The sequence below is a fragment of the Lepisma saccharinum genome, chromosome 3, assembly GCF_977018435.1.
Source record: "Lepisma saccharinum chromosome 3, izLepSacc3.1, whole genome shotgun sequence".
In the NCBI taxonomy this organism is placed as follows: Eukaryota; Metazoa; Arthropoda; class Insecta; order Zygentoma; family Lepismatidae; genus Lepisma; species Lepisma saccharinum.
In genome coordinates, this window is record NC_139231.1 from 119,530,784 (window position 1) to 119,819,141 (window position 288,358).

Sequence of the window (288,358 nt, forward strand, 5' to 3'; positions counted from 1 at the left end):
ATGAAAAAGTGAAATGTATAATTCGATTGATTTCTCTTTGCATTTGTCTCTGTATATTCACTTTGTTTTGAAGTATTTTTTATCCTTATTATGCACTCCATGCTGTTGCTTTCTGGCCTGGATGAATTACTTAGCATTCAGTTGCATCATTTTTGAGGTTATGGCATAAACTTAATATAATTGCAGGGTTATAGTGTGAAAATAATATTTTGAAATGTGCAGCAAACTAAAATGTTATTAAGTGTGATCAAACTTAAATGTGCCTGGTGATATGTTGAGTCTATTCTCATATCTTGTTAACAAGCAAATGTTCAAAGAGATGTAATGTATACTTTTTAGAAAATAGATTGTAGAAACCAAATTCTGAACAAGTTCTGTTTTTAAGCATTTAATCTATTAAATGTGTATTATAATCAGTTATATATTGTTTATGAAGTGGAAGACTGCTAATTGTTACACAATGATTTTTTTCCAAATAATTCTGGACCAGTATACATGATTGTTTACATGTCGAGCAAGGCAATTAAAATAAATAGATTTTCTGTAAAAAATATTAATGTAAGCTGTTTGTTTCATGTAGTTGTGCTGCACAATAATTATTATAATAATACATATGTTAATACAAAAATTATTTTTCCAATCGTAAGAGTGATTGCACTAAAGATTTGAAATGACATACTGAAGAGAAAAATAATTTGTAATGATAATCCTATATGCATAATTTATTTATTTTCATGTTAACTTCATCACGCACATTATTTCACATGTACAAGTATTGTTACCTTAAAATATCTTATGAAATTCTCTGAATATTCCAGTAAAATTCTGTTAAATTAAGATAGAAAGTTATGATAAATCTATTTTGATATTAAAGCTCATACACTTCATCTCCTTAGTAAACTATACTTAGATCTTGATGAAATCATTTTATTTTATGTTTAAGATTGTATTTTTCCAAAGTGTTGTATGTTGGACCATGTTACCAGCTTATAAGTGTGGGGCAGACCCTTTTCCTACGTTATTATTATTTTTACACTTCATATGTTTTAAATATTATTTCAGTGTATCTACTATTTTGGCCAAGTTTTGTAATGAATAGAAGTGCAAAATTTTAGCTTTTCATAAATACAATTGTATATATTAGGGGTAATGTGTACAGATGCAATACAATGAAGTTAATCTTTTTTCTGTTTTCCATAATCTTATGTAACAATAATAACATGAAACACATTTTCTCCAATTAATAAGCTTTGAATGATACAATGCTGCTGGTATCTTCAAAATTATAATTTGGTCCTTAAGAATTCAAACTAAAAACAAATTACTTTTCATAAAAGTGAATCTTTTTTGTGAAAATTAATAATCCCTGTACCTGAGATAGAATGAAATATTTTATTTCGTTAGCAGCTTCTTATTTCTTTATGTGTTCCACTAAATTTCTAAAACATCACTTGTTTTCTTAGAACACAACATAGTGTTAATTCAAATTTGAATAAAAAAATGTATTAGTCACTTCTCAAATATCCGAGCTATTATTTCAAGTGATAGCTCATTCAAACTTTATCACTTGTAATAAACAGTAGAGAAATGTTCAGAGAAGATAGAGAGCAGTGTGATCAAATAAATAATTATAGTAACTTTAGATTTAACTCAGTGTTCTTCACAGTTGTGATATAAACTTGTAAAAAGGTCTGATTTTTTCATTGGTGTTCGGCATGAATCCATGCCAATTTTTGATCCATCCATGTAGCATAGGCCCTGGGGACTTATGTAACCAGGTTGTCTTTCAGCTAGCCTAGATCTCATTGTGATATGTTAATAGCGTTGAAGTTAAACCTTTAGATGATAAAGTACTATTCAAAGATAGTAAAATTTCCTGTTAAATAAAAAAAATAATGTTGTGCAACCTTTTGAAAAAATTTGTGGAGATCGCCAGGTTTCCTTGTCATGAGTCTTCTTAGAGAATTCAATAACATTTGAAAGTGGCTGTGTTCCTTAATCTGTTGAAGGATCAAATATATTTAATTTTATCACATTTTTTTTTACATTAGTTCCTTATGTAAGGAAGTATAATATGCTGCTTGTGGAAAGTGAATAATTTGTAACATTTACAATGTGTTTCAAAAAAGTGTGGGCACTCTCGGTTGTTTTATATTCAGGTTTTAAGGTTGGGTTTTCTTCTCCGATTCTTATCTTATTCACCACTTTGTTACTAAGTCATCTTTGTTTACAAAACAAGAACATATAGTACAACAATGAAAACATTGTCTTATCTTCTTAAAAATTATAGCTTGCTGATTTTGGATGCCAGATATATTTTCTTTGTTAGTAGAATCTTTGTTTCGCTTAAAAAAATACTAATTTATTTACAGGCTGTAATTAAATTGGTCAATAATTAGTTAGTATTGGAGACAGTTAAATCAGTAATTTGAACCCTTCGACTAGTTTCCACCCCTGCTAAAGCCCAAAAACATTGACTGAGTATAGTCCAATAGGCATTTCCATAGTTGTGGTATCCTAGGAGGTATACAATACACCATAACTTTGTTTTATTGTGCAACAACATTAAGTGAAAAATTAACTAACTTATAAACCAGTGGTAAGAAACAACCTTCCTTGGTAAATTTACACATACACTATCTTTCATCTGCACAAAGGATGTGCATGAAGTATACAGAAATAAAAATAAGCTGGCAAAAGTGATTTGAATATTGTACTAAAATATATGAGGAATGTTAACATTCAAACGAGTTTAATTTCTAGGCAGCCAAAGAGACAATTGTGAGCAGTGAGGAATATTTATTTTTCAATTTGTTTTAGTCAAGTTCAGTAATGTTGTATAAATGCAACAATGTGTATTACTGTTAGCAAACTTGAAAACACTAAAAGAGAACGTATTTTGCAAAAGAAGCCCGTGTGACTGGAACACTTTTCTTCCGAAAGCTGGCTTTCTCCCAGATTTGATATCTTGACTGTTGCAGTTAACTGAAACTATTTCTTGCCTATTGTCAATGCAAATTACCCTCTACCTCAGTTTCCCTGTGCATGTTCTAGGAATGTGTCTAGAAATATCATTTAGTGTGCCTTATTTTTTGGTTATCAGTTATTATTTTCCATTTTTCCATGCATTGGATGTTGCTTTGTGACATCTCAGGGCCTGAAGTGGAAAATTTTAGCGGGGGCTGGGGGGATGTTTGATTGATGCTTGGAGTTAATTGGATTTAAGTTCGTGACAATGAGACAGCTGGGGGATACCACCCCCTCCCCTCACTTTGAGCACTGATTGGAGAAATGCATCATCCCTTATCAGCTCAAGGTCAGAGTTTCTTATTTGTGATTTTAGTATTGTTACTATTATTTATTAACTACTGCTTGCTCTGTGCATATCTCTAATCTACTACTTCACATATATTTTATTCATATGTTACCCCCTTAGGTACAAATCCATGCCATATTTATGATTTCACGAGGGAAAGTCATCTAATAATAGGTATTTATTAGTAACTTTTTTTTGACTTGGTTGCCCTGCTCCGCACACATTGGTCCACCTGTTCACAAGGTTGCAGATGCCTGTAAGAAAAGAGCTTTTTTGATGAGGCCTTCAACCAACTTTGTACTGTCTGCATTACTTTGTTGTCATCTGCAAACTTCTGACCCTGCAGTGTTCTTTCAAATGACCAAACAAGTGAAAATCTGATAGCGTGAAATCCAGACTCTACGGTGGGTATTTCAACACCTCAAATTTCAGGGCATGTAGCGTATCCATGGTATATGCATCTGTATTAGGGCAAGAAGCAACACTGCTCCTTTTGAGAGAAGTCCCCAGTGTTTCAATTTTATCACAAGCTTCAACTTGTTCATTAGCATGTCCCTGTATTGAGCACTACCTACAGTTTGCCCGTTTTCCTGAAAGTGCACCCAAAAGAAGGTCCGCACGAGCTTCCTAGCAGAGGTCTGTGTCTCGAATTTTTTCTAGGCTGGTGACAATGAGTGCTTCCACTGAATTGATTGTCTCTTGTGCTCTAGTTCATAATGGTGCACCCAGGATTTGTCTCCTGTCACAATTTGATCAAGAGAAGCATTTCTTTAGATGAGCATAATGGTCCAAATGCTCCTGACAGCTTGTCTCCCATGCATGCCTGTGATCAGCAAACAGCTGCCTTTAAACCTATCTGCTCACACATTTTTCTACCAAGAGTCATCATGGACAGTATTGTATGCAGAGCCATGACTCATGTTAAATTCCATCAGTAGACTCACCTGCAGTCATGGATTGTCTGCTCGATCTGCTGTTTTGTTATCTCAGTTGTTGTTACACTGACTGATCTCCCATTTAGGTGTTTTTCCATCTTCAGTTTTTAAAGTCTCCTTGCTGAACATTCTTCTTTAGTTTTCACAAGGTTTCACACCCTCTGACCACAAAAAAACAAATTATGTTCCATTGCTTTTCCATGGTGCAAGTTGACAGTGGATTGGCCATATTGTATGAGCTACTGTCTAGGTGCATACTGCCTGATGATCATGAACCCCCATGTATATATTTAGTGTCCCAAAATAAGATTGTGCATACTTTTGCATGCACTTTAGATAAAATTCCTGTTATTTGATGACTTTTCAAGCAAATATGGTGTACTCTCCTCAAAAATTAGAAATAGCATAAGTGGAGCAAGAATCAGAACAGAATTCAGGGGCTAGCTGTGGAATAATTGGTTCGGGCACCAGATTTGTAGTAAAATCACATGTCTGTCATCAGATGTCTACCAATCAAGAATGTCAAGAAATCAACAAATAGGTCAAGAAATTGTGCTTTTGGTCAAGAATTTTTTATATTTTTTTTCAGAAGAGTGAACTTCCATTGTTGTATACCTGTATAAAATTGAATATTTGGAAATTTGAAATTAAATTGAGTTATGGTTAAGATTTTTTCACTGCTTCTTAAGGATTCATCCTTGTATGCTTGAAGTTTTGTAAAAAAATATTAATTAAAGTAATGTGGCCAATCCCCATCGAGGATGAAGTCGGAAGCATTAATTTTTTACATTCATTAATACAGTGGAACCTCGATTTTACGTTTTTCAGGGTACCAAGCTGGAAAAATTTAACAATGCGGACAAATGTAAAATAGAGGAAAATTTTCTAGCAGTTTGTTATGTTGGGATCATCAAGATTGAATGTATAATGAGGGAAAATGTAAAATCTGGGAATGTAATCGGGGTTCCACTGTAATAATTAAAGCAAGTCTAAATCTCTTGTTAAAGTACAGCTTCAGTTTTCATCATTCTGGCCTTGTGGGAATGTTTTTTTCATTGAATAAAAATATCTATTTTCTTTATTTTGCAACTATACCTGAGTAGCGGGCGATTAAATAAATGTTTGGGAGGGGAAGAGGTCAAGAAAAAGTCTTTGTATTTGTTATTTTGTTAGACACTGTGCATAGGCTCAAGCCCAACCACTGGTAAAATGAAATTTGTTCACCTGAAGGTGAGAGAATGTAATGTAGTTTTAGAATAAGTATAGTTAAAACACCAGACAATGGTAAATGTCCAATTGACATTGCATGCTAATTTAATTCATTTCCCTCATATTTGTTTTGGGGAGGTACTTTTTTTCTTGAGCAGGCATTGTAGTTGTACCTTAGACAGTCCTTTATGAATTAAGTCAGCAAAGGATTAAATCAGTAAAATTTTTAACATTTTAGGGGTTCAAGTCTAATACATCCACCTTATGCATGTCACTCCTGCATAATATGTCTTAAGTTTTAAAATTAGAGTTCAAACGAGGAAAACTTAAAAGACAAACATTGACTATGGGCAAGGAAAGAGTGTTCTAAACGGCAACTAAACATCTTAAATTATTTTAGTGAGTAGTTGAAATAAAATTAAATAAGGACCTAAAATATTATTGTATAATGTTTTAACATAAACTATTCGTGTTACCAATAGTTGTCATCAGTAAGTAAAATATTGTACTGCTGCTCTTTTTTTTTGTATCAATTTTACGTAAGTCACAAGTGAAATATTTTTTGTGAGTTGTCTGTAAAAAAATGTAGTATTGAAGCAGTTAAATGAAATGTTTTATGTGTGAAAAATTTAGCTTTATTGTCTTAAAACTCACCAAACTTGCGTAAAAGCAAGAATGTTCTGGAGTTGTCCCTGTAGTCAAGTTATTGCCCATGAGCTTCAGTAATTGAGAATCTCATTTTATCATGTTGTGGACCAACTATTTGAGGCTTATTTTTGTTGGGTGATCAAGTTACTAATTCTGTATCAATAAGCTTAACTTTATTTGAAAAGATGAGAGGATGAGGGAAATCACCGAAAAAACAGACGAAAGTATGTAATACAAGGCTCATTCAATATATAACCACAAATATGTTGTAACAAATATTTATTATAAGCACCAAAAAAGCTACAGTACTATGTTTCAACATAGTCCTCCCCCTAGTTCAATGCACCTACGCTAGCGCTTGATAAGGGCACCGATTCCAAAGGGGGAATATTTTTGGACACATGCGTAACCACTCATGCACCGTTGACTGAACTTCGTCGTCATTCTGGAACCTCGATCCACTTAGTCCATCTTTCAGTGGGCCAAAGGTGTGGAAATCGGAAGGTGCGGGATCGGGCGAATATAGAGGGCAGGGTAAGCACTCAAACTTTAGGTCCTCGATGGTAGACAATGTGTGTGGTCTCGCATTGTCATAGAGCAAAAGCACACCAGTGGATACCAGACCACGTCGTCTCTGCAGAATGGCTTGTTTCAGTTTTTCGTGCAAAAGGGTGGAGTAGGTGGTACTGTTTACATTATGACCTCTGGGCATGTAATGTTCAAGAATTGGCCCCGTGTGGTCCCAAAACAAAAGTTAACATGACATTTCTGTTGCTCCGTTGAGTATGCACTTCCTTCAGTCTGGGAGACAAGGGATGTCGCCATACCGCATATCAAGTTCTCCACTTGAGCAATGTTGCTTTCCGTGACTGCAGTGACAGAGTGACCTGGATACGGAGAATCTTCAACACTGGTTATGTCCTGTTTGAACTTCTCAGCCCACTCGTACACTTGCGATCAACTCATACAGTTGTTACAGTACTGAACTGTTCTGCGGCGATGAAATTCTACCGGTTTCACACCTTCAATAAACAAAAATCTCACGACACTTCACTGCTCCAGCTTGGAGCACTCCTGTAACAGTACCAGCCATCTTGTGTAACTGTTTCCCAGCATCCTGTGCGTGAGGCAGGCGCGCCAGCCCTATCTATGAATAGCCGACAGATGCCTTCACAAAATAACAAACATATAACAATCATGGGTGTATTTTAGATTTCTTATACTACTTTCCCGGTTATTTATTGATTGCACCGTGTATATATATATATATATACACACTGGTCCTTGAAAGCAGTTCTGTATCATCTGCACCTAATGCTGTAACTGGGGCTCCCGGAAATGATTTGAAAATAAAGCAATTGGCCTGTACTCGAAAAGCTGGGCCAGGAGAAAATTGTGAACATATCGTTGCAGTTCTTCCTATAAATAGGCTGGCTGGTTTAATAATAATAATAATAATAATAGAATTCACAATTTCATGACCAGGCTATCTTCACTGAAAAAGGACATCATACTGAATGAAACAGCAATATTTGTATGTCATTTTCTTTTTTGGGGTTCGATGCCCGGTGGAGGCACATAGTGGTTCGGATTCCACTTTAAATTGTAGGTCCAGTCCTGATTAACCTTACTGTGCACAAAGTGGACTTAAAACACCAACTCAAACTCCAACTCTTTTTTGGGATTACATTTAAGACATTACGTAATTCATTCTCAAACTATTTTAATCTTCACACTTAATCGACTTGCACCTGTTCCAAATTTCATACATAATACATTGTTTACCAGGATGCACAGGGCAAGACGCTTCATGACTTTTCGAGAGAAAGAATAATATTTGTAAAGCACAATGTAAAAGTTTACTTTCATGGTAATATATAATCATCTTTCGAAAAATGAAGTGAGCAGACTTGTGCATACTTCGTAATTTCCTTGCATTTCCCTATACCAGTCTTCTGTCAATTTTGTTTACCCTGATTTATGTACAAATTTCATTTTGTGGATTCTACAGGGTGGAAACACGTGAAAACTTTTAACTTGTTCTGACTCATAAAATGATTTAAAGCCAAAAACTGAGCAGTAAACGGTACTCTTTCGCACATTCCCCACACTTTGAATGCCTTCAAGACAGCATAGCACAGATCATGTGTGGTTACCCCCTAGGAACAGCATAGTGTCCTACAAACAGAAGTTCCCGAAAATCTCACCTGATAGCATATTGCATAATTTGAATCGCGAATTGATTTCTCTAATAGAATTTCCACATTGTCTATAAGTTCCCTTCATGTAGGTGAATGTACTGGAGTGACAGGTGGATGCAAATTACTATTGTAGCTAGACTCTTTTCAAGCTGGTTTTATAGAAAACCAGAAGCAATATAAGTCCTCAGGTTTGTGTATGATAAACCAGAATCTTCACACCTTCAATGTTAGTACAGTAATATAGTTCACCACTTTCCGTGAAAAACTGGTGGCACTCACTATGACAACACCTAATGCATGTCACCTTCATTTGTGGAGCAAGCACATGCCATCCTTGATGTCAAAATACTTATATCTCTGTTTGTAACTTTTGTTTTCACAGACTTTTACATAAGTTTCTTAATTTCCCACCTACTTCCCATCGGTTTCAGCAACTTGCTCACCTAGACAAAGGGTACCCAAATTTCTTAGCCTCTCTACACTAATAATCTGGTGTAATACTTAAAGAACTGAAGCATTAATGGGTTTTAAAACCTTGTATTATTTACACACAGCTAAGATTACGAGGGACTCAAGTTATTAACTTTCTTTTTAATTTGCAAGTTTATTCCTTGGAGTATAAACCCTTTCTGTTTATATGTTAAATATGTGTGTCCCTAAAGTTAGTTTCTCGAACTGAGTCTGCCGGTCTCCGTGGTGAAGTGGTTAGCACATCTTGCTACGATGACAGGGGCCCTGGGTTCGAATTCCAGCCTGGGCATGGATGTTTGTGAGTGTACATCATTTCATCACTCATCCCCATCTTCGCAAATTAGCCAAAATTGGCACAAAAAGCGAAGTAAAATAAAGCAAATCAATCAATCGAACTGAGTTCAACTTCCAGGACACTCAGCACACACTATTGCTACTTGGTGAAACTAAATTCACATTTGGCAGCATTGGATATTGTTACCAGCTGTGTAAGTATGTATTGTTTTGGTTATATTTTCATTCTTGCTTTGATCTAATTGTGAGAAATGAGGACTCTACTGCTTGCAGTAATATAAATGTGCCTGGCCAATGGAGATACTAGTATTGTAACACTTGCTCAAAAAAATCCAAGACTTCATAGTGTTGAGGGCTCTCACCTTTGGTGCAAGTGGTCCTGAGCTCAGTTCCTGATGGGAGCCCTCAAAATGCTGCTGTTTACCCAGCATCACTAAATTCACTATTCACGAGAACAATTGAGGAGCTACTTGAAGTAGCAGACGGGCCTGTACAGAATTGTTCGAGCAGTGCATTTTGTCAGTTTTCTGTTTACTCATATCTATGCCTCTGGTGTATTATCCCACATAATATTTCATAATCATCGTATTTCCAAACCCAAATGTTAGTGTTACATACCTATGTTGATCATATCATAGGTCAGAGAGAGCACACGTTGAGTATCTTTAACTCGTGTAAACAGATCATATGATTTAATGATGTAATATATGACAATGGGTCAGTTGTAAAATAAGCCCTAGATGCCGAAACATTATGCTTACATCTGTGATTAATTGCAGGGAATATGAGCAGTTAAGTGACTGATAATTTTCATTGTACATAGGATTCACGCCAGTGTATACACACACGAACATGCAAACACACACACACATGCACAGATGTGGCGATTAGGGGTGCAGTTGCCCTCGCACTATGCTAAACCTTATCTACCAAGGAAAAGTTGTGTCCTTCCCCCCTCCCCCCAGTTTTGGAACCCAATCGCTGCCACTGCAAACACTGCTTTTGTTATCTGCCACAACGCTGGCAATGGTAATATACAGTAAGAAAAAAAATCCTATACGTGGATATGTAACCGCACAATTTGCAACACTAATGTAGTACTAGTAAGTACATACGGTAGCAGGTTTTATTGACATACGTTTTGTCCAGTGACGTGCGGTGACGTCGACACTTGGAGGTAGCAATCAGTGGTGTGTCCAAGGAGGGTTGGTGTAGGTCATACCCCTCCCCCCCTTTAGGGTCCGGTATTCATAAAAAAATGAACGTAAAAAACAGGAAAAGATTTCAAAATTATGAATAGGTACTTAAAAAGAGTACACAAACTCCCACCCCCTTTCGAAAATCAAAAATATTATAAGATTTGAGTACTAAGCCAGAGATCCCGGGTTCGAATCTCAGCTTGGCCCTAGGTGTTCTTTGTGTGTGTGTGTCCCTTCATCAATTTTATCGTATTATCTTTGCGAACAGCAAAAAGTGGAGTAAACGCGAAGTAAAATAAACCTAATCAAGCAATCAATCAATGATCTGATTTTTGTTACTTAGCGTCGCTTTTTTGTCCCATTTCGTTAATTGCCAAAATGATACGATAAAATTAATGAAGGGACAAACACAAATAACATCTATGCCCAGGTCGGGGTTCGAACCCAGAACTCCTGGTGTCTTAGTGTGCTGTGATAACCACTCTCCCACGGTTGGTTGATTTGGTGTTTTAAGTCCACTTTATGCACAGAAAGGTTTAATCGGAACTGAACCTACAGTTTTACCCACAGAGGTCGGCCAATAACAAAGATGAGTGGAAATACATAGGTATCGGTAAAACAAACTGCATTTTTCCTGTCGTAATTTTCAATTGGATTTTTGAAACATCATATTTGTATATGATGAAGTTGTTTTTTTCCAAATATTTTTCATTGCTAGATTTCCCTAATTTCTCCATCCCACGATCTCCTTACTGAAGGATCCGGGCTCGAGCCCTGGTGTGTGCATGAGGGTTCTTTTGTATCCATCCTTCACTTGTTTAATTTAATCAAGGTTCATCGTCATGGCAGAAGGTAGGTAAAGTGATGGAAGAGCCATTTGGCTTTCTGAGCTCTGGGATACATTTTTCATTCCAAATTATTTCATTATTCAATGCAGAGTACAATACACAGGAACAAGAATGCGGTGAGGTCCCTTCATCAATTTCATCATATCATCATCATCAATCATCCTGTTTTTCGCGATAACCAAATGGGGCAGAAAAGCAAAGTAAAATAAACGAAACCAACAACAACAATATGAATGCACGATCTCTTGCCCAAATAAATACATCCATATTTACGATGTTTACCTATTTTTTATTGGAGGCCAAGAGATTAGTATATTTAAATAAAACACTACCAAAACTAGAGCGAGAAGGAGCCTGAGCAAATATTTGTTATTTAATCATTATATATTCCATATTTGGAAAAAATGAAAGCATAACATTATTGATAATGGTACGCAAAAATTGTCCACCACTATTTTCATTAATTTTTATTCTACATCCTGTGTTGTTTTAAGGAGTGAAACTATGTTGGTTCGAAGCAGGCATTGTTCTCTGCTTATTGACGTCATTATTGCAATTCATTGTCATCACATTGTGTAATACAGACCAAGTGAAACTGGTGATGGACAATTTGCCTACTGTTTCTTTTGCCGTTGGGTGTACAACGTGAAAAAGTTGTGGTGTAAAGTACTGCAGACAAATTTCCCCTGAGTTCTTTAGAGGATTTACAAAGAAATCGAAGGGAAACCAATCCCCTATCTGTCGTATAGGAGATAGACTAGGGGATCTGAAAGCACGTGCTTTCAACCATTGCAGCGGGAGGCAAGGGAGGTAGAGGCAGAAATCTTCCCTTTCCCTTCGGGCGGTCGTTTCTACCTGGAACTGGTGAGGCGGAGGAAGAGCGAGCTAGGCCAGATTTGCCCTCGCGGATCGCACCGAGGGACGAGAAGCGCGTGAAAAAAAGTGTTGCATATGAACTGTGGGTTTGACAAGACAATACATATTGTGATTTTAAAGTAATTGGCGTGTGATATTGATTGATCTATCTCTGCTAGACTAGCTACTCCTCAGTGCACGTCACTGGTTTTGTCCACTCATCGCAAGATGGTGCTAAGGGTTTGTATTGAGAAAACGAGTGAACTGGAAGAGGTGATAGGAAATATATATAGAAAAATGTAGAGGTTATGAAGAAAGGTATTTTGTTACTGTAATGAGGCACGAATCTAGAAATATGTTTCGGGGGGAGGGGGGTCCGAACCATGTGTCTCAGGAATAATCATAATAATAAGAAATTTAAATAATCATATTAAATCAAATTAATAATAATTACAATACATAAATTAATATTATATTATTATTACACGAATAGGTAAAAGGACTGTATACGAATAGAGATATAACAGGCTATATTTACGTAGCTTACCTGTAGATCGGAATAATTTACATAAAAATAAGTGCTCTGTCAATTAAATTAATGTCAAATAGATTAATAATTGAATATTTATCTCGTAACAAAAATGATGTTACATGTAGTTGGAGAAAGTAAGTTTCTGATTAATATTTTATGCATATTATTTTGAGTAGTAGTGTACATAAATCTTCTTTGTAATGTCATTCAAAGCCGTGTGATCCCAATATAATCCTTGTCTTCTAAAAGGTTCGCAGGAAATTAATAACCATCGATTATGCAACAAATGCTAATATTTTCATTACTTAATTTTACTTGGTAAGTCTTTCGGAGGGTCCGAACCCCTGGCCTCCCTAAATACGTCATACCTGTTCTTCAAAGCCGGTATGATCCCAATATAATCCTTGTATTCCAATAAGTTCAGAGGAAATTATACAACAAAGGCTAAACGAATATATTTTTCATTATTTAATTTTATAACTTGATAATAACACCATTAAGCCTTGTTTCCATGATATGAATAACTCAATATGCTGACCAAGGCAGAAATTTATATTATTATAAAACATAAACTAAACGTAACGTTTCAACCTTCTAGCAAGGTCTTCTTCAGACTCTGCACCAAGTACAAATGTAACAAGGTACAAAACAGGACGATATATATACAAAAAACATTACTCCCCTCCAGACTATTACAAACTTGTTCTGGAACATTCTAGCAGGTGGCTTTCCCTTGTCAACTGTACTTTCACCTAAAAGGCTAAACTTATTTTCTTCCATCTAGAATGTGGTTGGACTCTTTATCTCACGCTCTTTTTCCTTCATTCTTCTTCCTTCTTCTCTCCTCTTTCTCTCTTGTCCTTTGCACTCTTTCTAACACCTTCTTCCATTCCTTGTTTATCTTCAGTCCCCCATTCCAGTCCATTGTGTCTTCTTCACCTTTCTTCTTTATTTCCTTGGCCTCCTTCCATTTTCTCACTAGTATTCTCTTCTCCCTTCCTATCTGCTTAGCCTCATCCCACTCTATGCCATGTCCTGTTTCTCTCGTGTGTTTAAATATCGCATTTCTCTCTCTCTTAAGTCGTACATCATCCCTATGTTGTTTCAACCTGTCTTTCAGCCTCTATTTCGTTTCTCCTATGTACACACACACTGACATTTTTTACATTTCACTTCGTAGATAATCCCTTCCTCTTCCTCTTCTCTGTTTTCCTTTTTCTTTTTTGCATTCTTTGCTATTCTTAAGATGCTTTTCCCTCCCTTCCTGTAAGTTTTAATGTTCGCTTTCCTATATCTTTTTTTTCCTTTGCATATCTTTTCTGTGGTCTTCCCCATACTCCTTATTCCAAACCTCCCCTCTTTTGCTTTCTCTTCCTCTTTTTCTTTCTCTTCCAATTCTCCCGTCACTTTTCTTCCTTCTGTTTATGTCCAGTCTATCCTCCTTGTCATAGCCATTCTTTTCCAGCTGTTTCCATAGGCTATTTATTTTGCCTTCTTTTTCATATTCTTTCGTGCATATTTTCTTGATTCTGTCGTCCATATTCTTTATAAAATTTCTTTTTGTCACCTCACTTGCTAGAAGGTTGAAACGTTACATTTAGTTTATGTTTTATAATAAAATAAATTTCTGCCTTGGTCAGCATATTGAGTTTTTTATAACTTGACAAGACTTTCGAGGGGGGCGGAACCCCTGGACCCCCTAAATACGTCCTTGACTATAATGCTTTGAGCCAGCACTGCTGGCCTCGTTGAACTGGAATGCACGCGAATGATAAACAATGCTTAAAACCTCTGATACGACACACACGTTGCTTGAGCGTTGGTAAATGACTTCATCCCGCATCTCCTTCAATTAGCCAGTCAAATGGAAAATAAATATTTCTGTTCCCCTTCTACACTTTCGAGGGGGGCGGAACCCCTGGACCCCCTAAATACGTCCTTGACTATAATGCTTTGAGCCAGCACTGCTGGCCTCGTTGAACTGGAATGCACGCGAATGATAAACAATGCTTAAAACCTCTGATACGACACACACGTTGCTTGAGCGTTGGTAAATGACTTCATCCCGCATCTCCTTCAATTAGCCAGTCAAATGGAAAATAAATATTTCTGTTCCCCTTCTACACGTGTAATGAAAACATTTGTCTTATATTGTGATAAAATTACTTAGTTAAATGAATCGAATTATACTATATTCGTGGACAACGTGAATATTGATTTATTGATTCAGGGATGCTCATCCCCCCCAAGGCCAATGGCGCATCTCGTCCAAAATCATGTCATGCGTCCCCCCAAATCATATAATTCGCACATGGTAATCCCCACAAAATATTAAATCACGACGGCATGTCTACCGAAAGTAACTATTTTCTTAGCTTTACTGAACATTATAATTGATCTGCCCCTCTTCCCTAAACAGGGGTGGGTCACTCAAGACCACCCTTAAAATCGTTCATCATAATCGCGAATATCGCGTGGACCCCACTTTAAACTGTAGGTTTAGTCCCGATTAGCCTTAGAGTGCATAAAGTGAACTTAAAACACCAAGTCAATCAATCAATCGAGAATATCGCTTGTCTTGTAATGCAGCTTTAGTATAGAAACTTCATATCCATCTCATTAAAGCGCCAAACACACATCGTAGCAACAAATTATTGTGAGCAAGAAATTTTTTACATCAATTTCTTTGCAGCCTTTGAAGAATATTAATTTAATGGGGTGTCAACACTTTCTTAAGATCCCGAGATATTTAGTCCTTTCCCCTTTCCAGCTTTTCCTTTGGCACATTCGGGGTCGAAAACGTGTGGATGCCTTATCGCTAAATACAGTCTCCAAAATGTAATGTTCGAAGTCTCTCTCCACTACAGAAATCCCTTGACAATCTAAGATTTAACACTTTATCAAGAGAAATCTCCCCATTTAAATTTCGTACTCAATCCTATACCACCAAAATTTATGCCAATTTTAGACTTACTGTTGATATTGAAGAGTGGATATTGCCTCCTTTAAAAAATAATTCTCAGTCTCCACACCAGAATTTCCTCAACAGTCTAAGACAATAGCAATACACAAGAATTGGATATTCCCAAAAATTTAATGCTCAATCTCACTCTAATTAAAGTACTCGCCATAATCTAAGACTAGAGTTGGATACTGTCCCCCTCAAAGTTTAATTCAGAATCCCCCCTCAGGACCCAGGTGTCAATTAAGGCCTAATATGTACGAGTTCGATATTCCCCCAAAAATCTCGATGGCGCAACACACATCGTAGCAACAAATTATTGCGAGCAAGAAATTGTTTACATCAATTTCTTTGCAGCCTTTGAAGAATATTAATTTAATGGGGTGTCAACACTTTCTTAAGATCCCGAGATATTTAGTCCTTTCCCCTTTCCAGCTTTTCCTTTGGCACATTCGGGGTCGAATGCGGGCACCCCTGGATTGATATTGTTTATTTTACTTCGCTTTTCTGCCACTTTTGGCTAATCGCGAAGATGAGGATGAGTGATGGTATGATTAAAGTATGAACGGACACTAACAAAGAACACCCATGCCCAGGCCGGGATTCGAACCTGGAATTTATGAATAATAAACCATGATCCAAATTCCATATAAAACTACAGTGAATTAGAGACAACTGTTGAAATGATAATCTCCATGGCTCCGTAATGTTAATTAAGCAAGCAACAGAGGTCCTGGGTTCAAATTCCGAATATGTCTTTGTATGTTTCTTTGGGTTTATTTTCTCCGCAATTCTTCAGTTCATCATCCATTTTTATTGTCTGGATTAACGCAAATAAATGAAAATGGCTTCATTTAAAATGAAAGTTCACCAGTATTTTTCAAACTTAAGAAAAAAACTAGAAATGAAGGTGCAAACTGAATTACTACCTTGTAAAGAAATGTATTGATAGAAACCGCAAGTAGGTTTATACAACAGGCAGAGTAATTTGCGTAAATTGGACTGATAACACTGGGGAACAAAAAAAAAGATTTTATTTTGCGGCATAAAGTTTAATAACAGTTTCAGCACACAAAACAGCTGTTATTGCCAATTGTATGATTGGTTCAGTTGAATTGACTCCAGTTATAAAAATAAACACACCATGGAAAATATAGGAGGTAAAATTACTCTACGCTTTTCTCGGTAATATCAAAATTTGATAATGGGCTGAAATTCCCATAATAAACTTATTTATTGATTTGTAAATTGTTGCTAGGCAACTTATGAAGCATTGCTAGGCAATATATCGGACACTCAACAAACCTTAAGGAAGAATACCAAAACATGAAAATGGTTTTAGAAAAAAAATGAATATGCTGAACATAAGTGGCTCGTGTGTGTGGATTTGAAGATGGTGATTTTTTTTACTACGACAGCAAAGTGGGTACACAAAGTATCCCTGTTTCCTATGTTTGTGGGATAGTCGTGCTAGAGAAAAGCATTGGACGATAAAAGTTTGACCCCCAAGGGAAAATATTAGTGGGAAAAGCTAATATCATTCATGAACCGCTGATAGATAGGGACAAAATCATCCTTCCGCCACTGCATATTAAACTTGGGTTGATAAAACAGTTTGTCAAGGCCTTAGATACAAGTGGTGATTGTTTCAAATATATATGCCACACTTTTCCAGGACTAAGTATTGAAAAATTGAAGGCTGGAATCTTTGACGGACCACCACAAATTCGTACACTCATAAATGATGCCAATTTTACAACTTACATGTCTTACATCGAATCTGAGGCCTGGCTGAGCTTTGTGTCCGTCGTCAAAAACTTTTTGGGGAATCACAGAGCAGAAAAGTACCCCGATATAGTTGGAAATATGTTGAAAAATTTTTAGAAATTGGGAGCTAATATGAGTGTGAAGATACATTTTCTACATAGCCACATTGACAGATTCCCTGAGAACGTTGGTGATTTTAGTGAAGAACGGTGAGAAAGGTTCCATCAGGATATAAGGATAATGGAAGAAAGGCACCAGGGACGGTTGGATTGCCACATGATGGCCGACTGTAAGCTGTTGGAGCTTACAGAGGGATTGTCCTCAAAAGCAATACAGCAGGAAATCGTATAGAAAACGTTTCACATAGTTTGTTACTTCATTGTGTACATATTTTCTTAATTATTTTGATCATAGGCCTATATAAATTTATTTTTAAAATAATGATTGTAATCACAAAAAGAAATATTAAATTGTTGTTGGAAGTTCATTTATATGTATGTCTTATGTTTCCGCCATTTTGGTTTAGTTGCATTTATTTCATAAATTAGAGCCAATTCAGGAAATATATTATTATTATATCATTATTCAGCAGCATGAAATTGCCCTAAATTAGCTCTCAAACACTGTGCCGCAATTTCACTGTTCCCCAGTGTAATTACAAGTAAGACTGGCACAGAACACGATGGCTTCACGACTGAAGCAGTGCTTTGAGAGAGGTAGAGCATTTGTTGATCCCCACCCCAGAAAAAAAAACCTTCTGTGCAACTCCTCCTTTGCCATCGAAAAGAATTTTCATTAAAGGTCAAAGTGACCGCAGTAAGATGAACTTTTTTTAAAACCATTATCGTATGTTTGTCTTTCAATTATGTTTTTTTTTTATTTCACTGCATAGTAGACTACAGTAAACTTGTAATATTACATTTAATAAAGAATGAAAAGTCTTCTTTACCCTCAGAGTAATCCGATATTCTCGTTAATCCGACACCCTCTGTGCAAGGAATGACGGTTGAACAATATTCTACTGCACCATCAATCAGCATATTTTAACCTGGATTCAATTAAGTCTTCTCTTTGATCTAGCTTTCATTGACCTCTCCTTTTAACACATATTCTTTCATCAATCTCTGGATAAGGTAGAAACTCTGCTTTTATCGAAAGTTGCAATTCAATAGATGTTTTCAGGCTACTGAAAGGTTCTACAATACACACTCGGAGCTTTCCCCATTACATGAGAAATACGGCATTAAACAAATTAACTTTATCTTGAAGCCAGCTCCTTACTGAAAATACATAATTGGTTTTGGCTTGGTCTTTCTGCATGCTTAGCTCACTCCTTTGCTTAAAAGAGAACATGCAAAGTGCATTGTTTCTTTTCTCGGAGATATTAACATTTCGCATCATTCCTTGATGCGGTGAGGCTGGAACTTTTACTAATTCTAACTTTACTTCATCCATCCGAGATTGACCCATGTGACAAGACGAGACGAAACTTGTCAGTCTCGTCTGATGTCAAGAAATATCCATCTCGTTCTTCGTTTGGTTTCGAGTCTCGAAACACAGTATAAACTTTCACAGCGTATAGAGGACATGAAGGAAAACATCTCATCTTAATAAAGCTTTTCTTCTGTATGATGTCTCGTTTCAACTCTACGAGCCCTCGAATAACAGAATTTTATCCTGAACACACACACACACACACACACACACACACACATACACATATTAGGGCTGAGCCGATACCATTTTGAACCGATACAGATACTTGAAAATTGCAATAATTCAAATTTGTTCAATATTGGTGTGTAAATAATATTTTCCCAATTATATGCATCAATTTAACAAGATTTTTTTTAGTATATTCAATAATTACGTCAGAATATCAAAATAGATGTTATAAAATCAAAAAAATACAGTTGTTCGTGCAAAATTTGTACAAAGTAAAAAGAAAGTTTGAATTTGCATAATTTCCAGGATAATTAGACTCCGCGAAAATGTCACACAGCATATTTGTGGACCCCATGAAAAACCAATATGCAGGAAAAAGTATCAGTTGGTATCGGTAGATGCATTTCAACCGATACTTTCAGATACCGACACATTGGTATCGGCTAATATCACCTAATATATATAGGGGAGAGTTGCCGAAATTGGACCAGTTGGTACTATTTTGTTTCTGCATCAAAAACAAGACACAGAAAAGGAACGAAATTGTAAGTAGGAAAAGCAAAAGCTATTATGTTTCACTACATATATGTATTTCAAAAACAAATGCAGGAACCAATATAATAGGGTACATAAACGAAAGTAGTGACATAGGTCCATTATAGGCAACTGGTTTCCTAACTTGGACCACAGGTTGCTTAGGTTGGATCACTCACAAAAGGCATGTACGTATATGTGTCTACGGTATCTAGACACCTGCAGCACTCACTGCACACACCATTGTGGTATTTATTCCACGTTCGCCGCTTGTAACAGCACCTACCTGTGATTTTCCTTTCTTTGATACAATTTTTTGTGGACGTTTCTGGACTGTGGTGAAACCTGACTCATCCACGTTGAATATTCGGTCAGCTGTAAATCCAAACAAACCATACCTTTTACTACACAAGTTCAAGCCATAATCACCATTAATGTATGCTGCTATAGCCATTTGCAATTCCATCTCTGTCCACAGCCCATACTTTCCCCGGTCTAATTTGGGAAACACGTGGTGGTCCAACTTAGGCAATTATATCCCGTTAATAAAAATATGACACTACACGAACATACGCAACTAAACCATAGTTTTACCACATGTAGTTAGTGGTTAATGAATGGCACTTTTATAATATACTACAGGACATTTGATTACTTACTACTAGAATACACAAGAGCTTAAGATCCGAAGGACAATAATTGCATCACGAACAATGGAAATACAATAACAGCACCCCTACTTCGTTGAACGTCTCTAGTTGACTGACCATTCAGTCATTGTAACATGGCACTGACGCCGACCAGTTGTGCCAACTCACCTGTTTCTAGTGTTGCTCACGCATTTCGAGACGAGACACGAGACGGGACGGGACGGCTTTTGAAAAGTCTCGTCTCGTCTCGAATGTCTCGAAAAAAATAAAAGCAAAATATTTAATCAGTTGCAAATACTTGTTTGCTTGGAATAAAGTATTTCAATTAGAAACGTTCATAAGCGTGTATTAAGTCAAAAGAAGACTATTTTAGAGAGAGTAATGAATGAATTGAATACCTAAACTTATTTTCAATACTCTTTCGAAACACAGTGTTACTCCCCATTTTTTTCCAATTTATTCCAGGTTAATAACTTTATGTTACGATAGTACTCCAGATACTAATACAATTCTGGATAACATCAAGTAAAAGAGCAGGTAGAGAAGGTGGAAGGAGAGTCCAAAACATCGTGGAGTGTCTGAGTCATAGATTTATCTTGTAAAAATAGTCTCAGCTCTATAGGTTGGAAAGATAAACGGGCCGACGGATAGGGTTTATTATTATTATTATTATTATTTAATTTTTACATCAAAGGGTGTACAGAAGTGAATGTTATTAGGATGTAGGAAAAATATTGTAGGAAACATGGCAGTACAAATTGATAAGGAGTTGTTGGGAAAGTTATTAAGGAGTTCAAGATATTAGCAAGACTAAGAGAAGGAGATAATTAGGTACAAATAATCTTGCATTATCCCACTCCGAACAGCTGAGAGCTAAAGAGGAGAAAATACGGGAAATATGGAAATAACTAATTTGGTGATTTTAGTGTTTACAGGGAACCATGACAAGATTTTACCACATGATTATTTGCACGGGTTGCGAAATTATTAGAATGTTATGGAAATTTCGGAAATGTCTTTGTTCAGAAAATTCTTGTTGTTTCCCTCAGGCAATCTACAGGTGGTTGGATTCGATTTCTTTACGTCCGTTTGAAGATTATTTCCAATGCTTTTTTTATTTATTTATTTCTTATTTAAGGAGAATACTATTCCTTGCATTGTATTAACGAAATACCAAGGTTGATGTAGAATAGATTTCAAATGAAGAAGCGCACAAAGTTCTGTATAATCGTCGTAGAAGGAAACGTTGTTCTACGAGGGGACTCCCCGATGGTACAGTGCTAGCGTCGTCGCCTTGTAATCAAGGGGTCCCGGGTTTGATACCCGGTGAAGGCACATAGTGATTTGAATTCCACTTTAAACTGTGGGTCCAGTCCCGATTAGCCTTTCTGTAAATCAGATGAAGGAATGTTGTAGCTGTTATTTTTATTCTATGAATTTAGCCTTCAAAACAAATTTCACAAAGTAGTTTTATCAAATTTCAGAGGGAAGCTGGCAGCAATGTCAGGGTGGCGGGAGCCTGTTTATGGCCAGGGTGAATTCCGAGACTATTTTTCGCCGTTCCCCACTGACAGAGGTTTCGCTTTGAACAATGGACACCGTTGCTTCAGGGGGCAAACACCAAACATAGGGGCGAGGTTGACCTGCAGTAGCGGGTAAGTGCCATAAATCCAGACCTGAAGTAGGAATGAAGGTTGATGCAAGGGAGGGGCAATAAAAAATCTGTAATTTGGTTTGCTTACTGACGAAGTTTTGCAGGAAAAACTGAAAAGGAAAACGGCAGACTTTGAATGAAAGAGGGACAGTGAACACAAGTTCTTTGTATTATTCGCAGACACACAAGCTTCCATTTCCAAGGTGAGGCTATCAGCAGCGAAGTTATTAGAGGGTTGGAAGCAGTGACGACGCCAGAGGGGGGCAGGGGAACGCCCCATGTCAGACACTTCGCCCCCTCCTGGGGGCCCCCAACTGAAGTTAATTAAATATCGAATAATAAGAGAGTTCATTTATAAGAGTATGACGATTTTCACCTTTTCAAAGTGGTGTATTCTGCATGATATCACTTTCCTGCTTATAATACCAACTTGATTAACAAATATTAATTTGTTTAGTATATATATAGCTATCTGTGTGTGACTTTCGTCCAAGATTCGAGCGCCGACCTGGGCATAGGTGATTTATCATTCATTTATGTCCTGTAATAGCCGAGATTAACCTAAGTTTTAACCAGTCTTAAGAACTGGGAAAAAATGTTGAATATGGATGGTTTTAAAACATCACGAATATTTTGAGGACCGCAAGACATCATCTGTAGTACGGGCAAATTATTCTAATCGTGGTCATTAGTGACAACGCTAATTAGTAAAAGACATTCAAAGTTGATTCAAGATTTGGTTGGTTGGTTGATTTGACGTTTTAAGTCCACTTTATGCACAGTAAGGCTAATCGGGACTGGACTTATAGTTTAAAGTGCCTCCACTGGGTATCGAACCCAGGACCAAAGGTGATCGAAGAAAACCCGACACTACATGTCAGTTGTTGTGGATCGCGGTTTCTTACTATTCAGGGACTTGAATTTCGAGATGATGAGTCTGAGGAAACCTTAACAAAGGGAATTTCTTCGATACTCTTGAAGTTAATGAGGGGATATTATTTGGAAATGTATTGAACTTGAACCTTAAAATGCAAATTACACTTAAAATTCGATTCAAAACATATCGCGGGCAGGTAAAAGAACGCTTATTATGATTTGCCACTCTTCAATCATTAGATGCAGGTTCGCTCTTTCTCGTACATATCAAAATCGAAGAACTTCTTCCCACAAACTCCATAGGTGCCTGTAATTGTGTAGCACAGACATACGTTGGAATGGTAGAGTATGAGTAAGTAATGCCAGGGTCAGAATATTTCTTGAATTATGAGATAACTGAAACCTTTGTCTGATTTTTATTTTATCCTGTGATAACATTTCCCTGAAAGGGGAAACACAAATGTTGCCCAAAACTCTTCAGCGTTACGAAGATGGTTGTCCTTAAAATCTTGCTTGAGCTTGCTCGAAACAGGATGCTGAATGCAGACTGCCTCATTTGGCTGTTCTTGCCATTGAGAAGAAATGTCAAGTCCTGGACGTACCAAAGGTGGGCAATGTCTTCTCCAAAGCACATAGAGCAGAATTCTCCTGCAGGAGAATTGCACTTCACTAAGTGCCTCACATTGTTTCTAATACTTAAGAAGACTAATTTCTTCCAACGTAACGTTTATTTTCCAAGAAAATTAAACTCTTCGAAGCATTTTTTCGTCATTTATATTATTATCTTATAACTTAAATATTTATATCAGTAGTTTCATCTCAAGAAAGACGATGAATTATAAAATTATGAATATATTCCAATACTGAAATAGGCCACTAGAGACAACGGAACTTTACAATAAAAAAGAATTAAAGTCTTTATTAAAACGAATCATGTGGAGATAAACTCGTAATCAAGAAGTAAATTTAAGCAGTAAACGTCCACTCTAAATAAAAGACAAACACAAAATACCATACATGAATATAATAATAATAATAATAATTATTATTATAAGTATTATTATATATGTATATATATGTGTAGTGTTTTCGGGCGTGTTAATGTGACTGCCCCCTTACAATATTTTGTTGCCAGCCTTCCGCCCCCCCCCCCCAGTCACATTTCCCTGGCGCCGTCACTTGTTGGAAGTAAATTGATTAGGACGAGGAAAGTAACATTAGCTGTTGACAGTGTTGCACCAAAGGACGTGATATGTGCTACTGTTTGTATAAATGGTAGGAAATTTAAGCAAAAAATTATAATTGTTGAGACTTGATAGTTGTTTCCTTCATTTCATCGTGGGAAAAGGTTTTCTGAGACAGAGTGGGATTATTTTACAGATACATGAGAGAGGGTGATTGTTTAAAGATAGAGACGTATTTTGCATATTTTTTAAAAGTTCAGATAAAACGAGAATTTAGCTTTACTGTTATGAAACGAAATAACGCAGTACAGGGAAAGAATAATTCTGCACATTTCTCGCACCTGGTAGGATGCAACACACATTCACAAGGTATTGCAGGAAGTCTATGAACGAGGATGAAGACGGATATGTGAAATTTGACTTACCTGCGGGTGAATTAGTGGATTCTAATATTCTTAAGGTTGATAATTTTTTTTTTTTTTTTTTTAAGTCCACTTGATTCACAAATAGGCTAAATCACGAACCGACCTACAGTTTAATGTGCGATCCGATCCACTTTTTGACTCCATTGGGTATCGAACGCAAGGACCGTTCATTACAAGACCTCGACTTTATTACTACGCCATCGGGGAGGCACCCAATTTACACAAATATGTTGATTCCAATAGCACGTTATATGCATAATCTGATAATGATGCACTTTTGGTGCATCTAAACATATTTTTTTCAACTATAGCATGTCTAAAAGAATCATTCAAGTTGGAATTTTTATAACTTCAGGAGGCACGGCTCTGTAAATATGCGATATGAACTAATCGTAGGTTTGCCTTTCATACGTGGTGGTTTTGTCACGTTTCTTCGCTTCGTAAAACATACACTTTTGCAGGAACGGCTTCTTGCATCCTCCTGGGGCCTTGCTCTAGTTAAACAAGAAAATATATTTGTTTAGCATAATCGAGGGTTACTTATTCCTGCCGAACTTACTAGAAAACAAGAATTCTATTGGGATCATACGGCTTTGAATGACAGTATCAATGAAGATTTATGATGTACACTACTACTTATAATAATGAGCATAAAATATTAATCAGGAACTTTATTTTTCGTCAACTGGATGTAACATCCTTTTTTGTTATTCAGCAAATATTCAATTTATCACCTTTTTTGACATTAATTTTCTTGCCAGGACAGCTGTTTTTATGCAAATTTTGGCGATCTTAACTACACGTAAGCTAGATATTAGCTAATATTCATGCTGTTATATTACTATTCTTCTACCATCTTTGTAACATTTCATGTAATAACAATAATATAATTAATTAATTTACATATTCAAGTGAATAGACATATGAATTATAGCCTATTAATGTATTAATTTAAACATTTGCTTAATTGTTGTCGTTAATGTTATTATTATTTTTTCTGAAACACTTGGCTCGGACACCTTCCCCGACATATATTTCTAGATGCGTGCCTACCGAAGGATAAATGAGATCAAGCGGTGGTGGTACCGGACTTAGAGGCTAAACGGAAAACAAAGAAGTATGTGCGTCATAAGCTGAGCATAAGAAACAGCACAATATCACAAAGAAACACTTTTTGAAACTTATGTCATAGAAGATGTTTAACAATATTAAGAACAATAAATGCTTTGTATTTGTAATATACTAAGTATTGAAATTTTAAATAGTCTTTTGTGTTCGTACTACACATTTAAAAATTTTTTGTTGCTCCCAGCGTCAAGCTTAGAATTTAAAGAAAAAATGTACATTTTCATAGTGCACGGAAGTTCGACATTCAGAAAGAAAGAAAGTCTAGTGGAAAACATTTGAAGACTTCCAAAAGGTATAGCAGTAATGAAAAAAGCTTATGTACGATGGATAGACAGTTGTATGGAAGCGAGAAAAAACACAAGGTAGATTTCATAAGATACCTAGCAATCAGTAACCAAGAAACTGCATTTTTAACATTAATGTCCTCATGATTAACGAACCTTATTTATTCTCACCACGCAATGGGTAAAATATTTGGAGGTTTATCCCACTTTCCGGAAAAATATTGTGTTTCTGCTACTTTTGACTTTTGTTGGCATGATATCCCGGATCACTTTTACGAGACGAGACGAGACAAAACGAGACGGGACGAGACGAGACGGGACAGAACCCTTCGAGACGGGACACGAGACGGGACAAACGAATATTTTCGAGACGAGACACGAGACGAGACAGCATTTTCACGAGACGGGACGAGACAGACCAAAGTCTCGTCTCGTCTCGTCTCGTGAGCAACACTACCTGTTTCAAATACTAGTCTATAGGCAAAAACAAAGGCGCTCCAACTTAGGCAACGGTCCAATTTCGGTAACTCTCCCCTATAAGTTGTGATATTAGTTGCAATTATTAATACAGTTAATGAATTGCCGTTTGGGTCTTTATTATATCACAACGCTAGGTCAAGTAAGGAATGTTTATCGTTTCTCATACTTGTTTGCAATAATGATAATTAATTACATGCACGCTTTAGTAAGTCCAGAAACGTCATATTTTCCTTATTTTCTTTCCTTCAACAACCATTAACTTTCATATTTTATCCTAACAATTATATTTTTTTTACAAAAAAATATTTTCTTGGTTTTTATGATATTCTTAATAATGATAATATACATACATTCTTTGGTATTCTTCAAATTATGGTAAGGATTTATGGTTGTTGTGTGTTGATATTAAGCCCGTAAGAAATCGTAAGTGAGAGTAAACTAAAGAAAAAGTAAATTTAAAACAATTCCGAAACGCATTTAATCGTCAACTGGAATCCTTGAAGCTGAGTGACGTAGTTATTCGTGAATATAGTAGACATCCTTCTTCAGGTTGTGTTTCAACCTTATTAGATGAATCTTGCGTGCTTATGGAAAATAATGTAGGGCAAAATTGACTGTGTTATATAAAGAAAATAGCAGTGAATGTTTTCCGGGGAGTAGTATTAATTATTATCAGTACGGCTCCGTGGTCGCATTCTTTACCCTCGATGACGTACATTTCAAATATTTTCGTAAAAATAGTTTTTTGGGTCCGTGGTCCCATTCTACACCCTTGATTTCGCAAGGATTTTTTTAAAGGAAGATTGTGTGTTTACAATTGTGAAGAACAAAATTCTGGAGCGCGGAAACAAGTATTTACGACTATACACCCGTTTAAATTTGAGATGTAGCCGTTTGAAGTTGCGAGGTGGAAGTCTACTTGCGGCCATGTTAAATATATTAAATAAATTTCGTTTCGGGCAATTTTCCAGACATCATACCATCCAAGGTTATTAGAAGTATAGGTTGGGCCAATCCGTTGTTTACTCGTGATGACGAAACGACGGTAAGAAGTGAATTTATCAATGAAATGAATTCCAAATCTATGCGCTAGTGTTGCACTATGCAGATAGGAAAACCATACCAGAAACTGAACACACGAAATCGAGTACACAAATGACCATTTCCACCCATTTACATTTTGTGGCTTTAGACAAATTGAAAATAAATATCGATAGGTACTTATTGTTATGCGGGACAGAATATTATTGATCGAAACGGGAATTTTTTTTAAATCCCGTCATTCGGGACGGGAAATATTCGCAATTTCTCGACTAGTCTGGAAATTTCGACATTTTCCGACGCTCTGGAAATTTCAAATTCTACACGTCATTTTCACCTTAAGTGATTGTCTTTGTATTTCTGGAATGAAAACTAACAATTTCCGATAAGTTCCAGGCACTTGCAATGTAGAAAAGAAAAGAATTAATACCGTTTTGAAATGACCATTTGGTATTTCCCGACTGCTCGGGATCCAGAAAAGTAGGGAAATCATTTGCTGAAGTCGGGATCGGGACAGAATTTTTCTTTCCGATCCCGGTCCCGACTTTTCTAGATACCGCACACCACTTGTTATTATTATTTATTACAAGATACATCTTCCAAGTACGTTGAACATAATGTACTGTGTATACCAGAAAAGAAAAGTTCAAATGAGCATTTATGTACGCTATATTTACACTAGGCTATGCACTTGTATTTTTCTCTTCAGTGCACAACATGTTTCCGCGAATATATCAAAGTCTGCCTAACATGAAATGTAATATTGTACAACTTTGCTTTCACGCAAACTTGGCATAAAGTAATATTTCATTCTCACAGGCAGTGGCGTGCCCAAGGGTAAGTTGGTGGGGGTTATAACCCTTCCCGTTGGCCCAGTATTCCTAAAAAGAAAGAACGTCAAATGTAGGAAAATATGGCAAAATGAGGGATGACTACCAAAAATAGTGTACGTAGCCCCTCCCTTTCGAAAATCCTGGGAACGCCACTGCAGTCTCAGGTCAACATGCAAGGGCAGATTTTTTCCACCTTTCGATGTGTAGTCTTTAATTTCTGCAGTAGAAACCAAGTGTGGCTTCTTACCGATGTGTAAAATGATTAATACAACTTTCGTGTCGGTATTTTATAAGCACAACATATACACGAAGTTTTGTTCAAAGCTAAGTTGCGTTACTGCGAAGCCGTAATTAGATTTTGATCAGCTGTAGGAGTTTAGCTTAATGGTTTAATTTTTGCTTTGTAACTTGGCCATAAAGCAGAATTGAGTTGCAGAAGTATTGTATTTTTTAATATCGCTTATACGTTCTATGAAATAAATGTTAATGTATCTGTAATGGTCTTACATAGTAGTATACATTTTTAAGAATACTTCAGTGAATTGAACACGTTGCCACAAATATTTAAAATACTATTACTAATTTGTATAATACATTTGAAACTTGTGCTCTATAGAATCCTTCAAAATGTCACCAGTATTTTTTTCATACAATCAAAAGAACATCACGTTATGAATCTCCTGCATGTGATTGCAGAGTAATCAAACGAACGCCAAATTATCTATTCTTCCATTGCACGTTAAGGAACAAACACAGACACGCCCTTTTTTAACATACTACACAGAGCCAAGATACCATTTCCTGTATCATACACTCCCTGTTATCGTCTCCCCACCCTCTCGTACAATGTGGATACTATATAGTTTTGCCCGCCAGATTGGTATTTAATTTTAAAATTTGTGTGTATATGCAAGTTTGTGATCAGTGTTACAGGTCAGTGAAGTGAAGTATAGTATTGCGATATCTATATGACCACAGCTACTACTACGAATTCAATTCTATGGTACTCCTCCACAATTCCCAGTGTTGTACACCTTCTTGACCAAGACTGCCACATACCCGGCCGTGAGGGTCACGAAGGAGAAGAATTACAAACGCTGTCTTGACGTTTTTATATTTTTTTAATCAGCACTATATGCCTTAACTTTGTTGAGATGTCAAATGGGAGAGGTCTATGATGCGCTCCTTCAAATAATTGGCGACAATAAAACTGTCCAAATGGTCGCACATGAGGCTCGGTGTATTGCAAACTAGTTGTGTGGCTTTACATTTCTTTGCTCACTAGTTATATGGTACGTATGACTTCTTATTCCACGTAATGTAATGAGCAAATGCCTTCAAAATATTAATGTACGATGTGTTTGATGATTTCTTGCAAGCATATCGTCGTTTTAAAAAAAATCCATTACCTCCCAGGGTTGCCCCCATGGTACACCCATTCATTTGAGGCTGGGTGAACCCCAGAGCCGCTTTATGCGGGGAAAACGCAGGAAAGAATTAAGACCTTAGATCACACACATTTTAAAAATCCAATCATGTATCACAGACCTACAACGTTAAACATATGAAGTCAAGCCTTCATTTCTTTCCTAATACTTGTTACATTTAAGATAAAATGAAAAGAAAGAGAGAGTTTTCATAAAGTATAATAATAAGTCTAATATAAAATTAGTGTTTAACTGTGGTCGAGCGAGATATCCTTTTTTGGTTAATAGTATAATAAAATTATTTATTTTATAGTTTGATGTTTTACTTAGGAATATATTAATTTTCAATTTACCGTTGCTACGTACTGACGGGAGGGGGGGGGGGGGTTCGAGAGGGAGCGGCATCTTCCGCTACCTCCCAGGCCGGCAAAATTACTAGCGGCGGCCCTGGTGTACACTGTATATAACACACCTTATTACTGACTTCCTTGGCCCTGGATGTACAGGGTCAAGGAAAACAAAGAAATGAGCATAATTTTCTCTACGGAGAAGATATTGAACCTAAACCAAAAAGAACACAAATAATAAACTCGACAATGTAAATTGATGAGATTTAGTAAATCATTTAATGAAGCGACTAATCGCAAAGGACATAATCAGCTCAGACCCTATTACTTCTTCATGGTATGTGACGTAAAGTTCCCGCCCAACCGTTTGACGGCGTTAGTGGTTATCGCATCTCCTTTTCCACAGCCTGTAGTACACATCCTCATCTAGACATTGTTCTTGTTCTGGTGTTTAATATCTGCATACTGCAACACTGTCGTTTTGTCATTTCACGTGACTTTACATTGAAGTGATGGCTTCACTTGGCCGGTCACACGTCATCGCAAGCAAAAACTTCAACCGTTACCATGGTTTTGGGCCAGGGCTGATACCATCGTCTCGAACGATACCGAGAATCTCGAACACTACGTCTCGGTCTCGGTTCCATCCTTAGTTGTAATTTATTGTCTCGTTTCGGTTTATGAACGCCCATTGCCTTCTTTTCGAACAGCAAGTCTCGGTTGCGAGTCTATAATAGCTATATGAAACACACACACCTACGCACGCATACACAGACACAGTTAGACACACACACACACTTTACTGTAAAACCAAATAAAAATTTTAAAAATCCGATCACATTTCTTTCCTGAGGTCACTCGACTCATAATATGAAGTAACATCTGCACGTTAAAACTGTTGGCGGTAAAAATTCACGACGAGATATGACATTAACGTGATGAAATGCTAGTATTAACCATAAAAAATACAATAACGCCGAGTAGCATACAAATCTCTCTTTTTCTGCAGGAAGAACGTATTATATATTCTGTTTGCACAGGGTTAATATTTATTTTTCTCGAAACCCCATCGGATGCGTGATAGATGAGGTTTGCCTGCAATTAAGAAAAACATGCTCAAGGCTTTTAGAATTACTAATTCATTGGTGGTTTACAATATCACCGTTTAAGACAAAAAGTTTAATATTATATTATATGTATAATAGTTAATAATTATAAAAAATAAGTAGGTTATTATGAAAGTTGTGAAGAGTATGATTCAGTTTCGTAGATATATTTGTGGAATTAAAAAGTTTCTTTATGGATAATTTAGGGTTAACATTCCTATGTTGTAATTAGACTTCGGAATTTAAAGGTTCTAAAAAGTGTGCTTTTAGGTTCCTAAATAGGTTCTAAAAATCCTAAAATAGGTTCTAAAAACCTTAAATTAGGCTAGAAAAATCCTGAAATAGGTTGCAAAAAGAGTTAATTTGGTAGAAAATTCCTGAAAAATGCTGATTAGATACAATCGTTAAAAACAAAATTTCACAAGAACCGTAATAACCAAATATTGATTTTCTAAACAAATTTTCATTTCTTTATATCATTTTCAAAATTATCTACAAATTATTATAATACTGCACTTGTGCTGTTAGAAAAAGTTATTTTTTGATATGAATAATGAATTAGGTATGCATAATTTGCTGCACAATATCAGGGTGGCTACTCACTTGGAATTCCTTGAATTTCGGGAATTACACGTGAATTATTAGCACCGGAAATTAGGCGAATTATTGGATCTGGAAAGTATTCATGAATTTTGTCAATACATGAAATAAGGTACAAGCGGATGTTTTCTCTATTCCATTTTTTTCTCCGTAGACGTGAAAAATTGCAACTTTTATGAATCCACATCCCATTAAATTTAAACACGTTTATAAATGCCCTGAGGCAAGTTTCTCTCAGTTTAACTTTTATTTCATTCATTTTTTTGAGGATGAAAAAGAAAGCTACGCAGAAAATAAAACAAAATTTTCTCAATCCGTTTACTTTGTTAGTGTCTTTTACAGAACAATCCATCTGACAAACGGAAGATTATTACAAAATAATATATCTTGAAGTTGATTAGGTAAATTTTTTGTTACATTGGAATCATACAAACCCTTTATATTGTCAATATTGTTGTGTATGGAAGGGAGGGTGAGAGTCAGTAATACGTAAGGTTAGAATAGAGAAAACATCTGCTCGTATCCTTGAATTTTTGGAAAGTTCACCTTGAAAACCAGGAATTATACTTGAATTTTATCATGGTCCTAGTGACCACCATGAATCTCTTTGCATTATCCACACTCCAACTCCACCTTTTGTCTGTGAGGATCATTTCATGTGCTGAAAATTATCTTTCAACAGAAACATAGTCAGTAGTGCTAATTTGAATGCTGAAATATTACTTCGCAAGGCGAGAATGCCAAAAAGGACCAAACTGACGCGAAAGTGAGCAAGGCCACACAGATCAGAAGTTTGCACTTGGGACTGTGCAGGCAGAAGAGACGATTCGGTGCCAAAAGAATGGGGAGGAGAAGGGGGGCAAGGACAGTTTACTTTATCTTAGTAGGCATGGCTTAGCATTAAGGATCTATAGTGCAGGGGTAAAAAGTAGGGGGGAACTAACTGTCCCCTTTCGCCGCCACTGTCTGCAGGTAACAGTAACGTCAGACATTTTTGTTTTGTTTAAAGCTTTGATAAACATCATATACCTGGAGGAAGGGAAATCGACAGAAAACATGTTTCAAACACGCCAGTCATTGAATTCTTTCGCCACCAAACCTAGTAATTACCTCTGTGAGATATAAAAATCCTGTAAAACCTAGAAAAAGGCTTAATTTAGGCACATAAACCTAAAATAGGTTCTAACAAGCAAAATAGTATATTTTAGGCACTATTAAAGTCAGTTGTTTCGTTTTCTTATGGAACGCCGATATAACTTGTTATTTCTTATTTACCTGCAAAGGAAAAAATAGGTTAAAATCCTAAAATCCGAGGTCTAGTTATAATTGTTAACTAACTTTTTCATCGGAAGTAATTGTTAAGCTACTATTTATTACTTATTTTTCAGTCATCTGATGATACTTGTAGATGAGTTACATTGTGTTGTTTCATACAGGATTGTACCAAGGGGAGGGGCAATGGAAGCCATGCCACCCCCCCCCTCGCAGTATATATTTTTTAAAACGTGAACCTATAAAAAGGTACAAAAATAACATCGACGATTTTCACATCTGTAAATATTTCAATTTTTCCCTTGCATAAATGACTGTGTTTGTTGTGTAGAAAGGCAGACTCCAGAAGTCTGTAGTCTGCGATATTGGGTACTGTTAGTTTTATAACCATTGATGTAAGGATACCGAACGTCCCGATTTAATCGAGACAGTTGATCCCTGTCCCGACTTTTTCTCGAACTGCTGTTATGATGCGAAAATGTCTCGTTTTTATAAACTTACATTTAGATATATTCTTTATTTTAATAATCATTGCTAACACGTATCATTTAATCTGTAAATATATATTTCTTTACATATAATTATCATGATTGTTCAGTGGTCCTGGTACAAGTATAAGAAAATAAAGCCGGTCTCAGTGGCGGAGTTGTTACCGCGCTGCGAAACCAGGGGCCCCGGGTTCGAATCCCCGGGCATGGGTATTTTTTGTATGTCCCTTTGTCAATTTCAGCATATCATCGCTGATCCTCATCGCCGCGATAAGACAAACTTGGCTGAAAAGCAACATTACAACTATTTTGTAATCTCTTTACATTTATAATACATATATATGTAAACACATTTTCGGATTTGGCCCTTCACTCAAAAAAATCCTGGGTATGGGCCTGGTCTCGGATAATATTTTGTAAAATATATTTAAAATTGTATTTGATCGTTGTTTTATTTTAGAGAGATAATTTGAGTTCTTGGCCACAGAGAAATTATGGTTAATCTTGAACACTTTCTAGATCAATCAAGAACCTTACGTATGAAAGACTTGGTTTTGCATATAGTCGTATTATTATTATAGTAGTTTTGTTGTTATTATTATTACTATTATCAATAGAGGCTAGCTGAGTTGAGAAGTCTTCCTCTTTGTAGTCGTCGAATGGCCCCGTATATGTTTCTTGTGTGGAGGATAGGGGGTAGGGTAGACGCATCGCCACTGCCCCAACAAATTCTCACCTTCTATTGACACGCAAATAGCTGTGTCGGGTCTATAAATTTCATGAGGTTAACCTGACATTTTTCTTTTAATAAACTCTAGAGAGTAGTATTTTAATTGTTCTGCAACAATTTGCCTCATAGCCCTCATTTTAAACACAAAATCCTCAGGCATTTTCTGATTTGGCTTCATTATATTTTTCTAGATGCGGTCCTGTATCCAGTTTTCTCCCCTTCTTCTCTCTGGGGTCACTCATTTATCATCCCGACCGAACTTGTCCACGAATCTTGTCGCCTCATGCCTTAGCTCCCCTTGCGGATAAATTTTATTTTTTTATAATTCAGTATAATTGCTCTGTGCTAACGGCTAAACGCTGCGCGTCATGTTTCTAATGAGTTTCTTTACGACATGCAATAACTTACCCCAATCAGTTTGGTGGGTGGACATCCAGAAGATTCAAGACGGAAAATAACAGGTTACATCGAAATATATGCATGCTATCAATAACAACTTGATATCCGAGTGTCAAAAATGTGATTGAAGAGAAACGGTTACGCATCCCAAGACATAGTGTGCATGAAAAATTACACTTAACTTTTGCATGCCTGTTAGGATTCTGTGAGAAAAATCTTAAGGAACACTTTCAATTGTGAATATACGAAGGGGGTTCAGTAAATAGCTTTAACCATATATCTATATTTTGCCGTACATGGCAGAGGACAGGTCTTCTCGTGTATACACTTTTACAGCCTCAAATATCCCACAAGCAGTCACGTGACAGCTGTTCAAAGATGTGGAACCCCACTGGACGTTACTTGTTAATGCGTGAAACCCACCGACATCCATCGTCGAATGAAGTCACAGTATGGTAGTAGACAACGCTATATTCAATTCTTTTTTTATTCTGTATCGTGTTTTGTTTCAAGAGACTGAATTCTGTTGATGCGAAGTAGATATTGTGCTCTGCTTATTGGCGTTCTTATTTCATTTCATGACCATCAATTATATTGTGGAAAACAGACTGAATGAAAAATGGTGATGGACAATTCACCTACTATTACTTTTGCCGTTGGGTTTACCTGCATATCACTACAGCAATTGAATGAATGAATAGACGCGTAAGTTTGAAGGTGGCAACAATAATGCACTGAATTCGCCATAACCTTGTCAACCACACCTGTCTTGACGAATAAGCTCATTTATAAGAATCTTCAATTCTGGGAACGATATCCGAATATTAAATGTAGTCTTAAAGCAACTCAAATTTCATATTGCGTGACATCTTTTTTAACACAGTTAGTTACTTTCACATTAGTAAATAAACAATGGTAATGTTTACAATGGTATACTGCAGCGGTTCTCAATATTGTTCCTCATTATACCCTTTAGTCGTAACTAAACGTGTAAAGTACCCCCCCCCCCGCACCACAGGTTTTCTCCGAATAGTGGGTTTTGGGGAATTTTTTTGGCTGCCTAATTGGAGGGGGCGTTTTGTATATGTGGAGGCTTGTATCTCCAATAGAGCAAAATGACATTCGGACTGTATGTGGAAAGATGGTAAACAAATAAACATTAGAATGCTATACTTATTATTTCATTTGATGTTCCTACGTTTACAATCTTTATGATTCATAAAAGAATAAAAACGTGAAACACATGTATACTGATGGCCGCGTGCACCAACGCTGATTATTACGAAGTTCAGATGAACGAGATCAATTTTAATCCACTCTAAATGAACTTGGTTTAAAGATTTTCATTGCACCAACGAAAAACGACGTTCACGAGATTCCGTTCAACTGATCCGAGATTAATTTGTAAGGTTATACCTGATTGGTTGGCTAAAACAAATTACAATCAAGAACCGCATAGAGTAGTGTCATGTGTTAAAGTATCAACATATAGGAGAAAGTAATTCGGGCTGCAAACTTCTCTGAATTTGAGATATGTACTAATCAACCTTGTCGACGAGTACAAGGATGTAGTAGAGTGTAGAAAAATAATGATATTAAATAGAACTGACGGCACAACACAAAAGGAGAAGGAGAAAGCATGGAACCTTCTTCTACGGGACAGAACCTTAGCTCGTAACGTTTTAATGTCTTGAAATGCATTCGATTTTGATGCTACTGATGTCTATGGTATTTGAATTGTCGTGTAAATAGCCAGTAACATGTATTTTCGTAAATTTATACAAAAATATTTTCAACACCATGTAGCAATATCGTAATGTTGTTCGGTTCTAATTTACCTTGCAAATGCACTTGCACGTAATTATGCCATTTATATATATATTTTGTGTTCTGGGGTAAAAATGCACCACAGAACTACAAATTATAATAATAATTATTATTATTTTGACAGTTCTTACAGAGTTCCCGAATCATCAGCATTTTACGCCCAAAATCTCTAGCGTTTGTGCACTTGATATCACTTTCCACTCTTTTTCTATTCAAAAACAACTGCCTGCAGTCGAAGCATCAGTATCGTGAACCAGGATCAGCCACAAAAACGGTGGCGAATGACCGATCAGAAGATAAACTCGTTTTGATGTTCCTAGATCGCAATCAATTGTTGAACCGTCTTCGTGCAATGGAATTTCCCAATGATCCCTTCCCGATCCGAGTTTAAATTTTGATCTCCGTTGGTGCACTCGGCCATAAGAAGTATATAAAAACTATAATTTTTTATATATTTTTTCCAGAGTTGTTGAGAAAAAGTAAAGATCAAAAATAAGTATGTAAACAAACTGTCAAGCACAATTTTGGAATTTTCATTGTAAATCCTCAGAATTTCTAATGAGAAGGATGTGCCTGCATAGCCTGCCACATTTTCATGATGTCTGGTTGTGCACTTGAAACTTTCAAGCAGAGATTCGGCTCCAAATTTAGTCTATTATAGATTTCGAACTAGTATTTTTATTTCGAAACATATGAAACAAAGATAAGAATGTTAGTGAGAAAATCAGCCTTATTTTCCTGTTGAGTGTTAAAGCTATGAAGTCTGCTCTACACACCTGCATCAAAAATGTTATCGTGTGGACCGAGCTGATCGCGTACCACAGTTTGAGAACCACTGGTATACTGTATTGTAGGTATTTAAAACAAACAGAGTATTCAATGGCATTTGGTGGGTGAATGGTTAATGTCATGGTCGTTTTTTTCACTCAAGATTGAAACTAAATTTCCAAATACTCTATCCAACGTGGGTCAGTTTGGTAGATACGTTCTTGTAAAATTTAATGCATAGCCTGTGTATCACTTGATACTGGGAAAGAATTAATGCAGCATCTCCAACTTCATGCAGGACCCAAGAGCATTCTGTCAATATTTAGATAAGCATACAATCGGCCATAACTGCTATATTTATTATCTATGATATTTGTCTCAGGGGGGTTGACAATACATAATACATAGTCCTTCTACTAAATTTTAGGACTGCCTCTATAAAAAGTATTTGCGTGAGTAATTATTGTTTAGCCTTCGATATAGGAGAAGGAAGGATAAATTGGCCACTCTAAGGTTTGATGAATTCTTATCATACCTTTTTAATCAGCAAAGTTATACGGGAGGTTATTTCAGTCGTTTACCGCCAGCGTGTCGGCCGGTCGGCGCCCCCTTCATGCAACAGGTCCCGGCAAATTGCGTTAGAGGAAGTCCGTAACAGAAACAGCTTGTTTTGAAATGTTTCCACTTTTCACAATTACAGTTACAATTACAATTGAAATAAGCACGTACCTTGTCGCAAGGATGCTGGAAAAGGTGTCCTCCCAAATACAAATATTTCTGGCACCTTATTTCTGACATCTAATCTTAGATTAGACATCGCTACTTTATCCTCAGTTGTCGCGAGAGCGCCGGCAGCTTATCGGGGAGTTGTCAGCCGCGAGAGGGCGATTCATACTGCAACTGTCGGCAGTGATGCCAACCGTAGGGACATGTACCTAAGCATAGGGACTTTCACTATATTTCGCCCGCGTAGGGACAAATTTGCCAAATGAGGGAGAACGTAGGGACTTTTTTCAATCTTGGAAAATAACATTTTATTGTGCAAAGGTGCAAAGCTTACTCGCCAGTCAGTTGCACTTTCTTCGTTCTCGGTTTGGAATGAATAGATTAGTTTATCTGGATACTTGAGCGAGGAGGAGAAAAAAGAACTAACAAACAAATCTCCATCAGATTTTTGGAACATGTTATTGCTTACCAAGAACTTTCAAGGCAATTTCTTTTTTTAAAACATTTCCATTCTCGCGAAAATAGTGCTAACATTGCCACATTCTAACGCGGAAACGTAAAGAATATTTTCAATGTTAAGTGATACAAAAACAAAAAAAGATAAATAGAATCGGACCCTAATTGTTAAAGACTGCAGGAAGTACAGCATCACCAACCAACATCTATCTCTTCACAGCAGTAGCAGCATGTATGACTTCAAATAACATAATCAACAGTAAATGACTCAACGTTATTTATTAGGGGTGTGCGGATCCAGAAAAGTCGGGACCGGGATCGGTAAAAAAAATTCCCGTCCCGATTCCGATTTCGGGAAATGACTTCCCGACTTTTCGGGATCCCGAGCAGTCGGGAAATACCGAATGGTCACTTTAAAAAATTTCGACGTTTTCTGCATTGTAAGTTTCTGGAACGTATCGGAAATTTTAAGTTTTATTCTACAAATGCAAAAACAAAAACTTAAAGTGAAAATGACGTGTAGAATTTGAGATTTCCAGGGCTTCGGAAATTTCCCGTCCCGAAAATTTCCCGATTTGGTCGGGAAATTACAAATTTTTCCCGTCCCGAATTTCGGGATTTAAAAAATTCCCGTCCGGACCCAAAAAATTCTGTCCCGCACACTCCAGTTATTCATTAAGGCAAGAATTTACAATACCGGACCATTCTGTAATTTCTATGCTACGTCTTATACTCACGAAATAATTAGTCGTGATGATTTATCTCAAGTTAACATGTTGGGGTGATGTGAAAAAATTGTTCATTAACGTGTAGAAGTTGTAAAATAAGCTTTTCAATTCTCGCAATGATTCTCTGTATACAAGTATGGTAGCCATATTTGTTAATATGAAGAATTGACGTTCGCAATTAGTTATGCTGTCTACAGCGTTGCCACACTGTTGATTTCATACTTGGAGAGCATGGATCGTGTAAGAATGTTGGAAGAGAACAGTAAAAAAAAGTTGTTAATGTTGTACAGATTGTTAGGTGGAGTGTGCAGGAGGATGGCCGTGGCTAATTAATATACTTATGGATTTCGGTATATTGCCCAAAGAAGGTGCTTACATGTGACAGCGACAGTTACGATGTAGAAGAACATGTGGAGTGTGGACTGATTTGATTACAGGTAAGTTTAGCAACAGTGCATCGATCGAAAATGGCGTCTTCGATGATGAACGTTTGCCGTTAATGTGCTACGAAAATAAGATTTTTTGTCGGTTCGTAATCACAATTAGCGCAAAACCATTCACGGATAGCCCCGCTGACCACTCTCGGTAAGGTTAGGTTAAGTTAGGTTAGGCAAGGCAAACATAGTTAAAATTTGGGGTCGAAAAACCATGCACGGGTAGCCCCACAAACCATTGACGGATAGCCCCACGAACCATTCAGGTAAGGTTAGGTTAGGATAGGCAAACATCGTTATAAATTTTAGGTCGTAGTAATATCAGGAATGTATATTTCGTTTTTTAGGTATTAGAAACACAAAATCTTCCTGTAAATAATGAGCAATCGTGCCGATCGCGGGCCACTCAATTTCACTTATTTTGCAATTTCTACACGTGACTTTCAAATTCGTGATTAGGAGGCCTCAATTAGTGAATATGCGAAATATTACAAAAATGGGGGAGGGGTCCTGTATTGTAAATTCGTTCCTTCATTAATTGTGGAAGCACCGAGCAGAAAGATTTGGTAAGTAAATGTGTATATTTTATCTTCTGTTTTGCATGCTCATGAGGTGATATTTTTTTAGTCGCTTTACTTGGCGTAGGGACATTTGGTCAGTTGTAGCGACATTGCCAAAAAATGGTTAGCAACACTGTCGGCTACCAGACGTAGTGAGTGTACCGTACCCTCATGTTCACTTCTGTTTGCATTTATCATTACGCGTGTTTTTATACTGTGTTATTGCTAGTGCTTTATTGTGTGTTAATTGTTATTCATTCATTAGTTATGCCGCTAAACAAATATAGCCTTGAACAAAGAGTTTTTATGTACGATAATTACGTGAGAACGAACTCTTGCAGAAAAGTGGTCAGGTAATTACGGGAGACAGGATCTCTTGAACCTAAGAAACGTGTAGTATTGCTGTTGAAGGAGGTCATTTTCAACATCTCTTATAACACAGGAGGTTAGTGATCATCATTATTATTACTTTTAAATATCATTTTACGCCTTCGGTTTGCTTTATGCGCCGGGTTGCTGTCTTCCCTTTCTGTCAACTGAGGATAAAGTAAGCGATGTCTAATCTAAGATTAGATGTCAGAAATAAGGTGCCAGAAATATTTGTATTTGGGAGGACACCTTTTCCAGCATCCTTGCGACAAGGTACGTGCTTATTTCAATTGTAATTGTAACTGTAATTGTGAAAAGTGGAAACATTACAAAACAAGCGGTTTCTGTTACGGACTTCCTCTAACGCAATTTGCCGGGACCTGTTGCATGAAGGGGGCGCCGATCGGCCGACACGCTGGCGGTAAACGACTGATATAATCTCCCTGTAGAGACATAGACCAATAGTAAGTATAATAACTTTACTTCAAATTTATATTTTTTTTAATTCTTGTTGTTTAGAAATGTACATGTTAATTTTTTTTTTAAAAAAAGTGGCCAGTCCCTTTCCATTTTACCTGCATAGGTAAATGAACAAATCATATTGATACAGAGTGTGTATTTAATCAACACAAGCTGAAGTAATACACATTAAGAATAAGTATTATGTCTTTTAAGTATTATCTCAAGTACGAAATCTTTACAAGATAAAGTAAATAGTAATTCGTAATCAATAGTCTATCAATAAAGGATTAGGAGTAGGCCTATTTGCAAAATTCTCACTCAAACTCATCATCTTCTTCATCACAACCGGCGCACTCTTCATGTGCTCACTTCTTACATTTTAAACATCTAATCCATCCTTCATTGCCTTTCGAGTCTGTCTGTTTCGTGGCGCCATTACATAAACTATGGTCTAACATCTAACCTATATGACTTAGCGTTTTTCAAACACACATAATTTAAAAGGTTATTTCACGCTGATCAAACAGCACAAGAGCATATCATTATAACACTTACTATTATTTAGCTATAATCAACAATTTGTACCACTTAGCTAAAATCAGACTTGCGAAAAAACAATAAAATGAGTTCACATCTAGAAAAGTGCAGCCTCCCGCTTCAAAGTCACAGACAACACTGACATCAACCGTGGCGACTGTTTCGCCCGGCTCCCGCGTGGCGGAAGCGCTATACAGCGAAGAAAACTCACATGGCCACTTTGCACGCACTGGGCACTTTACCCTTCCTTCCCCTACATCCATTCTAACTGTACACACTGATTTGCATGGTCATACAACTGGGAGGCACTGTTTAATTGTTAGAAGCAATTAATTAACTTATACAATTAGATTTATCCACATAACATCGTTGAATCTGTAGGATTTTGAATGATTCCATATTTCTCTCATTCTAAAGAAAAGGGCTAGAAACCTTGTCTGGCAGTCATAATTTAAAAAAAATATATATTTATACTTTTTCTTTCAATAGGAGTTAATTTAGTCATAAGTTGGGAGATTCATCAGCTTAATTTTCTCCAGAAATAATTTTTCCTCTTTACAGAATTTTACACAGAATATGTCGATTTTCCACTCCGTGGACTGTCCGCAATCAAAATTTATTCATGTAGATTATTTTAATAGTTTCTCCTTTAGGCAATTAACTAATTAATCACCTTAGAATCCCCTATGAACAGGAAAAGATAATCTTGTGAAAATCTTAGTTGAGTAAAATATCAAAATGAAATGTTCCAGGGGGAACTAACTGTCCACTCTGTGGACACTGGTAAAAGGTTCCTATAAAAATCCACAGAGTACGACACTGTTCACTCCACATCAGGACATTGGAGGGAATGGAAGCCATTGTAATGTCAAGGGACAGTTAGAGTTGCTAGTCTTGCCCTTTGTATGAGATTTTTGGGATTAAGTTCTGATAACTTTGTCGAGATCACGTGTCCAAGCTTCTCAAGGTGAGAAATTTTGCAAATAATTAATTTTTATGAATTTAGTTATAAACATTATGTGCAGAACTCACCTGAAAATTTATGTTTGCTTAACTTGTATTTCCATGGAGTAATATAGCTAATAAAAGAAAAATATGTCCCCTCCGTGGACACGGAGTGGACAGAGATGCTCACGGAGATTAAAAACAAATTTATGATTATAAAGAAATAAAGTTAAAGCCTACTTTTGACCAAAGGATAAGGTTATGTTCAGAAAATGTTTGGTTGCTTAAAAGGGTTTGAACACAGATATCCATTCCAAGGACTTCAAAATCTACTCTATGGAGATGAAAGCTCCCGTAGTGAAATTTATGCCCACTCCGTGGACTAGGAAAATTTGCAATTTTTAATTTTCTAATGAACTAGGAGCAAATAATCTTGGCCAAGCTTAGCATTTGATTAGGTTCTTTAAGGACAGAATATATAATTATTTTTACAAATTTTCAACAATTTTAATTTTTTGTGAAATCATCTTTTCATTTCTACCCCCCCTTTTTTTAGAATGACCCTCATACAACTGGATGCCTCTGTAGAAGTAGTCCTTTGCAATGGTGTTTAATGTACGTACTCGTCACGGCTTTCTGGATATCCGAAATCGAGTCAAAGAGACGCTCCTTCAAGTGGGATTTCACTTTTAGAAACACAAAGTAATCAGCAGGTTTTAAGTCTGGCGAATACGGAGGCTGGTCAAGCACGGTCTCGCTTTTTTTGGCTATAAACGCCTTGATAATTGTCACGTTGTGGGACGAGAAGTTGTGCAAAAGGAACTAGTCACCAGATTTACACATGCCGGTTTAACAAATCGAATCCTTTTTCGGAGCCTTTCCATTACACATTTTGTAGTACTCTGCATTCACAGTTTCACCATCCGGAACAGATTCTATATGGATTACGTCCTGCCGATCGAAGAAAATCACGAACATGGTCTTCACTCGAGACTTCTGAAATCGCACTTTTTTTTTTTTTTGCCGTGGCGAGTTTTCTCCGACAAATGCAGCGGATTGACGTTTAGTGGTCGGATGACAGGCAAAACACAAGGTTTCATTGCCAGTTTACAAACGTCTTAAAGAAGTCAGGATCACTCTGCTGTGTCAATCAAATTTTGGCAAGGTGAAATTCTGTTCTGGAATCAAAGAGTGTGGAACAAAGCGCGAACAAATCTTCAATTTTCGCAAATCTTCAACCACAATCATTCTCATTGTGTCCTTGCTGAAGTTCACCTCGTTTGCTAGCATTCTTAGCGAAAGGTGGTGGTTTTGAAGCAACAATTTACGAACCTTCTCGACATTGCTTTCATTGCGGCACTCGATAGGCCGAACGGTCCTCGGGTCGTCTTTAATACCTTCTCCTCCATACCATCGGAAAACATTCGAACGGGATAGTCCCCATAAATTGCATTTACCATTTCGAGAGTGTCCGTCCCACTTTTTACAGCTTTGAAACAGAACTTTAACGCTAATCGCTGCTCCGTACTCGCATCTGTGACGAGGCCTCCTCATACAGCTTCGTTCCATACCAACCACAAATGACGACCACTCCTGAACCCAGACAATACTAAGCACACGTGTATCGAGACTTGCTCACGAGCAGCTAGCGACAGCGTTAGCAACTTGGAAATGCATGCTAACAGCACCAAATCTGACCTGCCTAAACTATCCAAGGGGAGGGTAGAATTCTGTGGAAAAGGACAACAAAGACTTTTGACATACGACTTACTTCTCTTTTGGAATTCAGCCTGCACTTTGGATAAAGACGTAAGTTAACTTTTGAGATTTTGAGGTTTAATTTGGTACCTAAATGTGCCAATGCGAAAAACAGTATGGGGGGGCAAGTGGGTCCGGCCTGTTTCTAACATACCTTCAAAAGGGACTCTATATAGAAAGGCGGGGCCGCGGTAGCGGTAGGAGGCTGTAGGTTAATTACCCTATGAGCGGAACCCGGAATCGGTGGGAAATAAATAAATAAATAACCTCAAATAATTCCTTAAATAAACAAAACTTAACCTGCCTAACCTATTCGTATCTACGTACAGTGGGATCCATGAGTATTACCTTGCAAATTGTCCATTACCATGTTCGTGCACTTTATTTGACCCAATAACAGCTTCAAGAATTAAAAGAAAACTCAAAACAAGCTGTTGACAACTTTTTCACCCGCATACATAAAAATCCATCGCTTAAAAACACATAGGTTTTTAAAAAAATAATAATGAAAATAGTCATGGACAATTTGCACGGTAATACTCATGAATCCCACTGTACATGCTTATTTCTGCTATTATATGCCTACGTGGATAGGTTAAGCAGGTCAGGTTTGGTGCAGTTTGCTGTTGCTACCCCCTCGTGATTTATCCTGTTTGTCTCTATGAGTGGCCGCCTGATCGCGTTCACAGTATTTCCTCTATGCAGTCAGTCATAAAACTTAGTAGACACACTGTATATAATTGTGTACCCGTACACCTATACGTGCTCATAATTATCAATATATATATATATATATATATATATATATATATATATATATATATATATTTATATATATCATTTTTCTTTTACATCATTAATTATTCTTTTATATTATCATTGTATCGAACATTCAGCACGTCCCCAAGTCCCCATAAGTTCCAACGAAACCAAGCGAAGGTCATTTGCCTTACCCCCTTTTGAAAGCCCATAAAAGGGGATGGCTATATTTACACTTTCTCTCCCAGAAACCCCCTTTGCCTTCCCAACGTCTCGAAATTTTCCATTCTTCCCTGCAACCAAACCCCTCCTCCACATCAGCCAATACAAACTGGACATGTAAAACCTTTTCAAATCACAAACCGAATTGTGGATTTTGGCGGTTGAGTGAAATCAGTGTGTGTCTAGAGATAGTACAGAAAAGTCGGTGTCATGGGCAGTCTGTATCTAGAAGTCCGTGTTAAAAGAGTTGTGCTGAACAGTCGGTGCCTAGAAGTTGTACGGAAAAGTCTGTATATACGTAACTAGTCAGTGTCCAGAAAACAGGTGTGAACTGTGACGTGTGCTCCCGCTACCTGATGCATGTGTAGGAGTCGTCACCGGAGGGCACTGAAATTGACACCCCAGGAAGCAGCAGACTGTGTCACAACGGCCAGTGTGAGAGGATGATCGTCGGTCCGAGCTCTATATCGCAGCGACCGACACAAGGTACATTTGGGGCATCCAGGTTCCCTAACGGCCAACAATGGACTTCAGTGGACAGTAAGTGACAGACTTGAAAATTGAGTGGTGGACTTGAAATTCTCACATTAGACAGACACATGTAGTGAATCTTAACAAAAATACATATTTACATATATATTACACTTCAACAATCAGATCCTTATATAATTTCAAATACAACCTCCTCCTTTTCCATCTTCAATAGTATTTTCTATTTGTTTATGTGCACCGTGCAGGTACGGCCGGGCATCGAACCCTGGACGGCTTGGTCCCCCAATATTATGTGCTGCTAATTGTGAATAATAAAATTCTGGAGTGCGGAAATATGTATTTACGACTGTACAGCCGTTTGAAGTTGCGAGGTGGTTGCCGTGTTCAAATTTCCCACCGATTCCGGGCTCCGCTCATACATAGGGTAATTAACCTACCGCCTCCTACCGCTACCGCGGCCCCGCCTTTCTATATAGAGTCCCTTTTGAAAGTATGTTAGAAACTGGTACGACGGTACAGAACCCAATTAATGTCTCCGTAATCAGAGGCGAGGGCCACCTGCACCAATCACGTCATGAGAGCATCCAAACAATCCTCTCAACACCAAAATTACAGCAACTTCAAATTTATGTTTCAGATAGCTCCCACGAGTCCTACCTAGTAACGCCGGCAGCGCTGATTTGTTGTATACTGTGGAGAACAACTGACCTCGAAAGGGATTCCTTTTATGTGAACAATATAAGTTTACTTAATAAGATCAATATTCAAATAAGAATATGCCTGTCAGCCACCATATAATTCAGTCTTGGATATCAAATTCAGAGCTAATACAAATGTATGTGATGCAGTTTACATGTTTTATCCAGTCTACTTCCATACTGTTCAAACCTGTCTAACGGAATACCAAATTTTGTAGTAACCCAACAACCTGATCTTTCCCTAGCTGATTGCCAAACCAATTACCAGCATGAAATAATATGAGTTACGTTGGCAAGACACACAAAGTTCTTCCCTCTGAAAGAAAACACACAATATTAAGATATGTCAACATGCAATTATCACATACCGATTTTGTAAGCATATATAGAATGAAATAGGAGTTTCGAAATACTTAAACATTTATTCATATGAGAAATTACACCTCTCCCTGATCATTAACAGGAGCTGTTTATATTTTCACTTGCACTCAGCTCGTAACTGAATTTAGTACGAACAGCTGAATTAGAATTAAATATCTTCACCGTGCGTCTGATTTGGCAACATCTCCTCATTCAAGGTTATAATTCGTCAAGTTCAAATAATTAACCCAGATAATTTTACACTGACAATTTCAAGCAATTGCACATTTCTTACTAACCGTGCAAATTTCACTAATTCGTCTTTCTGCCGACTACATACCTGCATTACGACATGTGACCTTGAAATATTCAGACGCAATAAAATACCTTTTGTCTCTGATTACTACCCAGATTTAAAATTATAAGGATAAGCACTTATTCAAGGTTCTCTGGATGTATTGTATCAGATCATGTTCAAATTATTAGAGAAAACTCCATTTTACATGTAACGGCATCGCCCGCCATTAGCTGTCAACCACGAGATACGGAACGCTAAATTTTCGATTTATTTTCCACACTAGATACACACGCTAGCATGCTTTATTCGAAACGTACTTTAGATAGATCTACCTTTGAAGTATATAAACATGAGCTCATGAAAAGTGATTAAACTGCTGCAGCTTACCCCCTGAAACGGTGGGTCACGTTATCCTTTTCACACCCTACCTTTGTAATGGAACTGCCTAATCGCATCACCTTACTTCCATTCATTGCTCGATCCAACGGCCGATCTCCTGTTGTACAAAGTGCAGTACATTCCTTCACTGTCGAACACTTATCTTCCGTAAGCTAAACAATGAGGATTCCTTCCCACATGGTTCCGTTATTTCTCTCATCCTTCACCTCTACACCGGCTTCCCACTTTTTCCTCTCTCGTGTTTTATTTCTCCTTTTTACATCACGTTTTCCGCGTGACACCAGAAGTTCTACTGAACATAATATTAAGTACAAATATTCATATATGTATGTATTAATTATCTGAATGTCATAAAGACTTAATTGATTATAGTTATTTTATTCAAGCACAATAATGGAGAATACTACGCTGTAAATTTTATAAGTTTTCGCCATCACTGCAAATTGTCCTTGCGTGCAGCCGCCGTCACAACAAAATGTCCTTGTGCATAGCGAAAGCAAACTGTTTTTGGCGGTAAATTTTATGACAATGAGATCTACAACAACAAGAGATTAAAACTTGTTACAAAGGCACTTGCAATACCATGACTTTGAATTTAACTTCGAAATAACATTCACGAACAATGTGATTTTAAAATTTTACAATTTATAATGAATTACAAATAGTGCCATCTAGCGTTATTTTCTGAACTTCGTAATGTACCGGTTTACGGACGTAAGTAAAATATTTAAATGTTCTCAGCATTCATTACATTCTTATAATATCATGATACCATATGACAATAACCGTCATATTTGGCGCCCAACAAGGGGCTCGACCCCTTTCAACAAGCTTACATCATCAAATATATATATATTACCTTTACACCAGATAACCTAACCATTCGTCAGGACATATACACCTAAAACATACACTTGCATGATTACATTCATAAAATCTTGATATAAATACAATATGTACAATACAATTGTTCCTTACCGGAAGGAAGAACTCCGTGCCTGCCCCAGATGTAACCCTTCTTTGTCATTTATGTCCAAAATTGTAAGATCAGGAAATCCCTTGCAAACCCAAGAAAGAAAATTTCAGGCCCACACCTCCTGTGTTGGTGCGCCGCAAAACTGCACCTACTTGGTTCCTTACCCGCATCAGGTACAAATTTCACGTCACCCACAGGAGAATGTTCCAAACCTCAGTCCTCACTACCCCCAACCTCATCTAGATTGCCCTTAATGGCTACACCTTGTGTGATGCTATCTCTCATCATCTGCAACCATTTTTCCGTATCCTCTAAACCCAAATCTGATAACCTTTTCATCCATTCCATCAACTTGTCCTCGGAACAATTCCATATTTTACAATTTTCAATAGATTGGTTCTCTATTTTCTCCCCATTAATACAATCTACCAAAGCCAGTGTAGAATCTTTGTTGTTTTTTACGCAAAGGTAAGGACCGACAAAGAGCTCGCAATATTTTCGTATAACTTTATCCCCTATACCACTCTGCGCTTGATTTTTAACAAAGACCAATCTACCTTCGTCAACTACAGGATTAGTGACATGTCTTGCGTTAAGTACTTTCAACCTTTCCCGCCTTTTGCTGATACTGCCTAAACTTGCCATAACCAATTTTTCATCCCACGTGAGCTTATTAGTTTCTACTCCCAACAACGGTATTTTTGTCAAACTCTTTTGCATGTTTAGCCTCAACTCAGCTGGTGAATAACCCGTTTGAGAGGAGATTGAACCATTGAGGAAGTTAAGGGCTTCTGGAATCCTTTCTGGCCATTTGGCATGGTTGGATATACATAGTACCCTCATCAGCCGATTTAATTCCAAGTGATACCGTTCCACTAAATTTGAGCACGGGTGGTACACAGGAGTGTACAGGAGTTGTACTCCCCAGCTTTTCATGACATCCTGAAATTTTTTTGATTTGAACTGGGGTCCGTTATCAGACATTATCTTTTGTGGTACACCTAAATGAACAAAGTATACTTTGGTTAATCTATTTATAATTGTGGCCGCATTACTGTTAACGACCGGATATGCTACTAAATATCTCGTGGCCGCATCCAACACGGTAAAAAGAAATCTTTCACGCCTTGGTCCTAGTGCAAAGGGACCTTGCAAATCGATAAATAACAACTTGCCTGGTTTGTCTGTGACATGCGACCTAGCAACGAACTTGGCCGGATGCTTATTAGGTTTGGTGCGTTGGCAGATATCACAATCTTTAATGTACGACTTAATATCAGATTTCATGCCTTTCCAATAAAATGCCTGATAGATCATTGCAAGAGTCTTGGCAACTCCAAAGTGCCCCAAGTCATCGTGACAAGCTATTAAGACCTTTCCTATCAAGTTTACGGGAATGCAAATTCTGTGACGTGAATTGTCATGGAAGTCTTTGATGTAGAGTACGCCACCATTTAAACAGTAAGTTTGATTCCAGGACCTAGAACGAGCATTTATCTTTTGAACCACTCCTTGCAGGTGATTGATTATTTCCAACAAGCCTATATCCTTGTGCTGCAAAGTTATCAATTCTTCTTTGGTAAACAACTCTCGACCAGCTTTCATGACCGTAGATATGTTCACCAAGAACTGAGAATCCGGAATGTTTGGAAAATTTCGACTAAGTGTGTCAGCTAAAACATTATCCGCCCCTTTACAATATTGCACCCTGAAGGAGTATTGCTGAATTTGTATGAACCATCTCGTTAAACGAGAGTTCCAAGAGTGAGCCGATTCGAGCCACGTGAGCGACTTGTGGTCTGACACCACGACAAATTGTCTGCCTTTGAGAAACGTAGAAAATTTCTCTATCGTAAACAATATGGCAAGAACTCTATTTCTGTGGACGTGTAAGACTTCTCGTACGTCTTCAACAATCTACTAACAAATCCTAACGGCTTGATGTTACCATCCACAATTTGGTAACAATAACCACCAATTCCAATTAAAGATGCATCCGTTTGGATATATAATTTGTTGTCAAAATCCGGATAATTCAACGTTACCTCTTGAACGACTAATGTCTTGAGGAGCTTAAAAGCTTCTTCCGCTTCCCCTGACCAATGCCATTTGGACTTATGTTTCAATAATTCATAGAGAGGTTGTGCTGCAAGAGCGTAATTGGGAATATATTTGGATAGCCAGTTAAAACACCCTAAAACTCTTTGAAGCTGTTTCAAATTTTCCGGTCTGCGCAAATTAACGATGCTCTCAACATACGAGGGATCCTTTTTAAACCCTTTTGTCGTGACCATATGCCCCAAGAACTTAAATTCCTTAACCGCAAACTTGCATTTCTCTAATTTTAAAGTGAAACCTGCACGTTTCAACTTTCAAGCACCAGACTAACATGCCTGAGGTGAGATTCAAAATCTTTTGACTTAATAATGATGTCATCCACGTACACCACTACGAATTCTAGGAATGACCCAAGCACGCGATTCATAACGTCGACAAACACTGCCGTACCATTGACCGACCCAAACACAACCCTTTTAAATTGGTAGAGGATCCCCTCGAATGCAAATGCCGTATATTTTCTGCTATCTTCATGCAACGGAACCTGCCAGTACGCATTTCCCAAATCTAGCGATGTGAAAAATTGACAACCAATGAATGACGTCAGCAAATCGTTGATCTTCATTGGCGTGAGTTGCATAGGTTTGACGTGTTGATTTATTTTTTTCAAATCCACACACAGTCTAATTCCCCCATTTGGCTTCGGGACAACTAGCAGGGGCGAACGATACTCAGAAACTGAGAGTTCAATTACTCCCCATGCTAACATTTGACTTAAATGTTCCCTGACCTTATCCCTATATGCAAAGGGTATTGGGTAATTCCTTGCAACTATTGGCACGCTGGTATCCAATTCCATTCGATGAACATATTCACCACATAAACCCGGTTTCTCTGAGAATATCGGTTCAAAATTATGGATCATATCAACGAAACGTGAACTTAGGTTAACCTCCAAATTTAGAGAGTCCTTCACCTTTTCAGCAAAATTAGTCCTATCATTCTCTGAAATTACATCTTTTAATAAAACCTTAGAAACTGACACATCCTGCTCTATGCTGCCTGTTTCAACAAGCGGAGTGAATTTTAGAAGTGCCCTTCCATTGGGAGTTCGATAGAAGAACGCATCATTGTTAAAATTTAATTCCCCTTGAATAACATAAATGACATCTAAACCTAAAATTATAGGTACACTTAACTTTTTTACGACAACTAATTGAACATAGAATTCATAACCCCCCAAATTAATATTCAACTTAGTGATACCCTCAACTGATTTCGATTTTGTGCCAGAGTAGTCCACTAGCTTGATGTTGGAGGCAGATTCCAACCTGGGCTTAGAACTTAAAGACGAAACCGATCTCCACGTATTGTATTCAAGGAGACTGACCTCAGCACCGCTATCACAGAGGGCTACATATGGCCTTCCTAAAATAGTAACGTCAATCAAAGCTCATGCACCACCTTGCGGACCAGCATTGATTGGGGTAACTAATTTCATGGCATCATCTAAATCACACTCCTCACCGCCGTCAACAATATTTACAAATAATATGGCAGGCCGAAACATTACGCCCTCACCCCCTGCCCATTGGTAAGGGACCTCTGACGGTTTTCCGTCTTAAATATTTGTCGACTGTCACTAGGATACTCCTCAATGGCGTGAACCTCCGCCTCTACCACGAACTGAGTACCACCGATGGAGTTCACCTTACCTAGATTTTTGAACACTCCCTTTCTTTGAAGGAAATTCATAACTTGAGTCATCCCATCCTTATTCCAATGTACCTTGTCTACCTTACCACGGGAAGGATTACCCAAATATTCTTCATACAAATACACCTTGATTGCTCCCTGATCATTAAAGAACAGAGAAGCAATATCATGAACCTTTACGTTTTCACCATTATGAAACGACGTTATAAATTCATTGACTCCCTGCCATTTCCGCCAGATGCCTGAGTCTTTGTCCCGCATGATACGCGCCAAGGGTGGCAATGTCAACCAATTTACTTCTTTTGTACGCTCCACCAGCAGCTTCAAAATTTCCAACAAGTTCTCTTTGATGGCCTCTGCTGATTTGAATTGAAGAATATCATTTGTTCCTATCAAAACAATCACTGCGTCCGGCAACCTCGGACATGAACGAAGCCTGTCGATCAATGGCCCAGTGGTTTGCCCACTAACCACCCAACCTATTTTTCGGCAGCCTCCTTCGCCAAACGTGATTTTGTAATTTCCAATTGTTTGCGCTAACCTAACTGACAAACTGTCTCCTATCAATAGCTTGTCTTCAAACATCGGATCCATTCCTCGATAACTGTCTTCTACTTCCCTACAAACTCGCGTATATGTCGAAGGCCTATGATCCTTGGGAGGATTACCCGCGAACAAACCCACATCACCTCCTACGATGTGAGTTCCTCCTCGTTTCCCAACGAAGATTCACTAGACATACTACCCCTGCCTGGAACGTGCCGTTTGGACTTCGGACTATTCTGAGAATCTTTCCATGCACCCCTGGGTGAACTCTTTGGGAAGCGAGAGTCAAGATTACCCTTATTTTCAGGACTCGGCGACTTAACCCTGACTTTGTTTATTCCCCCTTTTATCCCTTTACCTTTGGAGGGAAGAACCCATTCCTTTTTGATAACTGCATCCTTAAGTGATTCAAAATTTTCAATAACATGGACAGCCTCCGTAAAAGACGATATGTCTTTCATTACGAAATGTTCCCTTAACTTGTACGGCAAAAGCGCGCCAAGCTGAGCCACAATATGGGACTCCTCAGCCTTGGGTTGGATGGAACGCAATAACTTGAAGTTCCTGGAGAAATAAAGCAACACGCTCTCCTAAGATGTTTTCTGATACGGTGAGCTCAGAACCTTAGCTAGACAGGAACTTCGCCACCTTGAACTTTCGTAATGACCGATAAACTCAGTTTTGAATAGGTCATAAGAAATCAGTTGTGACTTCTTTTCTGAAAACCAAAGTTTTGCACTTTCTGTTAGGAGTTTTGGAACATAATTCATATATTGAGCTTGGTCAACTCCATACAACTCCAAGAGTTCCTCTACCTTTTCAAGGAATTCAGTGGGAGTTATATCAGTGATCAAGCCGTTAAATTTGGGAAATTTTAACAAGTCCTGAGGCTTGATACTAAATTGTTTCCCTCGAGCTAAACCAAGACTAATGCTAGGATCAACTTGATCCACATTCCCTAACTTCAACTTTTCCTGATCATTTCCTGTTCCCTGAAACCTACTGATCTTAGCCCTTTTATGCCTGGTTTTAATATAACCTTTCCTGTTTGAGACGAAACTCTTTTTGCACGGTCTGTCAGTGTCAGATGCAGATTCTGCACAGGAATCACTGATGCCCGCCAGTGGCTTCACTGTACTACTCAACCTACCAGGTACGGTATCGGAATCATCTGTGGACGTAGCCTTATCTACAAATTTCCTTCCCACAAAATCAGGCACTTCCCGATCAATTACCTGAACTTTACTCTACTTCACGCCAGATTCCCATATGTCACGACCTTTACCGGAATTTCGCCGTTCCCATCTGGCCAGAACCTGATCAACCCTTTCCATCGACTCCTCAAGAGATCGCAACGTGACCAAAACTTCTACGGGCACATTATTTACCACCGAAGCCTTACTACCCTGATGTTCAGAAGAAATATTACCCACCGGCCGAGAGGGTGAAGGAGATTCCCTTTTTATTTCCAACAACTCACTTTCACTAACTGCTTTTCCTAACTGAGACCCGATCGTGACTCGGCCCAACTCTTCCTTCCTACAGACTAACCTTCCCCACACTTTCTCAACAATTTTCCCTTCCAAAGAACTGATATTAGTTTCATTATCAATTTTCATGTTCCATAGACTTTTGCATGACCTGAACTTCCGAATCTAATCTACCTGTCAGTACTTCCAACTTTTCTTCCAACCCCTCTGCCCTGCTCATACATTCGACCCTATACTGAGAGACTGACAGAGTGAGATCTTGAAGACCCTCACTCGTCTTAACAATGTCTTTCTGCAAGTCCAGAATACATTTGTTGGTGTCATTTATATTAGATTGTAGTCCACCCACCAAACTGCTTGCATGAGCTGTAAGTTCTGACTTCAACGAATCAGCGTTTTCCCTGTTTCTCTCATCACACTGCTTGATGAAAGCAAACAAGGATTCAATTGTAACAGGCTCTTGTTCTGTTCCCATTTTTTTTGTTCAAACTTATTATTCAAATTTATTGTTCAGATTTAATTGTTCCCAACCGCAACCACTAAACCATTGAGTCTCATAATCTTTTACGACGGTACAGAACCCAATTAATGTCTCCGTAATCAGAGGCGAGGGCCACCTGCATCAATCACGTCATGAGAGCATCCAAACAATCCTCTCAACACCAAAATTACAGCAACTTCAAATTTATGTTTCAGATAGCTCCCACGAGTCCTACCTAGTAACGCCGGCAGCGCTGATTTGTTGTATACTGTGGAGAACAACTGACCTCGAAAGGGATTCCTTTTATGTGAACAATATAAGTTTACTTAATAAGATCAATATTCAAATAAGAATATGCCTGTCAGCCACCATATAATTCAGTCTTGGATATCAAATTCAGAGCTAATACAAATGTATGTGATGCAGTTTACATGTTTTATCCAGTCTACTTCCATACTGTTCAAACCTGTCTAACGGAATACCAAATTTTGTAGTAACCCAACAACCTGATCTTTCCCTAGCTGATTGCCAAACCAATTACCAGCATGAAATAATATGAGTTACGTTGGCAAGACACACAAAGTTCTTCCCTCTGAAAGAAAACACACAATATTAAGATATGTCAACATGCAATTATCACATACCGATTTTGTAAGCATATATAGAATGAAATAGGAGTTTCGAAATACTTAAACATTTATTCATATGAGAAATTACACCTCTCCCTGATCATTAACAGGAGCTGTTTATATTTTCACTTGCACTCAGCTCGTAACTGAATTTAGTACGAACAGCTGAATTAGAATTAAATATCTTCACCGTGCGACTGATTTGGCAACATCTCCTCATTCAAGGTTATAATTCGTCAAGTTCAAATAATTAACCCAGATAATTTTACACTGACAATTTCAAGCAATTGCACATTTCTTACTAACCGTGCAAATTTCACTAATTCGTCTCTCTGCCGACTACATACCTGCATTACGACATGTGACCTTGAAATATTCAGACGCAATAAAATACCTTTTGTCTCTGATTACTACCCAGATTTAAAATTATAAGGATAAGCACTTATTCAAGGTTCTCTGGATGTATTGTATCAGATCATGTTCAAATTATTAGAGAAAACTCCATTTTACATGTAACGGCATCACCCGCCATTAGCTGTCAACCACGAGATACGGAACGCTAAATTTTCGATTTATTTTCCACACTAGATACACACGCTAGCATGCTTTATTCGAAACGTACTTTAGATAGATCTACCTTTGAAGTATATAAACATGAGCTCATGAAAAGTGATTAAACTGCTGCAGCTTACCCCCTGAAACGGTGGGTCACGTTATCCTTTTCACACCCTACCTTTGTAATGGAACTGCCTAATCGCATCACCTTACTTCCATTCATTGCTCGATCCAACGGCCGATCTCCTGTTGTACAAAGTGCAGTACATTCCTTCACTGTCGAACACTTATCTTCCGTAAGCTAAACAATGAGGATTCCTTCCCACATGGTTCCGTTATTTCTCTCATCCTTCACCTCTACACCGGCTTCCCACTTTTTCCTCTCTCGTGTTTTATTTCTCCTTTTTACATCACGTTTTCCGCGTGACACCAGAAGTTCTACTGAACATAATATTAAGTACAAATATTCATATATGTATGTATTAATTATCTGAATGTCATAAAGACTTAATTGATTATAGTTATTTTATTCAAGCACAATAATGGAGAATACTACGCTGTAAATTTTATAAGTTTTCGCCATCACTGCAAATTGTCCTTGCGTGCAGCCGCCGTCACAACAAAATGTCCTTGTGCATAGCGAAAGCAAACTGTTTTTGGCGGTAAATTTTATGACAATGAGATCTACAACAACAAGAGATTAAAACTTGTTACAAAGGCACTTGCAATACCATGACTTTGAATTTAACTTCGAAATAACATTCACGAACAATGTGATTTTAAAATTTTACAATTTATAATGAATTACAAATAGTGCCATCTAGCGTTATTTTCTGAACTTCGTAATGTACCGGTTTACGGACGTAAGTAAAATATTTAAATGTTCTCAGCATTCATTACATTCTTATAATATCATGATACCATATGACAATAACCGTCATACTGGCCGAACCCACTTGCCCCCCCCCCATACTGTTTTTCGCATTGGCACATTTAGGTACCAAAGAAATAAGTCTGAAATTAAACCTCAAAAGTTAACTTACGTCTTTATCCAAAGTGCAGGCTGAATTTCGGATCAAAGTTAATTTGAAAGTCCAAAAGAGAAATAAGTCGTATGTCAAAAGTCTTTGTTGTCCTTTTCCACAGAATTCTACCCTCCCCTTTCCGTACCATCATACAAATATGAAGTTTCAAATTATCCCATCCCAGAAGTCATTCAGAAAATACAACCCTCCCCTTTTCTGGCCCGCAGTTGCGAAGAGAAATGTGCACGATGTTCCACAAGATAACGTTGTCACAAAAAACAAATTCCAATGTCTGAAATCTCCAACCCGCCAATACGTCATACAAATAACAAATTGCAAATTATCCCATTGCACAAGTCAATCATAACAAGAAAAATAAAATGTGTAGATGTGCGCCTGTGACATGAACCCATTATGGGAGCCCTGAAAAGCCGTATAGACGCTACGTACGTAAGGAACTTCAATATATAAAAAAACGCAAGTTTCGTGGCCGTAGATGTAAAAAAAATACCTCCCGCGCTATTTAGAAACACCCTTTGTTAGAAGAAACTTATTTATTTGACGAAAATATTTGAAATGTTTGCGAAATTCAGGGTGTAAGATATCGACACGGAGCCGAGGGTTGTATTTTCTGAATGACTTGTGGGATGGGATAATTTGCGACTTCTTATTTTTATGATGGAACGGAAGGATAGGGTAGTATTCTGTGGAATTGGACAAAAGACGGTAACAGTTCGTTATATCGGAGACACATTAAAATCGGATATTTTGTGTTTCACATGGTTCGTACTTACTAATTGTGTATTGTGGAACATAGTTCAAGGTGCCATTATGCTTTTTACACGAGAATCCACACTTTTTCTACTAAAAGAAGCCATTTTTCTAAGTGCTACCGAACGCACGTAAAGGTGCGATATCGCTTGCTCTGCAAATGATATCGCTTCTTTTGTTTTCGAATATCAGTGTTTCCAACTCTATTTTGCAAGAAAATCGCTGTGTTCGATGATTTATTTGGTTCTTCAAATTAAACTTACAAGTCACGAAACATGCTTGGTTAGGTTATGCTTACCTAATAAGCATAGTAAAAATTGAGAGATTAATTAACTTACCATCATAGCATCTTTTGGATCGTTATTCCATGACATATCTTTACATGTTTTCAGGTTACATATACTGCATGGTACCGGCTTGTTTGAAAATATCGTGCATTTTTCTCTTCGTCGGGAAATTTTGCTTAAATACGTGCTCTGCTAGGTAGCCTGTGAAGTGATGCTTCTTCCGTCCAGTGATTGCTATGGAATGACGTACATTACGACATGCTCTTTCGATGTTTTGGGAGTGGATTGGAACGTCATCGCGCAACATTCGTCGCATGTTTTCCTGATGTGTATGTCCACTTGCAGGTGTGTCCACAAACTCTATACTGTGGTTCACTCGCAGGTGCCTGCTCCCTGTAAGTTTATATAGGCTTTCCAGTAGTCTTACATTATTGTTGTACTTGGAAGAATGAATTTCCGTATCATTTGCAGCAGAGTTTGGTCATCTCTATTGTCTACTGAGACCATGAACAAGCTTTAGGGTTTCCTCTTTCTATTCCGCCGAACACCAACTGCCCGTTAACTGGACGTCCTCTTCTATTTATACACTTCTTCGTCTTACCGAACTTCGCTTCATCTATTTCGACAACAACCCCTTGACCTCCTATGGGACGAGAATTTTGAGTTACCCATTCCTCGCAAACCTGTCTGCAAAAGTTTGACCAGTTAACAATAGTTTCTCTAGTTAGCTCTAGTTGTCTTGGGTACGGTAGATGAAGCCAGAGATTGCAAAAAAATATTATCTTATCCACAGATAGCTTACTGGAACCTACAAACGTGCCATTTCTTGCGGAATGTTTGAATCCGCACGGAACTTTCTTGCGACTTAGTTCACCTTTTCCCTCGATTCTCTTAATACAACCAATTGCCATCGCGTCCAACGTGCAGCTTACATGCACTGCCACATCTTGCACAATCTGTTTCTTCCTTCACTATGCCGTGTTGGATTTTAAAATCCAAGGGATCTTCTACACCCGATAACAACTTAACGTCACATCCAGAACATGTTTTTTTTCTCGTAAAAAAAGGGCGCGTTTGGAAACCATTCTTCCACTGGCGACACCGCGTGACTTTCGACGCTCGCGCCATCTACAGGTACATAATGGAAACAACGGCATAATGTTGTCGCCTTACACAAAAGGCAAGATCATTACATTCATTACATCAAAAGTGATTATTTCTTGTTCTGCAGCATTCTACGGTGAAGTTTTCAGTTTCCGCAACATTTCGTAATGTGTAGAAACAAGTTCTCGTAAGTACTTTTCTTAGTAGAATTAAAGAAATGTGTCTCCAATATAACGAACTGTTTCCCAAAAGACTTTTGACATACGACTTACTTATAAAAAAACACTAACGTAAGTTGCTGACCAAGGCAGTTTATTAAGATGTAAAAACACTTAACATGTAAAGTTTCAACCCTGTATCAGGGTCTTCCTCAGACGAAGAACTAAGCTAAAATGGTCTGAGGAAGACCCTGATACAGGGTTGAAACTTTACATGTTAATTGTTTTTACATCTTAATAAACTGCCTTGGTCAGCAACTTACGTTAGTGTTTTTTTTTTTTAAATATGGAAACAAGGCCTAATTATATTACGATTTACTTCTCTTTTGGACTCCAAAATTCAACTTCGACCCAAAATTCAGTGCCTGGCCTTGGAAAAAAGAGTTAAGTTACCTTCTGAGATTAAATTTTAGCCTTCATTTTTTGGAACCTTCATGTGTCAGTGCGGAAAATAGTGTTGGGGACAGGTGACTCGGCCAATTTCTAACATGCCTTCCAAAGGGACTCTATAGAGGAAGGCGGGGCCGCGATAGCGGTAGCAGGCGGTAGGTTAATTATCGCAGGAGCGGAGCCCGGAATCGGCAGGAAATTAAGACAGCAATTTTCATGACATTTCTTGGGGTATAGCCCTAAAAAAACGACATTTATATACATCCATCGGTACGTGTGTAACGAAACTAACATGGCCGCAAATAGACTTCCACCTCGCAACTTCAAACAGCTACATCTCACATTTAAACGGGTATACAGTCGTAAATACTTGTTTCCGCGCTCCAGAATTTTGTTCTTCACAATTGTAAACACACAATCTTCATAAAAAAAAAATCCTTGCAAAATCGAGGGTGTAGAAGCGACCACGGACCCAAAAAACTAATTTTTCTGGCGAAAATATTTGAAATGTGCCCGAAATCGCGGGTAAAGAATGCGACCACGGAGCCGTACTGATAATTAATACTTCTCCCCGGAAAACATTCACTGCTATTTTCTTTATATAACACAGTCTATCTTGTCCTATATTATTTTCCATAAACACGCAAGATTCATTTAATAAAGTTGAAACACAACCAGAAGAAGGATGTGTACTATATTCACGAATAACTACGTCACTCAGCTTCAAGGATTCCAGTTGACGATTAAATGCGTTTCGGAATTGTTTTAAATTTACTTTTTTCTTTAGTTTACTCTCACTTACGATTTCTTACGGTCTTAAAATATCAACACACAACGACCATAAATCCTTGTCATAATTTGAAGAATACCAAAGAATGTATGTATATTATCATTATTAAGAATATCATAAAAACCAGAAAAATATTTTTTTGTAAAAAATATATTTTTTTGTAAAAAAATATAATTGTTAGGATAAAATATGAAATTTAATGGCTATTGAAGGTAAGAAAATAAGGAGAATATGACGTTTCTGGACTTACTAAAGCGTGCATGTAATTAATTATCATTATTGCAAACAAGTATGAGGAACGATAAATATTACTTACTTGACCTAGCGTTGTGATATAATGAAGATCCAAACGTCAATTCATTAACTGTATTAATAATTGCAACTAATATCACAACTTATAGGGGAGAGTTGCCGAAATTGGACCATTGCCTAAGTTGGGCCGCCTTTGTTTTTGCCTATAGACGAGTATTTGAAACAGGTGAGTTGGCACAACTGGTTGACGTCAGTGCCATGTTACAATGACTGAATGGTCAGTCAACTAGAGACGTTCGACGAAGTAGGAGTGCTGTTATTGTGTTTCCATTGTTCGTGATGCAATTATTGTGCTTCGGATCTTAAGCTCTTGTGTATTCTTGTAGTAAGTAATCAAATATCCTGTAGTATATTATAAAAGTGCCATTCATTAACCACTAACTACATGTGGTAAAACTATGGTTTAGTTGCGTATGTTCGTGTAGTCATATTCTTATTAACGGGGTATAATTGCCTAAGTTGGACCACCACGTGTTTCCCAAATTAGACCGGGGAAAGTATGGGCTGTGGACAGAGATGGAATTGCAAATGGCTATAGCAGCATACTTTAATGGGAATTATGGCTTGAACTTGTGTAGTAGAAGGTATGGAAGGTATGGTTTGTTTGGTTTTACAGCTGACCGAATATTCAACGTGGATGAGTCAGGTTTCACCACAATGCAGAAACGTCCACAAAAAATTGTATCAAAGAAAGGAAAATCACAGGTAGGTGCTGTTACAAGCGGCGAACGTGGAGTAAATACCACAATGGAGTGTGCAGTGAGTGCTGCAGGTGTCTAGATACCGTAGACATACATACGTGCCAGAGGCGTGGCGTACATGTAACCGCTGTTACCTGCGGTAACAGCAAAATATAAAGAATTGAAGAATTGTCTTAAAATATTATCACATACATAAACTGGTAATATTGTCGTAAAGTAAATATTGCAGACTGACATTTTTTCTGACACCAGCAAAAGCGAAGAGGAGGACTGTTCCGGTACCCTCCTGAGGCAACATGAGGAAAGGGCCCTGAGCCCATGCAAGGAAGATTTCGAGTAGCGGCAAGAACTGTTACGGCGGGAAGAGGAGGCGGGTTATTGCCATGCCTGTTTAGCCACCACAGGTGCCGGTGATCCTTACCGGATACAGATCAGTGTTGCCATATTCAATTGACAGAAAAGAGCTATGTCGCCTAGTCGGGTCTATCTTACTCTGAAGGTGTCCACTCACACTTGGGAACGATGGCGCCGTTGTTGCATCGCCGCCTTGTAATCAAGGTATCCCGGGTTCGATACCCGGTGGAGGCACAAGTGGTTCGGATCCCACTTTAAACTGTAGGTCCAGTCCCGATTAGCCTTACTGTGCATGAAGTGGACTTAAAACGCCAAATCAAAATTTTAAAAAATCAAATCACACTGGTGAAAAGCAAAACTATCAAGTGATATTTTGTATTTACACTAAATATCAGCGATTACGAAAGTCCTCTTTGACCTTCTTCGACATCATAGGAATTTGTGATAATTGTTGAAAGAGCCGATTGAGATTGACATACGTTGTCTCAGGAATTTGATAATTTCGGACTGAAGCAATGTTTTTGAGGTAGCAGCACTGTTTTTGGGTGAAAACATTACTTACAAGCATAATTTCCCGATTGTTATTTTAGCTCGCTCTGAAGTGTCAGGTGTCGCAGGTTCCAATTCTCAGCAAGAAATGGTTATTTCAATGTTTGTTGTTATTCTTTTACTTACATAATTATAAAAAATAATAATTACATACCCAAAATAATAATAATAATTTCATTTCAATAATCCACCATGCATCCTCATCGTCACGATTGCGATTATCCTATAAAGCGAAAGCCTCAAAGGTAGCAAGGAACGTAAAATATACGAAATATTAGTGGTGTCAGAAATGAGATTTCTGTGGATTTAGCGAAACGTGTGAGTAGTTAGGAAACAGAAGAAGACTACATCTACTCTACACACGTCTTATTTGAAACGAAAAGTTTCGCGATTTGGGCAAATCTGGTTTCAAAAGAACTAGGATGGCAACAGTAGTAGAACTGGACTTCTTGCAGTGTAAGGTTCCGAAGGAAATATTGGCTAATATTGGGGAAGCGCCAATGCTGAGAGGGGAGGGGGCAAGAAGGGTGCTTCAGGTGTTACAAAAGTAAACAACGGTTGGCGGGAGAGACTGTGCAGTGCGATTTTTGTGAGTGGTGTCTTTCGTCTTTGTGTTGTTTTCGGTCAATTAATTAACAAGCGGAATGGAGCTTGCTCTGAGTTCCGAGGTGGCGGGTTCATCCTATCTGAACGGTGTGTGTAATTGTGCAATAGAAGATATTTTGAAGCAATCTTTCGGTTCGCGTTCTTTTGCAGAAAAAAGCGAAATTGTGACGAAAGGAATGCCAACTCCTATTTTGAACGATTAAAAACCAAGTCGTCTGCTGGATATGACCGATTTTTCAATGTTTCGTGGTATAACGACTATCCGTGGTTATGTGGATGTGCGCAGTTGTCGAAACTGTTTTGTTGGCCATATACTCTATTTTCGGGTGAAAAAAACGTGTGGAATTCAGGTGTGGATAACATGGAAAACTTCAGGACCATGACGCACCCAAAAATCCAAATTCAAATTAAATCAAATGAAAAACTTCATTTTATGACAGCATCATAGAACTTTTTTGATTTGATTTGATTTATTTTACTTCGCTTGTGTCATTTTTGGCTAATTTGCGAAGATGGGGATGAGTGATGATATGATGAAATTGATGAATAGACATCACAAACGTCCATGCCCAAGCCAGGATTCGAACCCGGGACCCCAGCATCATAGAACTATTTTCAAAGAAGAGTCGTCGGATTGATCTGCTCTATAAGTAGGCTTGGATGTTTCTGTAAATATCAAATTACGTATTTCTTCATTAGGCTAACGTTTATTGTGTCAACAATCAATGTTTTCGATTACACTTTAGTCCTTATGCGAACATTTTTTTTCCTGATTAATAACTTTACCAAAATCTAGCATTGAATTACAGACGTACCAGAATAATATTATACGAACTACTTGGAAGATATTGGGGGGGGGGGGGAGGGGATAGCAATAGGGAATAATTCTCCTCCTAATCTCATCTTCCTGCTTCTGTGAAATCCACCACCCTTCCGAGGTATGCATATCAGTGTGCATAATGCTTTGGAATTGAGGACTGCAAAACGAAAGATCAAACATGTGCTAAACTTGTCACCCGGAGCCTACCGACTGGCCACCGACAGGAGACAAATTTAGTTCAACAACTTTCCTCTTAATCTATTGTTTGCAAGAATTCATGAAGCAAAGGATGGACATTTTTATCGCAGCAGACTCTAGTAGTATATCGATGGTTCCGCTTCACTTTAAGTCCTAAATCACCAATAATTTACAACACTGTTGAAACGTTACTTCTATTGGAAAAAAAGTAACTCTGTTACAGTTACATTTATGTCACTGTACTTGTAACTGAGTTACTTGTAACTAGTTACATCCAAACACTGGATTCCACCAGGTATTAAATCCCGACCTGCTGTTTTCAAGACGAAGACGTTACCGCTAGACCACCGGGGAGGTACTATTTAATTCTAAAAGGAATTAATTTTTACTATTAGATTTATGCACATAAAATCGTTGAATCTATATGATTTTGGATATTTCCTTAACCCTTCTACGAAACTTGGAAACGGATCCTTCTTTTACGCACCACCATAATGAAGTAAGTAAAGCTTGACACCACTGAGACGTGGAGGAACGCCGCAACAGACCAGTTTGCGGCGTCTCAGTGGGCTATAACCTTTAAGATAACCTGCAGACTTGTGGCACGGAAATTCCCGCTTCGGTTCCGCGCGTATAATTGTAGTGGACGTTACACTATTTGATTTCAATAGAAGCAGATAAGAGATGTTATGTTGCTTTCTGTTGCCGCGTTTCTCCGCGTCTCGGTGGGCGTTAAGCTTAAGGCGTCATGCTTTGGGCCTTGGTTACGGGACGCGCGCAGCTTCGAGTCTCCTGGAGGAAGCGTAACAACTTTTCTCCTGAGATTTCAGCCTGTGTATGGAACCGGTGGCCATCCACCATCGTGAGGAAATTGGTGAGCTACGAATGAGTAGGGTAACCCGGTCATGAAAACCTGCAACAACGACTGGGGGTTCGTCGTGCTGACCACACGTCACCCCGTAACTGATTTGATGATCTCCCACCTCGGTTAAGTTGAGTGAGTTGGATCAGGTGGGAGTGAGGCCGGCATTCGGAAGGTAGGCCCAGCCTCTCAATGGGCTGTTGAGTTAGTTAACAATATAACTGTAACCACTAGCAAATTCGGTTATCACTGCAACAATCAAATTACTTTAATCAAGCTTTTCATATTTCTGATTGGCACTACGCTCCCTCTTCTGGGAGAAAGTCATTAGCACTAGGGCAAATATTGCCTACTGACACTGTGAAATTACGAAGGAAAGAGCAGGTAGAGACAATTCCAAACTTAGCTGACGGAGTACAATATAATGGACAACACACAATTTCTCAGTCCTTCATGAGTCCTGAAGTGGCAACACTGATGAATGGCAGTTGCAACAGCAAATAACACTGTCGTGCTAGCTTCAGAAACAAATGACGCTTCATAAGTCACAACAGACTGAAAGTTTCCAGGAACCAGTAGAACCCAGTCCAAAATCTACTCCATCACGAAAGAAGGTTGTTTGTTTCCTTGACTGCTTGAAATATTTCTAGTCACCTGTGCGTGACGTTTTTAACAGAAGAATGCTCCCTGTCTGTGACTGCAAGCGTCAGCTTTGGATGATCTAATTTACTTGAGCAGGAGTTATTAAATCAACTTGTATCATGTTTCTCTGTAGGCCGAAACCTCGTGTAAAATGAATACCCTTATTTAGACCCTAGCTGTTTGTCACATTTTAGTCTCTAAAAACACATCACTTCTTTTATGATCAACCTCCACCTTAAAAGCTAGTTTTTTTTTTGTTTTTTTTTCCAAGTTCACTTTATGCTAAGATCCACTTATCAAGACTGGATCCACACTTTATAGTGTGATCCGAACCACTGTGCAAAGTGCCTACACCAGGGATAGAACCTGAGATCCCTTGATTACAAGCCGGCGGAATTACCACTACGCTATCGTGCTTTGATAACCTGGTTCGAATCCCGGGCAAGACACATTCATCATCACATTCTCATCGTTGCAGTTTTTACGCCGTGTTTATTTTATGCCTATTACTTTTTGTTTGTTTACTGTTGTGTTGTTACTGAATTTACGTTGAAGAATTTCATTATATGCAATAGAAAGAACTAAATATTTTCTCATAAATGCCGCAAGTTTTAGCAAAATCGAACTATTGGTCAGTAAGATACAGCCATTTATAGTTGTATAATTTAGTTTCAATAAGGACATTTTATCTTTATATTTTATAAGTTAATATTCACATTTGAAAAAAAAATAGATAAAAATATTGATATTCAACAATAACTGCGTCTCTGAACCAAAGATTCATCTTGGTAAAATGCCTTCATTGCGGCGTAAATGGAGTTATCGGGGATCCCAAAGTGTCTGCGCCGGAAACTGAACCTACTTCCGGTTTCCAGTAGATTCTAGAAATATCTAGAATTTAGCAACGAGGCAGTATTCAGGTGCAGCAGTGGCTTTTACACAGTAAATTGAGATATACGAGAAGACAATTTTTAAAAGATCGTTGTATTGAGATTGTAATAGCAGTGCGTATGATAATATTGACATTGTATTGCTGCATATGTTCATAATGTGTCAATAAATCTTGGGTATAAAGTAAGTAATATTTCTTTATTTTGACATCCCGTCCTAAGACGACTCAGTGCAACCATAATTTTAAGAGAGTCCCATAACCATGCACAAGGAGATTGGACAAGTTGCCATGATGTAATTAATCATGGCTCCGGAAAGAACGTCATACGGCTCGTTGGCTCCCGTTAACATACGTAGCTAGGTTATAGCTCGAATAGTTTAGGAAATATCGCACGATCGCTGACTTTCAAGTTTGTGAATGTCCAAAGACAGACGTCACAAGCTAAAATTTGAGATATTCACTAGGGACCTCGATTTTTCGGTGTCATTTTTCATTTTTCTGTGTTATTTTCCCCAAAATTCGCGTTTATATTTTAAAATACTGTTTTGCCAAATATACCTAATAAAATATTCGTTCATTGTGCTTTCAAGCTTTTTTTTTAAATTTGTAAGTCACACGACCTATACTATAGGCTGACTGCCTGTTCGTGATTCACCGGCTGGAAAAGATTTTTGAGGAAATTATTTTCCATTTCTCGCTCGACAAATACAGATGTTGCGGCTCATGTGTGACGGTTGGTGCACACTCGATCCCCGTAAAACTTATTCTCTATACAAAAGTGTCTTGCCGGACAATTACCGATGTTACAGCTCCCGTGTGGCGGCAAGTGCTCTCTCGATCTCCGCCACCCGCCAGAACACCGTCGCTTTGCTCGACGACGGAAAACGCTCCGATAAAATGTGAAAATTTGTGGTAAACATCAATTTTCACGTGACTTCATGTAGCTGTCGTAATTATGCTATATATTTTTTTAATACAATTTTGGAAAATATAACTACGCGTTATGCACGCATAAATATGGTACTATATTTTATTTTTTAAACCTTCAAATACATTAAAATGTTGAACTTTTGCGGTATTAATCGTGTTTTAAGCACAGACTGTCGAATTCATGGAAAGGCACAATTTGTGGAAACTATGCTATGCAAAATTCGCATTATTTGCGATTCAGAGTGTATGAAAAATGTGTTCAGAACATGTCACTACACATACATAAATACTTTTTTTTTTGCAACTTATAACATTTTTCAGTGTTATCCCATTTGTGAATAATCGAAGTCCCTAATCTTCACATTGTTGTCTTTCAATGCCAGCCAGGAGGGGCCGATCGAGTTAGTGCATATTGCATTTAGCCGTTATTTGGAAGATTTATGAGTCAACCAAATTTTGGTTTTATAGCTCTGGTAGTTTCTGAAATTCCGACAGTTGACTCTGAACACGGCTTTCGCATAAGAGTATTTATTCAACTTTTGTTGATTACTGTCCTAAAAGTAATAATTTGCTCATTTATTTGATGAAAAATACTCACTTATTTAAGACAAACTTCTCCTTTGTGTAGTTTTGTTCTTCTTCACGTTGTTAAAATCAGGGGTGTCCACCCCCCCCCAAGGCCAATGACGCAATCCCCCACAAAATCAAATGACGCATCCCCCCCAAAAGCCAATCAATCCTCCCCCCCCAGTTTATGTCATAATCTCCATAAAGTATTTAACTAGGACATATTTTTTTTCAGTTTTAATGAACACTTCGCTTGATACTCCCCGCCCTGAGTTATTTCTTTTCGTTATCTACCATGTCACTATTACATCAAATACTGCGTAGTGTAAAGTGGAAACTCGATGATCTGTTTTGCGTCTTAGTAGTATGGAGCAAGGTTTACCATTAATCAGGGGATAAGACATGAATTGCCACATCAAACTACATTGTATGGATATAAGGATAACTCTAACATATTTAGCGTCATAAAATGCAATATCATTTTTAATCTGCTTAAATTTATATGAAATAACAATGAAATATGTTGCTGCATATTTGTAAATTCAATAGATAATTATAATTATGTGAATTTTTGTAAAGTATTAACTTTTTACTATTTATTTCTTGTGCTCATTCATTAAAAGATGTATATGAACAAAATGTACAATTGTTTTCCTAGTAAGAACTAAAAAATTAATATTTCGTAGATATTTTGTATATATTGAACCACAGCTTACACAGTACATTTTTATGACGACATAAGAAATCTTAAGTTCTCAGAGTATCACGTGAATGGTAAGCCATATTACTCTTTTTGCTTTGTTCTTTGATTACTCATTGAAAAAGAATATCAGAAGCAGAACATTTGTGCTGTTTAAAATTAATCTTTATTTACAAGACAGCATTGATACTAAAACATATGAAGATCTTAAAAGGCTTTTGTCTCTGAATACAGGACCTTGCGAATTTATCTATTATTTCATCATTTGGAATTTGTGCAAGAATGCTACTCTCACTACACAACTACACAAAACGAGCAAAGTTGACAATAATGAATCCCCCAAACTGGGACGCAACCTACTTTTAATAAACTTTAATCGAACATCACCCGCCGGCCTTCGTGGGAGTGGTTAGCGCATCGCGCTACGCCAGGTGACCAGGGTTCGAATCCCGGCCTGGACATGGATGTTTGTGAGTGTCCATTCATCAATTTCATCATATCATCTCTCATCTCCATCTTAGCAAATTAGCCAAAAGTAGCATAAAAGCGAAGTAAAATAACGGAATGAATCAATCAATCAATCGAATATCACCCCAAGACCGTGGATGTATTACCTCCCCAAAATCGTTCATCATAATCCCCCCAAATCGTTTGGATAAACTATTGATAACGCCACCATGTTAAATGTCCATATATTTTTAATAGTTCAGTTTTCGAAATAACGGGAAGCTAGCACATTGATTGGTTAAGTGGAATAAGTTAAATTATATAAATATGCATTTAAACAGTGTTTGTGAATGGAGAATAAGATTTATGAGATTTATAAATCTCACAATTTGGGTATTTAATAGAAATTGTTACACAACTTAAGGTAGAAAATTCAACCAGGGCAAACCAAATAACATGTTGCAGCCGTGTGACCGATTCAGTTATTGTTTCACGAGACATTACAGAACCTTAGCTAGAAATTCCTAAGCTAATGGCGAGAATATAATACGATTCCTTCTTCAAAGAACTCGCCCCCTCTGCTTGGGGTAAATATAATTATTTTAGTAATCCATAGCAATAATTACGTGGATTCTATCTTCAGTGCAAATGTCACTTGTTAAAGTAAAATTGTCCTGCTAGAAGATGTTTGAAATTGCGAAGGAATTTGATATTATTTATTTTTATTTTTCTGTTTTATCGGGTAACGTGCAAGGTGTTACTGTATGAAGTACACTTAGTAGAATTATTACAGCATACAGAGCATAGGAAATTAATACTACAATAATACTGAAATAATACTGCTAATAGAAGTACATCATCTAAATGATGCACCTGCTTTAAATTAAGCAGAATACCAACGCTATAAGCATTATATTTTAAGAAGTGATGTTATGTAATGCAGCTATAGTATGAAACTTTAGTAAAATGCGAAACACGCGTTTCCGTAACCGAAAACTGCGAGCGAAGCGAGCAAGAAAATTTTTACATCCATTTCTTTGCAGTCTTTCAAGAATATTAATTTAATGGGATGTCAATACTTTCTTATGACCCTTCGATATTTACTCTTTTCCAGCTTCTCTTTTCGCCAGAAACGTGTGGATACCATATCGCTAAATATAATCCTCTAAATATAATATTCGAACTCTCCCGCACTACAGAAATCCATTGACAATCTAAGATTTAACACTTTTTCAAGACCTTCATATCTATCCACTTAAATTTAATACTCAACCCTCGCACCAATTTTAGACTTACCCTTTATGTTGAAGAGTGGATGTTGTCTCCTCCAAAACAAATAATTCTCAATCACCAGAATTTTTGCAACAGTCTATATAATAGTAATATTCAAGAATTAAATACTCCTTCAATTTAGCTAACGCTTAATTCCCCCTAACTAAAATAATCTCTATAATCTAATACTTCGCACTGATATTCAAGAGTTGGATATTGTCCCCCCCCCAACGTTTAATTTTCAATCCCCCCCCCCAGAATCCACATGTCAATATGTAATAGTTGGATATTTCCTTCCACACCCCCTTCCAATAATACGTATTACCCTTTACATTAAAATAATTTTTAAATAAAATTGTGCTCCAGGCTCCAATGCATATTTACTGTACGTTTTAGACACGCTTGGTTTCTTTTGTTCCATTTAATGCGGTTTTGCTATGATAGTGGTTAACGCGAGCGTAGTAAGAATCGTGCTCCCTTTTCAACTGTAAAAAGTCAATAAAAGTCCCAACCTACCATTGCTTCCCTAGTTTTCCAATATCATAACATTTTAACTCACAACTTGTTGATTAATGTTTAAGCATGTCAAAGATTGTTATATAAACTCGTTTTATCAATTCCGAACAGAAATATAACTTTTCTTTGTTGTAATTGAAATGTGTTGTCGAAAGAATTGCAATTACGCGTACAACATTAGTGAAAGCTCCTGCTTTCGTTGGATGACTCCGTGGCGCAACGGTAGCGCGTCTGACTCCAGATCAGAAGGTTGCGTGTTCGAATCACGTCGGGGTCACATAATATTTATTTTTAAAGAAAATTGTTTTTCTACATTTGGAAACTGCAAAGAAGTACTTTAAGTAAAATAAATAATAAATCGAAGAAGATTTTGGAACAAAATAAGCATTACATATAATTCTCTGTGTATTCACAGTGATCCTTCAAATGAGATTTTATAGTTACAAGATTTATTTATATTAAATTTTAGTGGATCAAACCATGCGTTATTAAAAATGAGACCTGTAACTGGTTTCACGAAATGAAACAAAAAAAAAAATCCTTTCCACACATTTCTGCGAGAACGAAAACAAATACCCGAAAAACGCACGGCTTTCGCTTTTGACATTTAGCGAAACCGTAAGAGCTATTTTTTTTTACCCCCATTGAAAGAACCGTAGCGATTGATAGTCGGAGTGGAAGCGCACGACCAAACACTAGGGTGGCTGACGGCTGTACGCGCGTAACTTCTCCCCATTGGCTGGCGGCTTGTAGTGACGTGGCTGGGTTGGCGGCGCCGCATCGCACATGGGTGATGCTTACTAAAGGCTATCGACGCTAGACGCTGTCTCCAGAACTTGTTCGTACACGGCAAGATGCGGACTCAACTGCTCGTTTTGGCGTGTATCGTCCTCATCATGGGCCAGCAAGTATTGGCAGTACCCTATCTAGAAGACGGTAAGTACGGAGCATGAATACTCTGTTTACACTCATTTAGTACGTTTTCTCGTGCACTAAATTCTAAACCGTCGCACTAAATTAAAGAACTATAGTTAACTCTACGTAAGCGTGACATGATTGCCGACGAAATCACTTATAGCGAGCCAAAAGACAGAAAGAAAAAGAAAACAGTACACACGAAAATAACCCAGAGCTTGAACCAAATCGAACGAAACAAAGTTTAATACGCTTCAAATCTAGCCATTGTACATTTTTGTTCAATCGCATCTACTATCTCGCAACGAAAAAGTACACCAGTGAAATCAGCTGATTGAGCGAGTTACGCCCCTAACCGACATATTACAAACTCATTACTGCAAGTGAGATTTGAAGGTAGCGAAACTTTTGCTTCACATAAGAATGAACTCTTTTTAAATTTACTTTTAAGTTCCAGCACGTTTTAAGCCAACCATATGTTTATCTTAATTACACTTTTATGATAATCCCGCGACCAGAACGTAAAGGTTTTACTACTTACGCGTACGCTGATGAAAAAGTGCATTTGTTGACGAACGTTTTAGTATTCTATGGATAAAGATGGTGTAGTGCACATGTATCAGATATATCCATATGGTAGACTGTGCTACCCAGAACAGAGATTTTCTCATTTCTGTTATTGCTGGAAGAAACCAGTTGTTATCTCTCTGTAGTCGTAAATGTTATGGTATAGATGAGTTGATAGTTTGCCAACTTTCAACCACTATTGGTTGAAATAAACGTTCACATCCCAGTTTGTTATCATAAGACCCTTGAATGCATTTCTTTCCCGTTGCGTATATTGCTGGCTACATTTTAACATAATATCATTACAACATCTGAAAAAATAATTGAACAGCCGTTTTTTCGTTTCACGCACATTATATTTTTCTCCGGTGAAGACTAAATATGAACAACGAAGAAACAATTCAATTAATGGTAATATAGTTTCAGATTTAGGCTAGTTACGTAGTTAGTGTACATAAAAAAAGCCTTAAATCGTCTAATTATGAACCACAGTATTTGGTACTCACATTATACAGAGATGAAATATTTTACATGCCCATCAGATCACAGTTATCTTGTAAGTTTTTGCACTTTGACATCATAAGATCCTGATGTGTAATTTAAACGCCATCAGTAAATTACATTTATCCACATCCAGTAAGAACTTGATCACATCACCCAGTAGCTATGGAACGTTTGTGACAAATTATTATAATCAGAATTTTCCGAGTATTAACCGATCTTTAGATTGTATTTATCATCTATACCTATTATCTTTATATTACTATTTTGCCAGTTAAAATCAGGATTAGACTTAAAGTTCCAGGAGGGTGGTGACTCTTGATAAACAAAATTGTCCTATCTGAATGCGATGTGAACGCTTTCTTTCCCTTATTTTATTTATTTGTTTTCAATTATTAGCGATTTGGACTTGTATGATCGATTCAGGCAAATAACCTTCTTGCGATTTATTTTCTTAATGATTTGAACCTTACGTTGGTTGAAGCTGAATATTTGTAAATTCTAGCATTCCACAACATTTTCACGGGGACAGCCTAGGGTAAAATTTCGAAATTCACTTGTTGATTCAGTAAGTTTCAATTTCATTCGAAACTCAATTATGGACAGTCGCAAGTGAAAGAAAAACGGACATTACTTAATGAGGGAAAATAAACTCAGCGTTTCATGAAATTCAGTCAGTTATGTTAAAATTTTTCAGATTTTGTACCGGTTTTACTCATTGACATGCAATTTTCATTAATTCATTCGCAAATAGTCATAGTAAATATTTTCAACGCACCATACTGTGCAACCAGTGCGATAGAAAATTTGTAAAGAGAGAGTTCAGCTTATCAAAATCAATCAATGAAATTATTAATAAGATAATTGAGTGAAATAATTTTATTGGCCAATTTTCTTAAGGCAATTAAATGCAAAGTGACTCCCATCGGTGTGCCTTGTATAATAGTAATGTTGATCAATTCAGTAATTTAAACAGTTATTTTGGGCTCGCCGATAGCTTAGTGGAAACTGCTAACACATTGAGATAAATGAGTACTCGGTACAACTTCCGGTGCAGGCACATTGCACAATGCTTTGGGTCTTACTTTAGTCTGCAGACCCAGTCCCGACCAGCCTGTCTGAGCATAAAATGGACTTCAACAACAACACCGTTGAATGATGAATTTAACTGCAAACGAGACTGGGCGGTAGGTCATCCTTCGAGTCGCTTTCGACTTCGTCGCGGTTTTACAGTTGTTGATTGATTGAATTGGTGTTTTAAGTCCACCTTATGCACAGTAAGGCTAATCGGGACTGGACCTACAGTTTAACGTGGGATCCGAACCTCCATATGCCTCCACCGGGAATCGAAACCGGGACCCTTGATTACAAGGCGACGACGCAACCACTTTTTTATAATACTTTTTTTTTATAAGAAATACCCCTAAGCGGTAGTATACCTCGTTTTTCACTTGTTTCTCAATTTTTCTCTAATTTCATAGTATTCTCAGTGGACAATACAAACATCCATGTCCGAACCGGGATTCGAACCCAGGACCCCTGGCAATATAGCGCGCTGTGATAACCACTCCGCCACGGAGGCCGACATCACTGCAGCATCGGGAGGCCTTTTTGCAGTTGTCAACAAACGGCTTGAATCATTCATTTAAAGAAAAGAGCACTTTGTGCTCAGATGAGCTAATCGAAACCGGACATGCAGAGTCTAAAGTGGGATCTGAACCACTTTCCGCAATATGCCTCCACTGGTGTTCTCGATTCCAAGGCGATATAATTACCAGACTGTCTAAAAATATCAAAAGTATTACCCTCGTATAAGAAAGGAAATAAAACAAAAATTGAAAACTACAGACCAATTTCCTTATTGTCAATTTTTTCAAAAATGTTCGAAAAATTGATTTATAATAGGATAATAAAGTATGCAGAAGATAAAAATATACTCATAAAGTAAAAAAATGGGTTTGTGAAAACGAAAACAACAAAAAATGCAATTTTTGATATAATTGATAATATTCTTTCCGCCATAAACAAAATATATTCTGTTGTTGGAATTTTTTGTGATTTATCAAAATCGTTTGACTGTGTGAATCATCACATACTACTAGAGAAATTAAAATACTACGGAATCAGTGGTCTATCGAACAAATTAATAGAATCCTATTTATCGAATAGAAAACAGAGCGTTGCAATAAATAGCTTATCCAATAATGGGACACAAACAACATATTACTCCGAATTGAAAGATGTGGTTATTGGAATCCCCCAAGGATCGATACTAGGACCCCTTTTTTTTATTGTTCATAAATGACCTTCCAGCAAATGTTGAAACCGCCCAAGTTACTCTTTTCGCTGATGATACTACGGCTTTAGTAGATTCTGTTAACGATGTAACTTTAATTCGAAAAACGGAAAAAGCTCTTACTAAACTACAAAGCTGGTTTTCAGCAAACAAACTTTCTATGAACAATGAAACACTAATATAATAAAATTTGGTGTATCTATTAAGCAAGATAATTTCATAGTAGGGCATGCCGTTACAACAGCTACTAACAATACAAAATTTCTTGGAATATTTATAGACGAGTGTCTAAACTGGAAAGTTCACATAGATCATTTATGCAAGAGGCTATACACCGTATGTTACCAATTAAGAACTTTAAAAAATAGTTTCAATGCAGTGTGTATGCTAAATATCTATTTCTCAAACTTCGAAAGTATTTTGAGGTATGGTATCCAATTTTGGGGGAACTCGGCTCAATCGAAGAGGATTTTTAAAATTCAAAAAAGAGCATTGCGTATTTTGGCAAATGCACACAAAACTGATACATGTAAACCTCTTTTTAAAAAATTTCGTATATTAACACTTCCAAGTTTATACATACTTGAAACACTTACTTTCATACACGAAACAAAATCGAATTATCCAAAGAACATAGACATTCACAATTACAATACCAGAGAAAAAGATGACTTCCACATTCCCAAAGTGCGGCTAATTGCATACCAAACAGGACCTTTTTACTCAGGCATCCAGTTATAGAATATGTTACCAAAAAGTTACAAAAAATTTGAAAGAACCATGATCTTTAAAAGCAAAGTGAAAAAATTGTTATTGGAATACACATTATATTCAGTTCAAGAATTTCAGGAATTAAATAACTTTATAAAATAAATTTAGATTGTATACACTAAATAATATTGTACTTTTACAGCACTAGTTCACTTCAAGAAATAATTTGTCATTATATGTTTTACTATTATATTATGTTATATTATTATAAAAAAATCTGCCAAATTGATGTATAGTATATTATGTGCGATGTCAACATGTAGGTTGTAATGTACGTGTACCAATGCCCCTCAGGGGTACTTTCAGTGTGAAAATTGCTCAATAATTCATTACTTACGCATTACTTTCTTTTAAGCAACCCCGTTGAACAATTAGCGTTTGTAATCCAGAAGGATTTCACCCACAGTTCAGTTTTCTAAATTGATTTGCTTAGAAAACTCGCAGTTAAGCATTATGGATTAAAGCAAGACTTTGCTCTGCCGCGTTAACACCATACAGTCCTACAAGTGAGGCTTAACTGTTCGGTATGACGTCTTTTTGCGGATTTAATTCTTCTTTGGATTTTAATCAATGCACAAAGCAGTACGTTGAGCATTAACCCTGCCATCTTGTGTTACTTCACAACAAAACCGCTTCTCAAGAAATCCTTCAGTGTTAGCATGTTACAATAAGTTGTGTGGGCACGCTTCAGTCTTTTCATGCGTCGTAGGATCTGACGTTTTTCTTCTTAATGAAAGTTGGGCCAAAAGTGTGTGTCATGGTATTACTATGGAGCGAATTCTTAGATGCTAAAACTGATAAATATTTATTTCCTACGTTCTAAAAACAGTGGAAATATGAGGCTAAAAGTAAAATATATTTTCATTCAAAATTCTGTCAAACAAAATAAACACTAACCAGTGACAGCAAGAACTTAGTTGCTTGTTCTTGATTACAATGAACAACAAAGCACATTTTCCAAATTATCCACGCCGATTATCTCTGAACAATGACTTGTGAAACGGACCTTTCCACATCACACGTAGTCAGACGTGCGTATTTGAAGTGCAGGATGCCATGCACACTTACACCATCAATTTCACCTACATGTTAGAGGCCTTGTAATCAAGGGATCCTGAGTTCGATACTCGATGGAGGCACGTAGTGATTCGGGTCCAATTTTAAACTGTATCAATAGTGACCGGTGTGTTGTGGAGTCCCGAATAGGATAGTAATTGACTACTTTACAAAGGTTTTCGCCTAAGTTGTGGATTAACTCCAAAATACACAAAGAATTCGGAACTTTATTTTGTCAGAAATGTCTAAACTATGCTCTTTTTCTAGAAATATGTGTTTTGTGTGCGAAAAATAAAATTATACATTTTTATGTAAAATAAGACACCGCAGATTACATTACATGCATATGACCGGTACTCCTATACCGAATATGGCCAACTTAGGAAGTAAAAGATACCTAAAAATGCGCTCCGTAATTATTCCATGAACTGATAAATGAACTACCACAATCAAACATCCACTCATTTTCCTGAATTCGGACATAGAATCTCTGTATTTGCAGTGCAGAATGATAACCATTTCATGGCGAACATTGGAAATATTTTATTCGTTTTTCACACAAGAATAACTCGTTAAAAATAAATGTCAAAAGTCATTATTTTTCAAAGACGTTCTCAGTATTTTTTCTATTAAAATATTTATAACTTGAAGAAAGGACTGTTGCTCCATTTTTACCCCCAATCTCGTTATGACTACATTCAATTAACGCTAGCAGAAGCAGTTAGCTACCTACAATTAAACCACAAGAATGGAACAATGCAGGGATGAAAATGCCTTTGTAAGTTCATTAGGTGTGTTTTAGCCTAATTAATTTCTACTTGCGCTTTGCAAATCGGCTCTTTTGTCTGTCATTGTGTTATTTGTGATGAACTGTGCGTAGCAAAAAGGTATCTCATTAGCTCACACAAAAAGGGGAAAACTGTACAGGAATTTGGAGTGAAATTTAATTGAAAATTTAATATCTTTCTGCATTAAGCAAAAAGCCTCAGGAAAAAAAGAAAGATTCACGGAAAATGAATTAAATTCGTGGAAAATTGAAAAACAAAATGAGCTTTCTTTGTAAACAAATTTCGTCGTTTAAGAAAATGTGAAACGTTTTTCTAAAAGCCCAAAAACTTTTAACGTTACTATGATCAGCATCACTGTTGCTTACATTGCCACTTTTCCTATTAGGTGCAGAAATAGTGTGATATTATTGATGATTGAAATTGTGTTGATATACCTACTTGCTTGTTACTACTTTTTCCTACTGTTGCTAGGAGGCGAATATATGGTGACGTAGAAAAGAGAAATATCATTTGGGCCAAGATCCGAATTGATGTATATGGAATCCCGGGGAAAATAACGTTGTGAGCGCCATCCCCCACACAGACAGTTATTATATAGCCCTACAATTTTACTTATAAATGTTAGGCAAATGGTTAGTTTATTCTAATATTTATTATGTATTTACCACATTCTGGATGTCTTGTTTTTTTATTTTATTTTATTTTATAGTCCTTTTCAAATAATTTGCTCCTTAGAGAAGACTCCTCGGCTCGTATCCCCCAAGCCCCTTTCTACATTTTGGCCTGCCTGGGCCGTCAAGAGTGAAGTCTTCGGAGTTAAAGTTGTAGAACAACAGAATGTAACTCTCAGATAGACCGTAGATGATGAGGTCAGATAATTGTTGTTTAAAGTCAGATATCACCTCTAAATCACAAAGTTTGGCTATTTTTTAACGCACTTTATTCATGTAAAGCTATATCAGGCATCATTTCGTGCCACTGCAAGATGCAATGTATAAATATTGTCGTTTTTAAGATTCCAACGAAGCCGTTTTCAAAATGTCCTCTCATTTCGAATAACCGCTATTACAATCCAAATTGCTTAGAATTTCTTCTAGAGGATTCATGTGAATGTTCGTGTGGATTGTTTTCGCTTTTGTTTAGATATTGGTTTAATAGTCTTACGTAGTCACGAAACTATTGCAGATATCTATAACAGTGAAAGCAACAGAGCCTTCATAAAGATTGTCATTTGGTACAATATACCGCTTTACTGACCGGAATTACATCACCATCCTTTTGCAAGTCACTCTGAAGAAAAATTGATCCGATTCGAAAACAAACTTCAGACTGAAAACCAACCAACGGAAAGCATGCTTTTAATAGCCAGTGTGGCATGACCTTCTCGCAAAACATATGATCAAAAAGTACTTCCTTCGGCGAACATTTTATTATTCATTAGCGCCGAAGCTCGTACTTACGTTAAAACGTACGATTATCGCACGAAAATGTGCAATAATTCAATACTGGATCAAAGCTACTCTTACATTCCCAGCACATACGGGAACAGTGAGAGAATAATGTCCGATTGGCTACTCCAGTCAATTGACATCAATCGCAGGAAGCACACCCACGTAGCGAACAATTCGTTAATGTTGCAAAGGCTCAGCAATATCACGTTTAATCTGAGTTTCAGAACGGCAAAAAAAGGTGATTAAATGCAAATTTTACCGAAACTTTTGTTAATGACGGGCTGCTAGCACACATAAATACTTTTCCTCAAACTTTTAGTAAGAATCAGTGGCGGCGATTAGAGAGGGCGGGGGGCAGTCCCCACCCCTTTTTGCCACTTTTGCCCCCGCACTATGCTAAACCTTATCAAACAAGGGAAAGTAAACTGTCCTTGCACCGTCCCCCCCCAGTTTTGGTACTTTGCCCCCCTAGTTTTGGAACCCAATCGCCGCCACTGTGTTTTGTATTTTATGTTATTCGGGTCCAATTTTAAACTGTATCAATAGTGACCGGTGTGTTGTGGAGTCCCGAATAGGATAGTAATTGACTACTTTACAAAGGTTTTCGCCTAAGTTGTGGATTAACTCCAAAATACACAAAGAATTCGGAACTTTATTTTGTCAGAAATGTCTAAACTATGCTCTTTTTCTAGAAATATGTGTTTTGTGTGCGAAAAATAAAATTATACATTTTTATGTAAAATAAGACACCGCAGATTACATTACATGCATATGACCGGTACTCCTATACCGAATATGGCCAACTTAGGAAGTAAAAGATACCTAAAAATGCGCTCCGTAATTATTCCATGAACTGATAAATGAACTACCACAATCAAACATCCACTCATTTTCCTGAATTCGGACATAGAATCTCTGTATTTGCAGTGCAGAATGATAACCATTTCATGGCGAACATTGGAAATATTTTATTCGTTTTTCACACAAGAATAACTCGTTAAAAATAAATGTCAAAAGTCATTATTTTTCAAAGACGTTCTCAGTATTTTTTCTATTAAAATATTTATAACTTGAAGAAAGGACTGTTGCTCCATTTTTACCCCCAATCTCGTTATGACTACATTCAATTAACGCTAGCAGAAGCAGTTAGCTACCTACAATTAAACCACAAGAATGGAACAATGCAGGGATGAAAATGCCTTTGTAAGTTCATTAGGTGTGTTTTAGCCTAATTAATTTCTACTTGCGCTTTGCAAATCGGCTCTTTTGTCTGTCATTGTGTTATTTGTGATGAACTGTGCGTAGCAAAAAGGTATCTCATTAGCTCACACAAAAAGGGGAAAACTGTACAGGAATTTGGAGTGAAATTTAATTGAAAATTTAATATCTTTCTGCATTAAGCAAAAAGCCTCAGGAAAAAAAGAAAGATTCACGGAAAATGAATTAAATTCGTGGAAAATTGAAAAACAAAATGAGCTTTCTTTGTAAACAAATTTCGTCGTTTAAGAAAATGTGAAACGTTTTTCTAAAAGCCCAAAAACTTTTAACGTTACTATGATCAGCATCACTGTTGCTTACATTGCCACTTTTCCTATTAGGTGCAGAAATAGTGTGATATTATTGATGATTGAAATTGTGTTGATATACCTACTTGCTTGTTACTACTTTTTCCTACTGTTGCTAGGAGGCGAATATATGGTGACGTAGAAAAGAGAAATATCATTTGGGCCAAGATCCGAATTGATGTATATGGAATCCCGGGGAAAATAACGTTGTGAGCGCCATCCCCCACACAGACAGTTATTATATAGCCCTACAATTTTACTTATAAATGTTAGGCAAATGGTTAGTTTATTCTAATATTTATTATGTATTTACCACATTCTGGATGTCTTGTTTTTTTATTTTATTTTATTTTATAGTCCTTTTCAAATAATTTGCTCCTTAGAGAAGACTCCTCGGCTCGTATCCCCCAAGCCCCTTTCTACATTTTGGCCTGCCTGGGCCGTCAAGAGTGAAGTCTTCGGAGTTAAAGTTGTAGAACAACAGAATGTAATTCTCAGATAGACCGTAGATGATGAGGTCAGATAATTGTTGTTTAAAGTCAGATATCACCTCTAAATCACAAAGTTTGGCTATTTTTTAACGCACTTTATTCATGTAAAGCTATATCAGGCATCATTTCGTGCCACTGCAAGATGCAATGTATAAATATTGTCGTTTTTAAGATTCCAACGAAGCCGTTTTCAAAATGTCCTCTCATTTCGAATAACCGCTATTACAATCCAAATTGCTTAGAATTTCTTCTAGAGGATTCATGTGAATGTTCGTGTGGATTGTTTTCGCTTTTGTTTAGATATTGGTTTAATAGTCTTACGTAGTCACGAAACTATTGCAGATATCTATAACAGTGAAAGCAACAGAGCCTTCATAAAGATTGTCATTTGGTACAATATACCGCTTTACTGACCGGAATTACATCACCATCCTTTTGCAAGTCACTCTGAAGAAAAATTGATCCGATTCGAAAACAAACTTCAGACTGAAAACCAACCAACGGAAAGCATGCTTTTAATAGCCAGTGTGGCATGACCTTCTCGCAAAACATATGATCAAAAAGTACTTCCTTCGGCGAACATTTTATTATTCATTAGCGCCGAAGCTCGTACTTACGTTAAAACGTACGATTATCGCACGAAAATGTGCAATAATTCAATACTGGATCAAAGCTACTCTTACATTCCCAGCACATACGGGAACAGTGAGAGAATAATGTCCGATTGGCTACTCCAGTCAATTGACATCAATCGCAGGAAGCACACCCACGTAGCGAACAATTCGTTAATGTTGCAAAGGCTCAGCAATATCACGTTTAATCTGAGTTTCAGAACGGCAAAAAAAGGTGATTAAATGCAAATTTTACCGAAACTTTTGTTAATGACGGGCTGCTAGCACACATAAATACTTTTCCTCAAACTTTTAGTAAGAATCAGTGGCGGCGATTAGAGAGGGCGGGGGGCAGTCCCCACCCCTTTTTGCCACTTTTGCCCCCGCACTATGCTAAACCTTATCAAACAAGGGAAAGTAAACTGTCCTTGCACCGTCCCCCCCCCAGTTTTGGTACTTTGCCCCCCTAGTTTTGGAACCCAATCGCCGCCACTGTGTTTTGTATTTTATGTTATTTTTTAACTTTTTAGGTAAAACTTTTGAGGATTAATAGGTTAATTGATCAAATGCCCGTGCCCCACCCAAGATTCAAACCCAAGGCCTTGGCTTCGTGTTTGTTACTGTTTATTGTCGAAACTAGCGATGAGCTTATCTTTTTCGTTGTGGGTGATATAGACGACACGAAACGAGATTTGACAGTCTCTCGTGTAGAAGGAGACCTGTTTAATTCAGGACTCTTTGCAAACAGCTGTCCCATTCTTGTCTCGGTCTTGAGTCTCGAAGGTCAACATATACAGCCTGTGACCGCACAAGCTTTCACAGCGTATTGTTATCCAGACAAACAATAACAATTCACGATTTTCTGTTTGACCTCTCGTTTCGAGGCTACGGACGATCGAGAAACACAAACCACACTGCACAAGTTCATGATTGCCACTAATAGATTAACTTTTCAATTACGATAAGCAGATTATATGGCCTATCATAGAAATATCCGCTATTTATTTCTAGTTAATGCTGGTTTTCATGTACTATACGTTATGGTTGACCAGTCTCGAACAAGAACGAGACTTTCAGACACTAAGGAACGTCTCGTCTCGGCAAGCGTCTGGTCTCGAGATTTTCTCGATCTCGCTGCCATCTGTAGTATGAGAGCTAGGCATAACGAAAATTGTTCAGATAAATTCAAGAATTCTGGGGGAAAACATTGAAGATTTTCATACCTCTTTTGAAGCACCGCTTCTACATAGTTGTAATTTTTGAATCTTGCGCCGGTCCTGCTGATGTTTCCTGGATGAGAATTCAATTACGGTAGGGTACCAAGGTAAAAAATGAACAATATGAATATTAACATTTTTATGAGATCATCTTGGCATCTGCCAAAATAAAAAAAAATCTTTCACTGCGTTATAAAGTTTGTTGCAAGTCCAGTTTATGCTCAGATTGGCTAATTGGGACTGGACGTACAGTTTAAAGCGGAATCCGAATCACTGTAGAATGTACCTCTAACGGAGATCGAACACAGTACTCGTTAATTACAATGTAACCACTTCGCCATCGTGAAGCCGTCCAATCCTTAAAGAAATAAAGCGTCGTATCTGTTTGGTGGCGGACTTCTGTTGTAAAAATAACAATTAAGCTTCTGAATAGCGGAAATTAAGGGCTGTGTAGTCGGCCTTTAGTCGCCGGCTGTTGAGAAAACGCTGTACTGAGAAAGTGAGAAGCTCCTTTAATCATAGGAACTGAAAATTATCTTTCACGGGACAGGAAGACTGCGGTTCGCTATTCGTAGAAGGAAGCTGTTGTGCTGCCAATCTAATTAATACAAGGTTAAGAGAGGAGGATTTCCGAGAAAAAAGTTTTCTGGAAACATAATGTGGAAGCTGGGAACGGGACGTGCCGAGGCAACGAGACTGAATGTCTCGCCTCTCTCGTTCTATTCTGTAGACAAATAGAATGGAAGGTTGATGAACATTTTGTCGAACTGAAAATTGCTTGTGCTATGTGGTTTATTCAATCATAGCTGTGCAAAAGCTTACGTTTTTAGTTCGTTTTATGAAGCATATTTGCAGCAGTGGCTTCTACGAAAGGACACAGGGACACAGTTACGACAATCTAATCAACTTTGTTTCTTACGAAACGCAACAGTTTACGAATTACTTTCAGTATGTTTTTTCTTTACCCACTTCTGTAAGTAAATGCAGAACAAGCCAAGCACCGCTTTTCTGCCACTTTGGCCAGTCGTGACGAAGGATAGATGATGATTAGATGAGGTCGATTAAGAGACAATCAAAAAAACACACATGAGCAGGACGGGACTCGAACCCGGGACCTTAGGTGGGTTAGAACGAGATGTGGTTACAAATTCACGAAACGAAATAGGACCGTTCCAAGTCTCGTCTAGCCTCGACTTCAGTTTTTCGGTATTCCTTTCACCGGATTCTTTTAGAAGTGAGCATACCATGATAACAGCAGTTATCGAGATTTTCCAAAGCTGCAGGCACCTGCAGCCCCCTTCTCCCAAAATGTTTCTTTTTGTGATTAAGGTGGTGTTGTGCGTACTAACATATCTGGTCGACATATTCTTACTGTAGTTTTCTTTACGTAATGTCGTTTTCCTCTCTAGTTAGGTTAATCGTGACGAAGTGAGGATGAAAGTGGAGCCGATGCAATATTTGACGAGAGAACGTGATTTCCCCGGGATTCTAACCTAGTATCACCACCTTCGAAGTGTGCTACGCGAATCACTCTTTCACAGAGGAAGTTTAAGAACCACTGCGAAAGTGAGGATTGATTCTTAATTTGAGACACGTATTGTTACTTTCCCGGTCAGGTGCAGTTAGCTTTAGTGCGAAAAAGTACCGAGTTGAAAACACAGACGAAACATCCTTTTGCAGCACAAACTTCCTGCGTATCCTGGAAATATTTTTTCAGCGTATGGCATCATTCGTGAATGGGATGTTGCGCAGAGTATCCTGATGTTACGCGTCGAATAATGTCAAGGGCAGTCGCAGTAGAACACGACCTGTTGCGTTCAAGTGACTCGTACCATATGCGAGGCACGGGAACTGAAATCTGACAGTTCATGAGCTCCAGTGGAACGGGGTTTACCTCCCAAATTCTTGGTTCGATTCTCATCTCTCCAACTAGGAGTCAAATGCTGCGTCTGATATCCGAATCCCAAATCTTGGTTCCGATATCCGAATCCGAAACCTTGATTCCAACATCCAACTCCTAAATCTTGGTTCCGATATCCGAATCCTAAATCTTGGTTCAGAAATCAAAATCCTATATCAGGTTCAGAAATCAGAATCTTGGTTCAGAAATCAGAATCCTAAATCTTGGTTCAGAAATCAGAATCCCAAATCTTTGTTCCGATATACGATTCCTAAATCTTGCTTCCGATATCCGAATCCTAAATTTTGGTTCCGATATCCGAATCCTAAATTTTGGTTCCGATATCCGAATCCTAAATCCTGGTTCCGATATCCGAATCCTAAATCCTGGTTCCGATATCCGAATCCTAAATCTTGGTTCCGATATCCGAATCCAAAATCCTGGTTCCGATGTCCGAATCTTAAATTTTCGACCGGTATCCAGAATCGTGGACCCGATATCCGAATCTTGAAATATTCTCAAGCTTCAAAAATTTGCAAACACCTGTTCCCAATCTCTACCAGGGCATGGGTGCTTACTGAATTTGTTCCTTAATCTATTACATCTAATCACCATTCATCTTCGTCATTGAAAAGTAAAAGAGCGACTTTAGATAACCGAAATCTTCAGCATCTGTATTTGTATATTGATTTTTTTTAATTTCACGTCGCTATTGTTACAGTCAGGAAACTCACCCTAAAAACTCTTATAACTTATATTTCCTTTTCGCGGAAAAACAGGTAGTGATAAAAATCACTATACAGGGTTGCTTTCAAAAACGTGTGTGCAAGTGGCAGGAATTTCAACGTGTTTCCCAATTAAGTCCCTGACAATGGCAATCGTTAGAGACTCTCAACTGTATCCATGCATGTTATTTGTGACGGGTGCAATAGATGAATGAACAAAAATACAGCGCCTGAACTCGTTCAGTCTGCATGACGTCAGACGAGATATTTCAAGTTGAATCGAACTTAACAACACCTTTTATTGCAGGACGACTACGTTAACAGCTAGATTCGCCTTTCAACATGCCCCATTTTGACTTAATTACTTGTTTGCTTCATCCAGCCATCAAAATATGATGTTAATTAGAAGAACGCAACACCTGTTACTTCAGTTTTTTTCCGATCCACATCGATTTGTTCAAGAGATACGCATCTCACGTGGCTACTACAAATATCTCATTGTTTGTTTTTCAAGTAAGAGATAGCATCTGGCACAGAATTACAGAGCAATATGTGGGCTCAACACTGTAAACAGTCTGTTGAAGCAAACCCTGGAACTGCACTGGGAAACATTTTTCGAACGGAATGAAGAATCGAAACAGAAGATAATTAACTGTTTATTGCAAGAAGACAAGTACAAGGTAATAGCTGACTGCTTCTTCCCTTGGAAAGAAAATGGAATTTACAGTCAATATTACCGGGCGTAACTGAACGTCCATACAGCTATGCATAAGTGTCAGTTGCATACAGAACAACATAGAAGTGTTAGTTTCGTATCTTCAACGTCTACCAGCCGGCTTTATATGCACACGGCTGAGCTGTTACAACTGCATTTGAGTATGTCGGCGAAGCAATTGGTCACTACGTGGGTATGCTTCCAACACGTGACAGCAGTAACCAATCAGCACAATGCGCAAACGCTTCAATGCGATTGTGAAGCGGAAAAAGGAGCGACTAAGGTTTCAAACGTTGTATTTTCTGTTTACAGACTGCGAATTAACGGAGTGTCGTGCTGTAGAACTTTCCCTAAACGGGGTGAACATTCCCTAAATGGGGTGAATATTCCCTAAACGGATTGAACATTCCCTAAACGGGATGAACTCTCCCTAAACGGATTGAACATTCCCTAAACGGGATGAACTCTCCCTAAACGGATTGAACATTCCCTAAACGGGATGAACTCTCCCTAAACGGGGTGAATATTCCCTAAACGGGATGAACTCTCCCTAAACGGATTGAACATTCCCTAAACGGGATGAACTCTCCCTAAACGGATTGAACATTCCCTAAACGTGATGAACTCTCCCTAAACGGATTGAATATTCCCTAAACGGGGTGAACATTCCCTAAACGGGGTGAATATTCCCTAAACGGGATGAACTCTCCCTAAACGGATTGAACATTCCCTAAACGGGATGAACTCTCCCTAAACGGATTGAACTTTCCCTAAACGGATTGAACATTCCCTAAACGGGATGAACTCTCCCTAAACGGATTGAACATTCCCTAAACGGGGTGAACATTCCCTAAACGGGGTGAATATTCCCTAAACGGGATGAACTCTCCCTAAACGGATTGAACATTCCCTAAACGGGATGAACTCTCCCTAAACGGATTGAACATTCCCTAAACGGGATGAACTCTCCCTAAACGGATTGAACATTCCCTAAACGGGATGAACTCTCCCTAAACGGATTGAACATTCCCTAAACGGGCGAACTTTCCCTAAACGGGGCGGACTTTCTCTGAACTGGGTGAATTTTGTTCCATTTACAACTCAGACGAGACCGAGACACGTCCAAGTCTCGCCTCGGTACCATCCGCAGCATGCTCAGCACCAAAGCTGAAATCCCTTGATTATAAGGCAACGGATAATCCAAGAACACCGAAATGCTTGTGAGAATGGAGGAAAAAATAACAGATTTGCGCTTTTTTCAAACGATTTCTTGCGTACGTTATGCACAGGTAGGCTAATCGGGATTGGATCTATAGTTAGAGAGGAATCCGGGATGTGATAATGTGTTTTTTGTTTTTTTTAACCCGAAGCCTCTGTTTACGAGGCAACTAACTTAATCAGTACGCTGCAGGAGAAGTCCACATTCTTCAAGTTAGTCTGGTCTCGTTATGAAAAAAGACCCTCGTTTTAATTTTATCTTCAATATTTCATGATTTGAACTAACGATTCCGGTTCTTTTTAACCGAAGCTTTACTTCTTACTGTTAATATGCTTTGCCCATTCGTTATGAATTTTCTGGGTTTTCTAAAATAACTTTTAGATTCCTTATGAACCAAATGTACTATCGTTAGGCTTAAAGAAACGCTTTCCTGCAGGTAGATTTTATTTAGCCTGTGTCTACTCGACCACGTATTGTTCATTTGCGGGTAGCGTTCAAACAACTGTCGAATGGAAATGTGTGTGTGTGTATGTCTCTCTCTCTCTCTCTCTCTCTCCCCTCCCCGCGATAATATACTCCTGATAAATAACAGGAAGAGGCCCAAAATGCGCCAAGAACATGCACATGCTAATAACGCTATATCCCATATTAATATGTAAAAGGGCCAATATTCCGTAAGTGCTCAGCACTTGGATTATGCAACACTGAAGGGAGTGTTTTTGTCTAAAGAAAAACAAGTGTGTCAACCTCAATTCTCAGCTAGACCTCTCCTCTACCCGCATTCATTTGATATCGAGACGAGGCTGCGAGTTATCAACACCCATCTCGTTCTCGTCTGGAGTCTCACAATACAGGGTGTCTCAAAAGTAATAGCACAAACTGACACAGGTGAAATGTGTGATTACAAGCCGCTACTGACTTCATTGTTTGTAAACGTCGTCCTAGTTGGTAAAATGCTAATAATACAGTAATAATAATGTTCTCTGAGGCGCTGATGTATCCTTGTAAATGTGCGACTCTCGGGGTGCCTTCGAGCAGGGTATTTTTCTTTGTACAAGCGTGCAGCCTCCCGTTAGCCAAACCATGCACAAAATACATATCCACATACTCTTCGTTGCTGTAAGGTTCCATTTTCACTACGCAGTACAGCACAATTGACGTGACTCCCACAGTACGATTATACTGTGTACTGGTTGTATCCATCCTGTTTGATTACAACGCCACCTCTCGGAAATGTTCTGTTTTGTAAACAAAGAGCAAACCTCGGATCGCGCAAGGAGTAAAGCACTCGGTGTTTACAAAATGAAACTAGTGACGGCTTCTAACCACACATTCGCACACATTATGAACATTTTACCAACTAGAACGACGTTTACAAACAATGAAGTCAGTAGCGGCTTGTAATCACACATTCGCGATTATCTCGAAAACTGCTCGTTTGCAGACCCATGTTTACTGAGACATTTTTGCTTCTATTAGCGTGTACTTTCACCTGTGTCAATTTGCGCTATTACTTATGAGACACCCTGTATATATCACAAACAACATTTGCAGTGTCACTGCACAAGCTTTCGAAGTGTATGGAGTTAAGGCAAACAACTACTAATGATATAATTTTTCTGTTTGATGTTTCGTTTAGATGCCAAGAACACTCAAAAGCTTATTTTTATCATCTTAAATACATACGTCTCGGAGTCATCTCAATTTTACAGAGGCCTGTCTCGTTCTCGTTCTCGCCTCTATTCTCCCAAGGCCGTCTTGATCTTCACTGACACGAGACCGAGACATGACTTGTTTCGTTATCATTCCTAATCAAAATGCTGTTGTCAATAATTAATTACGTTCAGTGGGTTGTGTATAGAGCTGTATTTGTTAAATGACCACACATTATGTGAATCCTTACATGATATACAGGGTGAGCATAAAGTCTTTCCCTGATTATGAATATATATATATATATATATATATATATATATATATATAAACTTGCACGGTAGATAGGCAAATAACACCTATGGCAATAAGTAGTGCAATACGTCAAGTCCTTTTCCATTTCTTTGTTTTGTCTGATTCGTATTCTGATTCCCATATCATGGCCACCACGTTAGCCGGACATAACCCTTTATGCTCACCGTGTGCTTGTGCCATAAACATGCGGGTTAACCGCTATCAGAATTGCAATTTTTGTTATTTTGCGTCGCTTATCTCTATGTCAATCGCTGAAACGAATATTAAGTTCACAAATAGAGGAAGGATCAAATGGAATGGAACGTGCATGTTGTCCCGGATGTGAACTTGGCAACCCATATAAGCATGCCAACACACATTACAATGATGGACAAAGGTAATTTCATTTTTGTATCCAATTGAAACTCGTAGTTGAAACACAATCAGTGTTTTAATTTATCACTAAAATGTAGGGGAATATCCTTATAATGCAATTATCTTTAATGTTTGTAGGCGTCCAGATTTTTAGTTCTAAAAATCTAGTATTCCTATAATATGTGTATGAATATTTATAATTTTCCCATGGACATTCGCATAAATACATTTATTGTTGAATAATTAAAATTTAATTGCACTAAAAGGACAACGAGAATTTGCATACAAATAGGTATGCACTTTTACAACAATTATTCTCCTCTCTATCTGCACACAAAGGTCTGTGCATTTTGAATGTTCTTGCTGCTATTTCATCAGTAGAGTCAATTGAAAGTGCAATAATTGTATGCTAGATATTACATCTACTTTTCTCTCAACACACATTAGCAGGTGATGTGTTCTATTGATGTACCGTGTGTACTAATAAACCAGGTTCGTACACCGGAAATTTCTGTTAATCGACGTCGCTTTTCTACCTATTAAGTCAATCGCGACGACGATGTATTCGGTATTTTTATTTGGCGTTGCTTTTATGCTACTTTTGGCTAATCGCGGCGATGAGTGATATTTAGATAAAATTGATGAAGGGACTCCCACAAAGAACACCCCCGTTCAGGCTGGGACACGAACGCGGAATTTGAATTTGAATTAATTTTTTTTGGGTGCGTCAGCACTGAGGCTATTTCGCACCCGTCACACTATACGGGGTCCAGCCCCTTATCATAACAAGAATAAAAGCGTGTCTGAAAACTAAAATTTCCTTACCTTGGTTAAAAGCTGAGGCTAAAAATGGCGCTCAGCACAAATAAGGACAAGACACAGGACGACACAGAATTATAGTGGCCATGGGGCCAGTCGCCAGAGCCTCGTTAGTCTGCAGTCCAGGGTGTACTACGTGGAAGTAAGGTTGACTATTGTGTGTACTACGTGGAAGGAGCACCCCTTACACCCCACTTCGGTGGCGAGATCGAAAGTTAACCACATTCATTCGCTTCACCACCGAGTTGGCACGTATATGTCTGGATAACACTCTGGAATTCCTAAAAGCGAAGGTTTATTATGTAACGCCATATTATATTTTGTTAAGAAGAATGCATGCATGCTAAATGTCCCTGCGAGGCGTACGCTTTTAGTTTAAATGTGTTAACGGATCCACCTCTACGTATTATTTGACCCTGCGTGGTTGCTGTATTCAGTAAATGTTATCAATTATTGTCATTTACACTGTTCAACTCGTTGTTTAGAATTACAGAGTCCTGCGAGGCTCATTATTAATTGTATTGTCTGAATGCACACAGTTTTAGTTTATATTAACACGTGCATCTAGTGATTTTCCCACTAGTGATTTCTCAATGTCAAAACCTTGATAATTCTCAGTACGAAGTTTGCTATATGTAAAAAAATGAGTTAGCAACGCGTACTTGTAGTTAAAATTTTCACCACCTATGCAACCCCCATCCCGCGAGTATAAAGCCAGCGCAGCAAGGCCCGGAGCTCAGTTGGCTCCCTGATGTCAACAGGCAAACATCCAGGGTTAACTGGCCTCCCAGCCTGAAGAGTAGAAGTCATCCCAGAAGGAAGGACGGAGAAAGAAGAAGAAGAGCCTAGCAGTAACCTACCTACCTGGTCCGCTCGCTTAGGCTGATAGGTGCCCAGGTTCTACCTGCCCGGCTTGTCTGGGAGCACCCGGACCTTCCTTTCTAACCTGCCGTCCCTTCATAAGAGACACTGGTTGGCTTGCCAATTCCCAGCTAACGCCGGGGGTGTCGCGGCATCCTTTCATCCTTTTACCCTGCGCCCGTTATTCGGGAGTACCGATTGGTTTCGGCCATTCCCGGCTGTGGTTGGGGGTACTACGCACAACCTACTCTCTTTTACAGGGGAACCCGTGACGTCAGCTGTGACCAAGGCCCTAAATAAAATTAGGTCCCCAAACTCCCCCTGGCGCCTCACTGCGAGGAATAAATTGGATGTTCCCTGCCCCCCCTTATCTCTTCGAGACCAAAGGTGGTACAGGTAAAAGCACGTGTGTGGTACAAGTAAATGCACGCGCGTGGTAAGGGTTTCAGGTAAAGACACGTGTGTAAGTGTGCTAACGGACACCCTTGTGTTAAGATTACAATAAACATATATATATATATAAACCTGGTATAATCTTTCCTTACACCCAGCAAGCCCTGAGATAATTCTGAGTCCATGTTCTACGGCTGACAAAAAGTTAGCGCATATGGGTAGACTTTTTCCGTCCACCTAATTGCACGGTTTAGTGTGTTGAACGCAGCCCGTGCCAGTACTCCTGCGCTGTGTTGTTAGTGTAGTGCGGAGCACGTGGGGAGGACGTTGCAATTAGTATAGCAACATAAGTCTTCTACCTGTCAGAAAATTTGAAAGGTCTTGACCCCTATCCCCCTTTTGTCCTTGCAAAAGTACTTCCACAAAGGTATGTATGTATATATGTATATATATATATATATATATATATATATTGCGAAGCTGTGGATGAGCGATGATGTTGAAATTGATGAATGGATGGGACACTCCTAAACATCCAGAATTCTGGCGTCATAGCGCGATGCGGCTTATACACACACACACACACACACACACACACACACACAGACAGACATTATTCGATTTAAACTAAAACTTAACCAAGCTAACCTAACCTAGTCTTCGCTAATATAAATGAATAACCTAACCCAATATAATCTACCTAACACAATGTGTACATTCGGAAATAAAAAAAGGAAATTGGGGAAGAAGATAACTGGACATGGTGCCAATAATTGCATGATAATTCCTAAGCAACGGACAGAAGCGAAGATAAAAGTTTCTATCGGTTTTCGAAACACTTTGCCTGGCTCGCTCTGCATGTGAAAATGGGAACGAAACGAGAATTCTCCATGTCGTGGCTTCTCGCCTTCACACGAAGTTGTCGTTTTTAAACTTTCTTATCGACATATCGTGATCTCACGCAGGGAAGTTACGTGCTTGAAGGTGTGGTAATCCATAAATCGAATACATGAGTAGCTAAAGAGAGAAAAGGGATGAAAATGTTGGGTTGGACGAGGGTCAGAAAAAAACAGAGAAAGGGAGCGAGAAACAAAGATACAAACGGAAAGAAGAAACAAAGAGAAAGAGAGGAAGAGGAAAACAAACAAAGATAGACGAGAAAAAAGAGAAACATAGGGAGGGAGAAACAAGAAGAAAGAGGGAGAGAGAGAAACAAGAAGAAAGAGGCAGAGAGAGAGAGAGAGAGAGAGTAAGAAAAAGAGAGAGAAAAGAGAAGGCATCTACTCGCTGACTATTCATACGTATTCTGTAGTATTATTAGTTAAGGCAGTATGTTGCAAGAGTATCACCTCACCGGGGAGCCGTAATCGAGAATGCTAATTTACCTTTGGCAGATTTTGTCCATTTTCACACTATACACAAAACTCGCATACAAGTTGCCGCTGTAGAACACCGATCATGTATTAACTTATTACAGTGGTTTTCAGTAGTTTCTATGACTAACCAAGTAATGAGACGTATCGAAATCTTTCTTCCCCTGTATACAGTTCGAATTGAACAAACTTTAGAGGGATATGATTCTAGAAATATATTTTCCGGCATTTGATTTTCTAATGGCTATCTAATAGAAGTAAAGTCAATTTATCATTGCAATAACAGTAGTCCCAAAGTGCAGAGCGGAAGACCAATTTCATGAAAAATAACATTTTTCGTAGGGATTAAACCGTTACCGCCCATTGTTTGTGTGCGTGAGAGCGCTGGCGCTTTCTGGCGCTGTCGTTAAATTTTAAACCCTAAGCGAACGAAGGATGGGTGGGTGATGCAATCGCGTTCTTGTCATGTAATTCCGCCCCTGCGTTGCCAAAATCACGGCGATCTTCCACACATCGTCGTCACCATTATTAAGTGCAAACTGTTGGTATCATCATAAAGGGGGGGACTCTACACAGCGAAAGGAGACGTAATTTTTAACGTTGGACAAGGTTTTGACAACGAATCATACATATGGCAACACGGGAACAACGCCAGGGGGATCCGGACCCCTTGCCACCCTACTAAGTACAAGAATTACATAATGAGATAATAAAATAAGATAATGAAAATATTGGTGTTGTTTAATCAAGGGTTATTAATTTTCGCAAACTTATTGGAAGGCAACGATTATATTGGGATCATACGACTTTGAATAACAGTATCAAAGAAGATTTATACAAGATTTATTACTACTTATAATACCATGCATAAAATATTTCCAGGAATTTTACTTTTCGTCAACTGGATCTAACATCCTTCTTTGATATTCAATAAATATTCAATTCTTTATCTATTTGGCATTAATTATTTCCTTGCCAGGTCAGGTGCTTTTTTTTTTCTTTAAATTTTGCCGACCTTAACTACGCAAGCTAGATAATGAATACGTGCTGTTATATCACTATCGTTATACCGCCTTTTTACCTATTCATGTAATAAAAATACACTAATTAATTTGAATATTTTAATTAATACTATTTTAATTTATTTAATATAATTATACTTATTTCAATTTAACATTATTAATATTATTATTTTGAGACATTAGGTTGGGACCCTCCCCCCCACAACATATTTCTAGATACGTGCCTGCACGGGAATACTAGGGAACAAGCTAAAGGGAGCATTTCCGTCTACGTTGACTGCGAGAGAAGTAAACAAATGGCTGTCCACTTTACTTCACGAGTTGGTACTACTGTAAGGTAAGGACCGGAGCTGTAGTCGAGGGTGTACAACGTATACCCTCTGGTTCGATAGCGTATACCTTGTATTTTCTATTACTGTAGCCTTTATGCTTAAATGCAATCATTAAAATACTTGTTTCATAATTTCCTGTTTCAAGAATGCCTTCGCTAAACTTCTTTTATGCCAATTCTAGTCAGCCTCAGTGGCAGAGTGGTTAGGACAGCGCGGTACGACGGTAGGAGTTCCAAGTTCGAATCCCGGCCTAGGCATGGGTTCTCTGTAAATATCCCTTCATCATTTTCATCATATAATCACTTATCCTAATCTTCGCAACCAGCCAAAAATGGCAGAAAAAGCGAGGCAAAATAAATCAATCGACAGGATTTCTAGAAGTTAAATGATTCGAGCCATATATTTCATCCAAAGTCAATGGGAGAAAGTAGTTCCTACGTAAAGTTTTACGAAACCTAATGGGTTCCGCAACAGGCCCGGAAAATTTTTTCTCGCACAATTTAAATTCGGTCCAAGTTGCGTGTTTTTTTTTCATTTCAATACGGAACTTGGACCGCATTTAAATTGATCCGGAAAAAGATTCCTGGACCGCATTTAAATTGATCTGAAAAAAAAAAAGGTTCCTGGACCGAAGTGAAATATTTTTAGATAAAACGATACTTTACGGTCCAGAACCCATTTACGCTTGCTGATTATCTCTCCTGGACCGGAATTGAATGTATTTAAAACTCATGGACGTTTAGCAATCCTGCTTAGCGTACACCCTGTGAAAATTTCGGGACTGCATCACTAGTGAGGGCCACTAACAATCCCGTATCGACTGGGGAGCCATGAGTGGGAGGCAAGCATTACGTAGGCTCTTAAACCTTGCTGGTTCGGTATATCCCACGGATTAGCTTTTAGGCACGGCTTTTGTATCAACGCAGAGGACTGGTTCACCCTTGAAAAACGCTACGTGATAACGCCGAAGCGTTTATCGCTTGTGTTTGAACACAAGCGGATGCCATCCCGTCACGTTCAATGTTTCCTGTGCGTCACTATAATTCTGCGCCGGTTCTTTCCCTCGCCTAACGCACAACAGGTTGAGCCATCGACTTTCTGCCATTCATCCATTTAATAAAACACGACGCCTATAGCTGGTCACAGGTGTGTGTGGGATGAATCTCGCGGGGGACAATCGATAATGAAACAAGAAAATCCACTTCGAGAGGCGATCCGTGTGGGTGTCTCTTGCGATAGCGTCCAGGAGTATTTTCACAATTTGCTCTGTGCGAACAGTTTCGAAGCTCATTTATTATGGTGTACTCATTGCAGAAGTAAAATTGTGGCCCAAATAAACCACATAAACCAAAGCAACCAAAGTCAGATCATTCACTGAGGCCAAATATATGGATGGAACATCAGTATTGATTGATTGGTTGAATTGTTATTTTAAGTCTACTTTATGCATAGATCGGCCAATCGGGGCTGGACCTAAAAAGTGGAATCCGAACCATTATGTGCCTCCTCTGGGTATCGAACCCGGCACCCCTTGATTAGAAGGCGACGATGCTATCACAACGCCGTCGGGAGACCCTAGGAACGTCAGGAGAATATGGCTTCTTCGATGGCCTAGTGGTAAAGCTGTCGCCTTGTAATGAAATGGGTCCCGGGTTTGATACCCGATGGAAGCTCATAGTGGTTCGGATTTAAATTGTAGTTCCACTCCCGGTTAGCCTGTCTGTGCATAAAATGGATTAAAACAAACTTCGAACACCCGAAGAAAATTGATGTTTTCAAGGAACCATTAAGGAATATAAGGAGTAACCCTTTCACGTAGTACACCCAAATGTCACCCTCACTTCCACGTAGTACACCCTGGACTGCATTTTACAGACTAACGAAGCTCTGGCGTCTGGCCCTACGGCCAGTATAATCCTCTGTAGGGCTGTGTAGTATTGTCCTGTGTTTGGTCGTTATGTGTGCTGAGTGCAAGCAACCCTAAAAATCCTGCAGATTATATTCTGGCAGATAGACCAGATAATGGTAAATATCAAAAAGTAATAAATGATACAAGTTGTATAACTTGTATTAATTTCACCATGTTTTCCCATTAGACCTAGCAATGACAATTTCACCTGACTGTACAAAGACCACAGTTTAGAAACTGGGACGTGAACGAGGTCAGACTCTTCGAAACATGTCGAGGCTAGCTTGAGAACAAGACAGGAATTTATAACTCGAAATCGAATCGCAAACTGTAGATAGGAAAAAAATAGTGAGAAAGGGAGATACGAACACACACACATAGAGAAAGTAAGAAAACGAAAAAGAGATACGGATAGAGGTTGAAATGGACAGAAGGAAAAGAGAGAGAAATAAAATAAGAGAGAGAGAGATGCATATATGGGCAGAGGGAAAGAGAAGGTGAGGAAGATATGGACAGAAAAAAACAAAGAGAAAAAGAGAGAGACAAGTACGGACAGAGATAGAAAGAAAGAATAAGCAATATGGGGCATGGAAAAAGAAAGGAAGAGGGGGAATACAAAGTTAGAGAGAAAGAAAGAACAACAAAGGACATAAAGAAAGAAGAAAGAGAGGGACAGAGAGAATTAAAAGAGGGCTAACATGAACAGAAAGAAGAGAAAGAGAGACAAATATGGAGAGAACAACAAGGGATATAAGGAAAGAAATAGACGGAATGGGCGAAACAGATATGCACACAAATGAGAGAGAGAGAGATACAGACGGACAGCAAGAAAGAAGAGCAACTGTGTACATAGAGAAAGAGAGAGAACGGAACACACACACGCAGCGAGAGAGAGAGAGAAAGAAAGAAAGAAAAATACTAAGAAAGTTAAAGAGAAATGAAGCTTTTTAGATCTCAGTTAAGAGATAATATCGCAAGACAAGCAAACTTTTTCGTTCATTTTGCTAGATCTCGCGTAGCGTCATGTTTACAGCGACGATGAGGGCGGAGAAGTGGACAATTTGACACAGGAGAAATACCGGGATCGATATCCGGCGCTCCTCCATCTCAAACCACTCTAAATTACAGGGGCGTTCCGCAGCGGCGTCTACCTTTCTTGTCGGTCCGAATACCATACCATAAGTGATTGATTTCCATTGTGCTGTCCATGGCCGGTATTGTTCCCATGCTTCTTTCCTACTGTTATCTTGTTTTCAGGGCAGTATTTTCCCACTACTGTAACTGCATTAATAAGGTCATATGTGTCCTATATTTTTTTTGCGTACAGTGGGATGCACAAGCATTGCTCGGCAAATTGGCCATGGCTACTTTCATTAATTTTTCTCTTGCATCTTACATGATTTTAAGGAATGCATTTTTACATATCCTGGTGCCGAGGTTGTCAGCATCTTGTTTGGAGTTTTGTTTCAATTCTTGAAACTCTCATTGCATAAAACAATGGGAATACTTATGCATTCCACTGTATTTCTTAGTGCTTAGGTCAGTGTTAGGACTGGCCATAGATAATTTACGTACGCCAAATTACAAACATGGATTGTACAGTATTTGGAAAGCGGGGGTTTCAAATTGCGAAGAAATGTAAGATATTTTAATAATGAAAATTGTCTATAAATGTAGCTTTGATATTATATTATTATTTGTAATTATTCCTTACTTTATATAATTTTATACTCTGTTTATATTTATTTTATTTCCTGATACAACATTAAGTTATTCCATTACCGCTTGCCGTGGGAACCCCTCCAATGGCAGGAAGATCAACTTCCTTGGCGAAATGGTTAGCTTAGCGCGCTACGTGGTTGTAGGTTCGATTCATGGACAAGGCATGGACGCATCGTCCTGCTTGTTCCTTTACCTGTTTTATCAATATACCAGGGCCTCCCCGATGGCGCAGTGGTAGCATCTTCGCCTTGTAATGAAGGGGTCCCGGGTTCGATACCCGATGAAAGCACATAGTGGTTCGGATCCCACTTTAAACTGTAGGTCCAGTCCCAATTAGTCTTAATGTGCATAAAGTGGACTTAAAACAACAACTTAACTTATCAATATACCTTTGCTCAACATCGTCACGATAACACCTAGCGTAAAATAACAGCACCTGAAAAGTGGGGTTGGAAACTGGAAGATCAAGGATAAGCCTCTATCAGTACTTTTGCCCGACCCTGTGGCCGAGCGGTTAGCACATCGCGCTGCGACGCCAAGGGTCCCGGGTTCGAATCCCGGTCGGGCTTGGTTGTTTGTGAATGTCCATTCATCAATTTCATCCTTTCATCACTCATCCTCATCTTCGCAAATTAGCCAAGAGGCACAAAACGCGAAGTAAAATAAACTAAATCAATCAATCAATCAAATCAATCAATCTATCAGTACTTTGATGATCCAAAAGAACTACAAATATTAATTTCATGTGGCTGTATCAACATATATGGGGTGGAAAATGTAGTTGCATAAATTCAGGATTAATGTTGCCTCTTGGTAAGGTGTTTCTTGTACGAATTCCAATCTTGTTTCCAGTGAATACGTTGCGCAATACTTCGATGAGCAACATGACAACGATGAAGGCGACAACCTCCTTGATTCAAATACTTCTTTTCTGGTGTGTTACCTACAGATAACAATACTAACTAGTGCACATTACGATAGTGAGCACCCCGATTTAGTTTGTGAAAGAAACGAGACGCGTGAAAACAATGGCCCACCTGATGAAACGACATATCGTCATGGTTACCTTCTGAGGGATGTGATGCACAAGCATCTTAATGTACCTGGGGGGTAGTACCAAGTCTGTTGTACTCGAGCAAGAAGAGATGAGAAGCAGGAGTCTTGTTGAGTGCTGAGTAGGTGCAAGAGTGATTGCATTCCTGCACCGACAGACATTCCAGAATATGACACCACCGTGTTACTACTCATATGGAAGTCATGTAAAAACACCAGCGTGAAAATCACAATTTCAATAGTAAAGGAAATTGTAGTCTCTCTTCTTGTAAGAAAATCTGTTAAAAGCTATTTTCTTTCCTGTTCTGACTTGATACAAATGTACTTATATTTTCTTATTCTCATTTTGCATCAATTTCTTTGAAATCAATTGTACAATTATTACAATTCTGAGGCTATTTTCTATCGTTACATTTGAATTAATAGCATGTGATGAACTAATAGCAAATGTTGTCTGGTCTAAAGATCGTTTATGAATGAGGGTAAAGCAACCGCGTACTCAAACCGCTTCATTTGTAGCCGAGAAGTCTATTCTTTCATTGCGTGGACTTTATTACACAGATATCTAGGCAACGGAGAAAGTAAACCATATGACGATTTAGTTTAATACTAACTAACTAACTCTCTAGCCTTCTTAAAGCCGAAGGTTCATGGCTGCAGCAACACAGGCCTTCCATCAGTCCCTATCTTGAGCAAGATCTGTATACTCTTTTCCATCCCTACCGATTTCCTTTAGATCCATCTCAACGTTGTCCCTCCATCTTTGTCTTGGCCTTCCTACAGGTCTCTTACCATCAGGTTTCCCAACAAGAATCCTGTAAACTCCTCTTTCCTCTCCCATTCGTGCCACATGGCCTGCCCACCTAAGTCTTCTTGATTTAATTATTCTAATAATATCTGGACATGAATATAAATTATGTAGTTCTTAAATATGTAACCTTCTCCACTCACCTGTCTCCTCATCCCTTTTAGGTCCAAATATTTTCCTAAGGATCTTATTTTCAAATACTCTCAATTTATGTTCCTCTTTCAATGTAAGGGACCAAGTTTCGCATCCATATAATAATACAGGCAAAATTACTGTTTTGTATATTTTAACTTTTAGTTTCTTAGATATTAAACGAGAAGACAAACGTTTATGAAGAGAAAAGTTGAATACTCTAGAAGGAATTTTCCAGAATTTGATAACTCGGAACATTTTTTTTAAAACGGGAGAAATCTTCGTAAAAGTGTTTGCAAAAACAAGTTAAAGTTAGACTCTTCAAAGGATGACGCTATGGGGTAAGTTAACCCCCTCCCGTTCGCCTCGCATTCGGTACGCCACTGGATTCTTGATACAGGCTGATGATTCACTTGTTCTTTTCTGAAAGGAATACAAACCACTCTCAAACACTATCTTTGGAAAGGGCAGAACAAATTCCATGGAAACGTTTGCGATTTCAGAAGCAACCGAGCTTCCTCTGGTAAGAAATTGGAGCACCCACAGGTCGTCGCAGCCCTGGGTACCCGACGAGAGCCTATTTCGCCGATGCAAAAGCATTGTCGCCGAAGAAGAGGACAAACATTTATCCTCCGAAGGAGAGAGCGCCATTGTGGTGGAACCTTAATGGCAAAAATGCGTCTCTTTGCCGGGTAAACATAAGAGGACGAAGATGGAGGTAAGTGCTGTTGTTGCCATGGTTACGGGGAAGAAACATTGTTGTCCGTTGCGGATTCAAATGGCGATCGATGTGGTTGGAAGTGTTGTGTCATTGACGAACCGGGTGGGGAGGTTTTCCATTCGATGCGAGAAGACGTGGGTGGCAGGGAGGGAAATTCTTGGAATGATTTTAGACAAAGACGTGAATGGGAAATAGTGAGGTCGAGGGAAATATATTTCGATGTAGGGAATTTTATGTTAAGCACTTTGGAAACAAGATCTAATTTGTTGCCATGGATGGGGTTTTATAGTAAAAAGTGCCGGCTCCTTGTCGGGAGACGTGTGATCTACTCAGTTCCAGTTCGATTTATTGATTGTTGAATTAGGTTATTTTACGTCACATTTCCATCTATTTTGGGTAATCGCGACGATGAGGATAAGTGATTAAATTCACGAAGGGACACTCACAAAGAACATCCATACCCAGTCGTGATTCGAACTCGGGATCCCTTGCGTCATATCGTGCTATGCTAACCACTCCACCACGCAGGTCGGCAGTACCAGTTGGAGTCCCGATCTGGGCAGGAGCATGTGTGTGTGTGTGTCCCTTGATCAATTTCATCTAATCATAATTCATCCTCATTGACTAAATGGACTAAAGAGGGAAAGAGCGACATAACATAAGAAAAATACAAATGAAAAAATAAAATTTTATTGAATTTGTATCGACAAGACGGAAAGTTAAGAATATTGTCACAAGTATTTTTCTTATTTTACTAAACTTCTTCTGCCCCTTTTCTACTTATTGCAACATGAAGATCAGTAGAATTAGACAAAGTAACACTCACCCATGACCAGGCCAGGGTTCGAACCCAGATCCTTCGGAAGTGATATCATATGTGAAACAGTGGACCTGCTTGGCAACCGACTAAGCTAAAAGATACATTTTGTAGATTGGAAACGAATGTTGGCACTCCGAGGGAAATTTTATAAATAGAGGAGTAAATAAATCTCCCTGTGAACATTCTATAGAACACAAGGAAATATTTACTTCTGGCGGTATTTTGTAGAAGAAAAAGAGAAAATTTTCCTATACAGGGGCATTAATAAATGTGTCTCCTGCGAGTTGATTTTTATAGATAAGAGTGATTTTTTTTCCCTTTTGCGTGAGGAAATTTCTTGGAAGCAAAACCGACCTTCAGTGTACGTCTTGTAAAAGAAGGGAATTCCTCTCTGGAAACACAATTTCCGCGGATTTTTCAACGCCGACTGATGGAGCCCGTTTTCTTCCTTTGTGGCCTCGCCGACGGCGGATCCGACGGAACGGAGGCACAATGGGGTGGGGGAGGGGAGAGAAAAATGAACGGAGGAAGGTCAAAGGTAACGACCAAGGTTCGCGTGGCGGAAGAAACGGGCTTGGAAAAAGGAGAAGAAACTCAAAGCGAGATGTTATTTCAGGTGCTTGCCGTAGAAGAAGAATTGGTAAACGCCTTTGAAGTACGTACACTTACGTCGAAGCAATTTACCAAATCCGATTTACATGAGAGGGTGTGTCTAATTGGTTAACGAGGACGCCTTTCGCTGAGATCGTTCTTGTATTTGGTCCTCATTTGGTGAATGTTTTAAGTAATGGCTCAATATTTCCGAAGCTAGGAGAAGTCAGGATGGGATGCACATTTTGTGTCACCCGGCGGCGCATTAATGAACGACCTCCTCTCTTTTCTTGTATCCCTTTAAGTTTATTGAACGTTTAGTGTTAGATTAGAAAAAGGGTTTAGTTTTAGTCCCGCACAGTGGCTGGCGTCATGCTTTGGGCCCCGGCTACGAGACGTGCGCAGGTTCGAGTCTCCAGCGGGAGCGTAACAATTTTTGAGATTTCGGCCAGTATATGGGACCTGTGACCACCCACCATCGTGAGGAAATTGGGGAGCTAAGAATGAGTAGCGTAACCTGATCACGGAAACCTACAACAACGACTGGGGGTTCGTCGTGCTGACCACACGTCCCCCCGTAACTGGTTGGATGTTCTCCCACCTCGACAGGGGGGGGGGTGAGGCCGGCAGTCGGTAGGAGGCCCTAGCCCTCACGATTTGGGAAAGTCATCTTTTAAAGTAACTGCGTTACATTTGCTTTCCCCACCAAAAAAATAAAAGAAAAAAAAAATAGTACAGTCATTTGGAAAAGTTAGTAATTAATAGTTACCGTTACTTTTACAGTTTCTTTATTCTACCCTAAGCCAGACTGTGCACAACGTGTTGAATGCATGAATTGCAAACTGATTGTCCCCTCCCACCGCCAATGATTCAAAAATTAATAAATTTACATTCAATTTGAATCAGGATTTTAAGAAGCTACAGAAAGATGCTTTCGAAATATTTGTACTGCACTACCTTTAAACCCCGGCGCGAAAGGGTTAATCCCTTCGTATCATTTTTTTGCAGCTTCTCTCCCACTTTATCTGACAAAAAAGAAATGTCAGTGGCAACAATGAATCTATACTGCGTGTCTATGTGCAAACATAAAAAATATGTTTCGAGCACTCGTAGCACCGAGACAAAGCCTCAATTTACTTAAAAAGTTGAATGCATTGATGTTTTTGACACTGTCAAATTTTGTCGGACGGGGTTGTAACATTTTATTTTAACAGCCTTGCTATATTTTTATTTAATAAAAGAAGGCTGGTACAAATGGGGGGTTATAACTCCAGCACGACCCTCACGGCCAAGCGTTATCTCCAAAGTGTAAAGGCTCGGTTTTGATATTTCACATGTGTTTGTCTTGCAATCAGGAAATTTGCACCGGATCACGCGATAAGCATAGCTTCGAGCTGCGAAGTGCTGAAAGGGGCATTTGAACCTCCAATTTTCATTGCTGACGCTTTACGACTGTACAAAGGGATAAAACATAACAACAAATACAAGAGAAATCACCGAAGGCTTGTATTTCATTTCGTGTTGCCATCGAATGTAACATATGGTTGAAGGCAAAAGGAAACAGGGAGTCCTCTATTATCGTAAATGGCAAAGGTGAGGAGAGTTTCTGACACATTATGCCTATTGATCTAGCAGAGATATATGCCACTGCAATGCCCCCTCCCCCTCTCTGCAGACTTCTAATGCGTCATATGCAAAGACTGAAACTTTCTCCCAAGGCGGCCAAAAAACATTCTTTAATAATGCATGCTCCATTTGTGGAAATTACAGTCAATGTTGCCAACACTGGCGGCCAATTGTGTGTAATTGATTGTCGTTGAATTGTGTGGGAGTTGTTGGCTGCGTACTGGCCTCACTTGGTAGCGCAATTTTCTCCTTTATACAACATTTTTGTCCAAGGTGCAATTCGACCGACACTGGACATAAATCTTGTTTAAAGGAGCGAATTGGGTCAGTACACCCAACGGCAAAAGAAATATGAGGCGAATTGTCCATCACTAGTCAGTTTTTTTCACAACATAATGATCATGAATCGACATAAAACGTCAATAGGCAGAATACAATATGCGCTTCAAATAAACATAATTCCATGCATACATTCCATTCCAACATAGTAGTAGAATAAAAGGGAATGATAATATTGATGGGCAATTTGGCTACTGTTATCTTTGCCGTTGTCTGTACTAAGCGAGGGGATTAGGAAACCCGTCCCCTCAAAATTCAGAAAATGAAATAGGTAGGGATCTATATATATGTAAGATTTACAGCATGCCCCTACCCTTACTCAAATCACTTAAAAGTAATAATGCTTAGCTTTGTTAAATAAATTTGGCCAAGTCGCATTTGTCACTTAATAGTGTGAGAGGTAGAAGACGATCAAATTATTCAGGGACCGAGAAAATGAAACAAGCAACAACATTTTTTTCGGTCGCTAAAATTATCTTAAAACGCAATTCTATATGATTACTCTAATTGGTTCCAAATAGCTTGATATGTAACTAGAAACTACCAACGGAAGTAACGGAACCGAAAAAAAGAGAGATCTTTAGGAAACAGCAACAGAAAGTAGAAACCCCTATCAACTTATACATTTTAATGTATCACACAACAGCAGCTAGTTAAATTAATCTTTGATAATGCATTTCTCTGTGTATTGTGATGAAGTAAAAAAAAAATGTCATATTTGTGTCAATTGACACAGTTTGGGTTCTGTGTATATTTTTCACAAAAGCTATTTTAATAATAATAAATAATAATAATAAATTTTCTTTATTATGCAGGCGAGGTTCAGCCAGGGGCTGCTCTGCTACCTAACCCTTGTCAATATGATAATATGTAAAATAATACACAGATACAAAAAAAAGAAAAAAGAATTAGGAATTAGTTGCATACAAAAAAAAGTGTAACTAGAAATACAAAAGACAATAGTAATAATAATAATACAATTCCACATAGTGAGTGACTTGATACCTTCAGTACGTAGATTTTCAGTAAAGTCTTGGACGCCATAATGAGCTTTGCCGAGGGTAAGGCCAGAGCTATGCTCACTGATATTATTGTCCTTAAGCATATCATTTCCACATGAAGCAACATAAAACTCGCCGTCAAAATAGTGAAGTGAAAATGAGCGAAAGGCAGTAAGTACCCAGATCACATTAAGAGAGGGCAAATTTGCTGCATCACATTCGTCCACCCGGCCTATACCCAAACGTTACCCTGGTATTGGTTTACATCTTCCTTTCTCTTCTATCACTGGAAAGAACGCAACAATGCGAACTCAGTCTTACAACGTCCTGTTTCCCGTCAGATCACTGGTGCAATTTGAGTTCTATAGGGTTTCATAGTTTACCTTGAACTCTGATTCACTCCAGCTTCAACGAGTCACAGCATAAGACCATTCGTAGTCTCTTCGAGCAGCGTAGGTGTCGTTTTCGTCTCAGGTTCTACTGCGTGATGCGATTATCTCATCAGTGGGCCAACGTCAATCTTCTCCCAGAGAGAAACAAACAACTCGTCTTTCCTCGGCCTCGCGACTTCCTGTCGCCTCTAATCAACTGCGAGTTTCGTAAGTTTGCGAGTCAACAATCGATATCTCGAACAACTCAAGTTGGCGGGCAGATCCGCAAAGTTCTAGTTTATTGCAAGCATTAATTGTCTACACTAGTTCGTCGCTTGCACGTGCTAGAGTTGACGAGTTGAATCTTTGCAGGTAACCTACATACCTTTCTGTAGTTTTCACCCACTCGCAGTTCGGTCCGGTTCAGGTGGTCGACAGCCGTAACAGAGAAAGAGGAGACTGACGCTCGGTGGCTAACTCCTCCCCTTGCTACAGCGCAGCCAAGTTTGGTCAGGGTCCACCCACAAAGATACAGCTTGTCTACTCTAGTTTTCATGCATATAAGAGGTCTCTAAACGTTAGCTAGCCGTTGGAAAGTCGAAACAGGCCAACTGGGTGTGAAGTTCCTCACAGTCGGCTATTCCCCGCTTGATACCTGGCTTGCCACTAAAACTGTTTATATAAGAACTTGTCATGTGTGGGAAATACATGTAAGGAAAACCGGGAATGAAAGGTCAAACCTGCTTGATTTCTTTGTGGCAGGAATGATGACAAGCCAAATCTGCAGTCAAGTCGTGACAAAATCAGTACAGTAAAAGATTCATATCTGAATATTTGTGTCTTTCTTTAGACGAAGTTCGCTACTTCCTCTTCTAACGCTGCAAACGATCCACTCTCGACAAATGTATCGAGTGCCAGCTACTCTGACTGCTGTACATGAAGCAGAGAAAGGCAGTCCGATATCATTCGGGGAATGACAATCTTCACTTTAATATTAATGGAATTCTCAATGTGTGTCCAGACTTGTATCCATATCACGTATCCGTATCAAGGTTTGTAACTTGATCGGTCGATTGTCACAGAAGTCTATCACAACTTGATTCGTGGTACGGATACGGACAGCGTGGACGCTGCAGCGATCCTTCCTTCCTTCTGCCCTCTTCATGCACAGAGACTAGTTGGGATCATGTCCCCCTTTTTAAAGGAAATCTGGTCCCAATTAAAATTTGAGGTACTCTAAATTAGACAGAGCCATATTTGTGAAGCTATTGTAGTGTCCACACGCAGGTTGAAATTTTTAATAAATTTTAATTCCCTGATTCGCAAGAATCTCCGTGGTTTCCTCTTCCTTTTCACCGCACAATGAATCACAATGTAGCTAACATCTGTCAACTGCACAAAAAGAGACATACCCCTCACGGGAGACAACGTGGAACTATTGTAAAAGGTACGAGCGTATTCGGTGGAAAAGTTATGGATACACGATATAGATATTATCAGAAAAGTACTATCAGCAAAATGTTTAAAAAAGGAAGAGGTTTGAATCATCGACTACAAGGACACGTGTCAGAAAATCGTATCGTGATCTGTTACGAATACTTAAGCATTCCACAATCAAGAGGAATGTCTCCATTATAATCACCACTAATGTCAGAAATTCTTACCTACTAATGTTCTGTTCTGTTCTGTTCTGTACTTACGAATATTTTGAATGGCTACATCCCTATCTGTGATACTTGGAGGACTGCATGCATACTGGACATCCAACCAAAACCGTGGTAAAACCCCTAAAAGAAAATAATAACAATTTAAATCGTAAATAATCGAGGAAGGCGAGAACTCCAACAGAAACAGTGTAGATTTTTTAAAATGCTTATTATTATTATTATTATTATTATTATTATTATTATTATTATTATTGCCATCATCAAAATGTGAGAACATGCTCACCACCTTTGTATGAACAAGTTTTCAACGTTTTGTTCATACGAAATGGAGTTGGTGGTTAGTTTCTCATACGACTCAATTTTGTTAACCATTTTCAAAGCGATTTAGAATATTCCGATATCAGAAAAGTGCTATATTATTAGTATTATTGTTTCAAAAATGTTTCGAAGAGGTTTCAATTCCCTCTCGCCACACCCCAATATAAACTATATAAAATAAATCCTCCTCTCATCTCAGACTATATTGAAAGGATTTGCCTTCTTATAAATAAAAGAGTTGTCCCTAACTGTCGAGCGTCGAGCATCTGTGGATACATTACACTGTCCAACAATTTTTTTTTTGATGCCTTGGTTTTTAGGCCTGTTCCTGGGGTTTTGGGGGGGGGGGCGCTGATTCCGAAAATTGCATTGGATAGACTGCATCAGCTGTAGTTTCTTGGATATGGATATGATATGATAGATATGAATGTATACAATTTTAGTCCGCTCTTTAAAAGAGATCTCTTCTGCAGAACCGGGATGTCATGACTAGCTTTCTTATTTGACTTGGCAATTATTGTATTTAAATTACCCACATTTTAAAAATGTAATTGACCTTTGTTTCGCAACTATTACCACTCATATCATTTCATTTTTTCGGATCGAACACCGTAGATGTTCTGGCTACTTCAAGGCGGAGTTGCTTGAATCATCCCGACGTATTTTGTTATATTTGTGGCGAGTACACACTGAAAGCACGTAGGAAAGCTATTTTTGAGTTTGTAAAAAGAGCATATGTAGGTTACTTTGGTGTCAAGCTTGGAGATCAGGATAAGCCATGGGACATTTTGTATGCAAAACTTGTACGGAGCATTCGCACCAGAGGACAAATGGAATGAGAATCTGCCTGATATTTGGAGTACTAATGGTGTGGAGGGAACAGAAAAAACATTTCAATGGCTATTTTTTTGTTGATATCACAGGCATCAATCGAAATAATCGCTTCAAGTGGACTTACCCTGATCTGCCTTCAGCCAGGAGACCTGTTCCGCACGCCCACCTACTCGTGAACTACCACAGCTCTCAGGGGATGTCTTGCATGTCTGATATCGCACAAGGTAAAGAATGTGGGGACAGTGGCAGTGATTTCCCAACAACTTCAGATAGTGAACGTTTTGACCAGAATGAATTGAGTAATTGATCATGGACTTAAATCTTTCCAAGGAGTCTTCGGAATTGCTTGCCTCCAGACTAAAGGAAAGGAAAGTACTTCAGCCTGGAATGAAAATTACATCTTATCGAACGAGAGAAAAATATTTGCTGCCATTCGTTACCGAAGACAACAACTTAGTATTCTGCAATGCCATCGGAGGCCTTCTGAAGAAAATTGGTATTTCAGAATATAACCCAAGTCATTGGCGTCTTTTCATTGACAGTTCAAAGCGTAGTTTGAAATGTGTTCTTACAAGTAACGGCAACAAACGTGGTTCTATTCCAATCGGACACTCCATCAGGATAACAGAAAAGTACAACGCTATCTCTTTGATCTTGGAAAAGATAAAGTACTAAGAACATCAATGGGTGATTTGTGTAGACTTGAAGATGGTTAAGAATGACCCACATTTCATATCATCAATGAATGAAATCGAATCATATGCCTGCTCTTCATTTGTTCTTGTGAAAAACTTTCTTGGCAACAATAAAGCAGTCAACTACTCACAATTAGTGCAGGATATGCTCTTTCATTTCAATAGACTTGGCTGTAACATTAGTGTTAAACTCCATTATCTGTAGAGCCACTTATATCGCTTTCCGGGGAACCTTGGTGACTTAAGCGAAGAGCAGGGTGAAATATTTCACCAGGACATAAAAACAATGGAATCCAGATGCTAAGGAAGATGGGTTACACACATGATGGCAGACTATTGTTGGAATCTTATGCGGGGTTGTCCTGGCAGATCTCACTCTCGGAAGTCTTACAAGAGGAGCTTCTTGTGTGTTGAATGACTGGCAAGTTTACGTCACAAATCTGTGCTTTTGGTATAAAATAAGTAGATTTTCAGGTAGTACATTTTTCTTTTAATTTTTAATGTGTTTTCTTCATGCTTAAAATATATTAATTTAAAACACATTAAAATATCCTGATTTTTATATATTGATTATGAGAGAGCAGAACGATGAGTGGCATATGACATATGTACTATATCTCAAAAACTAGAGCTGATAGGGAAAACTGGTGCCATATTTGGAATCTGCAGGTCAAATATACCCAGAAACAGGTCTAACATTTGAGGCACCAAAATGTGTATTGGCCAGTGTTATCCTTTACAGCGATTTCCAGTGTGAAACATTTTATCAACACATTTATATTTTTTTTAGTATAATCACATAAATTATGAATAAATGAATATGAAAAAAAAACGTGTTCTTACAACAGAGGATAATCTTTTCTTAAAATGGCTGTGAATACCTGGTGTGCATGATTAAATGTGTCACATATTATGTTGTATGTTTGTCAGAGTTCTATGAAATATTACACAAAAATTGACAGTACGATGTTCTTGCGATGAATTTGTACCAACATTACTTCAATTCTCACCATTTTACTTTCCAAGGGGCGTGTAGGCCTCCCCAATGGCGCAGTGTTAGCGTTGTCACCTTGTAATCAAGGGGTTCCGGGTTCGATACCCGATAGAGGCACATAGTGGTTTGGATCCCACTTTAAACTGTAGGTCCAGTCCCAATTAGCCTTACTGTGCATAAAGTGGACTTAAAACACCAACCCAATCAATCATTCCAAGGGGCGTGACCCCCTTACCTCCCTTCTGGACGCTCATGCGTACTTAGGAAATACAGGGTGCCCTAGTTAAATGTAGCCCTGCTCCGATCAACGGTTACATGCCATGGATTATGAAAATAAATGAAGCGTGTGTACCGATATGTAGGGAACGGATTTTGAGTTGTAGCACCTTAAAATCTATTCCAAAAGTACTATTCCATTTTACTGTTGCAATGTAGCCGTCATTTGCCTCATAGACAAATGTCTTTGAGAAAGACTAAATGTGGACGGCATATTGAGGAACATTATCCTGGTTGAGTTGGAATCGCCGGATCGCGTTACCCTGCAAAATATTAAGAATTCACCTACAAGCGAGTGCTTGACACGTGACGGAATGACACGTAACATTAGTTTAATTACAAAGCAACCACCAAGGAAAACGCTGGGCGAAATGTGACTTTTTGTTTAACTTTAGAAGCACTGAGCGATTAATGAACACCATTGTGTACGACTTCATGAGTTGCGCAATCTGTTTTATCGTCCCACGCAAAATTGCGCTCTGTGTTCTCTAGACTAGTTCAAAGAGAAGAGAATCGACTTCTCTTTGGACGGTTGTGCAAGAAGGTAGGAAGCCCCTTTTAAGTAATTCATACCTCCCACAGGACTCCACTCCCCACATTTAGGAGCGGTCAATACTCATAAATTATAGCGCGCTTTTCGATGTCATTAAATAGAGAACAACCGGTGACCTTAGTGGGTCTGTTTGAGCATGGTTGAAGGTCGGTCTTGGCGTTCTAAAGACCTCTACGAAGTGTCGTTAAGTAAATAATGACCTCCTTTGAGAAGGATGATGGCAAATGGAAGGACGCACACGAAGGAGAAGACGATTGCTTGGTACCGAGTCATCGTTTCAGAAATCATTTGGTTTGAATGGTTTCATTTCATTTCTTTTTTGTTATTTACAAGCGAGAGTCGAATGAAAATCTTAATTTGTTTCCGTTTCGTATCTAGTAGATTTCTGTATGTAGGGTTGCATAAGATTCCTGCATTTTAGCATAGACCTATTGCTGATATACATATAATAACTTTGAGTTAGTGCCGGTATACCTCAAGAAGAATAAGTCTTTGTGGTCCACGTGCAGTCACTTATGGGCCACTGCGAAGGCCTTTCCACCCATCTGCCTGCGAACTGAGGCCATTGTCGAACTTTCTCCTCCATTAGTAAACTTGCTGGTGTGGTAAGCATGCACAGAGATATTGAATTATCATTTGCCGAGAAATTTCTGTAAGTTTTAGGCTGACAGAGGTCAAGAAATTACTCCTCGATTTGATTTGATTTGAATCTAAAATTTTGGGTGCGTCAGCACTAAGGCTATTTTGCACCCGTCTTATTATACGGGGTCCAGCCCCTTATCATTACACATAACAACTCTAACGTTGCATAACTAAAATCATAAAATCTTCTGACTTTCGTTAAAAGCTGAGGCTGTAAAGGAGCACTCAGCACAAATAAGGACAAAACACAGGACGACACAAACAAAATTATACTGGCCATGGGGCCAGTCGCCAGAGCCTCGTTAGTCTGCAGTCCAGGATGTACTACGTGGAAGTGAGGTTGACTATTGGGTGCACTACGTGGAAGGAGCACCCCTTACACCCCAAAAAATCATTCCTCGACAACGGCGCAAGTGCATATAGGAGGCACAATCTTTAAAGTAACAAAAATGGCGTCTTGAAGCTCATTTGATTTGTGTTGAGGTCGTTTTGAGTTGACACCTCATGTAAATTTGAGCTGTATACAGTCTTCCCTACAATTTTATTGGACTTTTAAGGTTTTCATTTGATTGTAATAGCATCGCTTCTAGCAGGAAATCGGGAAACTCCCGTCGCCCATTACACGCAATCCCGTTTTTCTCACTGTTCATTGGTGGAGCCGTCTCGCGTCACTACTTGCGCAGAAACTAGTTCTCTTTCGCCTGGTCTACAGTTGGCTGGTATGGAGTTTAGGCGTTCTGTTTGCTTTTCCGCTTTGTGCTCTGACACCATTATAAGACAACGTAGCAAAAATACACTACTTCGAAGTCGGAGAGTTTGAGATTTTAGTTCTTAAGTCCACTTTATGCACAGTTAGGTTAATCGGGACTGGACCTACAGTTTCAATTCAATTCAATTCAATTTTCCTTTATTAAAGGGCGAGGTTCAGCCTGCGGCCGAACCACTATGTGCCTCCACCGAGTATCGAACCCGGGACCCCTTTATTACAAGGCGACTACATTACAAGTACGCCATCGTGCAGAGCCTTGATGTCGGAGACAGAACTAGTCTCTGAAATGTTATTGTGTACATATAACAATCCAAGTACATTAGTTAAAAGTCCAAACAGCTTAATAGAAGCTCTTGTAAAAAAGTTTTAAGGAAATCCAATTATCGCATTCTGCTTGCTCTTTTTTTATCTTCAACAAGGTCTAATCACTTTCGCATTAAGTTGTTCCTTATCGTGTTGCGGTAGAATCTCGTTTCCGCTATTCTAACTACAAGGAAACAAACAAAAGGATTAACGGAAAAGCAGTTTTTCTAATCTCAAAGGAGCAGAGGCGTCTCGTGAACGCATGCGGTGCATGCTGCGCATGCGTCAATTGTGGAAAAAAGGACAGCTTGCTCTGCGACGACATTTATGAGCATTTCTACATTCTAATTTCTTCATATAGGAGAAATATTTATTTTACACGAGACCTCTGGACTAAGCTTATATTACATCTCTTGGATCTGAAGTGACGCATGCGTCAATTGTGGGAAAAGAATTATTACTTTCTTTCACTTCACCCGTGGCATTGTAGCGCGCTGTGCTAACCACTCCAACAGGACCACCGCGGCTTCATTTGAAAATGGTAAATGGCGAAATGAGATTGGCTTCTGTTGGAAGAGCGACCTTTGATATTGATAAGTGAAAGGCAAAGCTCGTGTTATGTCCACTTTATGCTCTAATACGCTAATAGAGACGGGAACTACAGTTTAAAGTGAAATAAGAACCATTATGTGTCCCCACCAATGACGACACCAGAATGGAACGGAGGGAGTGGGCAGCACGCCCACTCGTCGATCAGTTAGCCCCCTCTGAATGTTCCCCCTTAGCAAATAAGAAAACTTTCTGCCCAAATACACATTTTTTGTGGAGCATATATGCTCCATTACATGTGACTGCCCCCAGAAAATATCTCGCCTCTTTGCTTTCCCACTGGCCCCCACCGGGATTCCTTGACTACAATGGGACAGCGTCATACACAACGCTATCGGGCAAGTTCGATTGGATAGATCCTTACGCTGTTCGAAGTAAGATTATTAATTAGTACCTCACACACACCTGATGCCGCATACGCAGCTCCAATCTATTTGCTTCTGTACCGTTTGCGACCGGGCATAAATATGTATCCTGAAATCTGCCATGCTGACGTTTGCGAGCAGTATGTCTTCTCACGGGGACCGTGTGTTCGCTGCAAGCGTGAATGATTACAGGCAATTTACTCCCGCGGGACCAAATAGGAGTTGGCTAGCAATTTTCAATAATTACCCGCATTCTGAGGCCAGCTCGGTAGATGAGGTCACGTAAATTACCTTCTGGTAAGTTCAAAGCGTTGCTGGATCTCCTCTCCCACACATCCTCGTCTGGATTTTTCATCACTTCAGCTTTCTCAGTTGGAGTAAACGAGGTCTGCAGAAGCAAAACACGTATTGATGTAATTGTGCATTCGACCAATATCCACAATTTCGGTATTCCATTTAATAAATATTATTTATCAAGAAGCATGTTCTACAAGATAAATGAAATTTAACGCCTGTGATGGTTCAAACAGAAATGAACAACATGGAAAAAGGAGTACTTTACCATTTGACTGCCTGAAATAGCCTTTGTCACGTACACGGGTCGAGTCCTGGTCGACTCTCAGTTTCAGGTATTTTCTATGATAAACCTTTATGTGTGTATATGTGTGTAATTTGGCTTTAAGTGTAGTGAAGTGGTTAGTCTAATGAATATTTTGAGTTTTAAGTCCACTTTATGCACAGATAGGCTAATCTGGACTTGATCTACAGTTTGGACTGGGATCCAAACCACTGTGCAATGTGCCTCCACCGATTATCGAATCCGGAACCCCTTGATTACAAGGTGACGACGTTAAAACTTCGCCATCCTGGAGGCCCTCGTTAGCGTAATGAAGCCAAGTGTCCTGGGTAGTACACGATTGTACGTTCCATATCTATTCATTAGGTCCCAGGACAGGAATTTCCACAACTCTAAGAGAGATTACAATTTCATACGATTTTTCTGTATAGCAACATAGGTAATGAACATACAATTAAACCAGTGCTGTTTTAGCTTCCGGTGTGGGGTTCCCTTCCAGCTTTGGCCGCACTCGGTCTAGCCTGTGGCACCCTGATTTATGGAGAAGGTAGTCAACGTGATTCGTCCATACGGGCACGTGGTCCGTACACCTCACAGCAGGTGGGTGGAAATCCCAATCAGACGAGCATATCCTTGAAACGAGCGCACACTCTCTTATACCATTGGAGATCAGACATATGGCCAACCACACTACTGTTGTGACCACAGGAAGAAAAACTGGGTAGATTTCAGGAAAGCATTTGGTTATGCGCGACATCGTATAAATTCCCTTTACACACTGGCCACTCCAGGCGTCCCAGAAAACCTTCCTTCCCCATGTATAAAGAAGAACCTTGACAGGAGGGCAATTTCGTGAAATCCCTGCTCTAAACCTCCCCAATCCCTTCCTCAACCGAGAGATTTTGTCATTCAGAGAACACTCGACGCTTAATGGAAAATCCCTGGCAAACCCTCTTTCGTTGCAAGGATTACAAAGATCTCTTCCCGAGGGATCGTTGGGGATAGGGATACACCAAAATTTACTTTATGGCTGCGGTATGAGAAATGTCGGGCCTATTCCATGGGCTTCATCAACCTTGGTTTCTTTGTCTATTCATGTTCAGAGTGGGGCCAAATGCTTTAACGTTATTATGCCTATGGAAAAGATTTTGCACAAATAGAGGCTAGAGGTCGAAATTGAATTATTTGATAATAACTAGGGCTCAGCCGATACCACTTTGAACCGATACCCTTGCCGATACCAATACCCTTGCCGATACCAATACCCTTTCCGATACCAATACCCTTTCAGATACCAATACCCTTGCCGATACCAATACCCTTGCCGATACCGATACTTGAAAACTCAATTAAAAGTGTTTCAAAAGAGTGGTTAATATTCCCTTCCAATTACAAGCACCATTTTACCAGAGGTTTGCTGTAAAATATTAAAAAAATACATCAGAATATTAAAATTTACAAAATAAAGTTTTTGGACATATTATAAGTGCAAAATCAATGGAATTTTCAACTCTTGCATTACTTCCAGGATAATTAAGACTCCGCCAGAATGTCGTGCGGTATTTTTGCGGACTCCGCGAACGATCAAAATACCGGAGAGAAGTACCAGTAAATAAAATCCGACCGATGCTTTCCGATGCCGATACCAGCTCAGCAGCCCTAATAATAACTCAAGACATTAATATGAATTTTACTTTAAGTGTCTTATTTATATCTCTATTCGTCAACTTTGCCTAGTCGCGAATATAAGGATGAATAATGATGATTAGACCGATGGTCACTATGCCAAGGTCAGAACTTGAATCTGGAACCTTTGCTGATGAGTTCGTAAGACAACCATAAGACACTCTATTTCAACAATAAACGAGAGAACAGTTCTGCACAATAACTTTGAGCAGGATATAATATTTAATGGTAGAGAATAATCTTAATAACATGAAGGAAAATATCAATTTCTTTCCTCATATGTTTGGCGTGACGGAGGGGGGAGAGGGATAGTGATTTGATAATATCAGAAGAATTTGAGTTGGCCAGGAGGGAAAAAAATCTATTTCGCCCTCCAACTTGAAACCCTTTGACCGCTTTTACTCAAATGCAATAACACATCATCTGTCCAAGGTATCAATTCGCTATATGAATTTCAGCTTAAAACTTATAATGCTGCTACAGTTAACACGATCACAATATCTACGCAACGACTCGGGCAGGACATACGGTGCGACATTATGAGTAGAACAGCCGATGCGTTTGAGGGGATAAAAGTGGAGCTTACGTAGTGACTATCAATCATCGTCAAGGAAAGTTGAGCAAATCAATATCTTGATAAGCAGTATTCTCACCTTTCGTGCTCTAAAGAGTTCGTGCTATCGACGTGTGGAGAACCACGCTCGAATGGAGGGTTTCGTTACCGCAGAGCAGCAGGCTTCAATGACTTACATGTTTTCATGTTGGTTTGCTACAAGTACAATGTTGCCAACCACTTTTATTTTTTATCAATTTTTGAAAGCAATTTAAAAATATGCCTACAAATAAGCAAAAAGGTATCACATTATTATCTATTTATACATGAAAAAGTAAGTTCCTCTCTTGCTCACCCACCAGTTGATGCGGGACTGAGTGAATCCCAGAGCCACTATTGCAGACAGGCAGGCCCGTACCCAGGATTTTTCTGAGGGGGGGAGCAAGCACGAAACCATGGTGTTATATATATATATAATTGTCATGAAAGATATATCAATGATTAAATAATTAATTAAAATTATTAAACATATATAAACAAATTAATTTGCTACATTTATGAACTAGCAAATTAATTCCTTTAAATACTTGTTCAAAATTACAAAATATCAAGAAATTAAACGATGCGTGAAATGTTTTTAATAAGTGTTAGATTTTATTTAATAATTGCTTTTTATTAATAATGATAATTTAAATTTCATACTTTTATTGTATTATGTTTCTACAATGCTGTAAATCTGTTAATGATCAATGGAAAGGAAATATTTCCTTATCAGAGCTGTACCTAGAGATTTCAAAGCCCAGGACGAGAATAGATTTTCGCACCCCCTGCATCGGATTTGCATCCCCCTCCTAGATGTGGCTGGCATAATTAGACGTTGAATAAATATTATGTACCTACTCTTTTCTGTTGAATGCGACGAAAAGAAAACCTAGCATTCAAGAAATGTGTCTAATAAACGGGCAGTCGGTTCGGTTGTGCATCCCGCATCATCTTCATTCAAGAAGTATGTGGTATTGTTCAAATCTGCAAATTCGATTTGCAAATTAAAGATAACTAGGTGGAGGGTCAAAAAAATAAGAGACTTTAAGAAGACATTAGTTTCCTATTAACATGTACAGCCGGGATTACGCGCGGAGAACGCCTTTATGGCAGTGACTCTCTGTTGCCGCGTTTACTTACTCGCGGTCAAACAACCAATTAGGTCTATTGCTTAGACAAGAAGCGGCAAAAATAAAATATCTCCTACCCGAATTGGTACGACGGCCGGATTCTAAGCGCTATATTTTATTTCCGACGAAAGGAGGTGAGAAATGGAGGAGAAATAACAGGTCGGTCTAATTTCTATTTTCCAGGGGCCTAGGGTGACAACCCCTTCGCAACTACGGCTCCATTCCTCTCTAGTCTAATTTGATATAATTTTAAAATCTTATCTATGACTATAGAAGTACGTTTTAACCCCATGCTGTTGTCAGCTCTAAAGAAGGAGAGAGAGAACAAGAAATGTGTGCAACATTCACACACTGACAGATATTATTATTTGTTCTTCCTTCTTATCTTTGTTGTTATAACACAAACTCTTCCTCTGGAAAATTGATTGGGGGGGGGGAGTTTTAATAGAAGATCGATGGTGGGATCCCCTCTCTGCTATGGGGATTCTATTCTGGATGTGACCGCAAATGCTATGCTAGTATTGTAGCTGGACGTACAATTGTAATGTTGCAATATTATGGACCAAAGTAACACGAAGAAATTCAACTCAGCAATAGACCCTCCCTCCCTGACCCGACAATCAACAATACAGTCGCTTACAGAGAAAGGCTGTCCCACGGCGTACTGCTTGGTGCTTATTGCTTATATTCAGTTCTCAAAAAAAGTATTCGAATAATATTCCCAAACTAACAATATTTTCAATTTTCTTATAACAGTACCACTGAACAGCCATTATGTGATTTGATTTATAATAAAGATAATCTACAATACAAAATAATTTATTTATAAATTAAATGACACGTATTAGGAATGACTATTATTATGAAGAACATGTCTGAATGTGAATTAACCAAAAGAAGGACATTTTCTCATCAAGACGGCAGTTCGAAAAACTTCAGGACAGGGATTAATGATGGTGAACTGTCCCGACCAAATTGGACGTTTGGTATCTTTGTATAAATGGTTATAAAACTAAAATTACTATATATAGTAGACTGCAGACTTCTGGAGTCTGCCTCTCTCCAGAAACAACCCATTCATTTATGAAAGAAGAAATTCGAAATTCTTGCAAGATCCTAAAAATCGTCCAAGTTATTTTTGTAGGTTGTTATAGCTTTGCATTAAAATATTTCATGGCTCGAGAGGGGGGGCATGGCCCCTTGCCCCCCCTTGGGTACAAACCTGCTGGGAAGGATCGATACCTCCTCGATATCACACACACGAACTAGACACTTCTCCGTGCAAGATTTCGAAATTTCAGTATTTTTCATGTTCCTGTTATTTGTTATTTAGAGTTAAGCACTTGTTTCCAACCAGCTTTTTACAGTGTAGGTTTCATATTCATCAGGTTAGGTTTCCCAAAGTGTTTTACAACAATGTCGCCGCCGCACGTTGACCAGTCGACTCAGGATCTCATTACTGAAGGGTACAGGTTTGAGTCCAAGCCTGGGCATAGGTGTAAGTTCTATTATCATTTTAATATAATTACGTGTATAATCATAATTTACCTTTCGTCTCCTTAAATAATAAGGCTTTTGCCTTACAAAGAAAAAACTCTGTAAAATCGTGACTTGATTAATGAGAATCTTGTCCGTTCGAGAATTTCATAAACAAGTTTCAAAATTTCAAACAAAACGAAATTTCCTTTTTCATACGACTCATTCGGACAAACCAATGGGGTAGCTGATTATTTATAGATTGGATATTTGTTGTAGTAATTGCAATATTTGTACATTAGGGATAACTGTGACTTGTGCATCGTGGTTGCATACGCCCATAATAGTCGACCCCCGTGGCGGAATGTCGACCTCCGTGGCGGAGTGGTTAGTACAGCGCGCTACAACGCCAGGGGTTCCGGGTTCGAGTCCCGGGTAAGGCATGGGTATTTGTGTTTGTCCAGATGGTAAGAAACTGAGAAACTGTAACAATTGAAAAGTGTAAAAGTGAGAAAAAGTGTGAATGGTGGGGGATACCTCCGTGTATGGGGTATTTCCTTTAATTAAAAAAAAGAGTGGTTAGCCCATCGCGCTACGACGCCAGGGGTCCCTGGTTCGAATCCCGGCCTGGGCATGGATGTTTATGAGTGTTCATTTATTAATTTCATCACATCAATATTCATCCCCATCTTTGCAAATTAGCCAAAAAGTGGCACAAAAAGAGAAGTAAAATAAAGCAAATTTTCGTGGGCTCGTGGCTTCGAAACGACGCTTCATACACGAAAGCTTTTTTGTCTTAATGACATCTATACACTGTGGAACTTTGTGCGGTGACGCTGTATATGTTGCTTACGCTATACATTTCGAGGTGAGAATGGGACAGGTGTCTGTGAATCGAGACAAAACCGAGAACGAGACAGGCACTGACAACTCGAGACCAGACCAGACCAGACCTCCTCTCACACAAAGCGAGACAAGACTGTCATGTTTCAACTCGTTTCGACGAGTGACGACCTGAGAAGGAACGGAAAAGTCAACCTCAATTCTCCGTACTACACCCAGTGACTTATTCTTGCAGGTCGACGAGGCTCTTGCGTCTGAATTCACACAATCCTTTGTGTGCTGTGCATATGTGTATGTGCTTGTCCCTCCATCAATTTAATCTCATCACCATTCATCATCATCATCGCAATTAGCCAAAAGTGGAAGAATAGTGACGTAAAATAAAGCAAATCAATGAAGAAGTCAATGGTCTTGTTTCGATATCATACCTACAGGCAATTGAGAGTTCAGCTTCGACCGCGAACGAAAAGTTATCCGTTCTGCAAAAATGTTATTGTTGTATCCAGGAGAATGAACAATAAAGCAAGTTTTCCACTTAAAATTCATTGAAGTTTGCAAGAAGAGAGGAAACATGATTGTACAACCATTCTACCTTCATTTCTTCCTTGCTAAGAGGTTATTGCATCTGTTCTGAAAGTATTGCGTCTGTTTTTCATTGAACCCTGTTTGAAAGATTTATACACCTTTCTTTTCCTACATTCCTAGCCAGAGGGAACGCGGTTATTTACCGGAATCCTAACGTCGGAAAGAATTCAACGTTGGAAAATTATGTTTGCCCTTCGCTGTTTGAGAAGCGCTTTTTTCGACCGAGGGATAGTCTAATGATGAAATATGGCCCAACGAATAAGATGGAGAAGTACAAAGAGAAGACGGAGCTCGACTTTGGAAGTTGAAGAAAATGCCCTTCATGTATCTTGACTTCCTCTTTTCTCCCCGCCCTATGACAAGATGGCGGGATATTAAGGTAAAGTTTCGGAACGACAAATAGAAATTTCTTTCCAATAAGCTTCGGAGGTCCAGAAACTTTTTGAAATCGCGTAGACGGAGGAAGTCTCCGACCAGAGGAAGCCATCTTTTCTCGGCTGGTCTGTTGGACAGTTGAGGGGCACAACTTGCGTCACTCCATTCAAGACAGTTTTGAAGAAAAGGCACATTTACATAACTTAGTATTATGTTTAGCTGTTGGAGCACAAGCATGGAGGTGCGAGAATTTTATGAGCAAGAATTTGAAGCTTAGGAGATGCTTCTAGCACTGAAATGTTGAAACTTTACAGTTCTAAGTTATACATGTAACTCTATTTCCATGAAAAGTGGAGTTCCGTCACTTGTGCTCTGAACCCCTCAATTCTGCGAATTCAAAGTTTCGAGTTTTACGGTTGTTCTGGCGAAATACAGAGGATACGAGTTGGGAAACGGGGTGTAACGTGTGACCTTCTGTTAAGGCACCTAAAAGTCAACCTCACTTCCAAGTATTACACCCCGGTAACAGCTTCTTGCAGGCTAACGAGGCTCTGTCGTCTGAATCTACGACCAGTATAATCTTCCCTACGGCTGTGTTGTCCAGTGTTTGTACATCTGTGTGCTGAGTGCCTCTTTGCAGCCTCAGCTTCCAGCCTAGGAGTAAGAAAGATTTTAACAGACATTTTATTTTCTTGTTAGCGGCTTGTTCCGAATTTTGTTTTAGTTAAGGGGCTTATTCCCGTATTGTGTGACGGGCCAAAATAGCCTTCGTGCTGAAGTGCCCATAACATAAAAGCCAATCAAATGAGTTGTGTAGCGATTCCAGTATCTGATTGGGTTTCATTTTACTTAGCTTTTCTACCACTTTTGGGCTAATTGCAAAAATGAGGATGAACGATGATATGGAGAAATTGATGAAGTGACACTCTTAAAAACACTCGTGACGAGGCCAGTATTCGAACCTAGGATCCCTGGCCTCGTAGCGCGCTGTGGTAACCACTCCGTCACGGAGGTCGAATGTACACGTGTGAAGAGAGGGGGGAAGGGAAGGAAGCGTGCAGAATCTGTTACGTCTAAGTGGCATATCTTCACATGATGCCTCTGTCCCGCGTTTCTGAGAGGAGAGTTATGCATCGATTTGTGTGCTGGAAGTCTCACCACTTCCCCCCTCCCCCTTTTCACTTCCTACGGAGATAAGGTTCGACTGAATGTTTGTGCTTCGTGCCTCATCTCGACGGATCTAACACGGCTCGGAAACCTTCCTGTCAAGAGCAGCTCTCCTCTTTGAAGGGGATCTCCCCCTCCTCTTCCCAACCCTTCCCACACCCGCTCGCTTTACTTCAGGTGGAAATCGTATGCTTAAAGCAAAGTCAGACAGCCGCGTGCGACAAGGCGTCCTGCGGTCTTGCAACCCCAAAACCAAGCCGTACATCAAGCGCACCACTTCCCGGATGCTTTTACGGTCAACCAGAGGCTTCGGGGTCGATGCCGCGCCAGTTCTCGCCTGTGAGATATCCTGAAACCTGACATAGATTTCACGCGGTGCCTTTGATACCATTAGCACCGGCGGTAGCTTTAGAAACGCCATTTTTTTCCCTAGACAAAGAATGGTCAGAGTTTCTTTGCAAACTATTGTATTTCAGACACTAATGGTATAGATCGTTGCTTCTTTGTCAATTAAAAAGGTAATTATTTGCATTTTGGGGAAATAAAAACGATAAAAACTGTTGGTTCAATGAACATAATGGGGGGATCATAAAAGAGAGAGAGGATATAGGGGAAAGAGAACGAGAGAGAAGAGGGGGGAAAGAGAAGGGTTAGAAAAGGAAGAGGGAGAGAAGAAATTAGATACAAACAGGATTGTGGAAAAAAAGAGGAAGAGAAAGAAAAAGAAAGGGAAAGAAAAATGAGAATAGGAAAGAGAAAAATGAGAATGGGAAAGAGAAAAAGGAGAAATGTAATGGAAAGAGAAAATAGAATGGGAAAGAGAAATGGAGGAACATAGAACATAATAATTGGGCTATAATATAGAGAGGAAGGTAAATATATAGCATAAAGGGATCGAGAGAGAGGAGGGTTACATAAAGGGGATGGGTCAAAAGGGGAGAGGGAGGAAAGAAAAGAGACTTAGGGGAGATAGATAAAAATTAAAGAAGAGAAAGAAAGAGGGTGTGAATAGAAAGCAAAAAAAGGAAGAAAGTGTAGAGAAAGAGGCAATAAAAGAGAGAGAGAATGGAAGGACCGAAAGAGCAGGAGTTATAGAAAGAAAGAGAAAGAGGGATTGAGGGGGAGAACGATAACTAAAAGCAAAATAGTAGTTAATTAGGTCTCCTTACCAACAGCTGTTTCTTCCTATTCTAATTCTTTTGTTGTTTTTTGCTTGAAAGAGTCTTGAATTCGTTCCAGTTCTAAGTTACTTGTGTACGGGAGAAACAACGGATGTAGATCTAGTTGAAACATCACTGATGCTCGCAGCGAGCAGATGCTGGCTAGGAGAGGGGGAAACAACATCTCGTGGGCGGAAGCTACACGCTCCACATCGGTGTAGGTGGCCGGCGTAACAACATACACCGTATTGATCCACCTGCGGCTTTCAAGTTCAAGCAAACGCATCTTCGGAGTGTTCCGGGAAAGGAATGCGCGTGGGGCAGCCTGTTGAGTTAATGGAGCAAAGAGCACAGGCTGATACTCAGACCATTCCTGCACCCAACGTCAAACATCACTCAAGGCGCGGGTTCCTTAAAAGTAAGCAAACAAAAAAAAATGGAAGAAGGATTATATCTCGTCCTGGTTTCGAATTGAAAGTGATTGTCTCGTTCTTGTTTCGGTTGATTCAAACTAAAAAGTGGACTTTCCGGACTTCGTAACGTGCTACGAAGGCAGAGGTCCCAGGTTCGAGCTCTTGTCAATGTGCTTGTCATATTATCAATTTTGTGGGTTCATCATCCACTCTCATCGTCGCGATTAATCCCGCAGAAAACCCACCCGCTACGTCTTTTCAAGTAGCCTCAAGATGCTGGGTCAACGCCGACGTTTTTGAGGCTCCCGCAGGGAATCGTACCCTGAACCGCTCGCACCCAAGGCGAGAGCGCTAACCAGTAGGCTACGCGGGAACTGGAAGAGGTAGAAAAACGGAGCAATATAACCTAATAGATAGATATGAATAGATAGGTATGCACCACTGAAGCTAATTTAAATTATTTACATGCTTACACTGAAATATCCTACATGTCTCACCAATTTAAACAAAAACAAGGATCCTCTTAAATAGAATTGAAATTACGGAGGTGATTTTTTTTACATCTTCATACTTTTGAGAAAAGGTGAGGCTTCTAAGGTTAGGCCTCTCCCATGTCTGCTAATCAAGGGGGCCTGGATTCGATATCCGATGGATACACATCGTGCAGTCGTTTGAATCCTACTGTACACTCCAGTATAGTTAGTTTATCTGAGCTCAAAGTGGGTTTTAAACGAACTTTGACCTGCTTGTATAAGAGCTCTCAGCACACATAAGCCTATAACACACGGCGACGCAAAATCCCACAGAAGATTTCAGCGCCTGAGAGTCCAGGTGCAAGAGTCTCGATGGCCTGTGAAGAAAATATGATCATTTATGCACAGATAGTTTTGGAATTGACCTTACATTTTCCTTACTTTTCTTTTACATGCTTCACTAAACATGTAAAGGTTAAACTGTAGGCCCAGTTTAGATTAGACTACAGGAGCATAAAGTGAACTTGAGACCAACAGTTTTGCCAGGTCAATAAGCGAAGGTAAACCTTCCCATCGCGTCTCAGCCAGGAGATGATACGATTCAACTTCCTTCACTAAGGGCACCACCACAGCACTTCCGCTAGTCACGCTAAAAAAATGAATTTAATCATTCATCAGCCACCAAATATAGTTTTCTGTTGATTAGAATCTTATTACGATTTTCCTCAGCGAAAAACTGAACATTGAGCAACATTTCTAAGCGCAGCAATCACATGAATTCATTGGGCGATTTTATCCCATCGCAACCAATAAGCGACGTTGGTTTGCTCTAGAAAATGACAAAAAAGAGCAACCAAACATTTGTACAAACTGTGTTTGTAATTTGCCCCTCTTTCGTCAACAACATTTTTCTAAACATAAAAGACAAGAATGTTCTTCCATAAATGTTAAGAAACTGTAAACTTTCAACATATGGTCTATTTTCTGACATGTTTTACAACCATTATGGACCCTAAAGACATTTGGCTTTCGATTTAAGGCGAAGTTAAACGGTATTCTCAATTTTAACGGGGTACTTCACTTACACTCCTTTTTAAGAAAGGTCATATTTAATGACCGATAAAAATGGAAGTTTAAAGGGGGACTAAAAACGACAGAAGTTGGACAAGACGCTTAAGATTTGTTATACGAGTTTAATTTCCGGATTCTGAGAATATGGCATGGTTGCCACTCTTGCTTATTTACATGTGGGATTTGGTCCTTTTGTAAGTATTGTAATTAAATGCTTTGGCTGCTGTTGCCAAAATGAGGTACGCTTGGGTAGTTTCGTGTTTTATGTTCAGGCAAAGTACCAAGTTTTCCTTTCTGCGTGAAAGAGGAAGCCATCATTGGTTGCTTTTAAGCTTTGACCTTAACTCAAAATCATTCATTCTCTATCGCTTGAACAGTACGAAGCGAATATTTAGAAAGGCTAACATAATCGTTACGAAGAAAAGTTGTTCTTCTCGTCAGCATACTGTGAAAGTTGTATGTATGCGTATATATGTGTGTATACATATGGTGATATGTATGGTGTCGGCTCCAGATTCGAATCTGGTCAAGGCATGGTTGGTTGTAATGTTTATTGATCGATTTGGTTTATTTTACTTCGCATGTCTGCCACTTTTGGCAAATCGCGAAGATGAGGATGAGTGATGATGATATGATGAAATTGATGAAGGGACACTTGCAGAGAACACCAATGCCAATTACCGGGATTCGAACCCGGGAGCCCTGGCGTCGTAGGGATGGTTTTAGTGTGTTTGTCCCATCATCAATTTCACATGTTCATCATTCACCCTCACCCTAACAATGACTCCAAGAAATAGATAAGCAACATTTTGATTTGATTGGATCTTTGTTACTTAGCGTCGGATTTTGTAACTTTGGCGACGCTGAGGATAAGTGACGATATGATGAAATTTATGAAGAGACGCTCACAAGGAACACCCATTATCAGGTCGTGATTCAAACCCGGGACCCTTGGTGTCATAGTGCACTATGGTAACCACTCGTAAAGAACCATAGAAATTTCATATCTGAGTTTAAAATACTGTTGGAATATTATTATCCAAAATTTATGTTTATTTGGCGTCCATAGTGTAGAGGTTAGTGTATTAATGTCAGACACTGGATTGGAATCCCGTGCCCAGCATAGCTACATTTCTATTTTGGTTCATTTAAGTTAAATCTCCTGCTACTACTTTAGATTAATCGCAACGACGAGGATTATTGATGATTAGATTCCGTGGAATTTGGTAAGAAATAATATGACCGTAAAAAGGGCACGTTATAAAATTAGTTAATTTTTTCTATAAAGAAAATTGGCCAAACGTAAGGGAATATTTCAATCTTACCATATGTTCTGGACACACCACCAATAATAGGACTTCCCTTGTACTCGGTAACGAAGTTCTCGATTTAGCGTACTTACGCATAGCCGAATGGTTACGCTCCCGTCTTTGGTTCGAGTGGTACAGGTGTGAGCTCCAAAATTTCAGTTAGATTCTCTCTAAATAAAAGGGAAAGTTAGTAAGGAAATTTTCAAATGTTTTAATATTTCTAATTTCAAAACTTTCATTAATACTACCGTAGAATCATAATAAGTGCAATCTTTAAATTATTATTACATGTATTTATATCTTGAAATATTTGGGGAGAACGTCACCAAATCGACAAAAAGCTGTATTTGTAATGAACAGATTAATCTGGCCACGTTATCCTCGTTGGTATAGTGAATAGTTTAAGGTACTTTGAATTCTGGGTGAACCATGCATATGTTCATTGCGTTTAAGCCATCATCGTTTATCCTCATCGTTGCGATTAACCTAGAAATACGTACGAAGCAAATTAGCTGAAAATAGAAACAGAGCAATCTGCTCGCGGCTCTACTCGCCATAGTCCGGTAGCCTGAATATTATTGAGTGGCTAGACAACATATTGAAGCTACATGAAGTTGTTTTAACTTTCTTCAAGCTTTCACAACTTTTATCGGGTACAAAAACTTTGCAAGGAGTTTAATGGTGTTGAAATTGCAGACTCGCAGATCCTTCTTAAGAAGGTAATCGTTTCCCCAACCCCTCGAGCTTGCATAGCCTGCAACAGTAAGGGAATTAATATCAACGCACGGCGCATGCTAATTCGTAGAGGAACCTTGTTCTTAATTAATTAGTTTCTAAAAGATGCGCGTTGTATCTCGAAGTTCTTGCGATTAGTTCCAAGTTTTGCCGCGAGAGCGCTGGAATCCGCGCGAGATAAGCAGCACCTGCCAAGCTCTTAGAGCAAATTCTTTACAAGCACATTTCTTTTCACATACGATCAGTGATCTCTCCTTATCAACATGGTTTCTTATGTAAAAAGTCTGTCTGTACCAACCTATCAGAAATAACTCATTTTATCGCAACCGCGATGGATAGCGGAGCTCAAGAAGATGTAATATATACAGATTTTTCGAAAGCGTTTGATACCGTAAACCATAGAATCTTAATAGAAAAACTAAAATCATACAATCTATCGAATCCGATGTTACAATTGTGTCAATCCTACTTAACAAACAGCAAACAGTACGTCACGTTTCAGGGAACTACTTCCGATGAATTTGAAGCTACATCCGGAGTTCCCCAAGGCTCTAACCTTGGTCCCTTATTCTTTCTCATGTACATAAATGATCTTCACGAACATCTGAATCAATCGGGTAAACTACTTTTTGCGGACGATTTCAAAATATACGAAATAATTTGCAGTTACAGTGACTGTACCGAGTTACAAGCGGACATAAACAGTCTTGTGGAATGGTGCGAAAGCAACAAACTAATCTTAAATAGCGAAAAATGTTACCAAATGTCATATACTCGAAACACTACATCAATAAAATACGACTATTGCATAAATAAACAAAAATTAAAACGGGTAGAAACAATCAAAGATCTAGGAGTTCTGTTTGATTCTAAACTTACATTTCACGCGCACGTTAACTTTGTAACAAACGAGGCTTACAGACTTCTGGGATTTATAATGCGTACATGCAAAGAGTTCAAAAATGTCGGAAGCTTAATGATGCTTTATAATGCTTACGTTAGAGTGAAAATTGAATACGCAAGCATAGTGTGGCACCCTCAAACCCAGCAAGATATAAACAAAATAGAACAAATTCAAAGTAAATTCTTAAGACACTTAAAGTACAAACTAGATGGTATATACCCTCAAATGGAATCCCGTGAGAACCTTCTCAGATATTTTAACCTAACAACTCTCAAAAACAGACGCATCATGCATCAGCTCATTTTTCTCCACAACATTTTAAATAATCTCATTGAAGCTCCTTTCGCCCTGTCACAGCTCGACTTCTACGTCCCCTCAAGCAAATTAGCAAATTACGACCAAGAAGGCAACTCTTCAGCCTCCGTCGTAATAGAACCAACGCTCTGACAATATCCCCAATTTGGAGTATGTGTAAAACATTTAATGATACCATCAAAAGTGAAAACAGTGTGGACTTATTTTGCCCGACCGCAATTTTGAAAAGGAATATACTAAAATTACATAAATTACGATAGAACCTAAGATTTATATGTTTGTTAAATGTTTTCTGTCTATATACTACATTCATCTGTGTAATATTTCAATAATGTTATCACAAAATTATTGTATAATGAACGCCATTAATGGGTAATATACCTGTTGCCTTCAATTTCTGAAATAAATAAATACATAAATAAATAAGTAGGTGGAGCAGAATGAACCCTTCTTCGAGAGTATTTTCTCGTCATGCATCACTGAAATCGCAGGTATTTTGGCACCTATGTACATGTACATTGGGATGTATAAGTATTCCTCGGCATATTTTCGATGACTACTTTCCTTAATTTTTCTTATGCATCCAACTTCTTTTTAAGGATTGTAGTTTTACATATAATGGTACAGATATTGTCAGCAGCTTCCTTGGCGTATTGTTTTAATTGTTTAGGCTCTCTCATTGGGTAAAATCATAGTCCAAGATCGTAACGGGCAATGGTAAAACAAAAAGAACAAACATACTGATGAACAATTTACTTGGTCAGACCAATTGCCAGAAACAGTTACCATTTATAAAACTTTTCTTGTTTCTAAGATAGTTACGGAAGCAAATATAAAATATTCCACTGAACGATTATAGACATTTTTACTTCTTTCTCAAGATAATCAGATATTCACAAAAACATCCCAGGCACTAGATAAATAACCTGAAACTATTTATTAGCCTTCCAAAAATAGTGTCCAAAAACCAAATAATTCATTTTATATTCATTGAATTTATTTCAGAACGCATTTGAGAAATGGATTTCTTTAAAACAAACAAACATTTCGGAAAACATCCACAATCTCACAAAACGTAAACTCAAAATATAATATTTTGTCAAAAATATAGGCCAGATATGAATTTGGAGGGATATGGAGTCGGGGGAAGATCCATCCTCGGCATCTAACTACAAAAGGGTCCTCCAATAGGAAGAAAAGCTTTGAAAAGGTCAGCAGTATGAAAGAAAGTAATAATGGTCTGGAATATGAAAAACAAATATATATATATGCCCGTAATTTTCCAGCACACGGTACTTCTCTGACAGATATACGAATGCATAAAGCGAGTATTTTGTGTTTTCCAGCGACGGATTTCAAACACTTCAAAGAGACCAGTGGAATATAAATTCTATGGTACGTGGTTGAGTCATGACGTGGCGCCCTTAGCTCTTCAGACCACCGCTGCACCGTCTGTATTGTGGCCGATTAATCTGAATTAAATGCAATTTACTCCCACTTCTGTTCTCAGCCGGCCGTGTGCGGTTTCAAATTGCGTACAAAAACCTTCGTAGCAAAGCCACTTGACACGATGGCGTACCGCAATGAAATCTATATATTTTTTTATATATCTGCGCATAAATTGAGGTGCACCCTTGAAGTGCCAAGTGTTTATGTTGAGGCTTTCAATTGATTTTTCTTGTCTGGAATTTTTTTATGTTGTAATCGCATGGTAAGAATGGAAGAATCATTTTCAGGGTGGAGAGATGAGATGAATTTTTCCATTCTGGTTTATGAATTCTCTCTTGTGGTTGCAAGTTGGCCCTTGGGAAGATGTGTTACATGTGTAATTTATATGATGTTCCTATGCTTCGAAAGAATTAACTGAAAATTTCTCAAATCTCAACCCATGATGGGTCAATTGACACAAACTTTTTGACTCCAGTGACATATTAAATTGCACTTGTAGTACATCAAATGACACGGAGAAATGCATTACAGTATATTTTTCTCAAATGTTGTTCCGTGTAATGCAATAAAATGCATAATTTGAGCAAGTCAGACACGATTATGTCAAGCAAATCCACTTTTATTATCAGATAGGCTAAATTTGGAGTTGATTTACGGTTTAAAGAATGATCTGAACCACTATGTGCTTCCAGCGGGTATCAAACTCGGAAGTCCTTGATCACAAGGCGACGACTTTACCACTACGCCATTGTGGAGGCCTAGGAGGCATGAACCTCAATTAAAAGGTTGTATATATATCTTCTGCTTCTGTAGATTAATCGCGACCATGGATGGAATAGACAAGAACAAACAGAACAGGCAATGAACAGACAGAAATGTGATTCTAACCTAGGATCCATGGGATCGTAGCTCGTAACGCTAACCGCTCCGCTACGAAGGTATCTAACGCATAACTATGTTCTGATTTCGTTTGACGGCACACTTTGCATAACTTGGTGTTTTACACGTTTTGATTACAGGATCCTGTGGTGAACCCATCCATCTTTAGGTGCGAGCATTTTCTCGAGATAAGGGTCGAACAATACGTAGACTATGGAAGACGGAAGAACTGTCGGTCTGTTAAAGATACACGAAACTGCAACTATATTATTATTATTATTAATAATAATAATAATATCATTATTAACGAGGAATGCACATTTGCTTAAATAGCGCCATTTTGGAACTCTGATCGTCAATGGTTTTAGAAGAGACAGAGAGAACTGAAGACTAAAATTGGTAAACGCTGTAAGTGCCACAATAATTCAAACACCGTTCTCCACGTTAAACTGTGAAATGTGCCATGCTTTATAATGTGGTAAACGTGAAAAGTGGCTGGTAGCCCTCTAAGTAGTTCAAAGTGCGTGTATAGAGGTCACTAGTGTGAACGTTCTTACGGGCTGATGCGCGGAACGATGAGATTTCCCAACACTTTCGCTTTTGGCACTTACAACGTTTAACACTTTTAGTCCTCAACTATAATTTTGGCCTCGATAGATGGAAACACTATCCGTTTCTCCAGTGTGTCTCCTACTACCATCATCCCACCACCCAAACAAACTTCCGTTCTGCGTTGCCTCGGATACAACCCGGAGGGGGGGGGGGGTCTGGAACAGTACCAGTGAATGTTCTCCATCTGGCAAAGTCTCTTATTTCGCAGCCTTGTCGGTTTCTTTGCAGTCCTTACAGAGTTTCATGTTGCAAGGACTTGGCGTGGAGACGAAAGATAGAAGAAAGCAATTGCATGGTAATACCACAGATATACCCTTGTCTGTGGTAATACTTTGTGGTGAGATTGCGCGGAGGAAGAAAGTTTGAGACATTTCCGGATGTTTTTTTAAAGCCAGAGGCTTATCGGCACGAACTTCCAATAGACCTAAGGAACTAAACTCATTACGAACGGTCTCGATTTTCAAGAGGCCATGTCGATCTCGGTACTGCGCTCAATTTCGAGACAAAACCGAGACGATACCGAGTCTTTTCTCGTCTCCCGGCACGATCCTTAATAGGTAAGGTAAAGGCAAGTTCCCCGTGCATATAGCACCGTGCCGTGAAGTCACATTTAGGGGATGTGGGAGTAGGGCCCCACATTTTCTCGATGTCGGCCATTTTGGAGGTGGTGTGATCAGAACCACGCTGCGGCCGCTTTTACTCCCCAGGGTTGTCCCCAGGTACACATTGGTTTGAGGCTGAGTGAGCTCCACAGCCGCTTTGTGCGAGGACGAGGCCGGAAAAATTTCGACCTTAGATCACGCACCCCGGGAATCGAACCCAGGTCTCCCACGTGGCTGTCAGACGCCCTGCTGACTATACCACTGCGGCTGTACGATCTCTAATAGAATTGTCCAATTTCTTATACCTTTTCATACCAATGTCTTTCTTCTTCTCGTCGTGGTTATCATAGTGGTGCAAATTGGTCTGCGTTGATTAAATGGATTAACCAACAGCATCGTATTTCCTACTGCAAAAATGCTCGGAGAAAATGATTCAGAAATAAGTCAACTGAAGACTGAAGATACCACCACCTGCAGAATGGAAAGTTCATTCAGAATTATTTTTAGTTATTATTATTATGAATTTTTACGAAAGAGAGAGAGAGAGAGAGTTTATGATGCGAGATGTCATTTGATTCTATGCCGATGGTGACTGAGGATCTATCAAAGATTATTCATATTGGGTTGTGGAATTGGGAAGGACAGAAAGGAGGAAGGCGAAATGAAAATTCTGGGAGGAGAAGCGTGGGGGGTCGAGGAGTGAGGGAGGCCTATTGAAGGGAGTGAAAAAGCTGACACATTGGTATGCCACGAGATGAAAAATGAAATCGAAGTTTCGGCTTTCGTTGCGTCAAAGCTGGATGTCAGAAGAGAAAATGATGGGTGGGTGAATGAATGATAGAAACCCACACGATACGCAACAGGGATTTTGTACAGGCTTCCGTGATATGATAGTGATTGGTGCAGACATTTCTGCTGTTCCAAGAACATAAAATTACTCCACTCCAAATCAACTGCGTACAGTGAGTTTGAGACAATTTTTGTTGTTGTACAACTATAGAAACCAGACCTTTTTATTCACAAGAACATGGGCAGAAAGTCGGAAAGTCGCTGAAGCGAGAGGGTGCAGCCACATACACGCATAGCCAAACGCCACGTAGCGATTGAGCTTCAAAGTTCTTGCCATAAAATAATGTCATTGATGGTTGGTTTTATGTTGTATATTTGTAGAGTTAAGCTATTTCGAATATCTAGACAACAGCGAAAGCAAACCATACTAATGAAGATCAGTTCTCGAAAACGACTGCACTGTCACATGCCAAATGTCCAGTACACTTTAAATTCGTAATGGAAAATAAAACGAAACGAATCTAGGACAATTGTGATGGTGGACAATTGCGATGAAGCCTAAATCACGGACAATTGCGAAGGTTTTTGACGGTGAAGGTCATTTTACAAATTAATGGCAGGACAATTGTGACGATCAGAACCCAACCTAACCTAACAAAAGGCGCCACAGAACTAATAATGCTGTAGAAGGTTAGAACAACAAAATAAATAGATGGCTTGGAAGACCGCATCCAAAAATTCATCATGTTCAGGCCTGGCTCAAGAGCCAAGCAGAAGACATCATCAACAAGTACATGCGGTTGGAACTTAATTTAGGTCGGAAAAGGAAGAAGCGTGACATTAAAATCGACGAGAGAGTTGGGAAGTGTATTCGCACATATGAGGAAACGGGTGACTTCAAAAGGTGTCTGTTGGCTCTAGCACAAGTTCAAAAACTTGATTGAACCAAATTCCCAGCCGAAAATATCAATATTTCCAATAATTCTCTTGTAAGATATACTGTACGGGGTGTTAAATCACCCTTCAATTTGATAGAAGATTTAAAATATCATCGCAATTGTAAATTCGCCCTTTTACTTCTGTGTTCATCGCAATTGTCCGTCATCACAATTATATGGCTACGAAACGAAACAAATAAGAAAGTGTATATGGTCTTCATCGATAATGCCATCCCAGTAACTGCGTCGTTGTATTGAGAACAATAACGGTAAAACCTTAGTCAGAATCGACTTTGGAGAGGCGTTTGAACAGCTTACCAGAAACAGTTCAAGGTTGTTAAACCTTCGTACCTTTTACGCAGATCTTGTTAAATGCGTTGCTGACTTTCCGTGCATTTTAAGGTTGGACGCTTATCTGGGTTTACTACAGGACCCTTTTGGAAAGAAAGCTTATATAGCTCATTTCAGGAGACCGCAAAACGCTAGCGTGAAATCGCGCTTTCAGTACAATCAAGCATATTTCCACCCCTTTCCCACTTTCCCGCTTTTGAACAATAAAAAGATAAACACGAAGGCGCAGTTTCCCTCGCGGGGAAAAGTTTATTTTGGTCTTGTTGCTCCGGAACGGCGTCAGGAGACATCTTCGAGTTCCAATGCGGAAATCTTCGATGGCAAAAACAAAGCTTCCCGCCTGTCTGACTCCAGATCCTTGGCGAGTGTCCAGATTTCTTGGAGAAACCGGACCCGAACTCTGCCTCCATCAGTGTTCGAAAGGACAGAAAAAAATACTGTTAAAGTTGATGATGCCTGATGATCTCATTCTGATGGAGATTTCAGTAAAGTGGTTAAAGTTGGGTTCATCTTGATGATTCGCTTCTTTTTCTCTCCTTGCCACTTGTTTGCCTTGCTTTCTATCATCACATTTAACATAACACTATGGTGCAAAGAACTCTTTGGGGTTGAAGACCTGCCAAGAGTCTTGATGTTAGGTGAGGGAAGTTGGTCACTGGATCGAGTCTCGTTGCCGCCATTATCTGGTTCTCTGTGCTGGATTCACCTTACAAAAAAAGAGGAGAAAATAAAAAGGCGAAAGAGAGAAAAGAGGAAGAGAAAAGGGGAGAAAGTAAAAATAGAATGAGAGATAATGAGAGAAAGATACATAGATTAAAGTATATAGAGAGAAAATGGAAAAGAGAGAGAGAGAGAAGAAATAGAATGCGAGATGAGAGGGTGTGAGAGAAAATGAAAGAGGAAGAGAAAGAGAGAATGGAGGGAGAAAAATATAATAAGAGATGGCAGAGAGAGAGAGAGGGGGGGGATAGAAAAAGAGAGAAGTGAGAGAGAGAAAGAAATAGAGAGAGAGAGAGAGAGAGAGCAAGTTGGAGAGAAAAAAGAGTAGAAAGAGAATTGAAGATGTGGAAGAGGGAAAGAGATAGAAGAAGGAACATTTTAAAGTTTCCAAAGATTCAATCTGGAAGAGTTCGATCCAAACTCAAAAACAACAGTGGTGCCCCAATTCACCTTTAATTCCCTCCAGATCAAAAATTCTCTGTAAAAATTTGCATAGGGATGATACTCTCAGACAGTAAGTCTTTCTCTCGTCCAGATTTTACAGTTAGTTCTCGTCTCGACTAATCTCGTTCTCATCTCGGTACTATCATACCCTTACCTCAATCATCAATTTCAGCACTCTCTACCTACTTTGTTCCTGAAACACTTTCTCCTTTCCTCCCTCGAGGCTCATTCAGCTATCTCATTGTCAGCTGATTTAATAATTGACATTGTAATCAGGGAAGCCTGCTGCCTTGATTGAGAGCCAAAGGAGCCTTTGTCCCACTCGAAGGTAGCCTTGCAAAAAATCACGTCAGTGCGTAAATATTTGACCGTTTGGGATGAAATTTTGGAAAAATGTAATTTATTCCATGAGAAAGGTGACGCGGCAACACTGTACGCCGTAGCCGTTGAGGAAGGCGAGCAACAAACAAGTTTCGCGAGTCGTTGTTGTTGGCGCCGTCTTTTCAGTGAACTGTTTCGAGAGTTCGTGAATCAGTTGGATGATCAGGAATTGAAACTCTGTTGGTACCAACAAGATGGAGCAACATGCCACACTTCTCGAGTGAATATGGCTGAGGTGGAATCCCTGACAGAGTCATTTCAAGAGGATTACGGCCTCCCAGGTCACCGGATTTGTCCCCACCAGACTTTTATCTCACAGGTCAGCTGGAAGGCAAGGTCTATCGTGACAAACCACTCACTCGCCATGAGTTACGGGACAACATCCGTCGTGAAATCCAGGCAGTGACACCCGACGTTATGACAGAAACATTCACAAACTTACAACGTCGTGTTCAAAAGTGTTTAGATGATGGGGGAGGACATTTCCAGCACCTCATGTGATTTCATTTCATTTCTCACACATACAGGTATATCAGGTACGAATTTTGTATCATTTCCTCTGTATTTACCCTTTTTACACAACAATTCCTGGGGCTACCTTCGAGTGGGACACCCTGTATTAACTTACATATTAAGGAGTTAGAACATTAAACTTGAGTTACAAAGAAAAGGAAATCACTTATGTACTTAATGGTTGCAAATATCAGAGTGTTATCTTGTTTGTAAAGATAGAATGAAATTTTACCCGAACAGCATTTGCTTCAATATGCCACAAACTCGTGCCTTTGAATCCATATATGGAGCTGTGTTTCACATTTACTATGTCTACGAGAGAGGGAGGAGAGAATGAGATTGATAGAGAGAGGAAAGAGGGAAATAGAAAGAAGGAATAGAATGAGATAGAGAAAGAAAGAAAGAGATGAATAAAGAGGGAGGGAAAGAGAGAGAGAGAAAGAAAGTTAGATGACACACACAGAGAGAGAAAGATAGTTAGATGACACAGAGAGAGAAAGGTGAATGGGGAAGAGAGAGAGAAGATAAAATGAGAGATGATGGAGAGATAAAGAGGTTGAGAAGGAAAGGAAATGGGAAATATGAAGATAGAGAGAGAGAGAGAGAAAGAGAGAGAGGGGGGAAGGAGGTATGGCATGTAAACGTTTGGAATGTTTTGTTGGATGTGTTGCGTTCAGCATAACACTCGGAACTTAAAATGAAAAAAAAAAACTTTTTACGGATATGGCACCGAGGCGAACCATGTCTTAATCGAGATCATGGATTAAAAATCGAGATAAGGCCGAGACTTTAATAGTTACAAACTAAAGTATACGACAATTGCACCCGAATAAAAATTGCTTTACAAAACAATTTATTCACATGCACCAAGGGTATGGCCGCCTTATTTACACATAAGTTACAGAAGTTGTTTAATGCTTGTATGTTTCTAACTTGTTTTAATAAGCATTCTCTTACGCTTTTTATATATTGTTTCGAGTCTTGAGACAAGACAGACGAGATAGGGACTTTTCCTTCGAGACGAGACGAGATGAGAACAGAACGAGGCGAGATCCGGAACGAGACAGCATTGCTCTTACGGAAGACAGAGGAGTCTCGTCCCGTATCTATACCGTCCTAGTATTTTTACTGCAAAGACAAGAAGAATGGAACTGCATCACACAACCAACCAATACTTTAAGCTCATCAATTAAACATGTCTATGCATGAAGTTGCGAATATGAATATGTGTTGCAACTGTACATACATTGACTTAATATTTCTTTCAAACCAAACCAAACAAAAATTCAAACACAGGCTGTAAACACTGCCAATAAATATGGAAACCTTTCCTTTCCAGCTTCGAGTCTTTTAAAAGTGGCAAATACATTTGGCCTTGTTATTTCTCGCCGCAGAAAGCACTCAACTTTCTCTCTTGTCACTTGCAAGATTTTATAAAGGGAAACAATACGATCTTGAAGCTTATACACGACAAAGACAACCAACCTTCAACTCACTTGATATTAGGAAACCGCATCTACTCCGTTAGTTCGGTCAAAAAGTTTCCACGTTTCAGGAACACTATAGCGGTTGTGACAAGTTTATCACGTTCGCACCGAAGACCTTCAACGTGAGTCAAGAACAGACACATCGGTTTGTCTGCTAGACAAGAAGAGAAATAGAGAAAGAGACAAAGGGGAAATGAAAAATAAACAATGTCAGGTCGGTCGGATTTTTAACCGACTGCGTGAAAGTGGATGAACCCTTGTAAGCTTGCCTCGCATGCTTTGGAAGGAGATGCAATACAGATGAAAATACTCGCCTTTCTTTCTAGCGAAAGTGTGAAACTTTATCTAGTTCACAGAATGTAAAACGGAGGTCAGTATTGGACTGTGCAAATCACACGTATACTAAATTTGTATACCCTTTGCATGTAATCACAGGATCTTTGGCGGAGTAGTCGGTATAGAGCGCTATGAGGGCGGAGATGGTAGGTTCGAGTTGTGGGTAATATTTTTCATTGTCGTCGCGATTAAAAAGGTAGAAAGAACGTACAAGAACAACAGAAATCAATTTAATTCTAGATCAAAAATATTGAATATGTTGAAACCCTCCACAACTCACATTTGATCGGCTTTAAAATTTAACCATATCATCTGATTGATTGATTTGCTTGATTTGGTGTTTTAAGTCAACTTTATGCACAGAAAGGTTAATCGGGCCTGGACCTACAGTTTAAAGTGGAATCCGAACCACTATGTGCCTCTACCAACCATATCATCTGGACTGTAGAACTTGAAAGTCATACATGGGCTGAATTTCAGCATTTTTGAGGGAACAGTGGATATTTATGCCTTTCTTTACGTGTACTGCACGTTCTAAATGACTCAAATGTCGTAGATAGTTACGATTCTTGAGAACTAAATACTTTATTTTCTGTCACTATGTATACTGTACTACAATGTAGGATATTTTTATTTACTGAGGGAAATGGTGGCAATTTCACCTGTCACCTCCATAATACCTCCTCAGTCGATGCATGTGGCTGTGTGTATGCTACATACTTCCAGGACAGATAGAAAGATTTAAGGATCAAGATCACGTGGTACACATGTCATTTTAAGTAATGTAAAATAAAGGATATATAATTGAATACTTCAGATATAAGGTACGGGGACTCCTCTTAAAGCAGATAAAAAGGGAATCACGAAATAATGTAATGTAACATTCTAGAGCATTTACACTTAGAATAAGGTAAATTCTACAAGTGTGTAATTTTACACAATGGAGAAAGTCAGTACGCGCTTGTGGTGATAATGTATATTTGGAGATATAGGGTTACAGACAGATAGAAAATATGGTCAACAATGCATCCCAATTACAGAGAAAACAAAGATAGTCGCATGGAAATGGGTTCTTGAGGACTAAGAGGTTGAAATGAATACGGGACGATATTAGTAAGTTTTTTAAAAGTTGGTTGGCTGTCTGTTTAGCCTTGGACTCGAACCTGAAACCTTCAGTAGTAAATTCGTGAGTCGACCACTCAACGCGCTTGGGCAAGAGTGCGGACTGTTACATACATGCATTAGCGGAGTCGGGTACGTATACAAACGATGCGACGTTGGACCTCGTCTCCAGCATAGACACTGTCGTTCATGACGTATTCTTTTGGGATATGAAGACCGTTTTGATGTTAGAAATGCTTGAGCACCGTTGCTTTGCAAGGACTTGAATCAGCAGCTTACTGCTCGAAAATCGTGCTTCCCCCCTCCCTTCCCACTCCCGTCGAAGAAACTTCCACGGGAGTTAATTCCGCTCCGTGGTGTGGTGGCAAGTCGACAAGACCTCTTCTGCCAATCCACTTAGAAGGGAAGTTAGCTTGTGCACCTTTTCCAGTTCGAGGGTTGAGTGGGAGTTCAACTTTCAAGAACAGTTTGGAGACCGGATGCTTTCCTTACGAGTGAATTCAAGGGAACGTGAAGGACAGTTTCGGTTCGAAATATGAGCTTTCCAAGTTTCTAAGTCGTATTTCCTGGCAGTATGAAACAGCTCTAACAGGTGCCTTATAAACAACATGTAACTTTCATGAAGGCTTGCTCAATAATTTGAAACTCTAATGGGTCACTGGTCACAAATATGAAATTCTAATGGGCGACTGCTAAACAATATGCAACTGTAGTGAATGGTTTGAACAACATTACGTACTAATGGAAGATTTCTCAACAATATGAAATTATACAGGATGTGACAAAAGTAGACTCATAGATGCTCTTTCTCATTTTGCAGTAATTGTGGGTAGCAATATCAAACAGTACATATCTGTACAATATAACAACATACTAGTTGTACGAGAAATTTTCAGCGAAAAATGCAGGCTCGCTGAAAATTTCTACGTAGTACATCTCACCTTATCTTCATTGCTAGTTCTAGTGTAATGCTTTTCAAGTATGCTTTTACTACAGCGTTCACAATAAAAAATAAAAATATGTAACACGTTTGATTTGATTTTTGTTAATTAGCGTCGCTCTTCTGTCACCTTTGGTTAAAGCTGAGGATGAGTGATGATGATCCGATGAAATTGATGAAGGAACATTCACAAATAACACCCATGTCCATACCGGGATTCGATGCCGAGATCCATGGCGTTGTAGTGTTCTGTGCTAACCATTCTGCCATGGAAGTTGGCTAATATATAACACGCACGTGTCAATCTACTTTTGGCACACCCTGAACTGAACAATATATAACTTTACTCTAATTGTAATGGGCAGCTGTATACAACAATATACAACTCTTAAGCTGCGGTCGCACTAGCCCCTACGCTACGCGAAGACAAATAAGCATCTTGAGGTTGCGTTTGAGGAGTCGCATCGAAAGCAGGCTACGTGGGCAAAACCTGCGAATTTGACTATATTTCGAGGTGTTCCGATCTGCGTTATTCCTTAAAACGTCTCAAGGTCAAGCATGTTCAGTGCAGTGGCAGTTGACCACAAGGTATGCTCGGTGGAACTTCGTGCCGTTTTGTGCACGTAACCAAGTAGACAGAGATTCGTAGAAGAAATTCGAATTTAGTTAATACATTTATGAGATTTGTTTCTTTTACCCAAATGGCACGTATATTATTTTCTAAGCATAGGAATTTCATGACTATTCTGTGGTTTTCCAGAATACAGTATTCGAATACTTCTCTAAATTGAATGTAAATAATACGCACATAGCTGAGCGTCTGCCTTTCTCACTAAGCAAGTAAGCAATCAATAAACAAGAGAAGCATCTGTTTCCTTCATTCAAGATACTATCTTAGTGCAATAACTCCGAAGTAGGCCGAGATGGGAAACACCTTAACGAATCTGGGAGGTTGCATGTTCGAAACATTCGTCTTCCTTCTTTCCTTTCTTTTACACTTGCCAATGTGCCGACCTACGACGCCAGAGGTCCCGGGGTCGAATCGCGGCCTCGGCATGAGTGTTCCTTGTGAGTGTCTCTTCATCAATTTGATAATATCGTAACATGCCTTTCGGTATGTGGGATCGAACTGGGTAGATGTAGCTCGCTGATCATTCATCCTTGATTATGGAGCAACTCGCTCGCTATTCATGGCAAGCTTGATGGTAAGGTGCGAGAGTTACTAACAACACACATATGAATGTCAAAACACAACACTTGAGTTTTAAATCCCTAAAGACTGGATCAGGATAGCTAAAGGAAAATGGAATACCTGTCTCTACATAGCAGCTGAAGTTCTGCAAAGTGTGGTTATGGTCGTGACTGTACAAAGAGTCTGACTCGCGACTCGCTTCAACACGTTCTTGCTCGAATCGCACTTCTGCCTCTCACCATCTAATTCTCGTAACTCTTCTCTCAATGTTCGTTCTAAAACTGACCAATGACCTCTCTGCTCCCAGACATTTATTCCGATCGAATTTACTGACAATGCCGAATCAGTTACCTGTAGTTTCTTCCTTGATTGCAATTGTTTACACTTGTTTGCAACGATGGCGATCAAGGAAGCTCGGCAATGTCTGACAAGGCATTCCTCAGATATTTCTAGATATTTCCTGTCTGGAAAAGTGATGGTTAAATGTCTGGGATTTGGAGTTTTTTGTACTTAAACATTTCCATTGGTTTTATAGATTGTTACCATATCATCAGTCATACTTATCTTCGCGATTAGCCAAAAGTGGCAGGAAAGTGAAGTAAAACCAATAAATCAATCAACTTAAGATACATGTTGGTATCTTTAGACACTTACACTTTCTTCCTTACCACTTTTCTTCTCGTTACATCGTCACGATTAACCTTATGGTATATACAGCCACGAACACTTCTGGGTTTTAATAATACCATTGACTCACAATGGAATAGTCATATCCCAGAAGTGCCCGTGACTGTACAAAGTCTAAAGTTTCCCCCCATTGATCTCAACGTCTCCCTTGAGAGATTTCTACTTGTATGTTTTTAATCAAAGTAAAGTCCACGCTCTCTGTGCACACGGCAAGCGCTTTCAACCTCACTTTCCAAGTCTATTTATAGAAGTCTGTGAGGTTGAAACCTGGGCGAATCAACAAGTGCTGAGAACCAGTTACGCGCGTACTTTTTTTTATTACTGCGTCCCGCGCTTTCTTTCTATTGTTTCCCGCCCGTTGACGCGCGCGATTCAGCTCCAGTGGAGGTCTTCTAAATGCGTAACCGGCAATCATTGACAGCGGGTTGGTCACCGCAGAGAAAGTGACCCCAGGGCCAACGGAAGAACGTCACAAACACTGTTCATGAAACAAATGAAGAGCGAAGATGCGAGAAGAGTGCATTGAAGATTAAAGAACAACAATGGTAACCCTATTAAGCCTTGTTTCATGTTTAATAAAACACTCATAATGCTGACCGAGGCCAGAATTGATTATAAGAAACACACTATAAACGTGACGTTAAAACCTTACAGCAAGGTCTTCCTCAGACTCTGAACCACCGTGTAATGTGCCTCTAACGGGTATCGATCCCGGGACCTCTTCATTACAAGGCGATGACGTGGAAAGATAGAGAAGAAATAGAATGAGAAATGAAAGAGAGAGATGAAGAGAGAGAGAGAGGAAAAAAGAAGAGAAAGGTAAAGAGAGAGAGAGAGGGAATGAAAGAGGGAGAAACAGAGAGAATGGGGTCGGAGGTAGAGGTACAGATATTATAGTTTGTTTTTGTACCTTGATCAGCATTTTGAGAGTGTCAAACAACAACAAACCGTTTGGTAATAACGGCTGTAAGTTTAGGGGAAACTGTGCACAATTTCAGAATACCGTCATCAGAAATCGAGGTTTGGTACTTTGGGTATATTTTGTGGATCATCCCCAAATGAAAATTTTCTTTCAGCTACACTTTATGCTCTTATAGCCTAATCGGGACTAGATCTACAGTTTCAACTACAATCTGAACCATTATGCAATGATCGAACACAGAACCTCGTGATTGCAAGGAGACAGCGTTATCATTGCGCCATTGTGATATCCAATACCTACATCGTTTTGGTACCTTTTATAAGGTAATACACATTTTTAGAAAACTTTATCACGGTCTCCTATTCAGTACACGACGCCTCAATAATATTGCTCGATTATTCCATCTAATTGGGTGTAGTCTGTAATATTTATGGAATGTCCCTGTTACGGCTCCATACATGCATATGTAGTCTTGATACATCTCCAACTAGTACGGTGTTACATATGTCGGGCTGTGACGACGAGCGCCGTGATTACTTCTTATTCATGTAGCTTATTATATGTCGTAAAGATGACGCTTAAAAGTAAGGAATCCTACACGAGATGGCTAGAGTACAATTTAAGGGAGAAACATTCTTGTATGTAAATTTCAAATATGTCAAGAGATATTTCGTTCTTTATTACTTTTTTCAAACTTATAATAATAATTTGTGTCACTAAATTAGCTAATTTTATTACAGTTCTTGTTACTGATTACAAGCTATGATAAGACATAAGACAGGCAACTGATCACATCCATATTTACATAGAATCTATGCCCGAAATATGGTTTGATTTTTGATTTGATTTGATTTATTTTATTTTACTTCTCGTTTTGTGCCTCTTGGCTAATTTGCGAAGATGGGGATGAGTGATTAAATGATGAAATTGATGAATGGACATTCACAAACAACCATGCCCGAGTGGGATTCGAACTCGGAACCCTTGGCGTCGCACCGCGATGTGCTAACCACTCAGCCACAGCCCGAAAACTGAGAATACTTTTTTCGTTAAAATTTTTCTGAGCCAGAAAACGGATGTTGGTCAGGTTCTTCCAGTACGATAGGTCTCATTATTAATGAATTTCCTCACTTCCCTTTACGCTTCTAAGGTTTTCACTTTCGGCAGCTACGTACTGCAGTCGAACACAGTATGGGCATAACATTTCTATGCCATGCTTAGGCACTTAATTTGCAGCCCAATGAGGACTGTGCCTAAAATATTGTGGCTGAGGCACTTCTGAATATGTTATTAAAATCTACTTCATGCACGGAGAATAATTAAGACATTATAACATCAACAATCCCGCAACAGAGGTTAATTCCAATCATGAGTATCTCATCCCGGTTAGACCTATTTGAAATTTCATGTGCCGCAGTGCGATTTGTATCCTAAATCATCGGCAACCAAATATACACTACGGTGTTGTGGGTTGCATAGTGAGGAGATGTTAGTCTCTTTCAGAAAGCTTCCATATTTTCGAGAATTCGAGTTGAGAGTGAGAGGTGTACCAGAGAACAAAAGTAATTCTGGTGATAATATATGTTACTGCTGTTCAGTGTGTAAGAAGAAAAAGCGTGTGTATGAAGTAAACTTACTACGGAAATTATTTAGAGAATGAAATAATTTAATAAAACAATGGCACGAGGTTGAAATTATGTAGGACGGAATACAATATTCTTCCAATGACTTGTTCCAGAAGCAGAATAGAGGTGGAAGCACTTCCTATTTGGCGTTTGTTATATTTACATTCCTGTTTTTGATTGATTGATTGATTTAGTTTATTTTACTTCGCGTTTTGTGCCTCGAGGCTAATTTGCGAAGATGGGGATGAGTGATGAAATTGATGAATGGACATTCACAAACAACCAAGCCCGACCAGGATTCGAACCCAGGACCCTTGGCGTCGCAGCGCGATGTGCTAACCACTCGGCCACAGGGTCGGGCTACATTCCTGTTGTATTTAGCCATATGAGATTTAAGCTCATGCGTGCATTTGGAAACGCAAAATCTCGAGACTCTGGAAGAAGTATGAGTTGCATCATCTGACTATCGTGTTGATGTATGTAGGGTTAGCCGTGGAGCACATATTGTCATTTTCATTAAATTCTTTGATGCGTAAGCTTTCATTTGATACCTAATTTAATTCAAACAAGTACAAACTTCTACTACAATTAACGTTTAAAGTTGTCGATTTCATTATGAAGTTAATAATTTGCTTGCCCTGATTGGTTGAATCGTGAAAGCTGATTCAAATACCAGCCCAGTTGGGAATTATGAAGGTACGGAGGTACATTTTGGAGAGCTTTTTCGGTTCCCGGGAGCACGGCGGAAATTTCCACCATTTGGTCAATTGTGGACAGACGTCCCCGCGGAAACAGGTTCTGACATTCGATTTCGCAGAAACGTTTCGGTTCATTTCCCGCAAATTGTGTTGTTTGAAATAAACCCATTTTCTTGCTCAGTTTGTGCTCGCGCGTGCGTATGCGGGGGTTGGAATTGGACGGGGAGTAGTTTCTTTCCGTTGAAGTGTCCCGGGGACTTCTGTTGTGGACAGGACAATAGAACCCCGTAAAAGCAGAGCCAGATGAATTACTCGTGTGGGAGTTTAACGTTCCCCCGGGAAAGTCTCCGATATTTCAGCGGTTGGCATTGTCAACATCAACGTGGCTCTGGGGAGAAACGGTGAGAGCGGGAACTGAAGCCACGCCCATTTCCTTCAACCGGAGTGCCTTCCTAAATAAGTTCCAACAAGTATTGTAAACGGAGGCGAAATTTTGCGGTTTAGTTTCTAAAGGATTCCATACATTAACGTAAATTTACTGATGCTATGACGCTGCGCACATTCTTACCCCGTGTTTCAAAGCTGCGCCGTTCTTGGCGAGGCCTTGCTAAGCAAGTGAAAGATACGGCGCCATAATTTCAGGCGTGGGAAGAGCTCCTTTCACACTACGTCATGAACTCAGAGAACAACGGTTTTCTTATTCATTCCCTACATCAGTTTCTAGTCGATTGATTTCTTACTCTCAAGCGAAGAATACCGAATTGTGACACACCACCGACTGAGGAAACTTTAACATCAAAGTGACATGTCACAGGAGTGTTCATTTTATGCCCCTTCCTTAACGCTCTGGATTATTCGCTTTGATAAGAATGGACAATGAAACAGCTTTGCCTAAGACTTGAAAGTATGAGATCTGAATCTCAATACAATGAACCAATTTCATCCGTAGGTCGAATATGAATCTTTTTGTATTTTTAGAAGCCAACATAATATAGGAATTTCATTTCTCTGCTGCAAATCGTTTACCAATATCTAATTAACAAGTTTCTTAGTCTTATCTTCCTGACTTCAAATCAGCGCTCAATTTATTACGGTGCGACTAGCTCAATTCTACTACAACTGAAGATCCACTGACAATTTTGTCAACCTCCGTGGCGGAGTGGTTAGCACAGCGCCCTACGACGCTATGGGTCCAGGATTCGAATGCCGGCCTGGGAATGGGTGTTCATTGTGAGTATGTCTTCATAAATTTCATCATATTTTCACTCATCCTCATCTTCGCAATTAGCCAAAAGTGGAGAAAACCGAAGTAAGATAAACTAAACCAATCAATTGACCATTGGCAATTATATCCTTCTACAAGAGGGTTAGCTGTTATAAATTTCTTTGCATCCTGTTATTCTTATGTATTTTTGTCTCTCTACCTTTGTAGGTCAATCACTAGGTTCATGATGAAATTAACAGTAAGAACCTTCGAAGCCATGTCCAGAATTTTAACATAGAACCTCTGCCTTCGGAAGCCCGTTACGCTAACCACTCCACCAGGGATGGTAATCGTATACATAGTGTGGAAAGTGGGTCGGAATCCTCTTCCCGAGTATATGTTTTAATATGCTTTCGTGGTCTTCCAGTTGGGCAGAATCGATTTTTAAAGACCCAGTTGAATACCTGTTGAATCAGCTTGGACCCGTGACTGGTTTTTCCTCAAAGTTAATCTCCTGGAGATTCCCGCGAGTATCACCTTTCAACAAGCGGTTTTCTGGCAGTTTTCCAAAAATCGTGTCCGTGAGGAAAGAGGGGAGGGGGTTCCCATTAAACGGCGCCAACCAGTCTACGGTTCCCTGTTACCAGTGCACAAAGTTACATTTTTATAAAAATAGAGAGAGTATTGTACGAAAGCTGGTAGGTATTGCAAGTGATTAACAATAGATTGGTGGAGGTTTCACGCACTCCCTCCCTTCGTTATACTCGTATGTTTTGACTAAACGGAAAAGAAACTTGGATATGCGAAAAGATGTGAAAACATAGAACTGTCAAGCTACAGAAAGTAACCACGTATCTTTCCCGTCATATCATCAACACGTCATTCAGCACTGATGACCGAGCGTGTTGAGACTTGCTCGATCTCCTTCTCAGAACGTTCCGAGTTCAAATCTCAGCTAGGACGTGGCTATCTTGTTGAATTTGTTCTCATCCATAAACTCCATTCATCGTCGCGTAGAATAGCAACGAAGTTTTACAACACACGGGAACAAATTAAGGCATTCACACTGAAGTACTGTTGCGATTTCAATGTGAATGCTTTTATTTGTTTCAAATTGCTATAAAAATACATAGATTATCATTCATCGTGCTTCCTGGAAACATTTAGTGCGTAGCTGCTAGCGAGATACTTTAATCGTTTAGATTTTTAGTTAACTCTTTTAGAACAACCCTTGCATATGAATCGTTCCATGTCAATTCGACCAATAATGTATTGAAATGTAACCCATCTACACGGATCTCCATGAAATTTTGTATAGAGTACATGTAGTCTTGAACTAGGTAAGAAACTACATTAATTTTTCTTCTCTGGTCCCTACACGGGTTCACAGTTACAGGAGGTAAAGATTTTCAGGATTTGCTTATGTATGTTGATCCAGGAGTGTAGCTCGAAGCTCCGTAAATTGCTCAGATACAAAGGAAAAAATCATTCATTGATTGAGTTGGTGTTTTAAGTCCACTTTATGCACAGTAAGGCTAATCTGGACTGGACCTACAGTTTAAAGTGGAATCAGAACCACTATGTGCCTTCACCGGACAAAGGAAAAATGCCCGAATACTTCTGTGTTTTTCTCACCGTGACAAAAAATATTTTTCATAAACAAACATCAAATTGCAGATTATTAATATGTAGCCGAAGACAGTAATTTACCTGTATTAATTTTCCATTAATTCTTTAACTATATTCTAGCATAGTTTTCAATGCATAATACTTATGCTAATTTATGAAACATGCTAATGGTATGGAATGACTCATATACAAGATAAGCCTCCCGATGGCGTAGTGGTAACGTCATTGCCTTGTAATTAAGGAGCCCCGGGTTCTATAAGTGGTGAAGGCACATTGCACAGTAGTTTGGATCTCACTTTAAACTGTAGGTCCAGTCCAGATTAGCCTTTCTGTGCACAAAGTGGACTTAAACCAAACTCAATCAACCAACCATATAATGATAGGCGGGATGCGTTCCATTGATAGTTCTAAAACCTCATTGTTGCTAAATTTATTGGACATGTTCACGCAATTGTTGATAAATGATAATGATACTTACGAAACAAGGCGGAATACTACGTATATAAGACACTGGTAATATTCCAAGTCGTACATTGCTCGGAACAAGTTTAAGAAGCTAAGATGTACGAGAATGAGCATATCGATTTTCTTCTGTTCTTATTTACGTTCTCGAATAATCGAACGTACTTACATTATCACAGAATCGAAACAAGACAGAGGAGGTAAAATATTGGCTGATAAATGACGAAAACAAGTTGGTCAACAAAGAGAAAAGTAGCGTGAAAAAACCGCAGCGGAAGCTTATGCCATCTATCATTTCCATGACGTTTGATCGATTTGTACTTCATACGTCACTCTAAGGAAACCTCTGTTGTTAGTCGAAGATGCGTTTACCGCCCGTTAAGAAATCGTTTCTCGCAATCATCGGAAGCATTAGAACAGTTGCGCACAAGCATGTATTCAATGTGACATACAGTAAAGCCACGTATATATTGACTAAAAGATGTACAGTAGAGCGTCGATTATCCGAAGTAATTGGGGGACATGGGTGTTCGGATAATCGAACTGTACATGTTTATTTGCCAAAAAGAAGTACTGTACAGTAAATTTATTCATAAAAACAGGCATCTCTTTAAGTATTACAAAGTAACGTACAAAGGCAACTTTTCCCCACCTTGTACTCATTGGATAAAGTGTTTGCAGATTCACCTTCTTCTAACCTTTTAATAATCTCGTACTTGTCCCTCATAGAAAGGACAACACGTTTACGTTTAAGCATTTTGTATCGTCAAGTTCACTTCTTCACGCAGCAGCACACAAGTGGTCGTAACAGAGAACAGAAGGTTACTGTTTGCACCGTGAGAAGCTCTTCTTGGGGGCGCGCAATCCTTCAAACTGCGCGGAGCGGCACGCCTCAACTCTAAGCTGGCGCAGCTGTTGCTGTGAACAGCTTTGATACTGCCGCTACTTCTACAGCCAGTGCCAAACCGACAGAAGTGTGCTGATTGTTGAAACACAGCGACTGGCGGCTTGGCCGGTCAGCAGCGCCTTATGAAGGCCCCATTAGAAGCAATGTTCCGCCAGCGGTGGCTCAGTGCGGCGACTACTGTGGGAAACTTGGTTTGGGAGTGAGGGGGATGATGGACGGTAGGGTGGGAGAGTAACAGGTGCGAGCGAGTACACAGTTCGGATAATCGACGCTCTACTGTACATACCGCATTAGCCACTATCAACTCTACAAAATATATTATGTTGGAATTTTACCCCCAGAATATATTTTTTCTAAAATCCTAAGATGCAGAATGAAAACGTCCTCATATATTTCAATCTTTACCCAGCTTTGGCATATTCATAACCCTGAATACAGAACCCAAATGTGTCGATTGACACACACATGTAACATGACACAAATGTATGACTCCAGTAAGACATTAAAGTGGACAAACTGACACCTAAAAATGCATTAAAGGGTACTTTTACCAGCTGCTGTTCCGTGTGATGCTTTAAAATGCATCCGTTGAACGGATCATAGAGAATTATTTCAAATAAATCGAAAATACACGTTTAATTGTGTCATTTGATGCACCAAAAATGCATTTGATGCATTTTGAGTTCTCCCCCCCCCCTCTCTCTATCTATCTGTGTAGCTTAAATTTTTACTTGGGGAAGGAAACTTATAGGAAAATCAGAGCATCGCTTTCGCTATAATTCGACAATAAAATCTTTGAAAGGGTGAGTGAAGCGAAACAAGTCAGAAATTCCATGACACCTATAACTGCAGTAAATACAAAGGTTTTAAGCTGTGTATTTAATACTACATAGATATTTTGGGAGACGCAGCGTGCAATGCTAACAACTCCGACGCAGAAGTTTTTCCATTATATACGTGAAATATAAGGATATTTTATATAGACATAATTTTCATAGTAAATTGAACCAAATTTACTTTAACTTACATGGGCTAAACTTGTACAAGAAAAGCTTCAAACATATAGTGTGCAGGTTAGGAAGGTACGGGTGACTAAAATGAAAATTTTGTGTCTCCGGTAACTAACTCACTCACTCTCTAGCTTTCTCAAACCCGAAGGTTTATGGCTTCAGCAAACACAAGCCTTCAATCTGTTCCAATCTTAGGCAAGATCAATCTTTTCCATTCTTACCGATTTCCTTTGGGTCCATCTCAACGTTATCCCTCCATCTTCGTCTTGGCCTTCCAACAGATCTCTTATCAGCAGGTTTCTCAACAAGAATCCTGTAAACTCTTCTTTCCTCTCCCATTCGTACCACATGGCCTGCCCATCAAACTCTTCTTGATTTGTTTATTTGTGTCTACGGTAACTGACGTAAATTTAGTTATCGAGGTAATGGGTCAAGTTGTTTCAGACCTACAAAATCTACCGATACTTTGGAAGGGTGTGGTTGACGCACGGTAAAGATTTATTAAGGCTCGGCGCCTTCTCTAAAGTCAGAAGGAGCGAGAGCTAATAAGGCCTTAAGTACCCTTTCTCGAGATAATAAACTAGCTTAGGGTTAATTACAACCTCTTTCTCTTAGATGCAGATGAAGCTAATGATAACTGCCGCTGATGCCAAGCCTCGTATTTTATTCCAATCTTTCTCTCAGAGACGGACGAAAATAATTTGCTAGAAGACTCTTCATAATTGCCGTCTTCTGTTCAGCGACCTGCTGCCTGGAACACGGTTTTTCTTCCCCTTAATTTTTATTTTCACTAACGCTTCATTTACCCGGGACGGTTCGTAGCGATATCATGTGGACCTTGACCTAAGGCAACTTGGACGCTACCCCCCTCCCTCCCTCATCCCCGTGGTATCATCTCTCTCAGATTTTCCCAAACGAAGCTCATTAACCGAGTTTGCCCTCCGACAGAAACTTGAGATTTTTTTCAAGAACGAAAAGGTAATGAGAGAAGCAGAAAGGTCTGGTGAAATTAATTACGCTTTTTTAATATTATGTAACCTCAATTTTTATTACTTACTCGAGCAGAATAAGTTATTTTGCCACCTATATTGAAGATATAGCCGACCTCCGTGGAGGAAGTGGTTATCACAGGAGTCCCTGGTTCGAATCTTGGCCTGGGCATGGGTGTTCTTTGCGGATGCCCCTTCATTAATGTCATCATGTCATCACTCATCCTCATCGTCGCGATTAGCAAAAAGTGCCAGAAAACGACGACAATTAACAAATCAAATCAAGAAACACTTTATTTTGAAGAAGATAAAATTCTCTACGGAGAAATGCATAATCAAGCAACTTCCTGACACTTTTTAAAATTATTTGAAGAGTTGGGCGAAACCTAAATAAACCCTCATCTGAGCACGTTCTTTACTGTTAGAACGTACCGTAAAATTTACAGTAGTCTACCGTTAAAATTTAACAGTCTGCCTGTTAATTTACAAAAACGGGACGTAACCGTTTTTTATTTAAATTGGAATATTTTATTGTGCATAAAGATAGATAATGATTATAAATTATAGAAGCGTGCCCCATAAATATATTTTTAAAAAAATTCATGTAATGGCCGGTTATGCTTTTAAAACTGTTTTACGGTAGTTGGATGGCAACCAAAATTGACGGTTTTCAACCGTAATTTTTCCAGTCAACCTTTTGGTATTGCACAGAAGGCACGTTCTGGTTTTCTTTTCACAGGCGCGGACTAGCTCATTGGAAATGGGGGATTGGGAGGGGAGGGGCTTGTTGTGTCGACACTTGAACTAGGTCGAACCAGAACCGATTAGAATTCGTCTCCAATCGAAATGACAGTACGGGAAGATAACCGAACGGGACCTTTTGACGAAACCGCCACGGGGGGAGAAAACAGATACTGAGTTAGGCATTATCACCGCCACATGGGCCGAGATAACACATTCATTACGCAACATAGATGGAGCCGCCTTCCGCACGGTACACCCGAATGAAAAGAAGATCCGTGGACCCATCTCGGAGAGACCCCGAGGGAACTGGCGCCAGAACGAGGTGAAATCAAATGAGTTACCATGGAAACCGGATCCCCTAAGCTGCAGGCAGCCGACAGTTGCGTGCGAGGCGGTGTCATGTTTCTACTCGCAAGGCGACAAGTTCGCTTTTGTTTTTGTTGGATCTTCTTCCTTCTAGCATCATTGTTCAAGCAATTACAAATAAAAAAAAGATAGTAGAAACCAGGAAATCACGTAGAAGATCTTTCAGGTAACCGAAGCTTTGTTTGTGAGGGCGTTGATTACATTTCATTGACAACAATGTCCCATACATTTAAAGTAAGCCTAAGTGCATGTGTTTCGCATCTTGTTGCTTGAGGTAAGAGCAATGTCCGGTTCGATCTTCACGGGGAGCCGCAAAATTTCGGTGTTACCCATCATCATCAGGACAATTGGGGATCTACCTGGAAAGACGAACTAACAGACTCTGCTCTCGACGGGGTTCGATGTGTGTTCGAGGCAGGGTTGTTAATCGTTCAGGGAACCAATAAATTCTAATGGGTTCTATTAGGTTCCCCTGCACGACCGAAACCTTTTTTTCTCGCACAATTTAAATTCGGTCCAATTTGCGGATTGATACATTCAAAAAAGGTTCCTGAAAAGAGTTTCCTGGACCGTATTTAAATTGATGCGGGGGAAAAAAGGTTCCTGGACCGAATTGAAATTCTTTCGTAAAAAAGGTTCCCGGACCGAATTGAAATTCATTCTGGAAAAAACGTTCCTGGACCGAATTTAAATTCATCCAGAAAAAAATGTTCATGGACCGAACTTAAATTCATCCGGAAAAAAAGGTTCCCGGACCGAATTGAAATTCTTTCGTAAAAAAGGCTCCTGGACCGAATTGAAATTCTTTCTGGAAAAAAGGTTCCTGGACCGAATTTAAATTCATCCGTAAAAAAAAGGTTCCTGGACCGAATTTAAATTGACCCGGAAAAAAGGTTCCTGGACCGAATTTAAATTGACCCGGAAAAAAAGGTTCCTGGACCGAATTTAAATTGATCCGGAAAAAAGGTTCCTGGACCGAATTGAAATTCTTTCGTAAAAAAGGTTCCTGGACCGAATTTAAATTCATCCGGAAAAAAGGTTCCTGGACCGAATTGAAATTCTTTCGTAAAAAAGGTTCCTGGACCGAATTTAAATTCATCCGGAAAAAAAGTTCCTGGACCGAATTGAAATTCTTTCGTAAAAAAGGCTCCTGGACCGAATTGAAATTCTTTCTGGAAAAAAAGGTTCCTGGACCGAATTTAAATTCATCCGGAAAAAAAGGTTCCTGGACCGAATTTAAATTCATCCGGAAAAAAAGTTCCTGGACCGAATTGAAATTCTTTCGTAAAAAAGGTTCCCGGACCGAATTGAAATTCATTCTGGAAAAAACGTTCCTGGACCAAATTTAAATTCATCCAGAAAAAAATGTTCATGGACCGAACTTAAATCCATCCGGAAAAAAAGGTTCCCGGACCGAATTGAAATTCTTTCGTAAAAAAGGCTCCTGGACCGAATTGAAATTCATTCTGGAAAAAAGGTTCCTGGACCGAATTTAAATTCACCCGTAAAAAAAGTTTCCTGGACCGAATTTAAATTGATCCGGAAAAAAGATTCCTGGATCGAATTTAAATTCATCCGAAAAAAAAGGTTCCTGGACCGAATTGAAATTCATCCGGAAAAAAAGGTTCCTGGACCGAATTTAAGTTGATCCGGAAAAAAGGTTCCTGGATCGAATTTAAATTCATCCGGAAAAAAAGGTTCCTGGACCGAATTGAAATGATCTAAAAAAGTGGTTCTCTCTCCTTCCTCATTTTACATAGAAATATAGAAAGAAAGAGAAAGAGAGAAAAAAGAAAGGAGAAAGAAAAAGAAAAAGAGGAAGAGTGTGTGTGTGAGAGAGAGAGAGGGGGGGGGAGGACAGTGAACCCGCACATACAATTTCTCTTAAAATTTTTAGACCAAGTTACATCAGTTGTCTTGTTATACTTTTAACATCTCATTTTTTTCATTTTATGGTTCTTTTCCCCACAACGGAGGCCCGGTATTTTATAACCCTCCTTCAACCCTCTTTACATCCGGGCCTGGTGACGAATCCACATTCTATTATACTCAGAATTGTGATTTATCATTAGCTATTTCGATATTCACAGCTCCTTCCTGTTAAGTGCCGACTATCGTTATGTTTTTGTTTGTAAGTTTGTTCATATAGAATGGCTGGATCCAAGATAGAAGCTTCACATTGAAGTGCTTGGTATTAAAGGCATTGTAGTATATGAAATGATGGTGGTTGTGTGTTTAATGTAGAGGCGCTTATAATATCCGTGCAAAGTCATTAGCCTATGCATACGTACACGACAGCTTCTAAATGTTATAAACAACAAAATCTACCTTTAAGGAAATAAAAGAACACTATATAGTCTGTAATTAGTAATAGACTTCTATCACGTGCTTGAAGTCAGGTTAGTATTTTCATGTGTTATATATAGACCACAATTTTTTATTCTGTTCTTCTTTCGTTTCAGAGGAGGCTATGGATGATTACGACAACAACTTGGAACGGCTCCTTCAGAATACACAGAAGTGAGTATTTAAGAGCAACTAGCAAACAACAAGTAAAAGAAAGTAACTATAGACATGTGACAAAGATGGTTGGCTTTTTAAGTTCGAAACTTCCCCACAATAACATATTAAGTCCAATTAACCAATTAAGTATTTCGGTCATCAGCTTTAAAAGATAGTTCACTAATTAGAAAACCTAATTACTGGTGCACAAAAGGGTCAGTTTATGACGCAGACACTAAATTGATCCCATTGTACACCAACATTAATTGGTTTGCGAGCATAAAAAGCAATTTTTTATTTAAAATCTTCAGTTGTACAATTCTCAGTGCTGCTGAAGAAACATTGCTGATATATCTTACACATCTGTGTAGTTCTTCAAGTTTTCCTGCTGGCGAATGACTAAGGGATATCAGCCAGGACAGTTCCGGATATACTCTCGAGCTTTCGAGAGCTAACGGCGCTCTCATCTTCAGGGATTGAAGTCGAGAGCTAAAGTCATTCTCAGCATGATCAGATCGGAATTTATGTCAAAAATTTTCGAGAACTGATAAGCTCTCTAGTGATGCTGGATTCTCATTGGCTAGATTAGTTTTGTTCCGGAAAGGGCTATACTCCCGTATCACGTGATATCTTCGCCCCCATTTACTGATCATGTAAGCTGTGCCAGCCCTCAAAACGTTGGACATATACTCCAATATAAGCTGGTTGGAAACATAAGAACAGCTGTTTGATATTAAAATAGTTAGTAAATGTAATATTTTAAACAATATATTAATATACAAGGTGGTTCATAAGTGTGGAGTCACCAGAATAAAAGTTGAATGACAAACTATTCTGCAAAACTAACATTGTAGTTTATAATAGGGGTGGGGGAAAATGTTATAGGGCATATGACGATGACGGTCGCCATCTTGAAACCCGCCATCTTGAATTCAACTTCAGAATTTTAAATTGGAAGGGGGTAATATGATATATCAAAACAGGCTAGAATTTCACGAAAAATTCAATGGTGAAGGTTTTTTTCGACGTATCTTTAACCAGTAAAACGTTATGACTGAATTCTTGTACCAATGTGCTCCTTTTCGAGGTGTTAGAAAAATGCCTTAAATTTGTTTAGCGCGTCGGTAACGCATCGAGATCAAAGTGACGTCTAGGGAGAGAAGTTCTCATGCCATTGCAGATTGCACACGATTTTAATCGGATACATCCACGAAGAGCTGCGCATTATGAATGGTTGTCACGAACAATTACAGTGTGACGCTTACATTGAATGAAAAGTCCTTCACAGTAACAAGTCTAATGTTTATGTTCATAAGGAAGTTAGAAAACAGAATATGCGACCCTTGTCATCCGATAACTAACTTGGACATAAACTGTTCTGGTGTCCCTCCCTACTGTAAAAAAACTCTGTAAAAAGTACCTTCTTCCGTAAGCAAGGATGAAAAAACCTGTTCATTTAACAAATCCAAGTAGCTCTAAGCATTTAAGATTCCGTCGATAGAAAATGGACTAACCAATCGTGTTCCACACAGCACGCCACGCCATTAACTTACCAGCACCAACCATTCAGCTTTGATCTGTCCAAAATGGTTTATCAGATAAAATGCATCGAATATTTTGTTTATTAACTTCCTTACGAACATAAACATTAGCCTTGTCATACTATTGAAACTAACGAGCTCTTTTCAGGGATCGAATACAGGTACTCTTGATTATAGACCGATATTCTTAACCAGCCATATAAATCAAAGAAAAATATTCGAAACAACCTCAAACACGGAAAAATCGTGTTCCAGAAATTGCCAGAGATCGTTAAGTTGTACAATTTATCAACAGCTACATCTGGTTGCATCATTAATGAAATTGGGCATGAGTGGTGGAACCCATATTTTGATGTAAATAAATTTCGCGCCAAAACATTCTGGAAATTCTTGTCAAAGGGTTGTGGGTGAATTCTTGAGATACTGGACACGGCGTGCTCCAACAGAGGGGGTTAGGTGTTAGGCATAGGGGGGCGGGAGCCGTGAGTCAATATTTGGAGAGAATTTATTAAAATAATGGGTTTCTGCAGAACGAACGTGGAAATATTTACCAAGGTCTGAAAGTTTCGCCTCTCGTAAACTAGTATATTTGAGAACAATTGGAGCTGACGGATGCATATATGTTTCCAGTTTTCATCCCCTGTTCGCATATGCAGGAGAAGACGCAGAAAGTCGACCAGACGTGTTTTGGATGTCGGATATCAGGTATTCTACTTCTGCATAAATGACACACCGTGCGTGTTCCCGACTTACAAACGAAACTCACGAATCGAACGAAAACAACTGGCCTCGTGAACCTTGTGAAACCAGTTATTTTATGGACTTTACGAGCACACTGGACGAACTCGTCAAGCTATCCGTGCACGATGAAATGAAATTCGAGAAGGAAAGAACAATTGAACGAGATAAGTAGATAGAGAAACATGATAGTAAGAGAGAGGTAGTGAGAAAGAAAGAAAGCAATAGGAGAACGGGGAAGATAGAAAGAAAGAGAGGACTATTGAGATGAAGAGAAACAGAGGAACATAAATGCCCACACCTAGACTTGAAACCGAGACATTCGGTAGCGAGATCGTGGGTGCTAATCAGATCTGGAACTTTAGTTGAAAAATGAGATCTGACCCTCAGAAGTTTCATTCTCGACAAGGAGGCAACGTTAACCACTACTCATTTACAGAACTTAATGGATCTGTTGCAAGTATTTGGTGTCCATCAAGTATTATCTTTATAGGTGCAGTAGCTCCGGAGTTATTCAGATGGACGGAGCGGTACGACTAATGGACGTTCGTAGATGTTGTTTTCCCCATTTTTCCAAAGCTCTTTTGTTTCCGTTATCATTTGATATTAATATTCTTTTTAACACACATTCCTTTCTCTCTCCCTAACCCTCCATAATTTCCTCCTCTTTTTATTAAGCTTCGCTGTCAGAAAGTTTCCATTACCTGCAGCATTTTACATTTTTCTATCATCATCGTTTACATTTTTTTTTCCATTCACGATGTTCACATTGTTCCCTTTTTTTGTTCAACTCTCTCTATAGATTTTAAAACTTATCTTATTTTTTGCCTGAATTGAGGGATTTCTTTGTTGTTTACGAAAAATGGTTCAATTTCGCGTGCGAGAATAAATCTATTTCACATCCCGTTTTAAGGAGTAAATTCCCAGTAACAAGAGAAAATTTGTATAAAGATAAACTGTTTTGCAAGGTTTGATCCAATTCAATTTACACATCTAAGGTAATGTGTACAGCAAAGCGTTAACTGAGCTCCAACTAGGCTCACATCGCTGGCATTCTGGGTGCTAGACATTGACCGTGACTATTCGCCACCCCCTCTGTTCCCATTGATTCTTCGCCATTGGTATTTTTTTTAAAAAAAAATTATAAAGATAAATAATATTTTTTTTATAAATAATATCCATCACGGGTGGATATTATTGAACATTTTTGGTTATATTTTCATGTCAATAACTCAATATGCTGACCAAGGCAGAAATTTATTTTATTTTAAAACATAAACTAAACATTACGTTTCAACCTTCTAGCAAGGTCTTCTTCAGACTCAGACAGACAAATGTTTATTTGTACTTGGTACAGAGTTTGAAGAAGACCTTGCTAGAAGGTTGAAACGTAACGTTTAGTTTATGTTTTAAAATAAAATAAATTTCTGCCTTGGTCAACATATTTAGTTACTGTTATCATGGAAACAAGGCTTAATGGTGTTTTCATGTCATAAGAGTGCAAATTCTATTTCATTGAATTTGTTTTGCGAATTATACGAGGTGTGTTCTATCTAACATGAGACATTTCGTGCGTCATTCAACTGATAAGCAGCTATGACGTCAGGGGTCTAGGAATCGAACCCCAGATGTTCTTCTTGAGTGTTCCTTCATCAGTTTCATCATATCATCACTCTTCCCCATCACCGCGATTAGCCAAAAGTGGAAGAAAATCGACGATATATACCAAAAATTGAAAAACTCAAAATAAACTGATAAGTAGTCATGTTCCAATTGGCAAACTGACAAACTTGTAAAAATATAATGTTGCACAATGCGGATAGACCAATCCATAGCCTACATAAGAAATTTACAAAATCATTTATGGTAGGGCACAGCCACACAGGGAGCAACAAAGAGAGAAAGAAAGAGAAAAGATGGCGCTAGAGGAGACAGAAATAGAAGAAAGAACGAAAGGAAGATAAACAGAGGAAGAAAAAGAGGAAAGGGGAAAGATATAGTAAACAGAAAAAGAGAGATGAACGGAGGAAATGAAAGAAGATAGTGAGTAGATAGACAATCAGGAAAACAGAGAGAGAAAATGTAGATAGGAAAACAGGAAGAAAGAAAGAAAAGGGTAGTGAAACGGAGAAAGAAAGAGGAATATTGAGAAATAGAGAAAGAACGGAAGTTTGAGAATCATAACTAGAGTGAGAGGACAATGGATAGAGAAGTATATGACGAAAGAAAGTTGAAAACAAAGTGGAGAGATGGGGGGGAGACAATCTTATTATTTATAACCATCGAAGTAGGGTCGATCTGAAAATATTTTATTCAGCATGTATACCCTGTCCCATCTCTCTCTGGAGGAAGCGAACGAAAATAAGTGTCTGCGCATGTAGTGACGCGAGACGGCTCCACCAATGAATACGTTAGAGGAAGGGGATTGTGTGGAGGGGAAAAAGCGACTGCAGTTACCAGCCTTTGCAGCAGCGTGTTCTGCTTCGCTCTGCCCACTCGATTTCCCCTCCTTCTCTGACGATACCTGGGACAGGGTATAACCCAAATAAACGAAATAGTCTTGCGACGTCACTGCTCGGATATATTGAGTGTTATGGATTGTTGACGAGGCTAAATAACTATGGTGTTTAAAAATTTCAAATAATAAACGTTCATATGCGTCTGACATTGAATGCATGACATATATATCTTTACTCCGGCAGCGTTTTTTCTTCCGTATTTGTGAATGTCCATTCATCAATTTTATCATTTAATCACTCATCCCCATCTTCGCAAATTAGCCAAGAGGCACAAAACGCGAAGTAAAATAAACTAAATCAAATCAAAAATCAAATTTTCTTCCGTATTTTCTTTTCTTTTTTAATGATATTTCTTGCAATGGCATCCGGTAAAAAAAATGGGGACGCATTGTACTAGTTGTTTCGTATTCTAAGAACAGCAAGAATGCGTTTTAGGGAAACTTGCCAAGAAAAGAAAACTCCTGAGGCTGCATTTCAAGGCCACTCATAGCAATCAAAGCGATTTTATGTGGCCTTATCTTTATAAATTGGTTACGTTGTTATCCATCTTGAATGCCACAGGGACTTTGAAAACGACTCCAGTCTGAGTTTCTCTTCTTTTTAGTGTTTTTCCGTTATTTCTTTGACGATAGCGCCGGGAACTGTGGGAATTCGAAGCGGTTTGCGCCAGTTTTGAAGAGTTGAATGTTGGTCTCTGTTGGACACGTACTGTTTGGGTTAACACGAAAGCCTCCCTGAGTCGATAATTGCCTCGACCGCCGCTAGGGGCGCTGGGGGGCGATCTGCTGGGAAATTGCAGGCAGTGAGTGCCGAGGAGGAAACTCTATCAGGGCCTGCTGAGGGGCAAATTGCCTGGAACCGACTGGGGAGTCGGGACGTTCTAAATGAAGTATTGTTGCCTCCGAAAGCGCTCTTAAGGTAGAGCCCGTGTCTTTTTCCTTGCTTGTTTGTCTGAGCGGTGTTGATTTGAAAAAAAGAAGGAAACACTGACCCTTATCGCCGAGAAAACATCACAATAAAATGTGTGGCTTGTTAGTGAATATTCAGGAACATAGCGGGATAATTCATCTTACTTTCGGTAACGAATCGGATGAAATTAGTGTATCCATCCACCTACATGAGCAGTTCTCAAAGGATGTACCGCAAAAATTCACAGAAGAACATATTATAATGGGGAAAAAATTAACATAAACAAAACAGGCATATGTATGGAGTATTTGAATAATATTGTTTATTACTGTACGGATGTGCCGAGATATTATACATGGCGAAAGATTGTATCGCGATACATAAAAATTTAAAACCGCTGATCTAGGCATTGATTCCGCTTATAACGCGTATCATAAATTGTTCGTGATAAGGTTGTTCTACTTGTGACGCTATCTTGTCTGCGAGCCTTTGTGGCGTACATGGATAAGTTAAAAAGTTGTAGCGGAGGGTAGATCCCCCTGTCGAGACATCGAAAACTAACAATAAATCATAACATAACACACCCCTCCTCCCCTACGAGAGACCGTTAATCCGTCAGTGCTGGCGGACCTCTTAGTGTAAGAAGCTACGAAGTCAAAAGAATCATGGAAAAGTTAAGAAACTTCATATCATCTAAAACATGTACAAGTCTGAGAATTCAAAGCACAGTAGTAGATCAACCCAATAGTGTAGAGATAACGCGGACGCTCGTAATCAAGGGGTACTGGGTTCGATACACAGTAGATATGCACAGTGGTTCGGCTTTTTAAAGTACCAACTCGACCGACCAATCAGTCCCGATTAATCTATTTGCGCATAAATTTGACTTAAATCTACTCACACTTGCTTTACTTAATTGCTTTTATTTGACCCCTTGATTAAATGCTTTTTTAAGAAGTAATGTCTACACTAAATTCTACTTCCTTTTCAGTTAAAAAAGAACAATTTAATTCAAAATTTAGGAACAATCTGATTTTCGCCCTTTAAATTTTAGCACGTTTTCCAGAACATCATAATTTATATTAGTTCCCTAAGTGGTAACTGTTGCCTCAATAACACACGGCTTCTGTTCAACACAAGCCAAGCCTTCAAATTTAAGTTAGGAGGAAGAATAGAGCAGAAATTAGCTGCGGTAACTCACGGCAGTGTGCTGTAGCCAAGATGATTTTTTCGTTTTACACTAGACGGGAGTTGGAAAATTGAAGGTCAGGTTTCGTGAAACAGCAGGGCCTCTTAAAGCATATCCAAGAAACACATTAACCGTTTCAATTGCTCGATTGTAAATCTGAGCTCGCTTTATGTAATTAAGTCTTCAACATGCTGGCGCTATTTCAAAAGCCGGAGAAACCAACCTTGAAATATGGCCTCTTAAAGGAGAGTTTTCCGCGCTGCTCTGATCCGAGGCCTGCACTTGGAGAACGCGAGCGAAATCTGCTAGGCCTTTTGTACAGGTTTGTTATTAATTGAAAAGCGAGCAATACGTAAAACTTCACATAAAAGTTCACGGTAAATATGTTATCGATACTTTGATTCATTGATTAATATATTTTTACTTCGTTTTTCTGCCGCTTGTGACTAATAGCAAGGATGAGGATGAGATGAAATGGATGAAGGGACAATCACAAATATATAGGGATGGCACAACACGAGCTCCACGGAGGATTATCCTGGCTGCAGGTTCAGACGCCAGAGCCTCGTTAGTCTGCAAAATACAGTCCAGGGTGTTGTAATACGTGGAAGAGAGGTTGACATTTGGATATCTCTAGAAAGGTTCACCCCTTTCGGTACTATCCCGTAAATGTTACTTTTATGTTTACGACAGTAATGGCAGAAAACACCATGAACTCAAGGTTACTGGCATAGCACGTCGTATCAAAAATTGTGTTCACTACAAGAGGAAAAATCATAAAATTGTGGATGCGTCATCACTTAGATTTGCACCAGTCACAATTTACAGAAGCTAAAATCAGCATCTGACTGAAAACTAAAATTTCCTTGGCTATTTAAAAGCTGAGGCTGTAAATGGTCACTTAGCACATATATGGACAAAATCTGGACAACACACAGCTCTACAGAGGATTATACTGGCTGTAGGGCCAGACGCCAGGGCCTCGTTGGCCTGTCAATGTATTTTTGAAAATACTAAGGTAACCAGCCCTGGCAAGCTCTTGACTGTTGAAGGGAAAAACTTTGTGTGCAAAATATAAAAACAACAGCGCGTATAAAACCTCAAAGTTGTAAAGAAAACGTTGCGGGTAATTAGGATAAGAACCCAGTAAGTTGGGCAGTAAGTACATGAGTAATTAAGTACAACAAGGACACGAAACCACACTGTTTTCGAAGACATTCCCGGAGAAATCAATTTTTTTTGCCAAGCTACCCAGAAACACGTTTATTTCAAGTTTATATTCAATTTCGCGAAGTGACAAGTTTTGCAAAACGTTATCGTGCCTGCACATGACCAAAAACTCTACGTGTACCCCAGCATTATTATTTAGACGTTCGTGTCTGTGTTTCAATGCAGAGCGTGCTACGTAACCGGAATTTTCATCGCGTCTGCATATTGATCGGTTAAAATTTATAACGAGCGCGTCTGTTAAAAAGGATTCCAACAAAGGAAGCTCTTAAATACAAAAGCCCTAGAAACACAAACGAAGCGAATGTCGGGTGAAATGGGAAACTCGAAAAGTGCCAAGGAGAAAATGAACTTAACGTCCCATTAACTTGGTTTCCACAGCACCTGCCGTAGTCAACACACATAAAAAAAAGAATTGAAAATAAGATGTTAGGACAAAAGATTGAATCAATAATAAAAGAAAGAGGAAATGCTATAGTAAAGAATAAAAGAAGGGGAAAATGTTAAAAGGAGGAATTAAAGAAATGAAAAATGTTAGAAGGAGGATTAAAGGGAGGAACAAAATAAATGGAATAAAATATGGAAAACGAAGGGAGAAATAAAAGAAATGGAAAACGTTCGAGGGAGGAATGAAAGAAAGAGGAAATGTTAAATGTAGGAATAAAATAAATGGAAAATGTTACATTCTTCTCCCATTTTCTGCTAACTCACTCTAAATAATGGTCATAGTCATCTACAGCTTTACCCTTCCCTTTCATTTATTGATTCCTTTATTTTTCTTCCTTCCTCTCGTTAACAGTTTCCCTTTCTCTTAACAGTTAACAATTTCCCTTCTACCTTTCTTTATTCCTCCATTGCGTGTTTTTCATTTCTTTATCGCTCTCAAAAAATAATCTACGAAATGAAACTCGTATGGAACTCGGTGAATGTAATCGTGGCGTTTTCAAACCACTGAAACAAATATATTTGTAACAAACGCACCCGTTGTAACTAACAAGAAGGAAAAGGGTTTGTGAAAGGAAACATCTTTCTGCTGGTGTAATTCGGTACACATTTCGATGTAGATTTTTACACATTCCAGTCCCTTTCCACACAATGCCGTTGACCTCAACGTGATGTAATAGGACTATTTCTGTAACAGGATGAATTCATGCTTTCTGAAATATTGGTTCGAGACCTTCAAAAATCTTGCAAAACATAAATCAATGGAAACCAATCAATTCTGCTTCATACGTGTATGTTTTTCCGGATTGTTATTTTCGCGACTTGTAATCACACTCAGGACACACTGCCAAAATAATTCTGTGAACAGAGATGGGTGTCTGCATGCACCCAGGATTAGAAACCTTCACTACATAGTTTTATATTAGTTCCTAACAATTATAACGGGTGTTTATACGGAACAAAGTACTCACGTTTTAAATGACAAACAAGAATGATAGCAAAGTCGGAAACTGAATAAATTTTCGTTTGCCCAATGTAAATCAGATTTGTACTCGTACCTAAAATTGACAAAGAATATAATTGACACACTAGACCAGTCAATATGATATATGTAGTTCTGGTTATGACAGGAAGTTCACAATTTAGAGTTTAATAATGTTGTTGCAGTAATCACCAAGTTCGAATACGAATAATTTGTTTGTTTTCCCAACATAGTATTATAATTTGATTAAGGAAACATCCTCGTCCCGAGTTCGAATCCCGGCCTGGCCATGGGTGTTATTTGTGAGTGTCTCTTCTCAATTTAATCATATCATTACCCATTCTCATCGTTGCAATTATTGATTTAACGATTTGCCTCGAACAGAGAAAATATCCTTATTTACAGGAAAGCTTACATTGCTGTATTTAAATAAATATTTGAAACAATACATACATACAAATAGTCATACACAAGCACACACATACACATACACACACGCATATATATAATAAAATAAGTATATAGAACTGTACAAAAGCGGGTAAACGTGGCGGAGTGGTTAGCACATCGCGCTACGACGCCAGGGGTCTCGGGTTCGAATTCCGGCCTGGGCATGGATGTTTGTGAGTGTCCATTCATCAATTTCATCACATCATCACTCATCCCCATCTTCGCAAATTAGCCAAATGTGGCACAAAAAGCGAAGTACAATAAAGCAATTCAATCAATCAAACAACTGTACAAATGGAACATATCCATCCTTATGAACGTTCATAGTTTAATAATTCCTAGAACATAACCTTAGCCTTCCATATAAACACTGTCAACCACAAGCGTAGATACATAATATTTGGGTTGGATGTAATAACATTTAATATTGAAAGGAAATAAAATAATAACAAAATATATAATTAGTCAAAACTAGTAGAAAAGTGACGTATGACAAAAAAACAAATCAAGAAAACATCCTCGATCCAAGTACGTAGAACATGACATTAGCAAAAGATTATGACCTTTGATACCACCTCATCCACCGAGTCAAAAGGAAGCGCTTTCATTGGTGCATTTATGTTATCCAATTAAGAGAAACATTAATAATCAAACCCGTCAGAATACTGGCAATACGGAATCCTTATCTGGCTTGCAAAGTCATTGATATCTGCGCGCGGTGAATTTATGGCACAAAATGATTGTATACTCATGAATTACGTAGCTCTATGCTTCAAAGATAGAGTGCCCCTTTAGTGCTTCACGTTTCAGAATTCCCGACCTCAGTTCAACTGTCTAGCCCCTATTAATTACTATGAATAATGTAGACTTTCATACACATTATCTTGTATGTTAAGGCGAATGATTTCCTTTACATATTATCTTTCTTTTGAAAAGTTATCTTTATACAATATGATGAAATAAGTAAAATTAACGAATACTAAGTTGTCTGCCGGGGAGAATATGAACTAAGGAGTAAACATAAACTTTGAGTTACGGCTGAATTTTGATAAAAGAAATTGATTATAGCATATAGTTTTTTTTTTTTGTTTTTTTTTTTCAAAAGTATGAGTTCCGATTGTAGTATGATTTTCAAAATTTGTACAAGATAAGAAAAGGGTTTGAAAAACTCTAAATGAGTGTTGGACTATCTTTGAAGCTTTGCATACGTAATTTTGACAGTCGCGTTAAGATTTGTTGTTTCGAGAAGCTTGAAGATTGCTCAAAAGATAGCTCTTGTACGTAAACATGTTTGAAAGGCTTTTCTTTCGGATTAAAAATATATTATATCACGCACAGGTGGTTAAAGAAAATTTTGAAATATTAATTAAAAAATGCAACCAAACTTAATTAGCTCATTTGTATGTATTATAACTTAAGAAGAAAGGAAACGCTTCTACTTCAATTTAACATTTTTGGATAATCAAATGAACAGTAACATTTCTGAACGAATTTGTGATTCCAATCTTCTAACAAATCTAGCATCAACATTCTTTTTGAGTAACATATTTTCCATAAATAAATTTCAAAAGTCTCAATAAAAAATAAATGTAACATGAACAAAAACATTATTTAGCGGCTCTTTCTTCCTCATCATATAAGTTTTTCTAATCCACTACCCCTCTGACACTCTGCAATGCCTTATATACAAGGCCTGTGCACAGATTGTTTTCTTGGAACGATAACAGTGGCAGGTCATTGATTAAAACACGATATCATAATTACAGTCGAAAATGTGTGATACATAGGCGGAAAATTGGCTTAGTTTTAACGTATATATTTTAAATGGGCGTTCAGAAAGTGCAAAAAGCACACATTTGCGATTGTAATACCGATAATATAGTCTATCACTGTTGACGTTGCGTGTAGCATAGTTTCCGCGCAGGCTTTGTAAATAAGAGGGTTTTGTTCTTCGTTCCTGACTCTTGTGTGCTTGTCTAACTAGAAAACAATGCGATTTTTATCTACATTGTGTAATTGTGTAGTATATAAAACTAAGGACCTTTTTTCTGTCATGAATTAATCATTGGTAATTGTGTATAACATTTGTTAGCGTCTAGTTGTAAATCAATATTTTGTGTGATGATTATTGTAGTGTTTTCACAGCCACGGAGAAACAAAGGTCAAGCTTTTCTTATCATGAATGTTCACGATATTAATATAGCTAGGTGCACATGAAGGATATAGTCAGAACCTTTCGTATTTACATAATTTGCAGCTATACGAGCCAGGTGGTATGAAATTCTGTGATTGTGACACAGAACCATACCATGGGAACAGAAATGCACCTGATTACGATCAGCAACCCTTTTGAGAGAGAGCTTTATCGAGTGTGAGCCCCTTAGAAATATTTTCGAATTTCATAAAATTTCTAAAAATGCTAATTTATTTTAATTAACAAAAGAAAGTTTGGTTCAGATTTTAGAAATAGTAATCCAAAATTCAAGGTAGACTTTACTGAACTTGTTAACTAAATAAATAAATAAGCCTCATTGGTTAGACTTCACAAATAAAATAGGTGCTACCGAACAATTATTTATTTTATTTATTTTATCATCATTTTTCTGTATTTGAGTTCCCATCGAAATCTTGCAACTAATTTGTTTCTTCTTGGCTGTACTTGTAAAATGTGGTAATATTTTCAACTCTGCATCAAATGTCGCACAGTTGAGTACATTACTGTAGGCTAGAACCATAATAAAATGTATGGAATTACTAGCATTGTACAGCCCGAAACAAAAGTGGGTTGTATATGCAGAATGAAATTTGAGCTGTGTTACTATGGGTAAGTGTGCCTGTTTTAAGTGTTCCCTATCTGAAAAAACAAGATATGAGAGACAAATTTACTAAGATTACAAGTGTTATTTCAAAATACCACACCAGACTTTACCTGTCTAATTTCTATTTCGTCCCTTATAGTTGTCTATTTGTTCTGATAAGACGCTTTGCACCTTTGAATATAAGTGTAGTGAATTTATCAGCTTTTCCACACTTTTCTCAGATGTTCATTTTAACATACAAGTATTGTTTGCTGGTGCGTGTTAATGCTGTAGTGTTACCTTGCTTTTCGTATGAGATTTATTACGTAAGCACACATCGATAATCTTGCGTAAAGCATAAATACATGTTACGTTCCTCGTCTGACGAAATGGTAAGAAACAATTACATTAAATCTAAATAGATAAATTACCGTGCAATGCTTGCATCCTGGTTTAATTTCTTAAGAAAAATAACTAAAAGCAACACTTTTTTAATGTAAACATTTTTTGTTAGATTATTTTATTTTACTTCCGTTTCGATTTTTTCCAGACTTTTTCTGAAAAACCTTTTTTTCTTTCTTTTTTTAGTCATAGTTCAAACGAAGATGCCCTGGAAACATTTCGTCGGATAAGGAAAGCCATACGAGGATCTAAAATTCGGTGGGATTTTGCTGTATTAATCAGTGTTGCCTACTAACCTTTTCTAAAAGTTACTAACAACAAAAAAATCAAACGCGTAATTTTTTCCCGTTAAATGAAGTTTTTAAATATTGCTTCACTGCTTACTTTCCTATTTCCCTATCTTCTGTAAAATACTTTCGAAATCTAATAAACGTTTGTGTCTAATATTGTCTTAAAAAGAAAACGTGCATGCTTGTGCTTTGGAATGAAGTGTTGGGTCTCGTCTGAAGATGCTTGAGTTTTGTTCTGTGTTGTTGTGTGTGCAAATTATATTGTTTGAAGAACTTGTTTCTTGTTGTTTGGTTTGTTACGGATTTAATGGGAAGAGAAGTTTGTTCTTGTTTATTGCTTGCTTGCGTGTTGGGATTTCTTACGCGCACTTCTGTATGTCATAACAAGAGCCTATCGAAGAAACTTGTGAACCACGGTATTTCGTTGATTCTAGAGCGATAGTTAGTTTTTATGCAACATATTTTCATACGGCTAACAACTAAAATTTTCGATTTCTCGCGCGCAGTAGATCTTTTGATCTCATTTTCCAAGAAGGTCTACCATTTTCTAATTAAACTGGAATGAACCAATCAGTTTTATGCTGTATAAAATACAAGGGACGTTTTGCAAGGGATTGTCACAATGGAATGACTAAAAAGCAACGTGGATTCTGAATTGGTGATATCGCTGTTTCTGTTTGATTTTCCTGCATACATAACTTGGGTTTTCTCGAATTCCTCCTTGCGTCATTCCTCAAGTAAGAGAAAGCAGAAAGTCAAAGACAGACAATCTAATCCATTGTCATCCTCCCACATTTAGACTTTCTGGCTACGGGAAGTTACGTATTTGTTACACGAAACTTTTGTTCCGTCAAGGTCATGTAAACAACATTAAGCAATTGTTCGAGAAACTTTTTTTTTGTTTCCAGCGATTTGTTGCGACCTGTGGACATGAAGTTCGTTTCTCGTCGTTAAAACTCCACTTTATGCTTAGTTAGGCTAATCAGAACTGGGTCTAGAGTTCAAAGTAGAATCCGAATAAATAGACAATATGCCTTAGCCTGGAATCGCACCCAGGACCTCTCGATTACAAGGCGACAGCGTTGGCCACTGTCCTATCCGGGAGAGCACCCTATTCCATCTTGTTTTATTTCAATCAGTTTTAGTTACAAGTATTGAGACAACAAGCCAGAAAAAAATAATTACAGTGCTTTCCCGGTTTTTTAATTTTCTTTTATAAAATATTTGACTGATGTAAACTACTTTAGTGGATAGTAGCAGGTTCGGAATGAGACGGACGCAGTGAACAGCTTCTCCAAAGTCAAAGTTTGTTTCAAGTGCACTTTATACACTGATGGGCTAATCGAGACTAAACCTACAGTTTAAAGTGGGACCTGACCGAGCGAAACCAAAACCTCTTGATTACAAAAAGACAGGGTTACCACTACGCTATCGGGAAGGCCTGAGCAGGTACTCCGCATAAAAATATGCGATCATTGTTCGTTTCTCTATGTTTCCAAACCAGCTCACCAATTTTTTCACCTACTTCAGATAATCCAGTGGCAAACGCACAAACCCATAGGTACATAAACTGCTTTATGCATCCTCGCACCAAAAACAACTCTACGATGGCTTACTGGTAACATCGCCGCCTTGTATTCAAAGGATCCCGGGTTCGATATCCGGTGGAGGCACATAATGGTTTAGATTCTACATTAAACTGTAGATCCAGTCTCAATTAGCCTATCTGTGCGTAAAAGTGGACTTGAAACAACAACTCAAAATTCAAAATCCTCCGGCAAAGGATCTCCTCCAAGTTGAACATCCTTCCGATCTATCTCACAAAATTTCTAGTGGCTGATCAAGCTATTGATAATTTGCTCTCTCCATATCCATACAAGAAATATGAGCAAATGCCCAACCCTGCTACAGATTTAGTAGCTTCCTACGTGAGTAGATTGCAAACCTTGGTCTTCATATGAAATGGAGTACATGCTCCAGAAACTTGAGAAATGGGCAAGCGATCGGTATAATTCACACTGCTCGCTACTCACCCACGGACTCGCCTTATAATGATAACCAATACTAAGCTCAACCATAAAATCTGCAGCAATAGACTGAAACATTTCGTGCAGTCTGCCCAAACTCCTTCACGCTCTATGGAGGCTTGGAAAATTTTGCTTCATCAACTTCTCTAACTACACTAAGAGACATCAAAGTGGATGTTAATTGACCGATTTCATGCTTCGCCTCCTCGCAAAATGCCACGTTAAATTCTGCTGCAAACGGCTCCAACGTTGTAAGCCTTAAAGACATAATCACTTTAATCCCGGGCGTTCTTATTTAAGATCTCAAAGAAAATCCCACACAACGGTTTGAGTGAAGACTTCCTCTTGGGGCCGGCCGCAGAATCCCTGTTTTGTAAAGCCCTTTGAAAACTGAATTAATGTCTTTGTGCCTTAAAACGGCGAAGGAAGTTATGTCTGTTTTGAGAATGATGAGTTTTGGAAGTGCTTTGTCCTTTACGGATGCCCCAGTCCCTCATCATCTTGTAGACTTTTCAAAAGTAAATGCCAAGAATATATATTCAAACGCCTACACTCCTTTTCTCAACAACCCTTAAGAGTCAAGGTTTTCGGGTTTCGCACGTGGTATGTACCTGGGTCGATACATAACGTCGTACTTTCCTAGATACACTGACCTTTAACCTTTACTCAAGTAGTTCTCAATTAACCAAATTATAATAAGTCACCAGCGTGAATTTGAGTTCCCACCAAGAATCGAACACTCGATCACTTGCTCCATCAGTAAATCAGATATCCCGCATGGCAAAATATTAAACCATTCTGAAAATCCTTGCTTACTGTAATTTCTATGTGATTCACAAGTTCACTGGAAAAATTTGAAAAGCAGCCATTCCGTACATAGCAATTTCTCTAATCTAAAAAGGGTCCCTGGTTCGATACCCGGTGGAGGGACGTAATGGTTCCGATCTCACTTTAAACTGTAGGTCCAGTCCCGATTAGCCTTTCTGTGCATAAGGCAGAGTTAAAACTCCAACTCAATCAATCAATCTCTAATCTATGGAACCCTATGGTTAATGTTGCTGTCTTACATTAAATCATTAAATACAACCAGAAAGGTTATTAAATTTCAACAACAAAATATTGATCTCAAGATTTCATCCTTTCTCATCATTATTTGTTCACTTGGAAGGTGTATCCTTCAATATTATGCCTTCCGATATATTTGAGATTGAAATTTGGTTTGACTCTTTATAAAGAAGCTCACTGAGGTTGCACTTTGACGTTAGGTGTGTTGCCTAATTCTACAGCGATAGCCAAAGTTTCAATTGAAGGCTTACTATTGAAGTTTGCTCATCGCCGTAGAGTTAGGAAGCACACATGATGCCATGCAGGGAAGCGAGTATTTTAGGATATAAGTGTCCGAGTTTTGTTGCTGGTAACTGTACATTTCCGCTGCTCTATTGACACAACACAACAACGAAGATTGAAACACGAAAAAATACGTATTTTTAAATAATTTCATACACACACACTCAATGCGTCGTACACTATACTAAACAACACACATGAAGAAACATGTTTGAATGCATTTGGACAACTGAACATACACGCACACATATGAACAGTACAAGAACACGGACTCATCTCTCTTTCACACACACACACAACATGCATGTAAGTATATTTACCGTGTTTGGTAAGTTTAGATTAGCAGAATATTCTATAAACTTGTTTATCTATATGTTTGCTTTTCTGGTTTTCTTAATAGGTAATAGTGTATTCAAAATACTCAATTCTCAACAACGGAACACCACACAATGTCTCTATCAAGTTGCACATATTCAGAAATTGGAAAACGCGATTCTTTCTATTACTCATACATTTAGTATAGCTTCCATGAAGTTGATTAGTCTTGTTGTTTTAAGAATATGTTTCAGAGATATGCCTTCTTTTCAACCATTACATTCCAAAGCATTTATAACAAACTGAAAGTAAGAAACATCATTTGGTTACATTTAATTTGTATTGAATGTTTAAGTGTTAATAAGTCCAATAGACTGTTTTCTTTTGATACCGTGTTGACTTAATTATATTCAGCAACTACTTATATTAAATTATCCGAGCCATCCGTGTGTGTGTATATTATATATATATATACCAATATGGTCCTCTAGGCAAATTCAATGAAGTTGCTTTGTTTTGAATTTGAAATTAGTAAGTCGAATTTTGATTCTCGGATTGGGAATTCGTAAATAAGTGATTTAGATTGAAAATGTTAACACATTTTCCATTAGTATTACACCACGGAGGTATTAGCTATCATTTCATCCAACCTAGAATGGAACAGGGGGCAGAAAAAATGGATATTTATCTGGTTTACGCTTTAATCCATGCACTCCGTACGGTAAATACGATGCAATTTAATCTATCTTGTAATATCCAATGTTTAACCAAACGCGTTTGGCAATTATTTATCGGAGATAAGTGCTTACCTAGAAATGAGAACGATAATTAAAGAGGCGCACAATTACTACAGTGCAAATAATGCACTCTGTCAAAAATATGGTGTACACTCGCTTGTTCGTGCTTTAATCATGAAAGATAATATTTTTTGAACAGGTACTTTTCATAATTTGAACATAGAGACTATGTTTTGTTGCATGCGACTGGTTCAAATGTCTCTTCCGTAAGTTCATCTTACATTTCCCTTATTTTAAATCTGGAAGAACATTAACACTCTGTATTTCTGCCTCAATGAACTACTATTAGGCACACTATTCAGGATACGTGTGTTTATTAAAACAACTAAAATACAAAGTACTGTACTAACGAAGGTAAACGTTAAAGCCAAAACTATCCCCTCTTTTTGCATAGTATCATTAACGCAGATAAAAGGTGTGGATCCAGGATCCAACACATTCTCGATCTTAGTCATGGTGAAGGTGATGTGATCAGCACCACGTTTCACACCATTAAGTTCCAGAGGCGCTTTATGTAATAGTATCGTCTGGAAAATCTCACACGGTTCTCTCTCGTGGCGGTCAGATCACTATATTCCATTCCAGATTAACCTTTGTGCGCATAAAGTGTACTTGAAAACAAAACAAACAGAATCACTGTGCTCCTTATAAAGGTGAAAATTGGATTTACTGAAAACAAATATAAAATAAAGCCACCTGTACTAAACTCACTCTCATACTACATAATATGTTTCCCACACTTTGTCACATAATTATATTCTTGAGCAAGAAAATGTATTCTTGTGTAACTAACTTAGGAAGGTATTATCGAACGGTGCTCAAAGCTTTCGTAACTTATGCTCCTGGAATTTCCTGAGAGAGTTTCTAAAATCTTAACGCTTCTGTTGACGTATATATGGCCTCGCTGAACCGTAAAATGACGTACGCTTGCTTCTTTCTGCGAATTAAAGCTTGCTGCATGGATGGAGCCAGCAATTAAAGAAGCCGGAAGTTTTGAGATGAGATTGGACGACGTTGTTACCAGCCGGAGTGAGAGGGCCCCGCGTTTATTAAGCTGAAGGTGCCTCGCGACGATAACTTCCAATTTCCAAAGAGTTCGTCGGAAAATGATTTCGTTGTACACTTGTTCGCTCTGAAACGGAAACGCTGACGGCGAAAGAGTTAAATTTTGTAGATTACTCGTAGTTGGATGCTTACGTCATCCGCTGCGAAATGCATCTGCTGTACCTCTCTTTATATCCCAGCAGTCTCCTTTTCTAAAACCAAAAGCTATTATAAAGCAAATTGTATATGAATCCAAATCAAGAATCAGAAACGAGATTTCTCGAAATGAAAACAAATCAACCTAATTGGATTTACTTAATACAAGTTCACAAAAGCAACTCAAGCTCAAAAGAAAACAACACGTTCATTGGACTTACTTTACAATGTGAAACAAAACCATTCTTATTACTTAATATAAATTAAAAACAAAGCAACCATTTGTGTTTTCTTAACAGAATATCATAACAATGAAATCTAATTTATCCTACTTGTTGATAACTCTAAAAAGAATGCAACACGATTTAGTTTGTTCGATATAAGTTCAAGGCAAACCAACGTTCTGTTTCAACCATTGAAATATATATATATATATATAGTTAGTTAGTTCAATAGTTTCAATATAATAAAGAAAGCAGACAAGTTTGAGTTGAACTATTACAGAGAAAATAGCAAAACTGTAACTAAGTATAAAAGAATTGATATCAGTTGCTTAATGGAATGATGTGTTTACAGTGTAATCCATTTTCTATTATCAAGCCTGTACAGGTACCATTTGGACGTTATAAATTTCACTAATCAAAATAATGGCGAGAATTATAAAGATAACAATGTTTTTGCTATTGTTTATGGCTTGTATCATACATTTTCTTCATATCGTTGTACGAAATCAGTAGATCAACGGGTTCTTAACCTTTCATTTATTACAGACCTCCTTTAGGTATATTTTGTTATTGCAGAATCAAAAGACAAAATTCAATACTTGAAAGTCCTAAAGTGCATCAAGTATGTATTAAACGTTGTTCGTCAAGGATCTTGTATTACAAATTAAGCAATACAATTTATCACAATATTCCTATTTTTATTGTAATGATAACAATAATACTGAATCGAGTGCTTCATTTCAATTTCATCTCATTATATCGAAGTTCATAGCTGTTGTGTTCTCGTTCAACACATTGTATTCGTTTAGTTTCTTTGTTTATTATTTATTGTTCTTTTCTGTTTGTGTCGAAGGTGGCTATAAACGCAGACGGACTGTACAAGTTCTGCATTGTAATTTCTGATAATAACAAGGATTTTAACAATTCATTTAATAATTGAAATTTGTTTTCCTGAAACCTTTATAACAAGTATAGAGATCGTAAAGTTTATTCAAACCTTCGTGGATTCTCTTTGGGTTGCTTACCACAGATTAAGAAACGCTAATAAAGATAATAAACTTGCTTCCCTCAAATGTGACACTGAACATTTGATTCCATAATAAACCTAGTACAGCGACCATGTAATATAATTATTACGCTATGGAGTCAGATTATTTTCCAATACTTTGAATCTGGAAGAATTAATATAACATTTTACACTGATTACGTTTTAAAAAACGATATTACCACACTGAGCATAACATATTACACTGATTAAATAAAAAAACGGTATTACCACAATGAGGTCGTGTGTTTGTTCGCGTTTATTACTCCGGGGAAAAAAGCAAAAAGATAAACAACTTAAAAAGGGCTTTTATTGACTAACCCACATAGCAAATGAATTTAAAGTTTCAAAAAGCTTACTTCTTTCAGATTGAAGGCATACTATATTTCTAACCCATTTTCAGAAATTTCATTTGCAGCTACATTGTTCAATTTTACAAGTACTTTGAGTGAAAATAATTTTTAATTTAGGTTTTAAGATCTATAAAGAACAGTTAATTTACATAGTGAACTATTTTGCTTTCATATTTATATTTATAGAACAAGATTAACTGAGAGTCATTATCAATGATTTTGTTTGGTGAGGTGATGATTGGTATAAATACATAATACATAAAAAATCTGTAACAGGTTATTGGTTAATCAATAACACTTCATATTATGTTTAATGTTTCTGTATAACTATGACATGGGGTTCTACGTAGATATAGTATATGCTGAATTCAATCTAATTATAGCTGAAACTGAATAAATTGGCAATTTTCCTGTCAAGGCCTATTGATAAAGTAAATTTGGAAGAGCATAAATTTATATTTCTTAATTAACCATTTGGTCCACCGAAAGTGGAAGAAAAAATTACCAACTTTTGCACTGTTTTAAGCATTAATGGATCTGATTTATTCCTACTGCCTGTTCAAATTTTTACTTAATTTAGAAATAACGTAGATATTACCCTCCAGTACTTTAAATACATTTTTAAATTTAAGAAAGATATTTTATTTATTATATAGGCTATATTATAAACTTAATTTTAAGTCTATAGTTAAGGTAGTTTGAACAAAAGATAGCAAATTAAATTTCAATTTAAGTAGGGACGAATTTCGTCCAACCAGATGAAATCTCCTTCTAATTTCTTTTCAGACGTTCTTTTCGATTTAATCTTTACAGACGGTCTTGCATTCGACGAGGAGCCAACTGCGATCATCGGCCGAATGACTGTTGCTACAGTAGCTCCTGCAGGTGCAACCTATGGGGCGCGAACTGCAAATGTCAACGGATGGGCCTTTTCCAGAAGTGGGGAAAATAAAATACCCTGCCTCCATACCATCACCTGGATCCTGCTGTTTTGACGTCTTCTTCCTTCTCTTGCTGTTATCTATCCAGTGGTCTCCAGTGTTACGTACAACTAATATATAAAAAACACATTTATTTATCAGATGGCCCAGTATTCATTTTATGTTGTGCTGTAATTTCAAAATTTGAAGACAAAAACAAAGTTGCGCTAAAAACATATATAACGTTAATATGAACTAAATGTATATTAATTACATAAATATGAGATCTATAAATATTTTGGATGTTAAACTATAAGAAAATTTAACACTATGAGGCCTAACGATTGGCTGATTTCCCCCTCCTCCGGCCACGCTCAACCAATCGAAAGGTGTAGCTCATGGAACATTACCTATTCAACTGTTGCAGCTGCTTTCTGATTGGGGATTTTCCAGCCACATCTTCCAATCAGATTACAGCCTGTATACCTATGTTTGTATGTGTGAAGAGAGAAATAAATGTGCCGGGGTATTTACGAGCATTTGTGTATTTATTTTCATGTCACCCTCTACCTTTCATCCATTTCCAGTTTGAGAAATCCTGTCAAGTTTTAACATTTGCACTTGGACATAAAACACTTTTAAGACAACGTTATGACATAATTAAAGAGCATTCGCATGACACAAATAAAAGCGCGCGCACACACGCACGCACGCACGCACGCAAGCCGCATGCTGTCTACACTTGAAATGCAAGAACTGTAATTAGCATGATTTAACACATACAGATATTGTATAATATAATTCTTTTTCCTTGCATGCATACTAATATAAATAAAATCATGGTTCCAGCATACATAAATGTAACTTGACCTTGGAGGCAAATATTAATGGAATGCAGAATTAAAAGGCCAGGAAAGGCACTAAAGTTAATTTCTGTTTCACTCCCCCTTTCTAAATATCATGCAGGAAATTAAGTAAATATAAGAAGGTGATTGAAAAAGATCACTCTTGTGTAGGATATAAGATCTGCAACTAAGGTCAAGTTACTGGTAACAACAACACAATGTAAATTGTATAACTTAAATTCACACAGGGTGTCTCATAAGTAATAGCGCAAACTGACACAGGTGAAAGTACACGATAATAGAAGCAAAAAAGTCTCAGTAAACATGGGTCTGCAAACGAGCCGTTTTCGAGATAATCGCGAATGTGTGATTACAAGCCGCCACTGACTTCATTGTTTGTAAACGTCGTCCTAGTTGGTAAAATGCTAATAATGTGTGCGAATGTGTTGTTAAAAGCCGTCATTGATTGCATTTTGTAAACATCGAGTGCTTTACTCCTTGTGCGGTCGGAGGTTTGCTCTTTGTTTACAAAACAGAACATTTCCGAGAGGTGGTACGGCTTGTACCCACACATTCGCACACATTATTAGCATTTTACCAACTAGGACGACGTTTACAAACAATGAAGTCAGTGGCGGCTTGTAATCACACATTCGCGATTATCTCGAAAACTGCTCGTTTGCAGACCCATGTTTACTGAGACTTTTTTGCTTCTATTATCGTGTACTTTCACCTGTGTCAATTTGCGCTATTACTTACGAGACACCCTGTATATGTTTTCTTGTCAGGCTATTATTTGAAACTAGGTAATCGTACTACTTACTCACAATGTCTTCATTTTTCACATTTCAAATAATACACATTTTGTCAACAAATATATTGATGGTTGGAACCACTGACGTGCGCAGGAGCGGTGGGGAGCGATGGTCCTGTAATAGTCCTTCCAGAAATTTTGAGAACATCAAAATTGTCTAATGAAAACAGTAAAGAACTTCGAAAACCCCAAGTTGTAAACAAGTCCCGATTACCATTTTTGCCTTGGAACATATTTTAAAACGAATATTAAAATGATGGTTACGAGAGATTTTCTATTGTATCTGCCCCCGCCAGTAGAATGTAGCTATGTAAAATCCACATTCATATTTCCAGCATCATACGAAAAAAAAACCCTGCGTACGCTAGTGGTTCAAACACTCGTCTTAATATACTTTGTACAAGTATTCACATACCAAAAATTTCTTCTAACACGAATTAACGAAGTAAATCATAACTTTTACAGGGTATTTTGTTCTATTACAGCTTCGTGTTTGTGTTTTTCCTATTGGATGAAAACATGAAATACTGTAATATGAACTCAAGCTCTTGCCCACGAAAATGCAATGCATCATATGTTTTCAGTTAACGAGAATAACTTATTTGAACAGTTTAACTAAGAGTTTAGAGGAAAATTACAACATACATCATAACAACGAGTTCGTCCATTGTTTTGCACACTCTCAACCAAATTCTCTTCACGATGATACCGGTAATTACTTTTCTATGCTAAAACTATTTCTAAAAGAAAGATTTATTTTAAATGTCGTGAAGATGAAAATATAGATAACGTCCTCGATTTTTATGAACCACATAATAGAAAATAAATAACAATATATCATCGTGGAAGGACTCTAAAGTTAAATATAAAAATACAAAATAATACTTTTCCAACAGTAATTTTCTAATAGAAGTTGAAGGTACGTTCATTGTGTAACCACGATATACTGAATACTTAGGTAGATACTGTACTGATCACAATATGCTATACCCATATTCTGAAGAATATGAACATCATATTGTAATTTTAAATATGCCATTAATTTATCAAATATGCTCATACGTACGTACATTGAATTATTCTTCTAATACCTAATTCTCGAACACAAAATAATATCATTGCCATATCTACAAGTTCGAATTGGTAATTAGAAATCTCCATCAGATTAATGACATACTTTTATTTTAACAACTTCTGAATTGTTGTTTATAATTCGGATTAACAAACAAGAGCCAAACTTTACGTATTTAGGTTAAAAAATACTTTTTAAAAAATATAATAAATAAAGAGTGCAAGTTATTTTGATAAATGTAGAAATTATTTTACTCAATTTGAAACAGAACGTAACACATCGCATTGATCTCTCATTTGAATCAGATTTCAGCATACAAAATTTTATATTCTTATTTTCGTAGTTTTCTAATTAGCCCAGTCGATATAACTAGTACACGAAATTATCATTTTATAGGCATTTCACTTGTTTACCACTCAAATGGGGCAAAATATTTCTGAAATTAGAAACTTAACTTACTATGTTTAAAAGGTATAATTTCTTGATTATTCTATTTACCAATGCATTTTCAAGTTTCTGAAAACCTGAAAAAGTGTAAACTACATTCACAAATTTGTGAAATTAAAGTATATCATTAACCTGAAGATGATGGTTAATCGGCAAGTCGAGCTAATAAGCTTAGCTTCGCTAGGTTTTTTTTTGGGGGGGGGGAGGATTCGGAAATTTTAGCACGATGTATAGTCCTTACAAATTTAAGCAAAACCATATTTTTTGTATGGCCTCCCTGATTGCGTAGTGGTAATGCTGTCGCCTTCTAATCAAGAGTTTTCAGATTCTATTTCAGGTGGAGGCACATAGTGGTTTGGATCGCACTTTAAACTGTAGGTCCAGCCCCGACTAGCCTATCTGTGTATAAAATACACTTACTAACAAACTTCGACCATTTTACTAGCAATTCATTCACGTGTACTTTTTTTAAAAAAATTACAGTTTTCAAGGGATATTTAACGTACGTTGAAACATAGTTGAAAAATTAATAAAATAATTAAAATAGCGCGATTGACACATCATCAAAATTACAATATTTGTGACAATATTATAACAGTATGGAAATGTGAATAATGAGAAGGCCGATTTCGCTGACCTAGTGGATAACGCAATGTGGTAGGGCATGAATAGTTTCTTCCTGACTATTCCCTCAATGTATATCATTCATCTTAATCATCTTGTTTCACGTATCAGAAATGTCGAAACAAACATAAACAAGAATCCTAAGGTTAAATATATGTGGCTATAGGCGTATACGGTGTCGTGTCAGTACAGGTGGTATTTAAGTTCTTTAAACCAGTGTTTCTCAACCACCGGGCCGCGGCGTCAATTATACTGGGCCGAGTTTGGTTCTTGTGAAATTTGTGAATTGCAGTTCAAGCTGGCAATCATCTGGAATGATGGCCTTACGTTCGAGTTTCGAGTTCGACTGTGATAGCAGGAAATTCTTTCTGGACTGTGGTGATGGATCAAACGATCTAACCAAGGGATGCGTTGCTTCCGGCCTCCAAATTTGGCAGTTGACGGACGGTTACCACGGTCAATTTAGGTTCCGCAGCAATTGTCATTAACAAATATATATTGAAGTGGAAATGTTCTGATTAATTGGATTTTTTGGTGTTCTAAATGTAACATGCCAATGAAAATCAGCACTTACCAAATTAATTTAATAATATTGGCCAGAGGTAACAAAGATTCCACTATCAACTAATTAAAAATGAATTTTATATTTATCAGCAAGCCTAGACATAACCGATCTAATACTCTCTATGATTATCCCCTAATTTATTTACTAATATTAAATTTCAAGGATACATACAAGGATACAATTAACGTATAAAGTTTAAAAAAATAGGAAGGTATTTACGAGTACAATTGTTGGGATCGGAGCATCGACTTTTAAAAGACGAATTTACCAGGCCAAGGGATCGCGAAGGTTGAGAACCACTGATTTAGACATACACTATCAATAAACATACCTACTGAACAAAATGGACACATTATTCACGAAATATGGTTCAAAATCCAGTAAGGGGTTTGAGTGAAAGAGAAATACAATTTTGAAACATCATGTTATGTTTTCGTGAAATCAATTTCTCTCAATTTATGTTGACGAGTTCTCATTTCTCTCTCGTAACCGACATTTATCCCTGTTAATTTATTTATATCTTCAAATTCTTTAAGTTCTTTTTCGACGTAGGATAGGCAATCAAATGAAGTTAAAAAGTAAGAACGAAAAGCACAATCAATAGCACAAAATTAAACAGAAATTATATCTCGAAATCAACAGACAATTAATAGCTTTCAATAAAGTTTAGAGGAATGTGCAAACGACTCATGACTAATTAACATGGCAAAATTCAATTTCAACTGTCATCGTCATCTTTTGAGTGAAATACAAATTACATATCTTTAATATTGAGCCATTTCCTTCTAGACAACTAACCGATTTAGAGAGCAATGATGCTCACTTCCAATGATTTGTGTGTGAGGGGGGATTGGTAAACATAAGTAATAACCAGTAGCGCAACAGTCCATGAGGACCATGCCCTGCAGAATAATATATACATACGAATATTACTTGATGTAAAATTGTTGAATGTGAAGCTTTGGGCCTAAATAGATGTATGCTCCTGCAGTGGCAAAATTTTTAATGGGGAGAGGATGGCCCACAAAAATGCTATACTAAGGTATTCAGTAACATTTATATTTTTTGTAACAATAACAGATTTGGGGGGAGGGGGGAGGTCTCCGTCGCAAAGGGTAGAGAATGAGTTGATTTGGTTAATTTTACTTCGCTTTTCTGCCACTTCTGGCTAATAGCGAAGATATGGATGAGTGATGATATGATGAAATTTATGATTGCACACTCACAAAGAACACCCATGCCCAGGTCAGGATTCGAACCAGAGATCCCTTGCGTCTAAGCATGCTGTGCTAACAACTCCGCCACTGGGGTCGGCAGGTACAGGATGAGCAAATTGAAAAATGTTTGAGAAGAATAAATGATACAAACCATGAAAAAATTGTTGCCTGATAACATTACGTAATACTGTTATCAATTACAATATATTTTATAAGTATGTTATTTTATTCCTCAAGTTTATACTCATTACTCACAACAGTCTTTCCACGAGATTTGTTAATGATGCACCGAGTAACAAATGTGGTGCTCCCCCTGGGCCAGTGTGAAAATGCCGCTTTGTCCAGACTATTTTCTGTAAATGTTTTATGGATTGAAGGAAGTGGATGGGTCAGTGGTTCCATCTTTGTGTTAACAGGGACTTGCAGAAGTTATGGGCTGGATGGAAAGGGACAACAATCATGAGGAAGTGTTTCCGGTCCTCGTTAAACTTCTGTAGTACCAATTACCTGGAAAGACTGAAAGAAACCACTGAAAAGCCTCAACCACAAATCGTCGTGTCAGAACCAGAGGAACGTTAATTTCAAAATTACTTTTTTCGATTTTGTTTAACGTATCTCCTCTGGAGTCAGATCGACGTATCTCCATCTCTTCTAATGAACAGCAGAGTCATATATCCCCAATTTACTGATTTGTTTTAGTCAGACAAATTCGTAAGATTATATAATTTTCAGTCGCCTGTAAATTTGATAAATTGGAGTCTGGTTCTCACACGACGAAATGGATTGATAGATTAAGAGAAACCTATTTTCAGACATGTTTTATGCAGGTAAAAAAAATCACAAGATTTGAAACGAGAGAGGGCGTTTTTCAAGCCTTTAACGTGAAGCACTAAACAAGGATGTAAATAAGCGTGTAGTATCACCTTCCTAAGTTGGTGATGTTAATTTGATTCAGACATCAGCCTTCTATAGTCAAACACCGTAGCTACTATATCACCCAGATAAAATTCATGTAGGCTATAATTCAAGCTTTTCAAGGGAACGTTTCCAAGAAATTCAAGGTGAAAAATTACAATGGTTATAATAAAAAATAATTTGCATTAAAATGTTACGTTAAACATTTAGGAATATGTAGTTTTATTTCCATTTTACTTTCTTGCTGCAATTGTCACGAATGAGGTAAATGTGTGTTTTTGCTGCTATATCATCCTGTGAACAATGATATAACTTTTTATTTGTATTTTTCTTGTTTTATGAATAAATAATCTCATTGAAAGTGTCCAATAATTCTATCAGATGAATTATTTGCAGATATTTCTATAACTAAACAACTATCTCTATTTTTAACTTTGAATAATGAAAATGTCGGTTGTGAGGATCGACACTCCTCCTCCTAAAATCCTGTCATTAACTGCATCTCCAAAGTCTTCAGAAACAAACAGTTTTATCTTGAAACACACGAAAATGAATTGATTTGTTCGACAGCTTATTTCTTTTGAATTATATACCAGAGTCTTTCTCAACTTTGGCATAGAATGTTTTAACACATGGTATCTTCTATAAATGTCAACAAAATTTAAAATTAAATCAGACCCTTTGAGACTTTCCGAGACAGAGAACAAGACAGAATTTTGAAAAATCGAAACGAGACTTAATGTCCGAAATTCTCATCTCATTCAAAACTTTGGTACGATATTTGCAAATTTTATTTCAACCAAAGTTATAGCATGTGATATATTCAGAATTATCAGGCAGATACCCAGTTGATTATGTATAGGTAAGTCATTTATTTTGGTTATAGTAATTGTATCCTGTGCAGCGTGGTTGGTAGTTATGATAACATTTCATTTTTCAAGTTTCGTCTCGTGATTATACCATATCTATCATAGTTGAAATGGAGCAGGGATGCTTTTTTAAATAATAAAATTAATGCTTGTATGTTTGCTCGCAACTTCCATTTTACAAGCTTTGGTATTTCCGTTCCATTAAATCGTCAATGAGCCTAGAATGAGGACTTTCATCTGGTTCTAAAAACTGTCAAAAAAGCTGAACCTTGAAAATATCCATAAAGCTTTTTAAGATTCATAAATTAAAAAATAATTTCTGAATAGTATTTGGAAAAAATGCACATTGGAAATTGAAAATCTCCAATAGATTTGTTCGTTATATCTTCCATGTTTCGAACTGGGGTTGGTTTAGTGCAATTCAGCCCATATTGCCATAATAAGTCTTGCTGATCCGGATAACTTTGTTGTAGGGAGGCGTGGTGTTTCATTCAAGATGCCCTACTAATGAAAATTAAATCCGCCCCCCCCCGGCCCACCATGTATCATTTAAATTTGGCGGTGCTATCTTATCGACTGACAAAGAAGCAGAAGATTGCCAGGTATAACACATTCAGGCATAGTTGCCACATCTCATTCCGATAACTTTTAAAACAAACCTCGTGTATATCACATCAGCGACTAACATCTACGAAAATTGTCAAGGATCACAGAGTTTTAATAATGTGTAATCGTAACTCAGCGCATATATTGTTTTTGCATCTGCATAAAAGGAATATTCGAATAAATATATAAAGCTTTCATTAAACATCAAGAAGCATTAATATATATACCGCATTGTTCAAATTCAATTGTAATTCAATTACAAAGGGGTAGCTATCGAATTTGTTTTGCTTGCTTGTGTGATTGTGTGAATGTGTTTTGTTTCACTTGATTTCTCTTTTTTGTTTTATTATTTTCGCCAGAAACACCAATATTGTTCAGAGGATAATAGAAGCCTTCAAAAAGCTGTTATCCGTCTCCACACGATCCGGGATGAAGAGGTACATGCTCATGGCTGTTCAGGCTTTTGTGTAGTTTCACATAATGGTCGTCATTATATAAAAACAAAACCTATCGTCATCATACTTTTATGCCAACCTGAGTTTTATTGGATTAAATTCCAGAGTCGATCTGTTGGTCGATTTATCTACTTTGTTACAATTTACTAATTCGTAGAAGCTGTAATTGTAAACTCTCGTGACGCATTGATTACCTAACTTCATGTCAATCCAGTGGTCCTGCGTTTGAATCCTGAGTGAAGCAGGTACGATCCATTGCGTTTCTTTCCTCGTCTATGTAATCAATCAGGAGTCAACACCATCCTTAATATTAACTCAGGAAGATAAAAAAGTTATGTAAATTAACTTCATGTGACGTCAGCAATTACTCATAATGGGACCGTCTAGATTGCTGCTAGTGTTGCCCACGAGACGAGACTTTGGCCTGTCTCGACTCGTGGAAATGCTGTGAAATGCTGTCTCGTCTCGAAAATATTCGTTTGTTTCGGGACACATGATCAATCTCGTCTCGTCTCGAATTTTTAAAAGCCTGTCCCGTCTCGTCCCGTGGGCAACACTATTCGCTGCACTTTGTGACAGTAGGTTGTAGTGGCAAGTGTATTCCGGTGTCAGGCTGGCCCAAGGAAATGTTTAAACAAATACACCAATAGCGGTGTCCAAGTTTAAAAGATTCAAAAAATGCCTGTATGCTGCTTTAAACGTCCATTTGATTAGTTAGCACGCACCATGTGATCATACACCACGCATTAAACCGCTCCAGAACGTAGTGCAAACGTTGCAGACACCAAATACACTACTTGACACCATATGAATGAAGTAGACGAGTCGGTGTTGTACTTTGTAACCAACTAATATCCTAATATAAGATGTATAATATCCAACACAAATAGCTGAGGACATATGGAAATATGCAACATATTAATTTAAGTGAAGTTAATGAATTTTACTTATACAATGTAATATATAATCCTCCGCTACGAGGTTTTCCTAATCAAGATAGACACAGCTGAAAGAAGCACATCATTATGTGCTGAAACTCACCAAGTTTTTATCAAAACTGGAGTTCAAGGACAGTTTACTTTTTCTTGGTAGACAAGGCTTAGCATAGCAAGGCAAAAAGTGCCATCAAGTGAAGGAGCAACCGCCTCCACGCCACCTAAATCGCCGCAACTGTGTGTGCAGAACAGAGTGCGTATTGTGCATTGAAAGTTGCCAGAAATGAGTCAAATTAACGATACAACAAAGTTTTCGTGCAATGTACCACAAAAACGCACCTACTCACAACACAATTCGTAAGTGGCATGGGAAATTATAGCGGATTGGTTGGTTACTTGTTTTCTGCTAAACGACTAGCTCCACCGGGTTCCTTGCAAGAGACTGTTGGATTGGGCACTCCTCTGATCCTGACCATACAGTTCTCCTGATTTCACCCCATGTGATTTCTTCCTGTAGCATTACACCAAGGGTCTCTCTATGCCACGTGATATACCAGAATTTCCAGTGGCGCAGTAACGGGGGGTATATGGGTACAATGTACCCCCTAAATTTTTGAAAGGGGCTACAGCACCCCTTAAATTTTTGAAGGGGTACAGTACCCTCTAATTCCCTGATCTAAGCTGTACCCCTTGTACCCCCCTCCCATGTAATATGCCAGGAGCAAGGTGCTGCTGTTGAAAGAAAATATTTTTTTAGTAGTTAAACAGATAAACACAAAAAGTTATTGTTTACAAACATTATCTTCCTTTCGAAAACTATTAAAGCCACGGTAAACCTATTGCATTATACATTGTCTTACCGGTTAGTTCACTTAATCTGCACTGTGGGAAAAATTTTCCAATGGCATGAAAATGAGTGTAAAATGGTTGATTATGATAAAGTTTGGTTTTAGGAAATTAATCTTCAGCTTCTCTGTGTAGAAGGGTACATAATTCTAAAGAAGTGATTGATTGGAAGATAAGATATAAATATGCTGCAGGAGAGTAGCGCTGAGCTTCACATTCGAATTTTTCAAATGGAACCATTAGAAACTATATACTTCCACTACACAATATTAGTTACATTTTATCAAAACTATAAGGTAAAGTTTGAAAATTACATTTTGCTACAATAAGTTTCAGGAAATAAATTTTACATCGGAATGAGTAAATAAGAAAGCTTGTTTTGAGTTCATTTTTAACAGAAAAAAAGTAGGAAATCAGGGCAAAATTCGTTATCAAGTCGTCAAAGCATTCAACGTTCAGAACTGGACAACTAAAAATACCTCTGCTTAATTCTGACAATTTAGGGATATGGTCATTCGATGCTCTTCTACACAATTACGGTGAAATGTCGGAGAAATAAGTGACTGTTCTTGCATTTTAATGCAATGCCCTGATGCCAGAAAGTCGTTAAGCTTTGCCAATTTTATGCATCTACCAATAATAGACAAAGTCAAATGCGACTCACACACCACAGACACCAAGGATGGTAAGGGAACCATAAAATTTTGTATTCTACACTGTTAAAAATTACCGTAAAATTTACAATATTTTACCGTTAAAAATTTAACAGCCTACCTGCAAATTTATAAAAACGGTGCAAACCGGTTCTTTATTTGAATTTGAATACTTTATCATGCATAAAGATAAATAATGATTATAAATTACACTTGCGTACACGATAAATATATTGTTTAAAACTGAATTATTCAAACTACATTAATTAGGACAACTATGTAATGGCCTTTACTACATGAAAAACAAGTCACTCTTGGTCAAACTTTTCTTCCTTTTTTATCTCTATGATGCAATTGTCACAAAAGATGTAATTTTGTATTTTTCTAAAACTGATAAACAGATAAATTAAAGCTTTCAAGATGAAATTCTGCATTTCGAGGGTTCACAGCATCAAAATGACGCATCAAACAGAAAAAAGCTTTTTAGGAAAATTATTTGCTTTAGTGAGCTCTATACGTTGTGAGAAATAATGTATACATTGCTATACTGAACGCAACTCCAACTGGCGGCTGGGAAACAGCGAATCAGCGATCAGTTGAATTTTCTTCAACTGAGATCGGGTATTTTCGAGTCACAAGGTACCGAGCGTTGTGCGCGGGACGAAACAAATGAGCGTTGGGTCCAGCACATGTTGCCAAACGTACTGTAAAGCGCTAGAGGGTCTTCTCGGGTAAATATTGCCAGCACCAGAAATCAGCGGGGTGATAATAGTACAACTGCACACGTGGCCCTACATCAGGGAGTTTCCCATGCAAACACTCTACAAACACGCAAATAGACAACTGGCAAAAACAGAAGTACGCTTGGCAACGTTGCTTCGGGAGAGCGATGTGACCCCTTCAGCTTTTACTTCACAACTGAGTTTGTTGACACCCCCCCCCCACACCCCGAAGACGATTGGGGGACAGAAAGGGCCAGAAATAGCCGTCAAGATCAGCCGCCAGCTGGAGTTGCGTTCAGTATAACACAATATATTGTATGACTTGAGACGATATATAAAGAGCCTGTTCGCCCCCTCAAGCGGTCTTTAGATCCATCCCGGAAAAGGCACATGCTGCCAGTTCCAGTTTAAACTTAAATAAAATTTAACAAACTTTTGAGTCGAGACTGAGACTAGAATGAGAACTAACATTTCCAACAGATTTTGAAAACATATTTAAAATAACCATAAAATTCTAAATAAATATGTAGCCTAAATAAAACCTATTTTATTCGAATTTTGCATTACAAAACAGGAACCCCATGTTTGCTGTTCTAAAATGGTATTTACAATCCTCCCCCATGCATACATACATACATACATACATACATACATACATATATATATATATATATATACATATATATAATACATACATACATACAAGCCTGCACGTATGTGTGGAGCTGACATTTTGTACCATGAAAAACATTCCTGCGCCACTGAGAATTTCAACAAAGAATCGTGGCTGTAGTCGCTGCCACTGGCCCACGGATGCTACAAAACGTATGGCGGAACTAGATTACAGGGGTGGCGTCTGCCTCCTCTGCAAGGGAGGACACATCGAGCATCCGTGTTGTAAAAAAAAATGCTGAGTTTCTGTATATAATGATACGCTTCTTTGTGCTATTTCTATCTTGGTTACTTTTTATTGAGTCTGGAAACCTCGGAGAGAATTATGAATTACCATGTATTTTCTTTATCTTTACCACCCTGTCGGAACTTCGATTAGTAATTTCATGTAGAGTAAGGCACTATATGTCCTTATAAATACCTCAAGCTGTCATTAAAATAGTTTACGTTAGCTGGGACCATATACAGGGTGTCCCACGAACGGCGCAACTGGGAATTAAGAGTGGCGTTACTTAGTAACCGAAACCTGTACATACATAAGTCATACACCAAATGTTAGCCCTGTCCAAGTAGATATTTTTAAACATAGAAACAACAAACGGGGTGCAGTGTTGTTCATGCAGTGTTGCCAAATGTAAGTGAAAGTGTAAATTTATTTTTCCACAAAGCATGGAAAATTGCATGTCAAACATTCGTACGGAAATTTGGACGTCAATTTCCACCTTGGGTAGGTGGACTATTTCGCCATCTATAGTTCAGAAAAGAAAACCGATCGTTTTCGCGTATAGCCAATCCTGAAATGCCTCGTAAAGGCGTACCGGTCCAAATGGGTGTTTTAAAAAAATTATGAGGTACAGTGGCAACACTGTTGATGTTTGAAGGCAACAAAAGGTGCGTTTAGTGATGGTCTATGACATGGAAATACTGGAAACAGGAAAAAAAGAAAATGAAAATTATGGTGACAAAAGTCTTAGAGTAGGTAAGTAACACTTTTGTCACCATAATTTTCATTTATTTTTTTCCTGTTTCCAGTATTTCCATGTCATAGACCATCACTAAACGCACCTTTTGTTGCCTTCAAACATCAACAGTGTTGCCACTGTACCTCATAATTTTTTTAAAACACCCATTTGGACCGGTACGCCTTTACGAGGCATTTCAGGATTGGCTATACGCGAAAACGATCGGTTTTCTTTTCTGAACTATAGATGGCGAAATAGTCCACCTACCCAAGGTGGAAATTGACGTCCAAATTTCCGTACGAATGTTTGACATGCAATTTTCCATGCTTTGTGGAAAAATAAATTTACACTTTCACTTACATTTGGCAACACTGCATGAACAACACTGCACCCCGTTTGTTGTTTCTATGTTTAAAAATATCTACTTGGACAGGGCTAACATTTGGTGTATGACTTATGTATGTACAGGTTTCGGTTACTAAGTAACGCCACTCTTAATTCCCAGTTGCGCCGTTCGTGGGACACCCTGTAGTTAGTAGGGCATCGAATTTCCACGTGGAAGCCTTTGGTTCGATCCCCAGGTGGGTAATTTCAGGTAAGAATTTGTCCGTTAATGCTTGTGCTTAATGGTCTCTGGGGTCCACTCAGCCCCTCATTAGAGTACCTGGGGGCAACTCTTGACAGCTAAGGGAGCTGGAGCACAGTGGATTGATTGATTGATTGAGTTGGTGTTTTAAGTCCACTTTATGCACAGTAAGGCTAATCGGGAACGTCATTGTGCCTTTATGGCACGGTGCAATATGCAGCGGAAGAGTTTCCTCTTTGCACGTACACCCAACGGCAAAAAAGGGTAGGCAAAATGTCCATCACCATTTTCGTTCAGTTTGATTTGCACAATTTGATAACCATGGACTGGATTAACAACGTCTTTAAGCAGAGGACAACATCTGCTTCGGACCAACAGAATTCCTTAAAAGAATAGACGATGTAGAACAAAAAATGTATGCATAAATGTGTTAAAATTCTTAGGTGCGTCGACACATATGGCCACTTTGCGCCCTGCATGGTTATAAAGGGACCTACACAGGGCGTACACAACACACTAAGAAAGGTAAGGAGGCACTAAAAACTCTTCTCGACGGGAGGGACTGTATAGTTAAAGTCCTGACTCGAACGCCAGTTCGGTGTATCTCGAGACGAAGTTGGCACCATTCACCACACATTTCAGAGATGGTGGTGGGATGAGTATCATCCTCCGTCAGTATAAACTTTCGTAGATAGTTACTACAGTGCCACTGCAAGTAGGACGATATTTCTGTGTACTGATTTCTAACTGCGACAGTTTCTCCCTAGCTTAGTATTCTTATAACCTTTTTCGTTCTGTCTTTTTCAGACGTTCCTGCATCCGCCGAGGGGCTGGCTGTGAGCACTTGCCTAACAACTGTTGCCCGAACAGCACATGTAGATGCAACCTGTGGGGCACCAACTGCAAGTGTGAACGGAAGGGCCTCTTCCAATTGGGCTAAAGAGGCTTCCTTTTACCCAATTCCGCGGAAATTCGTGTCTTTACATCTTCCTCATATCTTGCTGTTGTCGATGAAGTAAAAATCTTCTGCTATGCTGAACAATAAGTACATGTATTTCACTACCAACTGTGTGGACAAAAACTTAAATTTCTACTCTACCAACTTGATAATTTCAGATATGAGTGGCAATGTAGTTTGTAACCTTCATTTTCCTTCTTCTTTTTTTAAAAAGTCTCATTGGTTCGCATCTGGTTACTCTCAGCCAATTGTGAGATGTATCATAGGAAAATAATGTTATCTCCGATCAAGGGCTGCAATCTGTTTTCTGACTGGAGATTCACCAGCCACGTCTACCAATCAGATTACGGACTGGGCACTTACTGTGTTTTTGTGTATGTAGAAACATGAAATAAATATGTACTAGCATGACTGTTGTTCTATTTCTTTCTGTGTTTTCTTTGTTAACTGAGCAACCTATGGTATACAATAAAAATGCCAATTGTGTCGTCAAGGTTCATCTTCTTTTCATTGCAGGGAACCAAAGAAACTAGAACAGCAGTTAGCCACGTCAGCATAATTTCAAACAATTATATTCGATTTGATTTGGTGCTATAAGTCCACTTTATGCACAGAATAGCTAATTGGGACTGGACCTACAGTTTAAAGTGGGATCCGAACCACCATGTGCCCCATTAAACCATTATATATTTATATCAATTCATGTATAGATAGGTATATTAGAGAGTATGTAGATAAATTAGATAGATATGTAATAAAGGGGTCCAAGGTTCGATATCTGGTGAAGGCACAACTCACTTTAAACTGTAGAATCAGTCCCCATTAGCATAAGTGGACTTAAAACCTAAAATCAAAGAAAGATGGATAGATATGGATTGGCAATGAACAGGGACAAAAATATCGTTACATATCCTAGTTTATACATCTCTGTGACAAAGTTTCCCAGTAAAAAATCCTACCTTCTGTATAAAATATCTTTAGAAGTTTCCTTCTGTATTGATGTATTTCCAGCAAAATAAATGAGGAACGGAACATAAAGAGAACTCAAATTAACTCCCGAATATTGTACAATACTGAAAACTGTGGCATGTTATCACATTTAAGCTTAAATATTGCAGAATATATTTCATATGTAAAAGTATGGTTATATAACAATTTGGAAGCTAGTAGAAACTCATTCAAATACTTTTAATTTAGTTATTTTGGTGGCGGTGGCTCAGTCGGTAACGCGTCTGACCACCATGCTAAATGTCCCGGGTTCGATCCCCGGCCGATTCAAGGGAATTTTTGTAACGTTGGAAGCGGCCCCAGCGCCCACCCAGCGTCGAATGACATGTGTACCTGGGGGAAACCCTGGGTGGTAAAGGCGGTCAGGGGCGTGATGCTCATCACGTCACCCCCACTCACGACCGGATCAAGAAAGTGTGGGCCGTTACCCTCTATACGCCTTCATGGCGTGGTGCTAAGCACATGGGAGCACTTTAATTTTTTCATTTAGTTATTTTGGAGCTGAGAGATTGTATGGTCATTTTTCTACATTTTTGTAAATCAATTATCAAACACTTCCTTTCGAAGTAAGAACAAATGTACATTAGTTTGCACAAATATTTTGCATATTTGTGTTCTTAGTTAGTCAAGCCGCTTTTCTAGCTCATTAGGTTCATCGTGACGATTTGGATGAATGATGATTATGCAGTTATTTATCCACACAAACACACACACACACACACACACACACACACACGCAAACAACTAACATCTACCAGAATTCTTGCGACACCTTTTTTTTACCACGATTATACCCACAATATCGTCCTTATAGCTCCAAACTTGATAATTCTCGATAAACATCAGTGATCAGATGCAATATATATGAAGAGACAGACAAAGTGTAAACGCACATAGCCTGGCGAGAATTCAAACTCAAGACTCTCCGAATGGCTAGATCGTCAGTTGACCACTCAACACCGAAAAAGAAGAAACTGTATTCCAAAACTTTACAATATAATATTACCTTTTAAAAGTATGTTAACAACACATACTCATATTATGGAGGTAATCTGGATCGTATACTAAACATTGCAAATTTAATATTGTACATTTAGCTTCCTAATATTCTATGGAAAATATTTTACTTCATATCTATTAGACACTCCTACTCCACATTTCTCTACTATCCCATTCGCAATATAAAGAACAATAAAGGTGAAACCAAACCAGGCCAGAAGGTGTTTAAGGAGATTTCTGTACGTTAAAAATGTAACACTTAAATGTGCTTTATAAAATATACAACGAACTCGGTGACTACAAAAATATCTTTTCTACGATTAGATGCCATCGTTTGGCAATATGTATACGAAAATTTGTATCATCTTCCCCTCTTAAGGGTTAGCCCATATGCAAAAATACAAACTAATTCCATTGATCACATGTTCATGTAAATTGCTTCTTTGTTCACACTCTTCCTAATTGGTGCAGCGAGTGTGTATACTCAAGATAATTGGACTGTATATCATGTTAAATTGTGGACGGAGTTTGCATTTCGACGCTCCACTGATTATGCAAGGCAGCAAACAAATGCACATCAATGAACACACACAAAGCGAGAGAAATTCTACTACAGTAATTTCTACTCAAATATATAATTTCCCTCCACTCTCATTATCTTTACTTTAGTTCCTTCACTTTTTATATTTTTCTCCTTCTTCTTTCTTCATTTTGATTTTATTTCTCATTTTCGCCTTTTCCGTATCTTTTTTGTGCATTTTTGGCATTCTTTCTCAAATTCCACAGTGACAATCGACACATGTCACTAGTTCATAGAGTTCTGCATTTTCACACTACTTCTCTGTGCAATGCCTAGACCCGAATTTATATATAGCTAAAAAAAAGTAAATTATGCAGATCAATATGTAGAAAAATCACTTAAATATGTAAAAGATATGAAAGTATATTAAAACATGTAAGAATATTTGTAGTCTTCCGCCATTCCCTTCATTCCTGGGCTATTGGATGAATCAGATAGATTTCTCTAAATTCCATTAGTGTCACCCTCTGAACCAGCAGAAATTATCTGAGAAATGCGGCAGTAGTGAAAAACAAGAGGGACAGAGAATCAATCACTTTAAAAGAAGTATAACGTTATAAGTTGCTTTTGGACTTTTAACGTCGCAGTTTCGTTTACACTAGAACTACTTAAGAAAACCCAAGGATTCTTTACTGTTTTTTCCTTTTTTTTTTTTTTGATTTATTACAAACTTTTAAAATAAACTAGCGGTTAATAAATCTTTAATTTGCCCTGGAAAGCTGGAGGGCTTTGTTTTACATAGTTAAAACTAATACAAAAATTACCTCCAGTTGCCTTAGATTAATCTTAGGTTAGAAACATAGATTAATAAACAGAAAATAAACACTTTAACCTCAATTAAAAGAATATGGTCGACCTACTTACGAAATTTACTCAGCGCTGCGCTTTCACTTTGACTGTAATCAACACTTCCGATATAAAAGTACACATCTCGAGAGCTCTCGACACTAAGGGGGGGGGGGACACTATTGGCAGAAGCTCCTTGATGACTTCTTTCCGTTTATCTCTACTCCGCTCTAGCTTATCTTCTTCCCTAAATCTAAGCTGATCCTTTCTCATGCTTAACAAAATAGATTTCAAATCACAGCTCTCATCAAAAACTACATCTTCCTTTTCTTTAAATTTGTCCACTACTTTCGAGACACCCTGTGAAATTTCATTGCCTTTTCCCTTTCTAGACGTTTCATTCTCCAGCTGCTCTCGACAACGCTTACAAGAAAAAATTTCCTCAGTCTTATCTTGAAATTTTTTAAACTCCTCTTCACTCATATCTTCGCATTTTCTGTGCGACCATTTCTTACACAATATACATTCAACAGCGCAATCAATGTCCAGTCTTTTCCCGCAGCAATCTAACACGGTATCCCAAGGAATTTCGGGGGCCTGATCCATCTCATAAGGTGACACTGTTATACGATTCATGTTGTCGTTTCTGCCGACCTACTTCTCCCCTTTCCGATAACACAAAACAAGGAGGTGTCAGTTGTTTTTTTTTTTGTTTTTTTTTCTTTAAGCCTAACAGCTGACGCGACTCAACTTCGCTTGACGACAGAATGTCTGGACAGGGGTATATGTTTTCTTTGAACCAATAAGTAATAGCCGTTCCCGTGTTTCTTACATTATACAAAAATCAATGTTTACAAATAAACACACTCGACAGTTTACAAACAATGCTCGCTATTATTATTATTATTATTATTTTCTCAGCAATATAATCCAAAGCAGTTCCCGGTAGTTCCGGCACCATATAACGTTATAAGTTGCTTTTGGACTTTTAACGTCGCAGTTTCGTTTACGCTAGAACTACTTAAGAAAACCCAAGGATTCTTTACTGTTTTTTCCTTTTTTTTTTTTTGATTTATTACAAACTTTTAAAATAAACTAGCGGTTAATAAATCTTTAATTTGCCCTGGAAAGCTGGAGGGCTTTGTTTTACATAGTTAAAACTAATACAAAAAGTACCTCCAGTTGCCTTAGATTAATCTTAGGTTAGAAACATAGATTAATAAACAGAAAATAAACACTTTAACCTCAATTAAAAGAATATGGTCGACCTACTTACGAAATTTACTCAGCGCTGCGCTTTCACTTTGACTGTAATCAACACTTCCGATATAAAAGTACACATCTCGAGAGCTCTCGACACTAAGGGGGGGGGGACACTATTGGCAGAAGCTCCTTGATGACTTCTTTCCCTCGAAGATCTTTTGACGTCTATCCCTCGAAGTAATTCACCGTCGCATTCATAGTTCAAAGGTCGGACTTGGTATCTACGTCGTCATCTCGATTAGCAATTCTCAGTTCACAACTACACACTTGCAGTGTTCTTTTCACTTTTTGCGCTATAAAAGTTGCCACGAGAAAACAGTCTGTATTTAAATAAAATTCCGCGCGCTCTTTTCCCAATCACGCGAACGTTCAGATCTCCGGGACACAGATCACTGTTAACTGTCCACTAGGCAAACGACATCTACAAAAACAGTCCCCGAATATCTAACTGCAACTTACTGCCTATAGCACTATCAAATTCGCGAATTCTCCATATAAAGAGATCTCGACACCAACTGCTGCATGTAAACTTCTGCAGCCAACGCGCGAAGCAACGCGGCCTTTCACTCAAAAGCTCTACAAACACTACTCGAAAAACTTCCCCGCGTTTTTCTTTGTCCCTTTGTCTTAGCATAGTAAGGACAGTTCATTTTCCTCGAGGGGCGTTAATCTCTCTAACCTCTTTCTTCTCGGAAGAAATAAGCAGTCATCAAAATAATCTGTTATAAATGCCCCCTCCCCTGAAGAGACATTAGATGGACTGATCAAGAAGAGCTAATGTCTTTTAGAGTCTATTCATCTCCTTGAATTTTTTGACCAGACCTCGTATATACATTTTTCACACTCACATTACAGTTATCATTTTTTTTTTAAATACACATAACTATATCGATATTCCTTTATATGTAGCACAAAAATATTTATAAGGTATGATTTTCAGTTACCAAATGAGTATATAATATTTTAATTACAATGATTTCACGTGAATTCACGACAATAAAAATCAAATATTTACTCTTGAATTCACACATAAGCACCATGTGTATTCATTCATCTAAGCACTATTAACATTCTACAGAAACTTTCCAATATATATATATATATATATATATCATATCATATATCATATATATATCATCATAGTTCACCTATCTTTATACCTTACATAAAATCAACTTTCAATCATTACCACTATACGGTCTATCAATCCAGTACAAGTAACATTAATCAATAACATTTAGTCTTGCAGGTTTTCGAATTTTTTCAACTGACTTACATAAATTTCTCTCTTACAGTTACTACAATTCCATAATTTTAAATTTTCCACATGTTGTGATTCAAGTATTTACTAGAGCGGTTACAGGCGGGTAAATGTAGAATATTATAAAAATATTTTAATTTCTATCTTTACAAAATATCATTATATTCATGAAATTAACCTAACAGTAAACCTCTTTTTCTCTTATCATGATCTTTACCTTTCATTTCTTCTTTAAGATATCAGCATGCTCCAACTACTAATTTCAGGAAGTTACATCGTACAATACATCGCTTTTCTCTTTAACTAAACTATTTCTTAACAGCATATAATTGTCAGACTTGCATCAGATTTCTGGACATAATCTTTCACTTAAATATCAGCATGTTCTTTATTACGTAACTACAATAATTTTCGGTTCGCCTTCGACCTACTATTTTTCATTTCTGGTCCGCCTTCGACCTTACATTTACGTGCCTCTCTCGCACTATATCTTAATACACACTGACTTTTAGCTCATATAGCTATGTCCAAGAACTCTCAATATCCTGCTATTAATGCAATCTCCTCGTTTGTTAACGCTATTTCATCTTGATCTCTGAAGAATTTCCCAATTGACTTCTTTTGAGCACATCTGTACAACCTTCTTTCTCGTTCGTTCTTCACTCTTTATTTTGCAGCATCATTAACAGTTTTGAGGTTTACTTTCATATTTCTATCTTCCTTTTCTTTTTCTTATTACAAAGCTTTTTTTTTTTTTTTCAATTTTACAATATCTACCCGCTCATTGACAATAACAACATTTACCAGCACTTCTATCAACCATCAATATATTTTTTTTTTCTCATTGAACCACAACTAGTTTTCACATAATTTATACAAAACAATTGACTTTCAATAACTTTCTCTTTTCATTTTCTCAATTTTCAATATACTTGACTCATAACAACATACACACATTTTTTTTTAACAGCTTATTTACATTTGAACAATTTCCATCATTTTATCAAGATTTACATAAACTAGTAATTTTCAAAATGCTCATCAGATGAATGCATTGCTCTCTTTTCTGGTTTCATCTCTTTCATACTTGTGTCTGATCCTTCTGCGCTGACATTCTTAGATCTTTTACGAACTTTCTTCTTCGCTTTCACTGACGGTTCTTCAATTTTCTTTGCAGCTTTCAATTTATTTCTCTTCATTTTCTTCACTTTCTTTACTGAACTATATCTAGGTCTCATCCTAATTTTCTTCTGTTTACTGATCAGAGTCATTTCCAGTATCGTCACGTCTAAAGTTACACATCCTTGCAGTTTAGAAAACCTATCATCTTTCTCAGGTTTCTCGTGAAAACTTTCATCTTTACTTATCAGTTCGGGAGCTAACTGTATCCCAAAATGTAATTCATCAACTTTTTGACTTTTCAATCCCAACTTCCAAACTCGTTCCTCAAGAACCTGTACTTTTTCATCTGTTTCTCTGTGTTCATTTTCTATAGCCACTTGTACTAGATCAGAATTATCCTCTATCATTTCGCTTTTCTCACGGACCTCATTACAATCATCTTTCACTTCATCTATCACGGCGTGACATGATGCATTATTATCCTGAATAACGTCCTCCATTGTTTCTATCCTACTTATTTGTTTACAAAGATCTTGTATCTTTTCAGCATTCTTTTGATTTTCACAGCAACTCGCTTTTATTTGAATTGGTTCGTCTTTGACAACGACCATATTACGCCGCGGACTGGCAGACCGTTCCAAAGCACTGACTTTCTGCTGATCATTCTCTTGTGCCCTAACTTCTAATTTCTCTACTTTATCTCCTAATCGGTCGCTTATTTCCCGAAAAGTGCGTTTAGTCTGCTCTATACTCTGATATAGGAAATCAAATCTTTCATCCTGTTCTAACTTGTTTCGTTCCATAATTTTAAGTAGTTCCCGTTTATCTCTACTCCGCTCTAGCTTATCTTCTTCCCTAAATCTAAGCTGATCCTTTCTCATGCTTAACAAAATAGATTTCAAATCACAGCTCTCATCAAAAACTACATCTTCCTTTTCTTTAAATTTGTCCACTACTTTCGAGACACCCTGTGAAATTTCATTGCCTTTTCCCTTTCTAGACGTTTCATTCTCCAGCTGCTCTCGACAACGCTTACAAGAAAAAAATTCCTCAGTCTTATCTTGAAATTTTTTAAACTCCTCTTCACTCAAATCTTCGCATTTTCTGTGCGACCATTTCTTACACAATATACATTCAACAGCGCAATCAATGTCCAGTCTTTTCCCGCAGCAATCTAACACGGTATCCCAAGGAATTTCGGGGGCCTGATCCTTCTCATAAGGTGACACTGTTATACGATTCATGTTGTCGTTTCTGCCGACCTACTTCTCCCCTTTCCGATAACACAAAACAAGGAGGTGTCAGTTGTTTTTTTTTGTTTTTTTTCTTTAAGCCTAACAGCTGACGCGACTCAACTTCGCTTGACGACAGAATGTCTGGACAGGGGTATATGTTTTCTTTGAACCAATAAGTAATAGCCGTTCCCGTGTTTCTTACATTATACAAAAATCAATGTTTACAAATAAACACACTCGACAGTTTACAAACAATGCTCGCTATTATTATTATTATTATTATTTTCTCAGCAATATAATCCAAAGCAGTTCCCGGTAGTTCCGGCACCATATAACGTTATAAGTTGCTTTTGGACTTTTAACGTCGCAGTTTCGTTTACGCTAGAACTACTTAAGAAAACCCAAGGATTCTTTACTGTTTTTTCCTTTTTTTTTTTTTGATTTATTACAAACTTTTAAAATAAACTAGCGGTTAATAAATCTTTAATTTGCCCTGGAAAGCTGGAGGGCTTTGTTTTACATAGTTAAAACTAATACAAAAATTACCTGCAGTTGCCTTAGATTAATCTTAGGTTAGAAACATAGATTAATAAACAGAAAATAAACACTTTAACCTCAATTAAAAGAATATGGTCGACCTACTTACGAAATTTACTCAGCGCTGCGCTTTCACTTTGACTGTAATCAACACTTCCGATATAAAAGTACACATCTCGAGAGCTCTCGACACTAAGGGGGGGGGGGGGACACTATTGGCAGAAGCTCCTTGATGACTTCTTTCCCTCGAAGATCTTTTGACGTCTATCCCTCGAAGTAATTCACCGTCGCATTCATAGTTCAAAGGTCGGACTTGGTATCTACGTCGTCATCTCGATTAGCAATTCTCAGTTCACAACTACACACTTGCAGTGTTCTTTTCACTTTTTGCGCTATAAAAGTTGCCACGAGAAAAAAGTCTGTATTTAAATAAAATTCCGCGCGCTCTTTTCCCAATCACGCGAACGTTCAGATCTCCGGGACACAGATCACTGTTAACTGTCCACTAGGCAAACGACATCTACAAAAACAGTCCCCGAATATCTAACTGCAACTTACTGCCTATAGCACTATCAAATTCGCGAATTCTCCATATAAAGAGATCTCGACACCAACTGCTGCATGTAAACTTCTGCAGCCAATGCGCGAAGCAACGCGGCCTTTCACTCAAAAGCTCTACAAACACTACTCGAAAAACTTCCCCGCGTTTTTTCTTTGTCCCTTTGTCTTAGCATAGTAAGGACAGTTCATTTTCCTCGAGGGGCGTTAATCTCTCTAACCTCTTTCTTCTCGGAAGAAATAAGCAGTCATCAAAATAATCTGTTATAGAAGGTGAAATTGAAATGAGGCGACGGGCCTGCTATAATCAGATAAAAATTACCGAATTTTTGGAGAATCATATTTTGAACGTCTATCCCACAAACATATGTGTATTACTCAATGAAAAATATAAAAATATAGAAAATACGGCATTGTAAGTAAAATTATATACCCTATAAACGGAAAATATGTAACATATAACACGAAATTCATGTATAACATTACTAGCATTGTACGTATTTTGCCTGAATTTGTAGTTTTTACTTCGCCACATACAAATGGAAAAATATGCAAGCACATAAATATCAGTCTTTATAAAGACAAAATATATCTTCATGAAAGCATTTCTGTCAATTCAAAAATAAAATTAAAGTGATAAAATCATAATTTTCATCTTGGTAACTGTATAAAGGCAAGTGGAATAAGAGCACTTGTTTTAAAAAGAAGTTCCTCAAAGAATTGCCCTCATTCGTATAATTATTACTTGAGATGAAATCGCCTGCCTCTTGTAGTAATCTACTAAACAAGTAGAACCTTTTTAAAGTATTTTGGGGTCAGAAATTTCCAAAGTTCGCTCTGTTTACATTATAATAACTAAGCAATAACCACAAGCCCAGAATAACTAATTACTAGACACAGTTCCAAATAAAGTGTCCGCTTTATCATTATAATACACACACTCACAATAGTGCGTGCAAAAAATCTATTTCGCCCACCATCGCAAAAGATTAAAGATCTAGCCATTGCACACAGACAAGCCTTCAGACACGTCAATAACAGATGGTAAACACTAGGTCCAATTGTCCGTTGCATCATTAAACTATTTGCTAAACATGGAAATCCATCAGCATTCAGTCAAATGAAATAAGCATTAAAAAAATCTAATTACACAGTTCATGTTACAGTGCTTTATTACTGTTGACAAAGCTACTCTGGATTTTTTAATTTGATTGTAACATGTTCATTTCTGACATTTGTATCGCGATTATGTAGAATATTCCTCGATCATATTGAAGTTGGCTGTTAATTAATTTGGGGATTTGGATTATTAGAGAGTTAATTTGGCTCTTCAAGGAGACACAAACGTATCAGTGTAACTACCATTTAATTTTGCGTTACATCAGCTGGGCTACATTTATGTGATGTGACCTCGAGATCAGTTCATATGATTCTCATTTTACAGCATCGACATTAGATCTTCACAAGCTGTTATTTAGAGCTGTTATTGCAATCCAATCTGTACCGAGTTTTATGGTAGATGTGTACTGTGAATATAAACTGTGAAAGTTGTAGCATGTAGTTTTGAATTGTGGAGGGAACATGGTAGGTGCAGTGCATGCCTTCACTATACGTTGTCGGAACTCCACCATATAAATCTGCTAACGACAGACGTGGGCTGCACGTGGAGTGGCTATCATAGCTTGCTAGAAATCCAAAGGCCTTGGGATCGAATCCTGAATAAATCATTCACATTAATTGATTTCTCTCCTTTATTTCTTTTACCATTTATCATCCCACTGCTGACGGAGGGGGGATAGAAATAAGGTTATTTTTGGGGGGCGAGGGGGCTAGGCACGTAGGAGGCAGGTGGAAGGGCTCAAATTCTATCATAAAGGGGGCTTATTTACAACTTCATTTCCAAATTGAGTCTTTGTATATAAACCTAAATTCACTCCTATCTTTTTGCACACATTTTATATGAGTACTAATTTTTCACCGTATATCTTCATCAATTAGTACAGAGATTACGAATAACGTTGGATGCATTGTGTAAATTAAATTTAACATAACTTTTACAAAAGTCAGTTTCCTCTAGGAGAGAACAAAATTATGATACTTGTAGTAAGGATATGTGTACTTATTGCTGGAGAAAGGTAAGAGAACACAATCTACCGTACATGCTCAACATATTTCCCATCATTTGCAATACATTCTAAGCAACGATGATACAGATTGATAGTATATCTTTGATAACAAACCCTTATTTGCGTTAAGTTTATCAAAAGCATTTTCAATTTCTTGTCGCAAATCATTCACAGTTTGTGGTTTTGCAGCGCAGACGGCATCCTTAATTATACCCCATAAGGCAAAATCACAAGGTGTAAGATCGGTTGAGCTAGGGGGCCGATCGAATGTCTCGCGGTGCCCAATCCATTCAGAGAAGCGTTCATTCAAAAACTTGCGAACAGGAACCGCATAGTGCGGTGGGGCACCGTCTTGTTGCCAGATAATAGGCAGGAAGTTGTGGTACATAAGGTTGTTTTCAAGCTCTGTCATCACAATATCCTGTAGCATCTCCAGATATGACTCTCCTGTCACAGTTCCTGAGAAAAGGTATGGCCCGATCAAACCATTCGCACTGATCCCACCCCCAAACAATGAGCCCAGGAATATTAAGTTCTTTCTGAATAATCACGTGAGGGTTTTCGTCCGCCCAATAAACACAACATAACACAACAGCCTTCTGCATACTTGCTTCCGTTAGTTCCTACTCCCACCACCAGATGCTCGCAATTCAGCAGTCACTACACAGATAACGCTAATGCTTAACACCATTTGCCCGGTGGAACTCTCAACAACACTTTAAATTTAATTCTTAGAATTACATATACAGTTTCTCTCAGGGGAAACTGACTTTTAAGCCACCCTGTAGAAAAAAATAACTAACACGTCTTGAAAGAAGGGAGTTGCCATCCCTTCCACCCCTGTTAAAATACTACATTCCAGCAGCTCATTGTTCCATGTTAGAGAACAAACACTGTTTATACTTCATATTATCTGATGCAAAAGAGACATTTTATCACCATAAAAGGAAATTTTGAAAGACAGAACACAATAAAATCCAGTCCAAAAGCAAGGGAGGCTGAGTCCGCCTCTGGACTGAGCCAAGTCTATAAAGGTTCTTGCCCTTTTGGATGGTCGAATTAATTACTTCATTTGCACTAGCAATGAAACATGATAGTATTTTGTAATATATAGCTACGGGTGGTAACGGTAAAGTTTCAGAATCATTTATTTAGAGTGCAGCAAGAATCACAAACACAGAGAAATATAAAGCGAAAGAAATGCAGATAGAATGAGACGGAGAGTGAAGAAAGATATATATTAAAGCAGAGGAAGGAAGGAAAAGGTGAAAGAGACAGAAAAAGGGAGAAAGAACGATAGAAAGGAAAAATAGAGAGGGAGAGAGAAACGAAGAGAAAGAATTAATACAAGAAATGATATAGAAAATTAAAGAGAGAAGGATGGGAAGGGAAGAAAAACAGGGTGAGAAAGTGCGAGAGAGAAAGAAGACAGAAATATAGATAAACAGGGGAAGAAAAAGAGAGAGAACTATAGAAGAGATCATGAAAAAGCAAGAACAGAGAGAGAGAGAGAGAAGATTCTTAGCACTCGCGGTTGCAACCAGCAAAGCAGATCCACCCATATAGTAATTCGTCCAACCATGAGCCCACTCATACTGGTGGATGCACTGTTCCTATGCCCGCAATGCAAAAGTTCCTATAAGAGCTACAACGGACCAAGTAATAGATAGTAAATATGTTCGGGTTTCTAATGAAATTTTACGTAGGTACAGTCAACGGCAAAAATAATGGTAGGCAAATTGTCCGTCACTATTTTCATTACTTTTTTATTCTACATCCTGTGTTGTTTTAAGGAATGAAATTATGTTGGTTCGAAGCAGGCATTGTTCTCTGCTTATTGACGTCTCTATTTCAATTCATTGTCATCACATTGTGTAATATAGACTAAATGAAAATGGTGATGAACAATTCGCCTACGGTTTCTTTTGCCGTTGGGTGTACATATATATATATATTGCAAAATACGTTCAGCATTATTCAATCTAATGCACACATATCATTTTTAGAATATTGTTTTGAAAAAGTACTATTGTATAAACTATTCTCAGTATGCCCTAAACGTTGTACTCACTTTTCATAGTGATGTCACCCTATTGTAAATTGCCGAATATAACAAAGATACATATGACCAGATAGTCAATTGAAACAAACTTGTTACTTTTTTGTTAAGGATTTCTTTTGGATTAGGAATTTGAGTGCAAATATTATAAAGCATGATAAATACTCTAGCTACAGATCAGAGTATAAAATATCTCACGAGTGTGAGTTAAAAGATGTGTATCAAATTACTTCATAGGCAATAATGTCGTGCCCAATTTGTGCGAATTTCTTAAGAATGCAGAAAACTGGCAAATTATAGACATGACTACTAAATAATTGAGGTAAAAACACCTCTTTTCCAAAATCCTGGCACGCCACTGCGTGCAAAATACATTAAAAAAAACTTTGCTGATTATTCTCGCGCATTATTTTCTGGGGCGGCAAGAAGTTAAGAGGAACATTTTAAGCCACTTTGCTTACGGTCAATATGTCCAGTGTGGAGGATGGTGAGATAAAGCATTCCCTCTGAACTTAAACGTGCATGGCGAAGGATAAGGTAAAGCTAATGGAGGTTGGTTGTGAAGCATAAAAGGTTTAGGGAACATCGGTTCTCGGATGTGGGAAAAGCTGCTCAAAGAAGCCAATGAAAGAGCAGAAACCTGCACAATGCCAACCAATAGGGATTTCTGAAGATGTTTTTTTTCTCGCAAGAGCCTCGAGCAAATTTCGCCCACAAAAGACGTAAAAATCGAGGAACGCTAGCGATGTGGCCTGTGTGGATAACTAGCTCCCTTGAACGAATATGTCCTTTTTCTTAGTTCACAATTGAACTGAGGACATTGAACTTCACACATAATTAATGCCTGTGCTGACGATGTAAAATTTTCCAAGATCACGTCACGGGATGGGTCAATGAATCAGAAAAGGTGACGTATAACGTTTCTTGATTTATGAATAGCAAGGACAATTTCTGCTGTGGTGAAAAGGACAAAGTGGTGTTTACAATGTTCTCTACGATTCCGCCTGAAGCAACACATCATAATCAGCATGGTTGGTATGTAAGGAACATAATTCCTGCGCCCATAGTCTCATACTAATAAACGTATTTTGTCTCCCAGTGCAAAGTTTGCGAACAGACCATTACTTGCTGATTATATAAAGTTTGCTTACGCCTCAACAATCCTTAGACGTGAATCTTTTAGCATTAAAACATATTCGCCACAAAACACTTATTACCGAATTTACTGATCGGCCTTCGTATTGAATATTATCATATTTTGAATTTTTGTGTCAAGTCCACTTTAAACACAGAAAAGTTAATTTGGACTGGACCTACAGTTTAAAGTGGGATCCAAACCACTACCGGATATCTAACCCGGAACCCCTTGATTACGTTACCACTAAATAAATGCATAGATAATTACATTTCCGAGGTTTATAACACGCATGACTACACATTAACATATAAACAATACGTTACAATACATAATGTAATGCCAATAATATATATGATGACAGTTACGCTTTTGTCATTTTTTGCCGAGAAAGATGTAGTTTGTAGTTTTCAAAGGAGGAACGAGGCACACAAATATCACCCCATCCCTGATTCTTACTGATATAGACTGAACTGCTACTGTGGTACAAAGAGTTAACCCACCAAACTCACCTTAAAATCACAGCTTGACGACAACATCGCTGGGTGTGCTTGGTAATTAGATTTCGACGTACTACACAAAGATGTTTTTTTACAATTTCCAGAAAAGCAATCTCCTTACTTGAAATTTCATTTTCCCTCGACAACCTACAGCGAGGAAAAGTTCTCTCAATTCGTTCTGTGGCGACCTTCTACGACGTGACTTCAAAATAACTGAGGATCATATTTCAAGCCATTCAAATAAGTTTTCAGCTATTCCGTTCCTCTCCATTAAATTTTACGTCTCGTACTTATCCCTGAAGGCTGTGATTTTTGCTTCGTAACCGAACAATGCATCAACTCTTGTTTTGTTCTGCCAGTCATCTTCATTTACACCTACAGTTCTATCGTGTATTTTTAGGTAAAAATATAGTATGGCTCTTTTCATTCTGGTTTATAACAGTGGATTGTAACCTTAGTAGCCGCTCTGCTCCATGTTGAATGAAAGCCTTCGCCTTTGTATGGAAAAACATCTCTCTGCCTCTCAGCATTTCTTATCAGTCTAATTTTAATTTTCTCATCCCGTATTTCAACCTACGAGGATGTTATACTCATTAGCTTCCCTTAATGAATATCCCTTTCCCATTATTTATTTATATATATATATATATATATACAGTGATCAGAACGCTACATTTTAAAAGTAGCTTCGCTACAGCTACAGCTACTCTTCCAAAATGTAGCTTCGCTACAGCTACAACTACATTTACCAAAAAAGTAGCTCGCTACGCTACTCCTGTTCGCTACTCGCTACTTCGCTACTTTTTGCGCTACTTCTGCATAAAAAAAATAAAAACTACCATATGGGTATTAAAAAAATCCCCTACTATAGATCCACCAACTCATTTGAAGCCCTAGCACGGGAGCAGTGGTGCTAGTGTCGCTAGTTAAAGCTACGGGGAAGCCTGTAGTTCGCATATTTTCCGAGGTTTCAGAAAGCTTGGTGGTACTGGTAAATAGATTAGTTTAGTTTAGTTTAGTTTATTTGCGTCCAAGGACTACCGGTGTGTACAAATTACAGTACATGGTAATATAGGACATGTCAATACTTACATTACAATACAATACTACATTAATAGATTTTACAAATACAAAATATATAGCCAAAAATTGTAAAAAATTAGGTCTTACTCTCGTATTATGTCAAAAATCACAAAAAAAATATAACATGAGAAGATATAGAACATTGCAGCCTACTACTACTTCTAGGTGATACTAATTATCCACTTTCATTTGACATTTAATTTTACAAGAAAAATATGTGATTATACTGCATTATGTACATTTGTCTTATGTAAAAGTTGCTTCCATGTATTCAGCTATAGAATAAAAAACATGCTTCAGAAGCATTGATTTTATCTTGTGCTTGAATATCATCAATTTTGGTTCTTTCCTCACATCTTGTGGTAGTTTATTGTAGAGGTCTATGGAAGAGTTTAAGGGACCTTTCTTACATAAGTTAAGGCGGCAGTGTTTTATGTGGAGTTTGTCTTTATTTCTTGTGTTTAGGCCATGTTATTTATTATCATGATTCCAGTCATTCGATAATTTTGATAGCAGTGTTACTTCAGTTACTTATTCTTACTACAGTTTTTTAGAATACCATACCTATGCAAGTGGCATATCAATTCAAATTTGATATATGAATATTGCAATTAGGGTGTTACCCAAATTAATGATTACAACTATACACAAATAAAATTTGGTAGGATTACGTATTCATGTTCACCTCAACATATTTTTCTTTAGAATAAATATTTCATTTTTTATAGACTGATATGAAGTCAGCATTTTGAATGAAAAGTACCTGGAATCCTTTGACTACAAAAGGGCCCAAGGTTCGATACCCAGCGGAGGCACATAGTGGTTAGGATCCAGTCTCGATCAGCTTATCTATGCATAAAATGGACTCAAGACGAAAACTAGGAAACACGCCAAGTTGGGAGGATGAGATTCTCCATTCCCCACACTGCTCATCATTCATCATTCTTCCTCGTTCTCACAATTAGCCGAAAGTGGCAGAAAGCGACTATAGATAAGAGAATAATTAAATAAACCATTCATCCTTCATTGTCATAATCGAGAGAAGTGGAAGAATAGATGAGGAGGTAAGCAGAAGAGGACAAATGGATGGTGGACTATATCAAAGCGTTTGAAGATTAATATGGAACAGCGATGTACCTATGAAATGCAAGAAGGTAATATATAACACATACTATGTGCCAATAATTACATATGGAGCAGAGACTTGGACAATGCCATAGAGAGACAAAGAAAAGATGCAGGCAGTGAAGATTAAATTTTTAAGGAGTTTTTTGAGGAAGACTAGAAGGAATAGAATAAGGAATGAGGAGATCCGACAGACAGTGGGTGTGGTGAAGCTTCATGACAGGATAGATCAGGCACAGATAAGGTGGTTCGGACACGTGAAGAGGATGGATGCAGAAAGACTACCAGTAAAAGCTTACAATGCACAAGGAGTGGGAAGTGGGAATAAGGCCAAGGGGGAGACCAAGATGTCAGTGGAAAGAGCAGATAGTGGAGAGTGTTAGGAGAAGAGGACAAGATTGGAACACTGTGGAAAGAGAGGAGTGGTGGGAGACCAGAAGAATGAAGAGGCTTGACTTCTATGCCGACCCAGCCAGAGGCAGGAAAGGGCGAAGGATGATGATGTCATGATGAGCAAAAGTTACAGAAAAGTGACGCAAAAGTGGGAGAAATATATAAATTTGAAAACTATGTATATTAACTAAAGAAAGACCTCCCCGATGGAGCAGTGGTAGCGTCATCGCCTTGTATTCAAGGGGTCCTGGGTTCGATACCCGGTGGAAGCACATAGTGGTTCGGATCCCACTTTAAACTGTAGGTCCAGTCCGATTAACCTTACAGTGCATAAAGTGGACTTAAAACACCAAATCAATCAATCAATTAACTAAAGAAAATTGTTGTTTCTGCAGGAAACATACATACTTTTTGCAATATGATAAAATTATTGAGGAAACTGTCGTGTAAACCTGAGTGTTCTAAACGTATTGTAATTTTAAAATTTGTGAACAAATAATATCGCGAAAATAATTGTAATTCCAGAAACTCTTATCATTCTTGTAACAATAATTTATTGCTGGCGAGATCCTATATACTGACGATGATCAATGCTGTTAACGTACTGAGCCATTTATTGCTGGCACTATTTCCTTGTCAGTGCAGTGGAAAATCCATCGCTCGTTTCTGCACTGCAAGTTGCGTCTTACACAGCAATTAATGACATTTTGGTGTCTCTTACACCATGGATATCCACAGGATTTGTTCCGGGGGTGACGCAAACGAGGCACTTTTTTCCAGTGGTGCAGCAAACCAGGCATGTTTCTCCCCAAAATAGCGATGCAGCTAAAAAAAACGTAGCTGTTAGCAGGAATATATTCATATATGTCAGTTAGTTATCTGGATATCTGAATTATTGAGATACTAATTAAATAAATTACGCAGATATCTATAATCTACAGTCTAGATAATCTGTATCTCCATGTAATAGACTGTCTTTATGAACCTCCTGCAAAATTAAGGGTTATTGTAATTTTTTTCTGACGCTGTTGCCACATTCAAAATTCATCTCAAAATGCTGAGAAAAAATGTAGCTGTAGCGAAATTTTCGCTACAACTACAGGAATTTTGTAGCTTCGCTACCGCTACAACTACAATTTTCAAAATGTAGCGTCGCTACAGCTACAGCTACAAATTTTGTAGCTAGCTACAGTAGCGACGCTACAAGTAGCTCGCTACTTCTGACCACTGTATATATATATATATATATATATACACACACACACACACACACACACACACACACACACACACACACACACACACACACACACACTGCTGTTTGTGAAAATTGCAACACCAAGAAGGATACATGTGATTGAAATGAATTTTATACCACCGATTAGGTACATGCCAATACACAAATGATTAGGATTACAGAACTGTACATGATCTCTGACCTTGAAAATTCAGTATGGTGTGAAGCCCCCACATGCTGCAAACAGAGCCTCTACACGTCGTGGCATGGAATCAAAGAGGGCCTGGATATGTTCTTGGGGAATCTCCCTCCACGCGGATTGTATGCGAGTCCACAAACCATCAACAGTGGTCGCTGGAGGATTGTGACGAACAAGTTGCCGACTAACCATATCCCAGACATGTTCGATGGGCAACATGTCAGGCGAACGTGCAGGCCAGGGAAGCAGTGGTACCCGTCGTTCTTCGAAGAGAGCTTGCACATTCCTCGCCACATGTGGCCGGGCATTCTCCTGCTGAAATATGGCATGTGGAGTTGCCTGAAAGGGGGGGGGCAGTACCTCAGGCTCTAAAACCTCCCTGATGTAGCGGTTGCTCTTCAGATTGCCTTCAATACGTAGGAGGCGAGATCGCATGTTGTATCCAATGATGCCCCAAACCATCACACTTGGCGTTTGTCCGCTATGCCGTTCAACAATGAAGGCTGCCAGATTGCGTTCACCGCGGTAGCGTCTAACACGTATGCGGCCATCACTGTAGGACAAGTTGAAGTGGAACTCGTCCGAAAACACTACATTTTGCCATTCAGCATGCCTGCGACGGCGTTCACGTGCCCATTTCAGTCTGAGGCGTTTGGGGTTTCTGGACAATGTAAGCCGCCGCAATGCCATGCGTGCCACTAGTCCAGCCCGCAGCAGATGGCGTCGAACCGTCGATGCAGACAGGTCCACAGCCGTTTCAGTGCTCCAGAATCGAGCCAGCATTGTGGACGAAGATGTACGGTCCATTACAGCCATGCGGACAAGATGGCGGCCATCCCGTCCTGTGGTCACATTGCGTGGTCCAGTACCTGCCCGTCACTGCGTACAACCCTCTTCTATCCACTGGTTCCACACACGCATCACTATCGTAGCAGCATGCGCTGTACGAGCCGAAATGTCACGGTATGACAAACCCGCTTCCCGGAGACCAATCATTCTGCCCTGTTCGAATTCACTCACATGCTGATATTGCGCCCTTTGACGTCGACGAGGCATACCGGTACTTGCTTTCACGTTTCCACTTCATTTGACTGCTCTTCACTGACTGTGCTTGGCGTAAGACTGACCTTTCCGGTCACAAAAGAGAGGGCGCTGCTGGGCCTACGTGAACGCCATCTCTCTGCAACCCTAATCACTTATTGCTGGTACACTGTCCTACACATCCTCCGAGTTTGGATTCATTCGGGCTATTCTATCTTGGTGTTGCAATTTACACAAACAGCAGTGTATATATATATATACAGGGTGTATCAAAAGTAATAGCGCAAACTAACCCAGCTGAAAGTATACGATAATAGAAGTAAAAAAAGTATCAGTAAAAGTGGGTCTACAAACGAGCCGATTTCGAGATAATCGCGAATGTGTGATCACAAGCCGCCACTGACTTCATTGTTTGTAAACGTATTTCTAGTTGGTAGAATGCTAATAATGTGTGCGAATGTGTGGTTAGAAGCCGTCACTGATTGCATTTTGTAAACACCGAGTGCTTTACTCCTTGCGCGTTCCGAGGTTTGCTCTTTGTTTACAAAAGACAACATTTCCGAGAGGTGGCGTTGTAATCAAACAGGATGGATACAGTCAATACGGAGAATTGTACATGCCTGTGACCAATTCCGAAATGAACCGGGGGTGTTCGAAAGAATTCGAAACTCAATACGGAATCGCGTGCAATATTGCATCCAGTTGCAAGGACGACACTTTGAACACCTCCTTTCCTCCTTTCACAGGTACGAGTGTACGTACAGTAATTGTAACATGTAACATACTAACGTTTGTTAAAGTAAGTAGAATGTTCAATTGAGATCTCCAATAACTTTTTTTACTGTATTATTAGCATTTTACCAACTGGGACGACGTTTACAAACAATGAAGTCAGTGGCGGCTTGTAACCACACATTCACAATTATCTCGAAAACGGCTCGTTTGCCGACCTGTGTTTGCCGAGACTTTCTTGTTTCTATTATCGTGTACTTTTACCTGTGTCAGTTTTCGCTATTACTTATGAGTAGACCTCGGATTTATAGGTTCTAAAAAATGTGCTTTTAGGTTCCTAAAATAGGCTCTAAAAATCCTAAAATAGGTTCTAAAACCTTAAATTAGGCTCGAAAAATCCTGAAATAGGTTTCAAAAAGACTTAGTTTGGTACAAAATTCCTGAGAAATACGGATTAGGTACAATCCTTAAAAACAAAAATTTCACAAGAACCGTAATAACCAAATATTAATTTTCTAAACAAATTTTCATTTCTTTATATCATTTTCAAAATTATCTACAAATTATATAATACTGCACTTGTGCTGTTAGAGAAACTTACTTGTTTGGTATGAAAAATGAATTACGTATGTATAATTTGCTGCACAATATCAGGGTGGCTACTCACTTGGAATTCCTTGAATTCTGGGAATTATGCGTAAATTATTTGCTCTGGAAATTATTTATGAATTTTGGCAAGACATGAAAAAAGTTACAACCGGATGATTTCTCTAGTCCCATTTTTTTCCGTAGACGTGAAAAATTGCAACTTTTATTAATCCAAATCCCATTAAATTTAAACATGTTTATAAATGCCATGAGGCAAGATTCTCTCAGTTTAGCTTTTTATTTTATTTTTTTAGGAAGAAAAAGAAAGCTACATGGAAAATAAAACAAAATTTTCTCAATCTGTTAACTTTGTTAGTGTCTTTTGCAGAACAATCTATCTGGCAGACGGAAGATTATTACAAAATAATATATCTTGAAGTTGATTAGGTAAATTTTCTGGTACATTGGAATGATACAAACCCTTAACATGGTTAATATTTTTGTGTGTGGAAGGGAGGGTGAGAGTCTGTAATTACGTAAGGTTGGAATAGAGAAAACATCTGCCCGTATCCTTGAATTTTTGGAAAGTTCGCCTTGAAAACCAGGAATTATACTTGCATTTTTTCATTGTCCAATTGAATATCATGAATCCTTTTGCGTTATCCACACTCAAACTCCACCTCTTGTCTGTGAGGATCATTTCATGTGCTGAAAATTATCTTTCAACAGAAACATAGTCAGTAGTGCTAATTTGAAAGCTGAAATATTACTTCGCAAGACATGAATGCCAAAAAGGACCAAACTGACGCGAAAGTGAGCAAGGCCACACAGATCAGAAGTTTGCACTTGGGACTGTGCAGGCAGTAGAGTCGATTGAGTGCCAAAACTGAGAATGGGGAGGAGGGGGCGACAAGAAATTTACTTAACTTATTAGGGAAGGCTTAGCATTAAAAGTCTATAGTACGGGGGAACTGTCCCCTTTTGCCGCCACTGTGTGCAGGCAACAGTGCGTCACACATTTTATTTTGTTTAGAGCTTTGATAAACATCATGTATTTGAGGGAGGGAAATCGTCAGGTAACATGTTTCAAACATTTCAGTCATGAAATTATTTCGCCACCAAACCTAGTAAATACCTCTGTGAGATATAAAAATCCTGTAAAACCTGAAAAAAATATAAAAACCTAAAAAAAGGTTTAATTTAGGCACATAAACCTAAAATATGTTCTAACAAGAAAAATAGGTTATTTTAGGCTGATATAACTTGTTATTTCTTATTTACCTGCAAAGAAAAAATAGGTTAAAAACCTAAAATCCGAGGTCTACTTATGCGACACCCTGTATGTATGTAGGTATGTATGTATATATATATATATATATATATATATATATATATATATATATATATATATATATATATATATAATTCAGGCTCCATCCCGTTATTCTCAGGCACCAACTTTTATTTGGACCGGTGGGGGGGGGGGATACGGGCTAAGAAATCAGTGAATCCAGCTAAGATAAGCTATGATTATTGGATATTAATTCTTGCGCCGGAATGGCCTTCCTAAAGAAGACCCGACCACGAACAGTATGAATAACTATGCAATGCATTCCAATATGTGGTCGACTCTACCACATCGTTGCAGATTTTAAAATTCGGCTAGCAACAGTGGAAAAAATTTATAATGGCATGTTTATTATTCTGATTTCATGATACACATGGAACAGAAAACGAAAGAAACATTAAAGAACACATACTGTACTCGTTATTTTATTTTTAAAAGAAGGTAGTCCTGGAAATTTCCGTAATTGAACTCGAAATATTATAATAAAAATAGAACTGAATTTAAAAAATCAACACCCGGTAAAAATTTTCACGCGCCATGGTGTGACACACAATATGGAATGTCAAGTGTTGGTAACATACAATAAGCCTTAATGATGATTAGTAAAAAATAATAAAATAAATACATTAAAGTAAATGTTAATGGGTTTCCAACTCCGGCAATACAGATGAAAAGATTGGTGCTTCAAGGTTGACCATTATCCGTTCGTCCTAAAGTTGTCAACTTTTTATGATTCAAACAAAATTGTCAGCTATGAAATATTGTGACAATAACTTATATGTAATTGAGTGTATGGTTGACGAAACAGCTTTCATTAATTCGAAGACTGTTTATGAATGAAATATTAAATATACTTAATGATTACAAATATCAGGTACAAGCCGGCCCCTGTGGCGGAGTGGTTAGCACATCGCGCTACGACGCCAGGGGTCCCGGGTTCGAATCCTGACCTGGGCATGGATATTTGTGAGTGTCCATTCATCAATTTCATCATATCATCACTCATCCCCATCTTCGTAAATTAGCCAAAAGTGGCACAAAAGGCGAAGTAAAATAGAGAAAATCATAAATCATATCAGGTACAAAACTTAATTATAAAAAATCATATTTGTTGCCACTAGAAAAGCTAACACATGGAAGTTAAACTGTAATTCATATACACACGAAACGTGCAAACGTATCCGCGTAGCAGTTTATTTTGTTCTGTAAGAAAATGTAACTAACGAAAAAGTTCAAATTTTAAGTATATTTGGAATAAAATATGGCCTATGATAAATATAAATTTTGAAAAATTAACAAACAACATACAAGGTTTGATTTGATTTCATTTACTTCGCTTGTCTGCCACTTTTGGCTAATCGCGAAGATGAGGATGAGTGAGTGATGATATGATTAAATTGATTAAGGACACCAGGCCTGGATTCAAATTCAAAATTAGCGTGTTGTGCTAATCACTCCGCTACGTACAACATACTTATTACGAAATCTATGGCTTATTTCCACAGTGAACTATTTAAATAGATACGTCTTCGGAAAAAACAATGTGTCCGACAAATTTACAATTCATGATGGGTTAAAACAAGGAGATGCATTATCTCCATTGCTCTTTAATTTTGCCTTAGAATATGCTGTTAGGAAGGTAAAAGAAACTAAAGAAGGACTAAAATTAAATGGTGTGACTCAGTTGTTAGCATATGCAGATGATGTAGACTTACTGGGTGATGATGTGAATACAATTAAGAATAATGCTAAAATATTTTTCAAAACTGCTAAAGAGATAGGTTTGGAAGTTAACAAAGAGAAAACTAAATATATGCTTACAGGCCGAAACCAAGTGTTAGGTAATAATCAAAATCTAATTATTGATAACAACTCGTTTGAACCAGTCTCCAAATTCAAATACTTAGGAGTAATATTAACAAATGAAAATTATATTAAAGAGGAAATAAAAAGTAGGCTTAATTCAGGAAATGCATGTTACTTCTCTCTTCATAAACTTTTGTCTTCTTGTTTAATATCTAAGAAACTAAAAGTTAAAATATACAAAACAGTAATTTTGCCTGTAGTATTATATGGATGGGAAACTTGGTCCCTTACATTGAAAGAGGAACATAAATTGAGAGTATTTGAAAATAAGATCCTTAGGAAAATCTTTGGACCTAAAAGGGATGAGGAGACAGGTGAGTGGAGAAGGTTACATAATTTAGAACTACATAATTTGTATTCATGTCCAGATATTATTAGAATAATTAAATCAAGAAGACTTAGGTCGGCAGGCCAGGTGGCACGAATGGGTGAGGAAAGAGGAGTTTACAGGATTCTTGTTGGGAAACCTGATGGTAAGAGACCTGTAGGAAGGCCAAGACGAAGATGGAGGGACAACGTCGAGATGGACCTAAGTGAAATCGGTAGGGATGGAAAAGAGTATATAGAACTTGCTCAAGATAGGGAAAGATGGAAGGCCTGTGTTGCTGCAGCCATGAACCTTCGGGTTTAAGAAGGCTAGAGAGTTAGTTAGTTAGTTCGGAAAAGTTTGGTTTGTGACAGAACTTTTTCCACTGCCAAGAACATTTGCAATACGATAATTCCTATGGCAAGGTCAGTTATTCCGAATTGTTTATCGCGCAGCAGGTGGTCTGGATTAACATCGAGTGGAAAGCAACGACCTTGTTCATGACGTGTATCTTCCAGACACTATATAATACGGAACCAGAATGCTACACAGCGAGAGTGCTTCGATTGATACTGAACACAATTCCTTTGGCCTTACCCATGAACACGGAATCTATACCAAAGAACTATGCTTCACTATTTGTAAAATGTGTTGATCGATTGGGAGTACGATACAAAATCTGCAAGTCAACGACTTGTATCAACAGGAGAGCTTAACACACGATAAATACAAAAAGTGAACAATGTAATGTTAGAGGATATTGATATCAACGAAGGGCAAATGCTATATCGAGAACTTCATAAATTGCTGATAATGTACACTCACGTCAATCAATTTCTACCTATAGTGCCTTTTGAACAAATACACATAATATTTAACACTTATTCGCGAAACAAAGATGCACAGTGTATAAATTTACGAACACTAGTCTTTACTTACCTTGTACTAAAATCGAGGCGCCATCTCGTTCCACTGCAATCTAGATCCATGTTACGTTTTGAGTCTTAAAGATTGCGTCCTGATTACTCAACAATATGACAAAACATGAAACGTGTTGGAAACACAGAATATTAATAATGCATGGAATAATAATAATAATTCCAACCGTAGTTCACGCAAATGTATCGCAAACGTAATAAACACTACAGCAGTAAAACAGACCTACATGTACTTCCTGACAGGTTCCACCAGCACAACTTTGAACTAATACTTCTTCTTCTTCTCAAACGTGTCCCTGTCGCTCCATTGCGATTTTGGACATAGGTACTGAAGGAATGTATCAGACAAAATCCGATATCATCCCGCGCGAAACTAAACTCTTCCTGCTATTTATACACATAAATAGGTCCTTCGCAAATTTTAACACACAAGGCAACGAAAAACTCTTTCTCCTATCCACTAAAGTAAATAGGTCCTTAGCGGTATAAATGAGACGAACACAACACACACGTCCACCCCAAACCGAACACCCTTTGAACTCATAACAGTCGGAACTGGCCCCCGCAACCAATGTTGCCAAATTCTTAGGTCGCGTTTTCTTTCTAGAATAGTGAATACCACAATTTCCTCGTATGACTTTGTTAGGCGAAATGTAACAAAACACGGGTCTCCCTTATCGCACAACGCTAGGACAACCTTGTGTTCTGGTGTCACCGGGAAATGCTTTTATTTTTAGGCTAAATGCGTAAGTTGTTAGGTTAGGCTAGTTAGGTTTAGTTCTCTTAGCATAAATAATATATTTACAGTGTATTTATGTTGAGAGAACCAAACCTAGAGTGCGCGTCAAATCTCCTGCATATGGCGATAGCCAATAGCAGCGCACTGCAGCGGTGCCATGTCGAAATCTCACACGGAAAAGAGACAGCGTGGTTGAGCGAAACGCCTTGTGAAGGAGAGCACGGCAACGCCGCACGTCTGTGATTCGCTGGTGCTGTTCAGCCGTTCAAGGCCATACGCAGGAGATTTGACGCGCACTTTAACAACGTAGGCATTCCTCGTTTCACGTCAGACCACAAGGTTGTCCAGCGTTGTGCGCTAAGGGGACCCACAAAACACAGTGACCTATTTCACACAATTTAGGTATTATAATGCAAACCTGAGTGAAACATTTTAAAAAGATTAAAGGTTTGTTTATTTGTCTTGAAATGATTTCCATTTGAGCACCATAATTGTTATTCAAAATATGTGTTCGTGTGGTTGGTGTGTGTGTGTGCGTTAAAAAGCGTAAAGGAATTTTGTGTGACAAATCAATTTCGCTACTTGTAGTCTTCCAGTGGAGAGAAATAAATATCTTAGACCAGTGGTTCCCAAAGTGTGCGCCCTGGGGTGCCGTGGCTTAGAGTCCCTGGATGTATGTATATGACGTCAAGTCATACATCCAGGGACTCTACCGTGGCTAGCTAAAAGGGGCGCTGCGAAATGTTCCAATATTTTCACTGAATTGACACTTACTTCTTGGTCTACATATGGTTTTAGAATCTGACCATCGTATTAATCCACATATGTGCTTATTTGGTACTTTTAACACATAAAATGTTTCTGAATTTGAAATGTGTGTTTATTTTTTAACTTAGGCAAGCAACCTAACCACAGTTACTGAGCGTTGCAAGTGTTAGGTTGGCATGCATTCTGACTTGGGCGCCGCGGAAAAATCTTGAAACACTAAGGATGCCGTGAAACAAAAAAGTTTGGGAACCACTGTCTTAGAGGAATGAAAATAATCCAAGGAGAGAAAGAGGATAAGAACGGAGTGGCAATGTAAACTGATTGAAAGAGAAATGGAGGCAAAACATATCACGGAAGGAATTTCAAATGGAAAGAGAGAGACCAAGAATAAAATTTGAGAATTAAGGTTCATTAGTTTTCTTCTTTCAGCGACATCAACATTGCCCTTTGTGCTTCATTTAGACCAACGCCTTGTTTCATCCTGTTCTTTAGATCTTGGCGTTGTTTGCAATTCCAAGAAAACTTCGAGAGCAACGAAGAGGAAATGAAAATACTGTATTACAGCCGATGATGGTTGATCGAAGAACTTTGGCAATTATTTTTTTACCACCCACACCTGGTTGCTAAGCAACTGTAAAACGAGAGGAGTTGCCTTGCAGGAAGACATTTCCCATGGTTCCGAAACGGAGAGAATTAGATCTCTTCTCCAACATCCTCTTAACAAGTGGAACTCTCTCATCTGTAAAGAGTTAGACGATCGAGGGTGTGTCCCTCCTGCGTTTTCGGGCAAGAATTTTAAAAATATCCTTACCTCAGCAACTCTGGGGCGCACCCATCCTCAGTGTGTACCGTTTAACCTTCCTCCTGGACAGTTAACTTCCTCTTGCTCCTGTCGTCGGGAACACACTCTTATACTGTGTCTACAACAAGGCTATCTCAGGGTCGTGGAAGGAAACTCTAACACTAGGTCTTTTTGTTCTGACCAATTTATTTCAAAGAAACAACTATACATACTTTTCGTGTCTCCAGAGTTCCGTGGGCATGTTGGACTTAGAAGGGGTGCCAAAAGGGAAGGCAGTGGGATAATTTATCCCACGAGAATGTCAAGAGGCGAATACGACAGCGATTTCAGGCAGATAGAAGGAAATAGTAGAACTACTCACACAGGCGTAACATCCCAAACTTTCAGGTTTATGAACATTTACATGTTAATGGTACTTTTGTTAACCTCCTAGAACCTGAGGATCAAAATAACAAGTAATTCTGATTTTGCAAATGTGACAGTTATTTATTCAAATATTCCTGGATGATATTTTTATGGGCTTGAAAACTCTTTGATTCTGCCCCCTCCCCAAAGTTAGGTCCCAAGTCACGCCTATGACTACTCATTTTGTCGAAATTTCGGAATTTTATACCTTAGCTATTAATCTCCTTCTCGATGTAAAGTTTTGACATCATCTTTAGTTAACAAAAATAAACTATTGAGTTACACATTAATTCAATAGTTTACAAAAGAGGAAATGCTTTTCCAATGTGAAGCAGGGCCTCCCCGATGGCGCAGTGGTAGCGTCTTCGTCTTGTAATCAAGGGGTCCCGGGTTCGATACCCGGCGGAGGCACAAGTGGTTCGGATCCCACTTTAAACTGTAGGCCCAGTCCCGATTAGCCTTACTGTGCATAAAGTGTACTTAAAACACCAAATCAAACAAATCAATCCAATGTGCAGCCATTAGTGGATTACATAAGGATTGGTATACAGGCCTATAGAACATTTGAACATCATTTTTATGTCAAATGAGTAGTAGTATTTGTACTATTATAAACTCAAGAAAGTATGAACCCCCCTCAAGCAGATTTGGCTACACTTAAAACAAGCTCAACATGCCCATATGAGCTTTTTGCTCAAGTGTGGAACCTTGTCTAATCCAAGATTTTTGTAAAAAATGCCCCTCGGAAAGTATGAACCCCCTCAGATTGATTTGCCTATACTTATAAAAGGCACTTCTGTGAGATTGTTGTCCATAAATTTGTTAAAAATATGCCCCTCTTGATATTTTTTTGGCCACACTTAAAACTAGGCCACACCCACCTATACACACCTACACCCACCCACACCCACCCACACATATTTACTTCCGGTCCACTTCCGGTCCACTTCCGGTCCACTTCCGGTCCACTTCCGGTCCACTTCCGGTTTAAGTTCAATTGGACACCAGGCTCATCTTGCATATCTATTATTAAAACAATGTATTGTGCAGAGCTCTTCTAGAATTGCTCTGTGACCCTCTCATTTCTTACATCATAAACATATGATTTTTCCCCTATGAGAATAACACTACAAATGGTGTCATCAGGTAAAGCCTCATGGAATTCACAGATAATTTTAATGTTTGTCCTGTCATTCACCACAACTTGTTTTCTTTTTGAAGTGTTGATGACAAACATGGGTCTCTCTGCTTTGAATTCATCTGGTGTGTAATACATGTCAGTATTGCCAGTAGTGACCCTTTTGTATGCTGTAAATGCCTCATATAATTTGAGGAAATCATCCTTGGACATGTCTAAATTGTAATTTTCTCTAGGAAAAACCTCATTTCTGCCATTTTTAAGATATATGTTCTTGATGTTGCAGTTATCAAATTTACTTGAATTTTTTTCCTGATTATTGTGTCTTCCAGTCTGAAACAGTACCACCACAAAATCAGGCATGTCATATTGAATACTGGAGAATGAATTTGTAGCATCAAACTCATAATAAGAACCAGTTGCGGGCTTCTGTACACATTGATATGTATAAGATTGCAGAGGAATCTGTGGATTTTTTATTATATCAGCTTTGTATTTAAGAGCATAACTGGCCTCATATTCAACAACCGGGATTCTTAGCTCCATAGTCTGAATAATGCATTTGCCTTCATCAGGTAGGGTATTGGGCAGAGCTTCCCCTGTAGAATTTAATGTGCTGTACCTCATCAAAGCATTATTATCATTGGCAGCTCTTCTAAATGTAATTCTTAAACCACCCTTCCACATAATATCTTTGTAATCTGAGAAGAATCCTGGCAACAGGCGCATCGGGAACAGCACTGTGTGGTTCTTAGATAATATCTTATCACCAGCCTCAAATCCACCTATTTTGTAGTAAGAAGCCTCGGTTTTGGATAATTTTAGTGTGGCCAAAGCTGTGGAGGTAATGCCGGGATAATCCACTCTGTTTATAACAGAGAACAGATGCGGCACAAAATTATCCACCAATCTTATATTTGAATTTGCCGGATAATCTGTTCCATCGAGCTTTACAACATCAAATTTGATGTATAGATCTGCTCTGTGGGGGTGTATAAATCCATCCCCTACATCAAGATCAACCTCAATCTCTGTGTTGGGTTGATTTAAATTTGCAAATGTCCTCCTGTTTGGGGGGAATGATTGTAGCTCATAACTCTCAATATTTTCCATTGTATGTATTTTTATTTAAATATTAATCTCTATGATTGCAGTTGTTGTGGCTCCAGCAAAATCAACTAATTCTTCTTTTTCATTAGTGACCATCAATTCAATATTATCTATTCTATTATGGCACACAGGAAAATATAATGTTGGTGATGGATTGTAGATGATTGGCTCCATGAATTCAGAATTAGGTTTGAATGTTGCAATGATGCCAGTTTGTTTGTGAGTGCCTATGCCATTTGATTTGGTGATCATACCCTCGGCCACATTACAGTGAATATTCAGAGTCTCTATGGCTAAGAATTTGGGTATATTCATAGCAGTGTGTTTGATGGCTGCTTCAAGTTTTGTGTTGTTCTCAAAGCCTAACAGCTCTCCTATAGTACCCAGATCCACTGTTTCTGTAGCAGATACAATCTCTACTCTGTGAGTGACAGAATTTTGAGTTAATACTATACCTCTGGGTAATTGAGCATTTAAAGTGGATAGATTATACTGCCCTGGAGTGATGACAATTTTTTGATCCCCTACTGCAATTTTGTTGTTGTGGTGTGTAATATTTGGGATCAGGTACATGCCGTAAAATGCTCTGAGAGCTATTGTTTTGGGATACACTATGTCATCATGCAATTTGAGTTTCAATATTGAATTTTGGCTGGTGAGATGGAATACCCCCATGATGTTTTAAATACCACAAGGCTTTTTGAAAATTTTCAATTGATGGTTTATTTATTTGAGACATATATCTAAGAACAGATAAACACAAATGTCCGCAATTAACATCTTTGAAATTTTGAACACGGGCATTATTGTAATAAAGATTAGCTGAATTTAGATATTTTATTAAATTTTCAGGTGGAACACCTCCAAATGAATCAAACACAAATGCCTCATTGTTTAAATATTTAAGATAACAAATCCAGTGAGTGCCCTGATTTTTGTACTTATCCAAATTAACAATGCCACACTCTTTGTTGAGTGGTTGTTCTGGTAAAGAATCAGACATGTACACACCCCTAAAATGTTTGATGCCCAGTGGCTTGATTAAAGCTTCAATATCTTGGTTTGTAAGCGGCTCTTGTTTTTTTTAAACTTATTCATGGCTCTCTTAACACCTTTGCCCTGTTTCTCCATGGCCAGGTTATGGCGCCTCTGCTCATCTAATTCTGCCCTATTTTTCTTGGCATCTATTACTGTTTTTGCTATGGCAGCTGATCCCCCAGCCAAGCTCCCCACAGCCCCGAGAGCAGCTAAGATGGCCGGGATAGTAAATATGAATCCCCCCCACATGTGATTTTTTTCTTGATTGCTGTAATTTTTTTAATTGGGAGGTACTAAGCAACAATTTCATACCATGTCCCTTTGCAATACAAGAGCTTTTTTTCTTGCGCTGCTTTTTGGTTAAAAGGCTATCAATAGTTTTAAGAGATTTGAGACCTGCATAAGGTATTTGATACATAACACCCTTGGCCTTCATTCTAGGTTTATTATATATATATTCACAACCCCCACCCCAGTTTTTGTTTGGTGCTCATAGCTATGGTGGTTCCCAATGCTGCTATTTTTTCACTTAAAGAAGCATCTTTGCTTACAAATCTACCAAATGCAGCCTCTTCTAATTTCTTGTCTGCAACATGTCTCTTGTCAAGATCAGAATGTGTGTTGTATGCTATGTCATGGTCTCTACAAGCAGCATCTAGGGGATTTACACCAGGATCCCCTCTGTTTAATCTATGATCCAATTTTGTGCCTGGACCACAATACTGATAGCCTGGAATATGTAGTTCAAATGGCAGCTTGTTTATAATGTCATTAACCAACCCCCGGCCCTCAGAAATATTCCAAAATTTAGGTGGTAGAGTATTAATAATTTTTATGAGATATCCAATCCCCTTAGTGTCATTCACTATAAAATTAGACAATTTTGTGCTTATCATGTCCATAATTCCAACCTTTTCATTGTAAAAATTGTTGTTCCCAGCATTTTCCTCCCCAGCTATCACCAATAACCTATCTACAAGTTTCCTGACATCATCAACCCACACAAATTCTTTAGGCAGGGTGTTGTATTGTTTGATTCCACTGCCAGTCTTGATCTGTGACCATATGGGCTTGATTAAATTATTGTATTTTGCCCCACTGCTAGACTTGACTCTTTTTTGTGTGGGATCATTGTTCTGGTATAGAGCATCTGATTTTATTAATATTTCTTTGTAATAATCATAATCTTGATCTGTATAGCTGCCAGACCTTTTCCTAGTCATCAATTCCCACAATCCAGGTGTTCCGGGGTACTTAACAAAAGCACCTTTTTCTCCGAGACGAGATTCTGAATATACAATTATATCATCCCCCATAAATGTTACTCTGAAATTGCCAATTCTATGTATGATGCTACCATCAAGCTCTGTGTCAGCATATAAGCCAAACACCTCATCTTTATTGTCTTTAGGTGTGGTTAAATATTCTTGAGCAAGAAGACCCAATTCAATAGGATCCTGAGTAGCTTCAATTCTTCTAGGAGCAATAGGACTAGGTGTATGAATACTGGAAAGTGGGGTGAATGGATAATCTAATATGTTCCTTGCAGCTACAGGTACAAGCTCTGTGATCAAATTTTGATTTTGCTCTGTAACAGTTTTGATATTTTTACCTAAATCACTAATAGCATCAATTATAGGCTGTTCTGTTTGTTTATGTTTTTCATAAATTCCCCGGTTCTCTGATTTCCATCCCTTAAATCTTTTTACAAGATAATCTCTTAACTTAAGATCATCAATGATTGGCCTTTTCATGTTTATTTATTTATATTTCAATGTCTAGAAAATTGTTGATTTTATTTCTGTATTTGCCACTACTGGGTGTTCTTGTCATATCAATTGTGACAAACCCATAACTGTCCTGGTTCCAGCACCTGCTGCAAAACTTGGAAAAATCATTGTAGCTCAAGTCCCCACCTACATATTCATCATGTATGTGTTTGAGGTTGGTATGATCTTGATGAAACACACATATAAAATTGCTGTTGTCTCGGATCAGTTGCTTCGGAATTTTAGAAAAAGTCTGTGCCAGGTAGAAGCAATCAATGTTTTTGTGTCGGCCCTGTGTAAAGAAATTTCTAACCTTGTTTTGATTATCCAGTATAATGTCATCAAACACAACAACAGAATTATCGAGACATTCATGGAGTGGCTTAACATCTGGTTCAAAAGTGGCTATATCCAATCCATCATATAGCTTCATCAGCTGCTGATATTTTAATTGTTCCAAGCTCTTAGAAAAGACATACAAGTGCCTGTTTTTCCAGTCGAACCAGTTGGGTGCCAATAAAAAATTATCAACCATTAGTGTAGTTTTACCACAAGCAGATGGCCCAACAATAAGACACCTAATATTATCAGGCAGCAAGTTGCCATTTCTCTTATTCTGTTGTTCAGGTTCTGGCAGCCTTTTTATAACATCCCAGGTGCTCATATTATTATTTTGTTTGCATCGATCCAGCTGTTTTCCGGATGACCCAGCCATTTGACAAGTAACTTGTTGCCTTTTCTGCGGATGATTTTTTCTATGAGATATGTGTCAGGCTGTTTAGTTTTGCTGAGCTCTTGTTCATAGAACCTGCCTTTGAGAATTTCTCCTCTGTGGTCTTTTATTATATATGTGTTAAGGGTCCCAGGTTTAACTTGAACCACTGTAAATAATTCAGTGCTCCAGTTTCTTGTAAAGCCTCTTTTGAATAAGTGCTTATATTTGCTGATTCTTACTTGATCACCCACCTTGTATTTGGCCTTTCTTGTTGTTGGCTGGTATCTAGGATAATAAACAGTCCTGATCAATTTTTGCTCATCAGATGAAGTTACTTCAGAGGGTTTCATGTTGATTGTGGAATGGACCGAGTTGTTATATTTATGTAGAAGTTCTGGAAGAATATTAATCCATTTATAATTACCTTGGAGGGTAAATTGTTTATACATAAGATTTTTTAAGGTTCTGTTGAATCTCTCTACAATTGAGGCCTTGAGGTCACTGTAACTCGAGTAATGTTTTATTGCCTGGCTTTTAATAAATTGTTGAAACACTGAATTATAAAATTCTTTGCCATTATCTGTTTGCAAATAGCGCGGGGATCTTCCACTCTGATTGATGATTGTCCTGAAGGCTTCTGTAACACATTTTCCAGTCTTGGATTTGAGTGGCACAGCCCATGCAAATTTTGAAAATGTGTCTATTACAGTGAGTAGATACTTGTAGCCCTTGTTGATTTTGTCTAAGTTTTTCAACTGTCCACTTGCCATTTCAATCAAGTCGCTCTGCCATAAATCATCTATGCTCTTTGTGACTACTGGGAGTCTCTTAAAATTATGTCTGGCCTGTCTGTGTAATTCATCAACAATAATTTGTCTAGACATAATATGAAAACAAGAATATTGCAACTATGGGGTGTTCAGCAGCTGATACTGCAGGATTTTCTAAATATAATTTGTCTCCTATTTGTATTTTAAATTCCAAAGTGACATCATCTTCAGTATAGGCTGTTTCTAATGTATTGGGGTCTGTAAAATCCTCTAACTCTACACTGGTGATTTTCACTTTGTTCTCAGCATTTGTTATTGATAAGGTGGGGTAGTGGTGTGCCTGTGGTTGAAGCCAATATTTGATCTTGATTGGTCTCAATGTGCCCCCAACAAAAAACTGGTAATAAAATTGTGCAGGGGACAGCATATATATTTTGCCACCTGGTGTAAATGGTGAATCATATTCTTTGTTGGGGATGCTGTACAATTCAAGAATTACTGAATGTTTTGGATTCTCGATTATGCCTGTTATTTTCTTTTCTGCTGTGAGCAATCTGCTTGTTACAGATTCAAGGTGCTCATTGATGGTCCTAACAACATCATCATGGCCTGGCTTGATTTTTATGTCCACAATAAGTTTCTTGTATTGTTGCACAATTTCTTGAAGCTGGGTGGCAAAAACAGACAGAGCATTTGCTTGATTGGATTCCATGGTTCCTAGCTGTTGCTTGATATTAGCTACAATTTGTTGCAAATTTTCAACAACTGCCAATTTTGAATTTTGAGCAGTAAGATCATGGACCTGTCTTCTGATATCCTCAAACAGGGCATGCAGTTCATTAATATGTTGATTGGTTGGTAGAGTGGCCACTGTCTGAGTGAGATGTTTGATCTCTGCTTGGATATTCTTGATATCTTCTGATTTCAATATCCTATTCACTGCCCTCTTAATATTTTTAAGTTCCTGTGATGTAGGAAGATTTGATACTGTATTTTGCAAAGATTCAAGTGCCAATTTTACATTGTTTAATTCAGAAGCATCAGCCACATTTTGCATAGCATTTTGGAGCAGGGCTATATCTGCCTGAGTGGGTGTGGATTGTTGTAAAATTTCAAGTTTTGTTTGAATATCATCGATCAAATGATGAAAATGAGATAGTTCAGATTCAGTGTTGAGGTTTTCAAGCTTTGTGATTTGGTGCTGGACACTAACAAGAGTATCTACAATACCGGGCAGACGAGATTCTAGAGTTTCTTGTACATTTGCCAAATCACTTTGCACTGCTGCTATTGTACCTTCAAGATGGGTTATGGTACTTTGAATTTTTCCAAAATCTTCATATGTTTCAAGTTGCAGCTTAATATTTGCTACACTCCGAGTTATTACATTCAAAGCATCAGAAGATGGCAAGTTGTTCATAAAATTTTCAAGTGTCTCAATTTTTTCTTTAACCTCGGCTATGGCATTGTGCAGAGGATCCAGATTAGGTATTTGGAGTGACTGAATCTGTTCTTTTAGAGTGGAAATCACTAGATCAAAATCTTCTTGTGATTTTATGCTTTTGACAATTGTTTGGAGCTGTGCCTGGACATTATTTATCTGCTCTTCCAATTGTTGTTTCAATTGCTCAGAATTGGTGGCCTGGGTCTTAAATTTGGCTTGAAGAGCTGCTACAGCTTCTTCCAAACTTTGAAAATTATCCAATGTTGCCAGATCAGTATATTTCTGAAGCAGCACTTTGAGTTCAGAATCAATTTTAAGAAGAGGGTCCATGCATTGTGATTGTAAATTTGTAATTTCTAATTGAAGACTGGCATTGAGTGTGGTTTGTAAAGCTTGTAAATCACTTCTTAATTTCTTGACTCTGACATCAAGCATCAAAATCTCATCACTGTGATCTTCATGTCTTGTATGGCCAAATATATCATTAGGCATTTTTGTTTTAATGGTTATTTATTATAGAGTATCTGATTCTTAATTCTATAAAAAAGGGTATAAGCTTGTCATAAGATCCAGGGACCTCAATATACCAGCAGAAACAGTATAAACAGTGCCAGAAATCATGTTTGAGTGCTTAATTCTATAAATATTTCTCCCTACTGAAATCTTGACATCACCCTCAGGGGTTGTAATAAATTGCAATTGCCCACCTACAGGTAATTGGTAATGATTTAAATTATTGTTAAATATGTACAATATTTTGCCTGTTTCATCATCAACATCTGTAAGTATGCTGTTCAGATGAATAATTAACAAGCCACTCAGTTTAGACAGCATATCAGGAGAGGGTTGTAGTGTTGGCAGCTCCATAATAGCCTGTTTTTTGAACCCAAATAAGTTCATAGGCATGTTTATTTATTTCAAATCATGCTCTGTAATTGGGCATTGATTCCCATTTTTCAAATCACAATGACCCCATGGTAGAGTATGTATGCCACATGATAAAATGCATCTCTTATCATCATGTGGGTCCAGGGCCACTTTTCTTACAATATTTGAAGTCAATAAGTGATCCACACTCTGAATTCTGGATTCTGATGTTTTGATTAAATTCTGGGATTTGAGGCAATTTTTATAATCTTCAAATACAAGCTCTTTTTCAACAGTTACTTTGCCAATACCCTTGGCCTTTTTGGCAGCAACACCACTACATGTTTCAAAAGTGTACACCTTGGCACTTAACCCAGCAAATTCCACAATAACATCACCAAGTGTCTCATCTTTTAACTTGCCAGGCACCTTTTTGTTGTGGGGTTGAATTATTGTATGTTCACTGGTATCAAAGTATTGAAACAATTCAGGCTGTGCAATATCTTGATAAACATCTTCTGTTTGAATATCAAGAACAAAACTATCAGTGTCCATGTACATCAATTTTACACGATCCTTATAAAAAAGTTTCAACACATCATAATACAATGTTAACATATGTAATTTGGCCGATTCCAATATCGCAGCCCCTACATAAATAGGTTTATCAAACTTAATCTTTGTTTTCTTCATGTTGAAAAGTGCCATGTGCTCATCATAAATTCTTCTGTAATTGAAATTAGGCTTTGCAACCAATTTTTTGCTCAGGCTGGGGTCAGTAATTATTTTAACATCGGTATGTTTTCTGACATTTTCAATAGTTTTGCCATACACTGAATTCACCATCAATTTAAACAAGCCCTTATCAAATTGGCTCTTTGCAGATGTTCGAAGCTCTGTGTTTGTATCAATGTATGGTTTCAACCATTCTGAGTGCCTGAACCTTAAGACTTTGCCAACTTTGGTCACTTGAACACCATGTTTCATCAGGAACTGGAGGTTTTTATAATATATGACATAATCCTGTTTCGGCTCCAGAGTCATCATGAGCTTCTTCTGTTTAGAGCCAGGTGAACACTTAACCTCGGGAATTGGGGGCAGATCAGAAAATTTATTGTGCAAATCATCAGGAATTGTCAGATCAACCTCTAAGAAGAGGCCATAGTCACTGTCATCAAAATCATTAAGATCTTCAATATTGAAATCTTCAACCCACTCAAGCCCTGCATATGGCAGTTTTTGCATCATAGCGTGACCATAGAGGCTGTTGGCATCTACATACACTATATAATTTGATGGCCGTGCTGGATCATAATCAGGCATATATTTGTTATTTGCTCTGGCATATCTCTGGGAACATTGCACCATCCCCCCTCTTATACATTTCTCCATAAACAGATACTTATCTTGATCGTGGATCAGATCCAAATGCATGTTAGTGTTCAAAAACGTTGCAGACCATGCTAGGCTCGGGGCACTGAAAAAATATATATTATATCCAGTCTATAATTTTGCATAGAAGATTTTCTGAATGCCTGCAATATATCAGCTAAGAGGGTCACATCAAGTTTCAAATATGCCATGTGATAATCACCAAATGTCTGGCATTTTAAATTGTTCCACATCAACTGAGCATGGTGATAATCTTCATCAGTGATTCCAGATCCTCTGATTTTGCTGTAAAACTCTTCTTGTGGTGGCAGAGAACACTCATCAAATTTAGAAAAATCTGTAACATAGTCATATGGATATACACCCTTCCGCCTAATTAATTTCAGGTCCTGATTTGGAAACAAGGCACGTGTGATTTTGAATTGATCATCAGATAATTGAGTGGCCAGTGTAGCCAGGCTAGCAGATAAAATTCTGTAAGAATCAAGAAATCTTAAGTGAATAGGAACACCATTAACTTTAATTATCTTGCTAATAGATATATATTTCTCATCATTTTCAGCTAAAATATTTAAATTCTGCTTCTCAAACCCCTCATATCTGATCAGATGATGGAAATCATAATTGGATGCTCCATGGCAAAATATGGGGACAAATTTTGGTCTCTTGATCTTAATATTACAGCTATTACACAGGGCCATTAAGAATTTACCATCTGTATGAGAATGGTGTTTCACCTTGATATTTGTATCTGAAAATTCAGAATCACATACCGGACATTTTTCTGCATTGTTGAAATCCTCAATCTGTTTCTCTGTTAAAGGCAACATAGGTTTTGATTTTAATAAGATGTTAGATGCTATGTCATGGCACTCATTTTCTATTCTATGTGCAAATATTTTGATGGCATTTGGTCCCATGTATAAGTGTGGCTCACTAGCTACACCATCCCGTATAACTATATAACAAAAGCTGGAAGGTTCATGTAGCTGGTATGGTGTAATTGAAGATTCTTCAGGATCTGGATTGCAGAATGCAAGAGGTTTGAGGTTTGATTCAAAATCACAGACAATATATGCTGGGTGTTCCGACAAGGCTTCAAACTTTTTGAATTTGCAATTTTCACTTGGATTAGGCATCACCATATGAACAGGTTTATGGTTGCCACAGTATTTCAGATGCTCAATTAACTTGTTTTTATCAATTTCTGCATTCTTTTCACAAACACCATTCACCATTTTTCTACCATCAAATACACTTAAACATCTTCTACACAACTTGAATATTGTATTGGATTTGTCTAGTTGTTTTCTGACTAAAGCTTCAAGATTATGTATCAGAGTGTAATGATTTGTGCCATCCTTTTCAATTAAGAGCAGATCAATCGGAACAGCAGAATCATCATCAAATGTACTGATTCTGAGAGGTTCTATCGAGCAATTGCCAGTGGAACAAATAAATACATTAATAGATAATTGTTTGCCATTAATATCCCGGGCCTTTTTTTCAAATTTATCAATATTCTGAACAGACATTGGATATTCTAAACCCTCCATTGCATCGTCAAAATCATGTTCATGTTGTTTGTAATAATTTATTCTCTGAGGATTTCTTGAAACTGGAAACAAAACAGCTAATATACACCACAAAAAGCATTTCTGGTCGGTATTTTCTATATTAACCACGGCTCTTCTGTTTTTAATATTATCAGGTAATGGCAGATATGTAGATCCTTGTAATGAGCTGAATTCAGAAATATTAACATATAACTTGTGTGGAGAGCCGCATAGGCTCCATCCAGACTCTTTTGCTGCAAATTCAGAGTGTTTAATATTCAATTGATTTATCAAGCTGCTTATTATTGTGTCTGAATTTGCGTTTGAATATACCGGTACAGTTTCTGTTATGTGGGGCTGTGTAAATTTTGTGCCATTTGGTTTCTTATATTGTGCAAACAATTTAAGGGACAGTTTATAAGAGCCATTTTGTGCATTAAGAATTGCCTGCAGATCAGAATTTATACTGTTCAAAAAATTCTTAATGTCACATCTTGGCTCTGATACAAACCGGTAATCCCTAAGTTGGGCATTAAAACTGCTATGGATGGGTGCATGGCGTGGCTGCTTTGCAGGTCCAGCATTAACAGGTGCTTCGTGCTTTCTTTTCAGACCAGATGTAGATGGTTGTGAGGGCAATGTTGATGACTGTGCAGAGCAAGTATCTTTATGTGTATATGTGAAGTATTGCATGCTATATTTTTTATGGCATTTGGGGCATATTTTTGTGGGAGTTCTGTATTTGTCTGGGTTACAAATCTTTTGGTGCTTAGCCCAATTGGGGCTGGATATATTCTTATTGCATTGATTACAATGTTTTTGATTCGGCATTTTTGTTGTTGTTTATTATATACAATTTCTTGGGGTTCAAATCAAAACTCTATGCTGGATAAAAATATCAGCTGGGTTCAGCACTGTACTTTGTGTGTGTGTGTATGTGTGTATGTGTGTATGTGTGTATACACTTAATATTTTTGGCTTTGGTATTTATATACAATTTCTTGGGGTTCAAATCAAAACTCTATGCTGGATAAAAATATCAGCTGGGTTCAGCACTGTGCTTTGTGTGTGTGTGTATGTGTGTATGTGTGTATACACTTAATATTTTTGGCTTTGGTATTTATATACAATTTCTTGGGGTTCAAATCAAAACTCTATGCTGGATAAAAATATCAGCTGGGTTCAGCACTGTGCTTTGTGTGTGTGTGTATGTGTGTATGTGTATGTGTATGTGTATGTGTATGTGTGTGTGTGTGTGTGTGTGTTGATATTTTTGGCATTGGTATTTATATACAATTTCTTGGGGTTCAAATCAAAATTCTATGCTGGATAAAAAAAGCAGAAATAGGCCACAACTTGGCCACAAGTGGACCGGAAGTAGGCAAACCGGAAGTAGGCAAACCGGAAGTGGACCGGAAGTGAACCGGAAGTGAACCGGAAGTGAACCGGAAGTGGACCGGAAGTGGACCGGAAGTAAATATGTGTGGGTGGGTGTGGGTGGGTGTAGGTGTGTATAGGTGGGTGTGGCCTAGTTTTAAGTGTGGCCAAAAAAAATATCAAGAGGGGCATATTTTTAACAAATTTATGGACAACAATCTCACAGAAGTGCCTTTTATAAGTATAGGCAAATCAATCTGAGGGGGTTCATACTTTCCGAGGGGCATTTTTTACAAAAATCTTGGATTAGACAAGGTTCCACACTTGAGCAAAAAGCTCATATGGGCATGTTGAGCTTGTTTTAAGTGTAGCCAAATCTGCTTGAGGGGGGTTCATACTTTCTTGAGTTTATAATAGTACAAATACTACTACTCAAATGAAAATCCCCATCACAACAATATTCCAAAACATCGGAAAAACATCTCGGCAGATTGGTTAAAATGTACCTTTGGGGGAAGGAGGATAAAGGCAACCGCAGCATGGTGCTGATCACTCCATGTGCACTAGATCCTCACCTCCACAACTTCCTATGATACACATGCGTATGCAATACACAGGGAACATATTATTTTATTCTAAAAACTGATAAGGTGCCTGAGTTGCTGTTACAGTCGCATAAAAACTGGTAAGAATATACATTAAAGTTACATATTTGAGCTTTCGTTTCAAATGAATAGTATTCAAATTGAATGATGCGGAGCCGATGGCGTTAAGTCATTTTGAAAGGTCGCCATCTCTACAGCCCCAAGCGCTAGCAACCGAGCGAGAATGAGATCAGCCTGATGGCTTGAATATTCCATGGGCGCTTATGGAAGTATTACCATTTTTTTTAAACAATATCTGAGAAAATGTTACTTGAGATAACTGCACAAACCACATGGACGGAAAGAAGAGAGGTTGAATTACAAAAATACCAAACTATGACTGTGATTAGTGAAAATTTTAGACTGGAGAGCAAGCCTTTCCATTCTCCATAAGAAATTCATGAAAGGCAAAATAGCTTTAAAATCGGTTAAAATATCCGCTTGCAAGAAGCAGAATTAGAATTCAGTATTCTCTTTTACTAATGCTCGCTAGCATGTTGAGATAATTTAAATATATGAACATTATGCAAAACCTTTAAACATTATTACTTATTCTCTGTCCGCTGTATTGCTGTATATTCCTACTGCTTATTTCAATGGCAGCTGCGACTAACTCATGTTACTCAACATAGCTGCTGTATTGCAGTTGACCCTATTGTACGTATAAGTCGTGCTGCTACAACCAATATACTCGTGGGCAAAATAACTCCAGAGGCAGGGTTCTTAAGGATCCAGGAAACCAATTAATTCTAATGGGTTCTAATGTTTTCCGCAACAGGACCGGAACCTTCTTTTCTCGCACATTTTAAATTCGGTCTAAGTTGCGTATTGTTTCATTGAAAAAAGGTTCCTGGACCGTATTTGTATTCATCCGGAAAGAAGGTTTCTGGACCAAATTGAAACACTTTCAGATAAAAAAAAAAGTTTTTTACGGTCCGGAGCTAATTTACGCTTGCTGATTTTCTCTCCTGGACCGGAAGTGAATTTATTTAAAATTCCTGGACCTTCAACAACCCTGACCGGAAGTAACGCATAGGAAAGGAATAGTTTGCAGAAGTCGCGTGGTTTTGTGGCGTAGAACGTAACGTTTTCTTTGTGCGCTTTGAAACCCAAGGACACTCGCTCCATTGCATGAAAAGGCATGTCCCAATTCTCATCAGGATTCCTCATCACGCTACCCACTACACCACAGTGGCAGACCTCAAGCAGCTAGAGTACCGCATTGAGAGAGTGGTTCTTTGATGGTTGGGTGTGATTCGTCGTTGCTGGTAGTGTGTTGGGTGTGGGTTCCTTACGAGCATATTGCTTGTCCTATGGCGAAAACACCTTCAAGAGGTTCCGAAATTCTCTTCAATGATAATTGAGTTTCCATCCCTCGCTTGAATTTAATAATGCAAGGGGAAGGGGGAAATGCCACCATGACGAGGGTACAAAGTGGAACGCGTCTTCCATGACAGGGGCTTAGGAGGGGTGCTAAAAGGGAAGGGGTGGGGAAATTTATCCCATGAGAATGTCAAGAGGTGAATGTGACAGTGATGTGACGTAGATCCTTCAGGACGGGAAACAATAGATTTTTACGGCAGCACCGTGTAATAATCAACACACCTCCTTAGATTTCAAAGTAAATATTGCATGTGATTACTGAGTCCTTTGTTCTGTTTAAGGTACAATCAGCAACAGCTGAAAAAAGAACCCTTATGAGAAGGTCATGCCCGTCTGTCTGTCCATACGGGGGTCTAGTGCGAGACACACCCAGCTTTCACCAAACCTAAAGGTGCTAAGAGCACTAAACTGGTCCTCCTAACCTAACAATTCCTAACCTAACAAATCATAATCTACAATTGAGGACTACAAGTAGTAAACGTTGTAAGTGCCAAAAGCGAAAGTGTTGGGAAATCGCAAAAAACTGATTTTTCACATATCTGGCACTTACAACGTTTACGATTTTCACTCACCCTCAACGTGAAACCTCTTTTGGTACCTGAAATAATAAATATTCACATTCATTGGAATAATAAGACCTTAGAACAAGTAGAACAGTTTGAATATTTAGGAACCATACTAACTGCGGACGGGAAAATGGACTCGGAAATTAATCACAGAATTCAGAAAGCAAATAATCTGTACTATAATATTAGTAACACCATTATAGGTAAAAAGGAGATTAGTAAAGAAACAAAAATGAAAATATATAAAATATATATATCTCCCCACGCTATTATATGGATCAGAAAGCTGGATAATGCAAACTAAATTGGAGAGCAGACTTACTGCTACTGAAATGAAATTCTTAAGAAAAACTGTAGGAAAGACAAGGAGAGATATGATACGAAACACAACAATAAGAAGAGAATGCCTGAATCAGGAACCGCTGATTGAAATCATCGAGAAGAGGGAATTATGCTGGCTGGGACATCTTATTAGGATGGAGGAAGAGCGTAAACCGAAACAAATATTTGAGGCCCGACCAGAAGGAAAGAGAGGAAGGGGACGACCCAGGTTGAACTGGAACCAGTACATTTATGGACTGGCACAGAAGAGAGGGAAGACACCGGACGAAGTGAAAAGACCGTCACAGGATAGAACTTCTTTCAAGAAGTGGCTGAAAGGACCCGACGCCTAAGTGGGCATAAGGGAAAAGAAGAAGAAGAAGAAGTAACTACAAGAGCTCTAATAACAAAATTTATCTGACTAGCAACTACAAGAGCTCTAAAAACAAAATTTATCTGACTGGTAACTACAAGAGCTCTAATAACAAAATTTATCTGACTGGTAACTACAAGAGCTCTAAGAACAAAATTTATCTGACTAGTAACTACAAGAGCTCTAAGAACAAAATTTATCTGACTAGTAACTACAAGAGCTCTAATAACAAAATTTATCTGATTGGTAACTACAAGAGCTCTAAGAACAAAATTTATCTGACTAGTAACTTCAAGAGCTCTAAGAACAAAATTTATCTGACTAGTAACTACAAGAGCTCTAAAAAGAAAATTTATCTGACTGATAACTACAAGAGCTCTAATAACAAAATGTATCTGACTGGTAACTATAAGAGCTCTAAAAAGAAAATTTATCTGACTCGTAACTAAAAGAGCTCAAAAACAAAATTTATCTGACTGGTAACTAAAAGAGCTCTAAAAACAAAATGTATCTGACTGGCAAGTAAAAGAGCTCTAATAAGAAAATGTATCTGACTGGTAACTAAAAGAGCTCCAAAAACAAAATTTATCTGACTGGTAACTAAAAGAGCTCTAATAACAAAATTTATGTGACTGGTAACTACAAGAGCTCTAATAACAAAATTTATCTGACTGGTAACTAGAAGAGGTATAAAAACAAAATGTATCTGACTGGTAACTAAAAGAGCTCTAAAAACAAAATTTATCTGACTCGTAACTAAAAGAGCTCTAAAAACAAAATTTATCTGACTGGTAACTAAAAGAGTTCTAAAAACAATATTTATCTCACTCGTAAGTAAAAGAGCTCCAACAACAAAATTTATCTGACTGGTAAATAAAAGAGCTCTAATAACAAAATTTATCTGACTGGTAACTAAAACAGCTCTAATAACAAAATTTATCTGACTGGTAACTACAAGAGCTCTAAAAACTAAAAACCAAATTCATCTGACTCGAAACTAAAAGAGCTCTAAAAACAAAATTTATCTGACTCGTAACTAAAAGAGCTCTAAAAACAAAATTTATCTGACTGGTAACTAAAAGAGCTTTAAAAACAAAATTTATCTGACTGGTAACTACAAGAGCTCTAAAAAGAAAATTTATCTGACTGGTAACTAAAAGAGCTCTAAAAACAAAATGTATCTGACTGGTAAGTAAAAGAGCTCTAATAACAAAATGTATCTGACTGGTAACTAAAAGAGCTCCAAAAACAAAATTTATCTTACTGGTAACTAAAAGAGCTCTAATAACAAAATTTATGTGACTAGTAACTACAAGAGCTCTAATAACAAAATTTATCTGACTGGTAACTAGAAGAGGTATAAAAACAAAATGTATCTGACTGGTAACTAAAAGAGCTCTAAAAACAAAATTTATCTGACTGGTAACCAAAAGAGCTCTAAAAACAAAATTTATCTGACTTGTAACTAAAAGAGCTCTAAAACAAATATTTATCTCACTCGTAACTACAAGAGCTCTAAAAACAAAATTTATCTGACTGGTAACTAAAAGAGCTCTAAAACAAAATTTATCTGAGTGGTAACTACAAGACCTCTAAAAACAAAATTTATCTGACTCGTAACTAAAAGAGCTCTAAAAACAAAATTTATCTGACTGGTAACTACAAGAGTTCTAAAAACAATATTTATCTCACTCGTAAGTAAAAGAGCTCCAACAACAAAATTTATCTGACTGGTAACTAAAACAGCTCTAATAACAAAATTTATCTGACTGGTAACTAAAACAGCTCTAATAACAAAATTTATCTGACTGGTAACTACAAGAGCTCTAAAAACTAAAAACCAAATTTATCTGACTCGAAACTAAAAGAGCTCTAAAAACAAAATTTATCTGACTCGTAACTAAAAGAGCTCTAACAACAAAATTTATCTGACTGGTAACTAAAAGAGCTTTAAAAACAAAATTTATCTGACTGGTAACTACAAGAGCTCTAAAAAGAAAATTTATCTGACTCGTAACTAAAAGAGCTCAAAAACAAAATTTATCTGACTAGTAACTACAAGAGCTCTAAAAAGAAAATTTATCTGACTCGTAACTAAAAGAGCTCAAAAACAAAATTTATCTGACTGGTAACTAAAAGAGCTCTAAAAACAAAATGTATCTGACTGGTATGTAAAAGAGCTCTAATAACAAAATGTATCTGACTGGTAACTAAAAGAGCTCCAAAAACAAAATTTATCTGACTGGTAACTAAAAGAGCTCTAATAACAAAATTTATGTAACTGGTAACTACAAGAGCTCTAATAACAAAATTTATCTGACTGGTAACTAGAAGAGGTACAAAAACAAAATGTATCTGACTGGTAACTAAAAGAGCTCTAGAAACAAAATTTATCTGACTGGTAACTAAAAGAGCTCTAAAACAAATATTTATCTCACTCGTAAATACAAGAGCTCTAAAAACAAAATTTATCTGACTGGTAACTAAAAGAGCTCTAAAACAAAATTTATCTGACTGGTAACTACAAGAGCTCTAAAAACAAAATTATCTGACTCGTAACTAAAAGAGCTCCAAAAACAAAATTTATCTGACTGGTAACTATAAGAGCTCTAAAACAAAATGTATCTCACCGGTAACTAAAAGAGCTCCAAAAACAAATTTATCTGACTGGTAAATAAAAGAGCTCTGAAAACAAAATTTATCTGACTGGTAACTACAAGAGTTCTAAAAACAATATTTATCTCACTCGTAAGTAAAAGAGCTCCAACAACAAAATTTATCTGACTGGTAACTAAAAGAGCTCTAATAACAAAATTTATCTGACTGGTAACTAAAACAGCTCTAATAACAAAATTTATCTGACTGGTAACAACAAGAGCTCTAAAAACTAAAAAAGAAATATATCTGACTCGTAACTAAAAGAGCTCTAAAAACAAAATTTATCTGACTCGTAATTAAAAGAGCTCTAAAACAAAATTTATCTGACTGGTAACTACAAGAGTTCTAAAAACAATATTTATCTCACTCGTAAGTAAAAGAGCTCCAAAAACAAAATTTATCTGACTGGTAACTAAAAGAGCTCTAAAAACAAAATATATCTGACTGGTAACTACAAGAGCTCTAAAACAAATATTTATCTCACTCGTAACTACAAGAGCTCTAAAAACAAAATTTATCTGACTGGTAACTAAAAGAGCTCTAATACAAAATTAATCTGAGTGGTAACTACAAGAGCTCTAATAACAAAATTTATCTGACTCGTAACTAAAAGAGCTCTAAAAACAAAATTTATCTGACTGGTAACTACAAGAGCTCTAAAACAAAATGTATCTGACTGGTAACTAAAAGAGCTCCAAAAACAAAATTTATCTGACTGGTAACTAAGAGAGCTCCAAAAACAAAATTTATCTGACTGGTAACTAAAAGAGCTCTAATAACAAAATTTATGTAACTGGTAACTACAAGAGCTCTAATAACAAAATTTATCTGACTGGTAACTAGAAGAGGTACAAAAACAAAATGTATCTGACTGGTAACTAAAAGAGCTCTAGAAACAAAATTTATCTGACTGGTAACTAAAAGAGCACTAAAAACAAAATTTATCTGACTGGTAACTAAAAGAGCTCTAAAACAAATATTTATCTCACTCGTAAATACAAGAGCTCTAAAAACAAAATTTATCTGACTGGTAACTAAAAGAGCTCTAAAACAAAATTTATCTGAGTGGTAACTACAAGAGCTCTAAAAACAAAATTATCTGACTCGTAACTAAAAGAGCTCCAAAAACAAAATTTATCTGACTGGTAACTATAAGAGCTCTAAAACAAAATGTATCTCACTGGTAACTAAAAGAGCTTGAAAAACAAAATTTATCTGACTGGTAAATAAAAGAGCTCTGAAAACAAAATTTATCTGACTGGTAACTACAAGAGTTCTAAAAACAATATTTATCTCACTCGTAAGTAAAAGAGCTCCAACAACAAAATTTATCTGACTGGTAAATAAAAGAGCTCTAATAACAAAATTTATCTGACTGGTAACTAAAACAGCTCTAATAACAAAATTTATCTGACTGGTAACTACAAGAGCTCTAAAAACTAAAAACCAAATTTATCTGACTCGAGACTAAAAGAGCTCTAAAAACAAAATTTATCTGACTCGTAACTAAAAGAGCTCTAAAAACAAAATTTATCTGACTGGTAACTAAAAGAGCTTTAAAAACAAAATTTATCTCACTGGTAACTACAAGAGCTCTAAAAAGAAAATTTATCTGACTCGTAACTAAAAGAGCTCAAAAACAAAATTTATCTGACTAGTAACTACAAGAGCTCTAAAAAGAAAATTTATCTGACTCGTAACTAAAAGAGCTCAAAAACAAAATTTATCTAACTGGTAACTAAAAGAGCTCTAAAAACAAAATGTATCTGACTGGTAAGTAAAAGAGCTCTAATAACAAAATGTATCTGACTGGTAACTAAGAGAGCTCCAAAAACAAAATTTTTCTGACTGGTAACTAAAAGAGCTCTAATAACAAAATTTATGTAACTGGTAACTACAAGAGCTCTAATAACAAAATTTATCTGACTGGTAACTAGAAGAGGTACAAAAACAAAATGTATCTGACTGGTAACTAAAAGAGCTCTAGAAACAAAATTTATCTGACTGGTAACTAAAAGAGCACTAAAAACAAAATTTATCTGACTGGTAACTAAAAGAGCTCTAAAACAAATATTTATCTCACTCGTAAATACAAGAGCTCTAAAAACAAAATTTATCTGACTGGTAACTAAAAGAGCTCTAAAACAAAATTTATCTGAGTGGTAACTACAAGAGCTCTAAAAACAAAATTATCTGACTCGTAACTAAAAGAGCTCCAAAAACAAAATTTATCTGACTGGTAACTATAAGAGCTCTAAAACAAAATGTATCTCACTGGTAACTAAAAGAGCTTGAAAAACAAAATTTATCTGACTGGTAAATAAAAGAGCTCTGAAAACAAAATTTATCTGACTGGTAACTACAAGAGTTCTAAAAACAATATTTATCTCACTCGTAAGTAAAAGAGCTCCAACAACAAAATTTATCTGACTGGTAACTAAAAGAGCTCTAATAACAAAATTTATCTGACTGGTAACTAAAACAGCTCTAATAACAAAATTTATCTGACTGGTAACAACAAGAGCTCTAAAAACTAAAAAAGAAATTTATCTGACTCGTAACTAAAAGAGCTCTAAAAACAAAATTTATCTGACTCGTAACTAAAAGAGCTCTAAAACAAAATTTATCTGACTGGTAACTACAAGAGTTCTAAAAACAATATTTATCTCACTCGTAACTAAAAGAGCTCCAACAACAAAATTTATCTGACTGGTAACTAAAAGAGCTCTAAAAACAAAATTTATCTGACTGGTAACTACAAGAGCTCTAAAACAAATATTTATCTCACTCGTAACTACAAGAGCTCTAAAATCAAAATTTATCTGACTGGTAACTAAAAGAGCTCTAAAACAAAATTAATCTGAGTGGTAACTACAAGAGCTCTAATAACAAAATTTATCTGACTCGTAACTAAAAGAGCTCCAAAAACAAAATTTATCTGACTGGTAACTACAAGAGCTCTAAAACAAAATGTATCTCACTGGTAACTAAAAGAGCTCTAATAACAAAATTTATCTGACTGGTAACTAAAACAGCTCTAATAACAAATTTATATGACTGGTAACTAAAAGAGCTCTAAAAACAAAATTTATCTGACTCGTAACTACAAGAGCTCTAAAACAAAATTTATCTGACTCGTAAGTAAAAGAGCTATAAAAACAAAATTTATTTGACTGGTAACTAAAAGAGCTCTAAAAAGAAAATTTATTTGACTGGTAACTAAAAGAGCTCTAAAAACAAATTATCTGACTTGTAACTAAAAGAGCTGTAAAAAGAAAATTTATCTGACTGGTAACTACAAGAGTTCTAAAAAGAAAATTTATCTGACTGTTAACCAAAAGAGCTCTAATAACAAAATGTATCTGACTGGTAACTAAAAGATCTCCAAAAACAAAATTTATCTGACTCGTAACTACAAGAGCTCTAAAACAAAATTTATCTGACTTGTAACTAAAAGAGCTGTAAAAAGAAAATTTATCTTACTGGTAACTACAAGAGTTCTAAAAAAAAATTTATCTGACTGGTAACTAAAAGAGCTCTAAAATCAAAATATATCTGACTGGTAACTACAAGAGGTATAAAAACAAAATGTATCTGACTGGTAACTAATAGAGCTCTATAAATAAAATTTATCTGACTGGTAACTACAAGAGCTCTAAAAACAAATTATCTGACTTGTAACTAAAAGAGCTGTAAAAATAAAATTTATCTGACTGGTAACTACAAGAGTTCTAAAAAGAAAATTTATCTGACTGTTAACTAAAAGAGCTCTAATAACAAAATGTATCTGACTGGTAACTAAAAGATCTCCAAAAACAAAATTTATCTGACTGGGAACTAAAACAGCTCTAATAACAGAATTTATCTGACTGTTAACTACAAGAGCTCTAATAACAAAATTTATCTGATTGGTAACTACAAGAGGTATAAAAACAAAATTTATCCGACTGGTAACTAAAATAGCTCTAAAAACAAAATTTATCTGACTCGTAACTACAAGAGCTCTAAAAACAAAATTTATCTGACTGGTAGACTGCCAAAGCTCAACGCAACAAAAACCAGTTCGATACCTCCCTCCTCCGATGCAAAATTCTGCATAAACTTCTGCCCTGCGCCACTGATAGTTATCGTTACTCGAGAAAGTAACTATTATTTGTTACTTCCGAACAATGGAGTTAGTTTTTTGTACAAGAGGGCTGTCGCCATATCTCCTTCTATAATGTAATTCAATATGACCACATGCCAAGCGTCAACCAACAAAAGTGTTTGCAGATGATTATAATCGATCAATTTGGGAGGAGAGGGGGGAGTCTCGATAAAAGAAAACGCTAGAGTTTCACCGAACTGAGCAAATATCCCATGGTGTGGGTGTCCGCGTTGAAATTCCCAGCTGAGGGAGTCCACGCCTACACTACACTTTGGGAACAATACAACAGGTGCCAGAAAGTTGATCTGGGAGTTCATAAATGGTTTAAGGCGTCACCAGTTTCGAAAACTCCCAGCATTACTTGATGTTAAAATAAAGGATAGTCTGACGATACGCACCCACGTGCTCTTTTTTTCGTCATGATGCTTTGGAGGTCGTTGGTTTTCATTTTCTTGTTGGGAGATAATCTACCCAAGGTAATCCATAGAATCGATACATAATTTCCCGAATATAATTCAGGAAAACCTGTGATATAATTTTCCCTACTGGTGTATCCAAAAATTTCGTAAGGCTGTTAAGGGGTCTTATGCCTGTTTTCTAGGTGTCAGTCCTGTATATTATCATGCATTACCTTCTTCTGACACTTCTTATTTTCCTTTTTTTTTTACAAGAAGAAAGATTGGCCAAAGGGGGGATATGCCCCCATAACCCTCCTAGACACCCGAATGTTTGGCACACATCATTTCTGTTCACAGTCGGAAACACAGTAGGCTTATTTCTCAATCTCTTTCCCTTGTCCCCTTGTTTAGCTACCAATCTCTCGATCCCTCTGCTTCTTTCTTTTTACTTCTTTCTCTTTCTTTCTTTACTTCTCTCCGTTTCTTCCTCTTTCCATTTTCTTCTGTTTAAATTTCTTTCATTCATTTCTCTCTTCCTTTGCTTCTATTTCTTCCCTTCTTTCTCTCTCTTTTCCTTGCTTTCTTTCTTTATCTCTTTTCTCGTCTGTTTCTCTTTCTTCTCTTCTTGTCTCTTTTCTTCCTCTGTGTTTTCTCTCTTCCTTCTCTTTAGTTCTTCCCCCGTTTGTTTCTTCTAGCTCTTTTTCTTTCTTTCTTTCTCTGCCTATCTCTTTATCCTTCCCTGCGTGATTCAGCTCTAAATTATTCTTGAAGTTCCTCATGTAAAGACTGGTTGACACTATTTCATGAGTGATTAGAGCCCATCCTTACCCACTCAGAGGTGACGCTCCATTTCCTGAAAGTGATTAAATACAAACTATGAAAGGAAAAACCATAAAAAACCACTAGCTAGATGCGAAATTTTCCAGTTCTGAATTTGATATACCGTAAAGGAAATATTTGCCACCTTGAAAATAAGCAAGTTTAAGGGTGAGTGTTTTTCTGACAGAAATCAATGAAAACAGGAGAAGCAGTGTAATTTCCTTGTTTATTAATCGAATAAAATAGTTCATGAAAATTAAGCACTGCATGTGAAAGCTTTTCTTAAAAACCTATTAAGAAAATGCAACTTTTTCCCTCTCTGAAGTCTGATGTTGGCATTTCCCATTCCCCATGATAAGATTTAGAGACGTTTGAAGTTCGTCGTTCAGATTGATTTTATATTTTACTTGAGTCTTCAATTCCGGTGGAACTATTAGCATATGCACTTGCAGCCGGAATGTGAGCTGAGATTCTCAATGTAAGGTAGTAATTGCAGAATTAGTAATTTCATTACAAGTAAAGTGGTTCGGTTCAACTTTCGATGTGCCTGAATGGCATAGAGTTCGCTGCGAGGAAAATCTGATTTCTTTGTTCCTATCTAGAAATGCTTTTTCAATGTAAATTCATTACTGAGTTACGAGCCTTAATGAATCTTTTTGCTAAATATAATATGACTGAAGGCCCTTCCTGAACCATGACCAGTAAAATTCGATAAAATAGGTGGAAAAATCACACATTCAATGTGAATATTTATCGTAAAACGCATGGTGTCAAGTGTCTCACAATGTGAGAACGTTGAAATTACGCTAAACATTAAAAGAACAAAAATATAAATTTCATCCGACAATGAACAATGAGCTACAAACTTAAATATGGTGGCGCTTGCCCCTCTGGTGGTGAAAAAATTTACATGTTTTTAAAGTGGAAAGTAAAATAAATGTTATTTCTTTTAAAATAATTCAAAATAAAGCATGGCCACAATTTTGTAGGATACATTCCTTCCCTCCTGGGAAAAGGTTGTTTATTCACCCCCCTCAGGGGAAATTGTTGTTGGGCGTCCTGGAAAAAAATGCTTATCATTACCTCGCTGGAAAAAGTCTGGGTACACCAATGAATTGAACTGAGTTAATATTTTGAACATCTGTACAAAAAGATCATCTTTCTTACATTTTCCTCTATCGACGGAGGGAGGGTTTAATATTTGTTGTTCTAAAGGATTATTACTTACTAGAAGTCTCGTAATTTCCAACACAGTAATTTCGATCTTGCATGGAAAGAGAATGGATCAACTCTAAGGAAAGGATATTTCATTTTATGTGCGGAGTGAGCCGCTGATCAATTTGAGTTTTCATTTTCTAAACAGACCGATAAAGATAGCTTTATGGTCGAAGGCAAATCTTTCTTGGAGCGAAGAACTGATGTATGCCGACTAGAATTTAATTTATTCTCTGTTTTTCTTCTCTCCTTCTCCTCGCCCTAGTTTCATCTCTTTTTCCTTTCTCGCATTCATTCCCTTTTTGATTATCTGTTTTTATTTGCCTCTCAATGCACTTTATTTTTCTTACCTTTCTCTTCGCACCTCTCTATATTTATCTCTCTCCGTGTGTCTGTCTTTCGATCTCTCTCTCTCCATATATCTATTGTGGACAGAAAACAACATACAATAGGAGGGAGAGAGACACTAACCTTAAATAACAAACATTAAAAGTATTTGTAAAAATATCAACAAAATGTAATGAAAGAGAGAATTCCCCTTGGCATAGTGTTAACCTCGTCGTAACTGAAGGGTTGCGGGTTCAATTCCCGGTGGAGCCACACACATTTTAAATTGCAGGTCCAGGCCGATTATCCCATGTAGGCTATACATAAATTGGCCTTACAACAAAACTCAAACTAAAAAATCATTAAAATCCAAATTCTAGCTTACTATGTTTCTGAGAATACTTTTGTCTCATGACTGAAATTTATTTGTAAAGCTTCACACGTATATGCTAGTAACAATAAGAACTCTGCTATGCAAAACAGTTAAGCTAATACGTATACCTGAATTTCTTCCAGAAGGCAACAAGCAAACATAAAAGTATAGTGTTTGATAATGTGTGTGAGGGGGGAGTGTGAATAGATGTCTAATGAACGTTCATAGCACAGCAAATAAAATCGAATTAAATTGTAATGTTTGCACAAAACAGCATTTTTTGCAAATAATCACTACTTTCAATGTTCATATGCAAAGTTTGGTGTGCTTTTGCCATAATGCAATATCAATATCATCTATAACACAGCGACATACAAATGCAATTAAATATAATTGTATACTGGGTTTGGACAATAGCACAATGTTAACACATCGAAATACTGAGCAGCAATGGCAAACGTCACAATGAATTTCATAACGGTAGAAACAACTGAATAATATTTGCTGCTCTTTTAATCTATTAAGTAAACTAGACAAACGATTTGGGAGAAAGATATTATTTTAAAAGGTATCGCAACACTAGCTTGTTGAATACAAGTATGTTTGTGAGTTCTGTATGCATGCAAAAATGTTACTCCAGCGGTCCCATTTTTAGAATAAAAAAACAAATAGCTAGTAAATACGCGTATATTTTCCACTTCTTTTACCAAATGAAGCTCATGGAACCAAATCCTGTGCACGGACCACAAAAATCAACCACAACTGACAACTTTCCTGGAAGTCAACAATCTGATGTCTGATCGACAGTATGGATTCAGGAAGGATGTATCCTCGGAATTATTATTACTTAGTCTAATTAATGAATGACGCTAGACACTGGACAAAAAAAGCAGTTCCCTAGTTGGATTAATTTCCCTGGACGTATGCAAAGCCTTCGATACCGTTGATCACAAATTGCTAATAGAAAAATTAAAGAACAGATTTGGTTTCAATAGCAAAACAATTCTCTGGATGGAAAGTTTTCTCGCAAATAGAACATTCTCAACGAAAGTAGGATGGTCACTTTCCACCGAGCAGTCAGTGTCCTCAGGCATTCCACAAGGTTCTTTCTATACTTAGCCCAAAATTATTCAACCTATTTATTGACGATATTACACTAATCTATTCAGATTTTTCGATTACTCTGTACGGAGATGACTGCCTTCTCGTCCATGTTGGAGAAACGTACCAGGATGTAAAGGAGAAAATGGATAACTCATTCCCCAAAGTACTAAATTGGTACAACATCAACAACCTGAAGCTTAACGTTGCAAAGACGAAGGCCATGGTGCTTCACACCGGTAAGGCAATCCCGGCTAACACGATAGATATTACCCTTAATGACACCAGAGTACCTTTGAGCGATCATTTAAAGTATCTAGGAATCATTATAGACCCCAGATAAATTTTAACCTCCAAATAAATACAATAACTATATTCGTAAAACCTTGTTTACCTATTTCGAAAAAATCGTAAATATCTCAATAGAAATCTTAATAGACATTTCTACCTTTCCTTTATTCGTCCCGTATTCGAGTATGGTGCTAGTCTTATATATGGCGGTAACTTAACTCATCTGAAGAAACTTGAAACAATCCAAAACAATTGCTTAAGAACTATTCACATGCATCCCCAAGAAAATAATTCCCAACAATTGCGCAAGATTTACAACATACCCACAGTCACTTCGAGAATACATTACATCTACCTGACTAAGGTAATCCATAGTATACATAACAAATCATCTCCACTGCATAATAGGATTAAGCTCAGCTCTGAGTTCACCAGATCATTTTTACATAGAGACCTAGTAATCCCCAAACCTAACAAAACCAGGTTTGGCCAGAAGTCCTTCTCGTACCTAGCAGCGGTAACCTGAAATTCACTCCCGACGAAGGTCAAACTCAGTACCAGCAAAGCGCAGTTCTGTCGTCTTCTACGTTCACATGCCCATAAATTCTAACTCCAGTAATATCATTTTCAGTGCTTACCCTCCTCCCCCACCACCATTCCCACCACACACATATGTTTTAAGATTTTCATCCATGTACTTCGAACATTAATTTCATACACACTCAAACCCAAAGCCACACACCCTTACATTTTTACTATCTTCTAAATGTGTATAACTCTGAAACTTTCTATATTTCATTGCTGCTATAGAACACTTTATACTGTATACTCATGTAAATTCATCTCATTTTCCTTAAATGTAGCTTTTGTATATTTTTTTTACCCATAGGGCATCAAGTCATTATTTGTATTAATATTGTTCTAAATGAAATGTTGTATGGCTTAATTGTAACCCTATTGAGATAAATAATAATAATACTACTACTACTACTAATAATAATAATAATTTTCGATTTTGAGTTGTGTTGTTGTTTTAAGTCCACTTTATGCACAGTATAGCTAATCGGGACTGGACCTACAGTTTAAAGTGGGATCCGAACACTATGTGCCTCCATGACTATTTTCGATTTTTGAACTTAACATATCTATAAATATCTCGTGTGAAATGTGTAACTAGTGCCAAAGTTCAAAAATTTTTTAACTGAAAACTATCAAAGATTCTCTTTTATTTTGTGGGAGGGCTTATAAGAGGGGGACTGGTTGTCTGTAAAAAAAGGGCGGTCCTCTCGCCGTGCATTCCCCATTAGTCTGCTATTCAATATTGTTGACATTTCTATTTTTATTGAATGTGCGTGTGTGTTTTTTAACAAGGCCATCATAAAATAGGAAATACAATGGCTCTTGCCCGATTCATCACAATATGGCCGTCGTTGACGTCATAATTAAGGGTGTCTCTTTACCTCCCCTGGTATTCTCACCTTTCTCGTTCCCATGGCTACATTGGCAATAACCCTCTCTCAATGTTTGTTCTTGATAGAGAATTCCTTGGATCATTTGTACTTCTACGCCAACCGGAAATTGAAGAAGGTCGCTTGGGAGCTTCCGCCATGACGTCAAATGAAAGCCACTCACAAGACCTGCCATCTAGAGGGCAAATATTGCAATAAAGTCACGTTGAATTATTCCGAAGCTCGTGCAGTCTATTTTCTCTCTGTTTGCATGGGTTTTTGCGTTGGGAATCTGTGAGTGGAAGTTTCATATTTTTCATGATGTGTATATTTGCTTCGTCGATTTAAAAAGTACGTTCATAGCAATTATTTATTTCGTTTTTCAACCGTTAACAAGAGCATGATAATATGACGTTCGATAACATATGATTACACATTCGAGCAAAATTTTAGGTTAGTAATGAAGACAAGCTTACAGGTAGGAAGGGAGTGTGAAGAAGATATAGGTGTCCAATGATTGGATAAGGAGATTTTTTTTCAGAATTTGTGTGTTCATCTTATAACAAGTTATCTTCCACACATATCATAAAACGTATGCCAGACGTCTGGCATATTGCATTCGAAGTAAATCGGTCAAAGTATTTCAACATGGCGGAAGAGAAATCGATTTTGTCATGTGTTCCGGGCTCTCCAATTTCTGATGATATTTTCACATCCATATGTAGATAACATTTTTGTAGTTATACAAATATGAAAATCACAGGGATTGTAGGGAATGATACGATGTATAAGGTTTCTTGTTTGTGCAATATTTGTAATATAGTGCTTGGTTTAGGAGAGGCGAATCAGAATGAGGGCAAGTTACCAGCATTGTGACCATGACAACAACGTTAGAGGTTTTAAGCTGATATTCAAGCAGCAACTAGATATTTCCGATAACTGGTCTCAATGTATTTGAATGAAATCGATCAAAATGTTTCAGGATGGCGATCTATAAACCTTCAAAAGTGTGAAAAATGCTCGATTCGAGATACTGTTATTCCAAAATTCGTTAGGGCACGGTTTTCTATGAAAAATAATCTTAATTTCATAGCTTTGAAAATGTGTAAATGTATATAAGTTAAATAATACTACAAATTTACTAATATGTTTTACAAATTTTTGAAAATATGAACGTGTAAATTACTTTGGATAATAAACCTTTTCTTCGAGCAAGCCCTCATCTCCAGGAAAATATCAACTCGGGGCAAGCCCCGGTAGCTATTAACCTGTTGGGTCAGATGAGTCAAGCAAAATGGATAATAAACCTTTCCTGCTCCCACAAAAATAGGCAATAGTTAGGCTGGAGAGTTCAATGAACAAACCGATCTCCAACTACGCACTGGTAATTATAGGCGCCCCTTTAAAGAGAACGAATATTGAAATATCTAGTACTGATTACATGCTGTTTTCATTCATACATTTCTTTAGAAATCAATAATTTAGTCTTCAGCGATGTGAGCCTGTAGGTGGGTCAAGTCATCATATTTCAAAGAAAAATGTGCATGCTCTTATTCTTCGTATAGGTAGATGTGAATGATTCTATACGTGTATTCAAAATATTCCTTGGTAGCCAGAACTTTCCCCAACACTCCCAGTTCCATCTAGAAGAAAAACGTTACATCATTCGTCCCCTTGAAGCTATTCGCTGATGTTGAACAAATCACGGCCAACGTTTGAATCAACGAACCGAAGAACTGACCGGGCCACAGAAAGCTTGCAAATCGTTGATCCGGAAGTGAGGCATAGCTGAAAGGAGAAAGAGAATTTCCGATGCAATTCGAGCGAACATAACGGTCGAATTGTTACAGGGAATCGCTTTCGTCGAGAGAGAGAGAGAAAAAAACTCTTTTTTCAGTCGTTACTAATTGATGACAAAAAGTATGTCAAAATTTTGCTTTATTGAAATATGCAGATAGGCTATTCGGTACTCGACTTACAATTTAAAGTGGTATCCGAGCCACTGTGCAATGTGCCTATATCAAGAATCGAACCCCGGACTACTTGATTATAAGGCGACAGCGATTTCTCTACATCATCGAAGAGGCCAGCATGATTGATGAATAGGTACTATTATCGTATGAGGGAAACGCCTACGAATCATATATTTCTGACTTCTTTACATTGCTAACGTGTTATTTTCGAATGTGGAACATTTCTTAAGGTGAAATAATGCATTTCTAACTAAGATAATGTCTATTTCTTCTATTTACGAGTACTTACTGTTACTTGTTGTTTCGAATCTGTAACACATTATGGCCGTGATAGCGTACTGGTTTAGGGGGCGTTCCGAGAGTATTTTGTCTATTTATGCATTGTTGCAACCTCGTTCACCGGAAAATATCTACTTTCGTGCCCGGATTTGAAATTATGCTAATACGTCGCAAACCATTTACGTTAGCCTCACAAACCATTGACGTTAGCCCCCAAAACCATTCACGTTAGCCCCAAAAACCATTCACGTTAGCCCCAAAAACCATTTTCCGTAAGGTTAGGTTAGGTTAAGTTAGGATAGGCAAGCTTAGTTAAAAAAAAATAATTAAAAATACTCGACACGTCATGTTCTAGTGAAAACACGGCGAGGCTGAAACACTGGCTACGGGGTTGCATCATCTTAACACACGGAACATTGCACTCTCGTGCAGAAAGCAAATGAAGGCAGCAGAAACAGCGTGTCGGACAGAGATTTTCGCAGAAAACAACACGCATTCACATTAAAATGGATCAAATCTACATTCAGGAACTTCCACAACGCTAAAGAAAATGATTTCCGTAAGTACTTTCTCCTGTAAATTTGAAGGAAAGTTGAAGGAATCCGTTTCCCTCATACGATAATGTTACCGATGAATATAATGTATTGAGCCCCATAAAAAAATTAAAAACTAATTACTTAATACTTCGTGCCTAAAATATTAGCACATCACTTTATTTTGGTACTATTGTTGTGGTGTAAATACATATGCTGATCTTAAGGTCCATTTCGAAATGTACTGATTAAAGGCAGAGCATAGGAAGTGTAAGAATTTGAAGATGATGAATACCATTATATCATTAGTTTGAATTAATGTTTTAAATCCTGTTTGTTTTATTCTTATTTGTAAATTTGTTGATAAATTTTCGAAAAGAGTGCCTCTAACATACTTAAGTTTGACACATATTTTGCAATTTGTGATATTATTCGCCACACTAGGAATCAGGAAAGCTTGGCCTATATCAATCATCTCTCTCTCTCTCAATATGAACTTGTATTCTATGCATTCAAAAAAATTAAACTTTTAACAAAATCGACTTCCAAATTAGTTAATTCATTTTACCAAGTTTAGTAATGTGATATTTTAATAATATAAAATCACACATTGACTACTTATTTGTTGATGCATTTATGTTCTTGTTATGCTAATTAATACGTATATTTTTCTGTGAGTGGTCCGATGGGGCACGAGTGAACGAAGTCACATTTTGGATGGGCTGTAAATGCTTGATATTATTAAAATTAATATAATTTATAGGTATAATTATTCTACACGTGATTTTAGTTTTTGGTTCGCTACTGATGCAATTTCCAACAATTGTTGTGGCTTGCATGGTAACAATGAATATTTTTCCTTAAAGATATTATGAAATAACCTGTCCCCTCCTCAATGTTCGAGTGCAAGGACTAAGTACTTCGACGAGGAAGCGAAACACCTGTGTAGTGTATTGTGTGCTATCCTCCTTTGAATTGCATTCAATAATACACATAATACTGCTAGAAGTTAGAATAAATATTTACAATATTTTACCGTTACAATTTAACAGTCTGCCTGTTGAACATTTTATCATGCATATAGAAATATGACGATTATATATTTTGGTTTTGCACATCATAATTATACTGATTAAAACTGAAACATTAAAATTACAATAATTACGGTAACTATATATTGGTCATTAATGCTTTAATACCTGTATTAGTAATATTTTTACAGCATAAATATTAAACATTTTAGCCGAAATTAACCGTTCAACATTATTTAACAATTGCACTAAAGATCACAAGCATTGTCAGTGATTGTGTACCGAACTCGGAGAAGGTGACAATTGACAGGAAATCTCCAAATGGTAGACTGGAGTAAGGACATAGCGGCACAAGTTTCAGGCCTGTAGCGAATGTTTAAGTACCAGACAGAGAGTGTGAGAAAGTAGGCATATGGATTATTGCTTTTCGTTCTCCTTGCATGTCGTGTCAATGTCGTGTAACATTGCATTGCTTAGATTGTGACAATGGGGAAAGTAAGGACGAATGGTCAAAGCAGAGGCTTTGTAAATTGAAGACCCCGGTGCAAGAACCAGACAGCTCCAAATTATAAAGTATTGGTACAGTTCCTGAACGTAAATTTCTAATACTAGTTGATTCGCAAAGTGTTTTACAAGCAATACAATCTAGTTATAAAAACGTATTTAAAATATCACCATATGTCATCAATTGTATTCGTGCAACTAATAGCTTAATAAGCAATGGAAAAGTAGTTCATTATGTGTGGGTAAAATCACACATTAATATTTATGGAAATGAACAAGCAGACAGATATGCAAAACAAGCTGCTCAATTGAATGAAACAATCCAGTTACCATTGCATTACACAGATCTTTTGCCGAGGGTTAAGAAGAAAATTTTTGAAGAATGGAACTTATGGTGTAATAATGCATTAGAAAGCGTTGGTGAAAGTTATCGTCCTTATGTTGATTACACTAGGAAAAAACCTTGGTTTTATAATTGTAAAGGTTCAAGAAATGCAATTGTTTTAATAAATAGACTAAGAAGTGGTCACGCGAGAACATATCATCATTTATTTAAAATACACATTTTAAAATCTGCGAATTGTGACTGTGGTGATTTAAGGGGTGATGCTCGTCATATTATTTTGGAATGTCCAATTCACTCAGAGAGAAGAAAGACTTTATACAAAACATTGTCAAAAATTAATGTTCCTTTCCCCATTAATATGACTTCAATGTTGTATGCTCCAGATATTAGAATTGGATATGTTATACTTGCTTTTTTGAGAAAAGCTGATATAAAATTATAATATACTTCTGTTACTGACTGAGTTGATGTAGTTACATAAAATTGTATTTAAGAGCGTTTATGAACTTTGTGTGTAAAATTTATATTAAAAATGTATCTTATGCACTTATAATGTATGCTGGGCATAAACAGCCATCTGTAACGCTGTAAGTCCAATAAATCTTTGTTGAGTTGACTGGATAATGGAAGTGATTTTTGAAATGTTAATGTGTTAATTTGTGTAGTCAAGAACTATTATGATCTTAATACAATTTTGTTTGTAATAAGGAGTTTAATTGCGAGTGCAAGTGTAATATATTAACATTAACTGACATCTAAATATATTTTTGGTGTGCGAGGATTAGTAAGGTTTACGTAAACATATCCTTATCTGATTTCCCACAACCTGAGGGCTTCAAAGAAGGCTGATAAGTCTCATGCTCGCCGTTGAGGAATAAAAGTAAGTAGATCCATTGAGACTAAACCGGGGAACGTAACATGGTTCTTGCACCGAGGTCTTCAATTAAAGTTCTCATTAATCCCAGAATTCCGATGGAGATAGTAACTATGGCTAAAGTTCGGCCCAGATGAGAAAATCAAGGAGTAGAAGAGAAAAAAGAAACAGTAGTAGTAGTAATAATACTCCTGTGAAATCTTACAAACTTCTCCCCAGCAATGTACTTATGGAGGCGGAAGCTGAAAGAAATATGTTTACACATTTCATTACTTATCATATATGTATTTCTATATATATATATATATATATATATATATATATATATATCATTACTTAAATTTAAAGTTACAGTATCCTTTTGTAAATTGCTGCTCATATATTTTGAATGGCCTGAGGTTTAACTAAAATTAGAATGCCATATCAATAGACCTTAAAGATATGTACCAATAAAACCAACAATAAAGAACGTCTGCAATTATATGGTAAATACGCCACTATTTAACCGATACAAATATTCACTCACCTCGTTTCATATCTAGCCATGTTATTTCTCTTCTCTACTCGTTCTTGAAAAATGACGATAACTTTTTTCATTCCAAGAGAATAAAATAGGCTAAATGTGGGCGTCGGCGTTTCTGGGAATAACGGAAGTAGCTTGTCAACAGTTGTTGCTAGGGAACAGAGGAATGGATGTCCAATCTGCAACAAAGAATGTTTTCTTGGTTTGAATTGTAGACAATGTATGGATATCTGTGGATTTCTTTGTTTCATTGAAAGAAGAACTTGCCATAACATATTGTCATTTTAAAATTTACGAATGTCATATTTCATGTAGTAAAAGAAGATGTTCAAGCTTTATATGATCAGCATCATGCTGATTCAGTGCATCAGTGCATGCGTAGTTGTATATACGTCATTGACTCTATTGAGTCTGATAATGCGAAGAAATCTGTGAAGCGTCATCACTTGTATTAAGATGGAGCGTGCTTTTATAGTAAATATAACCTATTTTTCTGACACAAATATCTTGCTCCTAAATAAACCACAGTCAGATAAACTTCAAGAAAAAGTAAAAACATCTGCTTCCACCAAAAAGTTTCAGCACTATGTAAAATTCTCCTGTCACAGTTTAAGTGAGAAGTACTCATCTACATCCTTCACAGTAACGTACCCGGAATTTTATTTTGGCAGACGCTTAATACGGTGCTTTATAGTGGAACGTTTCGTTATATTTTGTCCATTGTCCATCAGAATACAATCTTGTAATTACTATTGTGTTTTCACTGTTGGCGATTTTTACAATTCTATTTTGTATCTAGTTTTGTTCTTTAGCGTCGATTTTGTTCGAGTAATCGCGACGATGAGGATGAGTGATGGTTAAATATAATTTATGAGGGACCACGACAAAGACTACTCATTCCCACGCCGGGATTTGAACCGGAAACTTCGGTGACGTGACAAAAAGACTCCGCCACCAAGACCGCAGCAATGTCTGTGTGTTTGTGTGTGTGTGTGTGTGTGTGTGTGTGTGTGTGTGTGTGTGTGTGTGTGTGTGTGTGTGTGTGTGTGTGATGGTGTGTGTGTAAGTGTGTGTCTCAATGACTGATATAGGTCAAGCAAGTAATAGCAGCATGTTTTCGCATCAAGTTATAACATGAATGTGTCACAAAATAAGATACATGTAGGACAATATAAAGTAAACTGTAAGCTTAAGTTAGGCCTACTTCATATAAATAATAATAATTATTATTGTTATATGAATTTCATAAATATTTGGTTGTATGAATTGTATGAAATGTACTTCTTTGGCCTCTCCGGCTCTCCTGCGTATTGAAGGGACTGGGTACGCCCTTGCCCTTGGTGAAAGGGTTCCTTCAAGTTCTGGCTGTACCAATGGGATCATCGCCTCTCCCGGAGCTAATCGTTTCCCGGATTTAGACAGGGAAGGAAGGTATCCCAAATTTATGAGCCATTTAGCTTGATGGACTTCGCTCGAAACCTAATGGTTTTGTTGTTGTAAACGGCGGAAAGAAGCCGAGAATGAACCGCCTCATTGTGTCAATGTGTGGGATGGGATCTCATTAAGCGATGCATTAAAGTGATTTCGTTGTGACGATTGCCGGAAGGGTGAAATCTTCTGATAAAAGCGCCAGGAAGAACAAAGTTCTCAACTCCGTCAAGTTCGTGAAAGGTTTCTGGAGATTGTATTCATAGAATTCCTGAACTTCTCAATGGCATATAAAAGGATGATGATGATACCCATGCTCTCACTGCGATTCGTCTTTGATTGCTGGAAACTTCAGAAGATTGTCTATAGGAAGCGAAACCCTTCTCGATGTTTATTGTCAGTACTTATCTTGAAATTGGTTGGAGACGCGGAAATAGATAATGCGAGCTTCAAAGGTAGACGGAGAAGGTATACCTTATCATTGATTTTCTCTTGCGTATTTTATACTTACACTACAAATGAGAGCCGTTGTGTTCCAGTACCAGAGTTCAATATCCGGGCATTGATGATTTTAGGTGAGATTTTCCCCAATAATGACCGTGCATAAAGCTGTTATGGGGTTCACTCAGCCTCAATGGGCACCTGGGGATAAACGAGCGTCAGCCGAAGCGCGATGCTGATCACATCATTCCAAAGTACGACCAAGATCGAGAATGTGTGGAATCCTATCTCCAAATAGCTTATGTGCCTGCATGGCATGGAGCAGTACGTCATGAAAGATAGCTTTACCTATTACCTTTATTGTGTACTTGTTTTACGCCACTTTTATACATCTTGAGTTAATTGTGACGATGAAGATGAATTGTGAACTAGTGTCGAGATGAAGGAGCAAGTTCAAAATTTGAATCTATGCTAATTGTATGATTCAAACCAAAAGCCCCAAAGTACTCTAATAATCACTCTGGAGTGAAGGCTTGTTGAGTTGGTTATACTACGTATTTTCAATGATATTGCGATAGTTAATGTAACCAAGTGGTATCATGTTTGATTACTGGTGGTTTCACATTGGCAGAGAATGTAGAAATCTGATGTTTCAGTTTACAGGTTGACGAATTCGCATCTAACTGTAACGGATCATATATCTCTTTAGAGAAATTTCTATATTCCTAGATTAGATAGTTAACAGCCAAAGTGGGTGGAAAAACTGACATTCACAGAGTGCATTTCATCTGGCTATAGAAGATAGACAAGTATACAATGTTTTAGTTTAATTAAATGAAATATAGATTAGTATGCAGTAAAAGTAGTCGAAAACTATGGTCTTCCCTATGGCTTGTAGATGGTTAAATGTGTTGAAGGATCGCTGCAAGTTCAATAAATGGTCAAGTTCGTTGAATAAATGGTTTATCCACCTACCAGAAACTTTTTATCACCCTCGTATGATACAAATGCTGTCTGTCTAGAACAAACCAAAATATTTTCAGATTCAATGCATGAGAACAATGGAAAGTATGGTGAAAAGATTTTCAAGCCTTGCAACTCAAGTTTTTCCAACCGCTTTGCATAGTTTGGGAGATATTTGCGTTTACATCGGAGAAAAAAACGACCAAAAATGCTGTGTCTAGAGAACTTGAGAACGAGTTCCTTTTTATTAAACATTTTTGGGTGACACTTCAAGGACATGTAAAGCAGTCAGAGGTTTCTGAATGTCTGCAACCCTGAAGCTTTTCTAAACAAATGAGAAAATGTATACCTGCTGTTCACACACCATCAGTACTTTACAGGGAAATGCTTGTCAGATTTCGCTACTACTTTGCATACTTCCTAACTGTTCTTCACTTTTTCAGATACGAGTGAGAAAGATTATTATTATTATTATTTTGATTAGATTAAAGAAATATTTGTCTCATCCTTACATCCGGTGTTGCCAATGCCTAAGCCTGCGCAGATATGATGGAACACCTTCGTCAAGGACAAGGGCGTGCCCAAAATCAGTCCCCTCAAAATCCAGGAAAGGCAAAAGAAAGTAGGACATTTCATACAATTCTTTTACATAATATTTATGAAATTGTGAATGCACCAATGAGATGAGATCATCAGCTCTCCCAGAGATAATCGTTTCCATAATTTAGACAGGGAAGGAAGTCATCACAAATTTATGAACCATTTAGCTTCCTTGATGGATACTAAGAAAATAAGTCCTGCTCAAAAAGGTTAAAGTAAACTTAGTTTACTTTAAGTACGATTACATCTGTTGAAAATATCGCATCATCCGAGCGACATTTCGAATGAACAGACTTAACCGTTCTAGATTATCAGGATTTAGGGGAATAAGTTTAGCTTTCCATCTGTTTTGTTTGGAGCACACATTTTGTATCGTTGTATCGTTTCTTGCAGCCGGCCGCCACTAGAAATCTTTGGATGACGGAAAACAAAACCCTTATTACGCTATGATCAACCATTTCAAGTGCGTGGTTAGGTCCAGTTTTACAATGCCTGGACAATCTGAAACTCGGTGCTACTTGGGACATTTTATCGTTAACACTGTTTGTGTAAAAGAAGAAATCACATGCCACATTTTTATTTTGGGAGAGAATTCACAACGAAGCGACAGCTGACACGTGTCGCTTGGGAACGAGCTAATCAACAGTAACGTTTCCCACCGTAATGGCATGACAGGCAGCACAAACTTGCGCTCGATTGGTGAAATTCTCAAGCTGCACGCGCCGCTTGTCGTTTGCAGCTTCGGTGTGACATCTCGCTAAGTATTAAATAGGTTTTGTTGGTGTATTCTTTGCACTTATTGTGCACTTGTGCGGAGGCTGGCGTTCGAACTGACACCTGGCGGGAAACGTGGCAACTGTACTACTCGGGAACCTCTCGGACGGTTTCAACGGCGAATAACTAAACGTCGCGTTTGCAGATAAAGACACGGCATATAACGATTTTCTGCAGTAGAACGATGCTCTTTTTTTAAAAAACATTCTTACAGCGTAGGCTTAATCCAATAAGGACAATATGCTTCCAACCTTGCACAAGGATTTGCCAGACAGTTGTAGCCTCCCAGCTATGAATCTCTAGACGTCCCACTTCGTTGTTCCAGGCGTTCAACGGGCGAACAAAGCCAAAAGCCACAAAGAAGAGTTAAACAGAACGTAGGAGGAGTTTATGGCTGCAGAGAACCTCCAAAACAAAGCAGGTATCTTGCTTCAACCCAGACAAGCATGTTTTTTACCCTATTCAACCCTATTATTCCGGTGGTGCTGTCGAGAGGGAGCTTATCAACACGTAAATAAAGCAGACGTTCAATTGTTCCAAGGTTGAAAACGTCTGCGAAGGCTTGCACGGCCAATATTACGTCAGTCCGATCCCTCGTTCTTATTACCGTCCGAATGACGCAGATCCGGAAAAGGGAAAAGGTGATACGCGACAGGTAAGCCACTGTTTCGAAAGGCAGATTGATAATAAACCTTGTATTGTTTGCCAGGAGGAGCATCCTGACCTTGCCTCTTGTGGTCATTTTTTTTTGGGGGGGGAAGGGGTGGAGCTAATCGAGACCAATAAATGTTGTATCTATATCTTCCGTCCGTGAATAAAGGTACTTCTATGTGGAAAACAATGTTGGAATAGTGCTATTGTGAACAAACTCTGGAAATTCTATTCAGAATCTCCATCAATAAATTAAGAAATACAATAGGTATGTGGCCGAACTCCTTCTCTTTACCGCATAATGTCCGGGTCACGGAAATAAGTTGACTTACTCCTTTCTTCGCTCTTCAATTAAAATCAAATGATTTTTTTTTTCCAATAGCTTTGTGATTGTTTGTAATTTAAACACGTTGCTCATTTAATGCTAACGAAATAAAAATTGACATACTTTTTGGATATTGTCATTGTTTGTTAGTATAATAAATGCACTTATTACAGTTAAAGTGACAATCAGTAAATTTTTAAAAATGATTTTATGTTTACATACGTCTATCACATAATTTTTGAAAGTATTCATCTTCCAAATGTGGATTACGGTAACTTTATGAATGTAAAAATTAGTATTTGTCTAAAACTGAAATTAAGACTAGTAACAATCATTTCATAATCTTACAATATAAAAAAATACTAATGATACTAAATATTAATATACTAAATATTAATTACTAAATATTATTAAGACCGGGGGGTACCGGGAGAAGGGCATGGAATTCTTTGATTATCCACTTCAAGTAGCGGTCTATCAACTGACTGCTGCTTTTACGGAATTATTCCCGACATGGAACTTGTATTGACTGTGTTAAAGTACACTGTGGCGGGTTCCAAAGAGAACAATATATTAGGAACAAGACATATTAACTGGAATTCTATTTTTCATCTTGTTATAAAATTATGCTAATAGGTTCTAGGAATGAAAAAGACGTTGCTGCTAGAACACAATATTCTATTTAAATAGCAGGATGCATGCATGTTGGACACTTAAAAGTAAAAAATGAATATTAAAAATTGATTGACTCGCCCACACGAATGGAAAGGGGAAGGGAATATGAAATATTTATGAGATGAAAGCTCGCAATGAATATTGAAATATTCACTACATGTTTGAAATATTGCACACATTTCTTTATGAGTTTGTTTAAACAGATATGTAGAGTTATTAGCATGTAGCCAAATCGCACCAACCACGAGAAAAAGAAATTATTTTAATGCACACGCACAACTGAACAGATATTGCAACAACGGCAATTAAATATGTGCTTCAAGCGAGTAAACTGCAATGAAATTCACATCGTTACACATTAACCTGAAGAATAAAAGAACATAAATATACAATATATACCTAGGTATGTGTATGTAATCAAATCAACGTGCAAACACATACATAAAATAACAATCAGATATTCTTTAAAACACAGTCTCAACCCTATTAAATTTTTAGTGAAGTTAGCCAAATGCTACTAAATTATAATGCAATTACTAAAGACATTTAAAATAATTTACAATTTATTACTAATCTTTAAAAGATCAAAACGTTTTCAGTTCATTTTTATCAAGATATCAATCATGAAGAACTTTAATTTCCAGTAAACAGTAAAAAAATAAATATTTCAAACAATGAAAGTGATCATAGATTACTGTATTAAGCACATGATTCAGTTTGAGTTATAAAGTGTACAGTATTTGAAGCGAATAAAGCGACACAGTGTATGTTCGATAGTTTAGTGTGTGTGGGGGGGTTCTGTGTGTGGGGGGAGGGTGTGTGTGTGTGTGTGTGTGTGTGTGTGATGGTGTGTGTGTGTGTGTGATGGTGTGTGTGTGTGTGTCATGGTGTGTGTGTGTGCGCTTGTGTGTGTGTGTGTGTGTGGCAATATGTCTCAATAACAACAACATTTGAAAATGTCATGGATTATAGGTTCGAATCTCAGATAGTTCATGGGTGTTCTCTGAAAGTGTATCTTCATCAAATTCGTCTAATCATGACTCATTCTCATCGTTGCGATTAGCCAAATGTGGCAGAAAAGCTACGCTACGTAACAAACATCAAATCAAATCAAAACCAATAACACAGAGAAATGACATCGAGATTATATTTTATCTACAACTGTAGTTTTAGATTAAGACTGGACGTATGAATGTTTTCAAATGAATTTTATCGACACGTTGCAAGGAGTAAACAATACAGAGAACCAATAACCTTTGTCATTAGGTTTCAGTACTAGTGAGGGGGGAGTGGATATTTTGACATGTGAGAAACCCTCTTGCAAAAGCTCCACCACGAATGCTCCCCATTCTTTTCAGTAGAACCTTCTACATATATTACCATAAGAAGTAGTACAATACCGAGGTGGAATATCACGCGACGGAAGCTATTTCTAGAATCGATATTTTCCTTTCCAAATTGTGAAAGGAAAGGTCGACCGAAAAAAAAGAATGAAATATGAAACGGATACTTTGGACTGTTTTCTCTATGAATGATAAGCCATAAGTTTGAATTAATTCCAACTGGCGTTGAAAGTTTTAGGGACCAGCCAATTCTTTCAGACTCACGCGATGCGTTGGATATCACGTACGACTTGCAAATAAAAAGGAAACCTATAATCTGAAAGATGGAAATGCATCACTTTATCAGGAAACAGATACGGAAATGATTAATTCATATTCCTGTTTCACTTTTTTACCATCTCAAGGTGCAAGAAAGGGAAAGGAAGGAGGCAAATGTGGAGGAAGGAAAAGATTTCGAAATGATTGGCGATTTGGTTTTTAAATTTTAATACAGTTTAGTGTTAGGACTAGGATTTTCATGACAGCATATTTCTTTGAGTAAGGGTGATGTGTTCCCCAAACTTATAGAAATTCATATTATGAAGAAACTAATTAAATGAATGTGCTTTTTAAGGGCATGTTTTGGCATATTTGGCCATTTCTGCGTGATAGAGCATATTTTGATGGATTTTCGATCATATTCAGCATATTTTTGCATTTTTAAGAAATATACAGTCATTTTCGAAGTGTATTCGTTCTTACTCCCATGTTTACTCGAGAGTTGGTTTTGTTCTTTTTACTAGCAAAATCTTTTTAATTTTTAATTGAAAATTTAGAGAAAATATTTATGTGCATTGCAACTCAGGACCCATAAAGTGAACTAAAAATAGTACGTATGTGAAAATATCTCATCATTTAGATATTGATTTGAAACAGTTCAGTTATAAGGGCATATTTTTCAAATTATAGTGCATATTTTGCAAAATATTAGGCCATAAGAGCATATTTTATTTTCCATATTTTGGTGATTTTAAGGTCATACAAATCCTAACCCTAGTGATAACATTGTTTTAGTTAGGCTACTCGTTGACATTATCGCCTTTAGTGTGAGAGATTCAGGTTCGATTCCCTGTAAGACTGGGTGAGGGGCAACATAATGAGTCAATTAGACAATGCCTAACTACAATGGACAATTCCAGTAAACCTGTGGCCTGCCCGATGATGTAGTTGTGACGCCGTAGCCTTGTAATCAAAGCTCCCGGTTCGATACACCGTGGAGGTGTTGTGTGTGTTGCCTAGGTCCACGGCGGTAGAAGTTGCCATTGCAAATTTGCTATTTAAAATTCATTTAACGCCTTAGAGTTAGGCAACACACATAACAACTTGCAGGAAAGCGGGTATTTCAGTTTCGGACCCCACAAAACTGCAAGTCTAGTCCCGATTAGTCTTTCTGTGTTTAGAATGGACTTATAAACAAACTCAAACTTCAGTGAACGTGCTTTGATGTGCCCAGAAATTTCGTGTTGGGGTAGTTATGTGCCCTTAAAGTCGCTGTTGCTGTTATCTTTCTTTGCCAATCTCATCATTGTGACAGTCAAACTAGACTGTAATGATTATTTCATTACCTACAGGTAATTAGACCCCTCCCCCCCAAAAATTGACTATACCAGAACATTTGACCTTTTATCTGAATGCAATAGGTGCACCATTTTTTTAATAAGCCGTGCTACCATCACATCACTTCTACAGAACGAAGAGAACATGTTATCCATAAATGTTGAAATCCAATAATGAAAAATTACGTCCGTCGTCCAATATTCGTTCGTCATTGGAACATTTTGTCCTGTGGTTTCAATCACAGGTTTTAAAAAAAGCAATCGATGTGCTAGGAATAGAGGCCTGCACAAGACCTGGAGCAGACCCGTTCGCGAGACATCGCTCCTGAAATGTCATGCAACCTGCGCAACACCCTCGCTTGAACACCTTGCCTGACCATAAGATACCTAGTAGGTCTCAGTGCGTTCATTCAATCAACTGCACGCCCCTCCCTCTGCATGACGTAGTTGCTTCGAGGAGAAACTGCACCGGGAGCACACCTGTCTGCAGTGTTGCCAACTGCAATAGATTTTCACTACTTAAAAAAGGGAACTCAAAGCTTCGTAAGCCACATCGCCATTGAAATGAGATTTACGAATGTTGCTAACCCCCCCCCCCACACACACACACATTGAAATAGGTTTTCCGTGGCACAGGATCCATAAGTATATGTCGTAAACAACCAATATACCTATATATAAGGATATATAGCAGGACTGAAACATGTCAAGTTCGACGCTGAGGTCGCGAGTCGAACAACACACTGTTCTACTGCGAACACCAGGGCCGTAGCCAGCCAGGGGCATTGCCGTTACCCTCGTTTGGGGGGGGGGGGCAAGTACTTGAATTGAATAAACGTACCAACAACAACAATAACAATAATAGTAATAAAGTAGCATGAAAGGCATTATTATCCTCATAAATCATGAAAAAAAGGGGTAGAAGTCGGTTCTCACGGATTTGTGTTGAAACAGAGTATTAGAAATATTTTTTTCAACACGTCAATTTCACATTAGCTAATAATGGAAAACAAGCACACAAACTGTTTTTGAATGAAAGAAAGTGCATGTAAAATGCATTCCGAATGTACATACATATGGCATGTAAAATTTCCATCTACAATATTTTCTCTTCACATGGAGAGACGTAAAATAAGAAATACATATGCTAACACTAAATTGTGTACATATTCAAAATTTCATTAAAGCATATATATTATTTAAATACATTACATAATCAATTCATCCAACTCGTAACAAACCAACATTAATAGCAAATAATATCACGGGCTGCCATGGCATTCTCTGTTTTAAAACTTTTCTCACTTAGATCGTTCGGCGCCCAGGGCCGACTCCCGCTACCCCCTTGCTACGGCATTGAACTTGATGAGACTGTATAATATTTTATAATATATTTCTACTTTCATAAAATTTGAAATCAAAGAGTTGCAATTACCCCTCTGCAGGTGCCCTTGGCCGTCTGGAAGGAAAATACAAGAAAAATATGAAAATAAATTCCATCTTGAGTACCCTTTAGCCCTGCTACTCTTAAATTCTGCTAGCCTGTTTTTTCTTGTACTTTAATGTTTGACCCCCACCCTGGCCCCTCCGCTAGACTTAATTTCCGTCCAAGGTTGTGAGCAATGCCCCCTGCCCCCCCCCCCCCTCTGGTTGCTCCACTGCGTGCCTGGTTAAGGCACCATGTAATGAAAAACAAGTAGTTTTCAGTGAGGAGATTTTTGTTTGCTCGATCATTCATTTATATAAATGAAGCTGTAATATTGCGTGCATTTCCTGGCAATAAGATAAAAACTGCTTACGCTGAACTGAAATCGCTAAGAATATAAATTCTCCTTGGAGGAGAGAGCTCCTCCTAGGACTTCGTAGGATTTAGGAGCTACGTAAATAGGCAACACTGGCTGCAGCCGTCCACGTGGTGATGAAACACCTGGAGCAACACGCTGCCGGAGGGCTGTTTCCAGCAGGTTTTGCAGGCGCCCGGGTCTTGTTGAATGCCCAGTTACCTTGTAAGCGCAGAGCGCCTTGAAGACCAAGAACCCGGGTAAAGACGCAAGTCGACTCGTTCCCGTGGGCAGGTGAGCAGGTATACCTGTCTTACCGGGCAAGCGGGCAGCGGGTAGGTAAAAGCAAGACTATGCAGCCCTTTAGCTAGGAAGACTTATGAATATGTACTCAGATATTTCTGTTCGGTATGAAAGTAATTTACTGGAACTTACAGTGCTGATCATTGGCTGGTGTAGCCTTGCACCAGGATTGCACCACCTGCCATAGCTATAAATATGGTGGTGAATCAGGTCGAGTTACAAGTTCAAATTATTTCTTTGGGCAATTATTGTATATTAGGTATGTAATATTCAAAATAGCAATATAGTATGTTAAACAAATGGTGTGAAATTCCTAGACGTTACACTACATAAAAGAGTAGCGATGGTCCACTGGATAGGGGGAGTAACTGGATGCGGAGAGATCTGAGGTTAGTGATGTCAGGCAGTACTTTTCTGCTAACGTTCCGAAGTCTAATTAATACACACATAAATACGTGGATGAAAGCAGCCTTGAATTTGTATCTTTATTATTTTGCGTCGCATTTATTCAACTTTTGGCTAATGGCGACGATGAGAATGAGGGATACGAAGAGGAAATTCATGAATGAACACACACAAAGAACAACCATTTTCACGCCGGGACTCAAACCCGAGAACTTAGATTAGGAGATCGAAGGTCGACCGGTTAACGCCCTCGGTCACCGAGCCGGCGAGAATAACGTTTTACTTTAACGAGAGAAATTGTGTGTGTAACTACATGCATGATCGTTTATGAACATACCACAATATTTTCCAATAAGAATGATATGATTTTGAAATGAACTGGCAACTATTCTTAATGATGAACACAATAACTAACAACACAATATCAATTAACACAGCAATCAACTTGAAGAGTTCGAGTACTGTACACACACACTCTATGCACAAAAGGCTAATCGGGAGATCCGAAACACTGTGTTTCCCCACCGGGTATCGAACCCGGGACCCCTTGATTACAAGGCGACAACGCTGCCACTGCTCCATCGGGGAGCCCTATATATAAGTATATATAGCTATATATGTGTGTGTGTGTGTATGTATAAAGTGGCAATATATATATATATATATTGGTCGAGAGTGAGCAATCTTGCACTAGTGGCTGTTTGCCACAATGAATATATGAAACAGAAAGAGTGCGCAGCGAGGGTTGAGTCATTAATTAACACGGGTTTTATTTTAACGAGGTCCACATTTGAGTGTTAAATAAAAAGCAAAACGAGCCAATTTGCAGCAGCTAATGACCACCAAAGGGTAATGAAGAGGTGTTGCGGTCGATCTGTGGTGTAACCTAAACGAATCCGCTAGCGGTTACAGCAGTCACCACTAATAGCATTACCCTGGATGTCCAGCCTTCAATTCAGTGGACGAGATCAGAGATTCCTTTGTTTCGCGGAGACTAATTTTTTTATGCCCTGTGGTAAAAGGGTAGGGGGTGTGTCAGAGTAATGAGGAAAGTGGTGAAAAACCATCATGGAATCGAGTGTTGGGATTTGTTTTATTTGCGGCAAACCTATTTTATGGCAGGTCGACTCTTCCCAAGCGAGTGAGGCGCCATGAGGCAAAAGGTCACAGGTTCGAATTCTGGATAAACCATTAGTCTCATAGTCTGTTTTGTCAATTCACTACTCATTCTTGTCTGATTAATTAATCTAAAGAGATACGGTCTTCCGAAAAAAATATCGAGGGGTGGAGACAAGAAAAGGCATGTTACCTCCCCCAAAATGCCTTTTTGGATTACAAAAAATCATTATAATAATTAAGATCGGTTGTTTTTCACCGAGGTATATCCATACCCAACGGGTGGCATATTTTGGATATTTTTTGAATTTTAATTTTTATCCAAAGTCCACTTCATGCACATAATGGCTAATCGGGACTGGATCTACAGTTAAAAGTGGGGTCCGAACCGCTGTGGAATGTGCCTACAAGGACTTTCGAACCAGGGACCTCTTCATTACAAGGCGGCGACGTTACTACTACACTATCGAGAGGCCGAGAGGACATTTGTTTCTTTAATTATATATTCAATATAATTTTGTAAAGAAACGGATATTTCTTCTGTCAATTTAATCTGTTTTTCGAAATATGTATTACGGTCTTTACTTATGAAGTTTGAATTTTTTCCTGATACAACAACGAAACTTGGGACTTGCCTTTAGAGGGTACAACATGAACCTCAAGTCCCAAGAGATCAAATTGTAATTTTTAATAACCATGAATATTCTGGCGTGGGGCAAGTGCGCGCTTGCCCCTCCGTAAGTTAAGCTTATGCCCTGCTTAATATTGCAATAATAAATTTATAATAAAATAAAGCATCCTATTCTTTACATAGTTTATGCATCGGTGTATAGTCAGCATCTTTTAGAGATGGAAATTCCTACGCGTTCAGTTCAATAGAGAAGTTCCACACGCGTTCATGTATAAAAAATATGGCACTGAGGAAGCCAAGAACAGCTGATACGTCTCGGAAATTGGAAAATTTCACTTGAAAAGAAAAAAATCGGATTCCGACCTTCAAGAGGAAAAGTTGCAATCTAAGACTCCAGTCTGTCGCTGACAAAGATGTTTCTGATGTCAGCATCAGTTTTTATGTCCGTCGCTGAATTGCGTGATCTGGGATCTCCTTTGTGCTGTTTCCTGGTGGAAGGGAATTGAGCGTGTTGCTACCATAAGTTCCACGTTCCAACAGTTTCACATCACCCTTTCTGTAAGGTGAGTGGTTGGAAGGGAATGGGGTGGATGGAAGATTTTGACAGCAAACCTTTCCAATGCTTTGTTTATTAGTTCTGATTATCTTATTCCGTGATTGCCTTATGAACAGTGATTAATGTTATTGCCTTGTGGTGAGGAATTGCCGGATTCGACAAAGTTCAGTGTTTTCGGACAGCCCTGTAGCTAGATATTTGGCCGCTGGTGTCCCTCCCCCCTCTTAGTATCAAGCACCGATATTTTACGTGCGTCTTTTGATATTTTCTACTTATGCCATGATTTGTGATATTAACATTCTACAAATTTTGACAAGAGGAAACAAAGAAAAAGTATTTAAAAATAAGATTAGTGATTTGCAATTTTGATTAAAGAAAAAGTTTAGCATATTTAAGAATATTTCAGTTGTGTCTTAGTGTCTGAAGAACATCTATAAAAACGTACTATTACTACTACTTTCGGAGACGGGATATTCCAGCATTGTGTTAAAATATAAGCCTACAAGTAAAAAAGAGAAGAAATGCAACGAATAATAAATCAAATAAATAATACAGTGTGCAGTATGTTCTCAGTAGAAAAATGTGTATTTCAAATTTATTTAAGTCTGCTTGAAAAAATAACATCGTTAGAAACTATGTTATACATTGTTCTAAGTACAATTTACAAAATATTTACAAAACTCATCAAATATCTCAGAAAGGAAATAATTAGAATTTAACATTTCTTGCTTTCAATAAAGCAAAATCGTCAAAATTGTCCATTTTCGCAATTTCCTTTCCAATTGTCAATATTGAGTGACCCATTGACTACGATCTAAGGCAGGTTTTTTCTCCGTCGCATATTCTGACTTCGTTGTCTTAAAAAAAAACACTTTGAATAGCGTCGTCTGCACCCTATGCTTCAACCCCAGTCTACCCCTCGCTACAGGCCTGGATATACCATGCATAAAGACATAAATGATTATAAATTACAATTGCGTTTACCATAAATATATTTTTAAAAACTGAATAGTTAGGATTAAGTTAACTGTAATGGCCGATAATACTTGGAAAGCGGTCATGGTTATTTTTTCCTTTTTTAAATTGGAGCGGAAATTAACGGTCTTATTGTCAGTCAACCTTTACAGTGTATAAGGACATAAAGTGGACTTATACTTTTATATTATTAGAGCTTGTGTAACTTTTCACTCTGCTTCCATTATTTTGGAATTCCTCCCATGGAGATCTAGGGTGTTGTAGTAATTCCTTTAGAGATTACAAGTAACCAATCCTACAATCCATTTCATAACGCTTGACCGTTGGAATCATTGAAGTGTACTCGGTACGAGTGTGTTTAAATAATTTCTTCCAGTTGTACTTTGTACAGAAGAGAAGAAAAGTTCGGATATGTGTTGTCTTGTTGCACTTTTTTGATAAGCTTGAATTTCAATTGTCTCAAATTTCTCTAAATTAGAACGGCATGGTGTGAAATGATCCTCCGTGCACGATATAAATTCTTTCTCTACAAAGCAGAAGAGCTTCATTGTTCTACAGTGATTACGTTTTAGGCGATAAGGCGGAAACGGAGATACTGTGAAATCCCATACGGAACGGAAAATTTCGAATCTAAAAAATTGAAAATCGAGATCTGAAACATGTGTTTGGTTCTTCCTTAACAAGCAACAACAGCGACATTATAACCACAAGTTTTATTTTATTTACTTGCCGTTTCTTTGCCGCTGCTGTGTTGCCAAGTTGAACCAGCGCGTTGAGAGACGTCTATCGGCAAGTTTCGAAAACTTCGTTCCCGATTCGGTTTACCTGAGTTGAGAAAATACTTCCTTGGAATACATTATATTTCTACAGTGTAGAAGAGCTATACACTAGGATTGAGCAACTCGCATGCACTTGGGGAGAGCTTCCCGCCTGCATAATTCCTAACGCGTTCGATGAACCCTCTTGCCCCGTTTCCCCCTCCTTTCCGGCCTCGTATGACAGATAGAGAGAGAGGCTTTGGAGAGAACGAAATGAGAGGGAAGAAAATCAATGAAAATGTGTATGAGAAAGTTATAGATAGAGTAAAAAATGACGAGAGAGAGAGGATAAAAACTCTGAAAGTGTAAAGAGAGTGAAAAGTTATGGGAGAAAGGATAATAGCTATGAGAGTGGAAAGTGGGAGAGAGAAGTAACGACAGAGGGAACAAGAGAGAGAGGGAGAGAGTGTGGGTATGTAAAAAATGTTAAGAGAAATGGTAATAGCTATGGGAGTGGAAAGAGAGAGAGAGAGAGAGAAAGGGAAGAAAAAGCACGAAAGGAAAGAAAGGGAAAGAAACAAAAGAAAGAGTGAATTAAAGGAAAAAGAGCAAAATAGAGAGATTCTCTTGACCACATGAGCAAAACTCACCTGAAAGATAGAAATGGAGAAACAGAGAGAGAGAGAGATAGATAGAAATGGAAGATAAAGAAACAAAAGGAAAGAAGGGAAGAAACAAAAGAATGAATGAAAGAAAGGAAAAGTGGGAGAGAAGAAGATAGAATCTTTTGACGATAGATACGAAACCCACCTGAAACTTTAATTCACCCATCCAAACAGTTCTCTGCTGAAGGTCTGTGCAAAATAGAATAAAATGACCAGCGTTCCATCTTACGTCAGTGGACAATAAAGTTTCTACCTGTTTGCAACATCCAGAGCAGCAACCATCAATTTATTCTACTAAACCTTCACATTAATACAGATATAAAGTCTACGGAGGTAGCTTCTTTTATGGTTTGTATCCTGGAGAAGAATGCGAGAAGGCCCACGAAGAATGACCGGCCTGGAACAGGTGAATTATGAGGCAGTTCGTCATTTTAAGTTGACATTGATGCGAGATGCGAGAATTATCTGAACGGGACTTCCCCAGCCTTCTGCAATCCCTTAGTTTTTCAGGAGGACACCCTCTGTTTTGTTTCTTCGGAAAAAATATTTATGGGGAAAATATTGACAAACATAATCCATGTTTCTCCTACTGGTCCTTTCAGAATACACTTATACTTGCTCTGGTGGCTGCTTCCAAAATGAAGTGGTTACTTCTTGTGATCAACTTTGTAATTTTAACTAAAAACTCAATTTATTTTATTTTAAAACATAAACTAAACGTTACCTTTCAACCTTATAGCAAGTTCTTCTTCAGACTCTGTGCCAAATGCAAATGATTTTTTTTTCATTTGTATTTGATACAGAGTCTGAAGAAGACCTTGCTAGAAGGTTGAAAAGTAACGTTTAGATTATGTTTAAAAATAAAATAAATTCTGCCTTGTTCAGCATATTGAGTTTTGGTTATCATGGAAACAAGGCTTAATGGTGTTATCTTTGTAATTTTACGTAAATTATAGTTTCTTAAATTTGTATCGTATCTCGTTTCTTATTTACTTGAGCTTCTTACGTTGCTTTTCTAATTCTATCGACATGAACAATAAACTGTTGGAAAAACTGCTAGGACAAACACAAATACATATTCACTACCAACACAACGAAGATTATGAAGGCTGCAAAATTATTATTACTTAATAGTTGTTATTTTCATAATAAGATATATTGAAGTGAGGTAACCATTTTTTTAACCAGCTCTAACTGACTTTTTGAGTCTTTGGTACTGAAAGAGAAAAAAAAAGAAGCTAGTGGCAGTAAGAGGGGAAGTGTTACGGAAATGGAAGGTGAAAGACAATATGATTTCTGGCATACAGAGTTTTTACAATAATTGTACTAACTATGTCCGCACAAGTAACATAAAATCTGAAGAATTCAGATACGTTAAACGGAGAAAGACAAGGCTGCATTCTGAGTCCACTGTTGATTTTTATCTTAATCGATGAAATTACAAAAATCTGTAAATGAAAGATCAAACCTTTTACTTTTGGAAATTGGCTTATGAAACCTGTAAAAACATCAGAATTACCATTTGCAGATGTTTTAGTTTTATTTGCTAGAACTGAAAAGGAACTACAACATAATGATGCATAGGACAGAGAACTAAGAAAGATGAACATGAGAATTAACACCAGTAAAACAGAAACAATGATAATAAGTAGAGAACATGGAACCCATGCCATAAAGATAGAAGACGAGATTTTGGAACAAGTAACATATTTGAAATATCTTGGTTCTTCATAAGTAAAAAGGAAAGCACAAACAAAACAACGTTAACAGTATACAAAACAACCCATGCACCTACACTAACTTATGGATGTGATTCGTGGCCACTAACAACTAAATATTGCAGTAGGCTTCAAGCAACTGAAATGAAGAAATAGAATGAAAAACAAAACGAGATAGATTAAGGAATCAAATAATAAAAATGAGCCTTAAAACTCAACATCTACAACAACAAATAGAGTCCTCACAGCTGAGGTTCATGGAATGAGTGAAGAAAGAATTGCCAAAACAAGTTGGCAAGCTAAAGTAGATGGAAGGAGGCCGAAGGGAAGACCAAGACAGGCCTGGGACCTGGATGGAAGCATTTTAAGAGGACTGGATATCAACAGAGCAAGAGTGATAGCCCGTGACCGTGATAGATGGAGGAGAGCTCTTTGTAAAACCTCTACACCTGAGGGTAGAAGAGGATCGGCTAAGTAAGTTTTCTGTCACTTTTGGGCAATCGCGAAGATGAGGATGAGAGAAAGAAAACAAAGAAAACCCATGCCAGGGCTGAGATTAGAATCCAGGACCTCTGGCCTGTAATGCGCTGTGTTTACAAGTTAGCCAGGAAGATCGGCTAAGTGAATGTAAATGACACCTGACGAGTAAATGTTTTGTCTTGCTCTATTTCTCGGTCTTGCTTTGAAACTTTCTTTCTCTAGCTTGTTTATCTTCTGTTTTTCGATGTTCTTTCTCACTCCCTCTCTCTTTGTTCCGTTGTTCCTCTCTTTCTTTTCTGTATATCTTTTGTTTCTATCTATCTATCTATCTATCTCTCTCTGTTTCTATATCCCTCTAGCCCTATCTGTAAATCTTCCTTTCTCTCTCACTCGTTCAACGTAATTATTCATATAGCCAAGTTTCATTTATTATATTTAGCTTTATATGTATGCAATTTATGCATATACTTTAAACACTTTCTGTTATTAAACAATGATTTCTTTCAAGCTCCACTATCCCGTTCCAAATAAATGTAGCAATACTCCCAAAACACTGATGTCTTCGAGGAATTAGAAGTGACGTATTGCAATAAAGTGTGGGCGTTCAAATTTAGCATGCAAGAAACCCTAGCTTCCTTGGCTTACACGATTACTGGAAAATTCTTTCACCTTAACATCCAGAGAAGGCATATACAGAAACTCTACTCTATTCCGGGATGCTGTGAAACAAGCGAATCAAAATAAGTCGCTGCAGAAGAGGTGACTCGAGACGGATAGACCAATGAACCCGTGAGAGGGGATGATGCATGAACAGGAAAATGCGGCTACTGCTGCCACCTGCTAAAAGCTTACTGCTTCGCTCCGCCCACTCGCTTTCTCCCTTTTCTCTACCGTTATGCGCAGCCTTGCGCCACAGATTACCGGGACAGGGTATAGTTGGAAACGGGGTCGGTAAATTTAGCTCTTTCTTCACATTACAAATGTTCCAGGTAAGAATGTAAGTGTCCGTAAGTAACCATAACGTTACTTCTATTGCAAAATAGTATCTCAGTTATGCAGGAGTCTGCAACCAATGAGATATTTCCTCGTTACTGTACATCAATATACAGTGTACTCCACAAAATATAATGCACTGCACGGTCGCACGATCTAAATCCACTAGACTTCGCCCTGTGGGGTATTCTGAAGGCACATGTGTATGCGGTGAAAATCAGAAATCTGCATCATCTTTGCGATCGCATTACTACAGCTTGCTCGTCTATGTTGCGCCGAATCCAAAACATGGACAAACGTCTCCAGCTGTGTGTGGAAAATGATGGTGGGTATGTCAAACATGTTTTGTAGAGATATGTTTTATTAAAACAAGAGTTTGTGGGTTTTTGTAATTGGTTCCACACTGTATGGGCACCCTGTATTACAGTTACTTTTAAAAGGAACTATTTGCATCTACAATTTCAAGTAACAAATTACTTCCAAACTGCTTACGGCCTATATTCCTAGCAAAACGGAAGTTGCCCAGCAGAGACGATTTCCTTAACCAGTTTCAATAATATCTGCGTAAAGTTTCATCACTACACCTCCTTCCATCCTTCTCTGCTAATGAGTGAACCTATCAACAACTTCTACAATTACAGATGCCTTGACAGTTGATAACTTCACTTTACAGATGAACTGCATCCCCATCTCAGATGATTGTCTTCCATCACAATAGACCTCCCTCCCTTCCGAGATTCCAGCTTAATAAACATTAATCCTCAAAGTTTAAGTCTGCGATATAGCGACATGATTCTCCCCTTCGAGTCAATCGAGAACAATTAAGACTCATTAAGAAAGTTTCAAGGAGCGAGGGAGGAAGATAGTTTGCCCCGATACTCGAGGAAGTCTTCAGAGTGAAAATTAATTCGTGTTGATTCCATACCCATGGAGAAGCCGTTTCCAGGAAAGCTATGGAGACAGGTAAACTGGAAGCGAAAACGAGGAGCAAGGTTTCAGATTTCCATAAACATATTTGCCTTCTTGGTGATAAACAATATTACTGCTTACGTTGTATCCTGGAAATTGGAGTGAAACCTGATACAAGACATACAAGACGACGAAGGGATTAGAAATGTTATGCCACTGTGGAAAAAAACATACCAAAAGATTAATCCTCTTGCGAGTTTAAGTTCAAGAAGCATTGTTTTACCTAGATGTAGAAATATTGCATCGTACGAGGCTCAGAACCCTTTGGAGCCCGCTGGAAGCATTGGCTGCCGTGAAACTTGATATAGAGGATGTGGAGACCTTGGGAAGCGAATGCTGACGAAAAAAATAGTTCAAAATTTCATCACCAGGTGGAAATGTGGCGCTGAAATTTGGTGCATAGCGAACAACATCCCAGGAAAAGATTCGTGCGACCATTGATCGGACTGTGTTACGATTCCAAAGGTTCATTCACGTTGACGACACGCATGCTGTACTACATAAACTAAAAATGCTTCAAACGCTTTCAGGGGGCTCTGAGTAGATAAAATTGAATTCTGAGCGCCTAGTTTTCACCTGATGGTGAATATTTGAACTATTTTTTTCTCAGCATCCGCTTCCCCCTGTCCTCCATAGTCTCTGTTTCACGTTTCGTCGCAATGAGATGCTTTGAACGGTCTCCAGATATCTCTGAGCAGAGACCAGCCGTTGCAAAGCCAAAAAGGCAATAAATAAAGATAATTTACCTGTGTGTGTGAGTGTAAAACCAGTGAAGTATTCTTAGAAATGGTATTAACGGAGCCTAACATTCAACCCCGAAATATTCTTCCAGCTAGAATTTAATTATGACGAAAACCAGGGCAGCAGATATGCTCTGCTTGCCTATGACACAACCTATGACTCTTTAATTTAGAGCATGCACAAACAAACGAAACCATTCACAAAGACGTGGCGTACCAGCATCCAAACCAACAGGCGTAGAACGAATTAGCGCGTCGGTAAAAGCTGAAATCGATCTTCTTTTGTTGAAGCAAATCGAACTCTCTTGCCCTACTATACGTATTTGCTGCCGTTCGGCGTCATCCAACTTGAAGCTGCGTAAGCAGATCTCGTGGTTTCCTTGCCGCTGATGGCGTGTTTCTTCACAGCTTCAGTCCTATAGAGCTTCTACCTCAGTGGTTCCGACTACTGCAGAAAAGTCTCGTCCCTTCCGAAACTAAAGTGAGAATCATAGAACTTAAGACCTTCTGTAAATAAAAGCACGTGTACCCTAACAGTGTTGCAAACTTATGAAAAAAAGTAATCCACATAGCCTACAAGGTGTAAAAACATTCCATTTGTCAACAGATGCGGAATAAGCAGTGTATCACTGATGACCTGTTGAAAGTTATTGAATGTATGCAAAAAAAAAAAAAAAAAAAAATGTACATCTTGCTTGGTGGCCGATTTTCAGACTCATCACCGAAGTTCCCTGGCTCGAATCCCGGCATGGGTGTTATTTGTGAGTGTCCCTTCATCAATTTCATCTGACGATCACTCATTCTCATCGTCGGGATTAGCCAAAAGTGGAAGAAGAGCAACGCTAAATTTTAAAAAAATCAAATAGAAAATTTATATCTTATCCCCCAGGAGTAAGACAGTTCCGTACCAAACTATTAATTTTCTCTCATATTTTACTAAAAGAAAACCTTGCTAGAAGAATGTGACACATTGAGATAAATTATGTTTTGATACCGGGGTTTCTTCATTAAATTTATTTGATGTTTGAAAGTGTTATGATTTATTATTATAGATAATGAAAGTAAGCAAATACATATGATTTGATTGACTAAATTAATAATTATTAATTAGATAAAAATAATGGAAATAACTCATTTGGTTTGATTGATTTGCTTTATTTTACTTCCCCTCTTGTGAAACTTATGGCTAATTTGCGAAGATGGGGATGAATGATGATGATATGATGAAATCGATGAATGGACATTCACAAACATCCATGCCTAGGTCACGATTCGAACCCGGGAACCCTGGCGTCGTAGCGCGATGTGCTAACCACTCCGTCACGGGGGCGGCTAACTAATTTGGAATTCAAATATCACCTATCCCTCATCGTCTCGTAACTAATGACAAATGTGTGTGCCACAACGTGGTCCATCTATACCTCAATGTCACACATTCCAGTATCCTCCAGAGCGTACTTCATCTTCTCTAAAGTTAATTCATCCAAAAACACACTCGTATGTCCTTTTCATCCCGTTCAAATATGCTGGATTATGCAGCAAAGACACCAAGGGAAACTAAAACGGCAACTTAGAGAGGCATAAAAGTGGGGAAAGAAGACTGTAGAATACAGAAATATTTTGAGGCAGTCACATTTTATTGTACGCTACATATAAAATAAAATGCATATTTGGGGTTAAATTTTTAAATATTGTCACATTTATCTTCTCTCTTGTTGAGAGGTGTTCATTTTAAATCAACTTCCCTCACCCTACGGCCTGCCCTCCTTCACCTGCAAAAGTATTCCGGAGTGCGAGGATGTCACCATCCGGATAATGAACATCTCTGGATTATAGATCGACTCCTGTGTCCCACCCCCTCCCCCATCCCCGGAGGATCGTCACTGACAACGTGAAATCACTCTGTCATATGCCGACATACCACTTCCGTTTCTGTACTTGACTTAGTGAGAAGTATTGAGGTTGGCAAGAGCTTAATAACGGATTTCTTCCGCATCATGTAGTACGTTCTATGAAAGTACGCTAATGGAAGAAAAACGTGTAAATTACATTGGATTATACATTTTAAAATATATTTTCATTAAAGGTTTCTGTTTATAATAATAATACGTGGTTATTGTATAAATAACAATCGATCACGTGAACAGCAAGAAAATAGCGCCAGTTTCGAACATGGCGACTTCCATGCGAGCAGGAAGGTATCCCGTGTTTTCAGTGTCTTTCGGAAATACAGCCGTTTGAAAAGTGGCAAGAAGCAGGTTCTTCTTAACGTTTATGTGACGTTGTGTCGGTGCTATCCTGAGCAAGCAGTGAAGTTAGTGTCCAAGTGTAATTGTGTGTCTCCGTCTTTGTGTTTTCGGTGTGGTGAAAGAAAGGAAAACGGCCGTTCAAGTTGCGAGTCCCGCGAAAAAAACACGTTGTTGCTCGTATAAACAAGTACACCGATTTTGAGATAAGCGCAATACAACGCGAGGTGCTTTCGTATTCTTTCAATCAAAGAGCCGTCCTTTCCACTGTGGAGAAGATATTGATAGTGATGATTGATGACGATCTCCCCAATTTTAGCAGTCGACGTTAAATCGCCTTTTGTGCCACGTTGAGTTCCTTTTTGGGAAGTAAATTTGACAGACCGTACTCTGACAGGATGATGTCTAACGCCGAAAATGTCTCAAGTTCAAAAAGTTTCTGCTCAATCAAGGTAAGAAAATACATTACTTGCATGAGACGTGCGTAAATAATGTGCTTATTATCGTCTTCTTGTTTTTTAGTGCACGAGAAACCGAGAGAAAGATAAACAATGTATTTTTATTCCCCGGCTTATCTTTGTTTAGCTTCTGCTAAAACTTGCGGTATATTTGTTGCACAAAGGAGAAAACAATACTCTACATGTCAACAATGTTGGGCAATAATTTGGTGGAAGAGGAAGCAATAAAACCAAAAGGCTTGAATTTACTGAAACGAATCTCTCACTCTCTTGTATAACTTTGGCGCTGTCATACTGAGAGAGGAGTTAACCCAGTGTCAGATAAATTGAACTTTTGCCAATAGTGGCGTCCCGTCCCTTGGGGCTTCCGGGGCTTAGCCTCTAAAGAAAAACGGACGTTTCACGTAATTATCAATCACTTTATCAATTATCGCTTTCCGGGGCACGTCGCAAAGGAAGGCGTGGCCTACACCCACCTACGCTACAGTGAAGGTCACATGCTAGCAGAGAGAGGAGGGGAGAGTGCAATGGATTTGAGTGCTGATTCGGGGCTACTTCCGTTGCGTCGCGTCCGATCTCGCGTGTTGTTCTGTAGTGTTTTGGTGGCTTTCATTCGCTATGTTTGAGTGAGTTTGGCAGGGTTGATGTTCGAACACAAATTGATGAAGGACATAGGCTGTCAATTACAAGACACAATGAATTTGTCCGGAAAATAGGCATATATTAAATAGAATTATCGATTGCTTAAAATTCTGTGGTCGACATGAACTTGCTCTACGAGGACATAATGAAAGACAACAATCTTTAAACAGAGGCATCTTCCCAGATTTATTATCCCGTCATAGAAGAGGTAACTTCGTGTTCTTTATTGTAGTGAAAAGTTGAAAAACATAAACTCTATCAGTAGATTGCATTCATTTTTTATTTAAAATTATTTAGAGGGTACCTTTTCAAAAACAGTAAAAATTACAAACATAGTTTTAATAACTCCAGTGGCAACAGCTGAATCTGAACGATGTTTCAGCACATTGAAGCGTATTAAAACCTGCTTAAGAAATGCAATGGGACAAGACGGACCAAATGCCTTGGCACTTGCTTACAATAGAGATAGAATACATTTCAAACATAGAGGGCTTCAACGAAAAAGTAATAATAAAATTTGCTGAGCAGAAGAACAGGAGTGAACGTTCGTAGAAAGGTATGTTTCACAACAATACCTGTTTCTTTTGTAATCATGTGAATTGTCATTATATTTTAAATTCTTTAAAAAATAAGCCCCGGCCAAATTTGAGGCCACGAGACGCCACTGACTTTTGGCGTAGAAAAATATGTTCATTCTTGAACAAGAACACGTATTTAATCACTTGTAGAAAATTTATTATACTTCAATGTGTAGATTATCAGTTAAAATAAGAATACGTTTTTCCATGTTAACGTAAAATTAAAGGTTGCGAGTGAGCAGCATGTGATGGCCGCACCATTCGCGAACAGCTGACGCGGAGTGATACGTTACTCGAAGTGAGACGGTTGTTTACAGAGGGTCGGAAGGTTCGTGATTCTTACTTTAGTCAATTATTAGTAGAGCTTAGCCGGTGCCAACACCGATGCCGATACCGATGCCAACACCGATGCCGATACCGATGCCATGACCCATACCCATGATACCGCTGGTATCGGCTCAGCCCTAATTATACAGGGTGTATGAGAAGTCCCTTAGCACCCCTTGTAAAATCCGCAGTGATGCATTTTCATGGAATTTGATATGGGCGATACAAAATAGGCCTAGGGGGATACCTTTTGAAGTATGTCGCGGGGACGGCCGCTATCTTGGTTCCGCCATCTTGAATTCAACTTTTTTATTTAAAATGATAGGTGGGTCATGGTATGTGGAATTATCACCCACCTCAAAATTGCTTTTAACGCGTATCACATTTAAACAGGTTAAATATGTTTTTCAATGTAAAAAGCTATGTTTTAGTTTGTTCTAACTATTATTTTTTAAAATGTTTCTATTACTTCGGAACTCGCGCCGGACTCCTTGGCGGAGTGATTAGCACAGAGATCCCGGGTTTGAATCCCGGCCTGGGCATGAGTTGACTTTGTGGGTGTCCCTACATTAATTTCATCGTGTCATAGCTCATCCTAATTTTCGCGATTAGCCAAAATCGGCGTAAATGTGAATTGAGATGAATGAAATGAATCTGGTTCGAGACTCGGCGCGAGACCCAGAACGAGACTGTGTCAAAGGTCGTCACGTCACCGTATCTACTGGGAGCCACACGTGAATCAGAAGCACACATCTCCATTAGTATCTAAGATTCAATTACACGCTGGCGTAGAAAGGAAACAAAATTGCATAACCTTTACACGCCAGGCAAGTCATTTACATTCCCCTAACTGCCACCAGCTCCTTGTTTTGTCTCTTGCAGCACCAGAAACGCGATTCAAACACTCGGAATAATGAAATCTAAGTGGGACACCGAGGTCATCAGTAGCCGAAGATTTCAAGAACAGCGAAATCTGAAAAAGATAGGATAGAGGAGGGGGGAAGATGATATGCAAGAAGGGCGGACGAGGACCAAGACGTTATAAACTTGGATATTATGTATATTCAAACTGGAGAACGTTCAGAGTTATAACAAATGCAGCCGAATCCGAAATCACGAGATGCCTCGCATACAAGTGCCTAATTTGCAAGTTCAATGAGGTTCCGTCGCCTGCTACCCCCTCCACGTTTTTCCCACGAGAGAGCAAAAAAGAAAAGTGGCTGGAGCATGATGGGGGGCAATTTTTTTTGACTAACCTGATTTCCCTTCTTCGCATCTTGCTCTCTCTTCTCCCAATCTTCTCTTTGTTTCTGTCCTTTCCACCCTCCCACGACTTCGCATTTGGATTCAGCGTGCTCCCGTAGGAGCGATGGGACTCTTCTGGCCTGCGTAAAGGTCTTCTATTTTTGTGCGTTCGTTCACATTCGGGATATTTCTTCCTCTCGTTTTTTTCCTGCTGAAATCCAATTTCTAGGATGTTGACGTCATGCCTGAATCAATGGACGGTATTAATAAAAATGAGCAGGTGATATTTGAACAAGTCCTTCTGGAGAGTGGAGCTCTACTTTATTTCGCCATGAATGAAATTTGACGGCATAAAGGCATGGTGAGCAAATGCTTCGAGTGAGAATATGTTCAGATTCTCATTCACCGTTCATCATGCGCGTGCATTTCAATACAGCAAGGCCAACACTTGTAGCCCTCAGCATTAGAGTTGTGAAGTATGCACTTCTTTTTAACTGTTTTTATTTATTCCATACTAGCTGCTTACCCGGCGTGCCCGGGTATTTATCCCAATCTTTTATTAGACAGGAAAATAATGAATTCTAATTATAGTGCAAAATGTAACTAATTTTAAATGTGAGTGAATGTCACCAATTAGCTTTGCGACTCCGAAAACTATGGATTCGACACTAATCTAGGTCATTTGTGGCATTTTATTTTTCACCCCCTCTCACCCCTCATGCAGATAAGTGATGAACTTGGAATTGAACCGCATTGGGAGTGTCACGAAAACTATGGATTCCATTCGCAACCCAGCCTGAATGTTAGACAACCCGAGAAACACTATCGTTGTGCAGATTGCATAGAGTCACGGATGTCTGTTTGTGGGGAATTTAATATCGGTGGTTCTTGATTATTTTTACATGTCACCCCTTTCCACCCCCAGCCATAGGGGTGCCAGGGGTGTCTTACCCCCACAGTATTTCTTTCCAGGTTGCAAGTGATACGAGTACCAAGTTTGGTTGAAATCGCTCCAGACGTTCTTGAGTTATGCTGGAACAAACAAATATACACCCCCCCCCCACACACACACACACGCAGTCTTCTTTAGATATGGGGATACCGACATCCCTTGTGGCATGTTGAAAAAACAAAACATCTGTCACCCATCACTCGCTAATTTAATATAATTAATTATATATTTGTTACAATTAAAGCCTTTTTACAATAAAAAACATAAATATTGCTGCTGCATCGCTTGGCTTATAATCGATTGCTAAATAATAATTTTGATAGCTTCTTGGTATATATTAATTATAACAGTCGGCTAAAAAATTGTTTACTGCATTTTTATTTTTATGTTTAATAAGTAGAATATATGGAAGCCAGGCTTGAAAATTGAAACAGGCGACCTTGAACCATCCAATAAGAGGCCACTTTATATTCAAGAAAACTATTTTTTCCCCACTCGGCAGTGACTGAAACATAGTTGGGTACCTGTTGTTAGTTCTGTTGATGTACCCAGTGTTGCGAGCTGAACCATCAAGTTTCGATACCCGGTGGAGGCACATAGTGGTTCGGATCACACTTTAAGCTGTAGGTCCAGTCCCAATTAGCCTTCCTGTGCATAAAGTGAACTTAAAAACACCAATTCAATCAATCAATCAATGCACCAGCAAGTGTCTACGTGCAAGCTTTCTTTTATATCTTGCCAACGAGACAGTCATTATAACTCGAGAACAAGACAGACTTCCTCATTCAAGAGACTGTACCAAGTCTCGTCTTGTCTCGATTTCATTAATTCTTCACTGAATCCAGACGTATTCCTTCCGTTTCATGCAACCCCTCTCTTCAACAGCGAGTCTATCCGATAAAAGTTTCCTTGGTACCCAAACTCCTACAGCTCTCTGCACCTTACATATGAGTTCGTAACCAGCAGCATGATAGATAGTCCCCCAGAAAGAGAAAGTTTCAACTTTGGCACCCGGGTCCTTGGTGGAAATCCATCACTGAAGTGGTTGTATATTTTCTATACATCTTTCCTAAATGCATATTTCTTTTATATATAGAGTTCTTCATGTTCGGCCATTGGATTCACATTTTCCGTTATATTGCGTCGCTTTTCCAGTTCTTTAGATTTATTGTAACGATGAGCATAGACGTTCAATAGTTTTGAAGCACATAAAGTGGAATAGTTTCTGGTGCATTTATTTTTACCTTTGAATTTCTAGAATGGGGTGTAGCAGCTTGATATCGGAAGTAACGTGATCGCCAACATTCTCCGTCTGTCCTTGGCAAGCAGACTTACACAGACACACACTGATGAATCAAGAGTGGTTACTGGAATTCCCATCTCACTGATTCTTTTTTTCATTTTTTTTTTCAAATGCTCCATCCCTAGGAGGCATGTTAACCCCACGGTTCTTCCACGAAGTCCTTCGTGGAATGATGAATCCAGGCATTACCTGAGATTTGAAGGAAGTTGCGCTAACCACTACACCATGGATTTTAACACTATTAAGCCTTGTTTCCATGATTATGAAAAAGTAAATATGCTGACCAAGGCAGTAATTTGCCTTGGTCAGCATATTTAGTTTTTCATACACCATGGAGATACACTCACATTTTATTCACAGTCCTTTTCTATCTCACCACTAATGTCCCCGGTTTCGAACCTCTATGTAAGTGTCCCTTCATCAGTTATATCTTCGTCATTGTCGCGATTAGCCAAAAGTGGCAGAAAAAACAAGACTAAATAACAAAAACACAAAATATGCAATTAAAATAATATTATTGCAGGAATGCACCGTGAAAACTGATAAAAATCAGAAATAACAGACAAAAAAAGTAATTCGGAAAGGTTGCTTATTAAAAGTCTGCTTGTATCCCAAGAGACTATGTACATTGAAAGATGGACATTATCTTTACTTGTGACACTTATCCTTTACACAACCCCTACCCTTCCAACATCCTGTGCATAGAAGTTGCTACGTCTGATTAGATTGTGCATTGTTTGGGCTTGAGAAAACTTTTACCTTTGTTAACCTAATTTGAAGTTTCCAACGAGGAAAACCAACTAAAATTAAGATCGCGGTACAAATATATTTGCTTGCAAACTATGCACTGTGTGATCATAGTTTTAAAATTTTCAGTCAAAGCATTCTTGATTTAGAGAATTATTACTGGAATGTGTGGTTGCGGATTTTCTGATTGCGCTTCGATATTAACAGCGTTGATATTTCAAGGTCCAAAAAGTTAGGTTAAATTCCAGGTAGCTGGTTTTGCCTTTATTGCAGTGAGTAGAACTTACTTAATTTTTATTAATTATTTGTTACTAAAAATTTTACAACTCGTTTTTGTTTTAGAAACTTGACTCGAATATAAAGTTTGTTAATAACAAGTTGATAAAATAATTAGTTGAGTTAGACTTTTTTACTCATTACTTACCTTGCCCTCTAATGTTACTTTTATCTGCTCGCTGCAGTCGGAGACACAAAATGAGGCAGGCATTAACATTTGCTCTGTTGCCATATTGGTGCCGGCGCACCTCCTCACATCTGTATTTGCTCGGAAGTTTACTACAATACATTTTCCGGCCTTGCAGTCAGTCGTTGTGACACAGGTAATTAAAAAGATCAACATTAAGAACATCAAGGATAGCACTTTGAAGGAAAGATTGACTGTCGTACTAGGCAACACTGGACAGTGAACATTCTTTGCGGAAAGCAGTGATTTTTGACCGTCACTCGCAATACCCTTCCTATCTATGTGAACAGAGTATTTCATTTTATCCGCCTGGTGGCCATTGGTGTAGTAGCTGATTCGTCGACTAATATGTAACCTCATTACATTTGCAATGGATTACTAGGTACGCGAGTTAATGATTTTGATTTATGAATATTATTAGGCAATAACAACTATATATATAAATAGTTTAATTAAAATAAACCAACTTATTCCAAATTTATTATTTTTATATTATTTTCATTATATCATTCAGCATACTTTGATGATCGATCCACCAGATGAGTGAATATCCAGTACAACTATTTTCCGCTCTTTTCTTAGATTTCACACGGTTTGTATACTGAATGCATTATTATTCTATTTTGTTATTAACTTTTACACACTTCATTCAAGAAAAGCTTTAAAATTTAGGCGCGAAATTTTACTAATGGAGTTTATATGTGTGACTTTCCACATAAATATCTCCTTTTTTGGAATTTTGAAAACTGTGGAACCATTTATTGTTTTTATTATATGGGAAAATGTGAAAACGTAACTTGGCTCCTGTATTTTATACTCAATTTTTTCGATTTAATGTAGTTTTTACATTGGTTATTCAAACACAAAGTGACTGAAATTTATTTCGTTGTAAACATTAAAAATAATCTGATTTCTGCTCTCTTATAACTTGGAATGAACGATTCCAAATTTCGGGAAGGGGATGGAAGGGGGGGGGTCGATGGACGTCCATGGTTCTAAGGGCTGTAAGAGAGACAAGTATGCCATGACTTTCACGTGCTACTGGTACTGGTACTAAATTGCTGTCTGACCAATCGGTATAAAGTGTATACTTGAATCAGTCTCGATTTCATGTAGTACGATACACATTTATCACCTATGAATTCTGCCAAATTACACCAATTATAAATTCAAATCAAAACATGGCAATGCGTTTGACAATTTTAGTGCATGCTGCAATGAGTTCATTGTTTTCTCTTCCCTGCTTTATTTCAGAAGCTTAATAGGGAAACCAAACGGAATGTAGAATTTTCCCACTTTCCCCATGCCAATTTCCAGGCCACTCTTATTAAGTCCTGTAATTACCTCCATTTACACTCCTGCTCATAATATATTCACAGAATAATTGCCAATTTAGTTAATTTTGAAACAATGAATCATAGGAACTGTGGTAAATGCATTTTGGTACAGATTAAAGATGCTGAGTATTATTAGCATTAGAATCATATATTTTGTTAATACATTATAAGCCCTTAATAAAGTTTGTAAATAAATCGAGAAAGAAAATTATTCCGGGATTTTCACTCTTGTACTGTAGGTCTAAATGGTTGAAATTTTTAACAATAAAAAGTATTGCAGGCAGGGACATATGGAGACACCGAAACGACACGCATCTCATTTCGTGGATAAGAAAAGCCTGTCTTGTTTCGAAATAATATATATCGTAATTTTTTTTAGCATTAAAGCTCCTAAATTTTTAGATGAAAATTTAGAATGAAAAATATACTCTTTATTCTCAGATTCCGCTAACTTGCCGGTACAAGAAATAGTCATTATACTTCATTTTCACTTAATTTCAATGCGACACTCTATGAGAATCTCTTCTGTATGTACACGTGGCATTGTATAGAAATTTACTCTAGCGTTAAGAACGTGATAGCCCATGTCACTCAAAATTGTTGACTACCGTACACATTTACGGTACACCCGCACATGATAAATGAACACAGAACAGGAAATTGAGGATGCAAGAAGCAGCTTTTTCTGCCTGGAGATTCCTTAAATCGCAATTACCCTTGTAGCGTCACACTGGACTGGAAACCGTATTTCTTAGCTTTCGCTTCAGCATACACTGACCATAAGACACAGTTAAATACTAGACAGTACTTTTTACAGAAAAATGTGCTTCTTATGGTCCAAAAAATACCGAACCATTTTTTTAAAGAATTAAGCAGACTAAAATTTAAGTGTTTGCACATTAAACACCTGAATATGTCATAGAGTAAAGCAATTTTGATTTAAGCAAAATATCCTTACATCTTAGATCTTTATAATTAACAACTGTCCCGAACAAGACTAGACTCTCGAACAGTAAATCTCGGTCTCATCTCGATTTAGCAGACAACTGTCTCGTTCTCGGTCTCCTCTCGACAAGTCAACGAGCCCGAGACTTATCTCGGTAACACCCCTACAGGCAATTCACAGTTATGATTATAAAGGAAAGATTCATTGATTTGATTTATTTTACTTTGCTTTTCTTCCACTTTTGGATAATCACGAAGATGAGGATGAGTGATGATATGTTCAAATTGATGAAGAAACACTCACGAAGAACAACCATAACCAGACCGGGATTCGAACTCCGGATTCCTGGCGTCGTAGCGCACTGTACTAACCACTCCGGCATGGAGGTCCGCGATATAAAGGAAATAATGACAGGAAAGGTGCCAAATGTTACTTCTGCCTTCTGCTGATAAAAATGCCTTTAACGTTTTCGCGTCGACTGTACTTCAGTTAACCCTCTTCCGCCATTGTTGGGCAATGATGAATTGTTGGTTCCAGGTTGGCTCGATTTAATCAAACGGCTTTGTTTGCACGACATGATGGATGATCACTTCCTAGTTTTAGTTCGCTTCCGATGGTTGAAAGCTGGTAATTGCCCTGTGATAGACATTGTTGCTGCTATTCGTTTATTATCTCAGAAAGGTAGGTCACTTTGTCACACTGGAGTTTGGGCAAACACAAAGAAATTGTCAATGGTTTAACAGCTTATGTTATGAGTTCATTTTTATGTAGAGTTAGTTTCATAGAGAGTGTACTTCATAG

At 37.9% G+C, this 288,358-nt stretch overlaps 1 protein-coding gene and 1 non-coding gene across 2 annotated transcripts; both read left to right on the forward strand.

The window, feature by feature from the left end:
• The first annotated feature begins 70,767 nt into the window (after positions 1–70,767).
• On the forward strand, positions 70,768–70,839 carry TRNAW-CCA (transfer RNA tryptophan (anticodon CCA)). The gene has a single exon. It is a non-coding gene; the product is annotated as a tRNA-Trp (tRNA).
• Positions 70,840–71,359: 520 nt separating this feature from the next.
• Positions 71,360–191,796, forward strand: LOC145985369 (xibalbin-1-like). Its single transcript, XM_083119316.1, has 4 exons — positions 71,360–71,498; positions 154,866–154,923; positions 168,291–168,362; positions 191,235–191,796. Exons 1-4 carry the CDS (start codon positions 71,417–71,419, stop codon positions 191,365–191,367), a joined length of 345 nt encoding a protein of 114 aa, XP_082975442.1. The 5' UTR covers positions 71,360–71,416; the 3' UTR covers positions 191,368–191,796.
• Positions 191,797–288,358: the final 96,562 nt, after the last annotated feature.

Coding starts and splice junctions, on each gene's coding strand:
- LOC145985369 (XM_083119316.1), top strand. CDS start 71,417: ATGCGGACTCAACTGCTCGTTTTGGCGTGTATCGTCCTCATCATGGGC. Junction 154,924..168,290: donor CTCCTTCAGAATACACAGAA/GTGAGTATTTAA, acceptor TTCTTTTTTTAG/TCATAGTTCAAACGAAGATG. Junction 168,363..191,234: donor ATACGAGGATCTAAAATTCG/GTGGGATTTTGC, acceptor TGTCTTTTTCAG/ACGTTCCTGCATCCGCCGAG.